This window comes from Polyodon spathula, chromosome 2, assembly GCF_017654505.1.
Source record: "Polyodon spathula isolate WHYD16114869_AA chromosome 2, ASM1765450v1, whole genome shotgun sequence".
Taxonomy (NCBI): Eukaryota; Metazoa; Chordata; class Actinopteri; order Acipenseriformes; family Polyodontidae; genus Polyodon; species Polyodon spathula.
This window is the reverse complement of record NC_054535.1, coordinates 50,537,223-50,794,916: the sequence shown is the minus strand read 5'-3', so window position 1 is coordinate 50,794,916 and position 257,694 is coordinate 50,537,223. Positions and strand designations below refer to the sequence as shown.

Here is a 257,694-nt window from a genome sequence, read left to right as displayed (position 1 = left end):
ACGATTAAAACATTACTTATTGAATATTTAACGGACATTCACTGCCTCCTCCAGCTGATCTGTATCTTCAACAATACAAGTGCTCGATGGCTCTCCTTGCTGGCAAGGACAGCTCCAGGTTCCAGGGTCTGCCTTCCTCACATTTCATCTCCGCTTCAGGGTACGAAAAAAATGTTTTTGCAAAAACAAGTCATTAACTATTTAGGTATTCCACTGAAACAACAATTTCCACTAAAATGTGCACTCTTCATCCGGTTATGTCTGGGATATTCCACAGCAAACTCCGGCACGCCTAGCTAATACAAGACTGAATATATTTCTCCGTCGACTGCAAACGTTCATCCAACTCTTTCTCCGGTGCTCAATCGGTGCTAAATTAGAGATCTGATTACAAGTAATTTTAGGATTAAAGTAGTTGTCTCATATTAGAGTGTCCGAAAAACGGTATCTCTGTATAAGCCGGTCGCAGGCTGGGTCTCCAGAGTGTCAGAGTTCAGAGACTTGTTTGTGTGTCTTCGTGTCGGGAGCCCTGTTTGAATGTCACGCTTGTGCTTTTGTAACTTTCTCTTTACCCCTGTGATTGGATAGTTTGTTTATTTGGGGCTTTGCCTGAGTCCATGTGGAGTGTTCTCAATTGGTCCGCTGTTTTGCCCCCTGTCGGCTGGATTTATGAGATGGATTGTTTTCTGTCCGAGGTGCAAAGCACCCAAAACTGTCTGGCATGTAGCCTCTGCAAGATACTGCCGGCACCAATGGATTCATTCAACAGTGGTGGAGATAAGCCACTTGTCCAGTATTCAGTTTACGACTCACTGCAGATCCACAGCGAAGCCACCAGACCTGCAGTGCCAGAGGGATAGGCGGCACATATAAGAGGCTTGGGGAGGCGAGAAATTGTTCTGACCAACACAAAAAGTATTTGTGAGAGAAGATCCTTTTTTTCCCGCAAGCGCGCAACGCAGGTCTAACAAACATATTTCTAGTTTTCCTACAGCGCAACCGCCAGACCGCTAGGATATCACAATCAACACTGTACTCAGATCCAGGATTTAGGTGCATTTCAATGTCGTTAGAGGAGACAATTCTGGTTTAATGTCAATTCTTCCCACCGATCCGAGCCCCCCATACCGTTGCAGGAAGCAGTCAACAAAAACTCTGATACCTTTTCGCTCATTCCCTTGCCTGGAACATCCTCTTCACAATTTCTACATTTATTCGAATTGCTGTTATCTATGCAAACAGCTTGATCCAAATCTGATTTTACATAACTTGTGGCAAAATATTTGTGTAGCATACTGACTGCTTTAACGCACCACCATTTTGTGAGAATTTGATAACTGTATGTGACGCTAGTCAGAATACTTTCCTTTCACTGTTTGAACAAATGACACCTTCAGAACACTGTGGTGCCAGGTTATGAATGTTTCTGAAGTTTTTTCTTTATATTTTACCAGTCATTCACTCCATTTTCATTGAAAGCGGGGTCTTTTGAACTTCTGAGTGTCTGCAAGGAAAGCAGAAAACCCCATCTGTCTGCTTACTGTAATCTAAATATGAAAACATTTTAATATTCTGATGAAAATTAATGGTTTTGCTTACCATAGACAGTTTTCAGATACACGAGTAAACAAGGCTATGGTGGTCCTGTTGCAGTATCACCAAGGTCCAAAATACAGGATTTAGCTGCATTTCAATGTCATTCGAGGAACCAATGCTTGGCTGTTTTAACGTCCATTCTTCCCGCGGATCTGAGCCCCACACAGACAGTGTTATTGTTTTAAAAATGTATTTATTATAAATGACGACGGGGCCGTTTTTTGTTTGTGCAGCGTGGATGGGAAGCCCATCCATGTTAATAATTAAAACCCGTGCAGAAGGTGGCCATCTCCCGAATTAAGTGATTAATTCATTGCTAATGGGGAGATGGTCACCTGCAGCGCTCCATGTTCGAGGTGGTGGGTGTTCAGAGGAGGAACGAGAGACAGAGAAAAAAAAAAAAAAGAATCAGTGCAGGCAGTTGCCAGCCTGACCTTAGGTCTGTTTGTATTTTGTGTTCGAGATTTGTTTTATTTCAAACCTTTTATTTTGTTCTGCGAGCAAATGTTTATTTTTGTTTTCTTTAAATAAAACGGCGCACGCGCCACTGCACAGTACCTGTCTGTTGTTGTTCCTCCTTCTGGTCTAAGTGACCGCAACGCCATTTCCTGCCAGACGTGGTGTCCAGCGTGGGATTATCAGCACCTCCTGGACTCAGGCCAGAAGAGGTACTGCAGTTTCGTTTTTTTTTGTTTTTTTTTAATTGTTAAAATTATTTTTTTGGAGTGAGGAAGAGGAAGGAAGGATGGCAGGAATAGGAGGAGCTAGAAGAAGCCGCAGCAGCTACAGGAGAGAGGTGAGAGGAGATGGTGATCATGGGACCCCACAGGACTGGGACCCCCATACTGGGAGGAAGAGCAGGAGCAATGGAGGGCGGAAGGGGCCCCCTTGTGTTTTAAAGAACCTGCCTTATGTTTGGGGGGGCAAATGTCAAATATATAAGTAGCATCCCTGAGTGGTTTCAAAGTCTGTTTTGTGCTATAAATTATACAAGTTCTCAAAAAGATGTAGGAGAATGAATGCAGTTTACAGCTTTTATTTGTGTCCGTCAGTCCAACTATTTTTCAAAAACACAATGATTGAAAATTAGGTGTTCAGACTTGCTGGTGACAAAGTGTGTGTGTGTGTGTGTGTGTGTATATATATATATATATATATATATATATATATATATATATATATATATATATATATATATTATTCAGGGGCCAACCTGTGGATTAAACACAGCAATACGCATTGTCTTATTGTTTACTGTTTTGTCATCAAACTTTGGATTATAAACATAAACCTCCATTTCACCAGTACTTTGTCTGTCATTGTCTTGAGCACTGCATCACCCTTACACCTGCACACTACAATTAAGCCTTGAAGTATCCCACTTATGCCAAATGCAAAAAAGTCAAATGCTTCAGACAGCTTTGTCCGTCTGCATGCAAACACATAATATAAACATACTGTAATGACCCAGCGGTCTGCACTAACTCAAAGGACTTGTTTGCTGTTCGGACACAGGGAGAGTGTTAAGCAGCACGCGGCAGGCGAACACTGCAGTCTTAAAGATTCAAATAAGGGAGCTTGTGCTGGCAACAGTAGAAACGGCAGAAAGGTTTGGTGCTTGAGAGAGAAGAGCCAAAGACAGTATTAAATGCAATAGGTCTTAAAAGAGAGACACCAATAACCAGCCAGGTTTATTATTTTGGAGGCATGGGTCACGGCTGACAGTGATCAAAATACAGTACCTGTAAATAATAAACCGTTGAATTTGAAAATTGCAGTCCCTGTCTCCGTCTGTCTTCATTTTCACACAGTGTTACACTGGTGTTCAGAAGTGGGATTATGGAGCGCACACCTGTGACAGTGAAGGCAGAGTGGGACAATTCGCCGCTGCTAAGTGTAGCCTGTCTGTGGCAAAGGCTGGAACAACTTGCCGCCGAGCTGGAAACTGCCATCAAACAATGGGCCTAAGACGGTACAAAGGGGGGGGGGGGGGGGGGGGAGAGTCAGTGATTCTTGAGACCAGAGGAGAGCCCCATTTTGAAGATTTTTATGGGACGCTTTACTGCAGTGCAGCATCGAGAAAATTAGTTAGGCCCCGTGCCGATCGCGGGAGGGTAGAAGAGCTAAGGGGAGGTGACGAGGCTGTGAGGAGGACTGGAATGATGGCTCGGCCCAGCGATGTGAAGATTCTGGGGTTTGATGGGACAGGCAGCTGGGAGGCCTTTGCCATGCAGCTTACAATAGTGGCACAGCTGCATCGCTGAACCGACAGCGAGAAGGCCAGCCGGTTGACAGCTTGTCCTTTTGAACCTCTCCCTGACTGCCTGGGAAGTTACCAGTCCCCGAGTGAAGCACTGGCAAGACGGTTTGGCAATTTATCCGACCCAGAGGGCCTGAAGCTGTGATTAAGGCGATGCCTGTGCCAGAAGGGAGAAAGCCTGCCCAGGTTGGCCTCTGAGCTTGAGAGGGAGAGCCGGCGAGCCTATGTGTTCTCCACCCCTGCTGAAAAGGAAGAGAAGGCACGCCTACTACTTGTGGAAGCACTGGGGCCTCAGGAGCAGAGGAAACATCTGAGGGTGACCCGACTCTGCAGGCCACACTCCCCTTGTCCCAAGAATGGGAGGAAGTGACGTCTGTCTGGAGGGCAGAGAGACCCTGACCTCAAGTACGCCTTGCCCAGCCCTGTGAGGATGAGACTGAGGCAAGCCATCCCATCCATGCGTGGCTCCCAAAGATGGTAGGCCTCATCCAGGCCATGTCCACCTCAGGCCCATGCATGCCTGTGTTACAACTGTGGTCAGCCAGGCCACTTGCAGCGCCAGTGCCCCATCACCTTTGCAACAGCCCCCAGAAACCATCAGCCTCATCCACCGGGACATGCTGCATAAGAGACAGCGTGGTCCCCCACCAAGTCTCAAAAACCTATACCGACCCGGTTGCGCTGCCAGCCAGAGAAGCCCAACAGGGGAAGTGGGGCTCCACTCCCCCCCAGAAGCAGCTGACTGCACCCCTCCGAGAGCCGCTATCATTGTCGGGAGGACCTTGGTGAGGGACTTGCCATGTTCTGGTCTGGATTGAAGGAGTCCCATGCACAGCATTGGTTGACACATGGTCAACCATGACACTGGTGCTTCCTGATGTGTTTCTAGAGTTGGTTCGACTGGCCCATCTAGGCACCAGCTGTCCAGGACCCCTGCATTCTTGGCCTGGACTTTCGGCTCTGCACAGGTGGTCAGCTTGACCTCCATATAGGGATAGTTTAGCCGGAGGGATCAGCTTACCGCCGGGGCAGCTGGTCCATGACTTGAACCCCTTCAGCCACCATACGCAAACAGCCAGTGATGGGACTCCCCAAGCACCCCTAGAACAACAGCTAATGGCTCTCTCACGAGACCAGCGCTCTCAAGCACAGAGGCCACTACCTGCACAACCGTCGCAGGGGAACTCAGCCCTCCCCTGGGGCCAGCACACTCCAGCATGGACACTGCCACCTCCAAACACAGCCCTCCACAGGGATCAGTGCACTCCAGCACAGAGGCCGCTGCCTGCACAACCATCCCGGGGGGACTGAGCCTTCTCTGGGGCCAGCACGGAGACTGACGCATCCCAACACAGCCGTTCCAGGGAATTCCAGCCCCACCCAGGGTCAGCTTCGAACAAGAATACCCCCCTCACCAGTCCAGCCTGAGCCGCTCTGACAGTTAACTGCCTCCACGCAGCAGCCAAGCCAGCGAGAGGATGCAACTCATGCAGCAGTGACCACTGTCTGGCGCTGTAGCTGTGAGAGGCTTGGCCCAGAATCAGCTGTGGGAGCTGCTGCAAGAGTACAAGGGCAGCTTTGTCGCCATGGAGGAGGGAGTTGGACAGACACATCTGGTACAGCATCGCATTGATACAGGAGATTCCACAACTATCAAGCTGTATCCCAGCCACCTGCCACTGGCACGCCAGGAGGCTGCAGAAAATATACGGAGGGAAATAAGTAAAGCCTGTCTGACTTAGCCCTCGGACAGCCCCTGGACATTGCCAGTGGTGATGGTGCCCAAGAAAAATGAAAAGTGGAGGTTATGTGTAGACTACAGGCAGCTGAATGAGGGAACCAAGAAGGAGTCGTACTCCCTCCCCCGCATCGACAAGTCGTTGGACCCGATAGCCGGATTCACCTGGTTCTCCTCTCTGCATCTCAAGAGTGGCTATTGGCAGGTAGACCTGGCATCCGACTCATGGCCAAAAACCACGTTTTCCACCGGCAGGGGGCTCTTGCAGTTCCGGGTCATGCCATCTGTGTTCTGCAATGCTCCTGCCACCTTTGAGTGGTTGATGGAGAAAGTTATATTCGACGTTCCACCCCAAGAGTGCCTAGTCTACTTGGACAACCTCCTGGTCCATGGAACCTCCTTCCAGTCTGCCCTGGACACACTCTGGAGAGTGCTAGAATGCGTGGCTTCAGCTGGGCTGAAACTCCACCCAGAGAAGTGCCAGTTCATGCAGCGAGAAGTCACTTTCTGGGCCAACGAGTCAGAGGAAAGGTGTTCAGCATAAAACCTGATAAGGTGACTTGCAATGGCCCACGCCCACTGACCAAAGACAGCTGCAAGGTTTCCTGGGCCTCGCCTCCTATTGCCGAAGCTTCATCCAGGGGTTCACCAGCATCGTCATTCCGCTACACCAGCTCCTGCGGAAGGGGGAACACTTTGCTTGGATGGAGGAGCATCAGGCTGCCTTTGACGCTATTGGGAAGGTACTAACCCGGTCATCAGTGCTCTCCTCACCCGACCCGAGCCTGCCATTCCTCCTAGACACCGATGCCAGCAATGAGGGGATCAGAGCTGTACTGTTCCAGCCTGGGCCTGAGGGAGACAAGGTGGTTGCCTATTTCATCAGAGACTCTGAGGGGGGAGCTGTGTAACAACCCAGCAGTCTGCACTAACTCAAAGGACTTGTTTGCACAGGGAGAGTGTTAAGCAGCACAGGGCAGGCGAACACTCCAGAGTCTTAAATTCAAATAAGGGAGCACCTGGCAACAGTAAAAACGTCAGAAAGGTGTGGTGCTTAAGAGAGAGGAGCCAAAGGCAGTATTAAATGCAGTAGGTCTTCAGAGACATAAATAAACCAGCCAGGTTTATTATTTTGAAGGCGTGGGTCACGGCTGACAGTGACTAAATAAATACTGAACAAGCAAATAAACCGTGAATTCATGAACTGTAACCCCTGTCTCCGTCGGTCCTCATTTTCACACAACGTTACAATACTGTGAGCAAGATGGCTGCAGGGGTAAGGTCAGACCAGAAACAGAAACTATAACAAGGAATGCTGGTGCAAAGTGAGATGCTACAGCGCTCAACTTTTTATAAAATAATAAAACAAAAGATTTAAACAAAACACTTTCAAACAAAGAGGCACGTTGACCAAACAAACAAACAAATAACTATTATGCTGGTGTATAAGTCAGCACGCTTACCAATTTTTTTTTTTTTTATCTTTCTATTTCGGTTACCTCCTTTCCTCACTCTCGTTCTCCTCTCCGAACACACTAACCACAAGCAGTTAAACTGCAGATCTTTTATAGTTGTGACCGAGGGACTAACTAGCTATCAATTACTATATTATCTCTAGGTCACATTTGGCACAGGTTTAATAAGGATGCGAGACTGTCAGCTAGTTAAATATAGCTGATCAGGCAAGCATCCTCGCGAGGTTTTTACACACAATAACAAATACAAAACAATACCCTGACAGACGGCATCTCGCTAGTCCTGCCAAGCAGTAAATCAAATGCAAAATAATATTGGCTTTCGCTGTCATATATACGGTACATATAAATCATATAACACAAATAAACAAACAAATCAGCGCACAAATATCCAGAATTGACTAGTTGTCATTTTCTGCAAATAAATGCTCTAAATGACAATATTTTTATTTGGAATTTGGGAGGAATGTTGTCAGTAGTTTATAGAATAAAACAAAAATGTTCATTTTACCCAAACACATACCTGTAAATAGTAAAACTAGAGAAACTGATAATTTTGCAGTGGTCTCTTAATTTTTTCCAGAGCTCTGTGTGTGTGTGTGTGTGTGTGTGTGTTGTTACAATAGTATTAATATAATATATATATTATATATATATATATTATATATATTATATAATAATATATATATTATATATATAAAACAGTCGCAAACTGCAAAAAAGTAACCACGTTCATGCTTGATATAGCGCCCAGTCTGACTGTCCGGTCATATAGCCTCGGTGTGGGTGGTAAAAAGTGGCAGCCCATATCTAAACAACTTCCACTAAGAAAGCAGGGAAGCGCCCATTCAAAACTGGTATTTTATGTTTCAAGTCTTTTACATCTTTTTTTAATTGAATGTATCATATTTTCCAGTCTTTTACATAATGTAATTTATCATATTTTTCCACCATTAAGAAAATAGTATGCAAATATTTATCAGATGCAATACATTGGGTCTTGTACATTTTATTACTCTCATTTTGTCTTGTGTGAATTGTTTTTTTTTTTTTTTTTTTTTTTTTTTTTTTTTTTGAGAAATTGATTGTCTGTTTCCAGTTTAAGTTTGCAAATAGGAAAACACTCATCAGATTGCAATTGATTGCATATGTACCAAAATCTGACAGCATACTGCTTTTTGGCATTACATGGGTCAAGTTTTGGTACACATATCACATGAGGATGTGTCACTTTCTAACACTACACCGATAAAATATTGTACAGATATACCAACAGTAATACAACATGTTTAATTAAACAGGTGTTGATGGTTTTGTAATATTCTGTTTTGATTCTCCCGCTGCAAGCCAATAGGCAGAAATGCTGTTATCTATAATGGAAATTATAGCTGCAGCTTCCATCACAGAATCAGCTTTATCAGATACAGTATTTGTAAAAATAAATAAATAAAATCTCCACTTAAAACCTCACAGAGAGCTGCAGCAGCAACTGCAATAACGTCCATCTTTATTCAGCAAAGCGTTCTTAAATACCCTGGAAATGTTAACCTTTTAGTGACGTTTTTGTTGAACGCTGAACAGTACCGTTGAGTTTTGATATGAAACCATCTTTTCAACAATAATATATGGCCCTTTCCATTCAAGACAAGACTATTCTTAACTGAGTAGAAATAGATCTTTTCAACAACAAATAGTTTTTATCAAAACCCTTCGATTAAACATTTTCTCGGTGACGTCGCAGCTTACAACTAAATTTTTTTTAAAATTTAGGAATGATAAATGTGATACAATCTTGTCATGGAAATCCTATTAATTTATATACTAGATCATATATATATATATATAATATTATATATATATATATAATATATTATATATATTATATATATATATATAGTATTCGTGTGCAGATCAATCACAAATACTGATGATGTGTTTATCACTAGAAGAGTATGCAATTTATATTGAATTTTGAGCAATTTCAAGGGAGGTCAATTGATTTTGCGGAACCTCGTGATGTCTTATAAATATCAACTATAAAAACATTACTAGTTTTCAAATGTAACGTCGAAGTGATACAAGAACATAATAAAGAGAGTAGGAACCAAAAACTGTTGGTCTGAATAAGTGTTTCCTGAAACTGTTACACACGCCTGTTACAATGTTACCCACCGAACGAGCCATTTTTGTATTGTTTGCAATTGCATTTCCATCAATCTGATAACGAAGATTTTCGAGTGACATGCAAAAGATGCATTTGGCAAAACTTTTTAAAAATTATTTTTACTCTTTCTTTTTATTTATTTATTTTTTATTTATTTATTTATTTAATAAATATTTTTTTGCATGCTGCGACAATATAATACAGTACAAACTCGTTTGCTGTACTAAACGAACCAAAAATAATTTTTGTTTTCTATTGTGGAAAATGTTGAGTTTTTTTACACGCTCCACCCGTCTCTGAAAAATGAATACTTTTGATAATGAGTTCTGCTGACTGACCAGACTGCAGCACTGCCCCTTCTTGGAATGCAAATTAGCTTTATCCTCCTCCTCCTCCTCCTCCTCCTCCTCCTCCTTCGGCGGCGTAGTCAGCATTCGAACACATCCGATTCAGTCCGAGACAGAAGCCACTGCTCTACAATCTGAAGGGAACGCACAATTTAATTATCTTAATTTAAACATCATGGTTTTACGTGTCATATTTCGTGCTGTCATCATGGGACCCCCGGGCTCTGGGAAAGGCACGGTGTCTGAGCGGATTGTGAAAAGTTTTGGAATGAAACACCTTTCCAGTGGGGACGTTTTGAGGACCAACATGAAAGCAAAAACAGGTACGATGTGACGGAGGGAAGTTTAGTTCTCACTTGAATCTTGCTTAGTTAAAACCGATAAATACAAACAAATGTATCATATTAATTACAGTTAACTGCTTTTGGGTCATCTGACAATACTTGGTTCACTTATACCCTGTCAGCAACATTGCACGAATGAAAAACATGAACTCATTGAAAGAAACTGAATGTGCATGCTGTTGGAATAAATTATACTTTCATGTTGTATCTACCCAAGCACTCGGATTGCATAACAGTCCTAAGAAAGTGTGACTCGTCTCGAATTGCAATATTATGATGAGTGCATCTCATTTACTGACGGTTGTTGTATTGTCAGCAAATGTACATTTTTAGAACACCGAGATCTTTTCGTCTTCGGCTTGGGTTGCTGCAAAAAAAAAATGCACATCTTTACACGAAGACGATCTTAAAAAGATCCGCTTTTGAAATGTAAGTCGGATGGTTTGATAACTGTATTTAAAATCATAGGTCTCGCCTTTGCACAAAGAAATGAAAACTAAATAACCATGGTCAATAGGTAGAATTGTACAATTCCGTGTTTAAAGTTGTGGATGAACATAAGTTAAATGTATGTTTATTAATATTGTATGAAACTGAACACTACCGTGCAGAGGACATTAAAAGGGCAAGGACTCATTGAGAAAAAAAGGGCACTTTTCAAGCATCACATGACTGAGAAAAAGGGCAATTTTGGGGCATAAGGGCAGGGGCCCGTTTCACAAAAGGGATTTGCAGCGCACAAAAAAAATTTGGGGGGTTCATACCTGGGCTGCGACATCGCCGATTTTCACCAGAAACCTGCGATTGAACTGTAGCAATTTGAATCGCAGATCCTGCATTAGGACATACCGTGGCGCTCATATTAGCTCGCTGTGGTACTGTACACTGTATTGAACGATTTCTCGGGTATAACATTCTGATGACAATATAAACTTGTCTCTGTATCTTACACCCCCACCCCCACACATACATATATATATATATAGGGCTGAAATGGAGGTATAACTGCAGAATACATAAAAAAAAATATTATTATAGTTTTTGGATATAACAGTTTACAAAAGGTTTAAATAATTACAAAACATTGTTTATTTAATGACGTGTAACCCCAAGTTATGTAGGTGAAAAATAACAGTAACTGAGGCCCGGTCAAGTTGTAAAAACAAACACAGTTTATTTACTAAGTAAAATCGTATAATAAAAGCACCGATTTATTCAGTATGATAATAGCATTAGTGGGCAGATTGCATTGCTTTAAACTAGTGATTATGCAGTGCAGCAATGATTACAATAATAATAATAATAATAATAATAATAATAATAATAATAATAATAATAATAATAACTACACCTGCCAGGCAGTTTTACGGCTTCCAAGCTCAGTACCAGTTGGAAATTTTTGCAAACTAGCATTGCAGCAGAAGTGTCAGCAACAGATCAGCTTTATGGTGCGGTTTCAATTCAAAATACTGCATTAGCTCATTATCTCACGATGCTTTAAACACCATAGTAACCTTGACCCTCTCTACACACTGTAAGGATTTATAAGCTAGTTTTACATTTAACCTTAAGGAGAGGTTAAAGGTCACGATCAAGGTAATTTTTGAATAGAGCATATGTTGGTTCCTAAATGTGTTGTATAGTAACCATAACCCTATGTGCACTGTAAGGAGTTATAAGCTAGTTTACATTTGACCTTAGATAGGTCAAAGGTCACAGGCAAAGTGATTTTTGGATAGAGCACATATGGTTTCCTATATGTGTTCCATAGTAACCATTAACCTATTTGCACTTTGTAAGGAGCTATAAGCCAGTTTTACTTTTGACTGAAGATTTTGAAAGGGTTTTAAAGAAATGCGTCAGGTGGCCGTATTAGTTTAGGCAGAAACACCATTTTTGAAAAAATCAATTGTATTGAGACAGGGATGATACTTGTCATCTTTGGAGTTAATCAACTAAACAGTGTTCAACTGAAGCGCTTTTAAATTTAAGAATGAAACATAGGTCTGACGACCATCTTGTTTTACAAAAGAACACCATTTTGCTATATTTGAATTCCATTATACCCAGGATGATGCCTACCAAGTTAGGAGTTGGTTAGTTAAACGGTTTACAAACAGAAGCAGTTTGATGTTTGGGCGCGTTTTGATGAATTTGGTGGCAGCCATTTTGATAGTAAAAATTTATTGCAGCAACTTCTGATTGGCTCATGGTGGCCATGTTTTTTTACGTAGCGACTTGCTTTACGGAAACTTAATAGACAACCTTGCTAAGGGTACGTATGCAAAGTTTTGCTTCACTCATCACAACCGTTTCAGAGAAGATGTCTGAATATTTTTGACAAATCCAGTATGGCTGCCATACCATGTGACCAATCGACTTCTCTTGAAAAACCGTAAATCTAGGCCATGAGGGTATTTCGTGAGTTTTTTTGCAACGGTGTTGATTTTACTGACATATGAAAATTCGGCTTTGAAAATCCAATATGGCTGCTAAGTCATGTGACCAATCAACTTCATTCTTTCATTGACCGAAATTTCCCATAGTCCTCTACTACTCATTGAAGATTCATCACTCCACCACATTGTACCATAGAGAAACACTGCAATATGTGCAAATATGTGTAATTTGACCATAGCTGAAACTTGATTGGCTTGCGGCAGCCATGTTTTTTTTTTTTATGTAGCGACTTGCTTTGAACAAACTTGATAGACAACCTTGCCAAGATTATGTACACTACTGGTCAAAAGTTTTAGAACACCTCAAATTTTTCCAGTTTTTATTGAAATTTACGCAGTTTAATGTCTCAATGTACTCTGAAATTAAAGCATAGAACAAATAAACAATTGGAGATAAAAAATAAATCATGGAATCGTTTTGTTTAACAAAATTTAATCTAAATTTTTGACCCATCAAAGTAGCCACCTTTTGCAGCCATAACAGCCGAACACACTCGTGGCATTCTTTCTACAATGAAAATCAAATATTGTTCGGAAAGTTCTTCCCAACACTGTTGCAGAAGTTCCCACAAATGTGTTGCACTTGTAGGTTGCTTTGCTTTCACCCTTCTGTCCAGTTCATCCCAAACCAGCTCGATGGGGTTTAAATCTGGAGACCGTGCTGTCCATTCCATGATTTGAAGCCTACCGTCTTGTTCTTTTCTGCTAAGGTAATTCTGACATAGCCTGGAGGTATGTTTTGGGTCATTATCTTGCTGTAGGATGAACCCCTGACCAACTAGGCATATACCAGAGAGTATTGTATGGCGCTGCAAAATGCTGTGGTTGTCGTTTTGGTTCAGGGTGCCATTCACTCTGTGCAAGTTGCCGACTCTGGATCCAGCAAAACAGCCCCAGACCATCACGCTTCCTCCTCCATGTTTGACAGTTGGTATCACACACCGAGGAACCATCCTTTCGCCTACTTGACGGCGTACAAAAACCCTGCGTGGTGAACCGAAGATTTCAGTTCTGATTCATCGGTCCATAAGACCTTCCAGTCTTCAGTAGTCCACTGGTGGTGCTTCATGGCCCAGGCAAGCCTCTTTTTCTTATTTTGCCATCTTAGCAGTGGCTTTCTTACTGCCACTCGACCTGTCAAACCTGCAGCTCGAAGTCTTCTCTTCACAGTTGAAACTGAGACTTGCTTACTTCGACCAGTGTTAAGCTGTGCTTGAAGCTGTTGTCCTGTGAGCCGCCTATCTCGCAAGCTGTTGACTCTCAGAAACTTGTCTTCTGATTCTGTTGTGGCTTTGGGTCTGCCAGACCTCTTCCTGTCAGAGTTTCCTCCAGTTTCCAAGTACCTTTTGATGGTGTAGGAAACTGTACTCACTGACACCTTGGCTTTCTTTGCAATTTCTCTAAAGGAAAGACCTACACTTTTAAGGGTTATAATGGTCTGTCTGTCTTCCTTTGTTAATTGCCTTTTTCTTGCCATTATGATAGCAATGTACTATTTCCTGCAGTACAATACTGTCCAAATAATGCTTAAGAGGGTGCAGTAACACAGTCTGTTCCAACACTGCTTTTATACAGACAGAGGGTTTGTAAGTAATCAACAAAAGTTGGGAAACCTGTAGGAACTGTTAGCATCAACTTTCAAGGCTTAATTTACTTTCATTGCTGCAGAAGAGCTGTAAGTTGTTAACCCATTACTTGTTCCCTGAAAAAGGCCTTTTTGTATAACTCTGAAATGTACATTATTTTTCAGTTTTTGGTAACCTAAACTTTTTTTTAACCTCTGGCAGTTTACCGCTTACCTTTGTACCATTTCAGGTTATTCACTGGACTTGAACTGCTTAAATTTCAATAAAAACTGGAAAAATGTGGGTGTTATTTTTGACAAATCGAACATGGCCGCCAACCAATGTGACCGATTGACTTCTCTTGAACAACAAATCTAGGCCACGAGTGGAGTATGTGCAACAAGTTTCAGATCTTTGCTCTAAACCGGTTCGATGAATATGACAGAAATACAATGAACCTTTGTTGTAAATCTCCCTCCTGACCTGTGAGGGTACGAAGCGAGGACAGAGGTTTTTTTGATAGGCTGGCACGATGGTTCTTTCCCCAGGTCGGGAAGTCGGTCAATCTTGAAAAAGGTGAGGCTCTGTTGTAAAAGCGTATCGAACTGGAAGGGAAACAATGTAGCAGCCGCAGATTGTAAAGGCAACAGCATATTGGGGGGGGTGGGGGGAACGACTCGTATTCCGTTCCTTCACTTGGTTTGAACCTGAAGGACCATGATAGACGCAGAAATAAACCACCAGACGGCTAACACGTATCCGGAGCTGTCGCCTTGGGCCAGCACAAAGCCGGATCAGCACTTTCACGTGTATCACTGTAAACTGTATTGTACCACAATCACTAATTCACACACTGAACGGGCTTGAGTAGGTGTTTAATGTGGGGATACAATAACAGAACTATTATTTCGGGACCAGCCCTGGGATTATAAATGTAAGTAATACACGCCTCTGTATTACTTACCAGCATTATTATTTACTGTTTGTTTTGCTGTCAGGCACTGGACATAAGAAATAAAATAAAACCAACCTTTTGCACCAGGATTACAATTATCTGTCTGTTCTTTGATCATCTGCACCTGCACACTATTAACCACTTTGCCACAGAGAAGATTTTTTAAAATTCTCCAAAATTCTCCAAAAATCCCGGAAGCCTAATAAATAAAACAATAGGTTTGCCAAGCTTGGAAGCCTAATAATAATAATACAAACAAAATTAAATGTGTACAGTAACAGGTTTCTCCCCAGGAATTCTGTACAGCCGTTGCGGCAGAACATTATATCCAGGAGCACTTTTAACGGTAAAATAAACTTGCCTTACCTTAAATATATAATACGACAAAAATTGTGTTGTCTTTCGTTGACTATCTCTGGTTGCTCTGTTTTATGTTCTACGTTTTTTTATTACTGTTTTTTATTATGGTAAATTACCCTGCTTATTTAGGCACTCTTGAGATTTGACTGGAGAAGGTAACGTAGGTTTATTGGAGTTCACACAAAAAAAGGTAACCTTTTCACTTCCTTTTTAGCGTAATTATTGAGCGTATTGCTTCATTTAAATAGTTTTCTTTATGTTAAGTTTTCAGGGCATCTTGTTAATTCATGTCTTTTTGTTTTTTGCTTTTCTACATTTTTTTAATGCAACTGTTCATTTTAACCATTTATTTTTTACACAATCATACTCACACATGTTTGGTCACCATCATAACTGTTTCGTGTAATAATCCAGCACCTCTGGAGTTCAGATGATATCCCAGCACTCGTTTATACATGAACCCCCAATATCTCTGGGCACATATTTTTATGATATCACAACAAAAGGAATAAGCTTTTTTTTTTTTTTTTTTTTTTGGTGCACATGTATAACTATTATGTACTCTATATCACCTTACAGTATACAACAACAAAATTGACTGAATGATGATAAAACCCCAAAATAATCTTAATATTTTTAATAAAGTAGTCGGTGCAAATATAGTATTAGGTGGTGGATTGTGCTTATTTTGAAAACCCTGCATTCATTGTCACTGTTTTTGCTTTGAAAGTAATCGGTTATTTTTTAAAACTTTTTAGCCTCTCGAAGTGCTTAATACACAAAACCCGCCCCTTCAACTCTCTGATTGGTTAAATGTTGTGTCAAGATGTAACAGAGCTGTCATACAGTTACAAGTTTTTTTTTTTTTTCACCCAGCAATGCGTAAGTGATCTTTTCTACTAGAAGTGCAGTCAGTCCTTATTGTTAAAGGCATAGTAGCATCTGAAAGATGGGCGGATCGGGCCAACCCGCCAGATCTGCAAATCACTGAGACAAAAAGCACTTTCCTCAGTTCATCTCGGCTACAGTTCAACATAAAGACTAATAAAAGTGTAAAGGTAGCGAGGTTGCTTAGCTGGCTACATATGTTTCAGCCAAAAGCCCCTTTTCAGCTCTGTAGACACAAAACTAAACAGATCAGTAAACTTTTTCTTTAAATATGTTTGCTGCCCAGCATTGAATTTTTTACTACACCGCTGAAGAAGGCCTTTCCTTATATATGTATGTGTAGACCTTCAACTTACAGCCTGTCACTTCTATACCGCTCCAGATCTCTGTCGACAGTGAGGTTTGGTTTTCCTCTATCAACTATAAAGCTTTTTCATCTCCCTTATTTTAATTTATTTCTGCTCGCTAGATATATCAGTTTCTTTCTTATTTAGCCAGCTGTTCTTTGCTCCTCCACAATAGTTTAGTTTACTGCGGGAGTGATCATCTGCAACTTTTTTCTTTGAGTCTAAATCTTCCAGAAAACTTGCCAATAAAACATATTTGCGTCGACCAGCCATTTCAATAATTGTAAAAAAAAAATCTTTAAAAAAATAGCTTTCCTTTGCAACCTAGCCATTGTGTATTTACCTAACCAGTCACAGTGCCTTAAAATGGATTACAGAGTTAGTGATTTCACTTGTCGCAGATCTCAAGATTGAGCAAAAGCGACGGCACCTGCGAAGTGCGTCCGCGTAACCTCATCGTAAGCACATCGCAATCGCAAGGTCTTTTGTGAATCGGGCACCAGGGTAGTCCCAGTTGTGTCAAACTTTGGAAATACAAAATACTAAATAAATACAAAAAACATGAATGTGGTAGCCTAATAAATGTATTGGAGACATATGCTTTTAAATACAATGATCAAACTATCTGTTCTTCAGATCGGCTTTGGGAAAATTACATTTTCTGCATTTCCATGAGGTCATTTGCAAGGTAACACCATCTGAACGCGAAAAGATTTTAGGGTTTTAAAATTTTTAATTAACCCCAAACCGATGAGGGCGGATGGTAATCAATATTAAAACATACATATTGACATATGTTAATGTATATTTGGAAATGTTGAGAACTGATGTTTGAAAAGTACATTTTGGCTTGTAGGATGCATCTATGGTCAAGGTGTGAGTTCAGTGCAGAGGTTTGCTTTGTTGTGGAGTGAACGAAACAACTTTAGACACATTTTCAAACAGCGTGGCTCTTGTTACACGGTCAAATGTAGTCAATTGTATTTGAAATGGAGATCATTGTTTTTCTTTTACAATGTTTGCATCTTGCTCAAGTGTTTGTGTGGTTCACTCAGGTAAAGTTTTCAGGCAGAGTACACTTTGTGGATTTTTCATCAACCGGTAAGTGCGTCTATTTTTTTTTTTGCTGTGGTTTTTTTTTTTTTTTTTTTTTACAATTAATTGAGAAGAGAGAGAAACATAAAAAAATGGACTTGAACCTCATGCATGTTGGTAGTATGAAACAATTACCATTAAGAAAAACACCTTCATTTCATGGCTGCATTCCCACCGGTTCATTTAGTTTGAAACAACGTATTAATGTGCTTGCTGTTAACACTTATCTGCTAGCAACAGGACACTAGTTTATGGACACTAGTAGTACAGTATGTAGAGGAGAGTAGCGTTTGATTCAAGTACTAGATCTCAAAAATCCCACCCCTATTAAAAAAGACTGCAAACTTTTAAATCTCTGAGGCAGGCATTTTAATATCAGTCACAGTGCTCTTTACAATTCCAAAGTATTGTGCTATTTTATCCCTGGTAATTACCTTTTCCAGAAGTGAAAGTATTTCCAACTTTTTTTCATTTGTAAGCACAACTCACTGTCACTTTCCTGTAGCCATTTTGCATTAGCGCTGTAAAGTGGGTGATGTTCGCATCTTTTATTTTTATATATATATATAGTCATATTAAACCATATAATTGTGGGCATAGTTACTTATAAAAGAATAGGTTCCTGTTTTTTGTTGTTTAATTAACCTTTAAGAAGCACACTATTCTAAAAACATACTATCCATCCAAAAATGTGTTCAGTATGTATATAGTATATAATTCTATGTCCACTAGCAGCTTCAGTTACAACCATTAATGTAAACATTTCAGTATATACTTGGATGTATGTGCATGTGTGGTTTTTGGGGTTTTTTTTTTTTTACTTTGTAGTTTAAGTCTTTGATAAGACGTTATTTTCTTATTTAGGGTTTATTTGCGTAGAAATTACTAACCAGGGCTGTCAATATCAGCATGTAATATAAAGAGTGTGTGTGTGTGTGTGTGTGTGTGTGTATAGATATGGTTTAAACGTTTAAACGTTCAGAAAAATGTACTACAAGCACTTCCCTACTCGTTTCCACGGAAAAAGATAAAGAACACTTTCAAGTTATGTTAGCACATCATGCTGTAAACTTGTTTATTTTATTTACAGATAAGATAAGGCTCAGTGCCTGAAGGGACTGTGTGTGAATGGAGATATATATATATATATATATATATATATATATATATATATATATATATATATATATATTATTGCGGGGATTGAACATGCTCTCCCATACACTTTTTTGTATGGTCACGGGCAGCTGTCCAGATGAGCTGCATACCATGCCATTTCTACACATTAAAAAATCTGAAATACGCACTAAATGTAATGTGTAAAAATCTGCGTAGCAATTTCGCAGCAGTTTTTCTGCATCCCCTAAAAATCCCACTAACAACTGCATCTCCCAGAAAACAATATGGAAAATGGTATACAAGTAAAAACAACCAACAAACATTATCCAATCTCTGGCAAGCCCTGGCTTTGCCCCTAATCACATTTACAAGCTCCACGGGTTATTTATTTTATTTATTTATTTTCTCCCCAATTTAGAATTGCCAATTGTGTTATTAATCCAGATTCACCACTGCAACCCCCTGGTGACTCATGAAATGTGGTTCTGCCAAGCTGTCTTTTTTTGCACTGTGGTGCCACATGAAGCCATCAGACCTATAGTGCTGGCAGGTGCCCTATCAGCCACAGGGGTTGCTGGTGCATGGTGAACTGTGGATTACCCTGCTGACCTAAGCCCTCCCTACCTTGGCGGTGCTCAGCCAATTGTGCACTGCCAACTGGGGAACATGGTTGGCAATGACATTGATTTGAACCTGTGATCTCCAGGTTATAGGGCACATCCTCCACTCCATGTGGAGTGTCTTTACTGGATGCGCCACTAAGCTACACAGGTTGAAGGATAAACACCCCAGTGCAGCTACAAATCCAACTGGAACCATCAACAAAGGCAACCACTAAGAAAACGGTGCCTATAATATAAAATGAACTGTTTTATAACTTTTATTAATGCATTCTTATTGATGTTTATCTGTATGGCTTTATATTGAAGTTTTATCATGTTCACTGAGTTTAAGAATGTAATGTTAATATATAACTAATGTAATTAATTTGCAATTAGTATGATACCTCGAAAAAAATGCGCTGAGCCAATAAACAACCTTGTAGAACAGACGCGCAGTAGTTCAAAATAACATTGCAGTTAAAATGGAAGGCTCTTTTTAATCCCTACCCCATTACCATTACATTTCTACAGTATTTATTGAGATTACTAATGACTTCAAGGTAATGTTGCATTTTACCCCCTGGAAATACATTTTACAATCAGTGTTCAAATTAGAGGGTAAGTTACTCCCAGACCCAAAATCTTATCTGGAGCACTGGTCACAGGATCTGTTGAAATTTGCCTGCGAGAAGTTTTATATGTGAAGGACTGCATCAGGTGTTCAATACTTATACAACCTCCAAAACCAGAGAGACTCTCCAGTTGTATTAGGGTTTGCAGCCATTTATTGTAAAGCACACTGCTCGTGTTTCTTTTTTTTCTTAAAGAACTCAACTTGCCCTGTCTACTCATAACCATCACAATTCTGCTTAGTTAATCAGTATGTTAGTGACTACAGGTTTCCAAAATCACACCTACATTGACAAGTAAATCCAATGTTGTCTGTAAAAGAGAATTTAGTCATCTAGACTAGCATACATGATTTAGATGCTTAAACCCCTAATTAGTTAAATCATTTATGAAAATCAGGGCTATACCAGCCCTGACTACACCTGCCTTTTGTCAGTTTAGTCACGTACGACAATAGGGCCCATATTGTTTAAATTGGAGAGTAAATTACTCAGTGACCCAAAACCTTATTTGGAGCGCTTAACAGAACAACCTTGAAATATCCCCTTCAAGTGAAATTCCTTAGAAGCATGGCTCTCAAACACTGCCTGGCACAATGAACTACTGATATTACTATCATTTTCTACTCATATGGTTCATTACACCACCATACACAATTAGACCAAAGAAGCATAGGAACACAGAAGAACTGACATACACACATATCTATATCTATATCTATCTATCTATCTATCTATCTATCTATCTATATATATATATATATATATATATATATATATATATATATATATATATATATATATATATATATATATATATATATATATATATATATATATATATATATATATATATATATATATACACACACACAACACACACACACACACACACACATATATATATATATATATATATATATATATATATATATATATATATATATATATATATATATATATATATATATATATATATATATATATGTGTGTGTGTATAAGTTCTTCTGTGTTCCTATGCTTCTTTGGTCTAATTGTGTATGGTGGTTTAATGAACCATATGAGTAGAAAATGATTAGACCAGTAATAACAAAGGAAGAAAAGGGCGACACAATTTCAGAATGGTAAGGAGCCTGTTTGACAAATAAATAACCCAGAAGTGCTCATTAAAGCAGTTCTCCCAATGGCCTGTTTTGAAATGCATTGCTGGGTTATACTTAACATGTTCCTGTAATTTCCATTGTAAACGGCGTGATACTGATTCCGTCTTGCCTCTGCTTGCCTTCACAGAAGTAGGGCTGCTGGTCAAGTCTTACATCGACCAAGGTCAGCTTGTGCCAGATGATGTCATCACTCGGCTGATCCTGCATGACCTGAAGGGTCTGGAGCAATGCAGCTCGCTACTAGATGGTAGGAACGTTTGTTTATTTTTTGTTTTGTTTTACAGTGTTCATTCTGCTAATCTTTGTAGTCGTTTAGGTTTTATATTCCATTTGAAGTCTGCATTAATTCACAGGGCTCAGAACCTATAGTTTGAAATGTAAAACCCCCACCCACTGCCCAAAACTGTGAATATCACCTGTGTGTCACAGAGATAAGGAAGAAAGTATGCAAAACCTAGTTTGATGTGGGATGGGGGTATCCAGATAATAGGAACCCAATACAAAAAAGCAGTTAACATAACATTATGAAATTAGGGCTGGTTTACCTTGACAATGATATTGGGGATGTACAAATAATGGCATCACATGTTGACACCAAAGTGATATTACCAGTGTCGTAGGGAAAAAGTAGACTGGGGAAAAATGTAGATCTTGCAAGCGCAGTAAGATAAAAGGAAGGTGCGGCTGCTATTTGATTAAAGGGGAAGTTAACTGCACTCAGCATTTTCTGTCTGATCATTTTATTTGCCAGATCGTATGGTAATGTGTTCACATACCTCTTTCTTGGATTTATTTATTTATTTATTTTCTGTGTAAAATATGTGGGATGCAAAGTTATGTCTTTTTACTCAGACTAAAGTGTTAAACGTTTGTCAACTTTTTCTGCCGGTGTGTATTTAAAAATGCCGTTGTTGGTTAGTTGTAGGCTGAGCTGATGTGTGATTGCAAAGATTTATTTACAGTATATCAATAAAAGGCTTTACACGTCAAAATGTTGTCAATCTTTAATCAAAATTAAAATGTTTTAGTAATTGTTGCAGTGCGATTGCCCTGCACAGTGGTAAATTAGTGTTGGTGTGGTTTATATGTGGGAATGGGCTTATTTTGTGTCGTTTTGGGACTTGATTAGTTTGATTTTATTATTGTTTACAGACGGGCGCTCGATTGAGACTTGCTGCCTGCTATGCTTGGTTGAGGGAAGGGCAGCAAGTGATTGGCTGTGCTGGTCCTCAATCGGCACGTGGGCAGGTCTCGACCGAGTGTCTGTCAGTTTAAAAACATCCGCGGGAGATTGCTCGGGGCTGCTGCAAGGCCTGCCGTTTTCACGGCACCTTTTGAGTTATAGTTTGGGGTATTGTGTTTTATTTTGCACTTTTTGTACAGTTTGCTGTATTTGTCCTCTGTGCGTTACCATCGCTGGTAACGTCACATGACCGCCTTTATTTTACTTTCGTTTTATGTTTTTGTTAATAAATCCTGCGTGCCTGTGCCGGCGTTTCAACGCCACCTCTGTCTCTCTGGATGCTTGAACAGCGTCTACCCACACGCGTGACTCGAGGAAGACCCTGTCACAGTAATATAATCTAATGACTTACAATCATACAGTATTGCTTATATTATTTTGTCAGTAGGCCTAGCGGTAACTGTCCCAGTTTACAAAGACTAAACATTACCATCCTAGTTTTAAAGGAAAATAAGAGACTAGAAGAACTAGAGTATTTATTGTTAATGTATATTACAGCATTCTTTTATCTATAGTTATACTGTCAAATACGTCCGATCTACTTATTTATGTACATTTATACTTAAAAAATGCACTTTCTTAGCTACTGCTTACACATTAAATATCAAAAACTTTGAGTTGCAATAACATTTTAAATTATGTATTTATTGTTAATGTGTATTACAGCATTCTCTTATCTATCGTTATACTGTCAAATATATCCGATCTACTTATTCCCTGGGCTCAATCTACTAATTCCCCAGACGTAGCACTAGTTCAGTGATCTATGCATAAACCTTATAAACAATGGAACCTCCCCTTTAAATTCTAGACTGTGATTCACTTTTTCCCTGGTCTACTTTTTCCGCAGGACACCGGTATTAGTAGATATCTTCGCTATTTAGGCTCACTGGGTACTGGGTCGCATACAAAATCCAACATCCATCTAGCAATAGCACCTTTAACTACCATTTATTATGCCTCCAATAACCACCTTGGATTAATTATATTGAAGTGGTTTCCGAAAGGGATTGAGATTGAAGAACACTGACTGGCAAAGAGGAAAACAACATTTTCACAAGATCCTTTTGAAGAATGTTGAGCCATAAAACAGATTATCAAAGTTCTAGGAGCAGAGTCACTAATAACATTGCATCTGTTTACATCAAAGTCCAACCTCTCAAAAGGCTATCCATTCTAGTGACTTGACTGCATGTTTCAGCTACAACCACCTGACATCATATAATTCCTACTGAATTACTCTATAGGCACATTTTTGAAACGCATTACTTTTACGCAATGTTTATTTTCTTTAATGGTGTTTTATTAATCTGTGTGTTATGCCTACATTTTGGTTTGGTGAAAGTATAGAGGCATATTTATCAGGTTTGTGTAGAGGTGCTAAGGAAAAAAATAGAAAGGGGAGATTGTTCCTGAAACATCAGAACTTTGTCTTGGATGTAGAAGCACTGTCCATTGTGACTAGAGCTGGAATTTGTGTCTTTTCAAACTACCCAGTTGTTTGCCCTGTATTCAACTTTTGAAAGGGAAATCTTTGTATAAAGTACCTCATTTGGCACTCTTTTTTTAGTTTCAACTTCCACAAGTGTCAGCTGACTGTCCACTAACTTAATGTATGACCCAGCATGTGTGTTTTTTCTGTTTGGGATCTTAGTTTTTCTTACTCCCCCTGTTGCCCCTGGTTGTTAGCACAGTAGTCATTACTTTAATACTAGTCTGTGGTCCCACGGACCTCCGCTGTGCAGGTCTGTTATGGATGGCCTGTTACACCATGGGACAGCATCTGCATTGTGTTGTGTAGAATAAAGCTAATCTTACATTAGTGGTTGTAATGTTGTACATTTTGGGGGCCCATTCCAGAATATAGAATTGTGATCAGAGATTTACCCACTCCCCATGTGAAATGGCGATGGACCCAGAACTTAGGGATCCGTGGTATGTATCCATGTGGGTCATTCCATAATATTGGATTTGACACCCTCCGTAATATTGGATTTGACACCCTCCGTAATATTGGATTTGACACCCTCCGTAATATTGGATTTGACACCCTCCATAATATTGGATTTGACACCCTCCATAATATTGGATTTGACACCCTCCATAATATTGGATTAGACACCCTACTCTCAGCTAGGCAGATGTCATTGTATGGAATGGAATTTGTTTTCATGCTGGTAAAAGCAGGCTTGCCTATACCCTGGTGGAAATTTGGTTTCAAACTCAGGAGTTGTTTTTCATCTGAACAGTTAATACAGTTCAAGTAAATCAAGTAAAGGTCATGCCTCCAGACTGCTTGGTTCATGTTGCTCCTTAAACTTGATGATGTACAGATATTTATTCTTAGGAGTAACCTGAGGTGCTTTTTCATTGAAAGGTTTCCCACGGACAGTGACGCAGGCAGAATGTCTGGACAAAGTTTACAAGATAGACACTGTGCTAAACTTGAATGTGCCTTTCGAGATCATCAAAGAGCGCCTTACCTCCCGGTGGACCCACCCAGGAAGTGGCAGGGTATACAACACCAACTTCAACCCTCCCAAAATTCCTGTAAGTTGTCTGTAACTGGCAATTTTTTTTTATCTTAAAGTGGTTATAGACAGGGAAATACCTGCTGCAAACTAATGGTAGCATCTGTCAACGGTATCTCAGTTGTCCCTAACGTATTTTTTTGCTGTAGATCTCAAATTTGAGCTTTACACGTTGACATTTTTCATATTTAATTAACTAATTTGCATTTGTCAAAAAAAAAAAAAAAGACGTATGCTATTTATTAATATTTTTAAACTTATTCCAAACCAAAAATGCTCAAATTCAATACAAAGCAATTGTCTAATAGTTTGGAGAGCAGCATCTTGCAAGTGTTACAAAGAAGCATATCAAACTCTGTGTTTCATCCCATCAGCACATTGCATTATTGGTGTATTACACATTCACTAATTAGCGCATCCCACCAATCTTATGTGCTGCTGTATTATTGTGGCCAGACAGTAATGAAAATAAGGGGGACAATTTTATGCCTTCCTTTTTTTTGGTTGTAAAGGTTGATTGAAATTTGTACTGAATTTGAGGATATTTTTTATTTTTTATAAATAGCACATTTTTCTTGGTTTTTTCAGGAAAAATGCAAGTCAACTAATTCAAAATGCAAAATGTACCTGTACATTTTGAATTATAGTGCAAGAAATAGACAACTGAGAAACCCTTGAAGATCCAACCGCTAGCTGAGAGTAGCCTATATCTATTAAATAATTCCGTGAAACATATCTAGTCTGTACTTCGACTTTTAATGTGTATGTGTCATGTTTGCAGTTTTGAATAGGAGTGCTGTATTTTCATTTCAATACGTGGTCTGATATTAAACTAGGTTCAATAAATTTTTCAGTTTGTTTGCCTTAGTTTGTTAATGTTTAACTTTCTAGGTCATTTCACCTAAGCAGCACCTTACCTCCTGACAGTTTTAGTGACCGTTTCACTCTCAAGATGAAATGCCCAAGTGTAATCAAGGCATGTATTGTGTTCGAAACTGCTCGTTTGAGGCCTATAGCAAATGGAAGGACATTATTGGTATTTATTGGGAATAATTTTTTTGGCTACAGACACTTGAAGAGCTTAATTAAGATGTACTTACTGAAGCCCTGTAATGGTGCCCTGGAAGTTAGTTTAAGCTTATGTACAGTGTACTACTGGACACCCCTACCCTGGAACAATCACCCTTTAATGGGCAGTTCAGAGGCTGCTTAGTCCTATCTGCATGCACTTCCACTTGCAGCTCTGACTTGAAAAGGATATTGGCTTCTGAAAAAATTGTGAAATAACATGTTCATATTTAATAACGTTTGCAAGTGACAAAATGCACATACACAATGTTGTGTAGTGTGTACCCCAGCAAGATTATAAACACTCGCCTCTATGTACCAATTCTTTTAAACTGTCTTGAAATGGGGAGGGTGCCTTTACTACAGATACGTTATTAGTGTATTCATCAGAAGGGTAGCTCAGCTAGGCAAGAAGAGGAAGGGCATTGAATTAAGTGCACGTTTGTAATTAAACTTGACTTATAAATGGAAAGGGACAACTACTACAAGGTAAAGGCTCCTATTTAAAACTAGAAAGTATTTTTTTATTGACTTTAGGCAAACAGAGATAAGATAAGGCTCAGTGTGACTTTTGTTAGCTTTCAGAACTGAGTTGTTGTCAACAACCAATTGGCATTGAACATTATTCAGTCCATATACAGGGAAATACTAACCGTTTAACATTAAGTACCAGTAGTTAATGTGTTTGTTCTGTCTTGGCTTGGAATAGGGTTTAGATGACGTTACTGGTGAGCCCTTGATACAGCGGAATGATGACAAACCAGAGACTGTCACAAGGAGGTTAAAGTCCTACGAGACGCAGACCAGACCAGTCCTTGAGTATTACAGGTAAGCTTGCATTTGCACAATTCTAGTAAGGAAGGATTTGTGTTGAAACCAGATAGGCTGTTCATCACGTCACGTGACAATCTACTGCATGGTAACTTATGTTGATCTGTGTGACATACTGCTGTTAGTTATACATTATATTTAATAGTATATCTGGAGTCCTTGAAGCTCTTTTTTCTTGTAATCTAAGGAAATGGCCTGATGGAAGCTTGTTTTAGGTTGGCACACTTTTTTTTTTTTACTGCAGTAGATTTTATTGGTAGCTGAATAGAATAGTTTTTTCTCACCTTGGGAAATATGTTTGTCAGTAGAACAGAAATAGGCTTATTTATTTTGTCATTGTAATTTCGGCTCATATTTTGGACGGAGTGAAGTAATACACATTCTAATGAACTGTATTTACTTCAGAAGCTGGTAGCTTCTATGTTTTATACCCAGACTCCTCTCAGATCTTTTCTAGAAACCAGATACAACCAAACTCTAGGCAGCTGCACAACTCATTAAGTTAGTTCAGATAAGCTTTAAAACAGATGTGACTCATTTTGAGAGCAGATTTAGGACAGTACTTTTATGCTACTAAACTACTGCATATATTATTTAAATGGAACTACATGTCCTCTTTACTCTCACTGCATAATTTAAACTTGTCTAAATAAATAGAGCTTGTGATTTTAAAAGCGGACTTAGGACAGTGCTTTTTACTAAGAAGTAGTTATATTTAAAAACTGTATTTAGTTGTTTCAGTGTAGCTTGGGTACTAATCCATAAAGACAACACCCTAAGGATGTATTACATCAAACCTAGTTGGTTAAGGTTATTTTATTATTACATGGGGTGACCATGAAATTCAAAATACAAAGTTACAAATGTTTTCCCTATCGCCTTCCAGTGGAACAAAACTAAAATGAAATCCCAAGATTCAGTCTCATATTGTAGCAGTAGCTGTTAAAATGAGATGTTTTGCTGTAGATCATGTCATGCAGTTTTAACCATGAGAAAGGTTAAAAAATGTAAGTGTTGTTGTGAAAAGGGTGGTGAGTGGTGAATAACAAATAACACACAGTACACTGGAGTACTCCAGAAATGATCCATGTTTGTTAAAAGTTATTTACACAAACAAAAGAAAACAAATCTTCCCTATACCAGCAATGGAGTTTGCAGTCCCAAACAAACACAACACTCCAATAGCCACAATCCCCTATGCTGTGCAGTTCAGGTGGAAGTGGTACAAGTATCCTTGCAGCGCTGTGCTGTGCTGTGCTGTGCTTTGAGGCTGTGAGTTGTGATATGAGCTGGCTCCATGGCAGCAGCTCCCGATATTCCATTTACAAAACAAACAAAACATGTCCCGGTTGATCACTACGTCTCAGCCTGTGAATGGGGCGAGTGGTGTTATGAACAAAATGAATGTCCAGACTGTACTTTTCTCCCAAAACGTCTGTTTTATTCACAAATTATAAACAAAAATAGCCACCCTTCTACCAATGATGGTATCGGGGTGTTACACGGCAGACTTGCAGACCTGAACAAAAAAACACTATTATCCTCAATCCAAATCCCAGTGCACGAAATTGTGCTCTTCAAACTCCGGGGTCATGGCGAGTGCTGGTGCTGTGATGTGAAGGCAGTGCTCAGGTGTGTAGGCTTGGCTAAAAAGCGTCATCCCCTGGCTCCTTAATCCTCCTCTGCAAAACACAACAAACACATAACAAAACAGCTACAGCTGCAAAAGGCCATACTCGCTTAGCTGCGTCCCCTTTGTACTGCCCAACTCTGGCGCCATGTTTATCCATTCTCTGCCTGGCCCACAGCCGATCACACGGGAATCGTTTCGTGTACCTGCAGCTACGCACTTCCTCTAAGATGGCCAACTTCCTGCTTCTGCCCACTGTCGAGTCGACCCATCTATGCGAAAAGTGTGTTACCTACCTTACACAGCACCCTTTCTAGCCAGGAGGGAGCTTTACGTCTCCAATTCTTTCTCTCTTTATCACACATCTCACCCCTCAGAGTGATGCCGAAGGAACACTTGGCCAACTCTACATTTCCCAATGGTCCCCCCTCCCTTGAAAAAAAAAAATCAGAGTTTTGGTGCTCCTTACCCGCACGAAGCTTCACTGTATAGTGGAAGGACTGCAACGCTAGATACCATCAAGTTATCCTGGCTTTGTTGTCCTTCATCATGTGTAACTACCTTTTAAAGAAGCATGATTAGTGACAAGAGAGAAAGAACCTCCCAACATATAATAGCAAAGAGCGTGAGGAGCTTGGCAGAGTCTCTTTTTAATCATGTCAAATGCTTCGTGACACTGCACTCTCGATTTCAGTGGTGGCGTACTCTGGGATAAAGCAGCAATAATAGCAGGCTAACCCCAGTAGTGATCTCACCTGTGACTTGGTTCTCGGGGTCGCCTGGACTTTGGAGGCGATCGGCTCCACCCATCCATTACCCATAATATTGTCAAGATATTGTGTCTCGTGTTTGTCAAATGCACACTTGCCTATATTAGCTGTTAGCGCTGCCTCCCTTAGAGACTATAGGATGGCTGAAATATGCTCTTTCCGAGTAGAGCTAAGAATCACGACATCATCAATATATGCGGCAGAATACTGATGATGGGGAGCCAGGACCTGGTCTGTCAGTCTCTGAAAGGTGGCTGAGGTTCCATGCAGCCCGAAGGGCATTGTCAGGAAATGGAACAAGCCATCTAGGGTAGGGAATGCAGTTTTCTCTTGTAAACTGAGTGGAATTCGTCAGTATCCCTTCACCAGGTCCAAGGTCAAGATTAACTTCTCCTTTGTCCACTCAGGGCATGGGATATGCATCAAACTTGGAGATTGCATTGACCTTTCTAAAGTCCGAACAGAACCGAGTGGAGCCGTCCTTCTTGGGCACCGTCACAACTGGACTGCTGCACTTGCTTCGGGAACGCTTAATGACTCCAAGCTCGCGCACATCCCCTACCTCCTTGCTAACAAGACCCCTGTGGCTTTCCGGGATCCGATGTGCTCATTCCTGAACCCTAACCCTTTGCGGTCCTATGCCTTTCAATGGCTGAGTGAGACCGATAGGGGGCGAGAGATACTGAAAAAAAAGGTGCACCTCTGAGCAATACACATAGCCCCTGCACCACAGAGATAACACAGACATCCAGCTTCCAGCGCTCAAAGAATATCACAGACATTTGCAGAGCTTTTTGAGATGTTATAGTAATAAAACAATGATTTGGATCGCATTATTGAGTAGTTTGGTGATAAAACGATAAATACAGCCAACAAGGGGTGGGGCAGTGCTGGAGATGCAGTGCAGTCCTTTTGATATGCAGTGCCTTTTAAACCTGTTTTACTGTGAAAAAAATACTTTTAAACAGCGCGTGTGAAAATAAATTGGACCTGACACCTGACAGGCGCTGAATAAATGAACTGCTAAGGGTTAACACCTGCTGAAGTAATAATACCATGTTTAATAACATTAGTTCTAGCAGGTAAGGCAGAGAAAATATCATTACATTTTTTCACCAACTTGTAGAATTCACATTTCTGATCATAAAGTAACTGTTCCCCCATCGGAATGTTAGTTGCAGCTGGTGGATTGACAGTGGGCCCAAAGTCCTGTTCTGTACTGTCATTAGCTATAAACAGAGCCTCCATTTCTTTTCAGGGTTTTATTAATTAATATGGTAAAAATTGGGGTTTTGTTTCGGCGATAGGGTTGTCTAATTTTCATAATTTATGTTACCAGTTCCCTGTGTCACCTTATATGGTCTCTTCCACTTAGCATACAACTAAGTGGGTGTCGAGGCAGAGCTACCACACGGAGTTGGACTTCTGCAGGACATTGGTATTCCCAGAACCGACGGTGGTGTGTCTCCTCCATGATATCTGGCCACTGGAGTATGGCCTGCTTCACAAGGGTGTAATCCAGATCGCCCTTGTGTGACAAGGCTTGGTAGGCCACCTGGGCCTCTCCGATCAAATTGGGTCCCAACTGGGTAGCCCACAAATCCTAAGGCCATTTGGCTGCAGTTGCCTGCCTTTCGAATGCCACTAAATGTGCCTCGGGATCATCCTCCACCGACATTTTTAACGCCTTGAGTTTGGGTAGTGGCACCTGTGGTTCATCCATCGGTTCCCTCCGCTGATTGGCCGCCAAGCACATTGCAGTCATCCTCTCCATCATACCTTCTATCCTCTGCTCTTGCGCCTCCTTCATTGCTGTCATAGTTGCTGGGTCCATTGTAAAAATCTGTCCTCTGACACCACATGTGACAGGGTTGTGAGTGGTGAATAACAGTGACACACAGTACACTGGAGTACTCCCAAAAAACGACCAGTATTCAAAGTTTTTACGCAAAAAGAAAACAAGTCGACCCTACACCAGCGATGGGCTACATCACCTCATATGACCGCAGCAGTATTTTGTCTCTAGTCGAAAGATTCAAATCCGTGCATTTTTGTTGTATTGCTGCTCTTGCCAGTGCTGAGCCAATTTTAAATTGTACTGTGCCAATCGACCGACCAAATCTAGGTGATCTCGAAGCAGGAGCACATGCTTCATTACATTTTTGGATGAGCCTTTGTGCTCCTCCCACTCCTCTCACCAGTTCGAGGATGCCACGAGGCTGTCGGCTGTACAAGAGGTAGAAGGGGGAGAACCCTGTCGAACTCTGTGGCATCTCTCTTACAGAAAAAAGGAGGAAGGGAAGAAGCGTTGCTCAATGTTTTTGCTCTTGAATTACAAATCGTCTCAGCATCTGCTTTAGTGTCTGATTGAAATGTACCATCAAACCGTCTGTCTGTGGATGGTAAACAGAGGTTCGAATGGGACGTATTTTTTGAATTTTATATACTTGCTGTAATCTTTGAGACAGAAGTTTGTGCCATGATCAGTCAGTATCTCTTTGGGGATCCCTACTCTAGCTATAATCTGCACTAGTTCTTTGGTGATTGCTGATATACTTGTAGACTTTTATGGAATTGCTTCTGGGTATCGTGTTGCATAATCTACCACCAGTAATATATGCATATACAAGAAATCAGAAGGTAGCAAAGGGCCCACTATGTCCATTGCAATATGTGCAAAGGGGGTAGAAATAATCGGCAGTGGGACCAAAATGGGCAGGGCGAACCCGACCCGGCGCTACTCGCTGGCAGTCTGGACACCTGGCTACATATTTTGACACATTATTATAACGTCCTACCCAATAAAATCGAGCCAATATGCGTTCCCTAGTTTTATCAACCCTGAGGTGTCCCGAAAAGGGGATATCATGCGCAAGTCTCATGACCTCGGACCGATACGACTGGGGAATCATTAATTGTGTTACAGGCTGTCCTGTGCCCTTGGCAGGGTTCACCCTATATAACAGTTGCCCTTTTATGATGAAATGTGGATATACTAGCTGCCCAGCGTCTTCAACATCCTTCCCTTCAATAGACCAGACCTGCCCCCAAGTGTGCACCAGTGTGGAATAATTTTTTTCTGGTCCCACACTAGGTCTGCACTCCAGTCCTACATGTCCAGTATATTGAGAGGGGCTGGAGTAGCCTCTGCCCCAGATGGCCCAGTAACCTCACCCGCTCTGTCACACTGTGTGCCAACCCCCTTTGTGTGACGTTTGCTACCATCATAGCATTCTCACACCAGACCCCAGCCTCATCTCATTGATGCTTCCTCCCTCCTTTTTGTTTTTCTAGGATGAAAAGTGTGGGAAAACATATCAGTTACAAACAGAAAAATCTCACCACTCAGTTTCCCTTTCTCTTTTTCTGCCACGTTTACATGTGCAACTGGGGCTACCATTAATTTCACTAATTGCTTATAGTTTGGCCAGTCCCGGCCCAGAATTACTGGGTGTGGTAGCCTTTCCGCTATCCCTACTACCAGGTGACGTTTAATTGGTCCCATCGATAAATATACTTTTAGTATGGAGTATGTCGCCATGTCTCCATGGATACAGGAGATAGCCACCTGACCTTGGGTCTGCCACAATATACTGCCTAAGAGAGCCGTTTGAATTAAGGTCTGCTCACACCCTGTGTCCACTAATCTGTGGGTTTTCACGTACCCTAGAACCACATCAACCATACAAGGCCCCTCCCGACCATTTCCCTTTCGCTTACCCACTTCTGATCCCAAATAACACATGGCCACGTCACACTCCATCATGGATTGGCACATGAAACAAATAGGAGGAGCAGAGGAAGGAGAGGTTAAGTATCTGTCCCGTTGCTGGTATGGCAATGGGGCAGGGGCAGCAAATCTATCCCAGCTGGGGGGCATCCTTTGCCTCCATGATGGGGAGGTAAGGTTGCCCATTGGGGTCGGTGATCTCTATCCAGGTCAGGGAGGTGGTGTTACTGGGAGTGGTAGTACTGGGAGGGGAGTCGGTACTCTGCTGCTCCATGGTACAGGAACAGTGGTGAGTAGACCGGTCCTGGCGGAACTCAAGGAGTCCTCATAATCTTCGGCCAGTTTCACGGCAGCTTCCAGGGTGTCGGGCTTGTGGCGCTGTATCCAGGCCTGGATTTTGGCACCGACTACATGGCAGAACTGCTCGATGACAATCGCCTTGCCCATCTGTAGCCCCGACTTCTGAGCGGGGCTGAGCTAGCGTACCATGTGGTCACACAATCGTTGGGTGTCCACCCGAGTGTTGGTACTTCCTGAACCGTACCCTGGAGTTTCCCCCATAATGTTCAAGCGGTGGAGAATGGCTTGCTTTACCAGGTCATACTCAGCAGCGTCGGCATCCATCATGGCCTGGTAGGCTGCCAATCAAGCAGGGCCCCAGCTGGTTAGCCCAGAACTCCCGTGACCACACTCAAACACTACCAGGTAAGCTTCTGGGTCATCCTCCGCTGTCATTTTCTGTGCCTGAGCCTTTGGAGCTGTCATCACGGGTCCTGTTGGAGTGCTTAGTATCATTGTGATCCCGACCCTCTCAATCAGAGCCGTGTATCTCTCCACTCTCCTTTATCTCCCGTCTACCATCCAGCGTCTCTAGCATCGCTGACAGTGTAGTGTGGTCCATCCCACCTGACACCACATGTGGCAAAGTGGTTTGTAGTGTGCACGTGAAGAGGTGATGCAGTGCTGAAATGAATGACAAACAGCAAAGTTCACGGCCCAAACAATCCTTTATTATTTTGTAATCCAGGTTGTTTGGCGACTTTAAATAATAGTAACTGGCAATACACAACGTGTACTGCACAGTTAAAACCACAGGGTTCAGTCCTGAAATAACAAATATAAAGTATAAGTATAAACACACACAGAACACAAACACGATCACAAGTCCAGAGTGAGTTCTGAAGTGCAAGTGGTGAAATACAATTTATAGTGAACAGTAGTGCAGTGCTGTCCAGGTTTGGTGCTGGCCTTTAGCCACAGCTCCTGGATTGTGTTAGCCGTCTAACAATGACAGACGAGTACAATTAGAACGACAAACAAACAAACACAAAACACTGATGGTTACTTTACAGTCCTTCAGCGGCTCTTTCACAACCATAACAAAAGAACAGTTCACTTTACCACATCCCCTTTTGCCCGTCTGGGGTGATGACTTGGTGTGCTGTGGCTCTGCCCATTTTCTAGATGGCCAACTTCCACCTTTCCCTAGAATGCCAAACCATCCAGTCCAGGGCACACTGTTCCCTTTACACAGCACCCTCACAGGTCAGGAGGGAGATTGATAAGCAAGATTCATTCTTTCTCTGTCACACCATGTTTCAAAAATCTTTTCAAAATGGCTGCTCTGGTGCACGGATAGTGTAAAGATTATTAACCACATTGTCAAAATTAACAGCAATCGATACATGATGTGGCATGGAACACAAAAGCCAGAACACATGTTATATATTTATCTTCCTGTAATGATTTAGAGGACACTAGAACGACCATTTTGAAAAGAGCTTTGAAACTGACAGTAAAGTTATAAGTGTAAAAAATTGTCAGGATGTTAACAATGAAAAGAGAAAATACAGGTACCTTATTTAAACAGTTGTAGCAACACATGGGGATATATAACGCTATATTTTTCGGAACCTTTTTAACTTTAAGACTGGAGGATGTTGATTGGTAATTTGATGCAATCTTGTTTTCTACAGGAACAAAGGGGTATTGGAGACCTTCACAGGAACAGAAACCAACAAGATCTGGCCTCACATACACACCTTTCTCTGCAGTAAAACCTCTGGGTGACCAGTAGCCTGCAGCTGGCAAAGCTTGAAAAAACAGGCAGCTCTGATGAAATAAGAAGTAAGAGAGAGGATTACTACATGGTGTGAACAAACACAAAGGCACCACTCATTGCTTGAGGGAATAAGATTCTTTCATGGGGCCAAGTCCTCACCTGTGTTGGCTGAAACTAGAACGAAACTTACTGTTTTCCATTCATTTCCCTTTTAAATTGATCAAAATATAGATCAAAATTATATTAATATTAATATACATTGCTGATTTAAGAACTGATTTTTGTCTTTTGCTTGATGTCATAGTCACGTATGTCTTAAGGATTCCTGTCTTAGTAGCTATTAAAAAGTAATGTACACCCACAGGCTGTATTAAAATGTATTTCTGATTACATAAATACAATGTAGCACAAATGTATTCTGAAAAGAGATTACTTAACCACTGTCTAAGCCAAGTTTACAGAGAGAAAACTGAAGTATACATTTCTGTAGTTATGTGTTAGCTTTAATCCAACTGCCTATGTCACTATGCACACTTTAAACTAAACAAAAAGATGCTGTACCTGCTAAATATTTTGTCTTGCACAGTAGTCAGTAGTTGATTTAGAAGTAGCATACAAAAACACACATTTTAATGTTGTGAAAATAGAAAGCAAATTAGCACAATCCAAGACGAACAATCTTCATATGGGGGCAAGTAACAATGAAATATCATACTTTATTTTAATTTTATTTTCATTTCTTTTTTAGTAAGTATTTAACTTGTACCCTGGTTGTTCTTAACCTTTAACCCATCTTGTTGTTGTTGTCCGCTTGTAGACAAGCACTTTTTTTTGGCTTATTTTTTAAATATGTGACACATTTTCTTTTCTTTTCCGTAATCTTAAATATTTCTTTGTAAATTGTTTTTAAGAATTAAAATAAAAGTTTTGGTTTTATGACCAAACAAGTTTATTTGCTTTTTTTTCAAATTTATTTAAATTGGTATTTAAATAAAATATTGATTATTTTATTGGTATTTTATTCGTATTACCACATGGAAAGGTACAGTACAAAGTAAATCCAGCATTATTTTAGTGACACAAGAAACCCATAAGCTAAAAGCTTGACTAGTCTGTTTAGTGTCGACTATAAAACTGTTTGAGTTATTTATTTCCTTTGCATTTTGTATTGCTCACTGTAATTTTGCAAACACTTTTGACTGCAAAGTGCATCCTTGTACAATGGGTCATCTCAATTACTGGTTGATCAGTACTGTACCACAAATTTTGCACATAGCCAACTGAAATATAGCAACATACTATGTACTAATTGGAATAAAATACATAGTTGTAGATTTTCCCAGACAGAAAATAGTTAAAAATAGTGCAAAATTCAAGACAAAAACAATAAAATAAATTAAAACAAATCTGAAAAGTGTGTAATTGAGTTAATAAAAAACCCTGTCTTTAATAAGTCGCCATACAAATGTGTATCAACTGCACAAACCTCTACCTTTAACACAAACATTACAGTAAAGTCTGATATTTACTTAGTCCTGTATTCCTTTGTGAAAGGTAAATTCACCTGCTCTAAACTGATTGGTCTGTTCAGACTTTAGTTGAACTAATCTGAGACCAGCTCCCCATCAGGTCTGAGTTGAACCATATATATTTGAAATTAATTTCAAGGGAATCATCCATTAAATAAAATAAACCCAAACTGTGTGCTAAAGAGTGTAAAATCAAAACTAGAAAGTTTCCTCTGATTTACTAAACCCTTTCTACAATTGGGAAAACAAACAAATAAAATAATTCTCTCATACTTCTTTAAAACAAAAACATATTTTGAGGAAAATGCCTTCGGTAACACTGCCAGTTTGCATGTGACATTTTTCAAGCCTGACAGAAAAAGTCGAGTTAAAATGGTTGGGTGGAACCATGATAAAGCTGTCTTATCTAATAAGGCAGAAACCTACCATTACAGGACACATGTATTAACACTGAGAGGACTTTGAAACGGTGACCTGGGAGAAACTGAAATCCAAGATATATATATATAGTCAAATTAAGTGTGTGTATATATATAAACACTGCAATTTAATACTGTATGAAATCAAAATTAAATATTCGACAGTTCTTGTTCCATTGTGTATTAGTGAAGATTATTGTACATAAAGGTCGTCATGCTGTCATATATTTTTACTTTCAAATTAAAAAATATATTGTAACGACCTGGACAATTGCTGTGTTGCAATATATTGTAAGGGAAAAGGGTCACGCCATTTGCATGGGAACAGGGAGTGAGTGAATGAGTGGGGAGAATCTGGTGTTGTTTACGGGGGGTTGCAGACCATCCTGAGAATTCAACACCATCTCCCGGAGTTAGGGTTTCTTAAGTGAAACGCATAAGAAACAGCAACCTTCCTAAAATATTTTCTTTGACATACATTAGTTGCTTAAACGATTTCCACTATCTTATTAGAAAAATGTGCTGTTTAGTACTGATCTGTACATTATACTTCGTCCACAGCATTTGAATAATGCTGAGCACAATGAACATATCCACGTGATGTAAACAATGGGCACGTTAAGTAACTGAGCAGCTCAGTAAAATAAATTATTTAACTGCTTGCTCAGTTCCCCTCTAACCAAGCCGCTCAGAACACTGCTGAGCATATCAGTGATCAGAGTGATGGACAGCGATGGACGCCTGCAGGAAACAAGTGGAGACGACCGATGGACTTGCAAAATATACCTTGTTTCTCACCGACAAAGAAATTGAAGGACTTAATGAAGGTATGTATTAATAATATGTCTAAATTGTTGACATTTATAGTGTATTTAAAAAAAAAAAAAAAAGGTTGTTATAATGCCCTTACCCCAGGATACAGAAAACACGTTCTTAATATTAAAGTTAACTAAATAAACTAATTTGTTTTCTAAAGTGTTATTTAAGTTTATTCTAGTGTGCAAGTTACTTTTTATTTATCTGTTTATACGTGTGGCTTTGGGTGATCTAAAATGTAGCACTTGACGTGTTAAGATTTGTTGGTCGTTAGCGTTAGATTGTAATTTGCCAGTACGAGACTTTCTACCCTCTGTGGCAAAGTGCCCGCCCCTGTGTGTATTTTCTGTTGTATGTTGTGTGTTAATGTTGGTGTATAGTCATTAGTACATGGGATATAAATGGGTCTGTGTAACACAAGTGTTTAAAATGTAGATTTGTATTTAGGCACAAGGATTGCACAGCACTTCACGTGCAAGTAAAAAGTAATAATATGTGAACACGGGGAATTGCACTTTATTAATTCACGTGCAGTTGTACTGCGACTCCAACTGAATGATTGATTAGCAATCGAGTCTCGGTACAGCTGCATAAAAGCAGTTTGTTTTCACTCACACGGGGTTGTGTGTTCGGTGATTGGAGACGGAGGTAATTGTGATGATGATGATAATAATAATAATAATAATAATAATAATAATAATAATAATAATAATAATAATAATAATCAAATAGAAGCTCACCATGTTTTGTCTGTATAGTCTGTTTTGTTTGTCTGTTTATTCTGGCCTCATGTGCCGTGTGCTGTTTTTGTTACAACCTTTTTATTTACTGTCTGTTCATTCATTAAATGCTGAGCGCAAGCAAGCGATCAGCTTCCCCAAATCTCTCTGTTGTTTATTTCCTGGTTCCTGGTTTCTGGTCTGATGTCACCCACTACAGCCGTCTTTGTGACATGTGGTGTCATCGTGGGATTACCAGTGCTTCCTAGACACAGGCCAGAGCAGGAATCGCAATGGTTTTTTTGAAAAAAAAAAAAACAGCAAAAATGGAAGGCTGGAAAGATGGCTGCACTGAGCTGGAGGAGCTCCTCAGTGATCTGGAGGACCAAGGCTAGTGCCTTGCCTGTGGGGTGTACGAGCACGTGGTGGCTGTCTAGCCCTACCAAGCACTCAGTTTCCCCAAAACTCCACCTCTCTGTTGTTGTTTTCCTGATTCCTGGTTTCTGGTCTGACGTCGCCCACTACAGCCGTCTTTGTGACACCCCCCTATTAGGTTTCCGGTCTATTTAACCCGGCTCTAGTTTCCAATTAGCTTAAATGCTATTTTTTCTTTTCATTGTCTATATAATATTTTATGACTTTCCTAAGTGGGGGTCGTGAAATTATACACAGAAAACAGAACCTTTAAGATGTTTATGTTTTTTTTAAAACAGGTCATGTAAGATGTTTCGGGTCACTGTGTATTTTGATGTGATGAAGGATGTAGTTGGTAGGGATCCTGAGATCACACCAGTTGCTGTGTTTGAGAAGATGCTGTTGCAGCAAAAAACACCTCCTTCAGCAGCAGCATCTCCTGAGACACAGGCAGGGTCTCCACAATCTATAACACCAGAACCTCCACAATCAGGATTGGAGACCCCTGCTAGCAGATTCATTGCATTGCTCCATATCACAGATTTATATTGCGCACTTTTTAATTAAAACACCTAATGAATCTTGTGACGGGGAGCCCCGCCTCTATGTATATTGTGCGCTATTTTAAAAATGTATTATTATTATAATTTATTATTATTATTATTATTATTATTATTATTATGTATTGTGTTGTGTGCAGACAGACTAAAGCCGTCCGATGTTATTATCTCTTGTGTGAGACCGGCGAAAAGCTGGTCTCATAGTATATTCACACGGGGTTACAATCCACATTCATAAAAACGAAAATGGCCATCTCCCGAGTTAATTCATTGACTAATTGTTGAAAATCAGGAGATGGTCACCTGTATAAAAGCCTACAGCTGTCTGTGTCAGGTGGAGTGTCAGGAGAGACGTAAGTCTGTGCAAGAGGATTAAAAACTAAAGTAAAAAGAATTGCTATGCGTGCTGGGTTATACACCAGCACAATACTTGTTTATTATTTGTTTATTAATTTGGCCAACGCGCCGTTTATTTTGTGAGTTTTGTTTTGTTCACTTTGTTTATTATTTAATAAAACACTGTGCGCCATTGCACTTCAGTTTTGCCCCGCTACTGAGTCTGTGTTTCTGGTCTGACGTCACCACTGCAAGCCGTCCCTTTCAAAATCTCCCTATTGTTTCTTGCTAAGTCTGCATTTGTTATGTGCTTCTCCAGGCAAAATGTATGTATTTTATGAAACAAGTGGTGTGTAGAGTAGTGACTACATCTTCTTTACAGTGAGTGTAAAGCAATCAGATTTGTTCAATGAATGTATAGCTAGGTGTGTGCGTGCAGGGGTTGCTTAGTGGTGTGTAGTATGCAAGGGCTGCATGATGGTATGAGCGTGCAGGGGTTGCATGGTGGTGGTGTACGTGCAGGGGTTGCACGGTGGGTGTATGCATGCAAGGGTTGTATGGTGGTGCGTGCGTGTATGGGTTGCATGGTGGGTGTATACTTGCAGGGGTTGCATGGTGGTGTGTACGTACAGGGGTTGCATGGTGGTGTGTACTTACAGGGGTTGCATGGTGATCTGAGTGTGTAGGGGTTGCATGGTGGTGGTGTGCGTGCAGGGGTTGCATGGCGGGTGTATGTGTGCACATACAGGGGTTGCATGGTGATCTGAGTGTGTAGGGGTTGCATGGTGGTGTGTACGTACAGGGGTTGCATGGCGGGTGTATGCATGCAGGGGTTGCGTGTTGATATGTATGCAGGGGAGTGCAGGTTTGCGCTAAAGATAGGACAGGGAAAGACTCCGAAGGGTAGGGTAAAAGAAAAACTACTACAATCATTTATTTTCACTTTCAACTCCCAGTCCCCTTTTCTCACTTTATGATTTTATTTTGTGATTATTTAATTATTGTCAAAATAAACAGCCTTCACCTACTCATGGTTGCAGTCTCATTTCTGTCCCAAAAAGAACCACACATTCTACAATATATTGATGGACATTACATAAGAAAATGAGATGTCCTTTTTGGAATACCATGTTCCTTCTCAAAAATGTGTTTTAATATTAGCCTTTAATAAAGGAAAACGACTGATTTAAGGGTTACTCTTAAATTAATTCACGATCCAGTGTATGGTAAACTGTGCATGCATGACTTAGAAACTTGACTGTCAGCTAAACAGAATATCCCAAAAAACTGGGCTGAATTCGAAAATTATCTAAAAACCAAAGCAGACCAGAATTTGCGACGTAAATAAAAACAGGCAGTCTATATTTAAAACTGTGATTACATTAGAGATAAACTAATGTATCCTGTAAAAAAAACTGCAGTAGTGTATATATATATATCTGATATTAAAATACGCAAACGATTATAGATATGTGCTATTTGAAAGAAAAAAGTACCCCACTACAGAAAAGTGATACTTACTTTCATGCATAACATGGTAATTCATATAAAGTAATAACCCATAGTTTGTTATATTAGTACAGCAAAATACTACGTTATGCTTTAATTGAAAAAATTGTGGAAAGCAGCTCTCTCACTCTCTTTCTCTCTTTGATGAAAACGTTAAAAATGCCTGCAAGCTTTTCCACTCGTGATGACATATTCAGGTGACAGACATGGACCAATCAAAATGCGAGACTGTTATGCTATTCCATCCCCAAAGCCAGGCCTGTGTCATACCTCCTAATAGAATACATCTCTGGTGTCTTCAAGTGGGCACCTTCTGTCCTCGGTGGTTCGTCGACTAGCCCACATAGCACTTATCCACTGTCACTAAGAACTGTGTGTTTTGTGTTTAGTGTCGGTGTGTTAAACTGGACTTTTGGTTGCGGGTCAAACCCGTGGGATTTTTACAAACGAAGTGATACACACCGCTGTAGTCACTTCTATCATTTATTATTTACAGGTGTTTGCCATAAGTCTCTGGACATTGCAGTAATTTCAATAAACACCCTTGCACCAGTTCGTAATTGTCTGTGTGATTCTTACCTGCATTGCACTGCACTCACCCGTATCCACTCACCTCTTGGCCACAGATGCCCATTGTCCCTGTAAGGAGTCAGAAGGCAGGTCTCCAAAGGATAAGCCGAGTCACCCAGAACATGTCAGGAAGAAGTATCTGCTGGTTTTCCATGCTAATCTGACTGTTTCTAAATACATGTGCATTGTGCACTGACACTGGTCAACCTGCATTGGCATTAGATGACAGAACATTACACGTCAAAGAATGCACAATGAGCAATCCCTCGGTTAATGCCAAATCTGTCTCCTCACCCTCGGAAAGATTCTCAGCTACCTAGCGTAGTAGTTTGGATTCCACAGGAACAGCTGAGTGCTTCACATCACTGCTGAACAACGTACTAAGAAAAACAACTCAAATAGTTGTTTTATATATGCTTATTTAGTGCGTTATTTATTTAGTGCTTTTCATGCATCTTTTGATATTGAAAACTTATGTTGAATTTTATCATGTGACTGGGGATTTTATGGAATTGTGGGGACAGTTTTTATGAAAACAGTAGCCTACAAGAAAATAATAGTGTAATAATAAAAAACACAGACATAGTACTTGAATAGGTTCAGAATGTGCAAATGAATGCCAAAATTCCAAAATGGTTCCCTTTCAAGTGGAATGACAACCATTACCAAATGGCAAAAGCCTCTCTGACCTGTCAATCACTGAACACATATAAAAAAGCTGCCCTATCAGGGCCCTGCTGTCAGGGGGAAGTCTCTCCCACCTCTTGCTGAAGAGGGACACAGTAGCATATCGCCATTTTCTGTCTCACCTCATTGAGACAACACTAGGATCTCTTTTGCATGGCAAAAACACTCAGGATCGAGTCTCTAGCCTGCAAAAACTGATCGCTACGGTAAGATTCTACATTACAAGTATATTGAGATTGCTAGTTGCCTTAGTCTCCTCAGGTAGGTTCTACTGAATAGAGCTTGTTTCGACCCCTCTATAGAGATTGGTGCTAAGCTCTTTTCTTTCCTTCTCAATGTAGTCACTTACTTGACTCGGCGCCGATAGCGCTCTTCCTCGGCGCCAACCCTGACACCGATTGACTTGGCGCCGACCGTGCTCTTCCTCAAGGCCGTCATCGACGCCGACTGACTCAGTGCCGACCAGTGTCTTCCTCCAATTGGTGTGTCCCCGCCTCCCACCTAGACCCACAAGCCCCGGCAAGCTCTCCTTCACTGCCTCAAGGTTGGACGTGTCCAACCTCACCACTTTGGTTGGGCAGGCCACAGCTGGGAGCTCCACACTAACCCTCCTGTATACCTCTCAGAGGGAGGAGTTCCGTGCCCTGATGCAGCACGCAGCTGCTGCCACTGCTGTTCCCTGTCCTGTGGAACAGGAGGGAAAGGGGAATCGCTTCCTTAAGCAAGAGTGCACCCTACACAGCATACTCTTCCTCTCTGTGACTCGCACTTCCTGGAACTACCCGGCGTCTGCTCCCAAACAATGGCATCCCTGCTACACACTGCCTGGGCCCAAGAAGCTGGCCTGGGCACGTTCCCTCATATCGGGGACACAGTCACTGTGTTGGTTTAAGGGTCCACCTTCACCAAGGAGGATAAAGACCTCATCTGCCCTTCCAAGTCATGCAGGACAACTGTCACAATGCTGAAGAAAGCATATGCTTCAAAGGCGTTGTTGGTGAGAGTGGCGAACGCTATGTCCATCTCGGTGCTCTACCAGTCGTAGTGAGCGGCAAGACTGCAGGAGCGGGCAACGGAGACAGATGTGGGGAAGCTTCAGGCATTGACGGGAGTGATGACTGACCTGATGGGGGAGCTAGGTCAGTCATCAGGGAGGTCTTTAGCGCCGCTGGTGGCCGCCCGCCGACGTCTTTGGCTGACCCAGGCCAAAGTGGTGTAGACGGAGAAGGCTGCGTTATTGGGTGCCCCAATAACACCGGGACAAACATTCAGAGTGACTGTGGATGTGAGCCTTGACCCAAGGGAGACTGCCCCTGATGGGCTCCGGCTGCCACCTCACAACCGGACTGACCACTGGACACAACCCATGGCAAGGCTGCCCCCAGGACTCCTGGGTTCTCACGACTATGAGACACGGTTACTCTCTGCAATTTCGATTATACTATCCACCCTTCAAGGGTGTGCTCTCTACCACCGTTGGACCAGCGTGTGCGGTCTTCCTCCAACAGGAGATCGCCACTCTTCAACAAAAGCATGCTGTGTGCTTGGTAAATCCAAGCGATGCCCTCAGGGGGTTTGTCACAATGACGGCCGGAGTGGGGGACGTCAGACCAGAAACAGGAACCAGGAAATAAATGACAAGGGTGGAGTTTGGTGGAGCTGAGCGAATGGTTTCACTCAGTATTTAATGAGTGAACAGAACAGTAAATAAAAAGGTTGTAACAAAAACAGCACACGGCATGTGAGGCCAAAATAAACAGACAAACAAATCGGACTAACACTTAAACAAACAGTGGACTAACAGACAAACAAGGTGAGTGAAAACAACGGTTATATATATTAGTGGAAGGGGTGTGGGTAATTCACTGACCAGGAGACAGACAGGTGACCAGTTTTATTTCAGGTAACAGGTGTCCAGTTTTATTTCAAGGGCGCATTGGTTTTTTTTAGCCCACAGAGGGCGCTGTTGGTCCGTGGTCTGCTTACCAACTATGGTAAACAGAACCATGGGAATACCAAGCAATGGTAAACAGTCCAGGCGCACTCGCAGGTGCTTCAAAACAATACTGCAAAAATCGAAGGCACAAAGAAACAGGGAAAATAAAACAGTAACAAAACTACAAAGAAAAGGTGCTGTACTTTGCAGCAATATCCCGGTCACCACTGCCCGTGCGACCCGGATCACCGTCCTACACTACCAGCTACCTAGCCTGCTCAGCTATATTTATTCAGGGATCTGCCCAAGGGTTCCTCTCCCTCACTGTCTCGCTCTGAACCTCCGTTCCATTCGGTCGTGGACCAGCGTTTCCATGCACTCTGCGCATTTAAAAGGGCAGACCTGAGGAAACAACAGAGCGTTAATTTATAGGGCTAACAATCTCCCAAGACGAGCCTCTCAGCCATTCAGAGAGGGGGAAAGTCCACACATCCACTTTCCCACCTCCCCGTGTCACTGCCATGACTCACAGGCGGTTGTTGGATGACTGCAGCCCTCTTCCAGGAGCCCTGTGAATGCGCCAGTAGAGTCAGCACAGATCTCTCCCTGTTACATATCCTTCCCCTTAGAATGATACCACCGGTTAATTCGAAAATCTTACACCCCCATGCCTTTCCGAGAGAAAAAGTCTGCGTTTTGATGCAGCTTTCCTGCTCGGTGGACTACCCTGAAGGCACAGGGCTGCAAGGCCAAGTACCACTGTGTGATTCTGGCGTTGCTATCTTTCATCCGGTGAAGCCATGCTAAGGGGGCATGATCTGTAACCAGGGTGAAGTGTCGCCCCAGGAGGTAGTACCGGAGTGACTCGACTGCCCATTTTACCGCAAGACACTCCTTCTTGATGGTGCTATAATTTTTCTCGCGGGGAAGGAGCTTCCTGCTGATATACAGGACTGGGTGCTCGCTTCCCCAAACCTCCTGAGACAACACTGCCCCGAGACCTGTCTCTGACGCATCCGTCTGCAGGGTGAACCTCTTACCAAAATCCGGGCTGCATAGTACTGGCTTACTACACAGCCTCCGCTTCAAGGCGAGAAAGGCCCTCTGGCACGACTCCGTCCACTGAACCGTATTTGGGGCAGCCTTCCGGGTGAGGTCTGTCAAGGGAGCAGCAAGCGTAGCGAAGCTCGGGATGAACTTTCTATAATAACCCGCTAGTCCAAAGAAAGAGTGCATATGGGTTTTGGTTGTAGGAACCGACCAGTCAGCCAAGGCTTTCACCTTAGCAACTAGCGGTCTGATCTGGCCGCCCCCTACTCGATACCCCAAATACTCCGACTCACTCTTCCCAATGGCACACTTCTTTGGGTTAGCAGTGAGCCCCGCCTCCCGCAAGGATTGCAGCACCGCCGCTACCTTACACAGATGACTCGGCCAATCCTCACTGTGGATAACCACGTCATCTATGTAAGCAGCGGCGTACTGCTGATGGGGCCGCAAGATGCAATCCATCATCCGCTGGAAAGTGGCGGGGGCTCCATGCAACCCAAAGGACATGGTCCTGAATTGGTACAACCCGAAGGGAGTCGAGAACACCGTCCTCTCTCTAGATTCCGGGGTCAGGGGTATCTGCCAGTACCCCTTCGTTAAATCCAGTGTCGTCATAAAATGAGCTGTGCCTAGACGCTCCAGCAACTCATCTACTCAGAGCATCGGATAAGCGTCAAATTTCGATTTCTCATTGATTCGTCTGAAATCAATGCAAAATTGAGTTGACCCGTCTGGCTTATCGACTAACACGACCGGACTGTTCTAGTCACTTTGGGACTCTTCTATTACCCCCAGTCTCAGCATTTCGTCAATTTCCACTTTTATTACCTGTCTTTTACGTTCAGGTATACGGTACGGCCTCTGGCGAACTAGCGCCCCCGGCTCAATATCAATGTGATGATGGGCTACTCGAGTCTGCCCCAGGATGGAAGAGAACACATCAGGAAACTCCGCCACCAGACCGTGAGCCTGACATTTCTGCATTGGTGTCAGATTCTCAGCAATCTGTATCGATCCTTTTCTTGCCAACAGAGAAAGATCAGGTCCCAGGTCCATGACGTCATCTGCATGCGCAACTAACAACACCTCTGGTTGCAGCCAAGGCTTTAAGAGATTGATATGATAAATGTGTTTCTCTCTCCGTCGCTCCGGCTGGCAGATCTCATAGTCCACCTTCCCAACCTGGCGTGTAACCTCAAAGGGTCCTTGCCACTTAGCCAAGAGTTTCGACTCAGAACTGGGAAATAAGAGAAGTACCTTATCCCCCGGCCTAAATGTGCGCAACTGGGCTCCTCGGTTATACTGGGTCTCCTGTCTGTGCCTTGCCTGCTGCAAATTGTCATGCGCCGATTTCCCAACAGACTCAAGCCGTTTGCACAGGTCCAACACATACCGGATGGTATTGGTCGAATTGTCCTGCTGCTCCTCCCACATCTCTCTGACCAGATCGAGCACGCCGGGGTCTCCGCCCACACAACAGCTCGAATGGTGAAAACCCCGTAGAAGCCTGTAGACCGTCGGTCTGAGGATGAAACACCGAGGTCCTAATGGTCTTAATTCCCAAAAGCTTACATGTTCCGCGGATTAGCCGGGACATAAAATTGGTGCCTTGATCGGTTAGTATCTCCTTGGGAATCCCCACCCGGGAGAAAACCTTCACAAGCTCATTGGCAACAGACTTAGCGGACATAGATCGGAGGGGAATTGCCTCTGGATAACGCGTAGCATAATCCAGAATGACAAGTAGGTGGGTGTATCCTGCCGCACTCCTTTCTAGTGGCCCAACTATGTCCATCCCAATACGCTCAAACTGAGCTTCCACTAGGGGCAAAGGCATCAGTGGGGCTCGTGGAACGGCTCTAGGGCTGGCCTTCTGACATTCCCCACAACGCTCACAAAACCGCTTAACATCGCCATCCAGCTCCAGCCAGAAGAACCGTGACACAAGCCTTGCTTTAGTTTTATCCCTTCCCAAATGACCAGCCAGGGGAATAGCGTGAGCCAGCTGCAACAAATCCTCCTTAAAGGGCTGAGGAATGAGCAACTGATGACGCACTTCACCGGTCTGGGGTAATTTATCAACACGGTACAGTAGGTCTCGATCAATTTCAAAGTGGGGGTACGTGGCGGCGCGTCTGGGCACGACCACCCAACCATTAACCACTGCTGCTTGGTCAAAGAGCCTGCCTAGCACGTCGTCACGCCCTTGCTCAAGTCAGAAGTCACGAGAGCGAGCTAAGAAATCAGCTCCCATGGCTTCCAACTCAGGGTCAGGTTGGTCCCGAGCAGAGGCAGCCGAGCCAGACCCCTGCGCTGGCTCCGCGACCTCCCCCCCGGACTCTTCACCAACCGCCCCCACCTGAAACTTCTCCGACTCCCTCCATTGCCAGCCCTCATTCTTAGTGATCCGGCGCTCCCGTTTAGTTTTACGGGGTTAAAATTTATGGCAAAACCATTCTGGATCGCGAAAGGGAAAAATCTCTCCAACTACTTCCTCTTTGTTAGCCAATAAAGAGGACAGGGCTGTCAGAGCAGCCAACCTATCTTTAAACTGCTCACAGTCCCGTCCCAGAAATACTGGTACCGGCAATCAAGGACATAGTCCTACCTGCACCTACATCACCTGCTCCCCAATAGTCCACACATTGATCTTGGGATAAGAGCAGACACCCCCATGAATACATTTAATATGCACCCGTCCTAATGTGCGTTTATGCCCCGGTGAGATTAGGCTCTCCTGTACTAGAGACTGACTACACTCTGAGTCCAGGAGAGTCTGTGTTTTTGTACCATCCACTGTCACAGGAATAACAAAGCCCGGGTGCTGAAGTGACTGAGGTAATTGAACGCGTCTACCTGGTCGGCTGAGGTCACACTCCATCACGGGGCAGTCCCGGGCGAGGTGGCCCACCTCGGTGCATGTCCAACACCTCAGTGGGCTGGTTTCTCTCCCCGAAGTTTTGGCAAAAGGGGGAAACACTGGAGCCATAAAAGGGGCTCGCCGATAAGGCGTCCGCGCGAGACCATGGTCCGACACTGCAGCAGCCCGTGGGTATCCCCACTCTGCCCGAGTTCCCGGGCCGGGAGTTCCCGCTGACACCCCCGGACCAAATCCTGGATTACCCCTTACCCCAGTCCCTTCGTGCTTTCAGGGGCCAGTTGAGGGGACGATCCAGCAGCCGCACTCCTCCCAGGCAGTTTCGCAGGCGTTGGCTCCGCTGCCTGGTACTGCTCGGCAAGTTCGACCGCCCGGTCCAGCGTGTCTGGTGCCTGCTGCTGGACCCACAACCGAAGGCCCAGGACTAGACACTCCAGGAAGCGCTCTACCACGATCATCTCCACCACCCTGGCTTTGGTGTTCAGGTCCGGGTTCAACCAACCCAGGGCGTAATCCTTCAGACGGTGGGCGATGGCTCGTGGGTGCTCCCCTGCCGCAAACAGCTCCTCTCGGAATTTCTTCCGATACCCCTCCGGTGTGGCCCCCACGCGATTAAGGATGACAATTTTCAACGTGGGGTAATCCATCATCCGATCCAGGGACAGCATTCTTGCCGCTGCTTGCGCCTCCCCCGTGAGCTGAGGAAGCAGGTAACTAGCCCACTGGGCTGGATCCCACCCGGCCGGGGTCACCATGGCCTCAAACACCTCTAAATAGGCGTCGGGTCGATCCTCGGCCGTCATTTTTGTTGGGCGTTGTAACTGGGGGTCTGGAGCTGCGGGTCTAGCCACCCCCTGCACTGCTGTGGTGAGCGTCTGGCACAGGAGGTCCATCATCGCAGCAAACTGTGTAGCATCTATGGCTCATCTGCTCCTTCTGTGGATGCACTACTTGGGGCAATGCCAGTGAATCCCACTGCTAACACCACGTGTGGAAGGGGTGTGGGTAATTCACTGACCAGGAGACAGACAGATGTGATTGAAAACACCACACAGGTGCCCAGTTTTATTTCAGGGGCGCGTTGGGTTTCATTAGCCCGCAGAGGGCACTGTTGGTCCGTGGTCTGCTTACCAACTATGGTAAACAGAACCACGGGAATACCAAACAATGTTAAACAGTCCAGGCGCACTCGCAGGTGCTTCAAAACAATACTACAAAAATTGAAGGCACAAAGAAACAGGGAAAATAAAACAGTAACAAAACTACAAAGAAAAGGTGCAATATCCCGGTCGCCGCTGCCCGTGCGACCCAGATCACCGTCGCCGACTACCTAGCCTGCTCAGCTATACTTATTCAGGGATCTGCCCAAGGGTCCCCCTCCCTCACTGTCCTGCTCTGAACCTCCGTTCCGTTCGATCGTGGACCAGCGTTTCCACGCACTCTGCACATTTAAAAGGGCAGACCTGAGGAAACAACAGAGCGTTAATTTATAGGGCTAACAATCTCCCAAGACGCACCTCTCAGCCATTCAGAGAGGGGGAAAGTCCACACACCCACTTTCCCACCTCCCAGTGTCACTGCCATGACTCACAGGTGGTTGTTGGACGACTGCCGCCCTCTTCCTGCAGCCCTGTGAACGCGCCAGCAGAGTCAGCACAGATCTCTCCCTGTTACAATATTACTTTGTTTTGTTTTCTCGTTCTTAATTCTCTCCTCTCCACACCTGTTCTCCACTCACTGAACACACAACCCCTAGTGGGCATTTATGCAGCTGTACCGAGACTCGATTGCTAATCAATCATTCAATTGGAGTCGCGGTACAACTGCATGTGAATTAATAAAGTGCAATTCCCCGTGCTCACATATTATTACTTTTTACTTGCACGTGAAGTGCTGTGCAAGCCTCGTGCCTAAATACAAATATACATTTTAAACACTCGTGTTACACAGACCCGTTTATATCCCGTGTACCAATGACTACACACCAACATTAACACACAACATATAACACAAAATACACACAGGGGCAGGCACTTTGCCACAGGGTTCTACTCCAGGTACTTCCTGGTGCCCAAGAGGGACGGCAGTTTCTGACCTATTCTGGGCCTCAGGGTCCTCAACATGTTCCTCAAACAACGGAAATTCAACATGTTGACCACAGAGCTTATCCTCCAGTCCGTCCAGCCAGGCAACTGATTTACATCAATCGACCTGCAAGACGTTTACTTCCATATCCCGTTCGTCCCACGCACAGAAAATATTTACGCTTCGCCTTTCAAGGCAGCGTGTATGAATTTTGCATTCTGCCGTCTGACCTCTCGCTGGTGCCCCGCACATTTTCAAAGTGCATGGACGCAGCACTGGCTCCACTCAGGCTGCAGGGTATTCAACTACCTGGACGATTGGCTAGTTTGCGCGCGTTCCAAATCACGTGCCAAGGCGCACATCAGAGAGGTCATAGATCATGTGACAAAGTTAGGACTCTCCACACATCAACAGAAGAGCAATTTCATACCGTCTGTCCACAGTGTTCCTCGGGATCAAATTGAACTCTGTGAGTATGCTTGCCTCACTGTCAGAAGACAGAATTCAGTCGTTGGAAGTCATGCTCTCCCAATTCAGGGAGGATGCTCTTCTACAGGTCAGAACTTTTCAAAGGTTGTTGGGGCTGATGGCAGCCGCTTCGAGAATCCTTCCCCTAGGGCTTCTGAGAATGTGCCTGCTTTAAGCTTGGGTTAATGGGCTCAAGGTGCACCCGGTCTGCAATCGCCACCAGCTGGTGCAAGTTTCCAGACAATGCCGGAAGACACTGGGGTGGTGGCTCCACCCCGGCAATCTGTGCCTCGGATCTCCCCTCGGCTCCCCCCCCCCCCAGAAGGGAAGTTGTCACTACAGATGCCTCCAGCCTTGGCTGGGGAGCAGCCTGGAATGGGAGGAGAATACAAGGTCAGTGGAATGGACCTTGGCAGCAAGGGCATATAAATGTCCAAGAACTACAAGCAGTAGCCCTAGCGCTATCTTATTTTCGCCAGCAGTTAACACACAAACACGTGCTGGTCCGGGCGGACAACACTACAGTGGTTGTCTACATAAACCACCAAGGCGGCTTGCGCTCACCTGGCCTTCACCATGCGGCACACAGACTCCTGTCTTGGACTGCCATATTGAACCACCTCTCCGATTAGGCCAACAGAGCAGTAGACCTCTTGTCCACAGAAGCTCCAGACAGCTCAAAGTGGAGACTGCACCCTCAGGTTGTGAAACAAGTTTGGGAGAGGTTTTGTACAGTACAAGTTGACCTCTTCGCCACAGCCGAGTCCACTCACTGCCCCCTGTGGTTCTCTAATGACGCTCTAGCTCACCCCTGGCCACAGGAGCTCTTGTATGCATTCTCTCCACTACCCCTACTACCTCTGACACTAGAGAGGATCAGGGTGGAGAAAACCCAGGTTTTGCTGGTCGCACCCAGATGGCCGAGGCACCCCTGATTTACTCTCCTCTCTAACATGTTGTGGGGTCAATCGTGACAGCTCCCGCTCTGCAAGGACCTCCTGAGCCAAGTGTGGGGGTTATTGTGGCACCTGAAACCAGTCCAGCTCCAACTCTGGGTTTGGCAGTTGAACGGAGCCGTCTATCTAGACGATGACTGCCAGACACACCTCAGTCTGCTAGGGCACCTAGCACCACAGCCCAGTATTCGTATAAATGAAAGGTTTTCCAAAACTGATGCATTTCTGGGGGTCACAGATGCCATACACTTGGTGTATGAACAGATGGACTCCTCCATGCCTGGGGACATTACAGCCCATTCTAACAGGGTCCAAGGGACTTCATGGGCTCTCTTCCATGGCGCCTCCTTGGATGAGCTTTGCAATGCTGCTACATGGACAGGTAGTCAGACATTTGCGTGTTTTTACCGGCTTGATGTTGCAAACCAAGTGAGACCCTCCCTGGGCTCTAGGGTGCTGCAGACGGCATGCCCTTAGGTGTTAGGGCTCTGAAGGCTATCATCATGGGGCTGTACTATCGGTAATCTGGAGCCACGACAGCTTTGGTACAGCTTCTCATTTGGTAATGGTTGTCATTCCATTTGAAAGGGAAAGTTAGGTTATTACCATAACCCTGGTTCCCTAAAAAGAATGACAACCATTACCCTTCGAGGTCATGTCCCCAACTGACCTTCGATTTCGAAAATGGCGATATGCTACTGTGAGGACGTCCCTCTTCAGCAGGAGGTGGGAGGGACTTCCCTCTCACAGCAGGGCCCTGATAGGGCAGCTTTTTTATGTGCTCAGTGATTGACGGGTCAGAGAGGCTCTTCCCATTCTAATGGTTGATGTTCTTTTTTAGGGAACCACGGTCATGGTAATAACCTAACGTTTTATATTCTGACATAAAAAGACGTAGTTGGATATGCAATTATTTTATCACTTTAAACCTCTTTTAACAGGGTAGGCCTATTGATCAATAGTCACTCCGTTTAATTATTATTATTTATTTATTATTATTTATTTATTATACACTAAGAAGTTACAGCAAACGCAACAGATTGTGCATAAATTCTGTCACGTTTGTCTTTACCTCGAATGCACCTCTCCGCATACAGAAATGGGATTTAAATTCAGAGTCTCTGTAAGCAGGCACAATCTGGTCCACAAAATTCTCGACGTTAGTTTCTGGTCCAGCACGCCCGGTAAGCACTACTGGTAAAATGTCTTCGAAATCATTTTCAAAGACAAACAAAGGTGATGTTTTTAACAACTCCATGCTAATGAGCCCTAGTCTCGGCTCATTTCATCGACAAAAATATCGCCAAAAAGCAAAAAAAGCATCTTTTGATGCCATTTTAATTTTTTTAATTTTTATTTTTTTAATTTAAAATATAAATTTAGTCATTGCCAATTATTTTTTGTTATTTTCTCCCAATTTGAAATGCTCAATTATTATTTGGGCTCAGCTCACTGCTACCACCCCTGCGCTGACTCAGGAGCGGTGAAAACGAACACATGCTCTCCTCCGAGGCATGTGCCGTCAGCCGACTGCTTCTTTACACACTGCGGATTCACCGTGCATCCACCCAGGAGCTACAGCGTCGGAGGACAACGCAGCTCCCGGGCAGCTAACAGGCAAGCCCACAGGCGCCTGGCCAGACTACGGGGGTAGCTGGTGAACGGTGAGCCGAGGACACCCTGGCCGACCTAATTTCCCTCAGGTATATAAAGACTTTCAAGCTGCAACTTACATAGTGATCCAACAAAGAAACCATTAAGACAAAGGAGCTTTTGAAACAAGTCAAGGATAAAGTGGTAGAGAGGCACAGAGCAGGAGAAGGGTATAAAAAAATTTCACAGGTGTTGATTATCCCTCTCAGCACAGTGAAGTCCATTATTAAGAAGTGGAAGATGCATCGTACCACCCACACATTACCCAGATCAGATCGCCCTCCCAAACTGAACAGCCGGGCAAGCAGGAAACTGGTTTGGGATGTCACTCTGAAGCCAACAATGACCTTGAGAGATCTGCAAAGTTCTGTGTCTGAGATTGGAGTCAGTGTTCACACATCAACAATAAGCCGGTCCCTACACAAAGCTGGCCTGTATGGACAAATGGCAAGAAAGAAACCATTACTCAAAAAGCATTATCTTAAAGTACCTATGGAGTTTTTGAAAAAGTATGTAGATGAAACTGTAGACATGTGGAAATACGTCTGGTGCAAGCCCAACACTGCATAACTCCCAGACAACACCATCCCCACTGTCAAGCATGGTGGTGGCAGTATCATGTTATGGGGATGCTTCTCTTAAGCAGGGACTGTGAAGCTTGTCAGGATAGAGGGGAGAATGGATGGTGCAAAGTACAGGACAATCAACGAGGAAAACCTGTTTGAGTCAGCCAAGTCAGCCAGTCTCTCAGTTATTCATACTTTATTCATTAAAACAAGGTGAAAACAGGTACACTGACGTGTTTCGACATGTTGTCATCAGAGCGTATTGAAAGCAGGACTCATTAGATCTATTAAATACACCCGGTACTTGTTGTCATTTAACACATTATCCGATTACTAGAAATAGTAATCTAGCAATCAATTCAAATTGCACACAATTAACAACCTTACTGTTGATTCAACACCATGCAATTGTCATAGTACACTAATTCTCCGAGAAGACCTATTGTCGCAGGTATAGGTTCAGTTATTGAACCACTATGTCAATATATAGACTTTTATTTACAACTCTTTGTCCATAAACTCACTTGTTTCTGATACATGTGATGTTCTTCATCGTATTAATGAAATCAGGGGGGTCACCGATAATATTATTGTGTCACTTGATATCACTAGTTTGTACAACAACATCCCACATACAAGAGGCATTGATGCTGTCACCTTCTGTTTAAATCCGAGACCCACTGAAGTTATTCCACCCTCTCAATTCATTATAGATTTACTTGATTTGTGCTTCAATTCTAATTATTTTGTGTTTGAACGTCAATATTTTTCCCAGATAAAGGGTACAGATATGGGTGCAGCATTTGCTCCCAGTTATGCCAATTTGTATATGGGAGGAGAAATGAATGTACAATAATGATAACTTTTTACCAGGTATCTCTCTATGGCTTAGGTACATTGATGATGTCTTATTAATAAAGTCGGGATGAAAGACTCACCTTGGTCATTTTATAGATTATATTAATTCCACAAATAGTCATTTAAAATTTATATATGAATCTGATCTAGATAAAATCTATTTTTTAGATTTAGAAATATCAGAGGTAAGAACACCACCTTACAAACTACTGTATTCAATAAACCAACGGATCGGAATTCATTACTGGCAATAAGTCAACAGAGTCACAATTTGAAATTAAATCTGAAGCAATGCACTCCAAATGTATTACCCGAGGATAAGATGACCGGATTCTTAAAGAAACAATGTGCATAGCTAAAGATTGTGATCAAGAGATACTTCTTAAAAATAAAATTAAAAACGCTAAAAGTGATCCAACTGTGTGTTTTATCTCTGAATTTAAACATTTGTCTAACAATATAAAGGGAATATTTTTCAAACATTGGCAGGTACTAAAAAGTGATCATTCCCTGAATTCAATAACAGATAAACCGACCCTGTATTGCTTTTAAACGTGCAAAAAACATTAAGGACAAATTGGTTCATTCATTTATTCCAAAAGTGGACAAAGCAATTGCATGGTTATCTAATCCACCGGATTGTAATTTTAAACGTGGCCATTGTGTCCACTGCTCCAATACTGTAAATACTAAAACTATTAATCACTCATGATCGGGTAAAAAGATAAAAATTCAAGGTTTCATTAACTGTAATACCACAAGAGTAATTTATATGTTAACTTGTCCATGTGGACTGGTTTGCACAGGTCAAATGAAAAAAAGTATTTTAAAAATATGGATCTCTGAACAAAAAGCTGCAATTAGGTACCAAAATCAAGAATATGCAATAGCCAAACATTATAAAAAAGCTTATCATGGATCATCTTCACATTCATGATTTGTGGGGGTGGAGAAAGTAACTCTACCAGCTCGAGGTGGGAATCTGATATTTTCGTTACTATGGAGATAAGCATACTCTATATTTGCCCTCCAAACATTAGAACCAATTGGTCTCAATGACAGAGTCAGTTTGTGTTCTTTAATATGAAATCTCTGATTCAAGTCAGATATGTCAATTACATTATGTAGTGTCACTGTTGATAGTTTCTATTGTATGTATTTGTAGTATACTGTTGTTGACATAATATGAAATCATGATTGAATTTGGATATGTCAATTGCATTATGCTGAATCAATTATTATATTTATTTAAAAAAAAACAAAAAAAAAAACACTTTAATTTATGTGTCAGATTGCTGTTGAACATATGTAGCACCCAAGAGGGGCACTCGTCTTTCTGATCAGGGTGAGATCAGCCAGACAAAATACCAGAAGGAAAATATAAACTAGAGCATAATGAACATTGTTTTATTAAATACAGGTGGTAAAGTTTACCTAACAAACAGGGCAGATCTAGAATACATTCACGGCAAGCGGTTTGCACTGCCCGGTAATTAAACCAATAACTAAACACTGAATTACAGTTTAAAACTAAAGGGCAGTGAGGCTCGATACATGCACAGAAATAAGAAAAAAAAAAAAAAAAAAATCAACAATAAAACCAATACAGCCCATCTCCAGCACTCCAATGCCTTTTAACATACTAGTTTAAAAACACATACACAACAGAATGGAGACCAAATGCGCAGACAGGGAAATACGCCTTTAAATTTGGCAGTTTTTTTGTCTTCCTACCACCCGCTGAATCAAAGAGACCCGCACCAGACGAGTGGGAGAGAGTGGGGGGTTGGGGTCGTCAAGTCGCTGCTGGAGAGATAGCTCAGCATTGCCTGAGCCCCAGAGAGAGAGCCCTGCACCGCCCCAGAGAGGAAGCCAAGCGTCGCCAGAACCCCAGAGAGAGAGCCACACACCACCAGAACCCCAGAGAGAGAGCCCCACATGATTGATTACATGGTGTGTTATGCATGGTTAATTAATGGAAAGTTACATTTTTGCTTAACTATACGTGAATTATAGAGAGAGTTATTTTGTTTTGTATTTTAGTCAGATGTGTGTTATTCTGTGTCCCACAGTGCCCCCCACTCCCTCCACCATTTATAACGCTTTTTGGTTATAACGCTCATATTGTTTGTCCCCTGAGGCTCGCTTTATAGAGAGGGAGCACTTGGGAAAGATATGTACAACATATCGAAACGCTGGGCAGCTGGCTCTTTGAGCTAATTATATATATATATATATATATATATATATATATATATATATATATATATATATATATATATATATATATAATTATTCATTAGCCTTAATCTATGGATTTCACATGAAATACAGATATGTATCTGTTGGTCACAGATACCTTAAAAAAAAAAAAAAAAAGATAGGGGCGTAGATCAGAAAACCAGTCAGTATCTGATGTGACCACCATTTGCCTCATGCAGCGCAACACATCTCCTTCGCATAGAGTTGATCAGGCTGTTGATTGTGGCCTGTGGAATATTGTCCCACTCCTCTTCAATGGCTGTGCGAAGTTGCTGGATATTGGTGGGAACTGGAACACGCTATCGTGCACGTCAATCCAGAGCATCCCAAACATGCTCAATAGGTGACATGTCTGGTGAGTATGCAGGCCATGAAAGAACTGGGACATTTTCAGCTTCCAGGAATTGTGTACAGATCTTTGCGACATGGGGCCGTGCATTATCATGCTGAAACATGAGGTGATGGTGGCGGATGAATAGCACGACAATGGGCTTCAGGATCTCGTCACGGTATCTCTGTGCATTCAAATTGCCATCGATAAAATGCAATTATGTTTGTTGTCCATAGTTTATGCCTACCCATATCATAACCCCACCACCTCCATGGGGTACTGTGACAAAGTGCCCGCCCCTGTGTATATTATCTGTTATATGTTGCGTGTGGTGTGTTAAATGTTGGTGTATAGTCATTGGTACACAGGATATTAACAGGTCTGTGTAACACAAGTGTTAAAATGTATATTTGTATTTAGGCACGAGGACTGCATAGCACTTCACGTGCAAGTAAAATGTAATAATATGTGAGCATGGGGAATTGCACTTTATTAATTCACGTGCAGTTGTACCGCGACTCCAATTAAATGATTGATTAGCAATCGAGTCTCGGTACAGCTGCATAAAAGCAACATGTTTTCACTCACTCTGGGTTGTGTGTTCGGTGAGTGGAGAATGGATGTGGAGATGAGGTAATAATAATAATAACGTAAAGTAAAACATCTGCTTACTGTGTTTATCTGTGTAGGCCTGTGTGTTTTTGTTTGTCTTACAACCGTTTATTTTCTGACTGTTCATTTATTAAATGCTGAGTGAGACTATTCGCTCAGCTCCACCAAACTCCACCTCTGTCATTTATTTCCTGGTTCCTGTTTCTGGTCTGACACCCCCCACCCCGGCCGTCTTTGTGACATGGCCTTTGTGCTTTTTTGTTTGTGTTTTGTTAAGAGTCGGTTTGTTTATTTCACCGTCCATTTATTCTTTAATAAATACTGAGCACAGCCATTGCAACTCACCCCTTATTCACTGTGTATCTGTTCCGGGTTTGACGTCACCACTACAGCCATCCTTCAGACAGTGACCAACCATTTAAAGAAGAAATATCAAAAACACAAGGCAAGTTTCAAGAAACTATTGGGGTAACCTTGCCCAGCACAAAGCAAAGGCACAACTATAAAATCGGTGGGGGCCAAGATTGTGGCCTAGCACAATAAAAGCGGATGAAACATGAAAAGCACAAGCCATCGGTTTTATAGTTGTGCCTGTGTATTTGCTGTGTGCTGGGCAAGGTTGCCCCAATGGTTTCTTGAAACTTGGCTTGTGCTTTTGATCTCTCTACTTTAAATGGCTGGGCACTTTTGATAACTTGCTGTTAGTTCACTTTTCCAGTGTGTTTTTGTTTCAGATATACTTACACATGGATAAAACTCCCTGGGGTCAGCAAAAAGCTGCAAAAAACGAGAACGTTTTTTACTAAGTTTTTAAGTTTTTTAAATTTTTTACCTTACTTTGGCGACTTATTTCTCTTACTGTATGATAGGTATTGACTTTTTTTTCTATATTTCACCTAAGAGTTTTGTGAACTACAAATTAAAAGTGAAATGGTGCTTTTGCCTGATTTACTGCACCAATACCCTGAAAACACATAAACTATCCTTGCTGTATAGAGTCTCTGGCAGTGTTCACTGATAACTACCATTCCTCTCAATAAATATGTGCAACAGCACTTCACTGCAGCTTCTGTCCGAGTCTCTAATTCATGCTGGTAATATCTTGGGTCACAGCCATATCTTATCACAGGAACAAATATAAATCACATATATATCAAAACCAAAACTCATTAGATTATGATCAATAACTTCGAAGACTTTCTTTAAGTCAATTCAAAATAGAAGCACTTGGTTTCCTCTCCACATTTATCTTGGGGACACCCATACCTCTCCTAATTCAGAGAATTTGAATGTTTTGTACAAGAATACAATCTGTAATTCCACAAAACACTTGGCAGAGATGTACAAACAGGCCTACTATTAAACTTGTCTTAACTACCTATTTATTATCCTCCTCAGTCCTGAGACCAGGTTTGCTGAGAGAAAACAAAGTCTGGCTATGAAACTGTTATTTGCTTTACATGAGACCACAAAAACATACAAAATATGAGACCAATATTTAATATAAATTGACAGTGGTCTACAATCGTTAAAAATGCCTGTAAACCTGTGTTGGGGTTTTATAAACCAGATTGTTATTCAGTAAGATCTTGTAAATGTGTTCCTTCTCAATTCTTGATGATCACCTTGCTCACCAGCAGTTGCTGAAATATTTAGAATATCACAATAAATCGAATAGTCTGGCAGTGGAAAATAACACATGGGTACCCTCTTCAAATTAAATTATGATGAGGCATATAAAAATAAGTATATAGATTTTTAAAACACATTGCTGCTGAATGGCACTGACAGAAATACTGGTGAATCCTAAAATGACAAGGTATAAAATATTGTGGCAATATACTACTATATTCACACTCAAAATCTATAATGCAGTTGTGATAAATAATAACAAAGAAGATTATTCCCAGTGGACCACCAGTGCTTTATTCAACTTTGAATTGAACTTTATTTTAGAACATATTGTAGTAGGCACACATTGAAAGTAGCGATTATTGTACATGTACTTTATACTGTATCTTGCAGTATACATATGCAGCTGGGTTTTTTTTATTTTACCCAATAACTTAACATTTCAGAACACTTTTTATTTGCCATTTAGATAACTGTTAAATGCATTTCAAGTTTTGTCCATTGTGAAGACATTACAGAAACAGTGCCATAATTTAGGCTGCAATGAAAAAAGTCTTCTCTGATTTCATAACCTCAGCTTGTCAACTATAAGAGATTATAAGAATAAGCATCACTGTTGACAACATTTTCCTACACTGTATATACTGATATTCCTAGTTTAACAAGCCAATTGGTTTAGGGTTAAGAAATTGTCCAGCTTAGTAACTGGTGTATTTGTGGGAGAAGTGTTTTGCATACTATGCAACACCATTTAGAAATTCAATTTCAATATTGTTTTATGTGGCGTTTGCCATCATTCCTTCTGTTGCTTCAATATAGTGCTTTTCTTTGCTTGCAAATCTGTATTGATTTAACATGGGTCTTCGCTACCTGGTTCTTAATAAATAATATGCTACTGTCACTTTTCAACTCGGCTGGTTCCACCTACTTTGTAGTAAAGCATAGAAGCAGGCAGGTGCACTGAGCTGAAAGGTTAGTGTCACATGATAGAACTAGGAACCAAAGAAACATGACAACACAACATGTGCCTGCAAGTAACATGGCAGCCAGTTAGATAGAACAATTACAGCAGCAGAACACAGATTGTAAACATAATAAAAAGCTAAGGGACTGTGTCAGTACCAAAACTCAGCATCTTATGTCCGTCAGATCAGCAATAGCATGAGTGAATATAACTCAAGCCACTTTATACCAGCTCTATACACAGTAAAAATCTAAATGAACAGAGTTTAATATTACACAATAATCCTTCAGTATAACCCCTGCTGCTTCACAAAGAGAAGAGCAATGTACAAATAAATGTGACAGTCCAGCAGTGTAAATATAAGAGCACTTTATTTTCAGTTTTTACTTTATAAAACTTAGTTTGCTGTTATTCCTGGGTAAATATTGTGGGTAATAATGGGGGGACAGACTTGGGTGCTCTTGCTGTAATGCAAACTACTGTAAACCGTACCATTGAAAGCTTGTAAAGTTAATATTCACAGCACTTTAAATAGCCTTGTGTTGCAATAAAAAATAAAAATAAAAAAATAATAATAATAATAATTGTATTGATATAGCTACCAAATTAAAAGTCACATGAAAAAATGTATGCTTTTGTAAAAACCCAGAAATGTTTTGGAAACAAATGGAAACAAAGGGCCTTGTGTATATGGTAGTCACCATTATCTATACATAGAAATGGATAATGTGGTAAATATTGTTCACTTTGTGGCACACTTATTTAGCCTAAACTTTCATGACTACAAATCTACAAAGATAGCTGCATTATAAAAGGGCTGAAAGGCAACTTTCTACAGCATGGCCATAAAAGGAGCACTTCTTACAAGACTGAAATTAGGACTTTCATTACTGAAAAAAACATGAATACCAGTAACTAAACATAACTGACCAAGTGAATCATAACATTCACAAGTAGTGTATCAAATCTGAAGCATTTGGTCTTTATCAGAAAATAAATAAAAAAAAAAAAAAAAAAATCAAAACCACAAGATCACAACAGATTACACTGTGTAACAATTTTTTTTTTTTTTTTGTTCCTGGGTAGTAAGTGTTATTTCCTAATTGCTTATGCCTCAAAAGTATAGAAAATGGCTATTATTCCCCACAAACTTTGCTTTTGTGACCAGGACAGGTCAATTTCAAAATATCACTATTTCCAATGAGAAAACGGGCGCTTTTGTGTCTTTTCGTTCACTAAAGTCAGAAAAAAACAACATATGAATCCAAATTAACATGTATTTATACTAAAGTAATACAAAAATGACTGCAAAAGATTTAGAAGTGAGTAGTTTTTCGAGATTTACGACTATACTGTAAATTTACAGTATAATCGTAAATCTCGAAAAACTACTCACTTCTAAACTCACATTTTCTATACTTTTGAGGCATAAGCAATTAGGAAATAACACTTACTACCCAGGAACAAAAATTGTGTTACATAGTGTTATCAGTAGAGTAGTTTCTGTAATCCTGCAATGATGAAATCTGAAACAGTTTCTGATGCAGTAAGTGTTGAAAGTTAATGAACACTTTTTATTGTATCCTACAGCATATGCTTAACATTCCTAAACTTTAACAGAAATTGTTAACTGGAAATAGAACACTGTGTCTACATCATAGAGCATTAGGGGACTGTAACACACGTGAACAACAATGTAACACTCTTTAGGGTTACTCTGAAAAACAACTTGGTGTGAATCACACTGTATGTAAAAATGACATTCACATAGATGGAGCAGTGATTCAAAATAAGGGAGTTATTTTTTAGATAAAATTCAAAATCAAAGAGAAACCTTTAATTTCTGAATAGCTTCTTAATTTTAGTCTTGTTTTGTGATGTCTAAAATTGTTCTGTTCTGAAATTGTTCTGAAACTGATAAAAAATGTAGCTGAGCAAAAGAGATTAACCAGTTTAAATATCTATAGTATGGTTAAATTGTAGAATACTCAATAAATCTATGTATGGTATCTAACCTTCATTTCTATGGAAAAAAAAAACAAACACACAACAAACACACATAAAAGGATACATCTTGAAAGGGGAAACTTCTGTTTTTCACACAATTCACCCAGAATACTGCAGCATTAATTTGAAGTTTCAGTGTACTTGCTGACGATAACATCATAACAAAGTTATTTTTCTATAACGACACAAGGTTATGAATGAACCTGCTGTGACTGCAGATTTTATTCGATGCTGCTCTGCACATGAACTGCAACCATTTCTTGCAAAGTTTACTATGGAAGAGGGAAGACTATTTATTGGTAACATAAATGTTATATAATCTTCGTACTAGCACCACCACTATGCTATCTGAACCTACGGAAAGTGCAGCCTTTTTTAACTAACATAAAAACAACAAAGCAAAAAAATATACAACAAAATACACTTTCCTCTTAAATACTTTTGAACAAATATAGTGCAACTCTCATTCAGGCGCATACCAATTCCAATACAAAAATAGTTTCAATCTCTCCCATACCCCACCCTGTTTAAGGAAGCATTGCTCTGCTTATTGCAGTGGAACACAATTCTTTGGCTATGAAGTCTCCATCATTCCAGTTTCATCTATATCCTCTTTTGCTCCTTTGGTTGGCACAACCCACAGGCCAGCATCTATGCAGTGCTTTATATAATATTCAGCAACCTATGGATTAAAGAGAAATGCTTAACAAATGTAACCGCACCCTGAAAATGCTATATTATTATTATTATTATTTAGTCATTTAGCAGACACTTTTATTCAAAGAGACTTACAGAGACTTGGGGGTGAACTATGCAACACAACCACTGCTGCAGAGCCACTTACAATAGGACCTCGGTTTCACGTCTCATCAGAAGGATGAAGCACAAGGAGGTCAAGTGACTTGCTCAGGGACACACACAGCGAGTCAGTGTTTGAGTTGGGATTGAACCTGGAACATGGTAGCAAGCCCCTTTCTTTAACCACTGGACAACCAAGCCTCCTTCTGCAGGAGGTGCCTACTGTGCAGTGGAATTCCTAGTACATCTTATAATACAATTTAAAGTGTCTGTATTTTTATGTTGAACATTTTGACACATTGACACAACAGGAAAACTAAATAACTGCAGTGAAAGACACCGCCCTCCAGAACTGTTATTATTCCCTTAATTCAACTGCTATCATCAACATCTGGAGGCATTGTTTCAATCTGCACACAATGGGTTGTGAGACGTGATGCATGAACACCCTTTGCTGAAGCAAAATGTGCAGTCTCTAAGATATTACAATCACTTTCTGTGTATTTTCAAGCTTCATGACCATTTCTATATTTTAAAGTGTTCCTTTAAAGGGTAAGTATCTACAACGTACACTTTTTAAAATGATATCTGCCATCATTCTGAGTGGTTCTGATACTCATATTGAATTTTTTATTCAATTTTGGATATATTGTGTGCTTTGACCCAATTTTAGGAGCAATTCTTAAGTTGCAGTTAAGTAATAATATATTTTTTTTGTTTGTTTAAATATTCAAAACAAGCATATTATAATGAAAACTAAACATTTTCTGTGACGTACTATACTAACATACTGAATTACTATATATAACAAAGTCAAATAATATTTCCACCCCCATAATAATAATAATAATACAAAGATAACAGCAGCAACTCGCTCAAACCGCATCAGTGGTGATTTATTCTTTTTGATATGTAAATGACCACAGTCTTTGCATTAGAATAAACAGATGTATTGGTCTTCAAGGAGTGAGGCATGTGGCTAAACTTTGAGAGTTGAATTTGTAATACTGTAAAACAGAATTTTTTTGTGGCAACATAATTTCGCTAATGGCCTTCAAGGTCTACTTTTGCTGCAATAAATGTATGTGCTTATTTTTTTTTTAATGTACAGAACATGTATGAATAATATATTTCACAGCACATTAATTTTGCAGATTTTTAATAAACGTGAAATTCCCAAATATTTCTTGCTCGTTAAATGTTCTTGTTTTACAGTAGTTACTTTATTGTTAGAAGACTGTGTGGTTTGTGGAGATTTTCTTATGTGCGCCTAATATTTTAGACTGGATCCAGACATTTTACCTTAGAAAAAAGCTTATAGCCCTGCACTAAGGGATGCACAATTTGACCCAACCAAATGTGCAATCAAAATGTTCTAGAATACCACAATACAAAGAATGACCAAAAGAAATAATTTCTGTTGATTAAAAAGTATGTTTTAGTAAACAGCAACTGAAAACAAAGATTTATTTTATATTTATTTTGTTGATGTAAAAATATTAAACTCCACAAGTGCTGTGTAAAAAAGAATAACAACATATATAGACGTTCAACATAAATTGGTACTGTAATACTTATTTTTGCAAAAATGCCTATGGATTTTTTTTAAATGTGCCTACAATGTTCAGCGTGCGCCTACATTTTTATTTATTTATTTATTTTATCTTGGGCGCACATGTGCGCCAAACAGGAAAAGTTAGCATAGAGCCCTGCCTGATCACTAGATTACACTGTTGGTGCTTAACAGAAGGTCATATACCATGCATTACATTGCAACTAAAGGTGCAAGTTTTAGTGTCTGACTTACCTGTGGATTCATATTACTTTGTGCACTCGGAAGAATCTGCCTATCTTGAAGCTGGAATCCTCTCTTTAATAAAACAAAAGGAGACATGCTGTTGTACTTCATATCTAATTCAAACCATGGTCCAGTTTTGCACATCATGTACAACACTGATATAGTCAGTTAGCTACTTTGAATCAGGTTTATCATGGTTCATATGGTCCACATAGCTACAGATACCATTTATTTCTTCTCTCTCTTTTTTTTTTTTTAAGAATAGCTTCGTTGGATGTACGGTAACACAGAAGAAAACTGTTCATTGAAGGCATGCAGACAAGGGATTTTCTTTCTTTTTTTTTTTAAACCTACTGGTGCCGACGATTCCATGTCTTTCATAGGATCCAGACAGCAGAAGTTCATGGACTTCTGATGCTGCATCTCCTGGGAAATCTCGCCACTGCTATGTTGTTTCACTCGCCACTTGAATGCTTCTAGTTCCGTTGTAAAGGCTTCCAAATAGCCTTCCTCTCCTGCCTAAGTAAAATAAATCAAATATAATTCAGCCGTAGTTATTAAAGCTGCAGTCTTGCCTAGAACAATCAGAAGCCTTCTCATGTACTGTGTCATGTGACTTCTTATCATTACACCTGTATAGATCAACATTATAGAGCAGTGGTCCTCAAAGCTGTGCCCATGCAAAGGATGCCAACTTACATAATATGTTATACTGCAATACCTGTGCAGTCGTAGAGGAACTAAAGTCATTACTAAATAGGTTAAAACTCTGCGTGGTGCCATTTATAAAATACACATTTTTATGTTATTTTATTTTAGTAGTTGGTTAAATATTAAGTAGAGATACATTATCCGGCCCTCAGCCCTATACAAATTACACAAACTCAATGTGCCTGTGGCCGGTTCTAGATGACAACAATAATTTATAGTTAAAGCAATGTGGCACAGACTGTTTTTTTGGTTAATCTGACTTGGAGATAAATCTTCTTTTTTTTTTTTATAAACAAGCCTTTTTCTGCTTAAACTGCAGTGGTTACAGAAGAGGCTTTAACTAGCGATTAGATTAGCAGTATTATCATGCAATTTAACAGCAGCTGTAGATTTTGATGGAAAGCCACAATAAATATGTAGCTTATGATGCAGTCCTTGTGACACCAGTCCCCTCTAGTGGTAGATCTATTTAAAATAAACTTGAGGAGAGGAGAATCAATGGAGACAGGAAAGATTAATTCTTTTACTTTTGCTTTCTGGAAGAACTGTCGAAAACAGCCCCTGGGGTCAACTTTATGGCTGTTGGCCATTTCGAGAATAAACTGCATGGCCATGGCTTGATGGGCCACCTGCTCCATCAGGGCTTCTTTCTACCAGACACAGGGAAAAAGGAAAACACTGTCAGAAACAAACCTGTTTACTCTTTCTGCAGTCCTGTCACAGGCTGAGGAAAGAGAATTCAAACCTGCAAAACTAATATTTTGTGTGCCCATATATCTATCTATCTATCTATCTATCTAGAGGAACTAAAGTCATTACTACATAGGTTAAAACTCTACATGCTGCCATATGTTAAATACACATTTTTATTTTATATATACACACATATATAAACCCACATGCTATATATGGCATATACTATATATATATATATATATATATTAACATAAATTGTTTACCGGCATTTACGTGCGCAGTTTTAGACCTTGTGTGTATGTGTGTGTGTGTGTGTGTGTGTGTGTATATATATATATATATATATATATATATATATATATATATATATACACACACACACATACACACACACACAGTGCCTATAGAAAGTCTACACCCCCTTTCAAAATGTTCACCTTTTGTGGACTTATAGCCTGAAATTAAAATGCATTAAAATAGCTTTTTTTTCCCATTTATCTACACATCCTACCCCACAACTTCCAAGTGAAAAAAATTGTAGAAAATTAATTAAAAACAAAAACTGAAATAGCTTGGTTGGATAAGTGTCCACCCCCCTTGTAATAGTAATCCTAAATTAGTTCAGGTGATACCAATCGCCTTCAAAATCACCCACCAAGTTAAGTGGCCTATATCTGTGTTAAATTATAGTGATTCACATGATTTCAGGATAAATTCAGCAGTACCTGTAGTAGTTCCTGTTGGTAAGGGCCAAAGTTAGTCAGATTTATATTGGGCAGGGCTGGCCCAAATCAGTCCTGATTGTTAACCAAAGTATTCAAACAGCTGACCCTAATTATCCCTTTAATTGGGTTGAGTTAACTAGGTGGGCAATGACTTTTTCACACCTGAACATTGCATGTTTGATTACCTTGCACACCAAACAAATGAAAGAAGCACCAAATGTTGGTGTCATTTTTTCTCTTAGACTCCCTCTATATACTACTACAACCCACAGAAAGAGCTGACCAAATTCAATGTGAAAAATGTGCAAAAATGCAGAAAATCAGATGGGGTATATATATATATATTATATATTATATATATACATATTATATTATATATAGCTATATATATATATATAATAATATATATCATAATAAACTACGTGATTATTTAAGGTCAGGAGGCACTCCCTCATTAGTCAATAATTACTCAATAATGTGTAGATCTCAAACCAAGGAAGGCAATTAACTGCTGAACCTTGGAGATGAGATGAATTTATCTTTGCATTTAATGTGGCAAAGTGAAGCTAAGTTTCCTACAGAAAACAAGACTACGTTATTGTTATTGTACTGTACCACTGCATAAACACATATACACCTCCTGATTTTAACACAACAAAGTGTAAAGAATGACCTTATCCGCCTGCAAATGGAAGCACCACAGAATGAGGTAATTGGCAGTCTCTTCACAGACAAGATGAGAGTGATCAGAGAGGTACCTCTGGCTGTCATCCCATCTGTTTAGCATGCCTAGTGAAACACAACAAACACATCACTAGTCTGTGCCCTAAAGCATTCATAAACAAACAGTTTAATTCATTGCATAAGACTAAACGCATGCTAGTTACTTAAACCAAACCTCACCAGACACAATCTTATCTGTATCAATAGCTGGAAATGTCTTTTTGTTTAAATTAAAATAAGCACAGCTATTTAGTTGTGTTAGAACTTACCAAAATGTTTGAGCTGTTCTTCATATTGCTGTACAAAGCTTTTGCTTCTATCCTCACCTGCTTCTTTGTTTCCACTTTTAATGTTTATAAAACTCTACAAAACACAAAACATCAAATGCATCATCTGTGTTTCAATAAAATACCAAGTCACATTTTAAATCCTGGAGCTCCATACCTTATCAAACACCTCTCTGCTGAGGGCATTGCTGAGCAAGGGGTTCTGCCTCTCACCCCATATTAGCATCTTCTCTTTGCGTCTCCACTCCTGCTCCGTCTGTCTCAGCTCAGAGGAATCGGCCTGGGCTTTGGCATGCTCCTGCTCTACAGACTCCGAGTTGTGCAGCTCCAGGCTGCAGAGTTTTTGCTGGGCTTCTGCCAGGTGCCATTTGCACTCTATAGAGTTTTTTACACACTGCTTTTGATTTTTGAACATTACATCCATTGAATCAGCATTCACCTAGAAGAAGAACATTTGCTATAACACTGGTCTGCACATGGGCCCCACTTCCACTACCCTTGACTCTGAGTCCTATTGCCTTTAATAATGGATCGCATTTTGCGAAGCAAGCAGACTTGCAAGCTTACACCTTGTTTTTTTTTTGTTTTTTTTTCCTGCACACACGACTGTTGACAACGGAGATAAGCAAAGCAGGAGCCACAAAGTCTGGGAATGCAGTGTTTCTGAAATACCTAAGCAAGACAAATCTGTATGCATAGCGGGAACATTCATGACTTGGGCCGAGGATAGGTAAGGGACCCGGCTCAAACCATAAAATTCATGCAAGAGCAAACAGCTATTAAGATTATCAGAGTTCAGAGTTAGGCACACGCTACTAGTATTTTAGACAAGGCACAATAAGATAGGAGGGGTTAACAGGACGCTGTCCAGTGCTGACTGGAACATGAAGGAGACAAGTGAGGAGGGTCTCTGGGTTTGAATTTGCTATATACAGGTACCAGTCAAAAGTTTGAGTACACTTGCTGGAAACTAGTTTTTTTTTCATAATTGACAATGTTTTTTACGTTGTATACATTTCTGTAAATAGTTGAAAATGAAAACACATGTTACAATATACAAAACAAAACATATGGAGTATCAAAGCAATGTGTGGCTTTGCTTTGACTCTTCTGTCCCGTTTGTCCCATACAAGTTCTATGGGATTGAGGTCTGGAGACAGGGCAGACCAGGTCATTAGATTGAGTTGTCCTTCACTTTCCTTCTTCGCCAGATAGTTCTTGCACAACTTTGAGGTGTTTCGGGTCATTATCTTGCTGAAGAATGAAGGACTGCCCAACTAGCCGTAATCCTGATGGAATGGCATGCCTCTGAAGTATGCTATGATAACCATGCTGGTTGAGCTTGCCATGGACTAGGTAAAGATCACAAACTCTGTCACCAGCAAAGCAACCCCAGACCATGACACTGCCTCCTCCATGCTTGACAGTAGGAACCACACATGCACTCACCCTCTCTGCGTCTTACAAATACTCGGCGGTTGGACCCAAATATTTCACATTTTTACTCAGCGGTCCATAAGACCGAACTTCCATTCCTCAAATACCTTGTTCTGGACACACCACATTGAAAAGACTTGAAAAAAGTACAGAGTGCCCTGGAGTGGATGGCCAGACAATTAATTCCCAGGGTTAGATGGCAGATGGCCATCTAGAAAGGGGGCAGAGCTACTGTACATTAAATCATTGACCCAGAAGGGAAACTATGTGGCAGTTGTGGATTGGAGGAGGGGTTGCACTCAACCAAGGGGTCATATTGACTGTACAAAGGGGACGTAACACAGCATGAAGTTTTAACATCTACTCTTGTGTAATGGAAATCATGTTATCGTGAGTGTTTTGTTTGTTTGTCGTGTCTAAAAATTGCTTGCTTGTTGTTATTAGATGGCTAACACGATCTGGAGCTGTTGCCAAAGGCCAGCACTTAACAAGACATCACTGCACCAATGTTCATGATTAACTGTATTTGCACCATGAGCATTGTAGCACTCACTGTGGACTTGTGATTGTGTTTGTGTTACGTGTGGGTGTTTAAAGACCAAGCAGTTCCTGTAGGTTCCCTCTGCTGGGTAGTGCATTTCAAAGCAAAGACTCAACCATGAGAACCAAGGCGCTTTCAAAAGAACTCCGGGACAAAGTTGTTGAAAGGCACAGATCAGGGGATGGGTATAAAAAAATATCAAAGGCCTTGAATATCCCTTGGAGCACGGTCAAGACGATTATTAAGAAGTGGAAGGTGTATGGCACCACCAAGACCCTGCCTAGATCAGGCCATCCCTCCAAACTGGATGACCGAGCAAGAAGGAGACTGATCAGAGAGGCTACCAAGAGGCCAATGGAAACTTTGCAAGAGCTACAGGCTTTTATGGCCATGACTGGTCAAAGTGTGCATGTGACAACAATATCCCAAGCACTCCACAAATCTGGCCTGTACCGTAGGGTCGCAAGAAGGAAGCCATTATTCAAGAAAGCCCACCTTGAATCCCGTTTGAAGTATGCAAAAAAAAAAAAAAAAAAAAAAACACTCAAGAGATTCTGTAGCCATGTGGCAAAGAGTTTTGTGGTCTGACGAAACTAAAATGGAACATTTTGGCCTAAATGCAAAGAGTTATGTTTGGCGCAAACCCAACATAGCACATCACCCAAAGAACACCATCCCTTCTGTGAAGCACGTTGGTGGCAGCATCATGTTATGGGGATGTTTCTCATCGGCAGGGACTGGGGCACTTGTCAGGATAGAAGGGAAAATGAATGGAGCAAAGTACAGAGAAGTCCTTGAGGAAAACCTGCTGCCCTCTGCAAGAAAGCTGAAACTGGGACAGAAGTTCACCTTAAAGCATGACAACAACCCAAAGCTACACTGGAGTGGCTAAGGAAAAAAAAAAGGTAAATGTCCCTGAGTGGTCCAGTCAGAGCCCTGACCTAAACCCAATCGAAAATTTGTGGCATGACTTGAAGATTGCTGTCCATCAATGCTCCCCAAGGAACCTGACAGAGCTTGAACAGTTTTGTAAAGAAGAATGGTCAAATACTGCCAAATCTAGGTGTGCAAAGTTAGTAGAGACCTATCCCAACAGACTCACAGCTGTAATTGCTGCCAAAGGTGCTTCCACCAAGTACTAACTCAGTGGGGTGGAGACTTACCCAACTATGATCTTTCAGTTTTGTATTTTTAATATATATTTTTTTTCTCAATAAAAAACTTTTTTCCCCCTTAACAGTGTGGAGTATGGTGTGTAGATAAGTGGAAAAAATCCTCACTTAAATGTATGAAACTCTGAGGCACTGACACAACAAAATGTGAAAAAAGTTCAAGGGGGTGTAGACTTTCTATAGGCACTATATATATATATATATATATATATATATATATATATATATATATATATATATATATATATATATATATTGCATATTTGGATGTATAGGATGTATAGGAATTGTTTGGATTTTATTGTTATTACTGAGTATGGTCTACTTAGCTCTCTCTTTGTATTAGTGCTTGCATTACTGGGATGTACCTGTGCTGGTCCTGCAGGCACAAAATGAATAAACTAAACTAAACAAAACTAAACTAAAATATACTACCACCACTACCTAAAGCTCTCAATTGGAATGCTTTATTTTCAGATAGTCTGACTGACTGTTACACTTGGACTTCCTACAAAAATGCCCCGATCCTTTTGGAACAGTAAATTTACCAAAAGCACCTCCCCTAAATAACTTTAATCTACAACCACCACCCCCCACCCCCCCCCCCCCCAAAAAACCCCCCAACACTGCAGCAAAAATGTGTTTACCTACAACCTCAGGCTTGCAAACATACCATGTAAGGTATTGTTTTTATGTATTTGATTGTTTTTTTTTGCAGAATGGTGCACGCAGTCACTTTCTCAGTAATTTGTGCAGTCTTGTATAAAGACGCACATGCCAACCCAATACCTCCTACGTGATATCTGCTATTATTTTCATAACGACTGGGCCTAACTTGCATCTTATAAAATACAAATACTTGTTAGGAATGCTCTTTGCATCACATGAGGAGTACATGCAAATATGTGCTGCAAAAGCCAAGTGTTTACAATTTGTTGTCCAACCCTGTATTTTCTTTTTAAAAGGTCTTTTCAAACGAATACATACAAATGCATTGATGTACTTTGTTAAGGAAATGTTGTGTTCAGTGACCCATCTTTGAGTGACACCTTTGCTATAAATGCAATTTGACTGCGTCAAAATACGCCAGACACTTCCACGCGCACTGGAATATATGGTAATGATTGTCTTGGGAAGGCGCCAGAGCAAACTATTGTATTATTCTAAATATGAAATTAAATAGTCAATCTGCATTCCCTGATGCCAAACAAAAATTAACACTTTAACCACATTATGATAAGCAACTGATAAAGAAACGTCACAATGTATTCTGTTTGTACTATTATTATGCTTATTAATTCAAAGTATTTGTTTTTTTAACCGTATGCACATGCAATATTGTCCTTCTAGTGTAATGTACTACTGTTTTCGATAGTACAGTAGCTACTGTAATATATACAGTATATTAATAACTACATTATTTTTAGATGGAAACTTCCCTTTCCCAGCCCCGATAGTTCCAGCATAGTGTGCTGTAAAAGCACGAAGAAGTTAACATTTATTGCCCAGTACCGTACTGTACTAAAAGTACCTGCTGGTGTAGCTGGGAGGTACTGGCCGAACTGTCAGCTTCAAGCCCCTCATCATCCGACATCATACTGGTTCCGTCGTCACGCCACTTGCAGTACTCCATTATTATCTTTAAGAACTATTTGTTCTTGGGCATAGCGAGGTCCAAAACGATTCCTCTCCAAATCAGTTCATGGGTACATCAGACTCTGTTTTCGGAAAATGACATAAACTTCTAGCTTCCATGCTGCTGACTCACAAGCCCACCGCCCTGGGGCTGAATCACATGACAGGTATGTTGTGATCACATGACACTGCAGCAATTAATCGTACGCAGTTGTAGTAGGATATAGAATATATTTGGTAGAAGCAAAACCCTGTTGGGAGACTAGTAAGGTAGAGGAGGATGCGCTACGTTACTGTATCCAAAACACTTTAGAATTTATGTAAACAGGAAAATGTTAAGTTTGTAATTCACCAACCTTTCATTTTGAAATTGAAACAGTACTGTAAGGTTTCTGCCAGAGTAACATTGTATGAAAGCTGTCCTTTTAGTGAATACGCATTAGTCCATATATTCGGAAAGGCCTCAGTTTATTTTCCATCACATACTTCGTTACTCCATCCTCACAATCGAGTACACAAACCACAGATAGCCAATGTATGCATATTACTGTAAGAGTTCCCATATCCCTGCACAACTACTAACCGCCATGCTGTACTTGTTCACACACACTGCCTCTCCTCCGTTGGGAGGTGGAGTTTGATGTCAGTCTCTCAAGAGCTCCAAACCTTAAAGGTGCAGAGCTAATATTAATATATAAGGGATCATTACAGTACGTTACATTAAAAGGCCCTTTGTGCCTTATAAATAAATAAATAAATAAATAAATAAATACAGACATCAATAAAAACGAAATACCTTACCAAGCACAGTAATTATATCAAATGTATCACGATATATTACTTATTGTAAATTATTTTGCGTATTTAAATATATCGCGCAGACTCTCACATCTCCATTTGTATTTAATTACTGAAAGTGTATCAACATACCTGCAACATTGTGATTTCAAAATAAGCGCGCTTTTGTAAACTGAAATCTTTGTGTCCTGAACTGAAGTGAATACCTACAGAAAGGCATACAACTATTCCGCTGTATTAACTGGTAGAATGTTAAACTGTGATACGGTGGTCCTTCTTTTTAATTGCTTTTAAAAAGGAAAAATAACAAAATAGAAAGAAAAAAAAAACCTAGAGAAGCTTCACAATCAAATGGTCTCTTGGCCCCTGTGGTTCTTATTGTACTGCAGCTGTATGTGGCAGATTTGGAAGCAGCCAATACGTAACTGTCGTTGATTTTGCACAACAGAAAAACATATAGTTGGCGTTGGTACTGGGTGCGTTCACGGGTCGGTGCACAGAATGACCTCCGTGAACACACCCACACACACACACACACACACACACACACACACACACACACATATATATATATATATATATATATATATATATATATATATATATATACTATATCGATATTAGATATAGCCCCAATATATACCGTGATAAAGCCCAAATACACAACCACGTGGTATTTGCAACGTTATTCATTACAATTCATTTAAACATCAATAAAACCGTGTAACATTCAATGTTTTTTTTGTTTTTTTTTTTTTTTTTTGTTCCTAGGTAGTAAGTGTTATTTCCTAATTGCTTATGCCTCAAAAGTATAGAAAATGGCTATTATTCCCCACAAACTTTGCTTTTGTGACCAGGACAGGTCAATTTCAAAATATCACTATTTCCACTGAGAAAACGGGCGTTTTTGTGTATTTTCGCTCACATAAAGTCAGAAAAAAAACAACATATGAATCCAAATTAACATGTATTTATACTAAAGTAATACAAAAATGACTACAAAAGATTTAGAAGTGAGTAGTTTTTCGAGATTTACGATTATACTGTAAATTTACAGCAGTGATATTTTTTTACCTGTCCTGGTCACAAAAGCAAAGTTTGTGGGGAATAATAGCCATTTTCTATACTTTTGAGGCATAAGCAATTAGGAAATAACACTTACTACCCAGGAACAAAAATTGTGTTACATAGTGTTATCAACTATCTTATATTTTAAATGAACACTATTGTTGTATATAAACACGTTATCAATCAATCTGATTTTCTAAAGCAGTGGTGATGCTTAAATTATAATTGTACTGCGCTCCATCCTGCGGATGAGATGTTAAATCAGTGTCCACTTTGTGCTGGTGTTCTGCGCACCACTGGCTTTTTGGTGTTTTTCTGATCTCTCGTGCTTACCACAAGCATCAGTCTTGCTCCCATGTCCCACTGTTAAAATCAGTCCTGCATAGTTTACAGAAAATATGCCTTTTTCCAACGTTGCTGCTGATTATGTGAGATTATGTTGTTGTCCAAGAAGCTTGAAATTTGCATAAATATTTTAGTTTTTGTTACAGTAGCAGCTAGGGACATTAGACTACTCTCGGATCACTGCAAAAATGGTCATGCATGGACCTTACAAAAAGATACGGGTAAGAACGCAGTTTAACTATTTCAGAGAAGGGGTTTCCAAACTCGGTCCTGGTGACCCCCTGTCTGCTGGTTTTCATTCCAAATCTCAATTACTGAACTAGAACCTTAAACCGAACTGATCATTTGCTTATTATACATTTTTACTGTTTTTCAGCTCTAAACAGCTGCAGAGTTCAAGCTAGCTGTAACATTTTATAACTTGAACTCTGCAACTGTTTAAGAGCTGAAAACAATTAAAGGTCGAATTACTCAAATTATTAGTTCAATTAAGGGTTTAGTTAAGTTATTAAAAGCTCAGCTGGAAGGAAAACCAGATGACACAGGGGGTCCCCAGGACCAGGTTTTAGAGCATCGGTTCAAATGCATCTCACTAAATCTAATAAATACCTACCTCGAGTTAAGTTTGATACATTTCACCTGCTTTCCACAAAGAATGACACTTTGTATCAAATATAAGCCAATGAACATAAACTGCTAAATAAACACCACATTCCTGTGAATGTCAAAAGTAGAAATATGTAGCAAGTTTTAAATTACATGTTTACACGCCACGGATAATCACAAATAAACTGGGGGGGGGGGGGGGGGGGGGGGGGGTGGGGGGGGGAGGGGGGGGGGGGGCGGGGGGTAGTGTCTCGCTTTCATCTTGGCACATTTGTTACAACCTGAAATCTTGATGCATTTAGATGGGATTTTTCCCCCCATTTGATTTACACAACCTACTCAACACTTTGAAGAGGCAAGAGAATTTGTTTTGTGAAACAAGTTAATGAAAAAAAAAAAAAAAAGAAATGTCTTGGTTAGATAAGTATTCACCCTGAGTCTATACTTGGTAGAACCACCTTTGGAGGACAGCAATCTTCAAGTCTTACCACAGATTTTCAATCAGATTCAAGTCCAAGCTTTGACTGGGCTACTCTAGGACATTCACTTTCTTATTTTTAAGCCACTCCAGTGTCACGTTGGCTGTGTGCTTGGGATCATTATCCTGCTAGGTGAATACCACTTATGGGTAGGGTCAGAATAGGGTTTTTTAAGATATCTAAAAAGCAAGTTTTTTTCAAGGATTTGTCTGTTTTTAGCTTCATCCATTTTGCCCTCTACCCTGACAAGCTTCGCAGTCCCTGCTGATGAAAAGCATCCCCACAGCGTGATGCTGCCACCACCATGCTTCACAGTAGGGATGTTGTTACCTGGGTGATATGCGGTGTTGGGTTTGTGCCAGACAGTGCTTTGCATTTGGGACAAATAGTTCAATTTTTGTTTCATCTGACCACAACATTTTTTGCCACATCTTTTCAGTCTCCCACATGTCTTTTATAAATTCCAAGTGGGATTTTACATGGGCTTTTTTCAGAAATAGCTTCCTTCTTGCCACTCTTCCATACAGGCCAGATTTGTGGAGTACCTCAGCTATTGTTGACACATGGATGCTGTAGGTCTTTCAGAGTTGTCATTGGCCTTAGTGGCTTCTCTGACCAATGCCCTTCTTACCCGGCTGCTCAGTTTGGGAGTACGGCCTGCTCTTAGCAGATTCTGGGTGGTGGTGTATACCTTCTATTTCTTAATGATCGACTTGACTGTGCTGCAAGGGATGTTCAGTGCCTTTGAAATCTTTTTAAACCCCTCCCCTGATCTGTGCCTTTCCACAACTTTATCCGAGTTGTTTTGGAAGCTTCCTGGTCTTTATGGTAGTATCTTTGCTTTGAATGCACTACCCAACTATAGGACCTTACAGAGACAGGTGTATTTAATCTGAAATCATGTGAACCACTTTTATTGCACACAGATGATTTCCATTTAACTTATTCTGTGACTTCTGAAGGCAATTGGTTGCACCTGAGCTTTTTTTAGGCGTGTCAAAGCAAAGGGGGAGAATGCTTATCTAATGAAGACTTTTCAGGTTTTTATTTTTAATTGATTTGTTTTTTCACACACCCCCATTTTTTCACACATTGAAAGTGTTGAGTAGGCTGACCAGTGCAACAGTGTCAGTACCACTGCTACTAGTTACACCAGTGTCAGCACCAGTCTGACCAGTCCAGCAGTGTCAGCACCAGTCTTACCAGTCACAGCGGTGTCAGCACCAGTCTGACCAGTCCAGCAGTGTCAGCACCAGTCTTACCAGTCCAGCAGTGTCAGCACCAGTCTTACCAGTCACAGCAGTGTCAGCACCAGTCTTACCAGTCCAGCAGTGTCAGCACCAGTCTTACCAGTCCAGCAGTGTCAGCACCAGTCTTACCAGTCACAGCAGTGTCAGCACCAGTCTGACCAGTCACAGCAGTGTCAGCACCAGTCTGACCAGTCCAGCAGTGTCAGCACCAGTCTTACCAGTCCAGCAGTGTCAGCACCAGTCTTACCAGTCACAGCAGTGTCAGCACCAGTCTTACCAGTCCAGCAGTGTCAGCACCAGTCTGACCAGTCCAGCAGTGTCAGGACCAGTCTGACCAGTCCAGCAGTGTCAGCACCAGTCTGACCAGTCACAGCAGTGTCAGCACCAGTCTTTCCAGTGGAGCAGTGTCAGCACCAGTCTTACCAGTGTCAGCACCAGTCTGACCAGTCACAGCAGTGTCAGCACCAGTCTAACCAGTCCAGCAGTGTCAGGACCAGTCTTACTAGTCACAGCAGTGTCAGCACCATTCTGACCAGTCACAGCAGTGTCAGCACCAGTCTTACCAGTCCAGCAGTGTCAGCACCAGTCTTACCAGTCCCAGCAGTGTCAGCACCAGTCTGACCAGTCACAGCAGTGTCAGCACCAGTCTTACCAGTGCAGCAGTGTCAGCACCAGTCTGACCAGTCCCAGCAGTGTCAGCACCAGTCTGACCAGTCACAGCAGTGTCAGCACCAGTCTTACCAGTCCAGCAGTGTCAGCACCAGTCTACCAGACATGGTCAGTGTCAGTCACTTAGTCAGTGGCAGATGTGTCAGTCACCAGTCCTGACCATCACAGCAGTGTCAGCACCAGGTATGGTCATGTCCAGTCTAACCAGTCCAGTCTAACGTGGTCAGTTGTCAGCACCAGTCTCGACCGTCAAGGCTGGTCATGTCAGCACCCAGTCGTGAGCCAGGAATGGGTCGTCACAGTCGTGGTCAGACTGTGTCAGTCGTCGTCACCAGTCGTACGGACATCGTGGTCCGTCAGCAGTCATAACCCCCAGCGACCACGCACCAGGCACGGGGTCGCTGGTGCTTGGTCAGCCGAGGACACCCTGGCTGACATAAGACCTCCCCACCTGGGTGGCGCTCGGCCAGTTGTGCGCCGCCCTTGCGAACTCCCATCCACGGTTGACAGTAGAATGGCCTGGACTCGAACCAGCGACCTCCAGGCTATGGGGGCGCACCCTGCACTCCATGCGGAGTGCTTTGACCGGATGCGCAACACGGGAACCCCCAAAACTAATTTTTAAAAACGCCTTTTTCTTATACCATTACAGTACTAGTATCACTTAAAATGGAAAACTGTATTTATCTTAAGTAGTGTGGGGAAGCCTCAATGTTTCTAGAAATGTATTTTAAAGGGCAATTTTCATACCTCCCATTTAATGTGCATTAGGCCACCCTCGCTCAAGTGTTCAACGCTGCCTCAGGGGCCAGTTGTACTAAATTGACCCAGGCTCCGATCTGAGCGGAGGTTCAGTGCTCTTCCAAGACTAAAGAAGTCATGGCTTCCTAATTCTATGACTCAGAAGCGATTGAATTATACAGCTATTTGCCACACTCATCACTCATGACAACATTGTGCCAAAAATGTATTGCTATGAATGATTGCAGCAGGAATATCTTTGGCTCTTTTAATTAGATATACATGGGAAGCAACGTTTTATTATATTTGTTTGTGACATATTGACATACAGAATAATTGTCATGCATGCCCCAGCTATAGAAAATGTCACCCACACTTTTGAAACCATGTGGTCCACTTTAACATACACTATTATTTAATTAAGTTATGAATTTGTAATATGTTGTCAACATGAGCTTTAACTGGTATACATCCCTGTACAGAAAATGTGTTTTAATGAATAGCTAAAAGCAGTCTATTAGTTTTATGAAAAACATACTGCATTTTATTAATTAAAACACACACAAAAAAAAACTCTCATTAGGGAAAGCTGAATGAATAGGTACCATTTTGTTGTAAGAGTTTCGAAATTATTTAATAAAAACAATGAAATGCAATAAATCTTTACAATATTTCTAAACAAAATTAAAATATAATTAAAAACATTGTTCAACGATGCTGTTGTTCCAGAACCATGCCTCCCCTTATGAACTGTGCATATACTTTTTTTTTTTTTTAAATCTGTTATAGCTCCTTCCATAAAACTCCCCTGTATAAGTTGTAACAAAATGAAAAAAAATGTCCAAATGATCTTCATATGATGCTATTGAAAATAATAAGTGCAGTGGTATACAGTCGTTTGGATTATAATCTTATAAAATTCCAACCCCACCACTTAGAAAATACCAAAAATGAGACTAAAATAAGAACCTTATATTAAGGTAACAGAAAACACTAACATTTTAGGCGTGTCAGTCCTGTAGTGCTGACTGGTTTATCGCTGGTGGCACTGGTGCTGAGCAGCCTGTTGTATGAATTAAACCGAGGGGACACTAATCTACATCCTGCCAGAAAATGTAGTCTGTTGCTTCTACAATGTTGATTCTGCTTTCATGAAACACCTTTCTACTTAATTATACAATACACCCAGATATATGTATATTTACGAGCCCCGAAACAACATAGCCAATATTTAAACTGTTGCCGAAAAAAAAAAGAAAACACGATCAAATTTACTACCGCGAGAAAAAAAAAAAAAAAACTTATCAAACGGTCTTTATTAATTTAACTCAAACATAATTCTAGTAGTATGTCAGCATGTCAAGCTGCAGTAACCTCCATCTGTTAGTTTTTACTGACTACCGAAACACAACGTTCTCTCGCTCTGTCATACATCATATCCTTAGACACACTGGCTTTTCTTAACAGGTTTCTTTCGCTTACCTTAAATTATTTACAGCTAAAATATAAATTACTTCCAAGTTATTTAAGTGTATTGTTAATGGAGACCACCAACAGTGTACACTCGTTAACTATAACGTCTATATCCCTACATACACACAATACCCACCTTAAAAAAATCGATCATGAGACTTTACCTGACTACGTCAAACAGCTCTGACGTTATTTTTTTCAGCCTTCTGTCGGCGAGATAGCCAGTCACATGACTTTTCTCATGACTTTTCATTGGTTGACTAATCGTAAGATGTAAAGTTGCTTTTACAAAATCAACTCGTTTGATAAAATTGCCGCATAAACGTGTAGTTTTTACGTAACTTTCTACAAATAAACTCACTTGCTACAGTTTTCTGGCAACCTATGGACGAGGGTCCCCGCGGCTCCAGGGTTGAGTATGACGTCATGTGAAACGTCAGATCCTCGCGGAAGTGTAGTGAAGATGGTAATTGTTCTCGGCTGAGCAGAACATTAGCAAGAGTGGTGAGAGTCAGTGAGAAAGAAAAAAGAAACAAGAAACAAACAGAGAAACAATGAAACAATAACAACTAAAACGACGGGCAAAGCAATACTCGAGTTTTGAAACCGATCCTTTGGAGTACATTACACGCATTTTTTTTTTTTTTTTTTTTTTTTTGTCAAAGCAACAACACTCCGTTCTCCCCGAGGGGGACACTGGACGATTATGTCCTTGTTCCAGTCGGCACTTGATTTCCTGGCGGGGCCCGGTTCTGCTGGAGCCGCAAGCCGAGACCAGAATGAGTTTGTTGGGCAGACTGTGGAATTGGGCGACATGAAGCTCCGCATCAAACGGGTGATCGCAGAAGGTAAGGTGTATTAGCATGCAGCTCAAGATTCATTGAACGACTTTTGCATTAACGTAGTGTGGCAGGGACAGGTAGGTACACAGTGCTGGAAGTGGATGGTGAATACCTGATCTGGCCTTACGATACAGTCACAGTACACCAGCTGTTTTTTTTTTGTTTGTTTGTTTTGTTTTTTTTTGTACACCGCTGTTCTTCAGGTTGCACCTGTCAACCAGTGTCTGGTTTTGCGTGTGGATCGGTTAATAAAACGAAATAAAAAGCACAGTGTTATTTTAACCACAAGACTAGCAGCTTTACAATGCATTTTAAAAAATATATATTTGCATGGAAGTGATATTTATGCGTTAGTTTAGTAGATTTTTTTTGTCGATATTTTAATGATAATGAGTCAGTGATGATTGCAACAGTTCCACGTTTAAAACGAGCAAGTACAACCTGAGGAGAGTGAACTTAGTGTATTCGTTCACGAACCCTGCTTTGTTGCTGTATGTTTTTCTTTCTTTACTGTACTCGTGTGCTTTGTGATTAATATATTGGATACTATTAGATTACTCTAATCTCTTTAGTGCATTTACACATACTTAAGGACAGAAAACTGCTGTATGTGACAGTTTATGTACTGTGTTATTATTCTCAGAGACTGTAAACATAATTTCCACTTGCCAAAACGTACCTTTTGAGATTACTTTTCTCTTACCTTAAATCAGCAACTGTGTACTTGCCCTATTTTAAAAATAAATACATAAATAAACAAATAATATACCAGGGTGACAAAACAGTACCTTTTGAAAATACACTATTGACCAGTATTAAAGCAAGAATATGTATGCCTCATTAATTAATTTCATGCAATGCTGGTATGTAGTAATACTAAAAGAAAATCAATGTCAGTAAGTTAATTTTAATATTCCTACAGGTCTCATATTACCCTTGGAAACCAAAAAAAAAACTAACCCGGGGGGTGGCTGCATAGAGGGTTAATTTGAATCTAGGAACTCAAGGGAAATGTGTGTATTAACAACTGGCCACTGATCTAACTTGTCCAGAAAGCTGTTAAATCGAAATTGGATTTAAAAGGTTTATTTTTTTGTTTCTTCTACTTACCCCTGATGAATGGACATGTTTTTTGGTTCAGTATTAGACTAAATGCAGTATTTGGGTGTCAGCATAGTGGGTGGCGTTGTTTGCCAGTTCAGGGTCTATGAACATTGGATTCAAATCCATACATTATTTGGGTGGTTTGCAATCAGAGGTATATCAATAAAATAATGTTGTTCTCCGTTGCATGTCATCATGTGTTTGTGCGTACAGGATCTAATACTTAAACATATACTGTAGTACTGTAGAAGATGGTTTCTTGTGCAGAACCTTCTTTCACTCTCCATTACGGCTATATTGTTCAATCGATGTTTGTGACAAGAAAAGTGACATTATGGCAAGAGCTCTTACAGTAAACAGAGCTTGCAAACCTGGACTTGTATTACCTAAACGTTTTACTGCCTAGTTTTGGTTTTTCAAAAACAGTAACACTGGAAGAATATCCACAACAATGACCCAGTTTTATGTTCAGCAACTGTGGGGTCACAAAATGCTAAATATCAGATGCAACAAAAAGACAACAGTTCAGGCAATCCGCTCAACTGAACTGTTTACAAACCCACTTCACTGCTATACTTGGTCTTTTATGTGTGCACTGTAGTATAATTCTGCTGGATTTTACTTCAGTTATGTTATTTATAATGTGTGTATGGAATGCCCAGACATTTACAACAGTGTCAGAGCTGGTTGGGCAGGTTTCCAGTTGTTTTGAGATTATGCTGGTTCAATAAACTATGTGTAGTATTTAAAGTCCTATATTTAGCTGACTTTGTTAGAATTTTTTTTTTTAATTGTGCTGTATGTGCTAAAACCAGTAAAACCTTAAAATTATCTAGTATATTTAAGGGTGCCTAATCATCTGTTTGACCCTGTACACACCCCTGGGGGTACGAAGCCCGACAGAAAAGCAAAAATGAAAGTAGCAGAAACTAATGATCTTGAATATTTTTTAAACCGTATTCTATTATCTCTAAACCACTGTGCATAAATATTTCATTTTTGTTTAGCAGCTCAAAGGTTTGTGTTGTATAGTTTCAAAATGATCATCCATCTGAATGCATGCATGATTTTAGATTGAACACATTTCCACTCTGGTATTGGGGTGGGTGAAGCAGATGTCAGGTAATTCTGCCTATGGAGAGTTCTGTACAGTGTTTTGTGCTGTTCAAGTTATAAAATGTTGTAGCGAATGTGAAATTTTCAACTAAGAGCTGAAAACAATTAAAAAGGTCTTAATTAAGCAAATTATCAGTTCATATAAAGGTCTAGTTATGTAATTGAGAGCTCGGTTGGAATGAAAACCAGCAGACACAGGGGGTCCCCAGGACCAGGGTTGGGAACCACTGGTATAAATAGCTCCAGGAATAGCAGTAAAATTTATATATATATACACACACACACATAAAAAAACAGAACAAGTGCTCTGGCTTTTCTGTTCTATACCACTTCATGGATTGCTATTGTTTTGTTACCTGTTTGAAAATGTGGGCAATAATCCTTACGCTATCAGTGCACTAGAGTGGACATTTTAAAAAGAGCTTTGTAAGGATTATTACCCACATTGTCAAATAGGTAACACAGCAGTATATACGTATAACACTATTTTTTGGAACCCCGCTACATGCTCTTTAAATGGCACACAGTTATGCTGAGATGAGCAGTAAAAGGTAACGTGATACACATTTGCAGTGCAGACAACTTTGGTTTATTCAGAGATTCCCTAATACTGGCTCTTGATTCTGTGCTGCCTGTCAGTCCCAAACTTGTGCCATAAATTATGTTAAAGAAATGTGTTAATCGGCTTATTCTACCTTTTATCGCAACATTAAGTAGAGAACACATGTAAATGGGTACTTGATCTGAAACCTCTGGACAGAAGAGGTACATTTTTTAAAAGGTTGAAAACCACTGATATAGAAAATCAGCTCTGTCTCCTAAAAACCTCAACCAATAGTAGGACAAAGGCAAAATGAGTCTGATGGCAGCAGAGAGAAGTAGTAATATCAAATGACACCTGCAGTTTGTTTTCAGATTGGTTGGTGTGTGTGTGTTGCTGGTAGATACTGTTGTTAAGTCAAACTAGTTTTTCCATCAGGAGGTTATCCACTAAACAGTCAAGATACTGTATCTGGACCAAGTTGGAACCAAATAATTAGCACCCTGCTTTTTAAATCAGTATTCACTAAAATTTTTGAATCCATTCTCTTATCCCATTAACACCAGTACCATTTTCACAAATTCCCCTATTGTCTTAAGAATCGTCCTTCAGTAAAATTAGTTTGCCTCTGTCGTTGGATTTGGTACAATGTACTTTAATGTGAATTTTTCATTGTTGCATCTAATATTCAAATGCTTTCAGGGTTTATGAATGTTTCCTTATAGCCTATGCAGGAAACACAGTTTATGTATTTTTGTTACAGATATTTGTAGATGGAAAAATATTGTGTCCAAGAAGTTTTTAAAGTGATCACTTATTGTGCCTCAGTTAAACCCAGCTAAAGTCAAATATTCTAATTATAATTCAGTGGTTAACGCTTTGCGATTAACAAATCGGAACAATTACTAACATATAAGCATACAACAGATTTTGTTGCAGGTGACGGAGAGCCTTCTGTGTCGCCCAGAAGTAGCACAAATGAAAATATCCAGAGAGTGTCTGAATATGAGACTAAAAAAATGCTTATGTGAATGTCAATTTTAATTTAGGCACACGTGGGCGACTAGAAATTCTTAAAGGTTGACTTTCACCTGGGGGGAAAAAAAAAAAAATATATATATATTTTATTAGTTCCTATAGAAAGTCTACACCCCTTTCAAAATGTTCACCTTTGTTTCCTTATAGCCTGGAACTAAAATGCACTACAATAGTTTTTTTTTTAAATTTATTTACACATCCTTCCCCACAACTTCCAAGTAAAAAGAAAATTTGTAGAAAATTAATTAAAAATCAAAACTGAAATAGCTTGGTTGGGTAAGTGTCCACCCCCCTTGTAATAGCAATCCTAAATTAGCTCAGGTGTAACTAATCACCTTCAAAAATCACACACCAAGTTAAGTGTGCTACACCTGTGTTAAATTTTAGTGATTCACATGATTTCAGGATAAATTCAGCAGTTCCTATAGGTTCCCTCTGCTGGGTAGTCAACCATGAGCACCAAGGAGCTTTCAAAAGAACTCCAGGACAAAATTGTTGAAAGGCACAGATTTGGGGATGGGTATAAAAAATATCAAAGGCCTTGAATATCCCGGTCAAGATGATTATTAAGAAGTGGAAGGTGTATGGCACCACCAAGACCCTGCCTAGATCAGGCCATCCCTCCAAACTGGATGACTGAGCAAGAAGGAGACTGATCAGAGAGGACACCAAGAGGCCAATGACAACTTTGCAAGAGCTACAGACGTTTATGGCCAAGACTTGTCGAAGTGTGCATGTGACAACAATATCCTAAGCACTGCACAAATCTGACCTGTATTTTACTCAAGAAAGCCCACCTCGAATCCCATTTGAAGTATGCAAAAAATTTTAGGTCTTATGAAACTAAAATGGAACTTTTTGGTCTAAATGCAAAGCGTTGTGTTTGGTGCAAACCCAACACAGCGCATCACCTAAAGAACACCATCCCTACTGTGAAGCATGTTCTCATCGGCAGGGACTGGGGCTCTTGTCAGGATAGAAGAGAAAATGAATGGAGCAAAGTACAGAGAAGTCCTTGAGGAAAACCTGCTGCCCTCTGCAAAAAAGCTGAAACTGGGATGGAAGTTCACCTTTCAGTATGACAACAACACAAAGCACACAGCCAAAGCTACACTGGAGTGGCTAAGGAACAAAATGGTAAATGTCCTTGAGTGGTCCAGTCAGAGCCCCGACCTGAATCCAATCGAAAATTTGTGTCATGACTTGAAGATTGCTGTCCATCAACGCTCCCCAAGGAACTTGACAGAGCTTGAACAGTTTTGTAAAGAAGAATGGTCAAATACTGCCAAATCTAGGTGTGCAAAGTTAGTAGAGACCTATCCCAGACTCACAGCTGTAATTGCTGCCAAAGGTGCTTCCACCAAGTACTAACTCAGTTGGGTGGAGACTTCTCCAATTATGATCCTTCAGTTTTGTATTTTTAATATATAATTTTTTTTCTCAGTAAAAACTTTTTGCCTCTTAATAGTGTGGAGTATGGTGTTTAGATAAGTGGGGAAAAAAATCCTCATTTAAATGCATGAAACTCTGAGGCACTGACACAACAAAATGTGAAAAAAGTTCAAGGGGGTGTAGACTTTCTATAGGTACTATATATTTATATATAGGTATAGATATAAACAAAAAATACACCTCAGTCTGATCTAAACTCTCAAAGCTCAATCGTAATGTACTCTGGGAATGTAGTTTATTGGTGTCCACTGCCCACTGCTAATCGCACTTTAAAAACTACAAATCCCATACCGCCGTAGTACCATAACAGGCAAGTAGCACATTCTGAGGAAGATGCTACCAGGCAGTTAAAAATCATTTAAGTTTAGGGAAAAAAAGGTTTTATTTATGTTGTTGTAAAAGTATTTAACTGCACAAGTTTTATGAAAGGAACGGACATAAAAGATTTGTAGATCTTCAACAATAAATTTGAGTAATTTCTTTCTTTTGTGTGCCCCTAAATATTTAAGTGCGTGCCTACATTTTTTAACTTGTGCCTTAAAAAAAAAAAAGTTAGCGTAGAGCCCTGACTACACCAGGTTTCTAGACTGTGATGAAAAACACTAATAAGTTTCTGTTTTTTAACTATCTATGCTTAATATAAAAAATGCTTTGATTGTTACATTTTTGTTGTTGTGGTCATTTGGTTTTATTTCTGCTATCTTACGTATTGGACACTATTATATTAGATCCTGCTATAACTGTTGGTCATAGCTTACTGGTGGATCACGGAGCCCGTTGAGATCCACCACAGTGGATCCCAGTGATTTGATGTACTGGCCACCACTGCTCTAGATAAACATAACAACAATAATCAGAAGTGTGCTTGTGGTTTTTTTTTTTTTTTTGGACAGAACAACGGCTCCTAATAAAGGCAGCCGAGTTCAATAGTTGTTTTAGACACTAAAATGAGCATGAAAAATATTACTGGTGGTGCATTAATAGAAATCAGTGTTACACTTTTTTGTTTTGAGGTTTTTGACTAAGCACATGTGATGTACAGGTATGGTCAAAATATATGTAGTAGTGAATTTTAACTAAGTTTAAATGTGGCCTTCATATAATTTTGCAGTAGTTGTGCTTTGATTTCATATGAAGTGTTTTTGTACCAGTCCAGTATCAGCTTTTTTTGTTTGTTTGTTTGTTTGTTTGTTTATTTGTTTGTTTTTTTTACCAATTTATAATTTACAAAGCCTGGTGAAATAATAGAATAATAGAAATTGTAACATCATTTTGAAATATTTCTTATTCAGTATGTAAATTCTTTAAATGTGTTACACTTTTCAGGGATGGAAATAAGACTCCCATTCCTGATAATTCCTGGTTTTACTATGAATTTAATAAGATTCACTTGCGCTTGTTACTTATAAAGTGTGGCGAATCAAGCTCTTATTAAAACCTGGAATGGGAGAAACTGCTATACAATAAGTCATATTTCCATCACTGCTTTTGTTGTTACACCAGTGCACCTCCCAGAATCAGCTATTTTGGTATATCTTTTGGCTGTTGTAATTAGTCAAAACTCTTTTTTTGTTTTCTGTGTAAGAGAGATGTTCAACTTTCAATATGATTTTTTTTTTTTGCAGTCTATGATGAAAGATGGATGTTTATTTTTTATCAGAAAAATCTCTGGTTGTTAAATAGTTAGTAGATTTTATATTAGTACATTGAATATATACATTTCTATTAATGCATTACAAAATAGCTGGAGTTTAGAACAAAGAATATTTCAGTTGGCCCCTAAAGTTTTAGTTGGCTACCAAATTTTGAAGTCTAGGAGTCAGATGCCCTTAAGGATTTTAGCAAACTTTGAGCCCTGATAATACTTTTTATTAGGGTTATGTAACTGACTCACAGGGCCATTTAATTAAGCTTCATGTAATTCTTTTAAACAAATCTGACTCTTTGGTCTTAAATTACATTTCTGGAAAGCCGTCTTGCAGAATTTGTGCCTAGAAAGAATTCGTGCTTTTGCACAAAAATTGCTAATTTCCTACACGGCACAAAACAGTTACGCAAAGTTGGAAAATAGCTGTTTTTTGGGTGTTTTCCATTGTTCTAGTACCTCTAGTACTTCAGTGATTGGATGGAAGAGTTAAGGCTTGCTTTTTAAAAGCGTTATTTTATGCCTCGCAAAAAATGGTTTTGTGCTTGACGCATACTTTCAAACATGGCAGGGTCTCGCATGTTGCGTTATGCATACATTATATTTGTGCACAGCGCAAAACGCACTGGTACGCAAAAAGAAGTTTCTAATATGGCACATTTTGCACATTCACACATAACGGCCATTTGTGGCGCGCATAACCCTCTGCACTGTGCGCAAACCTTTCTGTTTATCTGGTCCTAGATGTTTGTCACCATAATCAGTAATAATGTCTTTCCTTGTCTACAGCTCTCTTCTCTAGTACACACACATTTATCTTGGCTACTCTATTTAATCTGGCTTCAGCATTGGTTAATCAGAAAACATTGATTTGAATACAGCCTCCATGCTTAACCTAGATCATTTTTTGTGTCTGTTGCAACATTACAAATCTCATCATAATTTCTCCACAGGTTGGATAGCCGAGCACAGTGCTGCAGACAAGCATATCAATATCATTTTGACAAGTTATTTTTTGTAATTTTTATTTTGCCTTTTTCAAGATGAAATAAAGGTCTTATTGCTTAAATACATAATAAATGTAAACCTTTTTTTGTTTTCTAAATCGTCTCACAATACAGGATTCATTTGCCTAGTCAGATTACAAAAAAAAAATAAAAAATCTGTTATGCCACTACTTGAAGTTATCCTTCTTTATTGTATTATTTTCCTTTTGAACCTCTGATTTCCCTTTTGAACCTCTGCTGTTTTTTCTCAATTGCAAAGATGCTTGCAGGTACAGATCTTTGTAGCTTGACCACGAAAGCTGGGTTATCCTCATTCTTATATCCTGGTTACAGTGGGTTTTTCAGTCAACTGAGCAAGCATTCCTGTATTGGCTTGCAAAAAAGCTTCAGTGTCATCTGAAACTAAACCAAACCAGTTCCATGATAGAAGTACCACCACGTGAACAGGGGATCCTTTGTATCCCCTTGTATAGAGAGCTTTTTTAAGAAGCAAAGGCATACCTGTCAACACTGAGTTTTCAAAATAAGGAAGCTTTTGTAAGCTAAAATCTTAGTGGCCTGAATTGAAGTGAATACCTACATAAGACAAAGGCATGCAACTGTTCCACTTTATTACTTGGTAGAATGCTGGACTGTGATTGTCTCCTTCTAATTGCTTCTAAAAAAAGATACATGTCAAACAGAATAAACAACCAAGACATGCTTCACAATCAAATGCTCTCTTGGCCCCTGTGGTTCATACTGTACTGTAGTTGTAGTTGGCTGATTTGGCAGCAGCCAATACTTTGTAAACAGGTCGACTGTAATTGCTTTTGAACGACAGCAAAGCATACACAGTTGGTGTTGTTACTTTCATCACACAACAAACCTAAAGGACGAGCTGTGTCACCTACTTTATAACAAAAAAACCACTCCATTCAGTAAGTCCATCATTACATTTAAAAACAAAAAAATGTTATTGATTACCGGCAGATCAATAATATCACTGTCAGTAACATTTTAAATTAACACACTAGTACTGTATATAAACACATATTATTCTTGCAATTTGTGAGTCTGGGAACAGGTCTGCTGCAGGTTTGCTGAACTAGTCACATAATCTAAACTTTCTTGATATCCGCTTTTTCTTTGACAATGAAAGATGTAATTAATTGAAGAGCTGGTGTTCTGCGCGTCACTGGCTTTTTGGTGTTTTTGTGATCTCTCGTGCTTACCACAAGCATCAGTCTTGCTCCCATGTCCCACCGTTAAAATCAGTCCTGCATAGTTTACAGAAAATATGCCTTTTTCCAACTTTGCTGCTGATTATGTGAGTATATGTTGTTGTCCAAGAAGCTTGAAATTTGCATCAATATTTTTGTTTTGTTTTTTACTGGGAAGGCTGACCACACGTGAAGCCATTGTAGATGGTCATGCATGTGAGCTTACCTCGTGCACTGATTGCATGCCTGCCACAGGGTTCTCCTGTGTCCTAAACCCTGCTAAATACAGATGGGGATTGCAGTAACCACAGACTGTACGTGATTTTTGCAGAAATGAAAGGTATGCTGAGGTTTAAAAGTAGAGTTTTCAGCAAAATACGGGAGAAAATCTGTCCTGGGAGTTGTCCGGGAGAGGTGTTCAAAAAAAATGGGAGTCCCTACGAATAACGGAGAGTTGACAGGTCTAATCTTGATGGGTAAATTCACATATGACGGTGTTATTTCAAATTCACAGCAGGGGTACACATCTGCATATTAAGATTTTAAACTTAAGATCCCAAACACTTTTATTATATTTTTGTAACTACAGGGGTGTGCAATTTTTGAAAAAACTTATTGTCCAATGGACAACATGCTAGAAAAATTGACTTGTCCTTAAATCTACTTGCCCCCTTCCAGTTGCACAAAACACACACAAAAAAGCAGAATATAACTTGTAGGATTTGGGTTTTATTTAACAGTAAACACAATCAATTTAGTGATTTTAACATGGACAGATCTAGCTTTGTTGCTCGATTTGGTTAATACTTCAAGATACACAAAGTGTTCCCTGTGACCCCACGTCGCCTCAACAAATGAATAACATACTTTAAGAAAATGTTCCTTTCAGTGCAGTTTGGAATACATTTGCTAGTAAATTTAAGTAATACTAAGAGCACAACTATAATAAGCAATATTTGGGAGTTATTCAAATATAAAAATAGCTTCTTCCTTTTTTTTTTCCACTCTTTCTCTATAAGCTGAATCCGATTGATGTACAGGTGTTTTAGTTTGTTGCATCACATATACGAAATCCTTGCCAACTATTACAGCTGCTTTGTGGAACTCTGATTTTTCTTGACGTTCTTTCAGTTCTGACTTGTGTATAACTTGCCAGGTTTCTCTGCATTTTGTACTGTTTTTCTACCAACATGCACACAATGTTTGCAGTAGGCGCCATAAAATTCTGCAAAGACAGTATATGTTGTTTTTATATTTATACTTTTTTTTTTAAAAAACAGGGTACAACATTTTACAGCTATTTTTCCTCATCTAGCATCTTGTTCCATGATTGTGTACTGGAATACTGCTGCTGCAGCACGATGATCCTGGTTTCATACCCTGATGTTGTTGTTTTTTTTGAGGGAGGACAACATTCTTTCTCTGCACTACACTTGCTGAAAACTAAATACATAAATTAATTCATACATAAACACATTGCCATGAGATTTGCTGTCTGTATTTTATTTTAAAGTAATAATAAAATATTAAACATGTCATTTCTATCATTATAACCATATTTGACAATCTTCATGTTTTTATTAGTTTCACAAATTGATGGATTGCGCATGTCCAATAAATAAATGATATCGTTTATATTCAAATCTAGCAACCAAAAATATTTTTTTTAATATAGCGTTTTAGATTAAAAAAAAAATGTAAAGATGTATATAATAATAATAGCAAACTAGGTTAGCAACACTAAAATCAAAAGAAAAAAAAATATTTGTAAGTTTGTCTTGAAATGCTTCTGAACAGCAAATTTCAAGTTTTTTTTTAAACATCCCAATAAGTACTGTACACGCTTGACCTCAAAGTTGACTCAGAAATAATTTTATAAATTACACAACACGATTTTCTGTAATCCAGTTCTGAAAGTTCTTCCACAATAGCAGCACAAATGCCTGAATGATTTTTTTATAACCACCATTCTCTTGGTGACGTGGTTACCCATGTAGGGTTTGTCGGGACTCACATTTGCCATTGTCTGCGTCCTCAGGACGAGTGTGTGTCCGTCTGACATGGGTAGCGCCACGGCAGATTATTATAATTTATATTAATCAGTTTTGTAATGGAGCTACGTTGTGTGAGTTTGTGCTGCAGAGAACTGGAAAACAGTGACCTGGGAATACTTGGATCAGAGCAGACTAAACCTATACCGAGTACCTCTTTCACGTGACCTCCTGTTGCTTGTTTTGCAGAAATACATTTCAGGCTTTCTTGCTGACAGCTGAAGCATAAACAATTGTGATTGACAGAAGCTCAGAAGTTTAATGGATTTTTTTTGCTGTATGTTTAGCTGTACTGTAGTAATGCTGCTAAGTTTTAAGGGTCACTGGTTGCTTGTCAGTTCTTGGCAGAATTGTTTTTCAAATAACTGTCATTTCCATCTTCCTTTAGCCAGTCATTTTAAATGTTTAAAAAATGAGCTCCCCTCAAGTTAAGTTTGACACATTAATTATGTTGAGGCAATTTTAAGAAATGTAATGAAAGCTGGACTTGCCACTTCCCTAGGGTTAGTGTTCTGGCATGGAGATCATGTTGAATAAGGAAGTTAGTTTGGTTCATAGAAAAATATAAACAAGACCAAAACCTGAATTTTGATTTATGAATTAAAAAACCTGATTATGTTCTGAACTTCTGGAGCGGTCTCCTTTTTAATGGGAAGAGCAGTGGGGGATGCCTAGTTTGAGGAGAATGGTTGGTTCTGCTTTGGTCTTTATGGAATTGTGTTTTTGTGGATTCTTTAGCTTTTTTTTTTTGTTCTTCATTCTTTTAGTGTTTTCTTTCTTTTTTGTTAAATTGTCAAAACTTTCATAAATGAAGGAAAAAAAAAAAAAAAGAGAGATTTGTGTACCATAACATTAAGACTTTGTACTTTATTGGGACCCCTAACATTTTCCCTGGGACATTCAGTCCTGGACCCTCAATGGGAAAAAGTTTTTGAGAGCCCTGACAGCCCTGTATTCAAATATCTGTATGTGTAAGTGTAGCCATACTACAGAAACAGTAGTAACAACTGACTCTCGTACAATAACCATCTCATACTCCTTCCATATAGCTGTTTGAGGTTTGAGGTTTCTGTTTCATGAAATGTTTTGTCTGCAGCATGCTAGAAATGGTTGCTTTCAAGATGTGGCCTGCTTATGCTGACTGCACTGAAGATTTTAACGCTATCGCTGGATAGTTGAACATTTAAGCAACATTAACCATTAACAAAATCATACTTTTTACAACTGGTTAATTTTAGCCTTTTAAAAACAAAACTACAGATGTTATCTAGCATGCATTGTTAGACTTGTTGAGTAGTTAGTTCAAGAAAAACATTGAAAATAATATTTTTGAAGGCAACAGTTTTTTCAAAAAGTTACCTTACCTTTTGTTCAGTAATATATACATGAATCTATAAACATTTACCTTTTTACTGAATATGTTATTACTGTACAATGAAACTCTTCCCTCTCTTCTACAGGTGGGTTTGCCTTTGTGTATGAAGCCCAGGATATTGGAAGTAGTAAAGACTACGCTCTTAAGGTAAAATATTTATTTTATTGATGATTAAGGTAAATATGAAAAATGTTTTCCTTTTCACTACTTTTAACAGTTCAAGATGAAGCAGATTTATCTATTTTTTTAAAAACTCATTACTTTACTGAGTTATGCTTGAATGTTGCATCACTTATTTGTGTTTCGTCAAAAAAATTTCCCTTGAAATATGTTTGAACTCTTACAAGCAAGGCCATCATTTAGTAGACTCGTGTTTGGATATGACTGTGAAAAAGTCTATTGTGAATTATGTATTTTCAAAAATGTTATCAACAGTTTTATATTCAATATAATGGCAAGAGTACAGGGAGCAATCTCATTGGTTGGTCCAACTTGTGCAGATATGTCCCCATACCAGCACTTGACACTTCACTTGACATTTAGTTCTCTTTTCTAGTGGTGCCATTTTTAAGTGCAATAACACACTTAAGGTTCTTCAAATATGGTCCAATATGCACAGGCCTGAGCTGTTTAACAGCATTTGACTTTGCCTAGTGATTAACACCACCTGTAGGCTTATAGATCTGAGACAATATTTAAGAATCCTGTCATGTGGGGATACCTTCTTTCGCCATTACTATTTGCTCAAGCATTGGAACCACTTGCACCTGCTGTTTGCATAAACCCCTCTTTCTCAGGTGTTCAGGTGGGAGCTTCAACACATAAGCTTATGTTTTTTGCCAGTGATAGCCTGATGTGTTGGGTCCGACCCTGAAAATTCTATTCCTGCCCTACTTAAAGTGGTGAACACATTCTCAATTCTCAGGATACAAACTCAAATGGGCAAGGAGGCGCAGGCTCATTTCAATGTCCAGGGAGTGGTATAAAATACCAGGGCTTTACAATTCCACTCAAATTATATCAGTTAGTTTCATGCAATATTGAACCCTTGTTAGATGAAATTTCAGCTGATTCTACTAGATGGTTTTCTTTTTTTTTTTTTTGTCCACAGGGGGAAAAGCTAATATTATTAAAACGAACAGTGTACCTAAATTAAACTATTTACTGCACCTTCTCCCTGTTAAGATCCCAAACAAATACCTTTTTTTTGATTTGATAAACTGTGTAACCAGTTTCTATGGAATGGGAAACTCTGGACTTCATTAGAGAAAATTCCAAAGACCTGTGGATGGGAGGAATGTTGGGAATTCCTAAATTAATATTCTATCACTATGCATTTGTCTTAAGACATATAGCACAGTGATCCACTCCCTGTGAGAGGGACCCCCTTGGTTTAGTATAGAGAGGTTTGCCTCTGGCTAACTCCACAACCCCCCCTCCCTTTTTTTTTTTTTTCTCATTACTAGTAAATGATTTCCATTGGGCCGAACCCATCCAGTCGTATCATACTCTCAACATTTAAAGGACGGTGGGAAGAATTTTTGGTTACAACCCTTATCTAATTGATTCAGCAGGGATCTGGATGGATTCTAAATTGTGAATTGGTAATTCCCCCTTTTTATGGAAAGACTGGTATCGCAAGGGCATTCTTATTTTAAGGATACAGTAGTCTCCGCGTATAGGAACACCTCCTAAGAGAACACTTCACCTAAAGGGAACACCCTTGTTGTGAAACTGATTTTTCCCATTGTAAATGCTCTGACCTAAAGGAACAGGAACTTTCCTTAAAAGAACACCTGATTGGCACAGATAGTGATTTCTTCACAACAGATATAGTGCTGTTTTGTAACCTGATAACTTATCATCAAACTTAAATTAAAATGGTTTATTCAGTCTTTTCAAAAGCAACTTGTTGTCGTGAGAGTGTCTTGAGGGACACTGGTTGGTTTATTAAATCTTTCCAGAACCACCATCTTATCATTGCCTCATTTTGTATTGTGATTTCCATGAGTGCACCTCATTGCTACAAAATGGCATGTTAACAAACGGCGAAATGCGTCACTGTTTCTCTTGCTACAAAAAGCTGGAAATTGTTCGAGCTCATGGAGAAAGCCTGAATCAGACACGTCAACAAATAATGTGCATGTCTTGCATGTTGCTGCTGCAATTTTAACATGTGTAAGGGTGCTCTGTTAATTTAGTTTGACAATTTATTAACGTTACAGGGCTCTAAGCTGGCTGACGTTTCTGGATGTATGCATCTCTGCACATTGCGTGCTGTTTTGAAGCTCCCGGTCTTGCTTCCTTCAGTTGTCCTGCATCTTTAATCTTTTGATATACCTTCATTGCCAACATATCGCACTAAAGCAGTTTGTTATTTTCCTCATCTTGGTTTGACAAGTTTTCAAACTGTCTGGAAACAAGTCACCATCGCACTGATAAATCTTTGGAATTGGTGGGGCATTTTTATATTTTATATTTTAAAAAATCACGTTCATTTTTTATAGTCAACCTTTAGGAATTTCTATTTGCATACATGTGCCTAAATTAAAATGTATGTTCGCACAAGCGCATTTGTCACATATGTGAAATTAGTTGCACTGTAGACCCCTCTGTTAGTTTGTCTGTTACTTTATTATTATAGTTTATTAACATACACTTGCCTATTACTTTTCTATTACTTATTCAGTTCATTTCGTATGTTGATGCACGTTCGTCATGACAAGTAATACATGTTTATTTATTCATTGATTCATATTGTGTATGGTGGCTAAAGCAGTCTTAGCTGGAGACTACTGTATTTGAAAATAAAATAATTACAAAAATTGAAACAACAATTTGGTTTACCACAGTCCCACTTCTGGAGGTCTCTGCAACTCCGACACCTGCTGGGTAAAGTCTTTGGTTCAAGTACTAACCCACCACAGTGTGCAGAGTTCCCTTACAAAATCCTGGAGCTTTGACAAAGGACATGAAGCTGCTGCTTACTGTTCTCTGCTCCTACAAAGGAAGGACCGATACATCAGTCTCAGCATTACAATCTGTATGGGAGAGAGATTTAAATTTTTCTGTCACTGGATAAGAATGGTTTTATGCTTTTTAGAACATTAGACCAATATCAAGAGAGTTGCAGTCTGGACTTGTCCAGTTTAAGATTTGGAATAGATTTTACTGGACTGCCTCCAGGCTACATGGACTAGTCCTAAAGGATTCAAGCAGGTGTCAAGCAGGGGAGGAGGACACTAGTTCATATTATACGGGCTTGCCCACCAATTCAAAAATTCAAGTTGGAGGTTCACAAAGTCCTGCAGGATGTGGTTAGGATGGACATTGCTCACTGCCCCAGTTTTTACATTCTGGATGACCCCTCCATACCTTCCTCCCTATAAAGCAGACTGGATCCAAACTGCGTTATTAATTGGGAGAAAACTTCTGGTGGAAATCCACAGAAGCCCCCTCTCTACATGAATGGCAGTTACATCAGGGTAGTATTGCAGCCTATGAGCCACTTTCATACAGGCTGGTTAACAAAATGGAGATATTTGAGCAAAGATTGTACAGATATTTGGGCCTTCTTGGGCATCCTTGGTGTACCGACCCATACAGAGTGGCAACCTAATCCACTTAGAAAAACACTTGTACTTGCGTCACAGCAATATTCAACATCTGGAACCGCAGACTGGGTTAAGACACTGGCACTACTTTTATTTATTTTAATTTTATTATTATTATAATGGTATTCATTTGTTTACTTATTATATTTAGTTTGTGTGCATATGTATCTGTTCTGTTTGTTTAATTGTAATTTTCTGTTTTCCTTTTCAACTGGTTATGTATAGCAGTAGTTCAGTATATTGCCATGTGCCTTGGTCATAACCTGTTTTGTTGCAAAAATGAGGAAAAATCAATAAAACAATTTAATCTAAAAAAAATAATTCTGTTGTGTTTGCATTTATTTTTTTTCAGTGTAAAACATTATACACAATGCATGGATTTGTTGTATTTTTTGTTTTGCTTGTTTTTTACAGTTTAACCTTGTTCAGAATTAATTAAACACATATAACAAGTGGTAATATTTGTGCTTCACTGGAAATTGTTTGTTGAAATTGCTTCACCCTTTATTAGTTGCTGTTTACAAATTTGAGATTAGCTGTAACTCCCTCCTTTGTTTTGCAATTGCAGCGGCTGCTTTCAAATGATGAGGAGAAGAGCAGGGCGATTATTCAAGAGGTCTGCTTTATGGTATCCTTTACTGGAATTGGGAGTCTCTCTTGGGGCTACTGGGCCTCAGTGATCTTGTTCTGGAATAACTATGTAGGAGTGGACATTTATCAAGGTTTTTATGGGCATTTAAAACTCTTGTTGAGGGTTTTCTATCTCACTATTAGTCACCCAAGTTCATTGGACTACTGAAAATGTAGGCAACAGTGTTATGTTTTCCACAATACTGAGTGCTGACAACTGGTTAGATCAGTTTTCCATTATACTGACACCTAAACATTTCAATGTCGATCCCTGGCAGGGACATGTATGACGTCGCTACTGATGTATGTAGTATTAGTGAATCATATAGTAGTTAAACTGGTGCTGTTTGTGACTCATAGAAGAATAGGTTTACAGGTGGAATCTCACCTTAGGTTATTCGTAATGACTGAGAATTAAACTCAGTTAAACTAGCAGGTGAACTGTCCCCATCCTAATAGCCTCACTTGGTATTGGTATCATTTTACCTTAACCATTAAACTGCAGAAAAAGCTCTCAGGCCACCCTAATATTGTTCAGTTCTGCTCAGCGGCATCAATAGGTAAAGAAGAATCTGACACGAGACAAGCAGAATTCCTCATTCTCACTGAACTCTGTAAAGGTAGGTTTAAAGATGTATGAACCTGTTTGTAGGACTCCTTACTTTTTTTCTGCCTCCCTGCTTGCTATTCCTGCAAGGGATGGTGAGACTTACTGGGGCTGCAGTTGAGAGACTTACTGGGGCTGCAGTTGACAGCACAGCTCTTTAATGAAAATCTAAGGGCTGCTAAAAGACCACTGATAGAATCTGGTTATATATGGAATATACATTTTCAGATATAACATGCACTCTTACACATTTTAGGAGAATTTGTTTTGGTATGTAGGTTGTATGTTATATAAAGTTCTCTACTGTATATACACAGGTTGTGCATTATATTTTGTGGTTCTGCAAACTTTGTCTGTTGTGGATTTAGGTCGTGGTGCTCTACATTTTCTACTGTGCGAATGGAAAGACCTTATTTCATATACAGCTGTGGGGGGATATTTATTAGTGCAATTCGTTTACCAATGACAGTGTTATGGCAGGTGTTTCCAATTTTTTCTTTAGCCGATTCAAAGACATTTTATTTGCACGGCAATATTTTGAAATTATTAATACACTTCCTTTTGGAAGACTAAATTAAATATTTGAACTTTTGCTGAACTTATAACGCTATTAAAGTTGCGCATTTAAGTTTGTAAATGTCACTCCTGTTGCAGTTAAAGACAAGGAGATTTGATAAAGGTTTGAAAAGAATAGATTAGTTTCACAGGCACACTCACTCACTAGTCCATGAAATTGTATCACTTGCATGATATATAAAGGATGCAGGGTCAAATGATTTGTAAAGGGAGATGCCTAAATTGGGTTTCAGAACAAGCTTGTTGTCATAGAGATTCCTTTTTATTCTAAAATATATTTCCATTTGTAGCCCTGTTTTCATTTGAGCATGCCGTTGGCACTAACATATTGTGGATATTATTAACTGTTTAACCTAATTTCACACGTATTTGATTTGTCCTTGCAGGTCAGTTAGTCGACTTTATCAAGAAAGTGGAGTTGAAAGGCCCTATGTCATGCGATACAGTGTTAAAGGTCTTTTACCAGAGCTGTCGAGCGGTACAGCACATGCATAAACAGAAACCACCTATTATTCACAGAGACCTCAAGGTAGGGCAACATGTGTTTTTCTGATCTGTGATGACATATATTTATTATTGTACATTTCCTTAACCGGTTTTAGTGATGGTGCTATCTAGATGAAATATTGAAAAAAAAAAAATAGAGCAGCACTTTGACCCCTCCACCAAACCCTCCCCACTAAAAATTTTTTTAATAAAATTCTAGAAAACCCCGTAATTTTTACTGCTGTTTCATTGAATTCTAAAGAACAGAGAATAACTTTAGTGATGTTTATTTTCTTATTATCCCCCACCCCCACCACATTACCCAAATATTTATTGTTGCAGCATCTGCAGTAGAGCCTGATTTTTGTACTAACTTTATTATATATAATCAGCCATCTGAAATGTGTCACAACCAAAATTGGTAATTTATTGAAAATTACTTAACACTAATTAATTTCCTGTCAGTGCAAATTATTTTAGAGCCTCACCAGAGATGAGGAAATTGAATAAAACAAATCTTATTAGTTTAAACAGCTAAGCTGAAGGGATATTGGGAAGTGTATTCACTTCTACCCAGATTTGGGCCCCTCTTCTGTATTTTTATGCTGTTTTACGACTACTGATCCTATGATGCATTTCTAGTTGCCATAGTACTCACGCATCAATGCCTTTTCCATGTAGCAGTGCAAAAACGTGCACTATTCTATCCACTAACATAGAAGTATGCACCACCATACAAGAAAGAAAAATTTTGCTACAGTTTTTCAACATTCCCGCAACCGCTTTGTAACCAATCAGCAAACTGTGGATGCAAGTAGTCAGTGTGTCCTGTTTGCTCAATACCCTGATGCTAAAAACGGCCATGATCAGAATGGGACATGTAGGGTTCAAGTGCAGTTCATTTGCAGTGTCTACTTTTTTTTTTTAATTTGCTTTACAACCGTATTTTTAGTATATTAATATGTAGTATGTTGTGTTATGTAAGATACAAGATAATTTTCACCCACAGTCAGAGTAACCAGCAAGTTCACTCGTAGTGGATATCAACTTCTATGATACAGCCCTGTATACACCGTTCTAAATGTATTCTGTTCTGGCTCTAAGCATTTTATTGGGGTGTTTTAATACAGTCATCCATTTGTGATTGCATATTGTCAATGTGCTGTTGTCATGAACAGTAAAGCAATAATGCTTATATACTGTGCATAAATAGATTTTTTTTCTTCTACGGTACAGATCGAGAATCTGCTGATCAGTCACCAGGGCACAATCAAACTGTGTGATTTCGGCAGCTCAACAACCATAGCGCACTATCCAGATTACAGTTGGTCTGTACAGAAGAGATCAATGGTGGAAGATGAGGTATGTATGCTCTCTCTACTATATATATATATATATATATATATATATATATATATATATATATATATATATATATATATATATACACACACACACACACACACATACATAATGCCCATAGTGTAGGTTTCAGTATTTATGGTTTATTATACAATGTTGGAACAAATAGAACAACAGGATGGGTTCTGCTAGAGAGAGTGGTTTGATTGTATGTAATAAATGCTTAGTACTTATTAGGAATTCAATAGTAACTTCTGTTATTTCACCAGGCTTTGTAAATTGTAAATTAGTAAACAAACAAACAAAAACGTTTTCATTTTGTATCAGCCTCCTCACAGTGGCCCATGGCAAGTGCAAAATACTATATGATTGCAGAGACAAAAATTTGAACCCTGTAACAATATGTATACTTTAAAACAAATTTACAAATCAGGGCTCCGGACACAGTTGATCCTATGGCTCCTCAGCCAAATCCAATTGTTGGGTGCCACTTCAGGAGCAAGTTGGTTGGTGGTATGTTCAACTGCTTAAAATACAACAACTTGCTAAATATAACACTAGCGATACCAATACAGTAACTTAATGTCTGTACTCACTTGTTTGTTGCCACATTCTGCTGAGTGGTTAATCTATGCAGCGGATGACTGCAATGAACTCAGCATGTTTATATTTTTTATATTTTTCAAGTGTTGTGTCTGGAATTCGTGACTGCCCCTCTAATTGTGTACAGTTTTAACACAGGAACAGCATGCTTCAGTGCTGCAGCTCCCATGCTCAGTGTCAGAGAAATCCTGATCTGATAGCACGTAACACAGATAGCTCTTATGAGTACATGTTACCATTTATTTCAGTAAAAACAATTTTAAATTGCAGTGAGTTGGTTCTGCTATTTACTGTATTTAATACTAAATGTTTACATAACACTCAAACACGTTTGGCCACCGTCACAACTGCTGCATGAAACTGGGGCTGCTGTATTATCCTGGTGTTAATACAGCACCTCTATCTGTGCTTATAAACATTTGTATTCAATGAAATTAATAAAATAATAAATAATAATAATAATAATAATAATAATAATAATAATAATAATAATAATATATTTTATAAATGTGTGTTTTCCCCTTACAGACCTTTTGTAGCACATTCATAAAGATTGACACATGCTTTTAAAGGGAGAGGCAGATTTTTTGTGTTACAGGCGCCAATGCGCCCTACCCCTAAAAAATATTTATTTTTCACATTTGCAACCATTTTAGCCCATTCGAGCCTTACACATTTTATACACAGCGTAACTTATTAAGAACATGAGGCGAGTCCACACTGGATTATAAACCGGTCAGAGCAGGTCGAATTTCACCATCGCCCTGATGAGATTATCCACATTAATAATCCGCCTCCGCTCAACTTCTGTTTCACTCAGCTGCTGACTTGACTCTGAACACAGTGATTGGTAGGTGAGGCTGCTAGAGTACATGCTAATAAATAATATTTTCTAATTATCACTGTAGACACAAATTAAATCATACTCATGTTTGTCAGAAGATCAAAACCAAAAACAGTGTATTGATAATCGTAACATCAAGAAAAATATCACGGTTCACCATGTGAATCGATGAATCGGCACACCCCTAGTATTAAAGGATGTGTTTTGATAGTAAGTTGCTTGTTTGGGTCCTGGTTCCATGACTTAGGTACATTATGTACTCTGTGTACATTATATCTCAGGTACTTTTTATAGGTGAATTCCACTTCTAACATTTCCATTAACCCTAGAAGGACCGGTAGAGTGCTAACATGATCATACTGAAGTGGGCTTCTAGGGCCGTGATCATGTAAACATGATAAAAAAGCACTGTTTTGATGACTTTGCTGTACAGAATTGAAACACATATCATTGGATAGGGGAGGAACTGACCTTCAGTTAAGACCTTCGAATAAGTATCGATGATTGTACTGCCCACATACATTTCGCTCCGTTCCTCTCCCCTGATGAGAATATTTTAATATCGCCGCAATTAAGTAAAAGCTTGTGTACAACAATCGAATACGAGGGGTAATTACGCGTCAGGTGAAAAAAAAAAAAAAACAACATTCTCCTAAAGCAAGTTTAATATACTACAGGAGTGTTACCAAAATGTTTATTCCAAACAGATTACAGTACTTTGGAATGCAATCTTTATAAACTAGACCTGAGTTTATGAAAAACTCAGTGACACCTGCAGCATCACACATTGCATCTTGTTAATACTGTACCACCTAACCTTCACTATCTGTGAAACACGAAATGCGGAAATCCCTGCCTAAGGCATCATCTTTATCATCATCATCATCATCCATTGATTTACATACCACAGCATGCAGATCCACTATAGGTCAAGCTGATCATTACTCCAAAATTGCATTTACAGTGGCTCTCAAAAGTATTCACCCCCCCTTGGACTTTTCCACATTTTATTGTGTTACAATATGGAATCAAAATGGATTTAATTAGGAGTTTTTGCCACTGATCAACACAAAAAAAGTCCATAATGACAAAATGAAAAATAAAATCTACAAATTGTTCTAAATTAATTACAAATATAAAACAGAAAATAATTATGTAGTGTTGTGTAGGCGCTGTCAAAATACTATGAGCTAGGAATGAGCCCTGGTATAAAAACAAAAATACATTACACTATAGCCTACAGTACATAGTTATAAAACGAAGGCTTACAAAAAAATGGGGTAATACCACAGTTCTCTCACACACACATATATACATACAGCTCTGGAAAAAATTAAGAGACCACTGCAAAATTATCAGTTTCTCTGGTTTTACTATTTATAGGTATGTGTTTGGGTAAAATGAACATTTTTGTTTTATTCTATAAACTACTGACAACATTTCTCCCAAATTCCAAATACAAATATTGTCATTTAGAGCATGTATTTGCAGAAAATGACAACTGGTCAAAATAACAAAAAAGATGCAGTGTTGTCAGACCTCAAATAATGCGAAGAAAATAAGTTCAGATTCATTTTTAAACAACACAATACTAATGTTCAGAAATCAATATTTGCTGGAATAACCCTGATCTTCAAGCATAGCTTTCATGCATCTTGGCATGCTCTCCACCAGTCTTTCACATTGATGTTGGGTGACTTTATGCCACTCCTGGTGCAAAAATTCAAGCAGCTCGGCTTTGTTTGATGGCTTGTGACCATCCATCTTTCTCTTGATCACATTCCAGAGGTTTTCAATGGGGTTCAGGTCTGGAGATTGGGCTGGCCATGACAGGGTCTTGATTTGGTGGTCCTCCATCCACACCTTGATTGGCCTGGCTGTGTGGCATGGAGCATTGTCCTGCTCAGAGTTGGGGAGCATTGTCAGAGCAGAAGGAAGCAAGTTTTCTTCCAGGACAACCATATACTTGGCTTGATTCATGCCAAAGCTGCCCGATTCCAGCCTTGCTGAAGCACCCCCAGATCACCACCGATCCTCCACCACATTTCACAGTGGGTGCGAGACACTGTGGCTTGTAGGCCTCTCCAGGTCTCCGTCTAACCATTAGACGACCAAGTGTTGGGCAAAGCTGAAAATTGGACTCATCTGGGGGTGCTTCAGCAAGGCTGGAATTGGGCAGATATGTCTTTGTGAAGGGCGCCTGAATCAAGCCAAGTACAAGGTTGTCCTGGAAGAAAACTTGCTTCCTTCTGCGCTGCAAATAAATGCTCCAAATGACAATATTTTTATTTGGAATTTGGGAGAAATGTTGTCAGTAGTTTATAGAATAAAACAAAAATGTTCATTTTACCCAAACACATACCTATAAATAATAAAACCAGAGAAACTGATAATTTTGCAGTGGTCTCTTAATTTTTTCCAGAGGGGTGTGTGTGTGTGTGTGTGTGTGTGTGTGTGTGTGTGTGTGTGTGTGTGTGTGTGTGTGTGTGTGTGTGTGTACACACACACACACACACACACACACACACAATGCCTATAGAAAGTCTACACCCCTTGAACTTTTTTCATATTTTGTTGTCAGTGCCTCAGAGTTTCATGCATTTAAATGAGGATTTTTCTTCCCACACAATACTCCACACTTTTAAGGGGGGGAAAAAAGTTTTTATTGAGAAAAAAATTATATATTAAAAATACAAAACTGAAAGATCAAAATTGGATAAGTCTCCACCCCCCTGAGTTAGTACTTGGTGGAAGCTCCTTTGGCAGCAATTACAGCTGTGAGTCTGTTGGGATAGGTCTCTACCAACTTTGCACACCTAGAATTGGCAATATTTGACCATTCTTTAAAAAACTGTTCAAGCTCTGTCAAGTTCCTTGGGGAGCGTTGATGCACAGCAATCTTCAACTCTTGCCACAAATTTTCGATTGGATTTAGGTCAGGTCTCTGACTGGGCAACTCTAGGACATTTACCTTTTTGTTCCTTAGCCACTCCAGTGTAGCTTTGACTATGTGCTTTGGGTCATTGTCATACTGAAAGGTGAACTTCCATCCCAGTTTTAGCTTTCTTGCAGAGGGCAGCAGGTTTTCCTCAAGGACTTCTCTGTACTTTGCTCCATTCATTTTCCCTTCTATCCTGACAAGTGCCCCAGTCCCTGCCGATGAGAAACATCCCCATAACATGATGCTGGTGTTCTTTGGGTGATGCGCTGTGTTGGATTTGCGCCAAACATATCGCTTTGCATCTAGGCCAGAAAGTTACATTTCAGTTTTGTCAGACCACAAAACTTTTTGCCACATGGCTACAGAATCTCCTGACTCTTTTTTTGCATACTTAAAACAGGATTCAAGGTGTGCTTTCTTGAGTAATGGCTTTCTTCTTGCCACCTTACCATACAGGCCAGATTTGTGGAGTGCTTGGGATATTGTTGTCACATGCACACTTTGACCAGTCATGGCCATAAATGCCAGTAGCTCTTGCAAAGTTTCCATTGGCCTCTTGGTAGCCTCTCTAATCAGTCTCCTTCTTGCTCGGTCATCCAATTTGGAGGGATGGCCTGATCTAGGCAGGGTCTTGGTGGTGCCATACACCTTCCAATTTTTAATAATCATCCCCTAATCTGTGCCTTTCAACAACTTTGTCACAGAGTTCTTTTGAAAGTGCATTTATGCTCGTGGTTGAGTCTTTGCTTTGAAATGCACTACCCAGCAGAGAGAACCTACAGGAACTGCTGACTGTATCCTGAAATCATGTGAATCACTACAATTTAACACAGGTGGAGGCCACTTAACTTGGTGTGTGATTTTGAAGGTGATTGGTTACACCTGAGATAATTTAGGATTGCTATTACAAGGGAGGTGGACACATCAACCAAGCTATTTCAGTTTTTATTTTTAATTAAATTTCTGCAAATCTCTAGAATATTTTTTTCACATGGAAGTTGAAATAAATTATATATATATATATACACACACACACACACACAGAGTACTGTGCAAAAGCTTTAGGCAGGTGTGAAAAAATGCTATAAAGTAAGAATGCTTTCAAAAATAGACATGTTAATAGTTTATAGTTATCAATTAACAAAATACAAAGTGAGTGAACAGAAGAAAAATCTACATCAAATCAATATTTGGTGTGACCACCCTTTGCCTTGAAAACAGCATCAATTCTTCTAGGTACACTTGCACACAGTTTTTGAAGGAACTCTGCAGGTAGGTTGGCCCAAACATCTTGGAGACCTAACCACAGTTCTTCTGTGGATTTAGGCAGCCTCAGTTGCCTCTCTCTCTTCATGTAATCCCAGACAGACTGGATGATCAGGGCTCTGTTGGGGCTATACGATCACATCCAGGAATCCTTGTTCTTCTTTATGCTGGAGATAGTTCTTGATGACTTTCACTGTATGTTTGGGGTCATTCTCATGCTGCAGAATAAATTTAGGGCCAATCAGATGCCTCCCTGATGGTATTGCATGATGGATAAGTATCTGCCTGTACTTCTCAGCATTGAGGAGACCATTAATTCTGACCAAATCCCCAACTCCATTTGCAGAAATGCAACCCCAAACTTGCAAGGAACCTCCACCATGCTTCATTGTTGCCTGCAGACACTCATTCGTGTACCGCTGTCCAGCCCTTCGGTGAACAAACTGCCTTCTGCTACAGCCAGATATTTCAAATTTTGACTCATCAGTCCAGAGCACCTGCTGCCATTTTTCTGCCCCCAGTTCCTGTGTTTTCGTGCATAGTTGAGTCGCTTGGCCTTGTTACCACAATTCTGAGCTGATGGCATTGCTGGACATCTTCCGACTGTGATGGGAAGTAAGCATGATGTGTTTTTCATCTGCTGCAGTAAGTTTCCTTGGCCGACCACTGCGTCTACGGTCCTCAACGTTGCCCGTTTCTTTCTGCGTCTTCAAAAGAGCTTGGACAGCACATCTGGAAACCCCTGTCTGCCTTGAAATTTCTGCCTGGGAGAGACCTTGCTGATGCAGTATAACTACCTTGTGTCTTGTTGCTGTGCTTAGTCTTGCCATGATGTAGACTTTTGACAGTAAACTGTCTACAGTTTACTGTTCCTCACCCAGTTTTATTCCTCCTACACAGCTGTTTCTGTTTCAGTTAATGATTAACACCTGTTTGGTATAATTGTTTAATCATACACCTGACTATATGCCTACAAAATTCCTGACTTTGTGCAAGTGTACCCAGAAGAATTGATGCTGTTTTGAAGGCAAGGGGTGGTCACACCAAATATAGATTTGATTTAGATTTTTCTTCTGTTCACTCAGTTTGTATTTTGTTAATTGATAAATATAAACTATTAACATGTCTATTTTTGAAAGCATTCTTACTTTACAGCATTTTTTCACACCTGCCTAAAACTTTTGCACAGTAGTGTGTGTATATTTATCTATCTATATCTATATCTATATATATATATATATATATATATATATATATATATATATATATATATATATATATATATATATATATATATATATATATATATATTACACACATACACACATACATACATACAGTGACTTGCGAAAGTATTCACCCCCCTTGGCATTTTTCCTATTTTGTTGCCTTACAACCTGGAATTAAAATTGATTTTTTGGGGGTTTGTATCATTTGATTTACACAACATGCCTACCACTTTGAAGATGCAAAATATTTTTTATTGTGAAACAAACAAGAAATAAGACAAAAAAAAAACAGAAAACTTGAGCGTGCATAAGTATTCACCCCCCCAAAGTCAACACTTTGTAGAGCCACCTTTTGCAGCAATTACAGCTGCAAGTCTCTTGGGGTATGTATCTATAAGCTTGGCACATCTAGCCACTGGGATTTTTGCCCATTCTTCAAGGCAAAACTGCTCCAGCTCCTTCAAGTGGATGGGTTGCGCTGGTGTACAGCAATCTTTAAGTCATACCACAGATTCTCAATTGGATTGAGGTCTGGGCTTTGACTAGGCCATTCCAAGACATTTAAATGTTTCCCCTTAAACCACTCGAGTGTTGCTTTAGCAGTATGCTTAGGGTCATTGTCCTGCTGGAAGGTGAACCTCCGTCCCAGTCTCAAATCTCTGGAAGACTGAAACAGGTTTCCCTCAAGAATTTCCCTGTATTTAGCGCCATCCATCATTCCTTCAATTCTGACCAGTTTCCCAGTCCCTGCCGATGAAAAACATCCCCACAGCATGATGCTGCCACCACCATGATTCACTGTGGGGATGGTGTTCTCGGGGTGATGAGAGGTGTTGGGTTTGCGCCAGACATAGCGTTTTCCTTGATGGCCAAAAAGCTCAATTTTAGTCTCATCTGACCAGAGTACCTTCTTCCATATGTTTGGGGAGTCTCCCACATGCCTTTTGACGAACACCAAACGTGTTTGCTTATTTTTTTCTTTAAGCAATGGCTTTTTTCTGGCCACTCTTCCATAAAGCCCAGCTCTGTGGAGTGTATGGCTTAAAGTGGTCCTATGGACAGATACTCCAATCTCCGCTGTGGAGCTTTGCAGCTCCTTCAGGGTTATCTTTGGTCTCTTGTTGCCTCTCTGATTAATGCCCTCCTTGCCTGGTCCGTGAGTTTTGGTGGGCGGCCCTCTCTTGCCAGGTTTGTTGTGGTGCCATATTCTTTCCATTTTTTAATAATGGCTTTAATGGTGCTCCGTGGGATGTTCAAAGTTTCGGATATTTTTTTATAACCCAACCCTGATCTGTACTTCTCCAAAACTTTGTCCCTGACCTGTTTGGAGAGCTTCTTGGTCTTCATGGTGCCGCTTGCTTGGTGGTGCCCCTTGCTTAGTGGTGTTGCAGACTCTGGGGCCTTTCAGAACAGGTGTATATATACTGAGATCATGTGACAGATCATGTGACACTTAGATTGCACACAGGTGGACTTTATTTAACTAATTATGTGACTTCTGAAGGTAATTGGTTGCACCAGATCTTATTTAGAGGCTTAATAGCAAAGGGGGTGAATACATATGCACGCACCACTTTTCCGTTATTTATTTTTTAGAATTTTTTGAAACAAGTTATTTTTTTCATTTCACTTCACCAATTTGGACTATTTTGTGTATGTCCATTACATGAAATCCAAATAAAAATCAATTTTAATTCCAGGTTGTAAGGCAACAAAATAGGAAAAATGCCAAGGGGGGGTCAATACTTTCACAAGCCACTGTGTGTGTGATATATATATATATATATATATATATATATATATATATATATATATATATATATATATATATATATATATATATATAATATATAAAAAATTATTATTTAAACGTACATAGAGATTAATAGGGCTGTGCTAAAATGTTTGTTCACTAGCCAGAATTCAAAGTTAGTTCTAAACCTACGATGGTTTGTCAGGTGGCCTCATTCTGGTACAACACTTTTTTTGGAGCAGAGTATATTTATGCCAAAGCACTGGGGGTGGGTACCTACAGTAGTTGTATTGCTTCAATAAAATATGTACTTAATACCTAGTGTACAAGACTTATTTTACCATAACTCTTTTCTTAAGTATGAAATAAAAAATATACACTAGCACCAATGATTTTAATTTTGAAAACAGAGCACTGTCCATTTAAAAAAATAAATCAATGTATTGCAACAGTGGAAAGAAGCTTACATTCTTGTCTTCCCTTCTTATTTTGCAGATCACCAGAAACACTACGCCAGCATACAGGACACCGGAAATGATAGATCTATACTCTAGCTATCCTATTAATGAAATGCAAGATATCTGGGTAAGTTGACAATTGTGGAAGCCTGAGGTGGCTGCAGAATAAAGACTTTACGAAGTGTCTGACTGAAGAACAGTAAAAGCAGAAAAGGCCCTGCTCAATCTGAATAATGCTTTACTTCAACCCTGTATCCCGACTTCATGATATAGCATGTACAAACTTTTATAAAAAGAGTACCTGTTTATAGTGACCATTCTGATGATTCCCCAAGTAAAGGATAAAAATGAATTTTAGTGTTATAAAACTAGAAACAAACAACTTTAGAGTGGCTAAGAGATTATGATACTTAGTTGTTTGATTCTAGTTTTATGTAAATAACAGGCATTTTACCTCGTGAAAACTAGAAATTAATTAGACTGCAGTTAACTTTTTGAAAATATGACCCAAAGGCATTTACATGGTCCCTTTTTAAAGAGTAAGTACCAGGGTCCGCGCGTGTTGCTAAAACTAGTTAAATAACGTACCTGTACATTTTCTTTTTATTGTTAACATCCTGACAACTTTTTATACTTCTAACTTTAAAGCCTGTTTCAAAGCTCTTTTCAAAATGTCCACTCTAGTGCACTGGTAGTGTAAGGATTATTGCCCACATTGTCAAACAGGTAACACAGCAATAACGATCTATGATGTTGTACAGAACAGAAAAGCCAGAGCACTAATCACTCTTCCTCCAGTGATTTAGACTTGAGGATAGATCTAAAACCTCAGTGCACTAGAGCAGCCATTTTGAAAAGGGCTTGAAACAGTCTAAAGTGTAAAAAGTTGTCAGGATGTTAACACTGAAAAGAAAAATGACAGGTACTACTCTTTTTAAGTAGTTCTTATAGTAAAGTTTGTTAAATTAAGCCACTAGAAAAGATGAATTACTAGTACAGTAATTATTTTTTCTTTTGTTCTCAGTTCCTCTCTGTTCGTATACAAATACATTTTAAAGTTCAATTTACCAAGAAACAAATGTATGCTCATCTGAGTGTAAAGTACATCCATCATTTTAGTCAATTATAAACTTTTAAGTACGTTATAAGAAATAAATAGTGTAACGTTTAACAAAGGTAATGTCCTGTATTCTTAATTACCCTGAGGAAAGTACTGGACAAAATGTTAATATCAACTTAATATTGTTTTTTTCTTTTTAGATTTGTACCTCAATGTACAAGAAAGCCATTCTTTTCCCACCAAAAGAAACATCTTTTGCATTTACTCTAGACTTTAACTCTTATTCAGACAAATTGTCACTTGATCTAAACAACTAATATAATTTAAGGTCTCTCAAATAACCATATAATTTGTACCTTTTCAAAAAATAGGAATGAAACATATATGTTCTGAATCTTGTTTACTTGGTTTGCAGGCCCTGGGCTGTATTTTATACCTGCTATGCTTCAAGCAGCATCCATTTGAAGAAGGAGCTAAACTACAAATAGTGAATGGAAAGTATTCAATTCCACAGAATGACACCAGATACACAGTCTTTCATGATCTTATACGTAAGTATAAATTTAAATAGTCTTATTTTATTAACCAAGACTATATCTGTTCCATTTGAAATAAAAAATGGTTTTAAAATGTAACTTCCTGCACATTTTGCAGTGTGTAATATATTCCCAACCCTTTTAAGTAAGTTGATAAAAATACAGAGTGGTTCACCTAGTTAAAAAGGCATGGCTGTGTGGTGTACAGATTGAGGCATACAGTCTGGGCCACAAGTTTGTGTCTTGTCTGTGCAAATTCTTCATTGGGGATTCCAAAGGAAGCTTTTCATTGGCTGTGTCGCTGTTGCAGATTCTCCTCAGGCACCTGGTGAGCTCAATTGCTGGTACTGCAAACTAACGAACAACAGATCAGCTTCTAATTTCAGTCAAAAATACAGGATGTGTCACCTAGCAACTAATATTTACCCAACAAATCTAGGAGAACAGCAAGAATAAAACACTTGCACTGGAAAGGAAAATATTTAAAGGCATAATATTGTATTTTTATCTCTTAAAAAAAAAACTGTGTCAGACTGGATTCAGTACAAAACCACAACAAATGCATATCAAATGAAATAAAAATAACAAAACTTTTCTCATTTTTTAAAATAATTTGCATCATTTGGTTTAATTGCTATAATGGTTAGGGTCTCGACCGTCATCTATTGTTAAAGGGCCGCTTGTGGGTCAACCTTTTAATCACAGTAATGGCCAATTTAATGTAATGCGTGTGTTTCAGGTTCCATGTTAAAGGTTAATCCTGAGGAGAGACTGTCAATCACAGAAATCGTAAATCAACTAGAAGAGATCTCAGCTGCCCGCAACTTGAACCCCAAGTCCGCTATCACAGAGGTAGAACTCTCTCTATTTAACATTGTTTTGTTTTTTGCTGAGCTGCACTAGTTGCATATCCTCGTGACCTCCCGTACACTACTCTATATTGTACACTACAAAATGCATTATTTTGACACCTTATGCATTGTTTTTATTTCAAACATTTTACTGTTGGCCAGTTAAAGGGTGCACCCCAAAAATATTGAAGAATGTATCAGTGCAAAGAAGCATCGAAAAAGGTGATAGAGAGAGAATAATATATGGGTTGAATATATTACTACACAGTGATTTATTTTGAATCATAATGCTTGATTGTCGTAGCCATGGTATATTCTATGTTTCTTACCTTCTTACCTTTCTTACCTTCTAGTTTTGTTTGTGTAAACTGCGACGCGCTGCTTTAGTGCTGCATTCATAGTTATGTCTGCGCAGGTTATACTGGTATGCTTCGGAGAGAAATTGGTTCTCAGTCGTCCCCTTTTTTTTTTTTTTTTACTGACAAGATGAAATTCAAAAGCGTATGTACAGGTCTTTTTCAAGTAGCTGGTGAAATTCTCTTGTTTCTCCCACTGAATGCAAAATATGACATTGGAGTTTCCATGCATGTTGTTGTTGTTTTTTTTTTTTTTAGCTTCAGGCATTTGCTCAATAAATGTCTCGTGCAAAATGCTTTTTTGGGTTTCCATTCGCTCCATTTTATTTTACTCAAGAAGACACGGCTTTTCACCGACATCATGCAAATGAATTATATGTAATTATCTGTGCGTAAAGTTCTTGTGCTGTTTTTGCAGATGGCTCATGAAAATGTTGTTTCCATGTGCACACAGAGAACTGGTACAGGAGAGAATCTAAGCTGCAATTTTTCTAAGCTGCAATTTCTTTACAGTCGTCACCTGTTTTTCAAATGTCATTAAAAAGAATACTGTTTCAAATTTTTTTCTTATGAGTAATTAAAAATGAACTCGAACGTATAAAATGAAACTGACCAACAGGCATTGCAGGTCACCATAGCTGAAAACTGGCCTGACGTTTTATTTATATATATATATATATATATATATATATATATATATATATATATATATATATATATATATATATATATATATATTTCCCTTTCATTCAGGCAATACAGCATATAGGGGATCAGGTGATGGTGCGTATACTACACTGGCTTAGAAACTTTACCCTTCCTCAGTAGCTGTCAGCTGTCCGGAAGCATTCAACACCACGCTTTGGCAAATACGGGTAGTGGGCACTTGAAAGGGAGGCAGCAGATACTGATGAAACGGACTGAAGTGCAGCATGAGTTTGTTCCCAAAATTACCACTGCCTGCTGTATCCTGCACAAACTCTTGTCAACAACAAAATGAGGTGTTCAGGAATCAGTGGCTGCCTGCGAGACAGACAGGGGGAAGGTTTACCTCAGCTGCCATTTTCAATTGGACAGCAGCGATCTGAGGAGGCTCGTGCTGTCTAGAGATTCTCTCCTTTCTTTTAAGTTGTGTTGGATTTACTGTTGTGTTAAATATTAATGAACAAATAAAACACAATCAATACATTCATTTGTAGTTTTATTTGGTCAGTTCTGAGAGGGCATCAACAACTTGTTGGTATGTATGTTTGTTGCCCTGTTTTAGGCGATCAGGCTTGCTCATGTTCACCAACTATATTAACATGGAGGACAGACACGCGCTGTCTTCGGACTTAGCTGTGATAAAAAAAAGCACAGGAATTAATTCATTTACAAACATGTAAGCAGCTCACTTGCTCTTTCTGTTTACTTTTAGCGCAGTTTTTACAGCAAGGGTATTCTCAAACAGCTGCTTTAATACTGTAAGAAGTGTACACCACAGCTCATGGTATATTTGTAAGTGGTTTTATACAGAACTGTAAACCCACTTGAGATATACAGCATGACAGGACGGACACACAGCAAAAAAACAACAATAAAAGAGCTGTGTCACATAAGGACAAACAAGCCATTTACATTTTCACGTGAAATGTGGGTTTCCATGTGAAAATGGCTGTCGTTTTCCATTATTTACACAAGTAAATGAGATTTACCCTATCCCTCCCATTTTTTCAGCCACAAACCTGATTTCACACGAGTAATTTTCCCAAAAGTGCATGTGCATCGCCACTTCACGTCTGCATGGAAACTGGCCCATTGTGAGGTTTATGTCAGTAAGTGTTTTTCTTCTGTACACTGAAAAAGGTAATGATACAAGTAGGAGCCTGATTTTGAAGTATTATACAGTGGCAAGGATCGCCTTGCTATTCATTTCAAGTTTATGAAGACGGACGGTTCGGAACAACAGACTTATCACAGGAAAACAGACATCATTACTCTAGTTACCTCATGCCGGTTCTTTCTGTCTTTCAGAACAAACTTTTCTTTTACCATGTGTGATGAAATGGTAGCTGATTTTGACTGTCGGTGATTCTTTATGAATTCGCTCCGTCGTTGCATCAATTAAAAAAAAAAAAAAAAAAAAAAAAAATCCACCAAATGCTACAGCCCTCTACTGCCATCAGCGCCGCATACCTCAAGCTGTACTTGATAAACATGAAACATGGTATTCACTTGAGCCCATGGGATTTAACTAAAGCCCCTTTCACACTGGCACTCCTACCAGGGTCACAGTCCCGCGTAGTGTGAAACTACGTACCTGGGTCATTAACCCGGTTCCCAGTGACCCACCTCAGGATGTGGGTTGACACGCTTTGACTAGGTTGAATGAGACTAAATGCTTGACAGCCGTTCGTGAGCCGATGCAATAACAAACAGACACACCTGTGTGAAAGTTTCTCTTCTGCAAGGAACGTTTCTGTTTATTCTGTTTAGCCATGTTTTTGTTGCTTGAGTCGCAGCATGAGCCAGATTGCAGCAAGGATGAAGAAACATTTGGTCTAATCAACATTTGGGCTGATGGTTCAATCCAGAGAATCTTGGATCGAAGCGTCAGTAACAAGCTGCTTCTAGGGCATTCATACGCGTATTGTTTACTTGCGACTATCACCCAGGTCAACCCCTTGGGGAGTGGTTAACATGTAGAAAACATACAGTATTGATTAGAGGAGAAACCTTAAAATGGAGTGAGGTAACCAGTGGAGTACCAGAGGGATCAGTATTAGGTCCTCTGCTCTTCCTAATCTACATTAATGACTTAGATTCTGGTATAGTAAGTGAACTTGTTAAATTTGCAAAGGACACAAAAATAGGAGTGGCAAACACCGTTGCTGCAGCAAAGGTCATTCAAAATGATCTAAACAGCATTCTGAACTGGGCAGACACATGGCAAATGGCATTTAATAGAGAAAATTGTAAGTTACTGCATGCAGGCAATACAAATGTGCATTATAAATGTTATATGGGAGATAATGAAATCGAAGAATGAATCTATGAAAAAGACCTAGGCTTTTATGTTGACTCAGAAATGTCTTCATCTAGACAATGTGGTGAAGCTCTAAAAAAAAGGCCAAAAGATGCTCGGATATATAGTGGAAAGTGTTGAATTTAAATCAAGGGAAGTAATGTTAAAACTTTACAATGCATTATTAAGACCTCATCTAGAGTATTGTGTTCAGTTCTGGTCACCTCGCTACAAAAAGGATGTTGTTGCTCTAGAAAGAGTTCAAAGAAGAGTGGCCAGAATTATTCGGAGTTTAAAAGGCATGTCATATGCAGACAGGCTAAAAGAATTGAATCTGTTCAGTCTTGAACAAAGAAGACTATGCGGCAATCTGATTCAAGCATTCAAAATTGTAAAAGGTATTGACAGTGTCGACCCAAGGGACTTTTTCGACCTGAAACAAGAAGCAAGGACTACTGATCACAAATGGACATTAGATAAAGGGGCATTCAGAACAGAACATTTGAGGCACTTCTTTACACAGAGAATTGTGAGGGTCTGGAACCAACTCCCCAATAATGTTGTTGAAGCTGACACCCTGGGATCCTTCAAGAAGCTGCTTGATGAGATTCTGGGATCAATAAGTTACTAACAACCAAACAAGCAAGATGGACTGGATGGCCTCCTCCTCGTTTGTAAACTTTCTTATGTTCTTAATAAAACAACTGCAGTAGGTGCTCTGTGGATTTCTGCACAAGTAATGATTCCTAAAAATAGTAAATTGTGCATATATATAATATACTTTGTATTTTATTTAATCAAAGTACAGGATAATGTTCTGTCGTAAGAAATATAAATGTATAGGATTATTATTATTTTTTATTTTTTTTGGTTTTTGTAACTTAAATAAAACAATGTGGGACAATTCGTGTCCCCAAACGCCACAGTGCGACCGCAGCTCGTTTTTCCACCGATACCAAACATCTGAGCTGTGTGTTTTGGTACTCCAGGAAAGGTCTCGGTAAATGATAGTTCAGTTGTTAGTTTAAACAGGGAGTACACTCACTTCAGTAATGAACGACATGTGTGTACAACAAACAACCGCAGCGAATGCAGTTTGTTTGTGTACCAGGCCTCAATGTTTGAAAATGATCTTTGGCAGTTTAAGTTTAAGTTAGTATTAATATTATCAGTTATTCTCTACATATTTATTGGCTTCTCCTCGTGCCTCACAGCGCACCCATGGGGTTGCGATATCCCACAACACAAACCCTGTTGTGCCATATTGCTTAATGTACATACGTATGAATGTAACGAATACCAGGATTGATTTTTTCCAGTTTAGGGGTCTGTTGCCATGGTAGCATAGAATATATACAGTTACAGTTAAGTAAATATTGCCCAATTCCATTTTTATAACAAAAACGATAAAGATCTGTAAAGAGAGATTTTCCCACAATAGCCCACTTATTTGTACCAAAAGATATATTTTTTTTATTGTACTGGTCTGATCTCTTTCCCTCTTGTAGTAGCAAAAAAATGCCTTTTAACAAAGTGATTTACACCCCACCAAATGCAAATGTGGCATTCTTGCCAAAAAATAAATGAAATAAAAAGTGAAGTCCTTTCATAGCTGCCAGCATTATGTTTGTGACATGCAATGCAAATAAGATAGCCCACACGTGTTCTTGGCATTTACTTTAACAGCAAGTTTCAAAATACCAGGTTAGTATTTGTTCTACTGTCTGTGAGCTGAATTAGGGGATGATCTGCACTAGTCCAGTCTTCATGAGTGGGCTAATGAGATTTGTGAGAAAGAAGGCAAGGCAAACTTGAGGCCTGAGGAAGGGTGGGTCTAAACCAGATTAAAGATCTGCTTCTGCTGCTTAGCAGTAAAACAGAAATCTCATCAGCCGGTTGAGAAATCTCTCTTGGATTTGGTTAAAGTACAGAATTCTGGAGTCCAAAAGAGCATTCTTCTGGTGTTTGTTTGTAGCCTGGATCAGTTTCTCATGAGTCTGCTAAGCACCTATTTCTGGAAGCCTAATAATGAAGGCTATGAATCATTGCAGCTCCTGGAACAGAACGGTAGCTATGGGAATAGTGCGGCCGCCAGGACATCCATAAGTTCACCTCCTCAAGTGTCCAAGCCAGAAGCTCAGCTTAACAACATGCAGAATACAGGTAAGAATACATGATCATGTGTAAGTTGGTTTCACTTATCATAACTGTTGGCAAAGGAGACTGTCACCATACTGAATCATTAGGACATCATCCATGAAGGAAGCATGCTTTAGGTGTGGTTATATGTGGAATTATAGATGATAGGTATAAATAAAAATAAAGCAGAAGTTATCCAGTAATATATCTGTGTTGTATAGTTATGTTGTGGTTTTATTAAACAACTAGCGCTATCTCATTGCATTCTGTAAACATCAGCCATTCTGTTAATTCTCAGTTGCAGAAAGACAAGAAAAAAGCAGCTGTTATCACATCTGATTCTACCATGTCTCTGGTTCCTATTTTGAAGTGCAAAGGCAAATACCTTTCAGTCAAACAGTTGTTGTAGTATAAAACCAGCAAGAAATAATTATTTGAAACCCTTATAAATATAAATATTTGATTCCTCTCAGAAAATCCACCTTCGTGGTTAAACAATAATGTTTAAAGATCTTCCATGCAGCCCCATTTATCCGTGACAACTTATAGCTAATATTTCCTTATATTTACTCCTGTGGAGTCTGTTTCACCAAGGTTCAAATGGCATTACTTTGAACCAGTTTTACTGTAAGTTGTGCACAGATTCTGTAATGAAGCCTGATGTGTGATCCTGCTGATTTGGAGTGTAAAACTTATAATAAACTTTACAGTGTACATCTACGTAAGTTAGAGAAAACATACTGTGCTTTTAACACCCGCCAAGCCTCGCCACCTGAAATGTGTTTGTTGAAGCGAGTAAAATCTGTCAGAGTACGTAAGAGGATTTCCTTTTCAGAAGCGTGTTAGGCCATCTGGTTACTAGTGAATCTGTTGTCGAAGATTAGTGACTCTTTGTTGTGTGACGGCTTATGAAGATATTTCTGCAAATGTGAAGACACCCAAATGTGTGTGTCTGGAGTCAGCATTGTATTAGCATACATAGTCTTAGAAGAGATTTTAATACTGTATGTGATCAATAGGGGGGACGGGATGACGACAAATGTTCCAGATTTTTTTTTTTTTTTTTTAATCTTTCATTGTATTAAGCTTTTAACACATTTGGGACAGTTGGTGAGATTTACATTTAAAAAAAAAAAAAAGAAAGAGGAATAAGGCACCATTTTATTTAAGGCGGTTGTTTTTACATTACGTACCCCATTGGTGCTTGCAGATGACTGTCTTGGCAAGTTGCTATTTCATTGGCCCACAAACAAGTGCTGTGAATTAAACAGTTATGGTGCAGTTCACATTGCAGAAAATGGCGAAAAATAATGGAACGGAAGGAAGGTGCTGGCGAAAAATTAAGGTACATATACAAGCACTTCCAAAATTATTGTCACCCTTGATAAAGATAAGCAAAAAAGGCTGTATAAAATAAACAACACAGGTAATGAGCTATATTTTATGCTCAAGAATATCAGAGAAAACATTTATTTTTAACAACTAACATATATATATATTTTTTTCTCAAAGATAGGTGTCAATTATTGGCACCCCTAAAGTTTCTTACAAATAAAATAAAACAAAATTAAATCTGCATTAACGTTCTACTTTTTTAAGTACATCTCAGTCTTAAGGAACTGTATTGTGGCTTTCCATGGCTTCCTGTTTTACTGGGGTATAAAAATGAGTTAACACACATGTAAAATCCGTTTGTCACCCATCACCATGGGGAAAGGCAAAGAACTCACAAATGAAGAGAGACAAATGGTTGCTGACCTTCATAAATCAGGCAATGGGTACAAAAAAATAGCTAAAAACCTAAATATACCGCTTACCTCTATTAGGGCAATAATTAAGAAGTTCAAAACCAGTGGAACAGTGGTAAATCTGCCTGGTAGAGGACACAAGTGCATCTTGCTCCCACGCACAGTGAGGAAGATGGTTCAGGAGACAAAGAAGAATCCAAGGGCCACAGTTGGAAAATTACAGAACTTGGTTGCATCTTGGGGTCTTTGGACTTGAATCCCATTGAAAACCTGTGGTTTGAATTGAAGAGGGCAGTCCATAAGTGCAGACCGAAGGATATCAAGGATCTGGAAAGATTCTCTATGGAGGAATTGTCTAAGATCCCTTCCAATGTGTTCTCCATTATCATAAGAAATTACAGAAAAAGGCTCAGTGCCATTATCCTTGCAAGGGGAGTGTACATAAAGTACTGAAAACAAGTGTGCCGATAATTGTGACGCTTAATTATTTTGGAAATAAATTTATAGTTTGAGAAATGAGTAATTTTGGTTGATTCCCTTGAAGCGTTAGTACAGTACAATATATTCCACATGTTGGAAAATTACAATATAGGTCATTACCTGTGGTGCTTATTTTATACGGCCTTTTTTGCTTATCTTTATCATGGGTGCCAATAATTTTGGAGGTGCCTGTGTATTTCTTTTATGTTTCACTTGTGCAGCGAGCGAGCGACAAAGCCTGTAGACCCCCCACTCTCCTGGAATAATCCACAAATTAGGCATCTATAGCTCATCTTCAAACTGTGAGCATCATCTCTGCATTTATTGTCAATACTTTCCTGTTAAATGTACTGACGGTACACTTGCGTCTTACACAACAGTAACACAGCCTGCATTTATTTTATTTTATTTTATTTTTTAATCTGCAAGAGTACCAGTTATGTCAACCTCTGATTATGGATCAAGAGGATACAAGGTGTTGGAAAGCCATATTCTCTGCAGAAAACAAGTAGACATAATAAATACTCGTTGCAGTACCTACAGCCTGTCGTCTGCATTTTCATAGTGACTATATATTTGTTGAGACAAACATAATGATTCAGTAAATTATAAAATACATCCCATGTTTAAACAAGCATCTTTTGAAGAGCAAGAAGTTGCCAGACATTTCATTCTCTTAGAAGATAGTGAAAAATCAAGAGGTCATTTTAAACTTTAATAACAGAATGTTTTTTTTTTTTTTTTTTTTTTTTTTTTAAACAACATGTATCTGGTAATTTTTTAAGCTTTAGCTTTATTTTTTTTTTTTTTTTTTTTATTTAAATTAAACATGACATAAGCATTAGTGTTTGTTTTTATTAGCACTGTTTTTTTTTACATTGTTTTTCCATGGTACATAAAATGAAGCAGAAAATGTAAACTAGTGGATGTTCTTTCAAATACAAAGCATTTAAACTGAAGTTCAAGAGCTCTTGTTTTTTGTGTGCCCGCACTGAAAGTATTTTGTGTGGCTTCTGTTGTAGTAGTCGTAGTAGTTTTAAAGCTCAAAAAACGGGGGAAAGGAAGGTGCCACAAAAGTAGAAATTAACAAGAACAATTGAAAGTATACATAGTTCTTTTGACCTTTTAAAAATTAAAAGGAAGTGACTTCCTGATGTAAACAAGTTGCATTTGAGATCCAAAGGAACAAGAACAGTATTCCTGTGCACAGGTAAGAAAAAATAGATTTGAAACTATAAACTATATATATATATATATATATATATATATATATATATATATATATATATTATAGCTATATATATATATTGCATCAAGTTTCACAGACCCTATTCCTGACTTGTTTAAAAAAAAAAAAATAAATAAATAAATAAATAATAAAACCAGCACTTAAAGGATTACTTATTTGGTATATATTCTAATTTCAGGTGTAATCTGAATCTTAACGCCAGATTCGTTCCGCCACTTTTTTTTTTTTTTTTTTAAACTTCTCACTTTCCTCACTCCTCAATTTGAAGAAGGGACACTGGCTCTTAGCATCCACCCACGCCCTGTGCTTTGAGTACATTTTTTGCATGTAGTTCTCATTTTCTTGAAAGATCATTTGTGAAGACCTATATACTGTATAGTACAGGATTAAGAGCATGATTATCCCAAATGTAGTGGAGGTGTCCATTTTGTTTATGTAGCATACCATGTTTTTTTTTTTCTTTTTTTAATAGAAATACTGTATTTACAATGAAATACCAGACTTGACAAATGTGGTGTTCCCAAAACCAGATTCTCTCATTGTTATAGAAGCCAAAGCCAATCATTAAGTAGGAATTACCTTCTCTATGACCTGGCAACTTGCAAGACTTTCATCTAGGGGAGGGGGCTAAGATTAGTTTGAGGGGCTCTGTTAAACAAAATATACTATAGAAGCTGTTTGGTTGATTTTTACACTACATTTTTTATCCTTTCTATTTACTGTTTTGTTTTTTAATGTAATTTTTCTAGGTTTTGCAAAGACGTTGGGAGTAGTCGGTAATTTGGGACCCTCTAAAAAAAATAATCAAAACACTTAAGCTTTATTGTAATGTTTCTGTTCTAAAGCAACTGTGACATAGTACTGATAATATTGTTGGAAAAGCCGGCATCCAACACTTCTTCTCTGTTAATCATGTATTTTGGTCAAGCTGAAAATAAAACAATGGTTTCACAGACCAGCTCTCACAATACTGTATTGTACAGCCTGTGAGACAGGGAGTTGTTATGAATGATCCCACTCATGTGTCACATTTGTATTATATTTGAGAGATTTTGTTTTCTAAATGTATTATGTATTAGAGCTATGGCCAAATGTTTTGTATCGCCTAGAATATTAGGATTGAGACATTTTAAATAAAATAAACTATATGAACATAATTTTATTATTTTAACATTATGTAATCAAAGAAACTACAAAAGTATATTGCAAAAGTCTACTGGAAGCCATAATAGTGGTACAGTATTCCATGTTAGATTTTGAAATGTCCAATTTTTTTCAGTTTTTCTTATGTGGGGAAACTAAAACAAAATGGTGTGTAATTCAGTAAGTTAACGTAATGTTATTCAGCAGGTTTCATTTGACTTTATGAATCAAAATTAGTTCATTTATATATAGTAATGGAAAACCTTTGGCCATAGCTGTACATATATATCCTTTCTATTCTGTTTCATCTATAAAGTATTCTCTGTGTGCTCTTTCAGATCCAACTGCAAATGCAGATTTAGAAAACAGAAGTGTGTAGTTGTAGCATTGGAATGTAGAATGGAAAAGAGATGTATTACAGGACTTCATGATTTCAAAACAATTTCAAATATTTGAAATGAGACTTGGTTTTGAAAAGTTGATGTGGGATTTGATCCAGGAACTGCAAAGTCCTGTGCGGGTCCGATTTTTATGACCCACTTCCGACCCGGACCCGCTACTACAGGACTTGACCCGAACCTGCAACCCGCTGCAACACCGTCGTCTTACCCGCAACCCGACCTGCCCTGCTTTAATAAGACCTGCAACCTGACCCAAACCCACAAGTGTTTGTCCTTTACCTATTGCCTGCGTCAACTGACTCACTCACGCTCTCACATTCACACACAGATATCTCTACCATTCTCTACAGATTAAGTTTACACAATAGGCTATACAGTGTGGTAGCTTTCTCTAGTGGTCTGGATATATTTTAACATTGTAACATATTAACTATCTCTACTTACTTTTCTATAAAATATCTGTCTCTTCCTTTCATGCCACCAGTTGAAAGGGAGCTACACCTGTGTGCACAGATGTACTAGTTTTGTGGCTGTCATTCACAAAAACATAATGACAGGTTTTACAAACAGCGAATCCAGTCACATGTTCATTATTTTCATTTGCAGTGATTCCAAAAGAATTCCACACTTTTTATTTACTTCTCAAACTATTATCCACTATATATAAACCCTGCGCTATCTGTTTCACCTCGTTCACAAACATTTAATACCACTAAGCAGAAGCGATGAAAGGATCTTGCGACGTATCAAACAAGCGAGAACACTGCTTTGTCTCCTCCCTAATCGCCTCCTGCTTTAGTACAGGAAATACTGGTACACTTACCTTTTAATATGTAATTGGGAAAGGGTTACAGACGAGTACGCTGAAAGGATAGAAAACATTTTTGGTGATTCAAATTCAGACCCAAAAATTAACATTTTTTTTTTTTTACCCGCACCTGAACCGCAAACCGACCCGATGCAGGACTCTACTGCAAAGACACTGTCCAGCTCAGATTTAAGATTAAAGTACATGGGTCATTCTGGCTTCAGTGGACAAAATCTTGCAGAGGCATTTCCTACATGGTTGATAATAAATAAAACATACGTGCACAAGAAATGTGTAACCCGTGCCAACTTGTCTGCAAAAATGCCCGTTTTTGATGAAAATCTTCGTCAATGTGGGGCATGTAACGGCATCCTTTAAGCTTGTTTCAAGGATTTTCCATCCTGTATTGATTAATACATTTTTAAAAAATGGACACTACCATTGCACAAATAGCCGATACTAAAACCTGATCAAGCATAGACTAATAATAATAATAATACTAGTAACTTTAATTTCATGTAGTACCCTTCACACCAAGGTGTCTCAGGGTACTGCACAATATGAAAAACCAAAATCAGGAACATAGTAATAACAATAATAATAAAATAAAATGAACAATAAACAGTCAATTAAAAATACATTCAAAACATTACATTAAAAATCAGTTCCTAAGATCATAAAACAATAATTACAAAAACATTAAAAGTTTTAAGAAGCCCCCCACAGGATCACTGTAAAAAATCTGTCGAGAACAAATGTGTCTAACAGTGGATTTAAAATTCCAACACTGATGTGGAGTCTCGACTGCAGCTGGGCAGAGAGTCCCAGAGAGAAGGGGCAAAACGGCTAAAACTACGCCCACCAAGACTAACACATCTTGGAACCAAAGGCTTTAGAAGTCCAGAGTTTGACAATTTAAGCTGTTTTCCAGGGATGTAAGGACTGTGAAGGTCCATAATGTAACTAGGACCCTGACCATGCAAAGGCTTGGATATCAGCAACAGAATCTTGAAGGCAAAATGAGAATAACAGGAAGCCAATGCAAACGTGTAAAGACCCGGGCGATATGTTCTGTCCGCCTAGCACCTGTCAAAACCCTTGTTCCTTGTGAATGAAACTTTTGACTTATTTTTTTAATTTTCTAATGTTTTCATTATACATAATAAAACTTATTAACTGTTCAGGTGTCTCTGTTACTTTCAGGGATTGCTGCGACCGACAGCGGTCTCTTTGACATCCTTAAAGGAGGCACAGAGAGGCTTCTGACCAACATCAAGGATACCTCCTCCAAAGTCATTCAGTCAGTGGCCAAGTAAGTCTGGGAATATAAATAATAACACATAATATAATAAAGCATGCTGCAACACAAGGGGCGTTTATTATTGAAAAAAACGCTTGCACAATTGTGGTCTTCATTTAAAAAAAAAAAAACAACAAAAAAAACAACTTTTTTTTGTTAAACATTTTAAATTTGATTTTTTTTCCCCCATATACTGCATATGAAAAATGCATTTGCTATGAAGTGCAGTCTCCTGTTTTTAGCATAATTCTTCATATTCATTAAGTGCAGAACTGCAGAGATTTGAAAATAATACAGAACATTTTTATTATATTGGCATTAATTGCTCTTCTTTTCCTTGTATAATCTAATTCTTATTAAAAAGGTTTGGTGGATATCTACAGTGGCATTGAAAAATGATTCAGACTGTTTACTGTTTAATGTTTCAGTATCCAGGGTTTTAGGTATAAGAATTAGTTTCAGTTGTGTAAAAAACTATTGAAGAATAATAATGAAGTAAAGAGTAAAATACAATTTACGCATGGCAACTCTTAATCAATATTAAGAAGTACAAGGACACATTTTGCTAATTCTCAGTGAAATCATCTGTCAAGTTATTAGTTTCATGAGTGTTCTAGTAATGGATAATAAAAAAAGGATAATACTACAGAAAGGAAAAAGGTAGTAAGCCCTAATTTGAAAAACTATAGTTGCTGCTTCATTTTAACCAATTACAATTTTTTGAAAAGTGAAATGTTTCTGTGTTATTGAGTTTATCCACCACATGTTTAATTTTCCAAAATTAAAAAATACATTGATGGTAACAGTAAGCAAAATTACTTAAATCTGAAATGAGGGATATCAAGTCTTTTCTAGGGCTTCCAGGACCCGTCAGTTCAGAAGGTCACAGCTTGGCAGTGAACAGCTGTTTTTTTTTTTTTATAAACAGTCTAACATTGTATATACTGTTTAAAAAAATTGCTATTAAAACTTAAAACAGTCTGAATCCTTTTGGCACTACTTTGTAGGTTGTAGGTTATGGTTTTAAAAAAAAAAAAAACTGATTTTACTACCAGAGTGGCTGCTCAGTGGTCTGCTCAGCACTAGTGGACAGTTTCATTTTTCTTTAGTTTACAAATATATAAAGCAGCAAAAGGCTTTTGAATAGTGTTGAATGTGTTGACTGTATTGTTACAGGCCCTTTCAAAGAAACTTCCTCAAAATCTGTGCTGTGCTGGCTAGTGCTGTAGAACCAAAACACATATTGCTGCACATCTAGCAAACCGCTTGATTTTAGAAGAAAGCTACTATAGTAAAACAAACTATACAAGAAATGACTGGAAGTCATGAATTTGTTATTATTAAAAAAAAAAAAAAAAAAGAGAAGAAGAAACAGTAGCCTTGTACTTGAATCGAAACTTGTCTTGGATAGTTGTTGTTTTATTTAGTTATGACAAGTCTCTGTTGTGAGTTGTATCTTGAGTTTGTAGATATTTTGTAGTTTAAATCACACTTTAGAGGTTTATTTGATCTACCTAAAACCCACCAGGATGCACCACAGATCGATTTTATTACAGCATTTTACTGCAGATTTTACAGCACATCTGTGGTTATGCAACAAGAACTCCTAAAAACTAGGTGGTTCATAAAATCCAGGTGGATTCCCTCAGGCTGTAAAATACTGTAATAAAATCCAGGGCTGGCTTAGCCTAGCAGGGTGTAGTAAGAATTGCTAAAAATTAACACCTACCTTTCTAAGTGCTGCTGTATCTGGTAATGTTATGGAGGCAGTCTGTCAGTTTTAGGCCCTGTCTACATTGCTTGAAAGTGCTAAATACAGTTAGTGTCCACATTACGCAGCATTTAATAATGTACGCGAGAACCGGACTTGAGACCACCTCGGGGTAGTCTCAAGTCTGGTTCTAAATTAGATTGCATCAGATAGTGCAGTTTGTCAGAAGTATGTGCTGCAATACCCAGAGAGATTGTGTGTGTATCCTCCAATATCTCAAAATGCTTTCTGATATGTTTTGGCGGGTGGACATTACAAATACAGTACTCAGAACAAGCACCTGAAAGAGTTGAGAACGACTGTCGATACTGTTGTACTGTATACAATTTCTGAGGCTTGTTGTAAAATGGGGGATCACGGAGCAATGTGAACAGATGCCGAAATAAAGGCACATTGATATCTGGAGCGATGAAATTGGTCAAGGACAATGCACACATTATGATAAAATGTACCTTGAGTTTTTAAGAAACAAAGCCATAACATTGCTAAGAAGCGTTATCTCATCTGTGTGCACGGGTTCCAGATTTGCTGGGTTGTAAACATATAATATAGTGCATGGTGGGATAATGTCATATTACATCCAAGCCCATTGCGCTGCTAGGACCTGTAACCAGACTTTTAATAGTGTTTGTAGGCATTAAGCTCGACTAAACATCAAATGGTACTTTAGTATGGATGCTTTGAGCTGGGTTAATGAACACGTTTTTGAGTACAGCTCTCGAGATCGATTATGTAGTGTGGACAGGGCCTTAATTTTCAAAGATTAATTATATCCACTATATGGGGGCTTCAATTAATGTTTTGTATCTTAAATGAATTGAAGTAGTGGAAATAAAGCTAATCTTTACTTTTCGAAAGGTGATGTTAAAAAGGCGATGCTGCGCTTCTGAATCATTTGTTGCTTTTCCTTATGCCGTTTTTGTGATTGTTTCCATGTTTTTTTGTTACCCCCCCTCCTTTCTCTCTTATGCCACCTCTTGTGGTTTCATACACACCTCTGATAGCAACCCCAGGTAAATATTCACTGCGCTGTTTGTGTGTCAGTGTGTCTTGTCAAAGTTAACAAGCTTGGGTATGTTAATAACCACAGCTGCTTGTTCTGTGTTTGTGTTTTAGATGTTTTAAACATTGTAAAATGTAGAACCAGAACAGGTATGCAACAGATACTAAAATGGCTTGCTGTGTGTGTTTATATAAGGGTCAGATGTGAAACCAGGCCAAATATTTAAGCTCAATATTAGTAGTTTACATAGTATATCAAAAGAAAATAGAAATAGCATATACAGAGGTTGGACCAAAAATAACCTCCTGTACTGTATTGTAAATGTCCTTCACTAAAATCTGTGATGCAAATTGAATTCCTGAAATGTATTCTGTACAAAAGCTGAATCCCCATGTCATTCTTTCTCACAATAGGCAAGATGTGTAGAGGATAAATTACATTGTTGCAGGCTCTTTATCCAATACTTTCTATCCCCAGCTTCTTTGAACTAACTAGAGGTGGTATTCATTAAGTAATGGTTACATATTCTTCCATCCTGGCAGTCCGTGGTGGCGTAGACAGAATCATATTACGGAAAAATTTGCCTGTTTTTAAAGAATGTCAACAATGAACATATTCTAAAGATTACTGAGGCATCACGGGTGAGGAACAACCTCTGTACACAAAGGTGTCCTGCATATTACAGGGATTTTCTTCTTTTTTTTTTTTTTTGTCCAACACCTTTTTATAAACCATTTTTAATCAGTTATGAAGGCTTGCCAGATAGTGACCTATTCTTGCCCTCTACCTGGGTTCATCTACAGTCTGTAGAGATACATTGCCAGGTGTCATAATATCCATTCCAGAGTGATCAGTACCAAGGGAAGAAAAAGTAGTTGCCCTTGTGCCGTGTGGAAGCTGGAGTGAATTATTTTATAGTAGTTGCCTAGCGTCATTAGTAGAATTTTAGCATCCTGCCCTACTTTTATAAGAGAAAATGCAACCAGACAGCGTAGCATGGTAAGTTTCTAGACTGTTTACTTAACAACCTTACATGCTGATTTTAATGTTTAACTGCATGTATCTTCAGAGCATGTTTAGAAAGCTGACAGAGTTGTTTTTTAAAACTGCAGTGCAGTGCTGTGAGATTCCAGCTAAGGCGAAGTTGCTTTATCTAACTGAAAGGCATGTAAAACATTAATCTTCTGTTTTAAGATGTACAGCTGGAGGGAAAATCTGGAGGGAAATCTGTTGTCAAAAGATTAGAATTTACACAAGAAATCAACATTTTAAAAAGTATTGTTTGTATTTATTTGTATAATAAAAAAGCTAGGCATTGGCGATTGAACTAACCTTATTTGTCCTTAACATTACACATAATTTAGAACCATCACCACTCAGAATGTGACAATTATCAAGGTTTTTCAATAAGTCAGTTTATACTAAAATCCATGAGACCTGCATTTTCCTAGCTGCATTATTTTAAGGGATATTTAAAACCCATGTAAGTACTGTTCATTTATTAGTTGTCTTAAGTAGAGGTCCCATAAAGTAGTTGCACATTTTAACATGGGTTAGGATGATGCTGCATAAAAAGTAACTCTCTAGGACATGTCGGTCTACTGCAGTACAATAAACCCATGCACATTATTAGACTGAAACGGGAAATTTGCCTTCATAACCTGCCCAAAAAACAGGTGTACCTAAAGTCCAATAAATACACACTATTAAAAGTGAAACACTGTTTAGATGTTCAGATTTGTTATAGTGGCAAATGTGAGAAATCAGTTGGCACAGGGACTGTTTAAGCAAGTTATGCACATTACATAACTTACATAACCTGCCATTTTCATCATTTTTAGATTTAAATGGGATCAGAGAACTCCATATCCCTGAAAACCAATGCAAAATAACTAATGTTAGGGATTATACTGCACTGGACTAATGGACTTCCACTGATTTTTGATCACATTCTGAGATGTTGCCTGTGTTTTTTTTGGGGGGGGGGTTGTGTATGTTTTTTTTTCTTGGAGTGACTCCACTACTTATTATAAATTAATATACATTGATTTGTAGTACAATTCACACAACTTAAAGGCACAAGAGAGTCTGGTCTGTCATTTAAGGCCAAGGACTGAGATCCTAGATTTCTTTTAATAGGATTGTCAGCTTGGTTACTCCTTGGCTTCTGTGCAACTGACTCGTAACACCAGCTGTCTGTAGACGTAATTCATGTAACATCACGATCAGTGCAGTAACAGTCATGCGAGGGGGAGTGAAGCAGAAACATGGGCCCTAGACAGAGGATGCATGTTAATAATATTTCAAGCCCAGCAGCATGAAAACAGCAACAATAATTGTTTTTGAGCAAGCAAATTCATTTACAGAGTTTTTTTTTTTTTTTTTTGATTATTACTACTATTCTCCTTTTAGTTGGAAATTAAACACAAATGCCTTGCAGTTAGGGCACGGAAAGTGAATAAATTCAGGTTTTGCCTTTTAATTGGCTTCAGAACCATAAATAAAAAGTCAAACTTCACAATGAAAAAAATTTACATAAAAAAAAAATAATGCAAATGAATACATGCTTAACTGATTTGTATTTTCAGCTATGCAAAGGGAGATTTGGACCTATCATATATCACTTCAAGAATAGCAGGTATGTTTTTGCTTTGTTTACATTTGATGATGCTTCTATGGTGTGTATTATTCACTCATGCCTCATTCCTGCTTTCTGTCACTAATCATTTGTCAATAAAATGAAATGGTAGAATTCATCAGTCTATTATAATGATGTTAACAGTAGAAGATCCTTTAACTATTAATCTGTAGTTAGGTTTTTGGTTATGCACAATTCTATGTAGGATCTTTTGAGTCTGGAATAATACACTTTCTATTATTATTCTAATAGTTGTTTGTGTAGTTTTCACCTCAAACAAAGATACCATTGTGACAATGTGGATTCCGTTAAAATACAGAGTCATTTGAATTCATTGTTGCATGTTGGTGGTGCATTTGCTGTTTCCTTTCCAGATTTAACACGTTTCATAGACAAATCTGTAAGTTAAGTATAGATGTGGGGGTGGGGGGAGACAACAAAAAAATGGTTTTAAATACATCTTCAGTATTATCACCAGTCTGCATTTTTAATACTTTTAATAGTATTAAAAACAAGCATATGTACATTTTTCAACACTCTGAAAGAAGCAAGAGCTTTGGAGTAAAACAGGAAGGAGCAGCAACTTTTACTTCATTAGTGTTACTGTGAAATAAGTGTATATTCCAAATTAATGTATAAAAAAATGCACACATATTACTATAGAAATCTATAATGTTGTTTCATTGTTACGATAAGTTATTGGAAATCAAGATGTGAACAAAACAGTAAGTGGTGGTGGTGAAATTGGGGTTTGAAATGCTGTTATAGTGTGAAGGTTACTGTATGCAATGTGGTATACTTTTGTCTGCCTTTGTAACTCTTCTTTAGTCAGCAACCCCTATCTTTAAAAAATTGACCTACTTGCACTGTCATACATTTGTTAAATGGTAGTTTAAAAAAGAAAGCACGCACAGAAAACAATGTGTTCTGATGCTTCTGTTTGGTCCTGTTGTAGTGATGCCATTTCCAGCAGAGGGGGTGGAATCTGCAATTAAAAACAACATTGAGGATGTGAGGCTGTTCCTGGACTCGCGCCATGCAGGCCATTATGCTGTTTACAACCTGTCTCAACGAACGTACAGGCCTTCAAGGTTTCACAACAGGGTAGGTTAACAAATGCATATTGGCTGCTGCTCAATTACTGGGCAGAAAACTTGCACTGAGGGACACATTATACTTATACAAAGAAATTAAGACAAATAAAAAAAATGTTAGAGGCAGTGTTAGTAGAAGTCTCTGCTTGTTGTGAATCTATACACATCAAATTAAGCAATGAACGTAATGACTGCAGAAATTAGAGATTTAAGAAGTTTTAGAAACCGTTGGAAATAATGTTGTTGAAGCCGACACCCTGGGATCCTTCAAGAAGCTCCTTGATGAGTTTCTGGGATCAATAAACTACAAATGGCCAACTCCTCATTTAGTAAACTTTTTTTATGTTCTAATATATCTGGAGAATCGCTTGTGATCATGCAAATTGTATTAGTCTGTTTTTGCTTGTATTTTATTTAAAAAATATTGTTTTTTGTTTTAATTAACCAGAAATTAATTACTTCCATTTCTCTTTTCAAGGTTTCGGAATGTGGCTGGCAAGCAAGACGGGCACCCAACCTAAAAAACTTGTACAGCATTTGCAAGAACATGCACCTGTGGCTCAAGCAAGACCAGAAGAATATTTGTATTGTTCATTGCCTTGTGAGTAGTGTTTTTGTTCCCATTGTTGTTATGTTTTGTTTATAAGAGAGACTCTTCTCACCCATCAAGGCTTGTTCCTTCCAACTACACCATCCAACGTAATTGGGCAAAATCAAATTGTTTTTTGAATATTCATGTTTCAGATATTACTATATCACCATGTGTGCTATAGTGTTTGACCGTGACCTATGACTGCGTTTATTATTCTCTGCTGGGGATGAAATTCCCTGTGAAGGGGATGTAGTGGAGGTGTTCGTACATCTGTATGCCACAGGTGAACACCTTTTCCAATTGGCATGATACTTGGTACTAACTTTATTCAGCATAAGTTTATTATTATTATTTGTATATTTTGTTTTTTATTGGATTTTTATGTATTTATGTACAGTGCCTTGTGATACGTCAGTATGAAAGGAGCTATATAAATGAAATAAATAAATATTCTGGAAATATATGGTTGTCTGTCTGCCTGATCATCCATGCCTCTATACAGATGCATGTTACTGACCTACTTATTTTGTTTATAATCTCCTGCTGTGAGAAATCAAATTTTGATGATACTTGCTAAGGACATTCATTAGCACAAGTTATCGACAGTAGCATAACTGGCCATATCTGTATATCACACATACATTGCTAAATGTGCATAATGTGCAAGTTATGGTGATGTACTTTTTCATGTTGCTGATAGCTCTACTTGTGTTTACCGGCCATGGTATTAATTTTCTGCCGTGTTGTTTCCAGGATGGCAGGGCTGCCTCTGCAGTGGCTGTCTGTTCATTCCTCTGTTTCTGCCGCCTCTTCACCACTGCAGAGGCTGCAGTCTACATGTTCAGCATGAAGCGCTGTCCCCCAGGCATCTGGCCTTCTCACAAAAGGTAAACCAGCAATACTTTTACAATATAATAAAATAACATTGAAAGAACAGTGTATCTTTAAAAATAAAAAGTGTGACCAGAGCAAAAGAATAAAGAACAGCATGGATTTGGACTAACGACCTACAATAAAAATAAAATAATAATAAATAAATAAAACATTGCCTATCCAATTTAAAAGGAGTGCTAAGCAAGGTTTTAAAGTCCTTACCTCTTTTTCTCACTGGCTAGATTATCACAGACATTTTTTTTTTCCATTTTATGCTTCAATTTGGAATATGAACATATATAAAAAAAAAAAAAAAAAAAAAAGATTGAAACTACCTAATCACTTTATCTGATGTAGTTCACATTCAGTCCAATGATCTTGCTAAAGTCAGACTGTGTGACCTACAACAAATGTACCAGGTTTAACCATACATTTGTATTTGAAATACTTGCATATTCTTAACTTGTAAAGAAAAACAGCAGGACTGCAAGCCAGTGGGCTCTGGGTTTGTATACTAGTAAAGCTGCAAGTCTCTTGTGTGCCATTTGTGCTTCTGCACATCAGTCATTTACCTAATAGACAAATGAGAACAACATTGGAGCCTCTGAGCTGGACAGATACTATAGGAAATTAAGGCAACAGCTAAGTTTAAAGCCACTTTAACTTTATTTTTTAAGTTCCCTAAAACAGGTTAAATGGTTTTAGAAACAAAGTTTAATTCCGGTCCTGAACTCTTTCTCTGCAGGTATATAGAATACATGTGTGACATGATGGCAGACGAGCCCATCATCCCTCACAGCAAATCCATACTAATCCAATCCATCGTCCTGACACCAGTGCCCCTGTTTAACAAACAGCGCAGTGGCTGCAGGCCTTTTTGTGAGGTGTATGTCGGAGATGACCGAGTGGCAACCACCTGCCAAGAATATGACAAAATGAGGTGTGTGTGAAAGCGTCTCTGCCAGAACTCTGTCGTACAGCTATGCTCCTTATTTCAGATGTGTCCTTAACTTTTTAGACACATTCTGACTATGAAACCACTGCAACTTTCATTTTTTCAGGGATTTTAAATTGGAAGATGGGAAGGCTGAGATTCCCCTGGGGATCACTGTTCAAGGAGATGTCCTTATTGTCATTTATCATGCCAGGTCAACCTTGGGAGGGAGACTACAAGCTAAGGTATGATCAGCAATTTGTATATTTTCTCCAACGCTACAAACTCTATGCTTCTAGGTTGCCTGAAGGGAGTATCAGAAATGTGATTTAAGAAATGTCCTTATTGGCACACTTGGTAATTGTCAAACCCTGATCACCATTGCATAATCTGCATTAACATGTGAGTCCTCAATTTATTTATTTTCTTTATTGATTTGCAAATGAGGTTAACCTCTTCAACTCCAGGTGCAAAAATGAATGTGCACTCTAGGTGCCAGATTTTGGAATTATTTTAATTGGTATTTTTCACCCCTGAAATTGGTATAAAATAATAATATTTGGAATAAAGTCAATACAACCCTTTAGGCACCTGTGTGCTAGATTAGTCATATTCAATAAAGCAAAACAGACACCACAGTTGTATCTTTTTTTTTTTTTCATTTGATTTTACTGTATACACAGTAAAATAAAGGTTTTATATACATAATGGAAATATTCACTTTTTTATGTAAAGTATGTACAAAATTACGCACACTATATATAAAACGAATACAAAAAATATGTATTTTTTTGTAAAATAAAATGAAATACTATGTACTTTATATTGTTAGTTGTTTCTTAAAAACCGGTAATTAATGGTGGAAAAGTATTGTTCAAGGCATTGTTCAAACAGGGGCGTTGACTCTGCAGAATCTAGTACAATAAAATACATTAAAACAATATTGTAAGTGTTTGAAATGGTTTCAATAACATATGCTTTTGACTTGATTTACATTTTGTTGTAAAAACCATTTGTGGCTTATCTCATCACTGCAGCAGGCAGCTCTATTTTGTAACTGACCGAAACCCGAGATTCAGCTCTGGAAACTGTGCTTTGTACGACTATTAATTTGCATAACAAATTAATCAGTCAATTGAGATTCAGCCCACTACACATAATATATCAAACCTTAGATTCTTCTCAAATCTTTTAAGTTAATCATCTTTTAAGTTAATAAAAATAGTTATTTTAACTTTCAGATGTATTTCTTCTACATATCTGATAAGGGCTACTAATTTAAAACAAGGATTTTGCTATCTTAATTTAAGAACAATTTTAATTAAAATAATAAAATAAATAATAGTATTTCTTTGAATATCATTTTTTTCTTAAGTTTCATCTGAAGAAAGAATTTTTTTAAAAAATTAAGTATTCTTAAAAGAGTTAAGAAGAACTACTATTCACAATGCTTTTCATAAGTACAAGCTTAAGAAAATGTTTAGATTTTTCTTAATGTCTCAAGAATACAGCTCCAGCTTTCTATTAAGACCATTGTACTCAGTCTTATTGGTGGTCATAATTATGAGATTATACTGCATATCATTTCAGCTTACTTCATCATTGGTAATATAACATATCTGGTTTCTTTTCTTTGTCAGATGGCTTCAATGAAGATGTTCCAGATCCAGTTCCACACAGGCTTTGTGCCCAGAAATGCCACTACAGTCAAATTTGCAAAGTAGGTTTCTTTCCTTTTTTCCTGTCCAAAAGTTGAATGTGTGGTTTACTGTAATTTCTTATTCAGTGAATAGAAGTTGACGGTAAAGCTTGTTCATTAGGACACTTAGGAAAAATAAGTGACATGAGAGTTCCTGTTAGTCGTCTTTGTGATTAATTTTGGATGTGGAACCGAGGCATTTGTACAATACATTTTAAACTAACATCCTGCCACAGCTCATTTCATAGTTGCCCTTCATGCTTGGAATCATGCTGTTTTGCTAGTTCCCCCCTGAAACAGTGAGTTTGTTAGATTTTCCATTGCAAAGCTCACCATTTCAGAAGGGAAGATGTGTACCCAAGTTGTGGTTTTATACAGAAATTACTCTTTGCCCAGGCTCAGAGACTAGTAAACTTTTTTTTTTCTAAAAGTAGTGACTTTACTAAAAGTGCCTGTGGAAGGCTTCAGAATCACACACGGGAGAGTTCAGGGATTCAATTGCAAATGAAATGAAGTTTATTTACAATAAATTCAACAAAAAATTGTTGCAAAATAATTGGTTCTGTTTCTTTAAATTTTACAAAACTATGTACAAAGCTATTCATAAGCCGAGAAGCCAACACGTGTAGAGAAGTGTATGGATAAACAGTCTTGCTGTTTGAATTCAGCAAGTATCCTTGCAGCAGCTGAGGCATTGCTCTTGCTCTTCTGAAGCATTCATTGCCTTGTTACTCTGCAGGAGAATTGATCAGGGCATGGTAAACGTGTTGGTGTCGCTTATCCGGTCCCAGGAACACAGTCCCTGCTGGTGGAGAGGCTGCCTCTTTTGTACACCTTGGATCTGCCCCATACCCAATTACCTGGGCTGGAAACCAGGTGTAACTTGTTCCCCTCCACCAGCCTCCTAGCAGGCAGACTCCTACAGAACGTTAACCCCGTAGTTGCCAAAGCCCGCTGGATGGACAAGTTTCTCCTGTTCCCCCTGCTGGTGGAAGGTGAACTTTTCAGTACAGGGATTCCATCTACCCTGTCAGTGCCAAATATCCATAACTGCAGAAGCAGTCAAATGTAATTTGTATAGCGCCTTTCATGACAAGACATCCCAAAGCGCTTGACATTACAAATATACTATACAATAATATAATATAATATAATATACAATAAAATACCAAAAAACATCAAAAAATATATATATTAACAAACTTTGATTTAAATGCATTTATTGAGTCAGCATTGCTGATTCCAGTTGGAAGATTGCTCCTTAATACAGGTGCATAATGACTAAAGGCTCTTCCACCACAAGAGCTGCGTTTTATCATTGTAGTCACCAGAAGCCCAGCATCAGCAGATCTCAACAGGCGTCCAGGGACGTAAGGTAAAAGCATATCTTAATGTAGAGACAGCCTTAAATGCCATTAATAAAATGTTAAAAATAACTCTGTACTTCACAGGAAGCCAATGCAAGCGGGAAAGAACAGGTGTAATATGTTCAAATCTTTTTGTACCTGTCAGAATTCGTGCAGCTGAATTCTGAACCTGCTGTAAGCGATTGATTGGTTTACAAGGTAAACCAGCCAATAGGGCATTACAATTTGCTAGACGGGATGAAACAAACGCATTAATTCAAATTTCTATGTCAGAGTCTGCAAGATTTGAGGTAAATTCCGCAAATGATCATAAAGCAGACTTCACTGCAGTTGAAATGTGATGCTGAAAACTAGAATCAAATAAGACTCCATGACTTTTCACACCCTGCGAAGAGCTGATGGGGGGGCTGCCAAAAGTCATTGGTTGTGGGATTTTATTTAATTTTGTTTTTGAGCCAATTAAAATAAATGCAGTTGTATTTGCATTTAACTAAAAAAAATGTTGATATCCAAACCCCTATTTTGTCAAGGCATGTTGATAGTCTGGAGTTTACGTTTACATCTTCAGACCTCATTTTAAAATAAATCTAGGTGTCGTCGGCATTAAAGTGGAAATTAATCCATGTTGACTGATCACATTACCCAGCAGTAGCATATACAAATTGCAAAGTAAAGGACCAAGAGCAGAGCCCTGTGGAACCCCAGAAACAGCAAGAGAATTAGCCGATTTTGATCCTCCAAAGGACACAAATTGATGTCAGGAGGTTAAGTAGGACCGCAACCAGGATAGTACTGTGCCAGTAATGCTAATAGTTTTCTCAAGGCGATCAAGAAGAAGTGTATGATCAATGGTGTCAAATGCACCAGATATATCCAAAAGGACCCTATAACAGAAAAATACAGAAAGAGTAAGAATAAATATCTGTGGGGGGGGGGGGGGGGGGGGGGGGGGGGGGGGTGATAAATAAGTACAACATGTGGTATTAAGCATTTCAGCAGGTTTAAGGTATTCCTTGCTTGTCTTTTTTTTCACTGTGAATGACATGCACATTTTGGGGGCACTATAAGCATGTATTGTATTATCTTGTGAATACCAAAGTGCCACAGTTCTGGAGGTTTGAATCCCAAAACCTTTTCTTGGGCTGTTTGTAAGGTCATAGCCATTATTTTCCCATATAACATTAACCAGTAGCAACATTATCTTATGGTTTATACACTTCTTGAAGTCACCACTTGATAGGTGTCCCAATATATAAGGTGTCCTTGCTCAGTTCTGTTTTCCCCTCTGCAGATACGACCTGGACGCCTGTGATATCCAGGAGAAATACCCAGACCTGTTCCAAGTCAACCTGGAAGTGGAGGTGGAGCCCAGAGACCAGCCCAGTACCAAGACTTCCCCCTGGGAGAGCTTTCCCACCAAGGGACTAAACCCCAAGATCCTCTTCTCCAGTCGAGAGGAGCAGCAAGAAATCCTGAACAAATTCGGTGAGCTCTAAATGCAAGATCTATGTGCCTGTACTGAATCACTGTATACAGTAGCAAGATAGTTTTACAGTTATATCCCAGTGGTGGGAGACTCTGCCTAGTAATCCTGTATTGCACTTTTGCAGGTAAACCTGAACTCCCCAGGCAGCCCGGCTCCACAGCTTTTTACAATGCAAGCACGCCACCCTCTGAGCAAACCCAGGACGGTTCGAATACAGAGACAGAGTCTCCACAAAGCACTGACACTAATGCAAATAATTTCTTCCAGACATTGGATTGGGATGGTGAGATTCTTTATGCCCTGAGGAAAATGTCATTTAAATGACCCTAATAGTGTAAGCTTTTTAGATGCTGGGTGCTTTTGAAATGAAGGGCCAGAATAAATTAATTCAAATTGTGTCTGTAGAAAACAGCACACCGCCCTGATCTCACGCAGCAGATTTGTCTTAAAACAGTTGTCAATATAATATGAAATAATATTAGCGAATGATTAGAGATCTGTTAACACAACACAAATGATCTAACTTCTAATACACCACATTTATTCTATTTCAATTGAAAACTATTCTTATTATAAGGTGTATGTAGCAGGTATAGTTCAAATGAAGGTAGTTTATTGAACTGAATAGAAAATGTGAAGCGAGTATGTGATGGAGCAAGGTCCTTCACATTGTAAAACCAGCAACTGGACTGGTTTGGACTTTTTTATTAACCATACTTTAATTAAATGCTGTAACATTTAAAACAAATATTAACTGCACCCACAACAAAAGAGAAAAAAAAATGTTACTTAACTGTTGTGTGTAATTCATTGTCCTGCAGCAGAAAGGTTTCTTGAAAGAAGGAAAATGGGTAAATGGGTTTTGACACTTTTGAGGTACTAACATGCTGGAAAGGTGCACATTTTCAGTGTGTTGTGTGGACCTAGTTGTTGGAAACCTTCAAACCTTTTTCTTTGTTACTGTGTATAATTATATATACTTATTACCTGAGTTGTCCTCCATTTTGTGGGAGGAAGTGAAAAAAACACCATCTTGGGTGAGGGGTCTTTCGATACTTACCTCTGTTCTGACTTCCTTTAGTCAGGGAAGCTCGATTAGATATAAGTAAAGGGGAAGTATTTTTTGAATTATTTATCTTGTGCTTAAAGTATTATGTATTTGATACACATGTATTTTTGTTTGTTTTATAATGAGTGTGTATTAGGATTTATTAAATATATTGGAAGTATTTATTTATTCTAAATGTTTGACAGTTTAATAGAAGCAACCACCCACTTGGTTTAGTCAGGGGGAGGGGTATACCTGTTCAGGTATAAATGCTGACATTTCTGGTCACTTGGGTTGAGAGAGGTTAAGGGATAGCTTGAAGCCTTGCTGAACCTAACTTTTGCTGTTTACTTTTTTTTTTTATTTGCGTCTGTTACTTTAGATGCCAATAGTTAGTTATTAGTAGTGTATATAGGTTTTTTTTTTTTTTTTGGTTTGGTTTCTTGTTTTGTTCTTGTTAATAAAAATGCGAGCTTGCACCAACTCCTTTTGTTCATGCTTGCTTTCATGCATAACATCACTTGCTGCTGGCCACGACTTCTACAGAGTACATCTGACAAATATGTTCTTATGGGGTTTCTTGTCTCACAGAGGAAAGAGAGACTGACAATGTTCCTGATGGGCAGTTTGCCCAAGAGAAACACCCAGGCTTGATGGAGGACCAGGATGACTTCAGCGACCCCTCTGATGACGAATTTGCCTCTGTTGACAAAAGGGACGCTGCTACATCTCAGGACAACACAGAGCCTGTCTTTGAGGCCGATTTCACCCAGCTTCCCCAGGAGCCCTCTCCGGAGGACAGTGTGGACCTGTTGGGGCTGAACTCAGATGACCAGCCCAAAGCAGACCCCAGTACTGCCCCCGCCGCAGGAGGAATGAAGACCTCCTCTAGCAATGCTGACCTTCTCAATGACCTCTTTGCTTCCGTCGGCAGTGCCACTCTGCAGGACAGTACAGAGGACCTGATTGGAGGAGGAGGAGGAATAGAAGATGATTTCTTCTTCAGTGCACCACCAGCCAGCACACGGGGACCTCCACCAGGAACCAATGTGCCACCAGCATCCTCAAGTGGTAAACACCATTTTTTTATTTTCAAGTATTTCTAGATAACAAAATAATTTCTTTTCATGCATTTCCATTCGCTGTATAGGTCTGAATGTATTTTTTTTGTTTATAATATATTGAGACCTATACAGTGAATTGAAATATGTTATTTCAGTTACAAAACTGCTGATTTGATACCTGTCTAGTAAAATACTGGTATATATTGGTTAAGCAAATGTAGTATTTATTACGTCCACAGGAGGATGAATGTTACAAGGTAACCGGTTAATTGTTACACCAGTGTACCTGATGATTATGAGAAATCTATTTAGGTCACAGGGGTGATGGCTGAAACAGAAAATCTAAACTCAAAGTTATGATTGTTTATACCCATACCAAGTTGCTCCAGTCTGTTTTCAAAATACTTTTACAGGAAGATCTTTTTCTTGTCTGTCTTGGCAATGTGACTCTGAAGTGACACTTTGTATCCTGATTTTTATTCTTACAAACGCTTACCAGTAGGTTTTATAAAAAGAAACATAAGCACCAAGTTCACGTAACTTATGAAATTAAATATGACCTTGACCAAGCCTGGTTGTTGTAATTGTTCCATAGATGGAGACACTTTCGACCCGTTTGGAATCAGCTCCTCGGCTTCTGTGTCTGAGTCCTCAGCTTCTGCAGCCCAGCAGTCCGGAACTCATGTCTTTGGAGGTCTCCTGAGTCCTGATGGCACCTCCAGCTCTATGTCCTCAAACCCCACCCCTCCCCTATCTTCCAGCACCGATTTCTTCAACCTCAGTAAGACAAGTCTCCCTGAAGCATTCTAAATTCAGTGCCCTGTGTATGTTGTGTTAGTGTATCAACCGTATCCCATTTTGCAATGCTCCTGTTGAGAAGCTATTCACTGCAGAGCAGTACAACTTGGCTGGTGGAGGGACCCTATCATGGGCAGCAAGATTAAAGGATTAACATAAAGGGGTGTTGGTCTAGATATTTTATGTCATACAAAGTTTTCTTGGATATGAACAATTATGTTGCTAATTTTCCTTCTTGTCAAATGTCTCATCTTCTCATATTTTGCACAGGTAATTTGTCTTCAAATTCATCTAAGATGGCCTCTTCTGCCAGTCAGCCTGACCTGCTTGGCGGCTGGGATGCATGGGCTTCAACTCCTAATAGCAGCAACACCGTTCCACCTCAGATCAACAAGCCTGCATTTGCAGGTATGGACAAAACTGCTGGAAGCTGGTGAACTGAACAAACAGTATCTCAAACTTCACAGATTCAAAAGCTTCCCCAATTTATAACCACATCCACATGGTTAGTCTCCGGAGTGGCCTTATTTAGCACTCCAGTACAAGATGTTGTGTTTAGAACAGTGTCATTACTTGCCAACAATGTTTTCTTTTAAAATAATCCAGACTGCTTTGATGTCTATTATACAGATACACTGGGTCATCAATGAACTGTGGAATGAAAACAAAACACATAACCTTACATTAAAAACCCATTCGCTAAACATCAAGTCATTGTGGTGTATTCAAATAACAAGTATGCCTTACTATCATGTTGTTTGTTTTCTTTTTTTAATTTTTGCATGCATCAGTGGCTCCTGGCAGTGGTGTGTAAATTGTAAGTCATCTTTTTATTTAAGGTCTTTCTCTCTTTTCTAGCCCCTGCCATTAGTACAAGTGCTACTACTTACGGTGTGTCCTCCAGCTCTTCGTTCACTCAGTCCAAGTCACAGAGCTTCGACCCATTCGCTGACCTCGGGAACCTTGGTGCCACTTTGCCAGGTAATGTGAAACAGAGTCCAAGTTTGCATCTGACTTTTAATTATGCAGTAAGCTATATATGACATTCTGAGAGCTTTGTGTGAGCATTCGCTTCTGTTTGATCCAGAACCATAAAGAAAGGGGCGAGGATATAACATAATATATTATTGAGGTTCATCCTGTAAAACAAACCAATGTATACCTTTCTTTCTGGACTTCATTTGTATATTGGTTATGAGCAGAGAATCCTGTTCTATTTTGTTGAAATTAATAGCAGCGAGAGTGTCGTTTGAAACCTCCCTTGATTAAAAACCAATTTTTAAATCAACATGTTTGTCAGATTCTGGAAATGCCAGTGTTTTATGAGCTGTAGCAGCTTGATGATTGGATTGTTGTTTCTTTAACGTACTTTGTTAGGTTCTTCTAGTGGTGGATTTCCAGCACCTGGTTTCAGTCAGAAGCCTGCCCAGGGGCCCATGGGTGGTGGTCAGTGGCAGTCAAACAGGCCCCAGAGTGCCAGCATGCCTTGGCAGCAACAGACCCCACCAATGCCACAGCAACCCAAACCAGCACCAGCACCACAGGCCAAGCCCAACTACAATCTCAACTTCAGTGTGATTGGGGGGCGAGAGGAGAGGGGCATCCGAGGACCTGGGTTTGGTAAGATAGTTTTGATGTTTACTTGCATAATGTTGGATTCATCTCCAGGGAGTCAGTTACACCATCAGTGTTTTAAGCTGAGTTTTATATACTTTTTTTGGGTCGCTGACTACGATCTGAACCAGAAGACTATCACTTGCATTATTATTATTATTATTATTATTATTATTATTATTATTATTATTGTTGTTGCTGCTATTAAGTTTTTTTTTTCCCCACGGTTATCATGGATTTCATGATTTCTCTGAAATTTACCCATTGCCATGTAATACAGCGCCATGAAAAAGTATTTGTCCTGTCTGATTTTCTGCATTTTTGCATATTTCTGACACTGAATGTTATCAGATCTTCAGCCAAAATCTAATATTAGATAAAAGGGACCCTGAGTGAACAAATAATACAAAATTTGGGTATTTATTTATTAAAAAAAGTTATGCAACACCCAGTACCCCTGTGTGAAAAAGTGATCTCCCCCTTAAACTCAATAACTGGTTACACCACCTTTAGCAGCAACAACTGCAACCAAACGCTTCCTGTAGTTATTGATCAGTCTCTCACAGCACTGTGGATGAATTTTGGCCCACTCCTTCATTCAGAACTGCTTCAACTCAGTGACATTTGTGGGTTTTCGAGCATAAACTGCTCGTTTCAGGTCCTGCCACAACATCTCAATGGGGTTTAGGTCTGAACTTTGATTAGGCCATTCCAAAACTTTAAATTTATTGTTCTTCAACCATTCTGATCCAGACTTGCTTGTTTGTTTCGGATCATTGTCTTGCTGCATGACGCAACTGCACTTCAGCTTCAGCTCACAGACGGATGGCCTGGCATTCTCCTGTAGAATTATCTAATACAGAGCAGAATTCATGGTTCATTCAATGATTGCAAGTCGTCCAGGTCCTGATGCAGCAAAGTATCCCCAAATCATGACACTACCACCACCATGCTTGACCATTTGTGTGAGGTTCTTATTTTGGAGTGCAGAGTTTGCTTTTCGCCAGATATAACAGGGCCCATGTTGGCCAAAAAGTTTCACGTTTGATAGAACATTATTCCAGAACTCTTGAGGATCATCCAGGTGCGTTTTGGCAAGCTTGAGACGAGCATTCACGTTCTTCTTAGTGAGCAGTGGTTTCCGCCTTGCTACTCTGCCATGAATCCCATTTTTGCCCATGTCTTTCTGATGGTGGTGTCATGAACACTGACCTTAGCCGAGGCAAGAGTGGCCTGCAGATACCTGGATGTTGTCCTAGGGTTCTTTGTGACTTCCTGGACGATTTTACACCTTGCTCTTGGAGAGATTTTGGCAGGACGTCCACTCCTGGGAAGATTCACTACTGTCCCAAACTTTCTCCATTTGGACAATATGGCTCTGACTGTGATTTGGTGGAGCTCCAGAGCCTTAGAAATGTCTTTGTAACCCTTTCCAGACTGATAGGCGTCAACAAATTTTTCCAGAGGTCTTCAGGAATTTCTTTTGATCGTGGCATGATGTGCCTCTAGAACTTGTGAGCTGACAACTTCACTCTGATGGTAAGGGCGAAAGTTAGTCAGATTTATATTGGGCAGGGCTGGCCCAAATCAGGTCTCATTGTTAACCAAAGTATTCAGACAGCTGACCCTAGTTATCCCTTTAATTGGGTTGAATTAACTAGGGGGGCAATAACTTTTTCACACCTGAAGATTGCACATTTGATTACCTTGCACACCAAACAAATGAAAGAAGCAGCAAACTTTGGTCTCATTTTTTCTTTCAGACTCCCTCTATGTACTACTACAACCCACAAGAAGACCTGACCAAATTCTATGTGAAAAATGTGCAAAAATGCAGAAAATCAGACAGGGGGCAAATACTTTTTGATCACTGCACTATATGTAGTTCCCTGTGAAAAGTCCCATTTCTGAAAGAATGGTGTAAATATACTTATTTTTTATCACAATAAATACAGCAAGCGGTTGCCTGATTGACGTACTACCTGTCACACTGCATTTAGGAATCTGCAAGGGCTGTATTACAGAACAATTTCCTAACTTGTTTTCCTATTTATCTCTCATGGATAGGATGGGATTTTTCCTAAATTGGTATTACAGAAGCATTTCCTAAGTGTCTCATCCTATCCTAACATTAGTTAAGAAATCCTATCTTCGCCAATCTTATCTGTAAACGACTGATCGAGTCTGAATAGAGCATGTTTCAGCTCGAGCTTCAGGTAACTATCACCAGAATATACATGTTTTTAAGTTATAGCGTTTAAACTTGATTCAGTTGTGGCAAAGAAACGCAGGGCTCTAAATTTTACTCTGGTAAGAGAATAAGGCTTTTGATCATAGAAAAAAGATCTACAATAAAGTCTAGTTAACAATAAATAAATACAGGTTAAAAAAAATGAAGCAATACTTATTCAATTTCAGTCATGAACACTATTTTATTTTTATTAGGAATGCCAAAACAAAAACATCTCACAGGCTAAAGTAAAGCTAAAAATAAGAAAAGTACTGCACTGCGATGTTTGTGCCTCCTGGTGTGAAAGAAAGTGTTAATATAATTTTGTACATTTAAAGAGTCAAAACTTGTATTTTTTCTTCTCTCTGTGTAATACAATAACACGACAGAATTAACACACAATATTTCATATCTTATTCCTCGGTGAAGGTTCAAATATCAATTTTCATAATCACTGATGACTTGTGAGTTCATCTAACTCCAACCTCTTGCTGTCCCATACATAACGGGACTGAACATTTCAAATTGACTGAACACTTCAGTCAAGGGAGGTGGGGCTGGATCTAGACATTACACGTATCTTACTGTTAAAGGTACGCATACCAAAATATACTAATGGACAGTTATGGTTCACTATAAAATATCCTGTATATAATAAGACCTAAATGCCTAGAAATATCTGTGCAATACAAAACTTAAAATCTAAAGCATAACAACAATAACACATGTACATCATGTTCTCCCTTTTTATGTTTTTTTGCATGGTTTGTTCAGAGCTCTCAAGTTAACAATTTTCTTTTTCTAACTGACAGATGGGAAAGGTTCCCTCGAGTCCTAAATGTTAGGATAGAAACTTAAGAAATTAGCAAGTTAGGACCGTTCTGTAATATGCTATTTCCTATCTTAAGTTAAGATAGGAAAATAAGTTCGGAGAGCATTTTCTGTAATATCAACTCACCTAAACTTGTAGTTGGGACATTCTATCTCATAAGATAAGATAAGAATGTCACTTAGGTGGCTGGTAGCTGATTTAGCTTGCTTCCAGTAAATGATTGAACACTGCAGAGTTCCACGATATCTTTAAAATGTCATCAGTGAGAAAAAAAGCAAAAAGCAAAAACAAACCACTGATTTATGCTGAAGATCACTCTGTCCAGTACAGGAGACATTTAATGTGTCTGTTGTTTTTACATTTAGATTTTTATTTTGTTTGATAATTCACTGATGGTGAAAATAGAATGTGGACATAAAAAAACATAAATGTTCTACAATTTAGCTGTTTTTCGGGTAAGCATTTCAATATTTAGGAACATTTGTTGTGTAATAACAGCTAGATATTTTATTAATGTTTTGAATGTGACAATGCAATTTTTCTGTTTTTAATATGTTTAATCGCGAAATATCTAAACTGTAAATTAGAACATTTTAAATTTAAAAATACAGCCCTAATTTATTAGTATTGTTCAGTCTTTGCATTTAAACTGTTGATGATAATGAGATGTAAGTTCAGTTTTCTAATGCTGGCTTTTAAATACTGTCATCTATTATGCAATGAATTTAAAATATTGATGAAAGCTAGGATAATTCTATTAACAACAATAACACAATTACTTCACATAAATAATGAATGATATTAACTTCATAAAAAAATACCTAATCCATTTACTTTTTCCAATTCAACTCATTCTCTCAGCAAGCACCAAAACTGTGTGTGACCATGGAATAATTTCTTTATTGTTTAGTTAGTGTACATTATTCCTTATTATAATGTGCTTACTGTGTTTTTATAAAGTGGTATGTTGCTACACATTTTAGAAATTTGGAAAAGAGACATTAGTTTTTATTTGTCTGTTAAGAAAAAAACAAATAATTTAATCATTATTTTGTTATTTGACTACATCAGATTGATACACCGAAAGAACTCACCCCATTATCATTAATCGATTCAATAATTATGAAATTGCACCGAACGCGCTGCCTTCCTATTTACAGTATTTCTGCCACTGACAAGCAGTGGGTGTGCTCTTCTTTTCCTGCTTGCTACCAGAGAATCACTTTTGAAAATGCTTTGTAAGTACGCCACCCTGTGTGTTCACTGTGTAAACAAACAAAAAAGCACGTCACCTTGTATCCAGAGCAGGACAACAGGCTTGGATTCCTGGCAAACAGCCTGTGAATAAATTGTGCACATTGAATAAAACTAACTGTATATAGGTTGCGCTTCTTTGGAGTTTCAAAATGAACTGTTATATAATGAATATTTAACAATATTCAGTAACGTTAAAAAAACCCCCCAAAAACCAATAAGTGATGTTAAACGCAATTTTGCCGTAAGGATCAGCTAGGGGGTATGCATGTTGTGGTAAGTAAATCAATTTATTAGGCTTCCAAAGGCTAGGGAGACTATTGTTATTGTTAAAGGTTTTTTTTGTTAACAATTTTTTTTCCAATATAATCTATATATATATATATATATATATATATATTATATCTATATATATATAGATATATATATATAAAAACATTTTTTTTTATTTTTTCTTCCCAAAACTTTAAACTGCTGCTGCTTCAAAGCTGTGTGACTGATCAGGTTTTGACTTGGCAGGTAACAAGCTGGATAAATTGGGTGTCAGATGCTGAAAAAATTTTGCTGCTGCGTCCTTGCAATTGCCGCAGTGACGCATTTTCGATAAAACCTTTCGAAATCTTCTTCTTGGGAACCGGTGAAGCGATTGGTCTGACACATGGGATATATCATCAGCATCCAAACCCACATCACGTTTGCGAAGCAGAAGTTTCTGCGATAAATTTTAATGTAAAAATGTCTGCCACAAACTTTAACAAAACGCACCCTTAACAGCAAACTGCTGCTATTTGAACATCGTTTGACCAACAAACTCCAGACTTGGTAGTTATTGTCCCAATAACAATGGAATACAAATATGTTAAAAAGGTGATGTTTTATAAAACAAGATGGCCGCCAGGTGTACGTTTACATCTGAAATTTAAAACTGCCTCAGTTGACAAACTATTTACTTGACTAACTCGAAACTTCACAAGCATCATCCTTGACACTGTAGCAATACAACTGACTTTTAAGAAACTAGTGTTAAACTTAAATGGCCGTGTGACGCATTTCTTCTTGAAACCTCCCGAAGTGTTCTTCTTTGGCACAGTTGAAGTGATTGATCTGACACTTGGCAGATATTATCAGCATCCAAACCTGCTTGGAAAGCAGAAGTTGCTGTGATACAATTCAATAGTAATTGCTAAAAATTTCACCGAAACACGCCCTTTACAGCAGACTGCTTTTATTTGAAGACCACCTGACCAACAGACTCCAAACAACGGAATACAAATATGTCAAAATAGTTTCGTGAAACAATATGGCTGCCACTCCTACATTTTCTACTTATATTTAAAACTGCTTCAGTTTAAAAATGGTTCACTTGAGACACTCCAAACTTGGAAACCATCATGCCTGTGTCATTAAAATTTATATTTTCAAAAATGGCATTTGTGCGTTAAACAAGATGGCCACCTGATGCATTTTTGGAAAAAAAAAACCTTTCAAAATCATCTTCTGTGGAACTATTGAAGTTGCTGATTTTAAACTTGGCATATTGAGAACTAAACACGCTTAGACGAGTACCGATACTGGGGCTTGGGAGCCGTAAAACTGCCTGGCAGTATTATTATTATTATTATTATTATTATTATTATTATTATTATAGGCAGGGATTTCCACATTGTGTTTCACAGATAGTGAAGGTTAGGTGTTACAGTATTAACAAGGTGCAATGCGTGATGATGCAGCTGTAATTGGCATGGCATAATTACCCTTCGCATCCAATTGTTGTGCACAAGCTTTTACTGAACTGCAATGATGTTAAAATAATAACATTGCGCGAAGAGGAATGCACTGAAAATGTGTGGTGCAATCGTCGATATTATATTTTGAACGATTATATTTTATGTTCCCAATTGATCGATTGCTATTTTGAGGCTTAACTGACAGCCCTAATGAGGCAAGGTGTATTTTAAGTTTCCAAGAAAGATATATGTGAGCTTTTCAATGTTACACTGGAGAACTGTGGATTTCTTTTATCTCATGCTTCACTGTGTGAATGGTATCACAGTAAACAGTATCGGTCAAGAAAAACTGACGGAAAAGGCTGCTAATGGGGTAGGAGAATTTACAGCATTAATATGTGCTGTTGTTTGCCTAGATACATAGGCACAGGTGTATAATTTGTAATACATTGTCAGGGTGGTGTATTGAACATGAATGGCTAATGACAAATTTCCACTTGTTTTATCTGTACTTGCACCAAACTGAATTTTAATTAGAACATTTGGGAAAAAGCAATAAAGTTTGACTGCATGAATCCATTCACCCCCAATGTCCAAGTTCTAGAAAATGCACGTTGGATTGTCATCTGTCAAGTACTAGTCATGTAAATTGAAAAAACGTTTAAATTGAATGTGTTTTGTTTTCAGGACGGAAAACTAAAGTAAAGGAGAATGATTTTGAAGACCTGCTGTCCAAACAGGGCTTCACTTCAACACAGGATCGAAAGGGACCGAGGACCATTGCTGAGATGAGGAAGCAGGAGCTTTCCAGAGACATGGACCCCCTTAAACTTCAGGTTTGAACGGATTTGCTGTCTGCTTTTAGTCTACTGAGAGACCAATGTTTGTGTTTCCCGAAAGACAAATGGATCCTGTATTCAAAAGTGTTGGTCATTTTTTAATTAATGTCTACACCGTCCTTGAGGTACTCATAAACCTGTTTGAAATACAATGTGATTCTCATAAAGAACTTTGTAAGTGTATCAGTTTTGAGGATGATCATTTGCACAGTTCATAACAAACATATAGATTATATAGAACAGTGAGAATTTGATGAATTGTACTTTTTTCCAGCTAATTCAAAAGGAAAGAATGTTGTAATGTTTATTCAATCCATGCTTGTCCCAGCACTAATAACTATAACACTCAATCACAAGAGTGTTTGTTTATTCATGACTGATGAACAGACTGGGAAAGAGACCTATGTGGTGTATTTTCAACTTCTGCCTCATAATTGTTTCTTATTTTTATATTGAGATTTTAGTCTGGAATAGTTTCATGAATATGAAACTTCATTTTATTTTTAAAAAAGGACTTAAGACATTCTTAAGGAAAAGGCTTTACGTATGGGACCCATAGTAGCGCTAAAAACATTTAAAGTTAGACTAACATAGTAACTTAACATAGTGTAACACCGTAAATGTAACCATTTGTTAAAGTAATTGCAGTCTTGCAAAGTGGGCTCTTAGTGGTAAAGCAGCACACTGTGAACATTGCAAACAAGGTACGCCTGTGACTCAAACTAGGTTGAGTCTGCTCCTTTTAATTCAGTATTTTAATTGGTATCCTTGGGTACTTTGTGTTCAGATCCTGGATTGGATTGAAGGAAAGGAGAGGAACATCCGAGCCCTCTTGTCCACTCTGCAAACAGTGCTGTGGGAAGGAGAGAACAAGTGGAAATCAGTTGGAATGGCTGACTTGCTGACCCCAGATCAAGTGAAGAAGTATTACAGGAAGGCAGCGCTGATAGTCCACCCGGACAAGGTAAGATGTCTGATATTTAGGTTATTGTAATTTTAAGGCATACGGAACATTTAGTTTGTTTTAGAGTAAATGTATTATGTACTGTTATTTCTATATGCTGTTTTTTTTATTAGTTCTAGTTCAGTAGAAACATTATGAGCATTTATTCAGGATGCTTAGATAGTGTCTTTTAAACTTCAGCACTTGCACATAAAGGATACTGCCTTGTGTCAGATTAACAAGGTGCTGATCTGTTGCTGCAATGCTGGCAAAACATAATGTAGGCCTATGTTTATAAGTGTTTGGTGGCTTCCTCTAGTCAAGTTGAGAGCATGTTTCTCATACACTGTTTGCTGTGTCAAACTTGATTAGAGGTAGCCACCAAACACTTATAAACATATTATACGTCATTTAAACCTGAATAAAAAAAAAAAAAAACAGATAACAAGCCTGTATTAATTTATTTAATCTGTTTAAACTGTGGTGGTTGTTGTGGTTTCAACATTTAGAATTATTTGCCCTTGACAGTGAGTGTGAGAGCTACACTCTCTGTGAAATTTGTAAGTGTTGCTGCTGCTAATAGGTTACAATGGGGATGTGATTTATAATGATTTATAACATGCTGTTATTGACGGTGTTCCTAACATGAAATACTCACCTTTATTTTCATTTTCACATTGTTTCCTCTTAGACTACCGGACAGCCTTATGAACAGTATGCCAAAATGATCTTCATCGAGCTGAGTGATGCTTGGTCGGAGTTTGAAAACCAGGGCTCAAAAGCACTGTTTTGAGGATCAAAAAAAAAAAAAAAAAACTTGAATCAGGATGGTTCAATGTGTGTGTCGCGAGGGGCCCTGTTTTATGTTCATAAGACAATCACTGTATACAACAACAAAAAAGATCACTTAAACATTTGGCTAGCCACATGAATGTTCTATCTAGAAATAGTGCTGTATAGAGTTTTAATGAAATTGTGGTATTTAAGATAACCAGCAGAAATATCACACCGACATTTTGTTACATTTGTATTGGATAAGGTGTCATAAAATGTTACAATTATTTGAATGTTAAGGACTTTCACGAAACATAAAAAAATTGTAAAATATTATGTAACCAGATTATGTTTGGCTTTGTGAAGATGACCACAGCACATTTAGAGATTACAAGAGTGTGTGTGTTTTGTTTTTATTTTTCCAGATGTCTGTGACAGTCACTGTCACCACTGGATAATGTAAATAATACATTCAAAGTTTCTGTCAAAATCAGATAGCAACAGAGCCACATGTTCAGTCAGTGGTGATGATGGGAATTACAACATATCATTCCTTCTCAGTTTTTAAGACATTATTTTGTACTTGCTGTGAATGTGGCAGGGAGCCACAGATACAGTAGTATCATTCCTTTCAATTTTGCTAAACTATTGCTATCCTTTAATGGCCTTTATTGTACTCCCATTGATCCCCCCCCCCCAAACTAGTGGACCAATCAGACTTATGTTTTTTATATATTGTGCAAAGATATTTTGGAAACAGGTTTATTAAAATGAATGTCTGTATGTAAAAAAGCTGGGGTGGCAAGCACGCTGCAATAAGCACACTGCAGTACCATTTTAAGAGCATCAGTCATTCCAAGGTAGTCTATTGCTCTTCGTAGGCATGTGTTCTTTGCAGCTGTACAGCTGTTGGAAGATAAGATGGTCAAGATTGTGAGGATAGACAGCTATTAATAAAATGAGTCTTTGATCTGGCTTCTCAGTTTTGAAAATTTACCAGATTGGTATTTACTTGCTTCCAATAAGATCCCACATGACTCATTTTATTTAATTTAATAAGGACTTCTAATTTGGGAGGGAATCCTCTTTGTTGCTATTGTCTTGCTTTATAGACAACTAAGTTAGAATCTTACCAAAAATATCTATGAATGTCATTTTAAGTAAATAAACAGCAGATGTGTAAAAATGTTCCCCACATGCTTGTTCAAAAACGACTTTGGAAATGTTAGGTACTGGGACGTGCTGTTTTGAGAGGACCACACATTTTCAACATTCTGCATTAACAACTTATTTCTGCATGTTGCTGGTGTCGTGCACTTATTGTGTGTGATTAGTGAACAATGAAATGTGTGCAATGAAACCTATTGAAGTACAGAACATTATTATAGTATTTGAAATCAAGTATACTTTCATTAACTATATGAACTAAAATGTGGTGCCAGGTGAAAAAAGACAATATCATTTGGAAACCCAAGTGTCTGGGCAAATAGGGCATGTATCAAATATGGCAATTAAGATTTCAAGATACCTTTATTTATTTATTTTTATAACATTGGCTGCCCCCATACAAGATCTTTAAAGCTGGCATTTATTTATCTTTAACCTTAATAGTTAAGACTGGAAGCCTATGTTCTTGTCCCACGCAATATCGATAAGTTGCTATAGGTACAAAGGGGGGCTTGGGTTGGCCAGGGTGTCCTCAGCTCACTGTGCGCCAGCGACCCCTGTAAACTGGCTGTGTGGCTGCAGGCTTGCCTGTAAGCTGCCCAGCGCTGCATTGTCCTCTGACCATGTAGCTCTGGTTTGGCTGCATGGCGGGCCTGCAGAGTGAAAAGAGGCGGTCGGCTGATGGCACACGTTTCGGAGGACAGGGTTTGTTCATCTTCACCCGAGCCAGCGCAGGGGTGGTAGCAGTGACCTGAGCCTAAAATACAATTGGATATTTCAAATTGGGAGAGGTAAATCACCTACTGAATTTACATAAAAAAATTAAAAAAAAAAAAAAAAAAAAAAAATGCACTGCAATGTAAATACATTAAACAAAAGTGTTGAAAACCAGGTTCATATTAACAGTCCACACCACTAACACACTATACACAATATTTATTTCCTTCTTTGCTTTCATAGTGGCTCCCATTTTGGTTGTTTAAAAAAAAAAGCCCATTACAAATATCCAATGCATTATTATTATTTTGTAAATGTGTCCAAGCCTTTATTTTGACAAGGACACAATTATGCCTTGTCTCCACGTATCAGAATATTTTTAAAAGTATCCAGAATCAAATGGAATATTATTTTGATAGGAAACCAAATAAATGTGTTTACAGATAATCTGCTTCCAGTTTGTATTGGTTTAGGTACGTGGAAACACAAATGAATGATTTGGGACTTTTTTTTTTTTTTTTTTTACATAAAATTTTTGCGCTTAAAATAAGTAATTTGTTATTGAGCAGCATGCACCTGATTCCTGTCCCTTTGGATTCCATGGCAGCATAAATGGTTTTGAAGAGTGAATCAATTCAATTGTGATGTAAACCATGACAGCAAAGATGCTGCTTTACAAATTACATGATGCATTTCTGCCTCAGGCATCCACATGTGATTTTAATATTTCAGTAGGAAATAAATAATGTGATCTGTTGGTGTTGTTTTTGTAAATTGTTATTTCTCCTCTAGGTGATTTTTAAGGATGAAGGGAATATAACCTCATTCTTACTTTAGTTACCTCCTACAAGAGTGAAATACAGTTTTCAATGGAAATAGTTTGCTTAATTTGTAAGAATATTATATATATATATATATATATATATATATATATATATATATATATATATATATATATATTTTTTTTTTTTTTAAATCTGTCTTGCATTATATGGAAGATTCTCAGCAGTTATTGTACTACGTTTATGAAAAATAAACTTAAATCATAAAATGAGGTCAAGCTTTTTCCTTTTTTATTTAAAGCCCAGCATACACCAGGGTTATGACTTATTCACTTTTTGAAGGAATACAAAACAGACTACACATAATGACCATGAATGTACAAACAGATTGTACAGAGTCCCTACAAGTGGATCTCTGCAGTACATGGAAGATCTGTTGGTGCATGTATTTTTATACTTGAATAATCGTGTATGTTAAAGAAAATGCTAAAGACAAAGGGTTGCTGCTGCTTTGTGGTACATGTACCTAACCATATCATGGGCTTTATTCAGTCGATCTAAACATTGGTGGATCTAACTACCAACAGTAAGAAAATGTGCATAACAATCAATAAAATCAAAACCTCTAACAGTGCATGGAAGTGTCGTTAGTGCATTTCTGCCTGTAAAAACACACAGGTACTATTTTGTGATTTTTCAAAGAGCAGTTGTGTTTAGATCTGCCCAGATCAAGTAAGACGACTCCTATGTGTTAGTTCAACAACACACCGGTGGTCCTGCTGCAGTTAGACCATGTGACCAACAGCAAAGGTACCAGGATCTATAGTCTGTCTATATATATATATATAGAGAGAGAGAGATGGATTTAAATATTTGCATATTTTAAATATAACGGTGTGACAGAAAGACAGTGATTCTTGGTGGTAAATCTCCCTCCCGACCTGTGAGGGCGCTTTGGTGCATCATCGACCTGGAAGGGAAACGTGGCAGCCGCAGATTGGAGGAGCGGCTGCAATAATTTACCAAGGGGTCATGTGTGACGGTATAAATAGGGGACGAATCGACGTAATCCGTTTTTGGAAGGACCTGTGATTTGTGTAAAAGTATTGTGTTTTCACCACTAGCACTAATTCACTCACTAAAGGACAAGTGTGTGTGTTTTGTGTTTCGTGTGGGTATCTAAAGAATGGGACTATTATTTCGGGACAAATCCAGGGATAACAATTTAAGTAAGACACGCCGCTGTATTACTTAGCATCATTTATTGTTTACTGTTTGTTTTGCCGTCAGGCACTGGATATGCAAACTCATTAAACAATTTTGCACCTAGATTACAATTGTCTGTGTTCATTGATCACCTGCACACTGTTAACCACTTTACCACATCTGGTGTTAGTAGTGGCATCAAGGACCTCAACACACTGGCAGAGCTACTGGAGGCGCTGGATAGCAGACGGGAGACAGAGGAGAGAAGGAGAGAGGAGTGATTCACCGTGCTCATTGAGAGGGTAGGGTTGGCAATAACGCCACACCCTACAGCAGCACCCTCAAAGGCTCGGGAGTTGAAGATGACGGCAGAGGATGACCCGGAGGTGTATCTGGTTGCATTTGAGAGGCTAGCCACCATTACATGAGTTCTGGGCGAGCCAGCTGGGACCCTGCCTGATCAGGAAGAGTCAGGCAGCATACCAGGTATCAAGCAAAGAAGACACTGGCAATTACGACCTGGTGAAGCTAGCCATCCTCCGTCGCCTCAACATCACCACAGACTCACCGGGTACGATTCATGGAGTACCAAAAATCCCCGGATATATGCCCCAGGGTGGTCGCGGAAAGGTTGTGTGACCACATGGTACACTTGCTAACCCCTGCCAAGAAGATCAATCTGCAAATGGGGGAGGCAGTGGTAGTGGAGCAGTTTTGCCATGTGGTCGGCGCCACAACCGATACCCTGGAGAAAACCGTGAAACTGGCCGAGGTCTTTGAAGACTCCTTGATTTTCGCCCAGACAGATACTCAAGGCTCCCGTCCACCGGAACAGCCGAGCACCTCCTCCTCTTTCTCTCCCACCAGCACGAGCACCGCAGCCTGCAGAGCCCAATGTGCCACCTTGCATACTTTTCATTTAGACCAAGGCTGCCCCACAGCTGGGGTAGAGGTTTTGCTTCTGCCCCATTGCCATACCAGCAACAGAACAGATATCTAACCAGTGTGCCATCAGGCCCCCCCCCAGCTTGTTTTTGGTGGAACCAAGCAGGACACCTGGCCAGGTCATGTCTCACTGCAATGAAATGTGATGTGGCGGCATGTAATTGGGCACCTGAAAAGGGGAAAATGGTCGGGGGGGGGGGGGGGGGGGGGGGGGGGGGGGGGGGGGCGGAGAGAGACTGGCCAAACTATAAATACCGGCCAAACTATAAATAATTGTTGAAATTAATGTCAGTTTCGACTGCACGTGTAATTATGGCAGAAAAGAAAGGGAAGTAATTGGTGATGTTTTTCCCCCATTTTCATCCTTAAAAAACGAATAAAAATAGACAGATAAGAAAATGTGAGGGAGCATTAATGAGACAAGGCTGTGGTTTGGTGGGAGACAGCTCCAGTGGTAACAAATGCCAGTCAAAGGGAGTCGGAATGGGCCATCTAGGTCAGATGCTACTCCTGCCCCAATATACCAGACGTGGCACTCAAGCGCGGACATAGTGTGGGGCCAACATAATGACCTGTCACTAGTGCACACTTCAGGACAGGTCCGGTTTATTGAAGGTAAGGATGTTGACGGCGCTGGGGCACTAGTATTTCCGCACTAGTATCAAGTGGCAATTACTGTACAGGATAAACCTAGCTATGGGCACAGGACAGCCTGTAACACAGTTATTGGTTTCCCCGTTTTGTCGGCCCGAGGTCATGAGGCTGGCACATGATATCCCTTTTGTGGGGCACCTCAGAGCTGATAAAACAAGGAAACGGGTATTGGCTCGATTCTATTGGGTAGGACTTCATACTGATGTGTCGAAATATGTAGCCACATGCCTAGACTGCCAAAGAGTAGCGCCGAGTCGAGTGCGCCCCACCCCTTTGGTCCCACTGCCGATTATCTCCACCCCCTTTGAACGCAGTGCAATGGACATAGTGGGCCCTTTGCTACCTTCTGATTACAGGTATACGCATATATTAGTGGTGGTAGATTATGCAACGCGATACCCGGAGGCAGTTCCATTGAGGTCCACTAGTGCCAGTGCAATATCCACAGAGTTAGTGCACATTATGGCTAGAGTAGGGATCCCCAAGGAGATTTTGACTGATCATGGAACCAAATTTTTGCCTAAAATGTTACAGCAAGTATATAAAATACAAAAAATATGTCCCATTAGATATCTGTTTATCATCCACAGAAGGATGGGTTGGTGGAACGATTTAATCAGACCTTGAAACAGATGCTGAGACATTTTGTAACTCAAGAGCAAAAACATTGGGCATTGCATCTTCCCTACCTCCTTTTTGCAGTGAGTGTGTCGCAGGGTTCGATAGGGTTCTCTCCCTTCAAGCTCTTGTACGGCCGACAGCATCACGGCATCCTCGATCTGGGGCCATATGAAGTGATTCGGGCTATAGGAAAGGAAAATTATGAAATTAGAAATGAACGTGTAATTTATCATATAAATTTATTAAAGCCCTAGCAGGCAAGGGAGGCCTTATTTATAGCCCCAGGCGATGTACAGGATGATTTAGGCCCCTGTTCAGAGACCCCTAGCACTAAAATCATTTGGGGATCAATTGGTTCAGTTCAGCAATGTTTTTTTTCTGATTTGCCCTGCAGGACCAACATGGTTGAATATGTCACAGTATGAGAGAGACCTTACCGGATCCCGGAAAGTCGATGAAGTGGCGTTCACAAAGAGGTATGGGACATGCTCAAACTTGGGGTGATTGAGCCTTCCAGGAGGCACCAATTGCTTCTGTGTGGACTTCCGGAAGGTAAACGCTATTGCCAAATTCGATGCGTACCCTATGCCTTGAGTGGACGAACTTTTAGATAGCTTGGGAAAGGCAAAGTTTATCTCTACTCTGGACCCAACAAAGGGATACTGGCAGATCCCCTTAACCCACAGTTCTAGAGAGAGAACTGCATTTTCAACCCCTGAATAGCTGTTTCATTTCAAAACCATGCTGTTTGGTTTGCCCTCTACCTTTCAGAGACAGATGGACCAGGTTTTACGCCCACGTCATGAATATGCAGCAGTGTATATTGATGATGTAGTTATTTACAGCTCCAGCTGGTGAGAGCATTTGGCTAGAGTTACAGCCGTCCTTCAGTCTCTAAGGGTATCCCAGCTGGCAGCTAACTTGGGAAAGTGCGCATTTGCCAAAATAGAGATATTTTATGGGGAATGGAAGGGTGAAACCCGTTGTCACCAAAATCCAGGCTTTGGTAGACGCAGTGATCCCCAAAGCCAAGACTCAGGTGAGGTCCCTACTGGAATTAGCTGGTTATTACCGCCGCTTTATCTCTGAGTATGCCACAGTGGTTAACCCTTTAGTCCACCTCACTAAAAAGAGTGCACCAAATTTAATGAAATGGTCAGTAGAGTATCGGGGCGTTTGATACTATTAAGCGAACACTCTGCTGGCCCCCAACTCTCATCACACCTGATTTCGTCAGAAGATTCATCCTCCACACCGATGCATCGGATGTGTGTTTGGGTGTGGTCTTGTCCCAAAAGTTTGACAGAGTAGAATACCAGATATTGTATATCAGTAAAAAAATGCTCCACTGGGAGCTCAACTACTCCGTGGTCGAAAAGGAGTGTTTGCCCATTAAATGGGATACTCACTCTTTACGATACCACTTGCTGGGATATTTATTTGATCTTTTCACAGACCATGACCCACTCAAGTGGTTAAGCCCAATGAAGGAGAGCAATGCCCAGATAACTCGTGGTATCTAGCATTGCAACCCTTCATGTAATACGTGGTACACCATGCGGAGAAAGACCACCAAAATGAGGATTATTTTTCCCGGGAGGGAAGAGTAATAGGAAAGGTAAATTCATCCGAGTGTTCCTTTGGCTCCACTCTGAGCGGTGGGATATGTGACAGAAAGATAAATCTCCCTCCTGACCTGTGAGGGCACTAAGTAATGGAAACAGATTACCCTGGACTCTTTGGCCTGACACTTCATTCCTAGGGTTAAAAAAAAAAAGCGACATAATCTGTTCCTTCGTTTTGGTTAGAGAACAACCTGGAAGGACCTGTGATTAGTGTAAAAGTATTGTGAGTGTTTGTTTGTTCGTCCCTAATTGTGTCTTGTTATTAGTAGACTGCTAATATGTTCCGGAGCTGTTGCCAAGGGCCAGCACAAACCCGGAACAGCACTGCACTTGTATCACGTATAAACTGTATTTGCACCTTGAGCACTAATTCACTCACTAATGGACTTGTGTATGTGTTTTGTGTTTGATGTGGGTGTCTAAAGAATGGGACTATTTCGCGATAAACCCGGTGAGTAAAATTTAAGTCATACACGCCGCTCTATTATTTAGCATGATTTATTGTTTATGGTTTGTTTTGCCGTCAGGCACTGGATATACAAACGCATTAAACAACTTTGCACCTGTATTATAATTGTCTGTCTGTTAATTGATCATCTGTACAATGTTAACCACTTTTCCACAAACGGTAATGATGTTCATAAATTTGGAAGGTGGAGATATCCATAGGGAAGATGTAGCCAATGTATTTTATATAAAAGTGATTGCACATCTGTATATGGCCACCACTGCTCTCCAGGAGGGGATCCATTTTCAAGAAACATCAAGATAGTGTTTTCACAGAGCCACACAAAATATCCTGATACAGTAGATGAATGTTTTAGGTAAGCAGCCACATGCAGTACTGCAAACTGTGTTTTCAAGTAACTGTAGCTTAAAAAATGATTTCATAAATATTACTTATTTTACACTATCATTATGTACATAGGTTTCAAATGTGCAGTTTTTAAAGAAATATGTTATAGCAAGGTTAAAGAAAGTACTCTGTTTGATTGCCTTGTCTTCCAGGTCAAAGTGTGTCAGTCAGTAGAGGAAGCAGCTGATTGTTTATTGACAGCAAAGAAGACAGTGAACAAGTGGAGATAAATTCACCCTCCAGGTAAAATTACTTAGCAAGTGTGCAAACAGATATTTAACATAGAGTAGGATCAGACATCATTTTTAAAAATGAAAATACCTGTTTGCATAACATGTGTTTCTTTCAAAACTGCACTGGAGAGCTGAGACCAACTTTTTTTTCTTTTTTTTCATTTCGAATCTCCTGACTGCAGAAACTCCCAACAATAGCTCAGCAGAACTGAAGGTCAGTGGGCATCCTCAAAACCCACCGCCAAGCCAAATGTCTCTTTACACCCAGGAGCTTGACAGCAGATGTTGACAAGCTATTAGCCCTTGGAGGACAAAAGCCAGTCCTGCAGGTGTCTGCTTGAGCTCACTGGGCACCTGGCCAGTAGGGTGAGTGGATTCAGTCTTCACATAGCCAGGATGCAAACCTGCGCTTCCCTGACTAACTCACCCTTTCCAGATTTTATTAGGTCTAAACCCTACTGATCTAAAAGCAGTTTATATCTGAGGGGAAACATTGAAAAGTAAATACTTAAAGCAAGTCTTTCAAATAAAACAACAAAAGTGTTGTAGAGGATCTCACCTTTACAGTTGGACCAGGCATCCCTGGTATTACTCTAAGCTTAGACAGGAGTCTCATGCTAAAGCCAGAATTTTCCATGATGAAATGAAACAATATTAACCGAACTAAGCTTAGACAACCTCATGGATATCAAAATGATCAAAGTATGTTTTCTTGGCTCTCAGTTTTCATTATTATGAGTATGTAACATTACAATGTGTATTTTTTTAAAATTGTTATTTCTCCTCTAGGTGATTTTTAAGGATGAAGGGAATATGACTAACCTCATTCTTACTTTAGTCACCTCTTACAAGAGTGTGAAACACAATAATGTAATTTCATTTACATCAACATTCTATTTTTTCCAAAATGTTTTTTTTTTCTTTTTTTGCAGATTACTTTGGAATTAGTAATCACACAAGTATGCGCATATATTTGTAAAATGTCAAGCTCTCAAAAACTGTATCCAATTTTATGCATAATCTGATGCGCCTATTTACGGTATTATACGAATCTGACTGAGGTGGCACGTTAGAGTTGTATGTTTCTGGTGGAGCTATGACACAGGTATTACACAGTCCGGAACCACATAAGAGTCTCGCGTTTTGATTGGTCCATGTCTGTCACATGAATATGTCGTTACACGAGTGGAAAAGCTTGCAGACATTTTTAACATTGCGATCAGAGAGAGAAAGAGAGTGAGAGATCTGCTTTTGCACAATCTTTCAATTAAAGCATAACGTAGTATTTTGCTGTACTAATATAACAAACCATGGGTTATTACTTTATATGCATTATCATGTTATGCACGAATGTAAGATTTTTTAATTTTATTTTTGTAGTGGTGTACTTTTATCTTTGAAATAGCATATATCTATAATCGTTTGTGCGATGCATGGTAATATCAAATATATACACTATGGCAGTTTTGTCACAGTTTTAAATATAGACTGCCAATGTTTTCATTTAGACCCTACGTCGCAAGTTCTGGGCCGCTTTGCATTTGACAGTGTCTCAAGTTCTGGGCCGATTTGGTTTGCAGATAACGTCACAAATACTGGGCCGCTATAATTTTCAGATAACGTCTCAAATTCTGAGCCGCTCTGGTTTTTAGATAACGTCCCAAATTTTGCAATTTCGAATCCAGCCCAGTTTTTGGGATATTCTGCTTATCTGACAGCCGAGTTACTAAATCCTACATGCGCAGTTTACCATAAACTGTATCATGAATTCATTTGAGAGTAACCCTTAGTACATGAATCAAAGTTAATGTATTTTTTACTCTAAAAGAATTTTTTTTTTTTTATGAAGAAGCAAATAAAATGTAAATGTAAAAAAACAAAAAAAACAAAACGTATTTCTTATTACAATGAAGAAACTTGAAAAAGATACATGCAAATTAATTAAAGCAGTCGTTTTCCTTTATTAAAGGCTAATACTAAAACACTTAAAAAAAAACACAAAAAAAAAAGAAGAGGACATTTCATTTGCTTATGTAATGTCCATTATTATAGAGTCATGTGTAGGGGTTTATCAGACCTTCTGGGTTTAAGACACCAGTGTCCTTCAACAACTTCAAGTAAATCTTTTTGTATTGTATTAGTCAACATTTTCCTTATCTATTCCTGACAGTTTATACGGTAGGCCATGTGTTTTCAATCTTTTTTTTTGAAAGTGTACCCCTTCTACCTGGAAGTTTCAGCTCAAGTATCGTGTGACAGGATGAGGTTGCGGTGACGTCAGGCCAGAAGCTGGAACAGAAAACAACAAAGGTAAGTACTGCAGTTGAAAGACGCGGTCTGCGCCGTTTTATTTCAAAACACAAAAATAAGTAAAATATTTAAACAAACAGAAAACACTGCTCACAGTGCAAACTAAAATATTTAAACAAAAATAAATCACGAACACAAATAGGTCAGGCTGGGCAATCGCCTTAAATTATTTTTTAAAATTAACTGTAAATCAGTCTCTCTCTCTCATTAATACAAACACAAAATAACAGGATACGGGGCATAGTGGGAGACCCCGTTCTAAAAATAAACAAAACAATACATTTAAATAGCAGGGCTATGTACCCCTTTACAATTTTTGCTCAACTGAACGATACCACAGTTGCAATAAAATGAAAAATAATCAGATGAACACCCCCCCCCCCCACACCCCCACCCCCCCCCCAATTCTTAAAACTTTTAATTACATGTATTTGGATGCACAGAAGTCCACAATTCCTGTGCCAAAGAACTCTGTAGTTGTACAACAGTCTTAGCTAAAGAAATTGGGTTCTTTCGAGTTCGTATGACTCACGACCGCCATTTGCCGAGCCTTAGCCCGATAATGGGATTTGCCATAGGGAGGGGGTGATCGCTTATCGTACCTCATATCTCCATGACTACCCTAGGGCAAGGAACTAGGGAGCACTCTCTTTATGTGCACATGACTCTCAGCTAAAGAAAATCACCCCACCACCAGATGGTGGGCGTTGTCTCAAAGGTGTTTTATAATGGGATTGCCCATAGACATTTTTCAGGGTGCTATATCTCGGGTTTCGGGGGTCCCCGAGACTTGAAAATTGGTATGGGGGTCCACCTCCAAGCGACGTGTCCCCAGCTGGAAAGGACCCCAATTTACTCTTTTTTTTTGCCAACCTAGAGCTCAAAAGCTATTGGAAATCCAGCCTTGAACCGCCATCATGCAAAAGGCAATAGTGTGATTTGTACTCCTTATCACCAGATTTATGTTGCACCCTTTTTAATTAAAACACCTAATGAATCTCCCTATTGTTTCTCGCTAATTCTGCATTTGTTATTTGCTTCTCCAGGCAGAAATGTGTGTTGTGTAGTGTATTTACTACATCTTTTTTACAGTGAGTGTAAAGCGATCAGTTTTGTTCAAGGAATGTATATATGTGTGTGTGCAAGGATTGCATGGTGGGTGTATGTGTGCAGGGGTTGCATGGTGGGTGTATGCGTGCAGGGGTTGCATGGTGGTGTATGTGTGCAGGGGTTGCATGGTGGGTGTGTGCGTGCAGGGGTTGCATGGTGGTGTGTGTGTGCAGGGGTTGCATGGTGGTGTGTGCGTGCAGGGGTTGCATGGTGGTATGAGTGTTCAGGGGTTGCATGGTGGGTGTATGCGTGCAGGGGTTGCATTGTGGGTGTATGCATGTAGCTTGCATGGTGATGTGTGCGTGCAGGGGTTGCGTGTTGATATGTGTGCAGGGGAGTGCAGGTTTGGAGCAAAAGAGGAGGCGGGGAAAAGACTGGGAAGGGTAGGCTAAAAGAAAAACTACTACAATCATTTATTTTCACTTTCCACTCCCAGTCCTCTTTTCTCACTTTGTGATTATTTAATTATTGTCAAAATAAACAGCCTTCATCTACTCATGGTTGCAGTCTCATTTCTGTCTCCAAAAGAACCACACATTCTACAATATATTGATGGACATTACATAAGCAAATGAAATGTCTTTTTTTTTGGAATACCATGTTCCTTCTCAAAAATGTGTTTTAATATTAGCCTTTAATAAAGGAAAACGACTGCTTTAATTTGCATGTATCTATTTCAGTGTAATGTAGTTTCTTCATTGTAATAAGAAATACGTTTTTTTTAACATTTACATTTTATTTCAGTTTTTTCATAAACTAAGTGTTTTCTTGGAAGAGTAAAAAATACATTAACTTTGATTCGTGTACTAAGAGTTACTCTTAAATGAATTCACGATACAGTTTATGGTAAACTGTGCATGCCTGACTTAGAAACTCGACTGTCAGCTAAGCACAATATCCCAAAAAACTGGGCTGAATTTGAAAATGATCTAAAAACTAAAGCGACCCAGAATTTGTGACGTTATCTGAAAAGCAGATCGGCCCAGAATTTGTGACGTTTTCTGAAAAGCAAAGCGGCCCAGAATTTGGGACGTAAATGAAAACCGGGGCAGTCTATATGTAAAAAATACAACTGCAATAGTGTATATATTTGTTATTAAAATACATCGCGCAAACGATTATAGATATAGGCTGTTTGAAAGAAAAAAAGTACACCACTACAGAAAAAAAAAAAAAAATCTTACATGCGTGCATATCATGATAATTCATATAAAGTAATAACCCATTGTTTGTTATATTAGTACTGCAAAATACAACGTTATGTTTTAATTAAAAAGTTGTATAAAACAGATCCCTCGCTCTCTTTCTCCCTCTGATCGCAATATTAAAATGCCTGCAAGCTTTTCCTCTCGTGTGACGACATAGTCATGTGACAGACATGAACCAATCAAAACGCGAGACTGTTGTGCGGTTCCATCCTCAAAACCGGACGGTGTCATACCTCTTCTGGCGGGCTTGAATTGTCTCTATCCCGTGATGCTCTCTGAATATTCTTGTTCCAAGGTTGTGTTGTTGTTATCGGTGCAGTTCAAAAAGCGCGCGAGGTGGAAATACATAGATAATTCACGGATTAATAAAGTTTATTAAATTTAAGTAACGTTTTTAATGACACAGAAGTCAAATACCGACAGAGATGGTTCCTAATCCTTGGCGATAGTATGGGGTGAAATGAGCCGCTCGATGTTTGGTTACTAGAAAACACGGACACGATTTTTTTTTTTCAGAGGAAAGCAAATTACACCTGGACAAAATGAATAACAAACTGCCAACCCTGGTACGTTTTATTTATTTATTTATTTATTTATTTATTGTTTTTAACAATATCAAGCCGCGGACACAGTGGTATATATGCCGTCAATTATATTTAATAACATTAATTTTTCTGAGTTTAACATTTTTTTTTTGTGTGTGTTGGGAGCTGGAGACTCCTTCGGTGACTGTTTCTAATCTCTATAATTCTGTGTATAGTATTATTGTGGAAAGAAACGTTACATTGTTTTGTGATGTTTCATTTTTGTTGTGGGTTTATTTTGGCGGATGCTGAGGTTGTTTTTAGTTAAATATCCAAACAAAAATACAGCAATTTTTTTCGGGATTAAGCATTAGAAGCCATAATTTAGAGCTTGTTTTTTTGGTTCTGGGAGGGGTAGGTGGGCGTGTTTATTATTATTTGGCAAAATCTGTTATTTTGGTTATTAAAAATAAACACTTAAACCCAGTTTCTATAAATTGCATGAGTGTTGAAGTGAGGATGTCCACATTTGGGATTCAGGCACTGTAACTCTGTATACATTTTTAATCTGAGAATTTTGAGAATTAACACACTGTTTTACTTCCCATTACCTCCCGCGTATCTATACACTAGTGGTTTTTTTTTTTTTTCAGCCCATCCAAGTCACTCTATCTAGTGTATTGACGGTATATTACGTAGGTCCACAAAAATTGACGATTGGCCATTAGCAATGTCTTTTCACACTACCCGCCTTCTAAAAGCCGTGTTCTTTATGTAGAAAGAGATTAGTGCATGATTGACAATGTAAAATATATTGCCAAATTCCAGGTTTATAATTTTTCAGCTTTATTAGACGTTCAGTAGCTAGCGTGTTATTGTACCTACTGCACAATAGTATACATGTTTCATAAACGGCAAATACCTCCTCAAGACTACTGCCACCGAAAATAACTAAAATGCTAAATATATACATTACTACTCTGTATAACGCTCCTCTTTCCCACTATACTGTGTTCTGCATATTTCACATGCATGGCGCATTGAATGGCTTTTGCATGATCCGATAGTCATTTTAAGGTCTTTTTCATTAGCTGTTCATTTACAATTTACCAACAGCGACCCATAAAACTTTACATAATTTCATTATTGAAAACGTGATGTCTGAAGTGGTTCCTGTCGTTTATTTGTACAGATATCACAATCGCTGACTACAGAAAGGAGATGCTCCACTGCATTTCGTGTGTGCTCTTGGCAAATCAGAAAATACAGGGACAGACAAATGAGGGAGTAGTTGCAGGATTATACACAGACATTTCATAACATAGCATTATTTTCTTTGTGAATTTAGATTTAACAATGCCAACTGTGGTATCCCAGAAAGCAGGACTGCTGCATGTTAATTCATGCTGTAACTGTACACCTTTCAGGAAAGTATATTATAACTAATTATAAACCTGCTTGGAAAAGTCCTGTTCTCTGATTGGTTAGCTGCATTCTATCAGCCATTCATTAATCCCACACAACCTTTAAACACACACCACCTTTGATTCAAATTCATCCGACACTTACCTGTCCTAATTGTATAACATTTAATATCTATAAATATCCATTAACATGGCATACCCAGAATTAAATAATATTTAATGGAAAAACGGTTGAATGGTATGAAGATACATTTCCTGAATTGGATAAAGTACAAGTAGTTCAGAAGAAAAATGGCACAGTGAAATAATGAAACCAGAACAGAATCAACTCGAATTTCATTGAAATGAAGAAAAAAAAAAAAAAACACACTAAAAGGAAGATGGGTTGACTGGGGTGATTGCCTGCAGTTACTCTGACAGACACTAGAGGCCACTACAATAATGTCTGCTGTATTTACTGTTAAGGCCACAATACATAATGCGATTTCCGTGGAATGCTATCGCATGGGATTGATTGCAAGCAATAGCAGCCGATTGCTCCAGGTGAAACACCATGCTATAGGATGCAATTGCATGCACTATATAGAGGGGGATTGGAAGTGGCAATTTGAGGATTGAGGAGAAAAGCAAATGCAAAATACAGGGAGAAGGTCTGGAGTGTGAAATATATCTATAAATACACACCCATTTAGTATTTTGCACTGGTGATGGCAGACAAGCTGCGGTTATGTTTGCTGCATCAACCATGATGTACATTGTGGCAAAAAGGAGAAATCTTCAGTACGCTGTAACAGAACTGTCTGGACCAGGGAGTGGATCCTGACTCGTTACAGGTATGGAGCATACAACAACCTGATGTCACAGTCAGCTGCTAGACGTTGTCATTTGACTCCACCTTGCTCACTGATTGGATGCTTGTCCAGGGTGATCAGATCCGATTGTAAAAAAAATAGAGCCCAGCTTGATAGCTTGCAATGGGTTGCAATCAATCGCATGCGATTGCATCGCACGGAAATCGCATAGTGTATCGTGGTCTTTACTGTGTTTTGGTAGTCACATCTATTAATCGATATGTAATTGTGAAATATGCAGTTGAATATACATTTTCAGGAGAAATATTGTAAGTCTGCAGTGGGCAAACATCAGACTAGTATGCCCATTCTTACTGGTATGGGTATTAAAATATATTTGAGTAACACGACTGTTACTCATATCACTGTTTTCTATCTATTTTTAGTGGGAAGATAGCTATTACAAAACATTTTTTTTAGTGATGGTGGCCAAGAAACCCTGTCTAGTTACTCTAATCGCTGTTTTCTAGCAATTTCTACTAGGAAGATGCCAAACATATATTCTCTTAGGAATTTTAGTACTGTTATTCATTTTTTTCCTTCTGTTAGGTGAGGTGGGGGATTACTATGTAAATGTTCATAGTTTGTTATAAATGCAGCGTTCAAGTTAGTTTCTTAGTCAAATATTTGAATATTGTAGCAAATATTTTTTGACATGCATTCAAACATGGCAAATGAAAAAGCTTTGTGAAAAGTCAAACATTATAGTGATATATTGTGCTAATTACACTCAAACTGGCACAACACATGTGTGTGATGTAATATATATTGTGTGTGTGTGTGTGTGTATATATATATATATATATATATATATATATATATATATATATATATATATATATATAATGTATAACAAACACAGGATCAAAACAGCCGCTCTTGAGTAAGTTTTAGACAGCAAAAAGTAAACAAACCAGATTATGAGCGTGAAAGCATAGTGATCTCTGGAAAGCTATCTGGGTCAAAAAAGCTTTGTGCTGCTTTAGCGCTAATGAGAATCTCATGACAGAAAAAAGGCAAGCATGTCATTCTGAAATGTCTTGCTTAACAGTGCCTAACTTGCTGTAAATGTTGTGCAGTGATTTTTATATAGATTGTATATTTTTGGTTGCGACTTTTTGTGGAATGTAATAAATGAGAACCAAAAAACTTTTTCCCCTTCATTTTACAGCGCCTTGTCCACATTTTTGTTTTATTTGAAGTGTTTAAAGTTAAATTTCAGTTTGTTTGGTTTCGTTCAGCTCCACAAAGGCACAAGTAAACCTAATGTTATTACTTTATGAAAACATGTCTAATAAAATGCAGCAGTGGTCACGCTAGCCTTCAAATGTGCATTTGTAAAAAGCATACCATCTAAAAAATTAGTGTTTTCAACCATAACATCTGAATATTGCAGCAACATAGTTCTGTTATTTTCCAGTGTAACAATTTCAGGTTAACATGTTAAACAGTACACTGTATAAATAATGGTAGTAGAAATAGACAAAGACGAGCGTACCATGAAACATTCTCTTTTGAAAATCCGTCAATTCACGATGTAAAAATCTGTTGTAGAACATGTACCATTGTCTCTGCGGGTAACTGTCAACATCATTTACAGTTTTGCTGTTTTTAAAAGTTTTTAAATGTTCCTTTTAACACCCAAGTCAAAAAATAACTTGTGGTCTTTTCCAGTCTTAATAATTCTCAGGCGCTTCCATTGAAATTGTCATGTTTTCGATGATCCTCATGTAAACAAGTGTTTGCTGGTCTGCACTGTGTTCTAAAACCCTGTTCTGGTACAAGATACAGGTAACACAATTGCTGCAAGTTTTGCAAATAAATCTCAATAAAAACCCTGCAGGCCTCATCCATGATCTTTAAACTGATTTTTTGAGCATGTGTTTTATTTGTCTAAGGTCTTGGCTGAGTGCCAACAGTTAAGATGCTCTGATAAAGTTTACTGAGTCACTCTAATACCAGAGGATGCAGGGAGCAGTGGAACCATTTTTACATGTTGCATTGCATAAAACTACTTCGTAATGTAAAATTCATGATTGGATAGAGATGAAAATGGAATCTGTTGTCTATCATCTGGTTTTAAAAATGCACTGCTGTTATTTTTTTGCGGTTTATTAAAATGTCCTGCGTATTTAACAGAATTCTGCGTACACGTAACCTCTGAAATGTGGTGTCAACTTCATATACTATTTTCGGGAGTAAACAAAACAACGTTTAAGTTGAACTGCTGTTTGGAATCCATTGTTGTAGTTAATTCACTGGATTATAGTACGGCTTACACAACATATTCTTTACTCCTGTGTTATTTTTTTACTTTGACGTGCTACTGTAACATCTTGCTGTAAAACACAGGCACGCAAACAGGCCATGCCCCCCTGGTGATACCGGAGAATGTGATATGCAAGGTTGGTGGTACTGCAAATTTGTCCCCCTCTATAAAAGTATATTAAAAACGTTATGAATATGTGAACAACCAGAACTATTGGTGTGTCTTTGAGGTAAAATGTATTCAAATTAGTTCAGGTTTTTCAATATAATGTCATGAAAAATAAGTCACACTCAAATACACACACACGCATGCTCACTCATGTCTGTCACTTAATTCTGCTATATCTCTCTCTCGCATCTGATTTGCTGGTCCTAACTGTTAATGACAGAACTTTGATATTTAGTAATGGAAGTGCACATGATGCATAATTTACTATGCACCGTAAGGTTCCATTATAATAACATTTGTGGGTCCAATTCAGCCTGTAATTCCTTGTAACTTGTGGCAGTGGAACAGTGTTTTTAATTCCATTTGTAGATTTGTGCTTGCCATTGTAACTGTCTGATTTTGGTGTTTTTGTAATTTTTGTATACCCCAAGGTGTCTGATAACAAAAACACCCAAACAGATAGTTACAATGGCAAGCAAAAATCTACAAACTGAAAGAAACATACCGTTCCATTTCCATATCGAAGTTATGTCATTAACAGTTTAAATTAAAATTTTCCTCAGCAACACATTGCGACTGTACACACGGAATGTCCAAAATAATGGCAGACAATATTTCAACATCAGATTGTTGAGAAACTGATAGGGAGATGGAATTTGTGGCCAAATTCAACTTTCCCACTCAATGGTGTGTAGATGATTGTGCATGTGTTGTCAGGAAATGCAAAAATAAAATCCAAATAGAAAGGATGAAAACATGCAATATTTATTCTTTAGGTTGGATCATCCTCAAAGACCTCATTCCCAAAGGAAATAAATCGTTTGCGAATCTCATTTGCTAGTTTATTTGATTTGTGTCCATACTGCAAACATTCTGAATCAGCTGGAGCTGTCTAAGACTTTGGGGACATATATTGAAATAACAGTGCTATAATTGTGGGTAGGTCCCTTCATTAGTTGGAAATTAAAACAACTTGGGTTTTCTTTTTGCTGCAACTGCTTACACAGCACAGACATTTTTATTTTTTATTGAATGCAACGTTAATGATAATACAACATCCAAAGGAAACATGTACAGTCTGAAAGATGTTTTTTGGCTCAGAAGAGATGTTTGAGAACAGTGATTTTGAACATAGTAGTGTGGAATTATGCAGATGTTTGGGCGCATACGGATTATTATACAAAGACCAAATACATCCGGAACAGCAAGGTGGAGTAGTTTGTTTTATTTTTCATGTAGTGCTGATGTACCCTTTAAGGCAGTAGTTGCAGCTGTTTTGCTTGGATGGTTATGTCACCCCCCCCCCCCCCCCCCCCCCCCCCCATTTTGCGGTTCAGTGTACATCAAAGTAAAAATGGTTTTATATATTTTTGTTGCTAAGGTGATTGAAACACCGTTTCTAGTAAACTATAAGGTTACTGGCTGAAGCAGTTTTGCTTGAGACTGGATTCTCATTGGCTGCCTTTTTGCACAGTGCGAGATTGACAGTGAGCAATTCATTAATTCGCAGGTTAATCATGGAGCAGTCGATTCACCAGAGGGCCATCAAGCCTTTCATGTGGATGAATTGACTAATTTCTGAATTGCATGAATTGATGAATTCATCGAATTCAGATAATCATTTCTGAATTGATGTTCTATGAACATCAGTTGTGCACAAATTGATTAATTGACAAATTCATTGATGGATTAATTGATGAATAGTTTTGGCACAAATGATGCTCCATATCAAATGTCCAAATGTGTGGCTTCTTGGCCCCGTGGTTGGGATTGCATTGGCAACTACCTTCTGATATAGTAACTAATAGTGACTGTCCAGAAGTCTTCAAGGTGGGAGAAAAGAGAAAACTTGTCTGCCTGCAGCTGTTAAGTCTTAGCACAGGTTATTAAATTAACTTTCCTGGTATGTATTGGGCATTATTGCTGCTCCATATATAAATATTTTCTTATTTCATGTTGGTTTATAGTACATTAAAATTCTAAAAGTGTGTGTCCTTTTATTTTTTGTTTCAGAACAAAAATTTATGGAAGTGATTGACTTGTCGTATCTGACTCTCTTCTTTTTTTTTTAATTTGTAGGCACGGGCCCCTGTTCGGCTTCGGTATATAAATCATGGGGTTGCTGAAAGGTAATACAATAATTTCTTATAAAACACTGGCTTTAATTACCCTAAGATTACAAAGTATGGTATGGGCATTACTGATTTATATGTATGTTTGTTTATTTGTTTCTTTGTTTATTAAATGAAAAGGGTGTATTTTAAAAAAACAAAAACAACAAATCTCTTTACAAGTCTACAACAAGTCTGAACTTTACTGTTGGTTACCCTCACCGCCCCCCCAGTATTTGTTTCACTGCATCAGGTTAGGTGATTTTTGAAGAAATTAATAATAAAAAGGATTGGAAAGGATTGGTATAAAAATGAACATACCCCAGTGAACAGATCGTGGAAGAACCAAAATCTTTAAACATTCAGTTTCAAAATGATGAACAATATTACGGTTGTGTCTGCTACCTCGTTCCAGCTACTATGCGAAGGTCATGTGCTGCCGTGGTGTTAATCCTTTATTGATTTTTACGGATGCTACGCTCTTTTGTCAAAAAAATAAAACAAAAAATAAACACCTGCCACAACACTGTCAATAGGGTGAGAGCCATATGCAAGATGACCAAAGGATTACCAGCGGTGTGTAACTAAATGTTTACAACAAACTATCTTCACGAACAGCGCTAGTTGAAAGCTTCTGTGCTTCACAAACATTTCAGATGTGGTGCTTACGTCACATAGTGTTAATTTAGCTGCAATAATGGCTTCCTCTGTTTTGGATTTTTTTTTTGTTTGTTTTTTGATGATGGCGACGTTGACTAGTTGAAATGGTAATCTGTGTTTCTAAGTCCTCCTGCCTGTTATTGCTGCAACTGTTAGACATCTGTCATATATAGGGGGGAAAAATCATGTCTAACATGAATTCATCCTAATTAAAGTAATTTCCTGAATGATCAATTTTTGGTAAAAGATAAAATACTTGTATACACACACATACATGGTTACCCAAGCAAACACAATACACAGGGTGATTAGAAAGTAAGTTTACCACATCAGCGCACCATTTCATGTGGTAAACTTACTTTCTAATCACCCTGTATAGAATACTGCATGGGCTAGTGTGTGAGATGAATATATTAACTGGTGAGCAATTTTTTCAATGGACTCATCCAATTAATATTTCCCATGTCGCACAGATGTTTGATATGGGAAACACACGCTCATTAATACCAGCAACAGAGCGCTACCCCAGCGCGAGCTGTCAAATAGCAACAGATCTCCACAATTCTGTAGTGCATACTTGATAAAGAAACTCCAGTGAAAATCGGGTAAGTCCAAGAGAAATTCATATTTCCAACATCGAAACTACCTTGGCAACAGGCTAGCTACTTTCAATCTTCAGGCTAAACTGCATTTTCCACTAAAGGGAGTCACTAAACATCATCTATAAATTGACCATCTGAAAAATCTCTCTGTAATGCTCTGATTTTGACTGAAGGTAAGCCACTTCTCACCTAAAGAAAAATTCTGAAGAGCACTTACTCAGCCGGTGCGTTCACTGCAAGGCTGATTAATTACAATAGCGTACAAATCACATTTGTTGAAATTGCTTTTGGAGAATCACAGACCATTACCACAGCAGCTAGAGGAGCTGTGTTTGGTGAACAAAAACCTGCTCTGTGTATCCCAAGTTGAATGGGCAGGCTGTGGGCAGGAACCTGGCTGCCTTGATAGCCACAAGAAGGCAGCTTTGGCTTTCCCAGACACTCATGCCTGATATGGATAAAGCACCGGTGTTAGGTGCCCCATTACGCCGGGATATACGCAGTGGATAAGATGTGTCAGCGCAGTCACCGTGCGCAGGAGTCCACAAAGGAGCTGGTGTTCCACCCCCAATATGCAAACCAGGTGCGAACTGGTGCCCAAGGCCCCAGCAGCCTCATAGACCGGCACACCCAGCTGCAACTACAGCCAGAGGTGCTCTTTATAACCGCCCCATTGCTTCATGCAGCGGGAGCTTTAACAAGTTCTACTGCCAGGTGCAGAAGCAAAAACCTCAGGCAAAGCCACAAGCCCAAATCACCCTTTTCAGGGTGACATCTGGAGTACTGGCGTCAGTGCGCCACAGACATTTGGGTGCTTAGTACTGTTCAGACCGGCGGTTCTCTGCAATTCAGGCATGGTCCCCCTCCCTTTAGGGCGTGACTACAACATTAGTCATTGACCCACGAGATGCTGCAGTATTGTCTCAGGTTGCAATCAATCAGACCAGGCGACTGGTTCACCATGGTAGACCTCAAGGACGTGTATTTCCACATCCCCATAAGACCAGGGCACAGAAGGTACCTGCGGTTAGCTTTTCAAGGAACAGCATATGAGTTCCTTGTCCTGCCATTTTGCCTCTCCTAGCTCCCTGTGTCTTTGCAAAGTGCATAGAAGCTATCCTTGCCCCATTGAGACTTGGTGGCATTAGAGTGCTCAGTTACCTGGACGACTGGCTCATTTGTGCCCAGTCTCTAGCTCGGGCAGAGGCTCACACCTTCGCAGACAGCTTCCTATCTAGATTGTGCTTGGACTCCAGGTTGTCCACTCTGTCGGACAACAGTGTAGAGAATAGCTGCTGTTTAGAGCTTTTTCAGCTCAACAGAGTGCTTGCAGTAATGATGTTCCAGAGACTTCTGTGCTTGATGGCAGCAGCTGCCCAGACCCTTCCATTGCGTCTCCTGTGCATGTGCCCTTGCCAAGCTTGGTTCATCAGCAGGTTTTTTCAGTCTGCGTTGAACTGTGGCTGCTTGTTGACAGTGTCTCGCCACTGTCTTAAGGAGCTCTCTTGGTGGAAGCAGTCTGCCCATTTATGTCTAGATGTAGCACTGGGCAGAGTCTCCAGAAAGGAGTTAATCACCATGGACTCGTCCAGCCTTGGCTGAGGCACTATGTATTATGGCAGGGGGCACTGGGGGTATGGCACCTCCCTTTGGCAGGTCTCCACATTAGGTTTTTTAGAGGTGCAGGCAGTTTATCTTGCCTTACAGAATTTTTTGCAGGAGGTTCAAAGGAGACATGTGCTTATCCATACGGACAGCACTACTGTGGAGGCTTCACCCCAAGATGGTAGGCCTCATTTGGGAGTTCAGGAGAGCAGAGATAGAGCTCTTTGCCTCCCAGTAATTGATCCTGTACTGACTGTGTACTGGGAGATTGTTGCACTCCTACAACAGTGTGTGTAATGATTTCTTCTGGTCCCTTGTTATAAGGCAGTGCTGTTACAAATTGGTATGGACATGTCTTTTGAAATCATGAAATATGGCAGAACACGAATATTATCTACCATGTACATCATTTATGTAGGGTGATACAGTGATCACTTTACCACTGTACTGATTTTTCTGGTTTGGTGATGTGATTTCCTTTCTGCAAATTTAGTCACCATGACTCCTGGGTACAAATGTATTTTTTATTAAGTAGAAGTACATCTGTTGATCCTTTTAATTTTCTTTTCCAGACAACCAGCTGTTCCAAAGCTAGGAGAAGATGTAATGGATCTTGTGGAAGATTTTTTTGATCACTTAGGTGAGCTTTAGAGAGAAAAATAACAACTGTCTTCTTTTTGGTCTTCTAGAACAAATGGATGTCATGAATTTTGAATGCATTGTTTGTTTTACCTCTGCAGATTCTCCACATAACATAAATGATCATACTCTGGGTTCTCTAATTCCTAAGAACAGCTCAACTCCGAAAAATAGAGATTCACCTTCACGAAGAGAAATGGGAAATAAGGTATGTACTTTTTGTATTGTGTGTATATACAGTGCATAAAGTTTAATTATTAGAGGGAACTGTTTAACCCTTTGAGTAGTGAATTCTTAAATGCACTGCCGGTCCTACGGGCGTGAGGTGTGTGTTTTTTGCTGTTTACTGCAATTGCTTGATTATTACGAGTACAGTGCACAAACCAGGTGAAAGCTATGTTTGTAATGAATACTGACGAAATACAGACATTTTTACCTTAAATAAAACCAATAAATATATATTTATTTAGTCATAAGGAAAAGTTTTGACTAAAAAAATAACGTGTAGGCAGTAAACAGCAGGGTGGAACAACCACAACAACACGTCCTAACAAAAAAACAAAGGCTGAACTAGAGAGAGAGAGAGAGAGAGAGAGAGAGAGAGAGACACATGAATAATTCACATTCGGGTAAACAGTTTGTGGGAGTGAGTGTGTAATGCTTCGGTGTATGGTTCTCCTTGAAGCATGGATCAATGCATAGAGCTTGGCGCTGTCACTTGATGTTGATGGTAAATATTCTTCGCTTATGTCTTCACTGACACACTCACTGATACCCGATTCAGTGGAAGAATTGTATGTATTTGAATTTAAATCGGAATCTGAATTCATTACTATTATCAATACTTTTACACCGAGCGATTTTCACCAGTTTACAAACACTGTTGATATTTTTGTGACTGGGATAGTTATATGCAATTCAGTCACTATCTGGCAGAGGGTGCAAGGGACCAATAAAAGGTGTTACAGAAACCTGGTGTTACAATATTATGCGATCAGGGGTTTTGTAGGCTCAGTAATTCAAGTTTAAAGTTGCAAAATGTACTCAAAGGGTTAAATCAAGATGCCCAAATTTTACAGATCAGAGGTCTGCATAGCAAGCAGGGGTGTGGAATTAAAAATAAATAATAATAAAAAAAAAATTCCAAAGGACAAAATCGTGGATCTGCTTCACCCTCCCCGTCGCACAAAACACAGTTGAATATAATTTGTACTAATTTGCTTTTTATTTAGCAGTGAACACAATCAGTCAATTAGTGATTAACAGCAGACTCGCTCTCTTCGCGATGAAACCGTGATGACGACTGACGCGAGCTTGCGGTTGGTGGCCATATTCTCTTTTAGGGAACCAGGTTTACGGTAGGTAAACTAATGTTCCCTTTCAATTCAAAGATGGCCACCAAAACAGTTATGGGAAAACAAGTACCAGCGCCATCGCGTGGGAGAAAAGAATGGCAGCATACGAGGGACGCCTTAGGCCTGCCTGACCAAGGTCAGCGGTGCGAGTGTGCAACATTGAGGGCAATGAGGGATCTATTGCATTCAGACGATCGAACCTGGAAAAAGTATGCAGGGTAGCCCAGATAGCTGCATCACAGATCTCAGTCATGGAGGCACCTCCTGAAGAGGGCCCATGACGTAGCCACACCACTCGTGAAATGTGCGGCTACCCGCGCAGGTGGGGGGTAAGCCAGCACCATCATACACAGCCGAGACTGTCCGCAATCTAATGTGACAGTTGCTGCTTCGAAAGGGGCTGTTCCAGGGTCCCGTGGCAGACAAAGAGCTGGTCAGACTGACGCAGCGCTCTCGTCTTATCCACATAACATCTCAATGCCCGAACTGGGCAGAGAAAATTCAACTTCCTATCATGACCGTTATGTATGTCACCAATCTTGGAAATACTTACACTTAATAGGCACACAGCGACCGAGTGGAATGCACCCTAGCATTCTGCAGTGTACCCACAACCGTGTCTGACAGCCCTAAGGCTGACCAGTGGTCCCTTTCAGGGGCCAGACCCGTAACTGGAGCCTGCCCGCCTCCGGGTGCCAAAGCGTGCCTCTCGTCTGACTGAGAAGATCCCGGCGAAGCGGGATCTCCCAGGGTGGGCCGTTCATAGCTGGCACACGGTTGAGATCCAGATTCTCCTGGGCCACTTGGACCTTTGAGAAAGGCTGGGAGTAATGGCAGAGGCGGGGGAACATGTAAAAGAGCGTTGTGGGCGAAACGTGGGCTAGGGCGTCGACGCAGAGTGAACTGCGGTGGAGGGAGTTCCACAAGGGGCAATGTGTCTTCTCCGACGAGGTGAACAGATCGACCTGCGCCTTTCCAGACCATTCACAAACGTGCTCCAACACCTGAGGATGGAGCGCCACTCCGACGGATGCAGGCCGTCCCTCGAGATGAGGTCTGCAGCCCGATTCTCCACGCCTGGAACGTGTGTCGCCCAAAGGGACTGCAAGTTCCGTTGTGCCCATTCAGGAGAGTGAAGACTAGGCGATGTAACCCTGGGGACTGAAGGCCACCCTGGTGGTTGACATACGCCACCACTGATGTGTTATCTGTACGGATCAACACGTGCTTGTTCCGCACTACGGGTACGAAGCGCTGGAGGGCAAGGAACACCGCCTTCAGCTCCATCATATTAATATGCAGGGACATCCAACTGCCCGACCAGGGCTGTTGACAAATGGGGACGTGAAAATACGCGTCCCGCAAGTCCACCATGGTAAACCAGTCGCCCGGCCGGACAGACTGGAGTGTGACTGAGTCAGCATTTTGAACCTCCTCTGTTTCAAACTGGTTGAGGAATCGTAGGTCAAGGATGGGGTGAAAGCCACCTTCCTTCGGCAACAGAAAGTATCTCAAGTAGAACCCCTCTGCTGGAGAGGTGGGGTCTACAAGACTGCCACTTCGTTCTGGAGCACCGAGGCCTGAAGCGGATCTGTCACGTACATAGTTGTGATGCCACAAAAAGGAGGGGGGTCCCAAGCGAAACCTGATGCACGTAACTGGTATTGTACGGTTGCAAGCACCCACACATTGGAGGTGCAAGCGCGCCAGTAGTGCAGCTGTTGTGCTGTAAACTGGGTCTGAGGCTACAAAACCCTCAGGGGCCCTGCTGGTGCTGCTGCGTGGACTGGCCACGACCGTGCCCTCCACATGGCGAGTGATTCCTGTCCCCCGCCTGAGGTCACCCAGCGGGGCGGGTGACTGTCCGTGTTGGGGGTGTGTGCCAGCAGTTCGACCTACCCTGTGCTGGAGCGGGGGGAGGGAGCAACTCGGTTATCTGCCTAGACGCCTTGCATTCCTGAAGAGACTGCTGCAGATCTCCTCGACTGCCAGACCGAATGTGTGGCATGGCGATATAGGCGCAGCCTTATTAGCATCAGGCATCCGCGCCTGCGACGGCCAGAGCTGTCTGCGCGCGACCACTAGGCCTACCCCAGTAGGCCGGATATCTGGAGCAACGTACGTGACAGTAACCACAACTCCGTGGCCACCGGCTCTGGGAGCGGGGTGTCATGCAAAATACCATCCATGTATGCAACCAGCATACTGGGTGTATTGGCCAAGCGGGTACTCTGGGGTCCCCGCCATGTATGACCTCTGGACGTGTGTCTCCATAACCCTGCATTGCAGGCTCGGGCTCATAAGGCCCTGGGCATACCTCCCACCGGTGGAGCCCCCGCCAGGCCTAGCTTCTCTGCCCCCTCCAGCAAAGCCAGTTGAGAACAGTGGTCCCAGGAGGAGCACACCTCCATAAAATCCTGGAAAGCAGGGAAGGGTTGGTGTCGAGGAGCCATGTCCATGGGGCTGAAAGAAGGAGTAACGTGGCTCTGCCTCTGTTGTAGGCACTGGGCCAGCAATCACTGAAGATGATCACTCAGTACCATTAAGCAGCGATTAGCATTGACCTTGCCTTCTAAGGGAATGAGTGCACCCAAACTATGCCAGGTAAATGCGCCCCACAACATATTACGGACCCACCAGAGTCCTTCACTGTTGGAACCAAGCATTCAGGGCTGTAGAGTTCTTTAGGTTGGTGCCACATTTTCACTCGTCTATTTGTTGAACATGGTGAAGCATAATTCATCTGACCATATCGCATTTCTGCACTGCTTGGCAGTCTATTGCCTGTGATCTTTGCACAACTAGACTCACAAACTGCATTGCCAGGTGTGATGAGTGGTTTGCACTGCAACCCGACTGGTATCCCGCTCTGTGGAGTATTCGGCAGACCATTTTTGATGAAACTGTCTGCTCGCGACCCAGGTTGAAATTTGCAATCAATTGATCGGCTGTTGCTTGCCTGTTTTGCCTTGCACTTCTAATTTTAATGCACGGATATCACGATCCTGGAGTATGCGCTTCCGCCCACTGTTGCCCTTTGCTGATGATGTCTTTCCCTTAGAGTTCCATGCCGACATCACCTTAGACACCGTTGCTCGTGAAACATCAGCAAGTTGAGCTGTCTTGGTCACTGAAGCTCCTGCCAAATGCGCCCCAACAATCATCCTTCTTTAAAAGTCACTGAGGTCTCCTCTTGCAGCCATGCTAGCCATAATTATAGGCAACCAGGCCTGTCCAGCATTTTTATACATGACCTTAAGCATGCTGGGATGTTATTTGCTTAACGCATGAGTCACACCTGTGTGGAAGCCCTTTCTTTCAAAGTACTTGGTTCACTCATTTAAATGTCAGGTTCATGTATTAAGAAAGCAGTACGACGACTTTGCTAATTTACAAAAAATTTAACACGTTAAGTTTAAAAGATTAGTCTGTGCCTTGCCACTCTTAGCAGCCCTTTCTGGGTTTCTTTCCCACAGCTAGCCAATTCTTAGCATTTATTCCCTCTGTCAGTGACAATAACAGCCATTTGAATAACTTGCAAAAACATTAACCAATGACATTAACATGTATTCCTGTTGCCAGTTACAATGACACTCTATTCAATACATTTGAAGTAACAAATAATTTATTACAGTACTGTTGTTAAGTCAGTGTAATGCATACAAAAAATTGTAAAATGTAAAATCAAATGATTATCATTTTTTCATGTTGTCGTGACAATAACAGGTTTTTCAATTAGTTTTAAAGTATGTGGCACTCTCAAGGTGGTAGGGGGCACAGCGGAGGGGAGGGGGTGGTGCACGGCTGTAGTTGTCTCTGGCTGAGGTTGAGTTATCCCAAATAAATATGCTTATAGACAGCCTCCCCAATAGTCAGTTGTATCAAACTTTTAAGAGTAAATCATTTTGTAATGACAAAATGTAAATTGGCAACAAAAAGGGCAAGGCCAAAATGGCTTTCAGTTCAATAAATATTTAGAGGACACCAAGGCTACTAAACTGAAGTCAAGGCCAAAGTGTAGGCTATTGTGTAATTTTGCTTAGGATGGATATATAAAGCACTGCGCGGACATAACCCCCTGCGCTGAAGCCAGGCATTGGCTTTTATTGCTAATCCATGGGATCATATTTGTTCGATTTTTAATAGTATATATTCTACTCAGTTTAACAAACAGGGAGTATAATGTTATATTTATATAAAATACACAATGCAGATAATTTTAAATAGCATGTTTACAAGATAGCCACGAATAAACTAAAATAAGACGATAGGTAGCGTCTCACTATTTAACACTACTCTGTTTTAAAGATCGGTCATCTCATTACAATTGTGCAGTGAAAGTGGATTTGTAGTTAAATCTACTACGTGTTTCCCTTGTCTGGTGAAATTAAAAAATATTTACAAAATGAAATTCTGAATACTGAAATGTATTATTTTTCTCTAATAGTTTGCAAAATTCAGTGCTTACCCAGCATATTAACACCTCTGCTCATGAATGATTGGACATCTGTCAGATCTTTCACTTTCCCACTGGCTACTCACTCGCCTTCAATTTTCCTGCAGAATACTGTGAACGGACTCTGCTTGCTTGTGTTTGGACAGCTGCGTAAAACTTGGCTTTACAATATGACTGACCTTTTGGTTAAACTTACTGTCAGTGCTTACAACTGAAACACGGTTTGTCCCACCCAGCTAACTTATTATTGGGCTACCACAGAGAAAATGCAGATATTCGATTGGTTGATCGTATCGCAGAGGCCCTTAAGGAAAAAGGGGGGGGAGAAAATAAAAAACTTTAATTTGCAACTTTCAAAAACAAGTTTAAACTGCATTTTACTATCCAGCAAATTACCTGATTTTGACTGTCTTATACGCTACATTAGAATGTTGTTGCATTTTATTTATGCAACATCTGATTTGCAACATAGTTAATCCATTGTCTTGTTGCTTTGAATCTTACATAATGTACATTTTTAGACTTGTTTCTGATTTTTTTCACTTTGTGACACTGTCTCTTATTCCTTATGAAACTCCCTTGGTCTGTGCATTTTTGATGGTAAAATGCACAAAAAATTACAATTTTGTATATTTAAATACCACATGAAGTTGCCCTCTTTCCCCCCCTTTCATTTTTTAGCACCTCCAGTTTGAAATTCGTTCCTGCGTCTGACTTGATGAAAAAGAATCAACCAAGTTTTAAGTGCTAGAAAAGGCATTCACAGTAGTGTCCTGGTTAGCAAAGGAGTGTATTGCTAACAGAAAAAATTACCTTTCTTGACCTTTTGGAACTTTTTAGGCCTTCAAGAGCTCAAGTATTTTCAGCACAGGTCATGTGGATCACTCAGAAATATTTCTTACCCTTAGAGATCAGATGTGTGATAAGCTGCAGGAAGAATCGTCAGCTGCTCACTTTAAGGCCTACTGGTAGATAATGTAGCAGATATAATCAATGAAGAGCAAATGGTGGTCTTCGTCCAGTATTTTGATGTCAACAAAGAGGAGATGGAGTGTAAGTTTGTATCTGTGCTGAATGTGCTGGAGAAGGCTGATGCTGCTAGTGCAGCTGCTTTGTCAAGCAGCAGTTGGTAGCATTGGATTCCTTTGAAGAACCAAAAAGGCTTGGCCACAGATGGAGCCGGTTTGATGACTGGAAAATGGCTTTTAGGCGAGATTAGAGATTAAAGGAGGCCTGTAAAACGTGATGGCTATCCTTTGACAATGCCAATAGTGGCAGTGTGCGCTGACATCCCTGCTATCCTGCAAACATTAAAGCAGGGGTGCCCAAAGTTTAGAGTAGAGGACTGCATAGCAAGGCGACTGTGGGCTGAAATGTAACCAAGGATTGCAAATTTTCAAGTACCTTTCAAAAGTATATTTATTTGCATACCTGTCAACACTGAGTTTTCAAAATAAGGAAAGTTTTGTAAACTGAAATCTTAGTGGGCTGAATTGAAGTGAATAACTACATTAGACAGACGTACAACTGTTCCACTTTTACTGTTTGGTAGAATGTGTAGTGTGCAATGTATATTTGTATTTGGACTAATTTTAAGTTGTAATCATATGCAAACCAAGGCAAACACTGGGATTGTAATCCCGTATGAGTTTCTGAAAACGATCTTTGTTCAAGCTAATCGCAGGCTGCGCGTCTTCAGCTTGTCAAAGTTCAAAGCCTTGTTCTTGTGTGTCAGGGAGCCCTGAATGAAAGTTGCGCTAGTCCTTTTGTACTCTCTTCACCCCAGTGATTGGATTGTTTGCTTATTTGGGGCTGTACCTGAGTCCACATGGAGTTTTCCCATGGCTATTTTCGTTGTGAGATGGCCCAGTGTTCTCAAATGGTCTGCTGTTTTGCCCCTGTCTGCTGTATTTGAGGTGGACTGCTTTCTGTCCAAGGTGTCAAAACATTCAAAACAGTCTGGTTTGTACCCTCTTGGAAGACAGGCCGGGCGGAAAAGGATTTATTCAGCGATGAAGATAAACCACTTGTGCAGTATTTAGTTTACAACTCTTTTTAAAAGCATTCATTGTCAGTGGCGGAGTTTGTGACAAGAAAACCAAGCAGAAACAGAAAATGGCTTAGGACCCCCCTCTCTATATTCCAATTCTGTTAATTTGAAAAAAAAAAAAAAAAAAAACAGAATGGTATTATGACCATACTAACACTACAAATGATAGACTGATACAGTGCTCCTTCTAATTGCTTTTAACCCTTTGCGGCCTACAAGGAGTTGACCATATTTGGTCATGAATATGAACACTTTGTGTTTAAGGGCTTCTAGTTTTGGAACCTTGAATCAGAAATTAAACCCCAGTATGTTTACAGAAAGGTATTAGGTGGATATTTCCAGTGATGTCATTTATTGTTGGGGGATCTATTATATTTGTCATATGAGCTACACCTCCCCAAAAATTATCGAAAAATAAAAAACTACTGATTTTTCAACCTCAAGTTTTATATAAAAAAAAAAATTCCTCAAGGATTTCAAATCTGAAGTCAGAATTGAAATATCTTGTACAGCTCCAGAGCTAGACAGGGTTTTAGAATGCGTAGCATTTTAGAAAAATCAACCTCTGAAATAAAAAAATCAGACTGAAAAGCTTTTATTGCAAAATATTTATATTGTATAACACAACAAATAACGTTTTATACATTTTATACAAGATAATGATCGGTAAACTATTGACAGTAAATTGCCTTTACAGAAAGATGAAACGGAGCAAACATGCAATAAGGAAACGGCGAGGAAACATGCAGTAAGAGAACAGTGAGGCAACACGCATTAAGGAAACAGTGATGCAACATGCAGTAAGGAGAAAGCGAGGTATTAGGAGCATGCAGTGGATTATAAACAAAGGAAACTGAAGGTATAGAAGCTACAGAGGGAGGCATGCAGTGATGACGTTTTCTTCATGAAAGGATACGCAGGAGCTGTAAAACAGAAGCAATTCACCAAAAAATAATTAATTAGTAAGAAGTGTGTCCAGAGATCAGGTATATGCAAAAAGTAGGAGGGAACAGCTGCAAAGGGAAATTGGGGGAAAGAAAAACACTTGCAGAACAGGATACCAATGTGTACTGTCGTGTTGTATACTTACCCTGCAATGCTGGGCTGGGGCTCCTCCAGATCATCATCCTCCTGCAGCAGCAGCTCTTCATCAAGGAGGTCCTCCTCCGTGGCGTCCATGCCTTCTTGGTCTTCCACAAGTAGGATCTCGATCTCCTCACTCAGGGCTGCCCTCCTCTTCAGTGACTGAATCAGATGCGGGAACTGATTCTTGTCTCCATCCATATCCTGGCATACACTCCAATAGCGTTAAAATAAATACCCAATAATAATAATGATTGTCTATCCATTTTCACACACAAAGAAAATAAATAAATAATAAAAAAAGTTAAACTAATTATAAAATACATAGCTAAATATTATTATTATTAACTACAGCTAAATAACTTCAGTCCTTTACACATACACACAAAGTAAACTAATAGTAAAATACATAGCAGCAGCATAATAATAATAATAATGACTACAGCGATCATGAATCTTCATCCTAAAGCATAGGAAAAGTAAACAAATAATAAAATGCATAGCTATCTAATAAATATTCAATATTTGCCCCAGTCAATCTCCTGAGGAGAAACAAGTTCAAAAAAGGAAAAAAAAAAATCTAAAATAACAATATATAAGTAAAACTAAGAAATTAAAAAAAACATATATATATTTTGATGCTGTTACAGTAGCTACTTGTCTTTACAGTCTTATAAGTTAGCCCCGCTCAGCAAGCACACATGACACTGCGAAACAAAAAAAACCCTGCTCTATATATACTATAAAACTTTAAAAAAAAAAAAAAAAAAAAAAAAAAAAAAATAAAAAAAAACCTTGCTAATTATTTCAAGTACTTACTGTTTATATGATGTGTGGATTATCGGTCTTGCAATTGTAGAACTATTTTTATAGTTGATTAAAGGTCCATTTTAATGCATACAAAAATATAGCTTTGCATTTATTAACAATGCCAAAGACAGTAGCAGCCAATCCAGTAAATTGTAAAATGAAATCATTAATATGTATTCATGTTTTTAGTAACTAACAATCTATTGTCATTACCATTTGTACACACGGTATGTGGGGTGGAATAAAAAGGCGTTTTTAGGCTCCTTTTAATCTACGCTCAATTTACTATTGAGGCGTGGGTAATTTACATTCCAGTCAGTAAGTTGTCTCTGGCTAGGGTTGAGTTATCGCAAATAAACAATGCTATACCCACCGCCTCAACACCGCTCACCTACGTATTGATCATAAGATGCGTGTTTTGTTTTGTAGTGGCATTTAACGTATTTCATGAATCCAGTGGACTGTTTTCACAGAAGACAGAGAGGTTTGCCTTCCTTCTCAATTACAATTTATTTCCTGTCCATTTGGTCTTTAAAACTTTAAACTCTTCTTGCGCTTTTCTTTTTCTTTTCCCCACTGCTGCCATTGTTTGTGTAGCAGAGTTCATTCTCAAAAACTGGTATGCATGAAGAAACAGTTGTCAGTCTGTTATTAGTGTTCATGCATAGTACGTGAAAAAAGAACAGCCAATTCAAGCTGAGCAGTGTAGACTCCCACTGAAATCTAAGAAATACAAGTTGGTTTGCTGCACAGAAGCTTGGCCTCCCTTGAGATGATGAGTCAGACACAGGATCTGAATCACAATTTCTGAGATTCTTTGTATAGCATAAAACTGTGACTTCAAATGTTCATCCAACTCTTTCTCCTTTGATCAACTGGGGCTAAGTTAAAGATTTGATTACAGGTACTTTAGGATTGTAGACATTTTATGCAGCGGACTCCCACACCAAGGCAAACACTAGAGTAGTTATCTCGTATTAAGAGTGTCTGAAAACTGTATATCTTTTCCAGCTGGTTGCAGGCTGGATCTCCAGATTTTCACAGTTCAAAGACTGGTTTCTATACCAGAACCTTGGATTTCGAGTTGGGAGCCCCGTTTGAGTGCCGCACTCATACTTTTTGTAAGTTCTTTTTACCCCTGTGATTAGATAGTTTGGTTATTTTGGGCGGTGCCTGAGTCCACGTGTAGTGTTTTTCATTGGTTGTTCTCATTCTGACGTGGCCCCTTGTTTTCGTTGGTCTGCTATTCTGCCCCCTGTCGGCTCGATTTATGTGATGGACTGGTTCCTGTCTTAGGTGTCAAAGCTCCCAGAACTGTCTGGGTTACGGCGCCGAAAAAGTCATTCCGCGATCGCGAAGATAAGCTATGTGTCCAATATTTAGTTTACGACTCTTTTTAAAAGCATTCTTTGTCAGTGGGAGATTTTGTGACCAGAAACCAAGAAGACACAAAATGGTTTAACATTCCCCGCTGTATATTTAAATTCTGTTACTTATATTATGACCCACTCTGATGCTACAGTAACAAGAAAACCCATAATACTTTAAATACAGAGAATACATGATATAAGTAAAAAAAAAAAAGCATAATTAAATACAATGGAAAGTGCATAATACATGATAATAACATAATACGTGAAATAGTAGCAGCAACACAGCAGCTAATAGCAGGTATCAATCAGGCTTGAGCATGGACAGCAAGAGAGAACAGGTGGATAATGAGAGTTGATTTGACCCTTTGCGGTCCATTTATTCAGCGCTTGTCAGGCGCATCAGGTCCAATTTATTTTCACACACGCTGTTTATTTTACATGCACTGTTTTTAAATTTTTTTCAGAGTAAAACCAGTTTTAAATGCACTGAATTGCAAAAGGACACTCCAGCCAAGCCCCACCCCTTGTTTGCAGTATTTTACATACCTCTTCATAAATGTGCATACTGATAAGTCCTTTCCTGATCACTCATTTTAATACCAAACTCCTTAATAATGCGATCCAAGTCATTATTTTATTACTATAACATATCAAAAAGCTCTGCAAATGTCTGTGATATTCTTTTTGAGCGCTGGATGCGGAAGCAGCTGTCGTCTTTGTTTGTGTCCGTGTTATCTCTCTGTAGTGCAGGGGCTATGTGTCTTGCTCAGACATGCCGCCTTTCACTCAGCCATTGAAAGGTTTTTCTTTGCTTTTTCCAGAGAAAAAACAACTAGAGACCTGTGCTTGACGTCTTTTTGACTGGAAAGGGAAAATTGAAAATCTATTGCTAAATAGAACAAAGAAAAAAGACCATGTAACTCCAGTATTGGCTGCACTTCACTGGCTTCCTATACGTTGTAGAATTGATTTTAAAGTCTTGCTGCTGATTTACAAGGCGTTCCATGGTCTGGCTCCTGACTCTCTAAAAGAGCTTCTGTGCCCATATGCAGTTGTCCGTGCTCTAATTTCAACCGACTCGGGTCGTTGATTGTTCCAAAGATTAAGACCAAGAGAAAGGGCGAAAGAGCTTTTAGCTATAACTCATCAAGATTGTGGAATAGATTGCCATCCGACATCAGAGAAGCAGAGTGACTTAATGTTTAAGTCAAGGTTAAAAACTCTTTTAAATTAGCTTTTGAATCCTGATATTTTTTCTTTGTATGTCTATTTTAAGCTTGTTCACAGTTTCTGTTTTTAAACCAAGTTTTTGCTTACTTTTTATTAACGTTACCAGTTTTGCTGTAAAAATTGTTTAATTCTGTATTGTTGTTTTTTTTATTGTATTGTAAGCACACTGTGTGAGGTGCTATATAAATAAACCTTAACTTTTAAACTTTATTATTGACAGCCTGATTACAATGATCAGTAAATGTGGAATATAAAAATACATGTATTTTTTCTGGTGTTTTTATCAGGCAGTGATGTGTACATAGTTTATCGTGTGTTTCATGTTTATGGTGCAGTCTTGTTTGTTCTGTTTGCCTGCTGTTTAAAATCCTGAGCAGCTGTTCCGTTAATGTCATCTTTGTGAGACAACTAGCCTTTGCCACTGATCCAGCAACTGAAACATAATTTACAATTTGCTTTTTTAGGTTGATTGCTTTAACGTTTTATTTATGTATGTGATGTGGTATTCAGCTTGCTTACAAAAAAGCATACAGTGAAGTGTTCCAATTCACTAATGCAAATTGAAGACACTTTTTTCATTATTTGACCACTAAAGATACCAGTGTTAGTGTTATTCATCACTTTGGTTATCCACACCCTACCTAATCAACAAATGGTATGTTTTGGTTGGCATTTGCTCCAAAAATCATTCACTGTTGGATTTGATTTTTTTAGAAACCCGCTTCAGGAAATGAAAATATGAAAAAGACTGTACTACCAAAGGCGCTCTTTGGAGAAGGTAAGTTTAAAAAATACATAAAATAAATAACAAATACAAGCCCTTATTCAACATAGCACTTGGATCAGTGATTCATTGCATTGCAACCCCCATCAACAACAACAAAGAAGTACTACCGGCAACCACTACCCTGTGTTATTGTAGAATAGTTAGTATTGATAAATGTTTCAAGGCAGCTGCAAGTGGCAAAGTTAGCACTTTTGAAGTTCTGCGAGTACTTTCCTGGCAGGGATCAGAAAATAAAGGGGTCGATTAGAAATCCCTTTATTGAAGAAATGACTGCAGCTGAATGCTGTCCTGGTGGCTGGTGGTGATGGGCTGCAAGTCTTTGGCAAGGCATTCTCATCTAAAAAGTCAACCATTAAAGAAACTGTTTCCCCAACTGCCATGGTTTGCTTTACCTTGAAGAGCATGTTCTGGTACACATCAATAGACATACTATGAATATGCCTGGCAACAGTGTCGTTAGATGGGAATCAAATCAAGATGACTGGCTGCATTTTCCTCACCAACATAATGGAAACCATTTGTTTGCCGCTCGGTAGAAAAAATGCGTCTCCAATTGTGTGGGGCTTACCAGCTTTGGCTGTTCAGTGTGACATGGTGTACAATGCGTGGAGAGCCTTCCTTGAAGAGAACTGTGCTTTGCCTGCAAGTGCTGCAACATTTTCAGTGGTGTTAGCTCTCCTTTGCCAGCACAACCAGCCCAAGTAAAATCCAACTCCAAATATTTTAGATCATGTTCTTGGGTTCAGAACCTTGCTTTCGGCACTTCTTTTGCTTGCAGTGCATCTGGACTCCCCTTTATTACTCCTGTTTCTACCAGTTTTCTTCAAAAAAGTGTCTTTTAAAATATTTATGGGTGATACTAGTTTCTATTACAATAACTTTTATTACAATAACTTCCTTCAACCTTTCTGTCGACTTGTGAGAATTCCACTGATTGGCTGACATGCAAAAAAACCGTCATTGGTTGCTAAGTAACCAGTCCAGACACAGGCTGGCAGAGCGAATGACTCATTGGCTGAATTTACATGTGTTGCTATTGGCATGTGAATTAGTAATGCGTGTGCACGTGCCACAGAGAGGGATAGGGTAAATCTCATTTGGCCATGAGCATGATGCAAAACACGGGAAATTCATGCCCATTTTCACATAGAAACCCGCATTTCACATGAAAACGTCGACTGCTTCTAATCCAGACAGCCTTGGGAGCATATGTGGAAGGTGATCTGCAGTATCTGGGTTGGACAGCTTCATTTTATACACCTCTGAGTTAATTATCCAGTTATCTTCAATTAATGAAACGGGAGATAAAGTATTAAATTCTATTCACTGCTAACGACAGGCTACCCCAACAGTGACTTGAAAAACTATTTGGGTAAGATCAGTAAAACAAAGTATTAAACAATCAGACACAAGGCATTTACAAACCACAGCTTTATTATACCAATTTAACACTGCACCTTTAAACAGTTTCATTAAAACGATGTCACATGGCACATGACCATGGATTTTGTGATTTCGAGATTATCTTGTGTTAATGCTGTCTGCGCATGTAAACCACCTTTTCTGGCATTTCCATGCGAAACAGCACGAAAGCTGTGCGCATGACTAATTTGCATTTGAGCTCCATCCTTTTCCCTTCATTTGCATGACGTCGGGTAGACAGCTGCTCTCGAGTGAAATATACAGAGCCCATGTAAACCACCAGAGGGATAGGGTTATTTCTTCTTTGACTCATGCAAACTGTCTTGAGTTAAATTAGAACACACATGTAAAATCCACAATGTACCAAGTAATTTTTTTTTTTTTAAAGTACGTTCCTGTTTCTGAAATGAAAATAGCTGGTAGAATGAACTTGTTTATTACACAGTGATTTCCTGTTTTTTGACATTGCACAGTGATGTCCTGTTTTTTAAAATTTATTTGCAACCCATTTAAAGGCACTTGCAACCCACTTTACAGTTTGAGAACTGCTGACTTGGATATATATTTTGAGAAATATTGGTTATGAATGCCACTAAGTGTACCAAAAGACTAAAGTTTTTGACAGGATATTTTATCTTGGCTTGTGTATTCAAGTTTAATTATGTGAAAACACATTTACTATAATTAAAGCAGAGATGCCAAGTGCTACGATTTGCTCCGTAACAGCTACTGTTTTGGTGGCTCTGCTATGACGCTATGTCAAAGGGGTTACATACTATGATTTTGTATTTAAATAAATAGATAAATTAATAAATAAATACATGATGGATACTTCATGAACATTTATGAAATATTATTTCAATACCATGAGTGTAATTTCCTGTTTATTTTTTTAATAAATTAATTGTTCTAAATACTGTATTTATTCTGACATTTTAACTCGCCTACTAAAAGCTCTGAGCCAGGCTGCTTAGTAACCAGTTTAGGAATCCTTCAGAAACTGCTGAGCAAATGTCGCCTTGCTATCATTATCAATCGTGCGTTTATTTGGTTGCTTATCAGTAAGGATGGGATTAAGTCACAGTGGTCACGGATTCCGTGATTTTAGTAGAGAACATTTAACTTTACCAACACAACTTGAAATTCCACCTTTTAACCTTACTTTGCAATGTAGCCGTTCACACTTTAAATCAATTGACAACCCTGAAAAAAAAAAAAAAAAAAAAAAAAATCTACATGCAGTGCAACTTTACTGCCTGATTTTGCCAGCCTGCAGCTGCATTTTTCATTTCCTGTCAGGTCTTTGACCCAAATTAAGCGACGTATCTCTGCATAGCTGAGAGAATTGTTTGAGGTCGTTCTACTGTTTTGAAGACAACTGTGTAGCACAGCGTGAATACTATGCTTACTATGAAATTGTCAGTGAAATGAAAGGCGACATTTACCAGTTCTGGAAAACCATGGAAACGAGATTCTTAACACTTCCTTTAATCATTTTCTAAATGCAAAAATGTACTTCTGGATGACTGACACTACAGAAAGGCATCAAACATGGACAACATGTTGTATCAGAATAATATGTAAGCAAACAAAAATGTAAAATAACTGCAAACTGTACCACAGCGGAAGCAACAGATGCACACAGAGCAGTGGCAGCTGGTCACTTGACACAGAGGAGGTACAATGTGGTGTGTTCACCTTGTAATTACGAAACTTTGAGTTAATACTTGTTTTCCTAAGTTTTTTTTTTTTAACACTTTTTTAAACTACAAATATAACATACAATCAAAGCAATGAAAACTGGCAATACAAAACATGAAAAACTTTTTAAAATAAAAATGACATCTGGTGGTAGACCATGACAGCAATGCCCAAACAAGTCACACAAGCCACATAAAGCCATAATCTAAACACAAACACATTATAATTAATATACTAGCTTCCATACTTGCAAACACAATTACGGTATCAAAATAGTTAATAGAATGGTAGCACAAAATTGTCACAATCCACATGCAATCTTGCATAGAGAGCAAGTGTAGTGCATGTCGCATCACCATATGTTTCAAAACAATCAATGTATGTAAAAATGACTGAATTGAATTCCCAGTATAGTACATTTTCTATACTACTCTATGGACAGTAAATTACTATTTTACGGCAAAAAAGATTAAAGCTGTCAGTTTAACAGTTGTCTTTACTTGTAAATAGTCTGCCCTTTTCTTCTGAGATGTGAAATGGTCAATCACACGGTTATGCCATAACTTTTTTGTCTCTTGAGACGTGAAGAAGCTCCTTTCCACACCAGCTGATGTTGCACCTATTGTCATTACTAAAGAAATGAGCTTGTAAAGCTGGTGCATAGCTTTATCAAGACTGGTCTTTGTAGTACCGCAACAGATGTTGCCACTCAGTTTTGCCACTCTTGCCTTGTAGCTCCCTGTCAGAGTAAAAAACTTGCAGCTGTTTTTAAGCGATCTGTGTCAAAGAATATTTCATATATTCTGTTTAGGGAATCAAATGCTTCATCTGGAAATTCCCTATTCATCATAGCAAAATTGTGAAATGGGAAATACCAAACAAGCAAAGAGTGAAACACAAGAAACCGCTGCTTCTCTCTGAGTAAAGTGATATAACCCTGTACAGTGCTACCCGCGGTAACTGAACCGGTTGACCCGTACCAGTTCCAAGGTCACCGACCCACTCCGTTCCCAACCCGGTAATGTACCATACTGAACCGAGATCGAAGTTACTGCACCGGTACTGTACTGACCAGGTTCTATAGTCACTGACCCGGAATCCGACGATTACCTTGAGGAGGTGGGCGAACAAGAGCTAGTGTTCTCGTCCTGAGGATGTGGCGTCAGACAGCACATCGCCTCTGCTTAAGCTCTCCCAGTCGGCAGAGCTTCTAGCACTGCAGTCTTGCAAGTGCCCTGGCCTACAGAAGATGAGACAAGGCAGTCTATTTTTGATGTGCCTACCAGTCTCTCCCATGTCACCCCAACCCCCCCCCCCCCCCCCCCCCCAATCAGGAGGGTCTAAAAGAGGTCCCAGATTTTCTCTGAGATCAAGTCATCTTGGGGTCAACCGGCTACAGCTCCTTCTGTTTCCTCTGTCTATTGACATCCTATAAAGGGTGCATGATGCGGAGAAGCTTAATTGCCACGTTGGTACAGGTGCCTAGTGTAGCACTTTTGTCTTCAGACGCTATCTGCCCGGGTCTTTGAGGTTTTGCTCATTTGTGCCTATACAGCTGCACGGCTGGGCAACTTTAATAGTATTCTGGTAGCCTACCAGTCCTATTTGCTTTGTTCTCTCTTTGACAGTCACAGGCCCTCACCACATCAGCTGGATGATCTGCATGGCTATTTCCGCATCCCCCATAAAGCAGCACACAGGAAGTACCTGCGGTTTGCTTTTCGGGAACAGCGTATAGGTTCCAGGTCATGTCATTTGGCCTCTCTTTAGCTCCCTGTGCCATTTTTTAAGTGCATTTTGAAGCTATCCTGGCCCTATTGAGACTGCGGCTTCAGAGTACTCAATTATTTGGTCGAGTTGCTTATTTGTGCAGAGTGCAAGGAATGATTACTTTTTGATAGCTATTTCAGCTCAACACAGCGCTCACCGTATTGATGTTCCAGAAACTTCTAGGCTTAATAAAAGCAGCTTCTCGGACCCTATCTTTGGGTCTCTTTAGGTCCAGTTCAGCAGCAGGGTTTTTTGGCCCCTGTTGAACCACGACCGTCTATTGACAGTGGCTTGCCACTGTTTAAAGGCGCTCTCCTGTTGTAAACGGTCTGCCCATGTACGCCTCGTGTAGCGCTAGGCAGAGTCACCAGAAGGGAGGTCACGGACGTGTCCAGCCTGGGCTGGGGTGCTGTGTGGAAAGTCAAGGTGTGTGGAACCCCCATTGGCAGGGTCTCCAGATGAATGTAGCAGGCAGTTTTGTTGGCCTTGCAGAATTTTTTGTAGGAGGTTTGAGGGAGACATGTGCATGTCCGTAAGGACAACACAACAGTGGTGGCATACCACCAAGGCGGCTTCATGTCTACCAGTCTCCATCGCGTGGCCTGCAAGTTTTTTCTTTGGACACGAGAGAACCTCCTCTCGCTGTGGGCAGTACACCTGGGGAGTTCTCAGCATCTCAGAATAGAGGCTTCAACCCAAGGAGGTGAGCTTCATTTGGGAGAGGTTCTGGAGAGACAGATCTTTGCCTTCTAGGAATTGACCCACTGTCCCCTCTAGTTCTCCATAAGAGGAGCCAGAGACAAGCAACTGTTAGATGCCTACCCTCCGCTCACCATGCTCCATCTGTCTGTAGAAAATCAGGCAGACCAGGCCAAGGTGCTCTTAGTAGCCCCTCATTGTCCCAGGATGCTCTGATTTCATCCCTGATGCAGCTCCTGAGCGGCCAGCTGTGGCTCTGCAACTGCCCAAGAGCTGCAACCTGCTCAGTGAGGCGCGGGGGATCTTATGGCATTCCAAGCCTACAGTTCTGAGTCTGCCTTAATGGCGGGGCAATTTTTGAAAGGATCTTGGTGGTGTTGGCCACCTATGACGGATATTATTCCTTGCTGGATGCTTATTGTGGTGCTTGATGTGCTCATGAAACCTCCATTTGAGCCCTTGCATTCAGCTGAGCTGAAATTTTTATCACTTTCATGCTTGCAATCACCTACGCAATGCAGGTGAGTGAGATGCAGGAATTCTGAAGCCTGCTTAATATTTGCAGAAGGCAGGACAAAGGTTACAGTCTACCAATCCTGCTGTTTTGCCAAAGACTATATCTGCATTTCATGTCAACCAGTCTGTGGAATTGGAAGCTTTCCATCAACCTCCTTTCCAGTCTGACAGAGAGCAGCAGCTCCATAAGCTTTGTCCAGTGCAGGCCCCAGCTTATTCTGTTGACAGAATGAAAAGTTAGGAGGTGATCCAAACAGTTTATCTGTTATGAGGCCAAGTGCCATGGTCAAGCCCTGTCTAAGCAGAGGCTGCTCAAATATGTAACATGAGACACATTTGGGACTGCCTATGAGCAAGCAAACTTGCCCTCTCCAGAAAAGTTCATTGCCCATTCCATCAGGAGCATGACAACTTTGTAGGTTTTATTCCAGGTTGCATCTGTCAAGTACATTTCCAGTGCAGCGGTGTGGGCTACTCCCCATACCCTTACTAGATTCTATAGACTTAATGTCGTGGATCCCCAAAACCCTGGTTTTGTAACTAGTGTTGAAGGCGGTTTGAATCGACCCTTACGACAGAGACACAGAAGTGAGTTTCTTCCTCCAAATTTTTTTTTTTTATCCCTAGCTACTTATTACTGGGGTTCCTATTGGTAACGCACAAGGCAGCCTCTCTGCTTTGCCTTGTAGCATTCAATTCGTTCTGCAATATTGCCCTTGCAATGGTTTTGGTACACTCACCCATAGTTGAAAAGGAATGTTTAGGTTATTGTCATAACTATGGTTCCCTGAAATAGAAATATAACCATTAACCTTCAAGGTTAATGCATCCATGATTGCAGCAGGCTTGAAGGAAAAATGACGCTGAGATCTGTAAATCTTACTTATTTGTATTCTAGTAATTTAACTATCAATATGGATCAGTTTGTGTAGTTTCTAATGTAAAGTCTAATTTGAAAGTGTCGGAGTTCGCTCAGGTGCCAACAAAATGTGAAAACGTTGGGGGTGAATACTTCTGCAAACCACTGTACATGCTTTATCTAAAGTAGTGGCTAACAAATATCATATTATGTCCCCTGCCAGATGGATACTTTTGCAGTCACCAGGAGCAGACACAGCAGCCTAAACCAGTTGTAGAAGTGGTTTGTGCTACCCCTGCTGATTCTGTGGTTACTTCAGTCTTAAAAGATGACAAAAATGAGAACAGTCTGAGAGAGTCCCCTCTCCTGTTAAAGAATCAAACAGAAAGTCCAAAGAAAACATCTGTATTTCCTGCAGTTGTGCTGAAAAGGTAAGACTGAGCTGACAAATGAGCAACCTAAAGTCACTAGTACAACAACCAAACCCTTGTTCACTGAGCATCTGGACATTCCTGAAATATACATAATTGTCCCCCATTTAAAAATAAACACATTAAACAAAATGTTATCAATTTACTACCAGTGCACAAATTTTAGCACAAAAAGTGAGTTTATGCAACAGGTATTGATATGGCTTTCAGTGAGATATCAGCTTTGGCAGTTTGGGATAAAATAAATAACAAATCTATCACCCACCCGTTCTAAATTAGACACAAATACTGGATGTGACACACTTATCTTTTCAGGTTAACTTTCAATGATGCAGAAGCTCCCCCATTGGAAAGTGTTGCTTCTCCAAGTAAGAGGCAGAATGAGGAAATGTCAGATACACCTGTACCAGCTAAAAAGCAGATGATGGTAATGTCTCCAACTTCAGATGAGGAAGAGAATGTGGAACCTGATAATCCAGATGCTTCATTGTTGAAAGTATCTGAAAAAGTGAAGGAGAAATCAATATTTCTCCAGATCTCAAGGAAAAATGGCCTCTCTGAAAAAGGGTAAGTTCCAAGTTTCTGTAGACTAAACCTATTATTTATTTTGTTCTTGCCAGTGTCCTTTGTATATGTTTAATCCGCAGATCTGCTCACGTGTTAAATGTGATGCAACCAGTCCACTGAAATGCTGGCTGCTTCTAATTAGTTTTATGATTTTTGCAACTTGACAAGCCAATACGACTCGGATACAAGCTCAACGATTTGTTTTGCACTAACTATTCTAAATATTTACAGGAACCATGAAAATTCAGTACAGGTGATGCTAAAAAAAAAATCTTTATTTGTTTTAAATTGCTTGTCTCATAAACCTTTCTTTAGGGTGGTTAATCCTTGCTTCTGTCAAATAGGTGTGCATGGATTTTGTAAAAAGTATCACTTTTTAAAATTAATTGAGCCATAGGATCCTAGGATGAGTGTGGTAGTATTTTTTAACTGTACCCTTTTATGATTTCAGAAGAAAAAAGCCTCTGGTGCTAACTCCTCCCAAACTTTCACAAACTGATTTGGTGGAAAATGATTTCATTGAAAAGGATCCTGAAGATTTTGCATTTCATTCTTGGATTACAATTCCAAAAAAGAGAAAATATCCTCCAGTACACCCATCACTGCCAGAACAGAATCAGAGAGACCAAAAGAAAATAAATGATGAGCCAGCAGCCACAGAGGCAAATAAAAATCAAGTAGAAGCTAAGCAGCACAATACAGAGGCAGCTGCAAAAAAAAAGGAACATTTTGTGATGGAAGAGGTGCCACTATCAAAAAAAACCCAGAAAGAGTCTTCAGAAAAACATAATGATTCTGATACTGAAGATAGCCTTAAAGTCATAAATAATCTGCAACAGACTGAGACAAAAGCCAATAAAAAAAAGAGCAACCAAGCCCGAGTCCAGTATAAAACAACAAAGGTAACAGAGACCAAAAGAAAGAACACGGTAGAAGTGCCTAAACCAATGAAAAGCAATAACGTAGATAGTGAATGTGGAAGTGAAGAGGCCTTAATACTCTGCTTACCTCAGCTATCTGCAGAGGATATGCAGCATGTTGGAAAACAAGGTAAATACTAGAAAAAAATGCATTCTATAAGTATAAATGATGATTATTTCAAAGGAAGCAGTGACTTCCGGGATTGCACACATTACAAATACTTGACATGACTTTTGCTTTAAGGCCACCAGGAAGCCAAGTTGCCTTACACACATCTATTTTATGTATTGTTAAACAATAAAACACAACATCAAAAATAATTTAGTACATAATTAATATTTATATGTCTAAATCAGTAGTGCATAGGTGCTATTCAAGTTACATTCCTTTTGTATTGCAGCAGTTCACTTACAAATTAGGCAATTTACGCTTTGTATCCAGACCCAGATGAACCAATGCAAAATGAAAACAAGTGGTTGAATCAACTTGTTTATTACTCAAAGATCTCGCTTTTATTTGCAACCCACTTTTGGGGTCGTGATCCACAGTTTGAGAACCGCTGACTTAGATAAATATTTTGTGTTGGTTATGAATGCCACTAAGTGTACCAAGGTCTGAATTCCAAATTTTCCAAAGGATGTTATATTTTGAGTTGTGTATTCGTTTAATTATGTGAAAACACTTTGTAGCTATTTACTATAATTAAAAACCAATTTGCATTTCCACATAAGCTAAATTGCTGACATGCTGATCACTTTTCCTTGGTAAAAAATAAATGTTAAATGCAATATTAAATAGATATATATTTTTTCAATTTGTAAATTAATTTTATTATTGTACTTCATAGTAGAAGTTTGCTCGGGCCTAATTTAAAACTGATTCGAATTCGTCCAAACAAATCTGAACCTGACCCGACTGCTTCATTCAGGACCTCCATAAACTAGTGAGCAGAAACTTTGACCCTAAGCCTCAACTGTGTTCCTCTTTGCGGCTTAGTTTTTATTTTACTATATTCAGAGAATTTCAGTCCCTCCATGATTAGACAAAAGAAAGTAAAATTAAGCGATATTTTGTACATGTTTTTATATATATATATATATATATATATATATATATATATATATATATATATATATATATATATATATATAGGCTAAATTACTTTTGTCAGCACTTTTTCTGATAAGAAATGTGTCCATTTCAATAACTGCTACAGACTTTCAGTAACAGCTCGTACAGTCTGGGTGCAATACAGTGTTTAATACAGTGTCATAGGAATAGGGCATGACTGCCAAACTGGAGAAGGGAGGACAGAGGTTTATATGTTTATAAATCAACTCTATAGAAAAATGTATGTGTTCACATAATCTTGGAGGAAATTTTTTAAAATGCACTTATACATGCTTAATATCTAAATAATTGATTAACAAATAACACTGTATGTCCCCTGCCAGATGGAAGCTGTTGCAGTCACCAGGAGCAGACACAGAATCCTAAAACAGTTGTAGAGGTGGTTTGTGCTTCACCCACTGATTCTGCAATTACTTCAGTCTTGAAAGATGATGAAAATGAGAACAGCATAAAAGGGTTCCCTCTTCTGGTAAAGAATCGAACCGAAAGTCAAAAAGAAACATTTGTATTGCCGGCAGCTGTGCTGAAAAGGTAGGATTGAGTTAACAAATAAGAGAATGAAGTCACTAGTACAACAACCAAACCCTTCACTAAATATCTGGTTCCCTTTCAAGTACGAAATGCAACCATTGCCGAATGGGTATTTACCTCCTAAAGACCCGAAACCTCAATAAAATGCTCAACCAAGCCTGTGACGCAGTGCTGCCTGCCCCCAAGCTTATAAAGGACTGCACGCACAGATCTCTGCGACATGTTTTTTTTTAAAAACTGACCTGACAGGAGAGCCTATTCAGAGAAGTACTTGTTACTTTTTCTGCTATAGGTTTGCTATTTTTTTTTTATTGTGTTTTTACACAAATTATATAAGTGGTATGTGGTATTAAAAATAATTGCTGTATTTGCTTTACTAGTTACGCATATTTGTGCACTACAGAATGTTTGTTATGTCCCGGTTTGGCCTTGTGCGCCATGTGAAGCCAGCGACTTTCCCAGGGATCAAGGAATGCAAGTCAGCTGACTGTGCTCTCCCCCCGGCTGCAATAGCTCTGGCTGGAGTTATTTTATTCTTGTTTTGGCTCTGGCCAAAGTTAGGAAAAGAGTAAGTAATTGTTACAGAGTGGTGGCTTCACCCCAAAGTGGTGAGCCTCATTTGGGAGAGGTGCGGGAGAGCAATGATAGATCTCTTTGCCTCCCAGGTATCACTGTCCCCTCTGGTTCTCCATAAAAGGAGGTGGGGACCTGCTGGACATAGAAGCCTTGGCACACCAGTGGCTGGGGCAACTATTCTATGCCTTCCCACGCTGTCTTTGTCAGGAGAAAATCAGGCAGGACTAGGCCAGGGTTCTATTAGCCCCTTATTGGCCCAGGAGACTGGTCTTCAGCCCTGATGCAGCTCCTGAGTGGCCAGCCGTGGAGCCTGCCCTAACGCCACAACCTGCTCAGTCAGGGGCGAGGGACCTTTTGGCATACCGGTTGCATTTAACACTAGAACTGCAATGTGGGTCAATTTGACCCATTTTGGAATTTAAATGTTAATTACTCTTCTGTTGTAAATCGTATGCGTGTCCGTTTTTGACTTTTCCTCAATATATGAATTAAATATCATAACGGCATTTTATAGCCAGAATTGCAAAAATGATAGTTATAAAAAGTTCCAGCTAGAACCGCCGCGTGGGTCAATTTGACCCATTTATTTATTTATTTATTTATTTAATATAACATACAGTGCCGACCTTTGTGAACACCTTAGGATTTTCACATATTTCAAACCTAAAATATTATTACATCTTAATCTAAGTCCTAATAATAGATAGATAACCTGATTAAACAAATGACACAAAAACATGATACTTTTTCAACATCTATTTATCCACAAATGATTCAACGTTCAATATCCATGTGTGAAAAAGTATGTGAGCCTTTAGATTCAGTAACTGGTAGCACCTCCTTGAGCAGCAATGACTTCAACTAAGCGTTTCCTGTAACTGTTGGTCAGTCTCTCACATCGGTTTTGAGGAATTTTGGCCCATTCCTCCTTACAGAACTGCTTCAACTCGGTGACATTTGAGGGCTTCCTTGCATGGACAGCTCGCTTCAGGTCCTGGCACAACATTTCAGTGGGGTTTTGGTCCAGACTTTGACTAGGTCATTCTAAAACGTGGAATTTCTTCTTCTGCAGCCATTCTTTTGTAGATCTGCTTGTATGTTTAGGATCATTGTTTTGCTGCATGACCCACTTTCGGTTCAGCTTCAGCTCATACAATGCAGAATTCATGGTTTTGTCAATGATGGCAAGCTGTCCAGGTCCTGAGGCAGCAAAGCAGTCCCAAACCATCACACTCCCACACTCGACGCAGTATTTGGTTTTTGCCAAATGTAACATTTCTCGTTGAGGCTAAAAAGTTCTACCTTTAACTCTTCTGTCCAGGGAACATTGTTCCAGAAGTCTTGTGGATCATCTATGAGCTCTTTGGCGAACTTCAGACAGGCAGCAATGTTCTTTTTAGAGAGCAGTGGTTTCCTCCTGGCTATCCTTCAATGAACTCCATTCTTCTTCAGTCTTTTTCTGATAGTTGAGTCATGAACACTAACATTAGCTAAGCCGAGAGTGGCCTGCAGATCTTTTGTGACTTCCTTGATAATTTTTCGATTCTTAGAGATTTTGGTAGGACGACTGCTCCTGGGTAGAGTGACTGTGGTCTTGAACTTTTTCCATTTGTTGATTATCTGTCTAACAGTTGATTGGTGGAGCCCCAAATCCTTAGACATGATTTTGTAACCCTTTCTAGACTGATGAGCATCAATAACTGTTTTTCTGAGGTCCTCATCGTGGCATCATGTGTTTCCACACACCTGTATGGTGAAGACCAGACTCACAAAGTTTTGGATCTTTATATAGCATGGGGCCTCCCAAACTCGCCCCTGAAGATCTAACTAATTATTTAAAAAACTGATTCTAATTATCCACTTAATTGAGCTGATAAAGCTAGGGGTTCACTTACTTTTTAACATACCATGAATCTTAATTATTCATTGTTTGTATAATTCATGAATCAGTTTCAGAAGACATGGAATTGGTTAATATAAACCCTATTGGATATTTAAGAAAATACTATCTTGGTAAAACTATGGAATTTCCATAATTATCATTGGGGTTCATTAACTTTCTCAGCACTAAGATATTTTACTTTTTTGTAAATACAACAAGGACATATTTAATCTTGAAAGTATTTGTTTTGATTGGAATATGGCAAGCTGCACTCAGATGCACACAACAAACCTTAATGACAGGTAGGATAACAACTTAAAAACAATGATTTTGCTTAGTTTTGTATGCACATATACCCGTTTACACCTGTACACGGGTATATGTACATACCCGTTTCTTTTGAAATGTGTATTTTATTATATTTTTTCAGTTTGTAGTCGTCCTGTATATGCACTCATTTTGAAAATAAAGGCTTTTATGTTTAATTTTCCATTTAAATATGGTGTTTCTGCTATGCAAATGTTAGATGTGATGTTCTTGAATAAAACTTTGAGTTGTATGGCGTATCATTTTCATAATGAAGCAGTTTAAAATGTATGGGTCAAAATGACCCAGGTGGCAGTTCTGGGTAAGGTTACAACTGGGGCGTCGTGGTGTCTGCCTCAGGGTTTTGGCCCCAAGGCCTGTCCCATGTCAGTTATACTGCAATTTTTGCAGGATGTGTTTGGCAGCTATTTCAGCTTGCCATGTCAAATTTCATTTGGTCTTCCCAGGAGCTCAATTCCTGGTGGGGCATTTTTTGAAAGCAGCTTGGCAACTTTGGCCACCTATTAAGGATATTATTCCTCACTGGAGACTCAACGTGGTGCTTGACACACTCATGGAGCCTCCATTTGCAGTCGCTCAAAGCGGCTTTCTTTCTTGCAATCCCCTCCGTAAAGCGAGTGTGTGAGATGCAGGCATTCTCAATTGTGAAAGCCTGCTTAATTTGTTGCTGAAGCTAGGACAAAGGTTATGCTCTGTATCAATCCTGCTTTTTTGCTGAAGATCTCTGCATTACATGTCAAGCAGTCTGTGAAATTGGAGAATTTTCATCCACCTCTTTTTCCAGTCTTGACAGAGAGCAACAGCTCCATACACTCCGTCCAGTGCGGGCCCTAGTGTATTGTGTTGGCAGTCCGAACCGTTTTTTGTCTGTTATGGGGCGAAGTCCCACGGTCAAGCCCTGTCTAAGCAGAGGCTGTCCAATTGGATAGCAGGCAGTCAGGACTGCCTATGAGCGAGCCAACTTGCCCCCTCCAGAAAAGTTCACTGCCCATTCCACTAGGGGAATGACAACTTTGTGGGCTTTATTCCAGGGTGCACCTGTCAAGGACATTTACAATGCTGCGATGTAGACTACTCCCGACACCTTTACTAGGTTCTATAGACTTAATGTTATGGAGTGTTAAGCGGCTTCACAGTCGACCCTTGCAACACAGGTATAGAGGTGAGTTTCTCCATCCATTTTTTATCCCTAGCTACTTGTTACTGGGGTTCTGAATGGTAGCACACAAGGCAGCCTCGACTAAGCCTTGTAGCATTCCGGTCATACAGTAATCTTGCCCTTGCGATGGCTTGGGTATACTCACCCATTCGTTAATAGTTACATTTCATACTTCAAAGGGAATGTGGGGTTATTATCATAACCCTGGTTTCATGAAATAGAAATGTAACGATAACCTTCAAGGTCACTGCATCCATAATTGCAGCAGGCTTGAAAGAAAAATGACACTGATCTGTGCATGCAGTCCTGTATATCCTCACAGGCGTCACAGGCTCGGCTGAGCAGCTTTATTATACACTGAACAAAAATATAAACGCAACATGCAACAATTTCAAAGATTTTACTGAGTTTAAGTTCATATAAGAATCAGTCAATTGAAATAAATTCATTAGGCCCTAATCTATGATTTCACATGACTGGGAATACACATATGCATCTGTTGGTCACAGATACCTTTAAAAAAAAAAAAAAAAAAAAAAGGTAGGGGCATTTGCCTCATGCAGCGCAACACATCTCCTTCGCATATTGTTGATCAGGCTGTGCGAAGTTGCTGGATATTGGCGGGAACTGGAACACACTGTCTTACACGTCGATCCAGAGCATCCCATACATGCTCAATGGGTGCCATGTCTGGGGAGTATGCAGGCCATGGAAGAACTGGGACATTTTCAGCTTCCACGAATTGTGTACAGATCCTTGCGACATGGGACCGTGCATTATCATGCTGAAACATGAGGTGATGGTGGCATGAATAGCACGACAGTGGGCCTCAGGATCTCGTCACGGTATCTCTGCATTCAAATTGCCATCGATAAAATGCAATTGTGTTCGTTGTCCGTAGCTTATGCCTGCCCATACCATAACCCCACCGCCACCATGGGGCACACTCTTCACAACGTTGACATCAGCAAACCGCTTGCGCACATGACGCCATACACGCTGTCTGCCATCTGCCCGGTACAGTTGAAAACTGTACATTTTAGAGTGTCCTTTTATTGTCCCCAGCACAAGGTGCACCTGTGTAATGATCGTGCTGTTTAATCAGCTTCTTGATATGCCACACCTGTCAGGTGGAAGGATTATCTTGGCAACGGAGAAATGCTCACTAACAGGGATGTAAACAAATTTGTGCACAAAATTTGAGAGAAATAAGCTTTTTGTGTGGATGAAAAATTTCTGGGATCTTTTATTTCAGCTCATGAAACATGGGACCAACACTTGTTACATTTTATTTTTGTTCAGTATACTTTTACTCAGGTTTCGGGTCTTTAGGAGAGAAATACCCATTCAGTAATTTTTATTTTAGGGAACCAGGGTTATAATTATAACAATATTCTTCACATTTAATTGCACCCTATTAAAAATAAGCAGAAACTAAGTAAACCAAATGTCAGTTTACTACTAGTGCAGAAATAGAATACTTGTTTTCCATTTTATCACAAAAAGTCAGTTTATGTAACAGGGACTGGTACGACATTCAGCGGGATATGCTTTGGCAGTTTGGGATAAAATAAAGATAAAATAAGTCACCTGCCCATTCTGCCACAGACACCTACTTTACAAGTGCTTGGAAGGGTTGTGTCTTTCACTAAATCCTGTGCGAAACACTATCATTTCAGGCTAACTTTCAATGACACAGAAGCTCCCACTTTGGAAAGTTTTTCTTCCCAAAGTAAGAGGCAGAATAAGGAAATGTCAGATACACCTACACCAGCTAAAAAGCAGATGCTGGTAATAATGTCTCCAACCTCAAATGAGGAAGAGAATATGGAACCTGATAATCCAAATGCTTCATTACTGAAAGTATCTGAAAAAGTGAAGGAGAAATCAAGATTTCTCCAGATCTTAAGGAAAACTGGCCTCTCTGAAAAAAGGTAAATTTCATCTTTCGGTAGACTAAACATGTTTTTGATTTATTTTAATGTTCTTGCCAGGGTCCTTTTAGAAATGAATTAGACTTTCAGTTTAATAGCTGAGCTTGCTCAAGTGTTAAATGTGATATATACCAGTCCACTGGAATGCTGGCTAGTTCTAATTTGTTTTATGATGTTTGCAACTTGACAAGCCAGTACCATTCAGATACAAGCCCAGTGATTATTTGTTTTTCACTAACTATTCTAAATATTTACTGGAAACTTACTATCCATACTAACCTTAGTTAACATCTCTCAGTACAGTAGATACTAACCCTCTGCTGCAAAATTATTTGCTTTGAAATTGCTTGTTTCACAGAATTTTCTGTAAGGCTGTATTGGTGGTTAATCCTTGCTTCTGGTTAAATAGGTCTGCATGAATTTCGTAAAATAAGTGTCACTGTAATGAGAATTTTGAGCAACATGAGGCTGGTAGCATGTTTGTTTGTTTCAACTGTCCCCTTTTATGATTTCAGAAGAAAAAAGCCTTTGGTGCTAACTCCTCCCAAACTTCCACAAACTGATTTTGGGGATGATGATTTCATTGAAAAGGATCCTGAAGATTTTACATTTCATTCTTGGATTACAATTCCAAAAAAGAAAAAATATCCTCCAGTACAGCCATCACTGCCAGAACAGAATCGGAGAGACCAAAAGAAAATAAATGAAGAGCCAGCAGCCACGGAGGCAAATAAAAATCAAGTAGAAGCTAAGCAACACAATGCAGTGGCAGCTGCAAAGATAAAGGAAGATATTATGATGGAAAAGGTGCCACAATCAAAAAAAAAACAGAAAGTGTCTTCAGAAAAACATAATGAATTTGATGCTGAAGAAGGTAGCCTTAAAGTCATAAATGATCTGCGACAAACTGAGACAAATGCTAATAAAAAACCCAATCAAGCCAGAGTCCAGTATAAAAAAACAAAGGTAACAGAGACCAAAAGGAAGAACATGGTGGAAGTGCTTAAATCAGTGAAAAACAAGAACGTAGATAGTGAATGTGGAAATGAAGAGGCCTTAATGCCCTGCGTACTTCAACTGTCTCTAGAGGATGTGCAGTCTATTGGAAAAAAAGGTACATACTGGGGGAAAAAAATGCATTGTACAAGTATAAATGGTGGTGCTGGGACGAACACTGTATTTTCACGTTCAGATCACATCACATTTGCTCATAATTTAAATATTCGTTTAGTTAGTTTTCAAAAAGTAATAAAAGCCATTATATTGCTCAGAACACAAGCCGAGACAGCATAGCGGCAGGGGGCGTGGCACCTTTGTGTGTGCCTTTATTTTACAGCAAGACATTACAATATGTAACGTGTTAAAGTTGAAAAATATCCCAGGAGTAAAGAATACATTGTGTATGCCTTACTTTACCCTGGTGAATTAACTACAAAACAAAGGACGCCAAATTTCAGTTCAAGTTAAATATTTTGTCTTTTTAAGAAATAAATAGTACATAAAGTTGACATGGCAATTTTTTTTAAAAACTTTTTTTCATTCCTTGCCATTTGCTGTTTCTTCACAATAAACAGTGGCCATAGCCATGTTTCATGAGTAATAACATGAGGTTTGCATATGCCTTTTTGTAGCTAAACAAGCAAACGAAAATTAAAATGTAACTTTTAAATACTTAAAATAAAACACACGTGGAAATGGCTTTGTAAAGTGAAGAGGAAAAAACTAACTGTTTTTGTTCTCATTTATTACATTCCACATAACAAAGTCGGCACAAAAATATATACACCACCCATCCGATATATCGTGGGTGTCGGGTCCAATATAAATCTGCTATATATCGAGGGCCGCAATATAGCGAGAGACCCATAAAAAAACAAATTGTCTAGAAGTACTGTACAACCACTCCCTCGTTTTATTGGGGGCGTCAGGGTCCAATATAAGTCCTCTACACAACCCACTTTTTCTCATTTTTTGTATAAAAACAGCACACAGTTTTAATTTGTACTGCGACGTATAATTGCTTCTCAAAAACTTAAGTCTCCAATTAATTTCATGAGTCTTCCCCTCCTTTCTGAAATGCACAAACCCGCTGCATTGAAATAACATTGGAGGCTTGTTGCTAGGGAGCTGACATCGCTGCTCTGTGACTTTTGCTACAGCATTGCTGCCACAAGTGAACACCACGTTGGCTAAAATAAAAACCGCTTCAGCAAGTAGATATTTAATTTGCTTTGTGTTATTGTGCAATACGTGTGTACATGATAACACTACGTTATTAATGTTTTGTTTTTAATTGTTTTGTATATTTTAGTTTGATGTGCAGTACGAAATAAAAACTAACAGTAATTCTAAGTGCACATGCAGTTAGACAGTAAAAATGGGGAGCCAACTCCTGGACCACAATATATCTGAATCCGCAGTATAGCGATCGGCAATATAACGAGGGGTGGGTGTATAATATATAAAAATCACTACACAAAATTTCCAGCATGTTGGGCACTGTTTAAGCGAGGCATTTCGGAATGAGATGCTTGCCTTTTTTCTGTCCCATGAGATTGACTCACTAAAGCAGCACGACACATTTTTGACCCAGATGGCCTTCCATAGAGATCACTATGCGTGCGCGCACATGCGTAATCTGGTTCTGTTTGTTTAATTTTTGCTGTCTAAAACTTATATAGAGGCTCAAGAGCTGCTAAGTTGATCTTGTGGTTTTTATTTCTTCATTTGTGTGTGTGTGTGTGTGATATATAATATTTATCTCGCATATCCACAGAATTTGCCATTTTTAAACTGCCGTGCAACTTCTGGTGAGGCAGTAATTAAATGCAAGGCATCTTTGTCATTTGTAGTTCTCGGTTACCACAATTTGTAAATCCTGTTTTGAATACCATGAACATGTAAATCCTCCATATCTAACTAATATAGCTTTAAATGAGCAAGATCAAATGTGAGCAAGATCAAACCTCAGTATCTAATTGTAATCTTGGTTTAAATCTTGCAAGCGTGTACAATCCTCCCTGTATGCGGAGTTTCCGATAGAAATGTAAGACTCTGCTGGCTCTCAGTAGTTGGGGTGTGTCTAAAGTATTCAGAACGAATCAATACTAGATACAAGTTAGGACGGAGGGACATTGTATAACTTACTGCACTGGGAAAGGGGTGAAGTCAACATGAAGTAACCATTGCTGGTGTTTATTGGATATGCACAGATTTCCTTTTTTTATTGTGTGTTTTATCTGTATCGGTTAAAACCGAAAATCAGAAGCCCAATTTATAATGCCCAATGATCTGTGTAGCTTAAAAGTATCCTTGTAAGAGCCCAGTGCTGTACAGTGCATGTATTATGTGCATTACATGTGTATTCTAACCTTATTTGCTTTCTGTTCAGGTAAAACTATAAAGAAAACAGATGTGAAAAGGAGAAAAAACAGCCACGCGGACAAGTCAAAAAAGAGCAGTTTGTCCAGAGCAGACAGCAATAGGAAGGATCCCTCTTCTGCACTCCTTCGTAGCAGGCGACTGAGAAGAACACCGAGCACGTGGTGGGCAGTGAAATCTGACAGTCAAGATGATGTGGAGGGCGGCCTGTCAACTACTTGCAGTTTCAACAGAGATCCTTCTCCTAGCCCTCCTCTTAGTAAACGACAGAGCACCTCACCTGGTAAAGTCCACACTCATTTATGCGACCCCCCCCCCCCCCCCCCCCCCCCCTCATCGCAGGTTCTCCTGACAATTAAATGAATGAATGATTGCGATGCTGAACCAGAAAAAATTACAAATATCTAACACCACAAATAATCACTAAAAGCACATGTTTTGCATCAAAATTTTATTTCCAAACATTACATTTACAGTAACTTGCATGTAGTTTAGTTTATCTGCAATTTAACTTGCAGTACTGTATTTCAATGGGATTTCAATTTGTGAAACTCATTCAAACAAAATTGCAAACAAGCCTACAGTATAAAAAAAACAAAGGGTTTACAATATAGCACAAGTGCACTTATGAGCAGTATTGTTGGCTTACATTTGGTTTTACTTTATCAAATGCAGTACCAGCAGGGAATGATTTTTGTTCTGTTACACTTCTATTGCAATAAGCTGAGTTTGTTTTATTGTGACTGGCTGATCAAGATGGTTGCATGTGTGCTATTAAAAATGAACAGTACAACGGTACAAAATTGTACACAAATTAAATTCTTTAGACAAGCTAATTTACCATAGAGTATTTAATCCCTTATTTACTTTAAATTTAATTCACAAATGTAGTTTTATTTGGAAACTTAACACCCTTTACCTTTTGTTTCAGCTAAAAACATGAAGAAAATTAATGCAACTGGAAGAAAGAAGAGTAATAAAAGAAGGAGCTCTTCAGGACCTCAGTGTTCAGAGAGAGACTCATCTGAGTACACATTAGATGATCAAGATGTAAAGGGCAGCCTTATAGGTCCTGGCACAAGAAAAAACCTCCTAAAGGACAAGGCAAATAAAAGCAGCTGCTCAAGTGACAGCGGCAGCAACGGCAGTCCCTCTCTTGACACATCCTGTAGCAAGCAACTAAGCAGATTACCTGGTAGGTGGTGGATAATGAACTACAGTTTAGCTGCTAGTTCATAATTCTGGGTTCTGCTGAGTTTCATACTAATACAAAATGACCCATTGTAGCCATTTATTTGCAAATTTATGGGACTTGCTGCAATCGCCAGTGTGCAGTTTAGGGACACTGAATGCTAAAACTTTTTTTAAACCAAGTTTAAACCATTGATACTTTTCAAATTTTGCCTAACCATTAATTCATTGCTATATCCAGCTGACAAGCAGGATGTATACTGCTTTTATATTAACTAATACAGTCATAGTCGCTTTATCGGGACGTCTCGGGAGATATAAAAATATCTGGAATAAGCGACTGTCCCAATTAAACGAGAGGCATATGTAGGCTTATATTAACTAATATGAGAGGCATTTGAGAAGACCTTACTCACACTTATATTCATAATTTACGACATGCAGTTTATTTTTTATTTTTATGAATACATGTTTAAAAGCATAATTTGAAATGAGTCACTATTTTTTATTCCTAAACAAAATTAATTGCTTATTACTTATTACGTATCGGCAATAAAAAAAAAAATCTTGAAAAAGATCATGCAAAGTGGCATTAATAACGGGCAAAGCCATGTTTAAATCGCTGTTTCACGGAAATTAGCCCAGTACCGTAAATGTTGTGTTTTTTTTTTAATTTAATATATTCCTAAAGTAAAATGAAATGCGTAAAGTAGAAATAAATCACCTTAAACTGTACAGCTCTGCTGTTACATGTGTGTGCGCGTGTACTCTTCTGCATTCATAGAGCTCTGTGCAGTGATTGTCATGTGACTATGCAATGTAGGCTGAAAACACTACACTGAAAATAGAAAAATGAATGTCTCTAAAAATGTGTCTGCAGTATCCATTAGGTGTTTTACACAGTGATGGAGATAATCTCTTCTGCATCTCCTGCAACGTTACTGTAGATCACAACTGAAAATCTTCTGTTGATAGTCATCTTTATTCAGGTGTTCACCGAAAGAGAAACGCGGAAATCCAGAGCTGTACGGCAACTGTGAATGCCAAGCGAAGCGTTTCGGCATATGGGAAGGTTTTTACTTAGAGGCAATCCACGTAAGAGGAACAAGTGAACCAACTAAAGGTGCTGAACATTAGTTAAAAAAATAAACACATAACTGACGATTTCGTGGAATATATATATATATATATATGTTTGTGTTTAATTGTAAAGTGTTCTTGCTTTAAAACAAAACACGGTATAAGTATAAGTGTTAGTTTCGTGTCAGTTGAAATTCAGTACACACAATTTGTGAAAATTCTGTGGACATTCCGTGATATTTGATACTTTACCTGTGACACTGCTGGGAATTAAAAAAATCAGGAATTTTTGCAGGGCCTTAATAATTGGCAGATAATTGCCACATTCTCTCAAGAAACATTTGTAGTCATTGTTTTTTGTAATTGGTAATAAAACATGAGTCATGAGAATTCTGTTTTGGGTTTAACAGCAGCCTGAAACATTGAAAACAGCCATGGTGACAACTCACAAAAACAACTGGTTCACGCAAGTCGCAGCGTAATTACAGAATCACTTAATCACTGCACGGTGCTACGCGAGCCTGTCTTGCTCTGAAAAGCATTCTCAGTTCATTAGAAAATACTGTGTCCAAATTAAATGACATAAATGACATTGGGAAGAGCTGTGTCCCATTTAAGCAGAAGTCCAGATTTATCAGTGCCCCAATTTTAAGTGACGCTGACTGTACTAGTAAACCCCCAAACTACTTTCAATACAAGTGATGTTTTCTTTAACACAGGCACCTTGTGGTTAGCCACCTGTCTTTAACTCTTCCAACACTTAAGTGCCTGAAGACATATGGGCATACCTGAGACTACTTTATTGAGTACATTGTGGGGTTCACATTTAGACCTTCCTAATAGTGAAGTAACCACAGCAACTGTTCGCTTTCTTTTGCGTCTGGATAATTCAGGTTTTTGGTCTATGTACTGTAGTTTCTTTTTACTATATTTTTGTCAAGAGGGTTACAAATTGTTTCAGAAGTGGCAGAAGTGTTTTAAATACATATTTGCAACTGTTTGTATATTTCAACATCAACCGTTTTGATTTACTTTAATCACCCTTGATTTTTTTTTTATTACAATTAAATGTCCTTTTCCTTTCTTTTAGTAAAAAGTAAAAAGACAGATGTGAAACAGAGAAATGGGCAGGCTAACAAGGATAGGGCTAAAACAAACAACTCTTCAAGACCCCTTAATTCTGTTCGATCCTCGAAGAAAAAATTGAACAAGGAATGCAAGCAGCGCAACCTATCACCTGCAAGTGCAGGCAGCAACAATGAACCATCTCCTGTGCACTCTCGCACTAGCCGCCGGCAGAAGACAGGGCCTCGTACCTGGTGGATAGTGAAATCAGACGAGGATACTGCAGCTCTGAAGAATTTACCTGAAAAAACAAAACAAAGCAAGCCCCTGATTTCAAAAGTACCAAAGGCAAGTCGGCAATTGACGCCCAGATCTGGAAAAACCCCCAAATCAATATTGAAAAAAAAGTATTGCCAGTCAACAAGGAGCACTGATGTTCATGAGTCAACAGCAGAAGAGGATGATGAGTCTGAGGAGGAGGAACATGAAGTAGTTAATAAGGAAGCTAATGATACTGTGTTTTTTAAACTTACACAAAACCAGACTGCAGGAGTCCAGAAAGAATCCAGGTTGCCATCCTTTAAAGAATCTCTTGTGCTGGGAAGTCATTTATATGCTCCGAACAACTTTAAAACCTCTTTATCTTCTTTTGGTGTTGCGTATGCGCCAACCCCAGCTCCAGGCCGAGGAAAGTCAATTACTAGTCCAGTACCTTCTATAAGCAAGGGACAGGTGACCATCAGATCCCCAGTTTTGTCTGCAAGGGCTTTAATTCACAAAAATGACCCCAAAAGTATCGGCACACCACACTTGCAAAGAGATTTAGAGACAGACAGCGATTCACGTTCGGAAGGAGATTTTTATCTGGATGGTGTAGCCCCACTAAGTGATCCACAAATGGAGCAGTTCCATTCTGGAGCAGAGGATGGTGCATGTGAAGATGAAGAACAAGGGATACCAAGCCAAGCATCTTTAAGAAGCACTTTTACTCTGTCAGAGAACTCGGTCACCAATCTGTAAGTTTTTTGCTATGTCATCATTAATCTTTTTGTCAGACACAAGATTTGAAAGGGGTGAATAGGTCCTGTGATTTACAGCAATACTGTTAACAATTGAATCACTCCTATCAGAAATAAATAACCTATTTTTTACAGTTTGGATCCAGTTGAAGGCAATGTAAAGACTTGTTCAGTTTTAAGTCACCTCAATGAATATTAAGTAAAATCAATAAAGTAACAACTATTTTTGTGGTTGCATATTCAAAGTATGATAGTTATTTGTTCTAATACATTTTTTTTTATAGTAACAGTAGTAAGGCCACCTCCCTACAATATAAAATGTGTTTCCAGGGACTCATGTAAGACATAAGTCAATATTGTTAAATGCATGTATTTAATTATTTAACTTTGTTTTAATTAGTGGTCAACATCATAATAGTGGACCTGATCTTAGGAGGTCTGTGCCAGCTGTCAAAGGTGGCCGGATTCATTTTGAGGACTTGACATCAGGTAAACCTTGTTATTCTACTATGAGCTCATAATTAAAAAAAATAAATAAATAAATAAAAAAAAAACTTGAAATAAATTAATTTCCTTGTGCAACATTTCTATTTAAAAGGTTATTATGAACCTCCCCCTACCAAAAAAAAAAAAAAAATCACAAATGTGTTTTTATTTATTTATTTATTTATTCATTTTGATGATTCTTCAGTGGAAGAATATAATCCTAAATAAATGAGGGGGCAGATGTTGAATAATCAAAATTGATAAATTACAATCTGTGGATGTAATATGATCAGTGAGAGCCATTCAAGTAGCATTTTTGAAATATATATATTTAAAACACAGGCTTATACAAATCCATATGAAGTTGTTTCTGATCAGCAATTTTATATTAGTTTGACATAAGAATGTTATTCTTGTAATGTCATGCTTGTTGATACACGATTATTTAAACAAAACTTTCTGGTGTAACAAATACTTTTTCCAGCAGAGTGGGCCAGAGAGCTCTTAGGAATTGAATTGGCTGTATGCTGTCCCTTAACAAGATGACTTCTGCTTTAGATTTGTATCTTTTGTAGGGGTATCGTTTGAGTGCTGATTTGACAATTAAACTACAAAAGCGTTCTGCCCATAGAAAAGTTTTTAAATTTAAAATGCACATTTCGATGCAAAAAAAGAAAGAAAATCTATCTGTAAAACATTTCTGTGGGTCAGCAATGGTGCAGCATAACAACTCAATGTTACTCTACTTCATACCATTTGACAAGTATTGAAATCAGTAGATGCAGTTAATTTGGCTACGCTTCATAATACTCATTAATAAAAAAAAAATTAAGATTTCTATCAAGCTCGATATGGTTCAGTGGCTTTTTTGGTTTTGATTTGTGCCCAAGCACACACCATAGTTTCTTAACATCAAAGCATTGACCCTGTAATTATCTGGACCTGACTCGCACTAGAAGTGTGTCAAAGGAACTAACAGTTCTATGAAGAACAATGTCTCAGTAAATACTGTATGCTACTCTTAGTGTATTAAATGATACTGAAACTGTGTTTTTAATGATTTTTGACAGTGAGGCTTGTAATGAAAATGTTAGTGTATAAGTAGTCATCTGGACGATGGTTGCATAAATTGACATAACTATGAAATGATCTTTTCACAGAAACAGGAACAGTTTAATGAGAGGTTGTTTTTTTTTTTTTGCTTTGTCATATGAGATAAATTGGAAAAGAATGATGAGGATTAATAATAATGCACATTTTTATAATTAGTAGTAGTCTACCATACTAACTTATGTTTTTTAATGTAAGCTTTATTTCAAATGAAGGGTTCAGAAAAACGAAAACAGAGTATACATATACATTTACAGCATGATGAGAAAAACGCATTACCTGGCAATTTTTGGGGGATTTTTCACAAATGTAGTTGATACATGATTAAAAAAAAAATAGTTTCTGCAGCGACCTGATAGGTAACCTGCGGTGTACTGGATTTACCGTACTACTGGGGACATTGTTGAGGAACCCACGTTTATATATTATATATTTTAAAATGATCAAGGGATTTGCTCTTTCACAACAGACTCCTCTGGCTCCAAATGGATTCTACATCCTTTGCATAAGGGATATGCATATGGGAGAATGACTTGGCAAGTCATGATGGCATATCACTGACAGGGAATAGGCAACCAAGTTAAATATGTTAATAATCCCTTTTGAAATGAACTTTTGTTTGTTTTGCTATTGTAGTATTATATTAACTGCTTTTGTGCCCACTAAGTATGCAAATGTTACCAGATCTTGACCAGATGCTTTGGGGGAAAAATATTTCATTTTTTATTTGAATTGTCAACATTTCCCAGTTAAAATCCTGCCCTTTTTTTTTTTTTTTTTTTTTTTTAAACAGTGTTATCAACAAATACTCCTGAAAAAAGGGAAGAAAGAGTGGATTACAGGATTACCCAACCAGGTACGTGAGACTTCACTGCATTACACTTTAAAATCCTATTTATCTATTCCTGCCTCTCGCACATTTTTTACCATATTGTAGTACTTTGCGACATAGCAATCGAATTAACAATGTTGAATCTCCTTTCAAATAAAACCACAGCTGCACTGGTGTACGTTTCCTTTCTGTTGGGCAAGGTTAACTATAAACAACCAACTGGCTGCTGACCGTGAGTGAGCGTTTAGCGCACACATGGCTAAATTACATATTTAAATAGTAATGTGATAGTTCTGCAGTCTGTAGGCTAAAAAGAAAAAAAAATTATAATCATTGCATGATGCTTCTTTTAAAAATGTGTAGTATGTTTGCTTTCTGGAGTTTAAATGTTCAGTGTTTGTAGTTTTAGTTTGATCAGTTCAGTGTGTTTTATCTAAGTTTATGTTTTTAAATAACAGTATTATTGAGTTTAGCAGGCAGTTGTGCCGCCCTACTTAGTGAAATCGCTGCGCTGGAGCGTACACGACTGTTATCTTTATTGCAGTTCTTTGTGTTTTTTGACTAATTTGTTGAACTCCTTTGTCAAGTAATTGAATTAGCCAACACATGTATGCTGCTGATTATTAGGCCAATAAAAGCAAAAGCACAATATTATTATTGTTGCAAAAATAGAATCGTGGCTTTTAAAAATAATAATAATGATAATCAATCCCTAACTGCTGCATTGGGAAGAGTCTGAAATTGGATTCCCTACTCCAGACCTATTGAGTGTGTTTATATCATATAGCGAGTGCCCATCAACAAGCTGGCTGGCATCTGATTAACATGAACAGACAACTGCACTAAACACTAACATGTAAGCATTTTGCTAAGTCATTTTTGACTGCAAGATATAAATGTCACCTTTCTACTTCAATCAAATTTAATTTTTGGAAATTTTCACCTCAAAACAATGTGCTTATTCTGGCTGGATTATATACTGCACAAGACACAGATAACATTAAGTGTTAAACCATAACATTAAAGTTAAATAAATAAATAAAAATCCCACATGTAATGTGTTATTCAGTATTCACATAGTTCTGCATGCTACCAGGTTTTTTAAAAGATGCCTGTATTTACAAATTTTAAACAGTTTTTATGCAAAATGCCCTGTCTGTTTTCTCTCTACACTTCTGCATTTAAGTATAATTAACAGTAACTTACAGATTTCTTATTGCAAATGCAGCTTTTCTATGTACTACTTTTGGATATAACAATGACATTTGTGAAAATTGACTTGTTTGTACTGATTACCCAGTTGTTGTGAATTTTTTCTTTAACAAGTTAGTTAATAGCTTGGCACTGTGACAAGGGAAACAATTAGTGCAACTAGTAATGGACAACTCCTTTAGAAATATCAACATATTTGGGACATAGTAGTTTATAACATCTACTTCTGTGCATTTTTTTTTTTTTATCACGTTTAATCTATTTCTTTTGTTTACAGGAGACTTTATTGCTGATGAGATCCTGTCTCCTGAACGAGAGCTGCAACAGTCATCTCAAAGTAGTAGCCACTATTTTGTAATTCAGAATATATAACAGAAAATGACTTTCTTCCAGTTTCACAAAACAATATTTCAAGACAGGACAGTTTAGTTGTGCAGAAATCAACTCCACTAATCCAAAGCCGCTTTCACACTGGTACTCCTACCCACGCCCCAACCTGGGTTCTGGCTACCCGGGTCACAATCCTGCATAGTGTGAAACCACGTACCTGGGCTCTATTCAGGTTAACCCAGGTCACAGCGACTCACCTCAGGATGTGGGTTGATGTGCTTTGACCCGGGTTGAGCGAGACAAAATGCCTGATGGCTGATTGTAAGCTGACACAGTAACAAACAGCCACACCTGCATGAAGGTTTCACTTCTGCAAGGAACATTTCTATTTATTCTGTTTAGCTATATTTTTCTTGACTGAGACACACGATGAGCCAGGTTGCAGCAGGGATTAAGAAACATTTGCTCTAATCAACATTTGGTCCAACAGTTCACTCCAGAGAAGGTTAGATAGAAGCATCCGTAACAAGCTGCTTCCGGGGAATTGATATGCACATTGTTTATTTGCGTCTGTCACCCAGGTCAACCATGCTTTATCAGAAGCTGGGTGAAATCGCATAGCTGACCTGCATGACATGTCCTGACTCAGGTAGAGCATGTCAGTGTGAAAAGGGCTTTAATTTAAATGTAAATGTTTTTTGTTACGGGATCCATGAGATATGTCAAAATATTGTATCTCAGGGCTTTATTAACATCAGGGCATTATAAATTAACAGATTCAGGTACAGTGTGTCTAAAACCGATACTATACAAAGTGAAAGTGCATTCCCAAACACCATCTATTCTAGCACCTGGCTTTTATCTGCAAGTAAATCCATTCTGAATTTACTATTTTAGACCCATAATAGCACGTCCATTGATCAGTTTCCATTTGTACCGTTCAGTGGTACCGGCATGTATAAATGACACACACCAACGTCCATTGGTTAATAGAGGGTATTGTATCTTACAGGATCGGATCTGATAGGTTCTAGTTTATATTAATAAATTAGTTATTAGTGTAACCTGCTTAATAAAAAAAAACAAAAAAACAACAACATTTCCACTATAACTTCATTCTCCTGTGTCTTTTTCAGATCATGCCTCCACCAGAGGAACCTACCAGAACTTAATTTCAGGTACTTTGAGTACTGAAATGATGGCAAAGCTGCATCGGTGGCTCTGTGGCCCTGGAGAACTGGCTGCCCAAGGTAATTTTCTGCCATGGTTTGATGGTTAGCAGGCAAAGTAACCCAATAGTATATACCATATGGAAAGATGAACCTTGGAGGCCATAATTTTTTTTTTTAAAAAAGCACACAATGCTTCAAAGTTAGTCTCAGTTGCATACAGTGGGTTCCGTGGAAAACTTCCACCTTGCTGCACTCCACACTGCGTTGTGTCGTCAATCGTGACCAGTTAGCTAAATGTATATATATATTATATAATATAATATTATATATAATGAATAATATATATAATATATATATATATAATATATTGTACTCAATATATTGGTAACATGATTTATAATTTCACAATTAAAAGAAAAAGTCCTATACTACTGGTGTCGGGCTGTGCTGGCACAGTTCATTGCTGTTCTCCTATTCTAACTTCTTGGTGATCTAAAATACAGAAAATCCCCATATTAAATGCTATTTAAATTGAAGTGGTCAGGGATTTTTTTTCTCTTTTTTTAAACTTATCCCATTTATAAGAAAGAAGAAAAAACTAATATTTGAATTAAAATAGCATTTAATACGGGCAGCAAAGTTTTAATATAGATTTTTTTGTGGTTTACTTGTTTTGTCGATTCAGCAAATTAATTTTAAAATTACAGTAGCCTGCATTTGTTAACAGTACCCAACAAATTCTAAGCAGAGATTGTAAATGTATATGGAAAACTACAAAGCAGTATGTAATTAAATATTTAATGCAACATTATTAGGTTTCTTTTGACTTTATGAAGCAAAATTAGTTAATTATATAGGATAATGCAAAACTTTTGGCCATAGCTTTAGAGGTAAATTTCTCCCATTACTGTAATAATTATTGAAATGTATTTGTGTTGTGGACTGGTTTTATTTTTTTGCCGTTAGAATTTGAACTTTCACATTTATGTGGATGATGCATCATTTATATTAGTCTCCCTACTAAGACGACTTTCAGATGTCCAAACTTAAATTTAAATATAAACAAAACGGGTAGGTTAAGACTTCTTGGTACAGCTCCCCCCCCCCCCCCCCCTTTTTTTTTTTTTTTTTTTTGGTCAGTATTTCAAGATTAAGGCCAGGTATATATATGAAGTCAAAACGCTGTTTTATCCTTTTGTTATCTCATGTTTTGCAACTCATTGTTTGCTGCCCATCCTGTTGCATCACTAAATAGATTGCAGCTGATACAGAATACTGCAGCTAAATTACTGTCTCAAACTAAACTGAGTCACTATCACCCAGTTCTTTTGGTCTTTTTTACATTTTATAAATTGAACAATTGTTACAATTGTTGAAATTTCGTTCTGTTTGATATTTTATTTTTAAACACTGAAACTCAATCAATTATTGTAAGGTGACATTGGTTTTATGCTGGGAAATATTTTTAAGAAAAATGAAAAACTGAAATATCTTGCATAAGTATTCAACCCCTGTGCTGTGGAAGTTCCCAGTTTGCACAGATTAAAGAAATTGCCCCAACGAGGACACAGTTACCATACCATTGGCCTCCACCTGTGAACCATTAAAGTTGCTGTCACATTTTCTGGATAAAAAACCCACTGTTGAAGGATTATTGGTAAGGCTCTGAATCTGAAGGAAAATGAAGACCAAAGAGCATTCTAGAGAAGTTAGAGATAAAGTAATACAAATGCATGGATTAGGGAAAGGGTACAAAATATTATCCCAGTGAGCACAGTTGGAGCAATAATCAGGAAGTGGAAGCTGCATCACACTACCCAGGCACTGCCAAGAAAAGGCTGTCCCTCATAACTCAGCGCTCAAACAAGGAGACTGGTGAGAGAAGCCACAGGGAGGCCAGCAATCACTTTGAAGGAGCTACAGAGTTCAGTGGCTGGGAGTGGATTAATGGTGCACTAGTCAATCATATCAAGAGCTCTGCATAACACTGGCCTATATGGGAGGGTGGCAAGAAAGAAACCGTTACTCAAAAAGTACCATCTGAAAGGACGTCTGGAGTTTGCCAGAAAGCAGAGAGTGACCCAGCTGCGATGTGGGAAATGGTTTTGTGGTCAGATGAGACCAAGATAGAGCTTTTTGGCCAAAACTCAAAGCGCTATGTGTGGCGCAAACCTAACACTGCCCATGCCTCAAGACACACCATCCCTACAGTGAAGTATGGTGGTGGCAGCATCATGCTGTGGGGATGCTTCTCATCAGCAGGGACTGGGCATCTTGTTACAATTGAAGGAAGAATGGATGGAGCAAAATACAGGAAAATACTGCAAGAGAATCTGCTTCAGTCCACTAAAAAACTGAAGGAGGAAATTCACCTTTCAGCAGGACAATGATCCTAAGCACAAGGCCAAAGCAACATTGGAGTGGCTCAAGAACAAAAAGATGAATGTTCTACAGTAGCCCAGTCAAAGTCCTGATCTCACTCCCATTGAGAATCTGTGGCACTATTTGAAAATTGTGGTCCACAAGTGTCATCCAACCAACCTGAACAACCTGGAGCAAATCTGTCAAGAAGAATGGGCCGAAATCACTCCAACACTGTATGCAAAGCTGGTACATACTTACCCCAAAAGACTTAAAGCTGTTATTGCAGCGAAATATTAATGTGTGGGGGTTGAATACTTATGCAAGCAAGATATTTCAGTTTATTTGTCTTAAAAATATTTCCCAACATAAAACCAGCGTCACCTTACAATAATTAATTTTGAGTTTAAGTGTTTTAAAATAAAATATCGAACAGAACAAAATTTCAATGTACCATTTGTAATTCAGTAATATGAGAGAATTGGTCAGGGGTCTGAATACTTTTGCAAGGCACTGTGTGTGTGTGTGTGTAATATATATCAAATATTAGTGCCTACACCTACAAGTCTACACCCCCTTGGACTTTTTTCACATTTTGTTGTCAGTGCCTCAGAGTTTAATGCATTTAAATGACCATTTATTTTTCCACTTATCTATACACCATACTCCACACTTAAGGGGAAAAAAAGCTTTTTATTGAGAAAAAAATATATATATTAAAAATACAAAATAATAAATACAAAACTGGACAAGTCTCCACCCCCTGTGTTAATACTTGGTGGAAGCACCTTTGGCAGCAATTACGGTTGTAAGTCTGTTGGGATAGGTCTCTACCAGATTTGCACACCTAGGATTGGCAATATTTGACCATTCTTTACAAAACTGTTCAAGCTCTGTTAAGTTCCTTGCGGAGAGATGGACAGCAATCTTCAAGTCATCCCACAAATTTTCGATTGGATTTAGGTCGGGGCTCTGACTGGGCCACTCAAGGACATTTACCTTTTTGTTCCTTAGCCACTCCAGTGTAGCTTTGGCTGTGTGCTTTGTGTTGTTGTCATACTGAAAGGTGAACTTCCATCCCAGTTTCAGCTTTCTTGCAGAGGGCAGCAGGTTTTCCACAAGGACTTCTCTGTACTTTGCTCCATTCATTTTCCCTTCTATCCTGACAAGTGCCCCAGTCCCTGCCGATGAGAAACATCCCCATAACATGATGCTGCCACCAACGTGCTTCACAGTAGGGATGGTGTTCTTTGGGTGATGCACTGTGTTGGGTTTGCGCCAAACAACGCTTTGCATTTAGGCCAAAAAGTTCAATTTTTGTTTCTTCAGACCACAAAACTTTTTTTCCACATGGCTACAGTGTTTTTTTGCATATTTCAAATAGAAGTCAAGGTGGGCTTTGTTGAGTAATGGCTTCCTTCTTGTCACCCTACCATACAGGCACAGGTTGTCACATGCACACTTTGACCAGTCTTGGCCATAAAAGCCTGTAGCTCTTGCAAAGTTTCCATTGGCCTCTTGGTAGCCTCTCTCATCAGTCTCCTTCTTGCTCGGTCATCCAGTTTGGAGGGACATCCTGATCTAGGCAGGGTCTTGGTGGTGCCATACACCTTCCACTTCTTAATCGTCTTGACCGTGCCCCAAGGAATATTCAAGGCCTTTGATATTTTTTTTAATACCCGTCCCCTGATCTGTGCCTTTCAACAACTTTGTCCCAGAGTTCTTTTGAAAGTGCATTTGTGCTTATGGTTGAGTCTTTGCTTTGAAGTGCACTACCCAGCAGAGGGAACCTACAGGAACTGCTGAATTTATCCTGGAATCATGTGAATCACTACAATTTAACACAGAAGGAGGCCACTTGCTGTATGATTTTTTTAGGTGATTGGTTACACCTGAGCTAATTTAGGATTGCTGTTACAAGGGGGGTGGACACTTAACCAGCCAAGCTATTTCAGTTTTTATTTTTATTTAATCTTCTACAAATTTCTAGAATATTTTTTTCACTTGGAAGTTGGGGGGGAAGGATGTGTAGTTCAAATTAAAAAAAAAAAAAAAAAAAAAAAAAAAATATATATATATATATATATATATATATATATACAATTTTAATGCATTTTAATTCCAGCATATAAGGCAACACAAGGTGAAACCTTTGAAAGGGGGTGTAGACTTTAGAGAGAGAGATATTACAATAAATAGGTGTCTGCATTATTTCAGCATTTTTTTTTTTTTTTGCAAAACTCCAAAAATGCTAATTCAGAAGTATTCATACCCTTTTATGCTATGATGGTACAGTACACCCTTGATATATACAATTAACCTGTTGGGGGTCCAAGCTTTTTGTTCGTTATATTGAGTGGTTTGTTATAGCAAAAGGACAATTAAAATGAAGGGCAAACTGATGGAGTAAGTTAATGAGATGATATTGTGAATAAAACTACACGTACCTGTTTGTTTCATGTATGCAGTATTCTGCTTTTGCTTTATCAAATTCATTAAAGAATTAAAATGCAGTACAAAAAAAGCACAAATCCCAGATTAAAACTTTTATTCAAAATTAATCAAAGTGCACCAAATCTTAATCCAACATGCAAGAATCACAAACTGAGTTTTATTCCAAACCAACTCGACTTGAAAAGTTAATCAGATCCTCAATATTTATTTTGTAGTTTTTTTTTTTATTAATCAATTTAGTTTCTCTGCATGGTTGCTGAACAAACCAAAAAACAGTGCTTTTTGACAGCCTATATTCACGACAGAAATATGCTTATTACTACTTTTTTCAAACGATCAATATAGTTTCCATATTTGTTGCAACATGAAATTATTTTTCGTTTTGGAGGCAGTTACACAGCGCGCATTTCTCATTAAGACAAAAGTGGAGGCATCCCGCGCATGCAGACCGGGATGTATGCACGGGACGAGCTGTACCAAGAAGTCTTAACCTACCTGTTTTGTCAGTGTGTGTATATTGTAACAAAAATTAACGCTATAAGAATGAACCTTCAGTTGATTCAGGGCCAGACTCAGTCTTTTTAAACTAATAAATGATCAAAAACAATCTGCGAATTGTTAACTAACAAATAACACGTCGCTGTCTGTCACAACCTACATTGACGCCTTTATTTAGCAGATGCCTTTATCCAAGGCGACTTAGAGAGTAGGGTGAGTGAACTAAGCATCAGCTGCAGAGTCACTTGCAACAACATCTCACCCAAAAGACGGAGCACAAGGAGGTTAAGCAACTTGCTCAAGGTTACACAGTGAGTGAGCCGGGATTTGAACCAGGGACCTCCTTGTTGTTGTTGATGGTATCTCAAATCATATAATATATATTTTTTGGTCAACCCTTATCTTCTGTACAACTGGGTGGCAGAAGATTATAGCTGGGAGCACTTTTAACAGAAAAATAAACTTGCCTTACCTTTAAATATATAATACGACTAATAATTTGTATAATGTGTTGTCTTTCATTGACTATCTGGTTTTGCTTTTTTATGTTCACATTTTCTTTTTTCTTTTTTAACTGTTTTTTATTATGGTAAATTACTATGCTTATTTAGTCACTCTACGATTTGACTGGGGGAAAGAATGTAGGTTTATTGGAGTTCACAAAAAAGAAACGGTAACTTTCACTTTTTGCTTAATTATTGAGTTGATTGCTTCCTTTAAATTGTTTTCTTTATGTTAAGCGTTCGGGGCATTTTGTTAATTCATATCTATTTTTGTTTTTCACTATTCTACATTTAAATGCAACTGTTCATTTTAACCATTTTTGTACACAACAGTACTCGCACACGTTTCGGCACCATCGTAACTGTTGCATGAAACCTGGAGTGTAATAATCCAGCACCTCTGCACTTAAGCATTTGTATGTCAGCTGACAAGTTCTGTACTATATATCACGTTACAATACAATAATATGACAAAAAAATAGCTGAATGATAATACCCGAAAATAATCTTATGTTTTAAATAAAGCAGTCGGCAAAAATAAAGTATTAGGCGGTGGATTGCGCCAATTGTTGGCGTAATTTGACCCCCTGCATTCATTGTCGCTATTTTTGCTTTGAAAATAATTGGTTATTTTTTTTGCAGTCATATTTAATGTTTGAGCCTCTCGAAATGCTTAACACGGAAAACCTGCCCCTTCAATTCTCCGATTGGTTAAATGTTGTGTCAAGACATTACACAGCCGTCATGGTTTCAAGATTTTTTAACACCCAGCAACTCGCAACTGATCTAGTCTGCTAGAAGCGCTATCAGTCCTTATTGCTAAAGGCACAGTAGCATCTGCAAGACGGGCAGGTTGGGTTTTTTCAGCCGGGCGGCGACAGCCACTTTGGATGGATCCACTATTAAACTTTGGATGGATCCATTTCAGTTTCATAGGGAGGTCAATAGGTAGTACAGATTAATATCTGAATTCCAGTATTGCTGTCATCTATCATTCACCTTGCTGTCATCAAGACATTTACTTAATTTTAGTAACAGTGTGAATGTGCCCGTCTTTGTGTTATTTAGAGTATGTTTAGCTAGTGTTGCTGTTCCGTTGTAGTAAAGCGGCCTGCAGACCAAGTGCCTTGTGTTGTTTTGCTGTCACTTGCCCTAGGGTCAGTGGCGTAGCCAGGATTTTGTTTTTGGTGATGGGGTGCCAGTTGGTGATTTGACTGGATTAGGTTTGGGGGGGTACTGGTGAATGCTCACCAGGATTTTGTTTCGCGGTATGGATGCTGGTGATGGATCAAGATTTTTGCACTGGCTGATATTTTTAATTTTCCCACTTAGTTGAATAATTCATTTTAGGACGGAGGGGGGTAGGGGTCAAACTCATAAAACCACCCCCCCTAACTATGCAACTGCCTAGGGTGTGCCGCGTTACACTAGCAATATTAAAAGTGGCTTGCATAATTTGAGGTTGTATCTTTGTAAATGTATAATTTTTTTCTTCCTAAAATTGAAGTGGAAAGTTTGTGTTGAGTCTTAAATTAGAAGGATTATGGTATTTCTTTCAAAGTTTGGTATTTTAGCATTTGAGACCTGTATAACACATAGTGATGAGATTCTTTGTTTTTTCTGGTAGATTTTTTTTTGGCTGCCTGGTAAATTTGAGTGATATGCCCAGTGATCTGAAAGTTCTAGAACAAATGAGCAGGAACTGCATAACAGTAAGGTGCTGCTGTTTTAATTGCCTAAATTATCAGGTAACACTAAAAATAGGGTCTAAATATGGTTGAAGTCTATTTAATATAAATATTATGTAAAATGATTGTTCAAACGTGGTCACAGTCTGTTTAGCTATAGTTTAATGCAGTTTTCAAGTTATTCTTAAGTCATGTTTTGTACTTCACATAGTATACTTTTGTATTAGGCTTTGAAATGGCCAGCAAATATAACCATTGAAAAGTGAAAATGTACAGGAATCTCTGGGGAGAGAGGCCTAGAGAAGTAAACAGTTGCTGTCAGCAAAGTTTTAAAGTAATATACTTCATATTTGAAGCCGCTATACTAATCTGCTGTCACCATAAAAAATATTTTGTACAAATTGCATAGCCCTCTTTGTTTAGGAAAAATAGTGTACTACTGTATATTTGGACACTTTCCAGTCCAATTCATATTAATATTTGTATTTCTAATGCCACAAAAGTACTTGTTTACATGAAATGCAGAATGACATAGCTAAAATTTAATATTGAATAAAACAGATAGTGTAGGTGAGGCATAGCTTACCCAATGATTGCTTCCAATGTTTATTCCAGACTTTCCCCTCAGTTAAGGTGTTTTATGCAATATTGACATGCCATTATTTTGTAGGGGTCTACCTAAGTCGCGATTTAGCAGATTTTGCGGAAATCGTGAAATTGAGGGGTCATCGCGAAATTCACTTATTTTAGGGGTCAATGCATACGGACAAGTACAGAGAGAAAAAAAAAAAAAAAATAAAGTTGGTGCTGCATTTTTATTTCGGTTGCTAAAGTCAAGTTTTCAGCATTGGAGGTAAAATAGTAAAAATGGACGACAGAAAAAGTAAAGTATATTTCGGCTGATGATCGTTTTAAGATATTTCTCAAAGAAACTCTACATGCAGATTAAGGTAATTGTTTTGCATATCCTAATGTGTCTTTGGAGAAAATATGATCGATCGCTTTAGCTTCAGAATCACACATTAAACAAAAAGGCTACTACAGAGGCTGCTGAACAGAACATAAAATAAACAGCTTTCAGAAACCAAACTGGAAAGTCAGCCCAGACAAAAAGTATTCCTGTCTGCAAGTTAAATCAGTACTATGATGCCACCTCGCTTCAACCTGCTGCTTACTTTTTGCAGTTTGAATTTTAGTCCCGAATAGCCACGTTTTCTTTGTTTTCACTCGGTACTAATTAAATAAATTATTGGATGGGACAAATAACATGACAACGGACATGCTGCATATATTGCCTTTGTTAAAGCATGCCAGATGCCCTTGGGTAAACGAGTTTTGTAATAGAGTTCCACATCTGTATAACTTGGCACAGCTTTGCCTTAACTTCCAACCAATTCAATGGATGCACAATGTGCAGTCTCATGTATGGGAAGTCAACTGCAGGGGGATGCTGCGTGCTTGCCTTTAACAAATGACAGCACTCTGTTTTAGTAAGGAAGCAAGCACCACTATTTTTAGGCTTTATAGTGTTCTGAAATACTGTCTATTTAGGTTTATTTAATGAGTAAACAGGTCCACGAAATGTCAGCGAAATCCTAATTTTATTCTGCAACCTACCCGTGAAATATACGTAAATTTACCGCAGTTTAAGTAGACCCCGTAATTATTTGTGCTGTACTTATGCAAGGCAACTATCTATGTGATAAGATGTGAATGACAAAGCTGCAAAACAAATATTTATCGAAGTTGAAACATCAGCGTTACAATTTGGTAACCTAAAACCAAACAAAAAAAACAGTTCTACAGTAAAATGTACTCTTGTGCATATTGGGGAAAATGTCCTTAATGAAGCCACGGAGGCAACGGTTTTATTTTTTTATTCATTTGCATTATATTGCCTTTGAACAGTAAGCAGAGTTTTATTTATTTGTTTTTTCAAAACATACTTCACAGTGTTAATGAATTCTGATCCATATATAAATAAAAACATGTATATGTTAATTTTCTGAGGGCTTGATTTAAGTGCATTCAAGTCATGGTTTTGCAGCATGAAAATTCAAAGATCAGATTTGAAAGGACAAGCCAGCTAAAGGTATGGAACATGCTTCATTTAATTGCCATGGGGAGGGACGGCGTAGCATGGGCACAATGTGCCAAGGTGTTTTTCAGGCGGGAGGTGGGGTAGACTTCAGTTCAGTTTTATTTCTGCAGACCACTCTCATGATTGCAAATAGACAATAGTGCACAGTAGGGGTGATTCAGTATAGCAGTTTAGGCACATTACGGTGTTGATAATGTTCCTGTTTTTTTGCACAGTTATAGTAAGTACAGTATAAAACGGTTAACGTTATGTTTGTGTTAAAAGCAAAGTGAAGGAAAAGGCAATTTTCATATGAACACATGCATCAAAACCAACCTATGATACTTGCAGCCTTAAAGTGTCTGAAGAAGATCTTTTGTGAACTAATACTGTATTTTGATAATGGTTTTGCAAATCTGTACAATTTTCCATGTCTCAATTAAAATTAGCAGAGACAAGCAACTGCAGCCAGCAGGATATCCTACTTACTAATAATTGTGTTTAAACAAGTTATTTGCCTGTATTCGTAAATGTTTTTGTTTTAAGCAATATGACAATCATTTCCCAATTCTGTTTATCATCAGCTGAACAAAATTTGTTTGTTCGTTCGTTATTTAATTTATACGTTCATTTTTCTTCTAACAAACTGCAGCACTACGTTGGTTTACAAATGATAAATCTTAATAGAATAATACATATTGTGGTAATATAGCATACTGTAGAGGTCGGTTATTGTCGTCTCCAGCGTGGAAGGAAGAGGTAGCCAACAGCGTGAAGTTCAAGCAGTTAAAAATGCTATTTTTTTTCCCTCCTCTTTGCAGCAGTGGATCACTCACTCAGGGCGCTCTTCTCATGAATTAGCTCTCCACCAAACCAACACACACACTCTCACTTGCCGGCAAAGAGCACAACAAATACACATTATAAAGGATTGTAAGCAGCAAAGTCCCATCCACTTCCCCAGTCCATATCACTCAATTTCTCCTGGGTCCCTTGTTGCAGCTGCTCTGATGCAACAAATATGTTGTACAACTTTAGAGTGATTTGTCTTAAAGGTTGTATTTATTTTTTTTTTTTTTTGGCGTAATAAAATATAAAACGGGAAATTTATTTTTTCTTTTGTTTAGTAATATACAGTAATTTTCCATTTATTTTAAGCCTTAATTTTATAACTTATGTGACATATTGTATATAGTGATATTAAGGTTAGCGTGTTTTTTGGTTTTTTTTACGGTTCTCGTACTATGCAAATTGTATACCGACTCATACTTTTAGTAGCAGCAATCTCTAAGGAAAAGGCTAAACAAGACTGGGCTGAGAACTTGTGTATAATCGTAGACTTGAATGCAAGCTAGTATGTGACTTAAACTTAATCAGACAGTTTAGAATTTGTCTTTTCTGGATTTTCTAAAACATTATTTTTAATAAATGAGTGATGTTTACAAAAGAAACCCCAGTGATTTTTCTGTAAATTTTCTATATACAGTATACCGTTCATGGACAGTAAGTTTTAAACATATAGAAATGTCTTTAGTTCAAATTGAATCTCTTCTTTTTAAGGAAACTATAACGAAATCAAGACCAAGCTACAAGATGAGAATGGAAGACTTATTACCCTTGGTAAGTTCTGTTTTGTGTTCTTCAGCTGGGACCATACTAACATTTTAATTGATTTTAAATGAGCTGTTTCTATTATGCCAATTTTAATTTGTGTTTTCTCTACAGGATGTGTGAAAAGTATTGATATGCACAATTTCAAGTGGTATACACTTTCAAATAACTACATGGGCATCTCTAGAGAAATAACTGAATCAACATTTACACATGGCAAAGTGCTGCTGGGACCCTTCATGGAAAAGCCTTGTCAATATGTACATACAAATACAATGGTAAGAAAGTAGAATTAAAATTTTACAATTTCTATACTATAGTAGTCTCTGCATATAGGAACACCTCCTAAGAGAACACTTTGGCTAAGAGAACAACCTTGTGGAGAAACAGAATTTTCGCATTGTAAATGCTCCGCCCAAAGGAACAGGCACCGATAGTGAATCGTTGCTAACTGATTCAAAACTGATACAGTACTGTGTTGTAACGTGATATCGCATCATCAAACTCAAATTCAAATGGTTTATTCTTTTAAAAACTGGCTTGTCATCGCAAGAGTAATGTAGAGCTGCTGCTGCTTTTAACTTGAGTAGGGCGGTTCTGTGTTCATCAATTAATTCTTGTAGTTAATTACTGTTGGAGCCCCTGCTGCGTTTTTACCATATGTAGGAGTGTTTTGTTAATTTTGTTTGTCAGTTAGTTTACTATTATATTTTTATTAATATACATTTGCCTATTGCTTTTCTCTTATTTATTCTGCTCATTTTCATATGATGATGCATGTGCATCATGACAAGTAATAAATACATTTGTATTTGATTTCATATCGTGATTGGCCTTGGCATATTGTGTCCCGTGGTCAACACTGTCTTAGAGAACACATTGCTTGCTTTCTCAAGGGGTGTTCTTTTAGCCAGACACTATTGTGTACATATAGCTTTATTCATTTTAAATTACACTGTAACAATTTTTTTTTTTTTTTTTGTTCCTGGATAGTAAGTGTTATTTCCTAATTGCTTGTGCCTCAAAAGTATAGAAAATGTCTATTATTCCCCACAAGACTTTGCTTTTGTGACCAGGACAGTGATATTTCAAAATATCACTATTTCCAATGGGAAAACGGGCAAACGTGTGTCTCTTTGTTCACATAAAGTCAGAAAAAAACAACATGAATCCAAATTATTACAGTATAATGTATTTACAGTATAATCGTAAATCTTGAAAAACTACTCGCTTCTAAATCTTTTGTAGTCATTTTTGTATTACTTTAGTATACATACATGTTAATTTGGATTCATATGTTGATTTTTTCTGACGTTATGTGAACGAAAAGACACACATTTGCCCGTTTTCCCATTGGAAATAGTGATATTTTGAAATATCACTGTCCTGGTCACAAAAGCAAAGTCTGTGGGGAATAGCCATTTTCTATACTTTTGAGGCATAAGCAATTAGGAAATAACACTTACTACCCAGGAACAAAAAATGTGTTACATAGTGTTATTGATTAATTGTCTTTTAAATACCAACACTCCAAACTCTGATGTGCCTTGGGTTTATAATAAGCAATGCCACGTGTTAACCTTTGTTTTAGAGAGTGATACATTTCACCTGCAATTACATGAACAATAGCATATATTTATTTGGAATAAATCATATTTACCACTGGTTGATATGTGTTAAATATTCTACAAATGGACAATCTGCAGTATTTCAAGTACTTTCCCAGCACCACCTCATTATAAGACAACATCACATAATAAACAAACATTTGGGACATACATTTGTAAAACCACTTAATCTCAGAGGATATTAAACTTGGTTGGTTAAATTAAGGTTGGTTAAACTTACAAAAGGTTTTCCTCTGAAATAGATTATTGTAGAGTGTGCACTTTTTAAAAAAAACATACACAGTGGCTCTCAAAAGTATTCACCCCCCTTGAACTTTTCCGCATTTTATTGTGTTACAACGTGGAATCAGAATGGATTTAATTAGGAGTTTTTGCCACTGATCAACACAAAGTCCATAATGTCAAAGTGAAAAATAAAATCTGCAAATTGTTCTAAATTACAAATACAAAACAGAAAATAATTGATTGCGTAAGTATTCACCCCCTTGAGTCAATATTGGATAGAGGCACCTTTGGCAGCAATTACAGCCATGAGTCTATTTGGATAAGTGTCTATCCCATTCTTTGCAAAATTGCTCAAGCTCTGTCAAGTTCGATGGGGACCTTTTGGTAAACAGCAATTTTCACCTCTTTCCACATATACACGATTGGATTGAGGTCCGGGCTTTGACTGGGCCACTCCAGGACATTGACCTTTTTGTTTTTAAGCCACTCCAGTGTGGCTTTGGCTGTATGTTTGGGGTCATTGTCCTGCTGGAAGATTAATCTTCTCCCAAGTCCCAGGTCTCTTGCAGACTTTAGGTTTTCCTCCAGGATTTCTCTGTACTTTGCTGCATCCATTTTGCCCTCCTATCTTCATGAGCTTTCCAGGCCCTGACGCAGAGAAGCATCCCCATAGCATGATGCTGCCACCATGCTTCACGGTAGGAATGATGTTCTCAGGATGATGTGCGGTGTTAGGCTTGCGCCAAACATAGCGCTTAGCGTTGGGAGGCCAAAAAACTCTATTTTGCTCTCATCAGACAATAAAATCTTCTTCCACTTGGTCTCAGAGTCTCCCACATGCCTTCTGGCAAACTCTAGCCAAGATTTGATGCAAGTTTTTTTCAACAGTGGCTTTCTTTTTGCCACTCTCCCATAAAGGCCAGTTTTGTGAAGCACCTTGGCTATTGTTGCCGTATGCGCAGTGTCTCCCAGCTCAGCCATGGAAGACTGTAACTCCTTTAGAGTTGCCATTGGCCTCTTGGTGACCTCCTTGACTACTGCCCTTCTTGCCCAGATACTCTGTTTTTGAGGACGGACATATTCTCTCCATTTCTTAATAATGGACTTTATTATGCTCTGGGGGATATTCAATGCTTTGGAAATGTTCTTATATCCTACCCCTGATTGGTGCTTTTGAAGAACCTTATTCCGGATTTGCTTTGCATGTTCCTTCGTCTTCATGATGTAGTTTTTGTTAGGAAATGTACTAACCAACTGTGGGACCTCCCAGAGACAGGTTTATTTAAACTGAAATTATGTGAAACATCTTATTTGCACACAGGTGGACTCCATTCAGTGTGACTTCTAAAGACAATTGGTTGCACCAGAGCTTATTTAGATGTGTCATAGCAAAGGGGGTGAATACTTATGCAATAAATTATTTTCTGTTTTATATTTGTAATTTAATTTAGAACAATTTGTAGATTTCATTTTTCATTTTGACATTATGGACTTTTTTTGTTTTGATCAGTGGTAAAAACACATAATTCCATTTTGATTCCATGTTGTAACACAATAAAATGTGGAAATGTCCAAGGGGGGTGAATACTTTATAGAGCCACTGTAAATCATCAAAGTTTGTTATAAATAAATAAATAATTGTTTTCTATTTCAGGTTTTAAATGTTGTGACTGGTTCTGTTAATGTTTACATTCACCTGTCTCAATACCAACTGTCCACGGGAAGTGTTTTCTATGTACCCCCTGGTGAGTAATGTTTTGTATTTGAAGTGCCAGATCAGAGGTTTATTATTTATTTATTTTTTAACTGATTTTTAAATGTTGCATGTTTGGGATGTTAGTTTGGCTAACTATTGAATGAATACATTTCAGATTGGTTGTTTTGCAAACCTCTTCTGATGTTATCCTTAACTTTCCCTTCATATTGGGGGGGGGGTTTCTCCATTTTATATTAGTTACCAATGACATACATACAGTGCCTATAGACAGTCTACACCCCCTTGAACTTTTTTTCACATTTTGCTGCGTCAGTGCCTCAGAGTTTCATGCATTTAAATGAGGATTTTATTTCCACTTATCTGCACACCATACCCACACTGTTAAGGGGAAACATTATATATATATAAAATACAAAACTGAACGATCAGAATTGGATAAGTCTCCACCCCCCTGAGTTAGTTCTTGGTGGAAGCACCTTTGGCAGCAATTACAACTAGGAGTCTGTTGGGATAGGTCTACCAACTTTGCACACCTAGATTTGGCAATATTTGACCATTACTCTTTACAAAAGAGATTCAAGCTCTGTCAAGTTCCTTGGGGAGCGTTGATGGAGAGCAATCTTCAAGTCGTGCTACACATTTTTGATTGGATTTAGGTCGGGGCTCTGACTGGCCACTCAAGGACATTTACCTTTTTGTTCCTTAGCCATTCCAGTGTAGCTTTGGCTGTGTGCTTTGGGTTGTTATGCTGAATGGTGAACTTCCATCCCAGTTTCAGCTTTCTTGAGTGGGCAGCAGGTTTTCTTCAAGGACTTCTCTGTACTTTGCTCCATTCATTTTCCCTTCTATCCTGACAAGTACCCCAGTTCCTGCCGATGAAACATCCCCATAACATGATGCTGCCACCACAGTGCTTCACAGTAGGGATGGTGTGCTTAGTGTGATGCGCTGTGTTTTGTTTGCGCCAAAAACATAACTCTTTGCATTTAGGCCAAAAAGTTCCATTTTAGTTTCGTCACACCACAAAACTTTTTTTCCACATGGCTACAGTGTTTTTTTGCATATTTCAAATATAATTCAAGGTGGGCTTTGAGTAATGGCTTCCTTCTTGTCACCCTACCATACAGGCCAGATTTGTGGAGTACTTGGGATATTGTTGTCACATGCACACTTTGACCAGTCTTGGCCATAAAAGCCTGCAGCTCTTGCAAAGTTTCCATTGGCCTCTTGGTAGCCTCTCTGATCATCTTCTTGCTCGGTCACCCAGTTTGGAGGGACAGCCTGATCTAGGCAGGGTCTTGGTGGTGCCATACACCTTCCACTTCTTAATAATCGTCTTGACTGTGCGCCAAGGGATATTCAAGGCCTTTGATATTTTTTTAATACTCATCCCCTAATCTGTGCCTTTCAACAACTTTGTCCCGGAGTTCTTTTGAAAGCACCTTGGTACTCATGGTTGAGTCTTTGCTCTGAAATGCACTACCAAGCAGAGGGAACTTACAGCAACTGCTGAATTTATCCTGAAATCATGTGAATCATTACAATTGAATTAATTAATTTTCTACAAATTTCTAGAATATTTTTTTCACTTGGAAGTTGTCGGGTAGGATGTGTAGATAAATGGGGAAAAAAACTATTTTAATGCATTTTAATTCCAGGCTGTAAGGCAACAAAAGGTGAACATTTTGAAAGGGGGTGTAGACTTTCTATAGGCACTGTACGTACGTACCTACGTACGTACGTACGTACGTACGTACATACATATACATACATACATACATACATAGCATCTCAGAATAATTTCCCTTAAAATAAGTTGTTTCCAACCAGAAAAGGGGTGTTAAACATTTCTTGCTTTAAAGAACACCTTAACTGCAAACAGAAATATAGTCCGAAGAGGTTAGTAGCCAACTCCTATTAGTGAAATTTACGCTTGGTGTCAAGGAAAGCTTCACAAGTATATATATATATATATATATATATATATATATATATATATATATATATATATATATATATATATATATATATATATATATATATATATATGTGTGTGTGTGTGTTATATATATTTGTTTAAATGGAATTAAACCTGTATACAGTTTACTTGTACTCCTGAAATATTTTTTCAAGCATCCCTCATAAATTAAATCATTATTTTTTAAAGCCTCCTTCATAAATTAAATTATTATTATTGAATGTGCCAGTAGCCTTAATCATGTCTTAGTTTTTAAGAGTTAATCGCTAGTAATTGTTAATTCCATAACCTGGGATGTCTAAATTTACACTGTTACTGAACCTTAACACCCAGGTTCCTTTCTGAACTAACTCTCTCTCTCTCTCTCATAGGTAACATATACGGAGTCGTTAATATTACAGACCAACCGGCTCTTCTTTATTTTACTGAAATAAAAGTACGATAACTTGGCTTAAATGATGGAGGTGGCATTATGAAGTCAAAGATGTATAAATACCACAGTTTATTGAGAGTATTATAATTTGAGCTCTGTTATCTGATTGGAGTGTATAAACGATTCTAGTTAAAATACAACTCGACCAAAAGAACCTAAATAAACCTGACGTCCACATCATCCAAACCACTTGCTCAAGCAACAATTGTTTCAGTAAAAACTGTATAAAGACTCTGTCAGGAATGAGTTATTCCACAATTGATGCCATGGCATGGACAACAGACCTATGGCTTTATATATTATTGGAAGTTTGTTAAAACTTAACATGTGTACATGTTACAAAACTTAATGAGGAATGCAGTTTATTTTTGTAGTTCAACCAAACACGTGGCAAGGCCATTTTTTGTGTTGATACTAATTTGTACATGCAATGGATCATTTTGTATTTTTTACAGCCTTTTTATGTCTGTTGCTGAAATGTTTTTTTATAATCAACAGTGTAGTGTACATTTCTGTTTTGTTAAATACTGTAAATTTCTTGTTTTGTGTGGACAGTGTCTCACAATTAAAGTGTTATGGTTATGAAACTAACAGTTTTATTGGTAAAATCTAATATTTAAATATTTAACTTTCAACCCTTCAGATCTGTATAAAGGTCTATAAAGTTAATGCCAATCAGAACTGCTGAATGCTGAAGCAGTATAGGAAATATAACTACCCAAAACAGCTGACCAGAAAAATAATCTTGTGTATGCCTTATGAATATATACATTTGTATTTCCTTTATTAAATTGTTCTAGGTTTATATCTCCCTGTAATTTATCTGAGATTGATAAAATCATCCAATAGTACACTTGGCCAGGATGAGCCATAGCTGGATTTGTGCATTTTATTGTATTAATTTATTTAAATGTCCGTCATACCCCACATGTTTCAGCTTACTCTGGTCCCAACACACATTCGGCTGTGAAAACAGTTGCTTGATCAATTTAAAGCTGTGTGTACCAAAAATTATTTTAACCCTTTGCGTTCCTGTGTCAGACCTTGTCTGATATCTCAAAAATCCCTTTCCGGTCCATTGTGGGACTCTGTCCGACACTGCCGAAAACCATGATCTAACACAGCATGTGCTGTGTTTAAGCCGGAAAAAGCCAAGGCGAGGCGTTGCCTAATTGGCTCTGCTCGGAAAGAAGGCGTAGACAGCCGAATAGACCATATACAGGCTGAGCAAAGCCGAATTGAACAGACGGAGACTGAGATGCACAGAGTGAGAATGGCACAGAGAAAGTCAAGGCAGCCTGAAGAACTTGCACAGTTGATGGATGAGGCAGAAAGTACAGACGAAAGCAGTTTGGATGATGAATTTGATCAATCTAGTGACGAGTAAGTAAATATTTCTCTTACTGAGGAAAGTGACCACGAACCAGACGTGCGCCGGAGGGCAAATTGAGACGCGCATCGGTAAGTGCAGATGCTTTCACAAAACTCCCATTTACTGTGGTAAATAGGGGATATCGAGGGAGTACTACTTTGAGGACTGCACTGGAGTTTTTTCAACTTTTTTTTTTCACAAATGCTTTGTTTACAGAAATTGTAAATGAAACCAATAGATTTGCAAGTGTAAAACTAACAGGACCGCTGCATCATAATTTATTTGTTACTCCTGGAAACCTGTTACGTTACCAGAGATGAAGGCATTTTTTGGTGTTCTGCTGAATATGGGACTGAATGTAAAAACTGACTTGAGAATATTTATCAGAGGAATGGGCCAACAGAATGCAGTTTTTCAAAGATGTATGAAAGAGATCACATTTCTTGCAGATCTTTTGGATGCTACAACTTTGCCCTCCCCCTCAACAGCCTCAGGCTGCTTTTGTTAGCAGAGGTCAAAAGGCCAGGAATGTGGTCAGCTACATAGACACAATGCTGTGAGCTATTTACCAGGTAGAAACATTTGCATTGATGAGAGCACCTTGGCTTCAAAGGATGGATTATCTTGAAGTGCTACAATCCTCAGAAGCTTATCAAGTTGGGGATGCGTGTGTTTGTTTTAGCTGACTGTGAAACTGCTTATGTCTTGGGATAGTTTGGTAGCCCAACAACAGACTCCATGTTTAGATCTGACATGCCATTTTCATCAAGAATTGACCTGTGTGAAACATTGTTGCAGACAACAAATGGACATGGCTTTCATTTGTTTACAGACATATTTTACACAGGTTACGACCTGGCCATGGAACTGCTAAAAATAAAAATCCACCTTACTGGAACAGTAATGGCCAACAGAAGAGGATTGCCAGTTCCAGTGAAGCAAGGGCTCAGACTAAAAAAAAAACAAGTGTCGCATTCAGCAAGGACAACAAGGTCATGGTGCTAGGATGGAAGGACAAAAGACTAGTGCTCATGATGAGCACTTTCCATGGCAGTGACTGAGAAGGTACAGCGCACTATCAAGAGAGGAGCAATTGAAGAGCTGGACAAGCCTTCAGTTATCTGTAATTTACACCAGCAAGATGGGTGCAGTGGACCGGGCAGATCACTACTGTGCCAGCTATGCTTTCACAAGAAAGTCTCAAGTGGTGGAGGAAGATGTTCTTTTGGCTGCTGGAAGTAGCAATTGTGAACAGTACTATCCTGTTCCATTTGATGAAGGTGGAATTCGGACAGCTACCTATTCACCATAAAACCTTCAGGAAAGCCTTACTGATACAACTGGTGGGACATGTGCGCAACCCTAGCTCAATAAAACATGGTCGTCCATCAACAACAGACAGAGAAGAAGGGCTGAATGGAAAGCCATATTTCATTTCCAAAAATGAATCGAAGAGCACCAAAGACTGTGCAGTGACAGAAAGACAAAAAGGGGGAGGAGAGAGACTGTATGGTTCTGCAAAACATGCTCAAGGCAGCCAGGGTTATACCCAGGTGACTGTTTTGAAAGATACCATACCATGGATACATACAGATAATTTCTGTCACTAAATGCCTTTTTTGTTTGCAAACCTTGCCTGGTGTAAATAGTTATAACATTGATGAAAAGTAGTTTGAGTTATTTTTTGTTTTGTTTGTAGTAGTGTGTAATTAACTTGTAAAAAATTCTGTACCTGTCTGATTATTCTAAAGGTACTATAATCAAGCAAAATCTCAAATTTTGTTACTTTTTTCCCCAGTGTTTGGTGTGTGTGTGTGTGTGTGTGTGTGTATATATATATATATATATATATATATATATATATATATATATATATATATATATATATATATATATATATATATATATATATATATATATATATACACACACATATATATATATATATATATATATATATATATATATATATATATATATATATATCAATATATATATATATATATATGGTGACGAAATATATATATATATATATGTATATATATATATATATATATATATATATATATATATATATATATATATATATATATATATATATATATATATATGTGTGTATATATACACATGTATGTATATATATGTGTATGTATATATATGTAAATAAAAAACAAAACATGTTTTTTGTTCAAAATTTTGGTACTTTTGTGTTTGTATAGGGTACCCTTTGGACTTGCACTGGTTTGTTGCTTGTTTTAAGCAAATAGTCACTTATTTCAATTTGAACAGCGCGCTGTCTGAAATTTTATTCTGTTCACAAAAATTAATAGACTTAGACTTAATAGATTAATAGAAAGAATAAATAGACTGCAAAGTGTTAACTGTATACATTTTGATAATATTAATGAAAATATACCCCTACAACTTGGCAATCAACCCCTTCAACTCCAGAAGTAAAAACATATGTGCATGCCAAGTCACATATTTTTTAAAAATAATGAATTACTATTTTTACCTCCCTGAAGTTTCTATAAAATACTATTAGATAGAAAATGAAACACAATATATAAGCACCCTGGGTGCTGGTCAACCAGTAAAATAAGTAAAACCTACATTTGATGAATACTTTATTTGTGAACAACAAAAAAATATTTGTTTTTAAGGAAGAATAAGACCACGTACGATGCACGCACACACACACACATATTATATAAAATACTACCCACTCAATATGTTGCAGGTGTCAGGGTCCAATATAAATCTGCTATATATAGAGGGCCATGATATAGCGAGAGACCCATAGAAAATCAAATCGGCTAACAAATACCGACTTTTGCTACAACATTGCTGCCACAAGTGATCACCACGTTGGCTAAAATAAAAACTGATTCAGCAAGTAGATATTTAATTTGCTTTGTGTTATTGTGCAATAAGTGTGTATAGGATCATAGTATTACATTAATGTTTTGTATATTTTTGTTTGAAGTGCAGTACGAAATAAAAACTAACGTAAGGTTATTGTCATAACCCTGGTTCCCTGAAGTAGAAATGTATCCATTACACATGGGTTAACCTATTACACCCAATTCCACTGAACACTACCAAAGCTGCATCTACTGCTGCGACATCAGCATGCTTGTCTCCACCCCCACAGGATACAAAGCTGTGTGCAAGTACAAAATGTATTCCATTTACACATGGGTAAGTATACCTAAAGCTGTCGCAAGGACATGACCTGCAGAACAGCCAATTTTGCAAGACAGATGGCTGGCCATACTGATAAGACACAGTAATATCTACAGAACACACAAATACCTTGTGAATGTGCTTCTGAATGCGGCCAAGACACTGCTATGAGCACTTTGGTTCCAAAAGCAAGGTTATAAGGATCCAGGACATTAAGCTTGTAGAACCTTGTGAAGGTGTGAGGAGTGGCCCATACTGCTGCATCACAGATGTCAGAGACTGATGCGCCCTGAAAAAGTGCTTAAGAAGTAGTAGACCCCTGGTGGAATGACCAGTGACTTTCTCTGGAGGAGGCAAGTTAGCTTGCTTGTAAACAATCTTAACTGTCTCCATTATCCAATTGGGCAGCCTGTTTTGATAGCGCATGACCTTGGTTCTTAGCTCCAAAACATAAATAGTTGCTCAGACTGTCACCAAGTTTTTGTCTTGTCAACATAATACGCTAGTGCCCTTTCAGGGGGTCTTACCCTCATCAAGGAGGTCGTGCAAAAACTGCAGAATGACTGGCATGGAGCAAGTCGTGGGATCAATCTGCTGTGCCAAACACCAAGTTTAAAACATGCCCCACTTGTATCCATACTGAGCGCGCCAAAGCAGCTCTCGCATTTTGTAGTGTCAATATGGCTCTCTCTGACAAGCCTAACTGACTAAACCGGAGGTGTTCAGGGGCCAGACTCAGAGCTGTAGGCTCGATGTGTCTGGGTGCCACAGCGACGCATGGGCAATTGCTAAGGCTGGTGGCGCAAGAGCTGCACCAGTGTGGAGAACCACGTTCTCCTGGGCCAATATGAGGCCACTAAAAACACCCTGGCTCGTTCCTGCCTGATCTTTTCCAGGCACATCGGAAGCAAGGCATAAAGAAGAGTCCTCTTGTGCGAGGGCGTCGACTCCTAATGGACCTCCGGTCCCTAGGAGACCCAGAGGGGACAATGGGCAGATTCTAGGGAGGCAAAGAGGTTGACCTCTGCTCTCCCAAACCTGTCCCAAATCAGGCTCATCACCTCCGGGTGGAGCCTTCAATCTGAGCCGCATGGAACTCCTCTTGTACTCAGTACTGTGTGGACTACTGCCTATGCTGGAGACTGGGCACACATGAGCCAGTCACCCAGGTAGGTGAGCACTCTGATGCCTTGTAGCTTCAGAGAGGCCAGGAGAGCCTCCATGCACTTCAAAAAGGTGCGAGGAGCTAGAGAGGCCAAATGGCTGAACATAGAACTTGTAAACGGTCCCGGGTCTTATCTGGATATGGAAGTAGGCGTCTTTCAGGTCCACCAAAGTGAACCAGTCTCCCGGTCTGACCAACCGCAATAGCTGTTTTATTGTCAGTATCTTGAACTTCCTGCGCCTCAAGAACATGAAAATGGGCCATAGATCACAGTCCCTTTTTGGCACCAGGAAATACCAGGAACTACCTGAATAGCTCCCTTTTGTAACAGGGTCCTCACCTCTTGGGACACTAACAGGGTATCCTGAGGGTTGGAGACATAAGTCGTAACCACTACTGAAAAGGGGTGAGGGCCCTGTGAATTGGAGCGAGTAGCCGAGCTGTGTTTTAGTGAGCACCCAGCTGACTATAGTGCTTGATCGCCAGTAATCAAGGTGGCACCTTGAATAAGGGCCCTGGACCTGTGGCAGCAAACCCCTAGGGCTGATGCTGAGATGCCAGTGAATTTGCTGTTGTTCTTTGTACATAATGTGGTTGGCGGCGGTGCCCCCTTTGTGTCTGCCCGCCCTTCTGGTGAGGAGCCCCATGACCTGCAGGCACTGTAGGCTGCCGAGTCTGGTGCTGCTGAGCCCTAGGGTGCCAAGGCGCCATTTGCGTCCTGGCTTGAGGATCCTTCCTGGGCAGCAAGCAAACCAGCTCTTTGGTGGATTTGCATGCCTTTTGGGGGCTCAGCAAAAGGTCATCCACCGCTGGACAGAACGTATGGCCCGCCGTGACTGGGGCATCCAAAAGAGAGGCCTTGTCCCCATCAGGCATGAGTGCCTGGGAGAGCTAAAGCTATCATTGAGCAGCTATTAGTGCTGCAAGGCCTCAGCTAAGAGACTCTCCACTGTATTAGGACAGTTGCAGCTCCTCCAGCGTCCACTGGGGGGGCCTGTGATTTGCTGACAAACTCCGTACAAGGGTCGACTGGTAAGCAACCAGGATGCTTGTGTAGTTACCCAGCCGGGTAGCTAGAGCTTGTGCTGCATAGGCCTTTTTTAACATTGTCTCTGTGACCTTGCACTGCTTGTTTGGGCATGACCCATCCTTGGAAGGGACCGCCAGATGTGTGCCCTGTACCAGGGAGGCAATGGATGCTGCGACAGAAGGAAAATGGACAAGCCCCAAACCTTCCATGTCTTGTATCCGATATGACAGGTCAGCAGCCCTGGGGACAGCCGGAGCCCCCAGGTTGATTGGACCTCATGCAGAAAGTCTGAGTGGACAGGGGGCATCGAGCTCCTCTTAGGGGGAGCTGAGGGCCTGTAAAAAATGGAGTGCTTGGTCTCAGACTCCTCAGGTCACGGCACTTCTAGTGCTGTGGTGGCTCTTTTCAATAAGACTATGAGCTGCAGAGAAAGGGAGAGGCGCTAGCGTCTCATCCTCCTCTAGCTTCCCCAATTGAGGTGTCTCTAGCTCCTCGGGAGTCCCAGAGGCAGTAAGGGACAAAGAGTCATCCTGCCCCCACTCTCGCCCTGCAACAGCCACTTGCACCACAGGGAGAGCGGGTTGCGGGATTGTTTGTTCCGTTAGTGCTTTTAACATCTGGCTCTGGGCTGAGATGGCTTCTCACATGCGATTCACACCAGAATTATTCCGGGCTTAAAAGGCATGTCATATGCAGACAGGCTAAAAGAATTGAATCTGTTCAGTCTTGAACAAAGAAGACTACGTGGCGACCTAATTCAAGCATTCAAAATTCTAAAAGGTATTGACAGTGTCGACCCAAGGGACTTTTTCAGCCTGAAAAAAGAAACAAGGACCAGGGGTCACAAATGGAGTTTAGAAAAAGGGACATTCAGAACAGAAAATAGGAGACACTTTTTTACACAGAGAATTGTGAGGGTCTGGAATCAACTCCCCAGTAATGTTGTTGAAGCTGACACCCTGGGATCCTTCAAGAAGCTGCTTGATGAGATTTTGGGATCAATAAGCTACTAACAACCAAACGAGCAAGATGGGCCGAATGGCCTCCTCTCGTTTGTAAACTTTCTTATGTTCTTATGATCCATCTAGGCCTTAATTGCTGGGTCTGAGTGAGTGAGCGAGCAACTGGGGCAGGGGGTTGATCGTGGACATTGTTGACAAAGCCTGTAGACCCCCACTCTCCTAGAATAATCCATAAGTTAGGCATGCATAGCTCACCTTCAAACTGTGAGCACCGGCTCTTCCTTTATTATAAATGCTTTCCTGTTAAATGTACTGACGGTATGCTTGCGTCTTAAACAACAATAACTAAGTCTGCATTTATTTTCTTTTTTAATCCATATGTATACCAGTTATGTGAACCTCTGATTATGGATCAAGAGGATACAAGGTGCTGGAAAGCCATATTCCCTGCAGGAAACATGTAGACAGAACACATACTCGTCGCAGTGACTACAGCCTGTCGTCTGCATTTTCTTTGTGACCTGATATCGATTGAGACAAACGTGGTGATCCAGCAAATTATAAAATACATCCCATGTTTAAACAAGCTTCTTTTGAAAATGGAAGTTGCCAGGCATTTGATTCCCATAGAAGACTCGAGTGATCATTTAAACTCTATTAATAAAACGTTTTAAGTTTTTTTTTTCTTTTTTAAAGTTGTACACGGACATAAGAAATTAGTGTTTGTGTTCATTAGCTGTATAGTCTTACTGTTTTTTCATGGTGACATAAAATGAAGCAGAAAATGTCAACTTTGTGCTTAAAATAAACATCTACAATATTAAATGCTTAGTATTCAAATAGTGCCATACGAGTGGATGATTCACTCAAGTTCAAGAGCTTTTGCCTTCTATGTGGCCTGTAACAAAGCCAAGGTAGGTTTGCACCCTTCAATTAGTGACACAGAAACTGCAATTTTAGCACTTTCCTCTGCACTTTATTAGACTGAGGCTTAATTGATTACCCAGTTATGCCTCAGCCACATTCCAGGCAAGGACTCATTAAGGCAGAATCCCTTTTTCCCTGCCAACCAACACTCACACCTGCGCTCACACACACACACACACACTTTTCTCTCCATTCCCTCACCTTGCCACAGCCCACACTGAAAGTATTTTGTGTGGCTTCTTTCATAGATTTAATTATTATTTGTTATTAATAAAGCTCAAAAAACAGGGGGAAGGGAAGGTGCCACAAAAATTGTAATTAACAAGAACAGTTCTTTTTTGACCTTAACAATTAAAAGGAAGTGACTTTCTGATGTAAACAAGTTGCATTTGAGATCCAAAGGACCAGAACATTAAAATAAAAGACATGCTGTACAACATTTGTCAGCCCTTGTGCACAGGTAAGAAAAAATAGATTTAACTTGAAACTCAATATGTGTTTTACCTCAACTTTTTATTAGACTGGATACTTGCATCAAGTTTCACAGACCCTATTTTACTGTCCTTGGGGAAAAAAAAGCAAAAAAAACATTCACCTAATTTTTCTTGGCTTTTGTTCACTCTCAAGCATTGTCACCTCTGGATTTGTGAAACCAGCAGTTAGTTATTATTTTGCATACATTCTAATTTCAGGTGTAATCTGAATCTTAACTTCATTCATTCATATCTGTAAAACGCAGCCATTTTTTTTTTTTTTTTTTTTGGTTTTACTGTGTAAAGTGTTTGGCTGTTGTTTGTTGTGCGAGCACACAGGAATGTGAGCAGCCTTTATAGCTGCATACTCCGATGCAAAATCAAAGGATGGTTTCAGCTCCATGTCTTCATCATTTTCACAAAGTTATTGCTTCCCTTTCAAGTATCCTCCATCTGAGACAGGTCAACCCATGTTTGAGTTGACTGAGGTTCAAAATGTTAACGATGCAGCAGTTGTTGCAGTCAATAAAGCCACGGGATTGGTTCACTACGGTGGACTTAAGACGCTTTTTTTCAGCTTTGAAGGATGCCTGTGTTTTATTCTCATGGCTGTACATTACATACCAGTCCAGGGATGGTAGTCTGGAGCAGTTTTTTCACACATGAAAATCAACCTTCACCCCCATCACTGTCTAAGCTGAGTGAAATGTGATCTGGCACAGAAGCAGATCTTCTTGTGTCACTAGAGGCTCTTTCCCATGCTCCAGAAGGCACCCCACAAGTCAATGCAGATATATTGGATGGTGCTGTAGTAGGTCAAATGCTGTCACCAGGCACATTGAAGACATTCCAGGATTACATAGATAATGTATTCATGCCTTACATCATAAGACAGCTCCAGTCAGTGGACAGGTTGGACATTGTTTGGGATGTGTATAAACTGGACAATCTGAAGGCAGCTATGCGAGAGAAGAGAGGTGGTCCCTCTTCACGTGCTGCATATGACATTGCAGCAGCATTAGGTTAATGGAAAGCAAAGGCGCTGCTAGTGTTTCATGCATTTACCAGGTGTGACACAGTCTTGTTCTTTGCTGAAAAGGCAAGAAGACAGCATGGGACCCATGGAATGCATTTCCCAATGTGACAGATGCTTTTCTGATATTAGCTGTAGCCCCACCACACATTCCAGACAATGTTATGGTTCTCATTGAGAAACTTGTTGTATTTATATATGATAGAACCAGTGGACTGAGTAAGGTCAATGAGGCTAGGCAGCAGCTGTTTTCAAAAAGGTCACGGGCCTTGGACAACATCCCACCAACACAGGCAGCTCTGAAACAGCACACCATGTGTGCAACCTACTAGACAGGACATATATGGGGACACACACTACAAAGGGATCCCAAAATACCCAGTCCTACAGACTGGGGTTGGCAGAAGAGTGACAGTTCTGCATGGAAACCAATGTGGACAACCCTTCGTCACACTCATGACGCATGCTATGAGCTGATACACTGTAGGTGTAAGAAGGCATGCAGAAGCCAGTGCAAATGCTACAAAGCCAGCCTCAAATGTACTGCTCTTTGTAAGTGTTGAGGAAACTGCTTCCATGATTAGTTAAATGGAGATGCCTTGCTTGACAGAATGATCGTGCTTATTTTGTTCTGCCAGGATACTGTTGAATATGATAATAGAAAATATGGCAAAAGGTGAACATTTTGTTGTGTACTGTACACATGTATGTCATTTGAAACAGATATAGATTTTTTAACAACAATGTATGATCAATTGCGTAAATAGTTTTAGTGCAGTTGCAGTTTTCAGCTATGTACTACACACAAAAATAAAAGTTAAAAATGTTTCTACTTAAGTTCTGAGAGGGTGGTTCCATATCAGAAAATGTTTAGAGCATATTAATGATTATTCATATGAAGTTTCATGCTTCTAACCCAAAGTGCAAGGAAATGGAGGCTTCACCCAGAATTGGAGGGCCTCATTTGGCAATGGTTCGGGAAAGCACAGGTGGACCCATTGTTCCCTTTGGTTTTCATTAATGGGAGCTTGGGATCCACTGGCAACAGATGCCTTGGCACACCAGTGGCCAAGGCAGCTTCTGTATGTCTTTTCTCCACTCGCCATGCTCCCACTGTGCTTAGAAAAGATCAGGCAGGACCAGGCCAGTGTGTTACTAGTAGCCCCTTATTGGCTCAGGAGACTGTTGTTTTCAACCCTGATACAGCTCCTAAAAGGCCAGCCATGGAGCCTACCGAAACGCCCCTCTGCTCAGTTGGGGGTGGAGGGGGGACGTTGTGCCATCCTGACCCATCAAGCCTGCAGCTCTGGGTCTGGCCCTTGAACAGCACCATTTGATCAATGAAAGTAGCTTTCTTGCTCTTTATTACATCTGCTAAGCGGGTGAGTGAGATGCAAGCTTTTTCAGTTCCAAAAGCCTGCTTAATTTTTGCAGAAGCCAGGGTGAAGGTCACACTTCGCACTAATCCTGCTTTTTTGCATCTCAACATTCCACATGAACCAGACGGTGGAGCTTGAGGCTTTTTTATCGCCTCCTTTCCAGTCTGATACAGAGCGGCAGCTCCATATGCTTTGCACGGTGCTGGCATTGGCGTATTATGTGGACAAAACCAAAAGTTGGAGGCAGTATAGTGGATTTATTCTCCGCTATCCAAAGAGACTCAGGATTCAGGATTTATTGTCAGCTCTAGATATTTTAATCAATGTATACAAGGGAAGAGTCCACAAGAGACTGTTAACCCAGGTGGGGTTGCAGTTGATATTTATACACTTTGTACAAGCTTGAAAATAGGGTGTGTCTGGTATCTGTGTTACCAGAAAGTTTCAGTAGGACAATAAGATGGTGTGTAGCACAAGATAAGATTAAAACAGAGCCAGTGTTATCAAAGAGCCTATGGGTGAGGTGTAATGTGGTCCAGAAGCTCGAGGGTTAATCACTGTCTGTTGTAGACTTTCAATATATATATATATATATATATATATATATATATATATATCTTCAGAATTTAATAATTTTCCTCCACAGTCCCTCCTTTTTGGAGCGTGGATAATTCTTTATGCGAGGATACAAACCAGAGGTCACCAGTACGTGGTTTGTTTTAGCGGGGAACATCTTAAACTCGCTCTGTCTTCTCTTCTGATCCTTGTTCTCCTCGTTTCAGTGGAGTGTTGTCGTGGTGGCTGTAGTTCTCATGTCTGGCTATAGGCAGGTTGTAGACCATTGCAGCTGTTGCGAGGTTGGACATTAGTGTATGTTGTCGCTTCAAGATGTGTTTTGCATAGAAAACAACAACCAATGATACAATCAATACTCCTGCAGCACAGGCAGAGGAAGTATGTCCTGTCATATTCCACCAGCCTGCCCCGTCAGTCCCGATATTACCTCCTAGTCCACACAAAGTTCCCCATCCACAAGCCTGTGCATTTGCCAAGATAATCATGCCTTGGTTACCAGCCAGCGATGCTTATGCTACTGACACTTTTGTCCCAATCTTATTGAGTTCCTCTGAGCTCTTATTGAGCTGTCATTAATTGTGTGTGGTGTACTGTCTCCAGCCAGGTAAGATCCTGGTTGATGAGGATACTTATACTTACATTCATGTTGTGGGTAAGGTGGATTGTTAGATGGCCAATTCGTACAATCCCTTTGGGGGCCTTAAGCAGGATTTGATTTGATTTGGATTTTATGACCCATATTATTTCAATGATTAAAACTAATTGTCTCCCAGCAAAACCACAGCAACCTAGTGCACAGGCCGGGTCACTATAGATGCAAATACACAGCCACTATGCTATAATAAAATGCTCTGCTATGGCAGATAGGGTGATACTTGGATGAGCTGACTGTCCAGTTAAAGTGACGAGAAAAAAAACAAAACATACAGCCAGCTATCCCGGTTTAGCTACACTTTTAATGTCATCATAAAAACAGGTACTTGGATTTTTGCTGTGCTGGCGTCAAAACATTCTACATGGAAAAAAAAGCAAAAGATTTGTCAAAACATATTGCAACTAAACATCACATTGCGCAGGGAGAAAAACAACAATACAAATGATAAATTCACTTAACATTGATTCTTACCAAGAGTTGGCTTCTTCAGAAAGAAATGTGTAATTGGTTGGTTGTTTTCATGTTAGTGCTGCACTATAAACCAGAGTACAGAGTAACCTGGGAAACTGACTAATGAGAAATGTCTTTGTGGTACAAATTTGACATACCCCAGTGTCTGTACAGAAGAAAAATCTAAATCAAATCCATATTTGGTGTGACCACCTTTTGCCTTCAAAACAGCATCAATTCTTCTAGGTACACTTGCACAAAGTCAGGGATACCAAACAGGTGCTAATGATCATCAATTCAATATGTAGGTTGAAACACAATCATTAACTGAAACAGAAACAGCTGTGTAGGAGGAATAAAACTGGGTGAGGAACAGCCAAACTCAGCTAACAAGGTGAGGTTGCTGAAGACAGTTTAATGTCAAAAGTCATACACCATGGCAAGACTGAGCACAGCAACAAGACACAAGGTAGTTATACTGCATCAGCAAGGTCTCTCCCAGGCAGAAATTTTAAGGCAGACAGGGGTTTCCAGATGTGCTGTCTGAGCTCTTTTGAAGAAGCACAAAGAAACCGGCAATGTTGAAGACCATAGACGCAGTGGTCGGCCAAGGAAACTTACTGCAGCAGATGAAAAACACATCATGCTTACTTCCCTTTGTAATCGGAAGATGTCCAACAGTGCCATCAGCTCAGAATTGGCAGAAAACAGTGGGACGTAGGTACACCATCTACTGTCCGGAGAAGTCTGGTCAGAAGTGGCCTTCATGGAAGACTTGCGGCCAAAAAGTCATACCTTCGACGTGGAAACAAGGCCAAGCGACTCAACTATGCACGAAAACACAGGAACTGGGGTGCAGAAAAATGGCAGCAGGTGCTCTGGACTGATGAGTCAAAATTTGAAATATTTGGCAGTAGCAGAAGGCAGTTTGTTCGCGAAGGGCTGGAGCGAGGTACACAAATGAATGTCTGCAGGCAACAATGAAGCATTGTGGAGGTTCCTTGCAAGTTTGGGGCTGCATTTCTGCAAATGGAGTTGGGGATTTGGTCAGAATTAATGGTCTCCAGAATCAATGGAGAAGTACAGGCAAATACTTATCCATCATGCAATACCATCAGGGAGGCATCTGATTGGCCCCAAATTTATTCTGCAGCATGACAACGACCCCAAACATACAACGAAAGTCATTAAGAACTATCTTCAGCGTAAAGAAGAACAAGGAGTCCTGGAAGTGATGGTATGGCCCCCACAGAACCCTGATCTCAACATCATCGAGTCTGTCTGTGATTACATGAAGAGAGAGAAGCAACTGAGGCTGCCTAAATCCACAGAAGAACTGTGGTTAGTTCTCCAAGATGTTTGGGCCAACCTACCTGCCAAGTTCCTTCAAAAACTGTGTGCAAAAACTGTGTGCAAGTGTACCTAGAAGTACCTATAAACATATCTATTTTTGAAAGCATTCTTACTTTACAGCATTTTTTACATGCCTAAAACTTTTGCACAGTACTGTATGTGTATATATATATATATATATATATATATATAATATATAGTTATATATATATTATATATATATAAATATATAATATATATGTGACTCTTTTAAATAAAGTGTTGTACTTTTTTTTATTATTATTTTGTTCTTCACAATTAAGAATTGCGTTGATTTTTACCCAGGGCCTCGGCTGCCTCAATGGATGCTACACGCCTGGGCACAGCCAGTATGCAAGCAAGCTACAGCAATAAAAACAAAGCAAAATCAAATAATACAATACCTTTCTCTTGTTGTTTTTCTTCTTCAGTTTTTCTCTTTTTACGCTTCTTCGTGCTAGATTGGTACATTCTTGGTCTTTTTCAGACATAATTTGGTCGCAATCCTCAAAGAAGGTACCGGAGGCTGATCTTTTTTCCCCCCACATCCAAACGTTAGCAGGCAAACCAAACGCAATGCAGCCGCAGGTGGCAGGTGCCTAGCGCATGCATGAATGATGCATGATTCCATGATGGCCCTGGGCATGACTCACTCACAAATAAAATCTGTAAATTCTTTGAAAACTGATCACTGTAATCATTTATGAAAATCGATTTAAAAGAAAATATATTTAATTTATTTTTTTTTTTTTTGCTAGGGGGTTCCCTAGTGGCCGGGAGCCCTAAACGGCCGATTATGTCTCTTATGCCTAGAAACGGCACTGCCTTTGGGTTTAAAACACATACTTGACATCATTTAACAAATTTCCACCTTATTCCCAATTGTTATGCTACCTGCAGAGGTCGCCACACACCAAGTACCATTTCTAGTTTGTTCACCTTTTTCATATCCATTTGAATCGAATATTTTTGCAGTAAGCATAATTTTAGAGGAGTTAGTACTACCTAAGCGATCACACAAAATATTTACACCAAATTCAATACATTCTGCATTTTGCAGATATACAGTTTTACCACGTGTGGTGTTCCCCACCCATGCTCCAAATCTGCCTGCACATCATCAAGGAGCCTTCGTTTGGTCCTCCAACCTGCAATGGCCCTGTTCACTGTGTTATTAAATATTTTCTGCAATTTTTGGAATTTGGGGCACCAGGCACAGTATTGTCTAGCTATGCTATCCAGGCCCACTTTTACCAATGTTTTATGCCATGTTATCCCTGTGTATAATCTTTTAGTGGGCCCTACAGGAACTAGCCCATCTTAGGGGCCTGGCCAGACGTCAGAGCATTCTGATTTGGGGAAATTCGTTTTGGGGTCTAAGTATATGTTGTCTGTGTATACTCCTCCTCGGCGGCTCAATTCAAACAAAATACTCTGTGTCTATTTGAGGGTGAGCTAGACAAACATATTTTGCTATTTCTTTCACCATAATCTAGTTATTTATTTGTATAATGTCTGCCTTTGGAATAGCCTCCAAGCTCCCATACCAACATCCATACTGTCATTCACCCTGTATAGTTCCTTCATATGGTAATTCGTGGATAGTCCACCTCTCGTTATGGTATTGGCAGTAGCAGTCCTCCTTTGTCATGTTTAGTCCCTTAGGGGCTGATCATATGTTATGGACAAAGCTAAGTTGTACCTAGCATGGCCAATCTCTCTGCCCTGTATTAATTGGATCCTATCTATTCCACAGGGCCAATCTAATCCACTAGCATTTCCTGGTTGTCTAATGAACCACCTACAGTAGTTCCAGTCTATGGAATCATTGTTCCAAGGGCATTCATTATTCCATGTTTGTCATCCTGTGAAGAACCCGAGTTCTCAATCCTGCGATACCTGCAACGAGAAAAGTTGGTGCTGCTGCTTTCCTTAGATTCTGTGAAGACCAAACATAGTTAGTTATCTAATGGTTGTGGGAACTCAGCAAAGGTGAATTCAGTTGTGTCTACTGCTTTATATGGTTTAGTCTGAGACCAGTAAACCCATTTAACCGTGTGTGGTAACTTTACTGCCACGCTTGTGTGCCACCGTGCTGTCATACCTCCTGCTCGAGGGTATATCATCACCATTACATTGTCCCCAGGTTCAGGTCTGGAGGGTGTCTCACCCTCCTTTTGTCAATTTTACGTGACAGTAATTTCCTGTTGATTCCAACTCTTTAACTGCCTCCACTGCTTCTGGTTAGATTGGATATTGTTTCTGTGGGGGTCCTGATAACAATGGGATAGCAATCACGTCTTTATTTCTCCACAATCTTGTTTGTGCAATGCTCACACACCAGCTACCCACTTACAAATTTGACCTCACCCATCATCGGACAATTCCCAGTTATAAAGCTTAATAGGGCTAACACGAGTAGACTGTTTTGCCCCTGAGGCGAGGAATGTTACCTGCCCCCCGTCAGTGCATCTCATTTCTCCTTCTTACAATCTATTATAGCCCCTATTTGTCCTAGCATGTCATTGTCTAGGATTGTTCCTTCACTAGTGTTGCATATGTAAAACTCTGTAACTACATACATGCATCTGATGTCCAGCAATGTCGGTTCAGATTTAAAAGTGCGTTTTGTACCACCACCCACACTTTCAATAATTACATAATCCCTGGTAACAGGAATATAGAGATTAGCTATCGAGACTGCGGCTCCAGTATCTATTAGCATGTCACACAACCAGCCTTTGTCCCTTTATCTCTATCTGAGAGCAGCACACACACAGGCTTTATTCTTTTCCCTCCCCTTTTTTCTCATTTAGCCTGTTTTCTATGGTCCCTGCCCAATTCATAATATTGTCATATGTCTTCCCTGGATTAACTCCAACCTCTAATGCTTTTTGCGAATGCGGTCTGAGACCGCTCAAAACTGTCTGCACAAATACCTGGTCCTCCTCTTTTGGCCCTGGGAGTCCAGAATAATCCCTGCGTTTCCCATTTATGAATCCCATATTCCTGTGCTGATTCTCCTTTCTGTCTAACCCTCATTATTCGAGGCCAGTCAATACGGAGCCCGTCCATAGCTTTTAATATACTCTGTTTTAAGTGCTCTAATCCGTCTGTTACACTGGCATCAATAAGTTCCTTTATTAATATAATCCTAATTTCAAAGCCTTCCTACTTCCAATGCCTGCTACTCTACTTACTTTCTTTGCAAAAACACCAATTGCTCTCTCAACAATGTATTTTCTTGCTTTAAATTTTTTCCCTTAATCAATGCACTCTTGGGTGCCCCTTGGACATGTGGCAACAAGCTACATAAAATTCCAATTCCCTTGTCACTCCTATCTTTATTCTGTTTATTCCATCATTCACGCTGTTGACTTGGGACCCACTTCGGGTCTCAGCCACCTTTAGTCATTTTTTCATACAATTTAGCTTTTTTTTCACTCACACGGTCAGTTATTCCACTTACACATTTTCCATACATTTTGCCACTTTTGTCATTCACACACTCATTTACTTCATTCACACTCTCTGCTTGATCAGGCCCGTTAACCTAAAGTTAACGTTGTGCGCCTATATTCCTTGCACTGCTGTGAAACACTTTCCTTAGATTTATAGCCCGAACCGACGCGTGTGTATGCACCTGTGCTAATTTACTAATCACACTGCTGTGAATTCTTTGAATTTAAACACAATTTATTGATTAGTCAATTACCCTGCTGCCGAACTCCAAAGAGTCCACAGCCAAAACTGCATACCGTATGCCAAAATATCCCTGACAATTCCTGTACCCTGGTCTCAAAACAATTTTATACAGTTCTTTTAATCCTAATACACATATGGCATTTCAGTTAATCTCAGTCTGTTAACGTTCTAGCTTCTAAATATGGAAGGTGGTCTTTGTTCAATTTACTCACCCTTCCAGGTAGACTGGTAATGGACAAAAGATGAACAACCAAAGCATATTCAGGACCCTGCTCGCAGCGCCCCAATTTTTTTTTTAACTGTTATGGAGCTAAGTCCCATGGGAAAGCTCTGTATAAACAGGCTATCAAGATGGATCACAGATACGGTTCAGACTGCATATGAACGAGCCAGCTTGCCCCCTCTGGAAAAGCTCACTGCCCATTCTACCACGGGCATGGCAACTTCGTGGGCTTTATTCCAGGGTGCAAGTGCCAGAGACATTTGTGATGCAGCGGTATGGGCAAGGCTGAACACTTTTACATGGTTCTATCGGCTGAATGTTCTGGATCCACAAAACCCTTGGTTTGGAACAAGAGTGCTAAGGGAGGCCTCGAGCTTGACCCTTACAGCATAAAATTGGAGGTGAGTTCCCTCAATGTTTTTAGCCCTGTTACTTACTTGTAGTGTAATTACACTAATTAATGTGATTATTGTATGTGCTTATAGCAATTACTACTTACACGTATTGTGCACTCAGCCCTGGTTTTCGTTAGTCCCACAGTGGCCTTGTGTCCCGCGGAAAGCCGGCGTCTCCATTGCCCCTTCCCCTGGATCGAGCAACCTTTAGTTGGCTACCGTGTTCTCTCTCTGTTGTGTTTGTTAACAAAAATTTTCAGTTTTTTTCAAGAAATCCAAATGCAGCTGTGACATGCACGTCGTGTTAAGCTGCTTGCAGCTTCTCCCACAGTGTCTTGTTGCCACATTTGTTCTGCTTGCAAGGCTCTAAGAGTAGGCTTTTCTCAGTTTTCGGCTATAGGTGGGCATCCCTATAAATCATTCCTGTTGTAACCATAGGTCCCAGACCTGTTCCTGTTCCCGCCGTTGTTCAACGAACAAGGTTACCATTTGTCGTTTTCACTAGCAGTTGCTGGGCACAGCTCTACTTCAGGTCTGACTGTTCACAATCCTTCCCACAGTGTTTCGTTGCCGCTCTGGTTTCTCCTTGCAGTGCTATTGTGAAGGGACTCACAACTCTGACAGCAGGCTCCTCCAGTCTTGGGCTGTGTTGGCTAGCCAGAAGCTATATAGGTGGGCATCCCTATATTTTGCTTCTTCGGTAACTGCAGGTCACAGACTTTCCTCCATTCCTAACCTGGTATACGTACCGTAAAGTGAATGAGGTTACCATTTGTGATGCAGGCTCAACTTGCGGGTCAGAGGAGTTTGTGTTGGATAAATTTTAATAGACTTCGGGTCAGGTTGGGTGCGGGTCAACATTAATTTGCAACTATTTATAATGTTATCTATAAAAAGTGTTGACATCACATTTAGAAATAATGTATTACACTATATTTCTAAACAATGGAATAATAATAACAATAGTATTTACTACTGGCTTAAATTGCTATCCGTAGTTCTCTGATTACTGCTGGGCATGTGCGGTAATAACGAAATGGAATGAGCTAACTTCCATGAGGTGTAGTTAGCAGTTTAGATTTAAGTAAAAAAATTAATTTGGCAAATTCCTTACTAAAATAATATCTTCTGAAATGGAAAACATTCGTAAAATGATTTTTTTTGTTTTAAACAAATTGTTAATACAATCTTATAAACACTAGATACAAGCAAGCCAAGACGCGCAGGTCATAGCATGCCCTAATGTGCACGGTTGTATCATAACACAGACGTCCGTGGAGTCAAATCAAAGAATTTACTGACGATTCAAACAAAAACATTACATTAAATACTATGAATATATTAGCATTTCCACCCCATTTCTTATACTCTCTTCCAATCAATATGGATCCACCCTGCTATCACACACCTTCAACACACCTCCTGGTGAGGGGGGAAACATTTAAACATTTTACAGATTAACCTAATCTTAACCTAATCTGTTAGAAACTGTTTCAAACTAGTCCTTTGTTTGTAATGTTGTGTTTTCACACTGTGTCTCCACTCCTCCACACATCTTGATTAGACACCTGCTACCTTGGCGCTCTGCCCAGACGCCAAGATACGACAGACTGCAAATGTCTTGCTTAGCTAGTAACATGTGCTTTAAGCTGTATTAAAATATGAAAATAAAACTTTAACCCTTAGCAGTCCATTTATTCAGTGCCTGTCAGGCGCGTCAGGTCCAATTTATTTTCAGATGCCCTGTTTATTTTACACACACTGTTTTAAAAGTATTCTTTTTCACAGAGAAACAGGTTTAAAAGGCACTGCATATCAACAACACATTCAGTACTGCATCTCCAGTCCTGCCCCACTCCTTGTTCGCTGTATTTATCACATACCTCTTCATAGTAATGCATACTGATAAATCCTCTCCTGATCACTTCTTTTGTCACCAAACTCCTCAATAATGCGATCCAGGTCAATATTTTATTACTATTACTAAAGCTCTGCAGATGTCTGTGATATTCTTTGAGCGCAGAATGTCATCTCCTACAGTACTTACCTGCCGTTATGTAGATGATGAATGCAAGTTAAATGCACGAGTCATAGCTACAGCTGAATTTGACGGAAGTCTTCCGAAAATGGCTGAAAACCTTAAAGAACAAATTAACAGAGAACTGCAGGAATTTGGTATTATGACTGACTTTTACAAAATAATGTTTGTGAGTGACCAGGGCGCAAACATTAAAGGATGTCTTTGAAATCACCACTGGATCCCAGGCGCTGCTCATGTTCTCAAAGCAGCCCTTCAGAATCACCACTGGATCCCAGGCGCTGCTCATGCTCTCAAAGCAGCCCTTCAGAATCACCACTGGATCCCATGCGCTGCTCATGCTCTTCATATAGTGCTGATGCATACTTTCGATGCCTCCCCCCTTAAAACCCCACAAGTCCAGCACAAAGTCCTGGACCAGGACGGGAGGCTTCAAGGGGCCCACAGGTCGTAAGGCTGTCAGCAGCAATGCTGACAGCGGGGTGGCATACTCCTGCCACTTTTCTGCTGCTGGTGGCAATGCCGGCAGCTTCCCAGCTGACAGCGGAAATGCTGTCAGCAGAGACATTAATAGTCCCCATTCTGGCTCCTCCAGCCGGGGTAGTCCTGGCAGCGGAAAGGATGCTTGGGGGGTAGTCTCCTGACCTCCCCCCTTCTTTGTAGCCAGCAGCTCCCCTTGGTGGAGCTCCGACCACAGTACTTCTGC

The 257,694-nt window shown here is 39.2% G+C and overlaps 4 protein-coding genes across 9 annotated transcripts; 3 read left to right on the top strand and 1 right to left on the bottom strand.

The window, feature by feature from the left end:
- The first annotated feature begins 9,428 nt into the window (after nucleotides 1-9,428).
- LOC121297937 (GTP:AMP phosphotransferase AK3, mitochondrial-like) lies at nucleotides 9,429-35,813 on the top strand. The gene is made up of 5 exons (XM_041224574.1): nucleotides 9,429-9,903; nucleotides 21,234-21,353; nucleotides 24,727-24,899; nucleotides 26,658-26,776; nucleotides 34,886-35,813. The coding sequence occupies exons 1-5, from the start codon at nucleotides 9,756-9,758 to the stop codon at nucleotides 34,977-34,979; spliced, it is 654 nt and encodes a 217-aa protein (XP_041080508.1). The 5' UTR covers nucleotides 9,429-9,755; the 3' UTR covers nucleotides 34,980-35,813.
- Nucleotides 35,814-62,212: 26,399 nt separating this feature from the next.
- Nucleotides 62,213-73,939, bottom strand: LOC121297919 (hsp90 co-chaperone Cdc37-like 1). Of its 2 annotated transcripts, none has more exons than XM_041224561.1 (9): nucleotides 73,668-73,939; nucleotides 73,208-73,562; nucleotides 68,684-68,965; nucleotides 68,509-68,602; nucleotides 68,190-68,305; nucleotides 66,623-66,745; nucleotides 65,739-65,903; nucleotides 65,394-65,456; nucleotides 62,213-63,470 (listed from the first exon to the last, which is right to left on the bottom strand). In XM_041224561.1, exons 2-9 carry the CDS (start codon nucleotides 73,307-73,309, stop codon nucleotides 63,363-63,365), a joined length of 1,053 nt encoding a protein of 350 aa, XP_041080495.1. In that variant the 5' UTR covers nucleotides 73,310-73,562; nucleotides 73,668-73,939; the 3' UTR covers nucleotides 62,213-63,362. The 2 variants fall into 2 exon arrangements, with proteins under 2 accessions (XP_041080495.1, XP_041080499.1); XM_041224565.1 differs by having other exon boundaries at nucleotides 73,208-73,394.
- Nucleotides 73,940-81,176: 7,237 nt separating this feature from the next.
- LOC121297907 (cyclin-G-associated kinase-like) lies at nucleotides 81,177-153,323 on the top strand. Of its 2 annotated transcripts, XM_041224540.1 has the most exons (29): nucleotides 81,177-81,588; nucleotides 94,199-94,260; nucleotides 98,296-98,355; nucleotides 98,863-98,977; nucleotides 99,927-100,069; nucleotides 101,263-101,388; nucleotides 110,520-110,609; nucleotides 111,958-112,093; nucleotides 112,818-112,930; nucleotides 118,341-118,452; nucleotides 125,461-125,569; nucleotides 128,333-128,341; nucleotides 130,920-130,969; nucleotides 131,925-132,073; nucleotides 132,542-132,664; nucleotides 133,409-133,542; nucleotides 134,274-134,468; nucleotides 134,590-134,707; nucleotides 136,103-136,182; nucleotides 138,820-139,013; nucleotides 139,139-139,297; nucleotides 140,654-141,133; nucleotides 141,722-141,907; nucleotides 142,195-142,332; nucleotides 142,783-142,905; nucleotides 143,302-143,544; nucleotides 150,269-150,417; nucleotides 151,208-151,384; nucleotides 152,055-153,323. In XM_041224540.1, the coding sequence occupies exons 1-29, from the start codon at nucleotides 81,447-81,449 to the stop codon at nucleotides 152,154-152,156; spliced, it is 4,017 nt and encodes a 1,338-aa protein (XP_041080474.1). In that variant the 5' UTR covers nucleotides 81,177-81,446; the 3' UTR covers nucleotides 152,157-153,323. The 2 variants fall into 2 exon arrangements, with proteins under 2 accessions (XP_041080474.1, XP_041080483.1); XM_041224549.1 differs by lacking the exon at nucleotides 128,333-128,341.
- A 9,613-nt stretch (nucleotides 153,324-162,936) lies between these two features.
- Nucleotides 162,937-236,641, top strand: si:ch211-161h7.4 (centromere protein C). Of its 4 annotated transcripts, none has more exons than XM_041224515.1 (22): nucleotides 162,937-163,253; nucleotides 172,887-172,936; nucleotides 176,358-176,425; nucleotides 176,526-176,632; nucleotides 189,496-189,559; nucleotides 196,759-196,966; nucleotides 197,282-197,533; nucleotides 197,985-198,583; nucleotides 199,909-200,116; nucleotides 205,740-205,994; nucleotides 206,510-207,108; nucleotides 209,386-209,658; nucleotides 210,307-210,570; nucleotides 212,737-213,727; nucleotides 214,131-214,219; nucleotides 216,120-216,182; nucleotides 217,648-217,707; nucleotides 218,837-218,950; nucleotides 230,017-230,076; nucleotides 230,182-230,345; nucleotides 233,575-233,665; nucleotides 235,987-236,641. In XM_041224515.1, the coding sequence occupies exons 3-22, from the start codon at nucleotides 176,392-176,394 to the stop codon at nucleotides 236,058-236,060; spliced, it is 4,569 nt and encodes a 1,522-aa protein (XP_041080449.1). In that variant the 5' UTR covers nucleotides 162,937-163,253; nucleotides 172,887-172,936; nucleotides 176,358-176,391; the 3' UTR covers nucleotides 236,061-236,641. The 4 variants fall into 4 exon arrangements, 3 of the variants coding, with proteins under 3 accessions (XP_041080449.1, XP_041080439.1, XP_041080458.1); XM_041224505.1 differs by lacking the exon at nucleotides 162,937-163,253 and adding an exon at nucleotides 165,657-166,137; XM_041224524.1 differs by lacking the exons at nucleotides 162,937-163,253; nucleotides 205,740-205,994 and adding an exon at nucleotides 165,657-166,137.
- The last annotated feature ends 21,053 nt before the right edge of the window (nucleotides 236,642-257,694 follow it).

Coding starts and splice junctions, on each gene's coding strand:
- LOC121297937 (XM_041224574.1), top strand. CDS start 9,756: ATGGTTTTACGTGTCATATTTCGTGCTGTCATCATGGGACCCCCGGGC. Junction 24,900..26,657: donor TCAACCCTCCCAAAATTCCT/GTAAGTTGTCTG, acceptor GGCTTGGAATAG/GGTTTAGATGACGTTACTGG. Junction 26,777..34,885: donor CCAGTCCTTGAGTATTACAG/GTAAGCTTGCAT, acceptor TGTTTTCTACAG/GAACAAAGGGGTATTGGAGA.
- LOC121297919 (XM_041224561.1), bottom strand. CDS start 73,309: ATGGAGTACTGCAAGTGGCGTGACGACGGAACCAGTATGATGTCGGAT. Junction 68,603..68,683: donor GCAGAGAGGTGTTTGATAAG/GTATGGAGCTCC, acceptor TGTGTTTTGTAG/AGTTTTATAAACATTAAAAG. Junction 68,306..68,508: donor AGAACAGCTCAAACATTTTG/GTAAGTTCTAAC, acceptor GTGTTTCACTAG/GCATGCTAAACAGATGGGAT.
- LOC121297907 (XM_041224540.1), top strand. CDS start 81,447: ATGTCCTTGTTCCAGTCGGCACTTGATTTCCTGGCGGGGCCCGGTTCT. Junction 136,183..138,819: donor ACTACAGTCAAATTTGCAAA/GTAGGTTTCTTT, acceptor TCCCCTCTGCAG/ATACGACCTGGACGCCTGTG. Junction 151,385..152,054: donor TGATAGTCCACCCGGACAAG/GTAAGATGTCTG, acceptor GTTTCCTCTTAG/ACTACCGGACAGCCTTATGA.
- si:ch211-161h7.4 (XM_041224505.1), top strand. CDS start 166,114: ATGAATAACAAACTGCCAACCCTG. Junction 207,109..209,385: donor GCAGTCTATTGGAAAAAAAG/GTACATACTGGG, acceptor CTTTCTGTTCAG/GTAAAACTATAAAGAAAACA. Junction 218,951..230,016: donor TGGAGAACTGGCTGCCCAAG/GTAATTTTCTGC, acceptor CTTCTTTTTAAG/GAAACTATAACGAAATCAAG.